Here is a 218,097-nt window from a genome sequence, read left to right on the forward strand (position 1 = left end):
TCAAAGAGAAGCTAAAGAAAAACAGAAAATTGAAAAAAAAAAAAAAAAAGGAGGAGGGAAATAAATTTGAACCAAGTTCATTTTTTCCAACATTTTATTTTGAAAATGTTTAAACGTTCAACAAAGCTAGAAGAACTTCTATAGTGAACACCTGCGTACCACCTAGAGTCAACTGCTAACATGTGACTCTGCTTGATGTACGGTATCTCTGACTCTGCCATGGCACAGGTCACAAGAGACTGCCAGGAGAGGAAGGTTCCAGGCTCCCCCTGAGATGGGCCAATGTCTCAGAAGCAAACTGTCCTCAAAGAACCTGTGTTATCAACATTCAAAGCCCTTCAAGAGGCCAGCATGGCCATCAGATTCCTTGTGGAAATATCCATTTTACCCTGACAGTAACACCAGCAGCCAAAATTTGTTTTAAAAATTATTGCACCAGCTGGGTACAGTGACTCATGCCTGTAATCCCAGCATTTTGGGAGGCAGGTGGATTACTTGAGGTCAGGAGTTCAAGACTAGCCTGGCCAACACAGTGAAATCCTGTCTCTACCAAGAAATACAAAAATTAGCCAGGAGTGGTGGCGCGTGCCTGCATAATCCCAGCTACTTGGGAGGCTGAGGTGGGAGAACCACTTGAACCCGGGAGGCGGAGGTTGCAGTGAGCCAAGATCATGCCAGTGCACTCCAGCCTGGGCAACAGAGTGAGACCCTGTCAAAAAAAAAAAAAAATTGCACATTCCTTTTTGTCCGTTTTTTCTCATGACTAGTGTGGTAAAATTTGGCTACCTACTACTTATCTGTTTATTGAAGTGTGCAATAGGTTTAAATATTCTTGCAACTACTTACATACAATAATAATTGAATAAATAGAATTCTTCCGTACTCTGCAGCCTGCGATTCTGAAAATGGTCTAATGGCGTGCACTGGCTTTTCTGGGCTGGCCTGGAAACAGAGTCTTCTTTACAAGTTCTGTACCAGCACAGTGCCTGGCACAAAGTAGATGCCCAGCAAACATTTGATCATTGGATAGATGCATATCCTGGAAAGCTGTGGTCAGACAAAAATAAATAAATAAAAATAAATAAAGGATCCTATAGAGTCAGTATCAAAGGTCTGCAGTTGCACTGATTGGGGGGAAAGATCTCAGGATCTCAGGATGCCATCTTGGCTGAAGGCAAGACTTTGACTCGGGTACCAGTGCCATTTGCTCCTTGAATGCATCTCTCACTCCGGACTGAATATTCAGCTCCCTGCAAATCCGTGTAAGGTGATTCAGGAACCAAGGGACAGGAAATTTTGTTCAGGTTATTTACATTCCTTATCGCTTGCTTTCAGCTGCAAGTGACCAGTAATCTACCTCAAGGTACTGAAGCAAGGAAGAGCATTTGTTGACACTTGGAAGCAGGAGTTTTGGGGTAAATTCAGACATTGCTGAATCCAGATGCTGAAATTCATCAGGAATGGATGCTGCCAGTCAACTCTACCATCCTGTATGATGCCTTGGCCACCATGGTAAGATGCCCACAAGCAGTTCCAGCTGCATTCAAACCCCTCAGGCACCAACCCCTGGACAACAAGAGCTTCTCTGGGCCAAAGTTCCCGCAAATGTCCCAAGGTTGCATCTCATTGGTCTGGTTTGGGGTATATGCCTATCTCTGAGCCAATCACAGAAGCCAGCCGAGAGGAATGGAATAATCTGATTGGCCAGGCCTGGATTGGCACTCTACGCTGAGACTAGGCATGGGATTATCCCACTCATCAAAGAACTGGAATTGAGGATGGGGGAGAAGAGTTACCTAAGTGGGATCAGGTGCTATTTCTAGGCTACGTAAATTTAAGGCTCACCAAGCTCCAAATATTCAGGAAGGTGCACCTAATTTCCAAGTCTTTCCCACTCTCTCTCCCTCTCCAGCCAGCCCCAGGCGGCTTCCTCCATTGCCTGGCAAACTCCGAGCTCCTAGTCTGGCGCAAATATGGATCCCAAAGTTGAGTCTCTTCTTGTTCACGACCCAGTTTAATTCTCAGCGTAAGCCCTCCAGTCAATTCGTTGCTCTAAAAAGTTGGAAAACATTTATTAAACACCCAGGAACTGTGCCAGGCTCTACAAATGGTGCTGTAGTCTACCTACTCATTAGAATCACCTGGAAAACCTTTTCCACACAGCAATGCCAGGGGCCCACCCGCAGCATGCTGGGCAACATGCCCAGACCATTAGTATTTTTCCAAAGCCCTCCCTCCCCTGGGTGTCCAGCCAGGGTGAGAATCCCTGCGTTAGGAAATAAGACATAGTATCCTCTAGGTAATGGAGCGCCTTCTTGGGAGTTAAACGTTGAGCTGCCAGGTGTGCCTTCTAGAAAGAGCTCTGGAGGAGACAGTAAAGCACTGGGGTTGGAGTGAAGCAGGCCTGGTTGGAACCCACAGCTCTAACAGCAGAGCAGACACAAACTTTCCAGGCCCAGTGCAAAAATGGAAATGCAGGGTCTTTTTTTTTTTTTTTTTTTTTTTGAGTCTCACTCTGCTGTCGCCCAGGCTGGAGTGCAGTGGCGCGATCGTGACTCACTGCAACCTCTGCCTCCCGGGTTCAAGTGATTCTCCTGCCTCAGCCTCCCAAGAAGCTGGGAATTACAGGCACCCGCCACCACACCCGGCTAATTTTTGTATTTTTAGTAGAGACGGGGTTTCACCATGTTGGCCAGGCTGATCTCGAACTCCTGACCTCAGGTGATCTTCCTGCCTCGGCCTCCCAAAGTGCTGGCATTACAGGCATGAGCCACCGCACGTGTCCAAGAAATGCAGGGTCTTGTGTTCATAAACTATTAGGAATCTCAAGATGACAACGGCAGAGCATTAAACCGAGCACAGGGCCCTGTGCGTAGGTCACAGACCCCTGAAGCCAGCCCTGTTTTCCAGCTTTATAGCTCCTAATCTTGGGAAAGTCATCTGACCACCGCAAGCCTCCTGACTGTCATTTCTGCGAAGGGGATAGCAATAATTACCTCCAGGTTTTTGTGCAGGTTGCAATAAGATTATGAACGTGCCATGCTTAGGGCGAGGCTTAAGCATCCATTCAGTGGGTGAAAGGAAGAGAAGAGTGGAAGGGAAGCCCCATCTCCACGCAAAAACAGAGCAAAACCGGGGTGAAGGCTACCCACAAGGTACTGTGTCCTGCCCTGCTCAGTCGCCTCGCCCAGACTTCCATCTGCGGCCAGCAGAGGGCAGCGTTGTGCAACTAAAGCCCCAGGATTCGGGCAAGGCCCCAAACCCAGAGGACAACTTTGCTAGAAGGTCTGGCAGGGAGCCTGCATAATTTACGCCTAATTCTCAAAACTAAAGCAAACAATGCCCCCAAGAAATGATACCTAAGAGGCACATGACCTGCATGCAAATAAAGAGGTAACATGAAGTAATCGCTTTCGGGTACGGTCTAATTTCCCCCTCGCCCCAACTCCGCTCCCAGGACCCTGCATGGTTTTCCCAAGGCTGGAAGGAAGGATGTTTGATAGGGACTTTGCTGTGCCATATTTCATTCGATTTTCCCGATAATCTGAAAGTTGGGCATTTTTCTATATTCTTCTGTTTCTAAACAGAAGAGTAAATGATTTCTGCAAGCTGTTTCTGGGACGTGCTGGCCTCCCTTCTACCCCAGGACCTTTGCTTGTGCTGTTGTTTTTGGCAGAAATCCCATCCTCCCACCGCACAGCTCCTTCACTTGGCGAACATCTCCATATGTGTACATCTCAGCTCACACATCATGTCCTCAAGGAGCTGTGCTCAAATCTTGCACACCTGGCCTGGTGCTCTGGTTTCTGCTTTCATACCAGATTGTTCTTTTCAGAGCTTCTATCATGGTGGGATGTGTATCTGTGTGCCTTTGATTGTCTTTCTCCCTCATTAGCCTGTAAGCACCAAGAAGGCAAGAACTGTTTTTGCTCATCATTGACTCCCTAATATCCTGGACATTGCCTGGCACACCCTACCAATGTTTATTTGTTGAATGAATGAAGGAAGGAATGAACTTGCCCAAGGTTGCACAGCTGGAAGAGGTGGAACTGGCCTTCGACCCAGATCCTCTGACCCACTAATCAGTCCACATCCCACTTTATCTTGTTGCCAAATATGAGCAAATGTTGAAAATTGTTTTTTTGTTTTGTTTTGTTTTTGTTTTTAGTCCTCCCACCCAAGGGCATCTGGGGGATTTATATACCAACACCTGTCAGTCATGGTTGGGGGCTGCTGCGGTCAAGAGGTGGGTTAGCAGTGGTGCTAATTCCCTGGAACGGATGGTAGCATGAAATCCTGCGGCAACAGAAAGCTCTCAAGCAAAGAAGTGCAGTTGCTGGAGGTCAGATGTCAGGCCAGAGTTTACAGAAGTGACAAAGGTAAGGGACATGGGAAGGTCACTATATAGATTGTGTCCCCCAAAAAATGTGTGGAAGTCCTAACTCCCGCTGCCTGTGAATGTGATCTTATTTGGAAACAGGTTCTTTGCAGATATAATCAAGTTGAGATTAGGTCGTACTGAATTAGGGTGGGCCCTAAATCCAATAACTAGGGTCCTTCTAAGAAGGTAATTTTCACAGATAGGAAACACCCAGGGAGAAGGCCAGGTGATGATGGAGGCAGAGACTGGAGTGACGTAGCTGGGAGCCAGGGAACATCAAGGATCACCAAGCATCAGCAGGAACCGCCAGGAGCTGGAGGGGCGGGAAGGATCCTCCCAGGAGCGTGTATTGCAGACACCTTGATTTTGGACTTCTGCCCTCCAGAACTGTGAGAGGGCAAGCGTCTGCTGTTGTAAGCCCCTCACTTTGGGGCGCTTTGTTGCAGTGGCCCCGGGAAATGAATACGGGCCCCTACAGTGCCACAACGGTCAACGAGGAGCTTCGTGCTAGTGACTGGGAGTACCACACCGTGCTTGCAGCTTGGACTCTTAGTACAGGGTCACACAGTTTGTAGTTGGTAGAGGCCAGATTTCTGTGCTGTCATATCTGCTTCTCGAGGCCATGGAGTGAGTTTCTCTCCTCTTCCTCAATCAGCGGTTCCCCCACCCCCAGCTTTGCAGTGCATCCTTTCTCATCTCCCAGGGCACTCCTATCCCATCCACACTATTAACAGAGGGTGTGCAGGGCTGGGACCCATGTGAGGCAGACCCAGGATGGCGTTGCTGTCTGAGAAACTGTGCAAGTCTTTATTTCAGTTTTCCGCTGCTGTGAAGAGGCCACACGGACCTAACAATAGGGTTCCAGTCTCTCTGTGAGCCTCCCTGGACCCCTCACACCCCCAGGTGTGTCCGTGCCCAGGAAAACCTCACCGTCTTGGCCCAGGAACCTGCAGCCCTCCTCACCCTCCGACTTGCCTCCAGATTCTACTTCATGAAAGCACCTCTTAAAACGGTCAGTCCGCCACTGCACTCCAGCCTGGGCTACAGAGCGAGACTCCGTCTCAAAAAAAAAAAAAAAAAAAAAAAAAAAAAAAAAAAAAAACGGTCAGTCCAAGCCAGATCCTCCTTGGAAGACGGGAGAGCAGAGAAGCCGATGGCAGTGCCCAGTCTGCCCTGGCAGGACAGAGGATGAGGGAGTCGGAACAGGTCAAGGGTTCATCATTTTCATGGCCCAGACTCATTGATGGAGAGACCCTCAGAATACTCAGTCCTGGCCAAGACTAGAGAAGGGGGCTGAGACCTCCATCTTGAAGATAAGGGAGAGGTCAGAGGATCAGCTGGGTGGCAGAGCTACACTTTGAACAGCCTGTTCCCTGGGACTGGAGTGAAGGCCTCTGAGACCTGAGCCATCCTACCCAGACCACCATCTTCCCTGCTCCTCAGCCCCTGTGACTAGGTGAGGGCACAAGCCTAGGAAAGAAGGTGCTCCGCACCTGACTATTACGAGATGAGAGAGTTGCACCAGCCCCTGGACGGGCACTGGGTCCCTTGACAGCAGCAAGAAGGAATAGGGGCTCAGTCCTCACTAAAGTGAGGCCCCACATAGCAAGCACAACCATCTCCTCTGACATGTGGCGTCAAATTGCACATCAGTATACGGAACCCTGGTAGATTTTTATTTTTATTTATTTTATCTATTTATTTATTTGAGATAGAGTTTTACTCTTGTCTCCCAGACTGGAGTGCAATAATGTGATCTCACTGTAACCTCCACCTCCCAGGTTCAAGCGATTCTCTTGCCTCAGCCTCCCAAGTAGCTAGGATTACAGGCATGCGCCACCACGCCTGGCTAATTTTGTATTTTTAGTAGAGATGGAGTTTCACCATGTTGGCCAGGCTGCTCTTGAACTCCGGACTGCAAGTGATCTGCCCTTCTCATCCTCCCTAAGTGATGGGATTACAAGCCTGAGCCACCTCTCCTGGCCCTTGGTAGATTTTTAGAAACCTTCATCTCTGTGATTCCAGAAGCTCCAGGAGGCCAACAGCAGCCTGGGAAGGTGGAAAGCCTATTCCCCCTAACTGGCCCACAGACAGAGGCTTTGGGACCCGCTGGGGTGGCTGGGTCTGCATCCTAGAGGAATGTGCACAAGTGCACAGGGAGGCCGAGGCACTGGCCAGGCCTGAGTGACCTGCTCCCTGGCCCCCTCTCCTCCCTCCATGCCCCTTCCTCTTTTGCTTGCCGTCCTGTTTTTCACGTAGAACAAAGGCGTGCAGGTAAATTAACACTGAAGGATGACACCACAGCGTCTACCTACAGGGAGGCGGGGAAAAGGGTGATTTCATTTGATTTTGTACATTGATTTATTGTTTGCATTTTTTAACAGGCACATTCACGCATAACCTCTATAATCAATTTTGTCTTCTGTTTTCTTAATTCCCCAACAGGCAGGACAGCCGTGTCCCACGTTTCCCGCCATTTCCCCATGGTGACTGAGCTGCAGGGGTCCTGGGAGAGGGACGCTCACAAGGTCCCCGCACCGCTTCCCGGGGGTCCCAGAATGACAGATTTGTATTCTAAAGGTGAGTCTGTCAATTGCATTCTGCCCTATGGCAGTCTGGCCAAGGGGATGGCGCCGCAGAGCCAGGAGGGCAATCCCAGTTCATGGTCACCAGGCTCAACCACAGGCAATGGGGGCTGCTTGCATTCGCGTGCCAGGTCCTAGCTCCCGTATTGTGTGGACAGGAGCGCGATGGGCGGAGCATCGGTCGCAAACGCTTGCCGGGGGCGTGGCCACGTGACTTGGTTGGTCCAATGGGATGTGAGCGGGGAAGACAGAGCCCGCTCCATCCTAGGTCGGTGCCTGAGGCGCTGGAGCTGAGTGTCCCAGCCACTTGCGCATGCTGGAGCGGAGGGGCTGTGCCTGGCCCGTGCTGTGTATGGGGGTGCCTCCGTTTCATGTCAGGTCAGTTTAGGGACACGGCATCATTGCAGCAAAAGCCTGACTCCATATCGCTGAGAAATCACCTTGGCTAATGGAGAAGCTGAAGTAGGGTTATCTCCCATGTGACTCTGGCAAAAAGTCATGTGACTTATTCGGGTCACATGACAGTCCCCCAACCCTGATCTGAAGGTGGCCACGTGGCCGAGGCAGGCCAAGCAGAGTGCTTTTGCCAGCGTCGGTACCAAGGTGCGTTTCTTTCTCGAAATCACGGCTGTAGGAAGCGGCAGCCTGGGCACCCTGTTGCAAGGTGGAGTCTGTGGGACATCCGAGACAGAGCAGAGCCACTTTACTCATTAGGTGTAAATGACCCAGCACTGGGGCCTACGAACTTCTCAGGACCTGTACATTTATTAGAGACTTCTGTGGGGAAGGGGATGGTTATTGATACCAAAGTGAAATTCCAAAGTCCAACATGTTTGAATCATCATCTACAAAAGATACCATTCTACCAACCTCATTAACAGATATATTTAGCATTCATAGAATGTTGTGTTGGTAAGTTGTAGGTTTCATTTTCTTGTGTCAGAAAAATTCCCAAGTATGCAGGATAACTGCTGAGAAATTGTAGCCAACAGTAGAGGGAGTAACTTGCTGTGGAATGCCTCGGGGGAGGAAGGGTTCAGTAGCGGGTAGCAGAGACCCCCTTGATGCTGGGTCATAGTAATAGGGAGGGGTTTTTCTCACAAAGCCAGAAGTCTGAAGGGGAGAGGTCACTCAACGTATATTTAGCCGGAGACAGCCACACATCCATTTCTGAACCAAATGCTGGTAAAGACAATGAGATTGAGATTTTATTTAACAAAACGCTCTGTGCCGGGTATCATCCTAAGCACTTTACAATATGAGCTCAGTCCTCTTAAAGCCCTATGAAATGTCTGTCATTATTATCCACACACTTTACAGCCAAGGAAACTATGGCCCAGAGAGGTGAGGTTACTTGCTCAAGATTGCACAGCATGTAAATAGAAAGGCAGGGATTTTAACCCAAGCTGTCTGACTCCAGAGTTGACAGCAGTGCACACCACATCCTTGTCTCTCGATGCCAGTGGAGGAGGCGGACGCATCCAGGAATCAGGGGTTGGAGCAGCTTCTTCTGAGGGGTGGACTGCTTTGAGCACAGGGTAGATTCCAGAGTGAAACTGGAATTCCTTTAGGAAGAACAGGAATGGATGCAGAGCGGGTCCCAGTGCTGCCTCTCCTCTCTCCACTCCTCCCTCCTCCCTTTCTGCTCTTACTCCTCTCCCTTTGCCACCTCCCTGGGGAGGTGCTTGCATAAACTGGGAAACTAAAAATCCAATAACTGCTCCTCTCCCACCTGCGACCCTCATCATCCGGTCTGCCCTTGACCTTCGCTTTCCGCTTCTCAGACTTTGATTCACGTAATAAAATGACTTTTGCAATGTCAGCCATAAATAGATTATGAGAAGAAAATCTTTTGTTTAAACAGAAATTCTAATTTTCTGAAAGGTGGTGAATAAACACTCTGGAATGCATTAGAGATCAGCAAATCTTGTTTGCTTAAAATCCATGCTTCTATTTCTTTATATAAGCGGAAAATACTAGTTCTAACGTCCTTGCCAGAAGCTTCTTTGTACCAGAGTATTGGTCTCACTATTTCTATTTGAGTAGCTCGGAAGGTACTAAAAATCCCTGGCTAGGTGAGAGGGTGCCTCTAACAGAACCAGGTGAAACAAAGGCTTGCTCGGGGATGCTGTGGCTCTTCTTTCTACTGCATTGCCCCAGTCCTTTCCCAGAAAAAGCATTTTTGAAGGTGAGAATGGATTATAAATTGCTTTTACCAATGAGAAGAAATGCCCATGGCCTGGATCCAGGAGGACTGAGCCCTGGGATTGGAAGAGCCCCCAGGGATTGCTTAGTTTTTGCTGCCATCAAAGCTGAAGGTTCTTTTCAGCATTTCTCACCAGTGGCTCCAGTGTCTGCCTAATCCACAGGCCAAGGAGGGTCTTCAGGAGGCTTGAGTGGGCATCACAGAAGCCACCACACCCAGTCTAAGCAAAATGGGGGCATTTCCATGAAGGGACAGGCGGGTCTCATGGAAGCAAAGCAATGTCCCAGTTGCCTGTGCTTTGTGACACAGCACCCAAAACTAGGCAGCATAAACCACCCTTTATCCCTCCAATGGGGGTGAGGACTCAACTCTTAAGGTAAGTCTTGGACACCAGACCAGGTAGACAGGGACTGGGTGGAAGCACCTTTTTATAAGACACACCTACCAGTGTTCCATGTCAGTTTACCATAGCCATGGCAACACCCGGAAGTTACTGCCCCTTTCCATGGCAACAACCTGATGACCCAGAAGTTACTACCGTTTTCCTTAAGATTTTTGCATAATCCTCCCTTTAATTTGCGTGTAATTAAAAGTAGGTGTATTAGTCCATTTTCATGCTGCTGATAAAGACATACCTGTGACTGGGCAATTTACAAAAGAAAGAGGTTTAATTGGTAGTAGCTGGGGAAGCCTCACAATCGTGGTGGAAGGCAAGGAGGAGCAAGTCACATCTTACATGGATGGCAGCAGGCAAAAAGAGCTTGTGCGGGGAAACTCCCACTTATAATAACCATAAGATCTAGTGAGTCTTACTATCATGAGAACAAGATGGGAAAAACCTGCCCCCATGTTTCAATTACCTCCCACTGGGTCCCTCCCACAACACATGGGAATTCAAGATGAGATCTGGCTGGGAACACAGCCAAACCATATCAGTGGGTATCAATATGATGCAGACCTGTCCCTGAATTGCTACTGTCAGCACACTGCCTATGGGATAGCCCTGCTCTGGAGGACCAGCCACAGAGCTGTAACACTGCTGCCTCAGTAAACCTGGTTTCTTCCACCACCAGCTCTCTCTTAAATTCTTTCCTGAGTGGAGCCAAGGAACCCTCCCAGGCTAAGCCCCAATTTGGGGCTGCCTGCCCTGCATCAGGAGATTTGTGTAGGGCAAAGCAGGAAGTGCATGTCCTGCTCCAGGACTGGAAGGCTGCAGACTCTGCCTCTCACTTGGCCAGTAGGTGATACTAGTGATTGGCTGGGACCTCAGCTGGGACTATCAATAGGATTGCTACACACAGCTGCTGTCCATGGCCCAGGCCTCAGTGAGAAAATGTCTTGCAGGCCTCTGACTGCAGGGAGGGTGACAGCCCCACAGCCCCAGCTGCTGAATCCTGAAATCCATTGCCACGTTTGCAGCATGGCCGTGCTTGCCATAAGCTGCTCCCAGCCAGCGACTGAGCATGGCAGAAACATTGAGCCAGGCCCCTTCCTGCGGGATGCAAGACTCTGATGGGGGACCCTGACTCATAGACTCCCTGGCACCTCTGCCCAAGCTTTCTGAAAACCACACTGCAAGAGGAGAATAACTCCCTCCTGCTTAGATGTGGGCAGCATGCAGTGACTTCCTTCCAAAGAGGGGACAAAAGAGTCACTTTATTTATTTATTTTTGAGACAGGGTCTTGCCCCATCACCCAGGCTGGAGTGCACTGGCATGATTATGCCTCACTGTAGCGTCACCTCCCAGATCCAAGTGATCCTCCTGCCTCACCCTCCTGAGTAGCTAGGACCACAGATACACAGCACCAAGCCTGGTGTGTATAATTTTTTATTTGTAGAGTCAAGGTCTCACTATGTTGCCCAGGCTAGTCTCCGACTACCGGCCTCAAGCAGTCCTCCTGCTTTAGCCTCCAAATGTGCTGAGATTTCAGGTGTGAGTCACCGCTCTGGGCCTAAAAGGGTAACTTTAAAGTGGAATAACATGACAAACATGACCCTGGCTGGGTGACCAAGATCAGCATCAACAATGACATTCCATTCATTGGGGGCATCCTTGATATAATGTGATGAGAAGGACATTTTACCACTATAAAGTCTTTGTCCCCAAAACTCACAACCCCAGTCCTATGAGGAAAATCATCAAAGGCCAGTAAAGAACATTCTACAAGATACCCAACCAGTATTCCTCAAAACTATCGAGGTCGTCAAAAACAAGGAAAGTCTGAGAAACTGTGATAAGGTGGTATTGTTTGGGTCTGTGACCCCACCCAAATGTCATCTCAAACTGTAATCCCCATGTGTCGAGGGGGGAGCCTGGTGGGAGGTGATTGGATCATGGGGGCAGTTTCCCCCATGCTGTTCACTTTATAGTGAAGGAGTTCTCAAGAGATCTGATGGTTTAAAGGTGTCAGTTTCCCCTGGGCTCTCTCTGTGTCTCCTGCCACCATGTGAAGAAGGTATTGCTTCCCCTTTGGCCATGGTTGTAAGTTTCCTGAGGCCTCCCCAGCCGTGAGGAACTGTCAATTAAACCTCTTACCTTTATAAATTACCCAGTGTGAAAACGGACTAATATGTAAGGGGTATGAGAAAATATAGGGTGTTTTGAGAACCTGTAAAAGGGAAGCTTCCCTTGTCTCAGAGGAAGTGAGCACAGGAAGATTTTACCAAGGAGCTGAAAAAGTCTGAACAAAGAAAGTGGAGATAAGACTGAAGCAAAGTGACTATTATTATTATCATTATTTTAACCCTTGCTGTAGTCTAGGGAACAAAGTGATCATTTTGTGTGCAGGCTCTTGGAACAACCACTTTCAGAGCTTCCAGCAACTCAGAGAAGACCTCTGTGCTGGAAGCCAGACACGGGGAGGAGGTCTTAAGGAAAAGCCAGAGCACTTTGACAGAGGACAAAGGACCTTATTCAGACTTTTATTCTAAAAGACTCAGGAAGCCATTGAGAGGTTTTTAAGCGGAGACGTAACGTAGTAAGATTTGTGGGTTTATAACCCACTCTGTAGTTCATTTGCTTGTTCCAAACCAGCCACTGCAAGGAAAATGGGGCTGCCCTAACTGGCTTAGAGTAACCAAAATCTATCCCTGGGTTGGAAAAGGGGTCACTTTCCCTTGAGTCTTTGAGTGTTTTTATAAAGTAGGACTCGGGTGTTGGTTGCCAGACAGGCACCAAACCATGTCCACGCCAGAGCTAGAGGGGATTCCCAAAGACCCATGGGAAGTCTCTGCAAGCCTCCAGGCATGACATCACTGAGGTGCCTTGGACAAGCAGTAAATGTTGGGAGGACTGGATTAGCTGATGTGCATTCAAGAGGTAGAATCAATCGTTTTTTGTTTTGTTTTGTTTTTGTTTTTGTTTTTTATGGATTGGCTAGCTTGGTGCAAGAAATCAAGGTTTTATATGGATTTACTACATGGTGGTTTTCCTAAATTCAATTTCCTGGTAATCACATCCCAAAACCACCACAGAAAATACCATTCTACTATAAATGTGAGTCTTCAAAGAGGGGTGTCAGCATTCCCTGTTAGTAACATAATATGAAATTCCATGAGAAGGACCTAATAATTTACCGAGGATATTTTCTATCGCCACCTACGACTTCACCAAATGTTCCAGTCCTGAACACTTAGAAACATTTCAGCCCAATTTGGAGTAATTTTTAATGGGAAAAAACCAAAAAGACATTGTATTCATCCATTTTATGTGTAATAAAATTATGCCACTTAAGACTTCAATGTGATTAAATTTAAAATACAAATGTCTAGGTATAAAGTAAAACATAATGGCTTTTATTTAACCAGCTCCAGTCAAAAGCCCAGTTCAGATTTCCTGTGGTTTCTCATCTGTGTTTCCTGCTGAGTCATTCTTTCCATAAACAGCTTCTGAAATGATAAAGCATACATTTATCAACATAGATATTGCCATCTTTTCTTGTAGAGAACATTATCACGTTTCTTCCACTCAGAAGGAAAGGTGGCATGCCTATTTGTATTATTACCCCCAAAATAACTCTGTAATGAATAAGCCCTCGGCAAATCATGGATCCGCTGTTCATCTATGCTCTTTTTCTGATAGGAGTCTTGTAAGTTCTTTGAAATTGCTCTGAGCTGCTACTTTGATATCCTTTGGAGCCATACATTTTGTGATATACCTTAAACTTCATTTGGAGGCAAATTTAACCCTCAATTTATCCACAAACTTAAACTGGGCAATTTCCTGAAGCAAAATATTCCTGAAATATGCGCAGTGTCTCATAAATGTGGCCACGTGAAAACTGGTAAGGACTGCTCTGGAAATTAGGACAATTCAAATTCAAGCTAACTCAATAGTGACAAAATGGGTCTTTTGTTGTTGTTTTTGTTGTTGTGTTGTTGGTTTGTGGGGATTTTTTTTTTTTTATCCTTTAGGTTGTTAAAGATTTAAAGATTGGCAAAGGGATGGGTATTCTCATAATATGCTGATAAGATGCAAATTGGTTCAGCCTTATTGGAAGGTGTCATAGCAATAGCTACTAAAATGTTTAGAATGCACATACCATTCGTTGGAATAATTTTGCTTCTAGATTATAGAAATACTTCTCCACGTGCCAAGAAGCGATAACTGAGGTGCCCCTGGTTGCAGTGGTTGCAATAGGATAAAATCATAAACAACCTAACATCCATTGAGATTTAAATGAGCAGTAGTGTATATCCATTCAAAAAGAATGAGCTGGACCTATCTGATGATTATTAAGATACGCTATTGAGAGAAAAATATGGTAAAAAGTGAATCAACTTCAAACCCATGTTAGAGAATACTCTCCTAGGGAATTTTCTATTGGGGAATGTATTTAGGTAGGTGCTTGGAAAAGGGTCTGGAACTGCAGAATCTAGTAGGTGCTCAGTAGTTGAGTGAATACATGGTTGAACCAATATATGTTGTTAATAATTTTTCCCATTTGGTACCTGCCTATCTGATTTCATTCATGGAGTTTTAAGCAATAAACTTTATTTTCAAAATCTCTAAGTAATTGTCTTAGGATGGAGTAAATGCCCTTTTTCATTGTCCAACTTGGCAACTTTCTTTACTTGGTCTTGATTTCACTCCACTGTAGACAGTGGCAATTCTCAAACGAAATCTTACCTTTCAGTGACTTTTTCCATGGCACCCTTTTTCTTCTCCCCACCCTTCCCCTTTTCCCTTGATACCTCTTTTATCCTTCAAGTGAGAGTTTGGACATCCCTTCCATGGAGAAGAGCCCCTAACAATCCTGGAATAAGGCAGGTCACCTGTGGCTCATACTGTGATATTATAAGGTTGTTGTGAGGACGAAATATCTTAATGCTTATAAATCATTTAGAACAGTGCCTGGCACATTATATTGTGGGAACTCTGCAAGTGTGAACTGTCATTACTAATTGTAGTTACTAGACTGCAAGCTACATGAGGGTAGGAGCTCCATCCATCTCATTTGCTATGGTGAAATGCAAAACATGGCCACATTGCCCCAGATTCCTCTCATCCTGGTATATATGTCCCTCTGCATTGTGATTTTGCCACTCCTCACATCCAAAGGTAGAATCCTAGTTCCTGCCATCTAAAGGAGCTAGTCTAACCTAACTCCCACCTGGTGGAGAACTGAGGCATCCCACCAATACCCAGTACCAACAAATTCATATGCAAGTGAGCTATATTAAGATTTTCAGCCAGCAGAAGAATTATCCAGCCAACCCACAGAATCATGAGTCAAGCAATATCATTGCCATTTCAAACTAAGTTTAAATACTAAGTATTGGGGTGGCTTGTTAGCCAGCACAGAATAACCAATACATTTACCATTGTATCCTCCAGCATAGAGGATGCAGGGCTGGTGCTAGTAGATGCTCAATAAATACTCGTTGAATAAATGAATGAGTGCATGATGCAGTGGAGGAGAGGGAGAAAGGAAAGGAAAAAGAAAAAAAAAGGAAGAAAGGAAAAAAGAAAAGAAGGGGAGAGAGAGGGAGGGAAGAGAGAGAGGAGGGGAAGAAAAGAGAAAGGAGAAAAGGAAGGAAGGAGGGAGAAAGGGGAGGGAGGGAGGAAGGAAAGAAGAAAGGAAGGAGGACAGAGGGAGGAAGAAAGAGATGCAACCTTCTTATTCCGTTGGAAAGATTAATGCCACAGAGTAGGAGGATCGAGTTACAACAACCATGATCTCTTTTTAATTGTCGATTTCATAGGCTGTGTACTTAGAAAGGGAAATGTGACCAGCTGTAATCATGTAATCGCATTGGAACTACTTGCGGTGTCTTTTCTACGGAGAGTAAAAGAATGTCCAGATTTCAGATCCAGGTCCCCTGACTGCTTTAAAAACTAAAATGTCCATTAATACATTTCAGGAAATGACACTCATATTGGTTGTCTTAATTATTAGTAAAGTTGATTATTTCTCCTTCCCTCAAACACCGATGAAAAATGTCATTTGTGAACACTGACAATAATTTGAACTCTATTGAATTATTTAGTTTATCTTTATCATGTATAACCAAAATCTTGGCCAGGCACGGTGGCTCACATCTGTAATTCCAGCACTTTGGGAGGCCAAGGCAGGCGGATCACCTGAGGTCGGGAGTTCGAGACCAGCCTGACCAACATAGAGAAACCCCATCTCTACTAAAAATACAAAATTAGCTGGGTGTGGTGACACATGCCTGTAATCCCAGCTACTTGGGAGATTGAGGCACAAGAATTGCTTGAACCTGGGAGGAGGAGGTTGCATTGAGCTGAGATCAGGCCATTACATTCCAGCTTGGCAATAAGAGCAAAACTCCATCTCAAAAAAATAAAATAATAAAATAACAGAAATCTTAATTTTCCACTTGTGTTAAGCTCTTCTTATTCCTGAGCAGAACCAAAAGGCACAGAATCTCCAAAGCCAATTGATTATGTTCATGTCTTCTTAGATTTCAGCTTTAAAACAGAGAAGACAAAACAGATTAATTAATTCAAGTGTCACAATTGTTGTTATCTAATTTGCTTTACTCCCAGATTTTCAATATTTTAAATTCAGCCAATAGTTAAGTTTTGAGGATTTATATGGCATAACATTTGTTAATCAACTGCCATAAAACCAAGATTTTAAAAAAATGATTTCCTGGGGCTGATAGGGAGAGGAATATGATGAAAAAAAGAAATGGGACAGGTTTTTTTTCATTTTTCATGCCAGAGAGTCAACAAATACTGTCCAAAGTTAAAACATGGAGTTTAAGAAAAAGCTAATGACTTCAGCCTCTGCTTTTTCTAAACATTTTTCTTAACTTTAAAGGAACAGAGAACTCATTTCTCTTGAGTGTGTATGCTCCTGTGTCCTTTGTGTATTTCTGTGTGTGTGTGTGTTTCTGTGTCTGTGTGGGTGTCTATGTTTGTGTGTATCCAAAGGTCAGCAATTTCTTTAGTTTAACTTCAGATTCTTTTACTGGCAAATCTAAGTAAAATCAAACATTTTCATTTTAAAAGTAGCATCTACAGTAAAATTCCCTATTTTCAACTAATGTCTTTTTATTTGTCTTTTCATCCATGCAGCAGAGACCAAAGACTGATAATAATGACTATTTCTGGGAAGCAGGAGATTGAGTGTCTTTCCATTCGCATTTTTATCCTTTGCACTTTTATACATTGTTCAATTTTTTTAAATACCATATATAGTTTTATGAATACTATAAAGTTGTCAACAAAAAGAGTCAAACTCAGTAAAATATTTAAAGAGGTTTATTCTGAGCCAAATATGAGTAACCAGGGCCTGAGACACAGTCTCAAGAGGTCCTAAGAACATGCGCCCAAGGTGGTTGGGTGACAACTTGATTCTATACATTTTAGGGGGACAGGAATTACAGGCAGACATCAATCAATACGTGTATACGTTGGTTCCATCCAGAAAGGTGGGACAGCTCAAAGAGCTGGGGGTGGGGGAGTGGGTTCCAGGTCACAGGTGGATTCAAAGATTTTCTGATTGGCAATTGGTTGAAAGAGTTATTAGCTAAAGACCTGAAATCAGTAGAAAAGAGTGTCTGGATTAAGATAAGGGGTTGTGGAGACCAAGGTTCTTATTATGTAGATGAAGACTCTAAGTAGCAGGCTTCAGAGTGAGTAGAAGTTAAATGGTTCTTATCAGACCTAAGTAGGTGCCTGCCTGTTAATCTCTCCTGAGTCAGGAAAAGACCTGGAAAGGGAGGGGAATTATCTAGAGAATGCAAAGACAACTTTACAGGGCCATTTCAGAATATCTCAAAAAATATATTTTGAGGTAAAATACTTCAGTTTCTTTCAGGGCCTGCCATCTGTCACGTGATGCTATACTAGAGTCAGGTTGGAATTTGGTATCTTCTGGCTACAAAGAGTCTGTTTTATCAGCCTAACAATCTCTGTTTTAATGTTAATGCTGGTCAGTTGTGCCTGAATTCCAAAGGAAGGAGGGCATAAAAAGGCACGTCCAACTCCCTACTTCCCATCATGGCCTGAACTAATTTTTCAGGTTTACTTTGGAATCCCCTTGGCTGAGAGGAGGGATCCATTCAGTCAGTCAGAGGGCTTAGAATTTTATTTTGGGGACTGGGCGCAGTGGTTCACACCTGTAATCCTAGCACTTTGGGAGGCCAAGGCAGGCAGATCACTTGAGGTCAGGACTTCGAGACCAGCTTGGCCAACATGGAGAAACCCTGTCTCTACTAAATATACAAAATTAGCCAGGCGTAGTGGCGCCTGCCTGTAATCCCAGCTACTCGGGAAGCTGAGGCAGGAGAATCGCTTGAACCTAAGAGATACAGTGGTTGCAGTGAGCTGAGATCGCGCCATTGTACTCCAGCTCAGGCAACAAGAGTGAAACTCCGTCTCAAAAAAAAAAAAAAAAAAAAAGAAAAGGCTGTGGAGACCAAGGTTCTTATTATGCAGATGAAGCCCTCAGGTAGTAGGTTTCAGAGTCTCACTCTGTCGCCCAGGCTTGAGTGCAGTGGCACAAACATAGTTCACTGCAGCCTCGACCTCCTGGGCTCAAGCAATCCTCCCACCTCAGCCTCCCAAGTAGCTGGGAACACAGGCATGCACCACTATCCCGGCTAACTTATTTTACTTTATTTTATTTATTTTTTGTAGTGACCAGATCTCACTATGTTGCCCGGGATGATCCTAAACTCCTTGATTCAAGTGATCCTCCCGCCTCAGCCTCCCAAAGTGCTGGGATCACAGGCAAGAGCCTCAGCTCCAGATGTAAATGTTTCTCATCAGACTTAAAGCATCTGTTCTGTCAGTCTTAAGGTCTCTGTTTTAATGTTAATGCTGGTCAGCTGTACCTGAATTCCAAAGGGACGAAGGTATAATGACAGATGTCCAACAACCCATTCCCATCATGACCTGAACCAGTGTTTCAGGTTTACTTTAGAATGCCCTTGACCTAGAGGAAGGGTCCATCCAGTTGATCGAGAGGCTTACAATTTTATTTTTGTTTGACGGAAGCCATAAAAGACAAAATTGATATATTCGCTGTAAAAATAAGCTGTTTGGCCGGGCACGGTGGCTCATGCCTGTAATCCCAGCACTTTGGGAGGCTGAGGGAGGTGGATCACTTGAGGTCAGGAGTTTGAGACCAGCCTGACCAATATGGTGAAATCCTGTCTCTACTAAAACAACAAAAATTAGCCGGGCATGGTGGCTTGCACCTGTAGTCCCAGGTACTCAGTAGGCTGAGACAGGAGAATCGCTTGAACCCGGGGGGCAGAGGTTGCAGTGAACTGAGATGGTGCCACTGCAATCCAGCCTGGGCAGCAGAGCAAGACTGTCTCAAAAAAAAAGAAAAATTAAGCTGTTCTGCCCAGAAATGTATACCATAAACACAGTAACATGACAAACTGAAAAAGACCTGATTTCTTTGATATGAAGAGAGCTCCCATGTATGAATTGATGAGGCTCAGGACACCACCCCAAAATATGAACCAAGGAGACTGGCATAGGCCACCCAAATATGCCTCTTTGTCATAAGGATTATTTTGACCTGGTTATTTTGAAAAACTGCAGATATAGAAGATCTGAAAAGTTATCCTTTGTAAGAGAAATTGATATCTGTAAAGGAAATCTCCTTTTGAAAGGATGTCTCCCTCTAAGAGTCTTCATCAATGGAGAAGGCTTCAACTTAAATCTGCACAAGCTCACTTTTGCTTTCCAGGACTTTTCCTGACCTTCTCATCTTAAAGGGGCCTTTCCCACCCTCTTGGCTTTGTTTCAGCAAACAATGATATTTAAGCCTGAAGCTTACACTCTTTTTTTTTAAGATCGACTCATTTCTTTGGATCATCTCCCATCTCTACAGGAGGGATAAACGTTCTTAAACTTCTGTTTGTTCTTCTCCTGTGCATCTGTCTTTTGTTTCAGGGATTCCCGGCTAAGAACTATGAAGGACAGAGAGAAAATTATTTTTCTTCCCCTGGAGAATCAATAAGAAAGACTGACAATTGTGCAGAAAAATGAGCAAGGCTATCAACAGACAGTCCCCAGTAAAACAAAAACACTCACTCACTACTCTTAAATAGATGAGAAGCTCAGTCTCACTTGGGAAAAGAGAAATGAAACTTAAAATGATGCAAGAGCTTCCCTTTTCCATCTATCAGACCCTGCAAGGGGAAGAGGCTTTAAGAGCCTGGACGAGGGGGTGCTTAGTGTTTCTATTTACGGTGTACACTTAAGTCTTATGGCCTTTTTGAATTTCATACCATGGACATGTTTTGCCTTTTCAAAACTAAATGTGTTTTAATACAGAAGTCCTAAGCAAAAAGGTTTGAAATGCAGAAGTTAGATGTTAACTCTTCTCCCACGGGGCAGCTACTCATTCACTCATGCCACTGACACTCCCTGAGCAACTGCAGTGCCTGGCGTTCTGGGCCCTGGGAAACGGCTGTGAAGAAAGTAAAGTCCCCAGCCTGGTGGCCCTTGTGTTCTGGCAGCGGGAGACAGACAATAAACAAATGAGTCCCTATGTGGTCTGCAGGTGATGACAGGTGACATCGAGGACTGGCAGGGAGGGGAGGTGAGGAGCACTGGGAGAGAGCTGGGTAGACTACGGATGCTTTCTTAGCATAGGTTGCTCAAGAAAGTCCTGAGCAAGACAGTGACATTTGAGCCGAGTCCTCAAAGAAATGGGGGAGCCAGGCCAGGCACAGTGGGTCATGCCTGTAATCCCAGCACTTTGGGAAGCTGAGGCGGGCAGATCACCTGAGGTCGGGAATTTGAGACCAGCCTGACCAACATGGAGAAACCCCATCTCTACTAAAAATACAAAATTAGCTGAGCGTGGTGGTGCACGCCTATAATCCCAGCTACTTGGAAGTCTGAGGCAGGAGAATCGCTTGAACCCGGGAGGCAGAGGTTGCAGTGAGCCAAGATTGTGCCACTGCACTCCAGCCTGGGCAACAAGAGCGAAACTCCATCTAAGAAAGAAAGAGAGAGAGAGAGAAAGAAAGAGAAAGAGAGGAAAGAAAGAAAGAGAAAGGAGAGAGAGAGAAAGAGAAAGAAAGAAAGAAAAGAAAGAAAGAAAGAAAGAGAAAGAAAGAGAAAGAAAGAAAGGAAGGAAGGAAGAAAGGAAGAGAGAGAGAGAGAGAAAGAAAGAAAGAAAGAAAGAGAAAGAAAGAAAGAAAAAGGAAGGAAGGAAGGAAGGAAGGGGGGGAGAGAGAGAGAGAGAGAGAGAGAGAGAGAGAAAGAAAGAAAGAAAGAAAGAAAGAAAGAAAGAAAGAAAGAAAGAAAGAAAAAAGAAAGGAAGGAAAGGAGGGAGGAAGGAAGGAAGGGAGGGAGGAAGGGAGGAAGGGAGGAAGGGAGGAAGGGAGGAAGGAAGCGGGGAGCCAGTCATGGAACTATCTGGCCAAGAGGAAGGTGTTCTAAGCAGAGTAACTGCACATGCAAAGACCCTGCCTGATTCAGCAGCTGGGACAAAAGACAGAGGTGAGGCTGGTATGCACCAGGAGCAGCAGGAAGGCCTGCCAAGCTGTGATGCAAGAGTAGGAGGGAAAAGGGGAGGAGGAGAGACGGAAGAGACAGGGTTGGGTTAAACAGAGTGGGATTCTGTACATCACTCTAGGGTCGGGGGAGGCAGGGTCATGCCGTGGTGCAGTGCCGGGCACAGAACCGTGCACCTCTGAAAATGACTATTGGATTTGAATTTCAAACGCAACATGTCATCGTGTTAAGGGAAAACTCCCTTTACTATTTTTCCACTATTTTATGAAAACAGAGTGTTGAATAATGTTTTAAAATTGTCCGTTTCAATTATTAATGCCTTTAAATATTTTCTCTTATTCCATGATAAATTACCTTAAGAACAAAGCTTATTTGGCCTTGGTGACTTTTCTTTAATGAGTTGTTTTATGCTGGTTGGCAAAATTTTATGAAGGACTTCTGCATCTATCATTACAAATGCTATTGATCTGTAATATTTTTGAGAAAAGATTTTTCATGGTTCTAGAATACTCCATTATAATAGGGTACCATAATCATTTAAGTTTCTGGGATTGAATATTCAAGAAGGGTTTGCCTTAATAGTCTCTCTCTCTCTCTCTCTCCCCCCCCCCCCTCCGTCTCTCCCTCTCTCCCTCTCTCCCTCTCCCCCACTTCACTCTCATGTGTGAGTGCACGCATATACACACACACGCACAAATGGGATAAAAAAAAATATGTATTTAAGACACAGATATATAGTGGGATTCAGATTTCTGTACCTGACCGCCTACCTCCTCATATTCTATAGAATTCATCTGGTCTCTCCCGAGGCCCCGTCTCAGGGGTCATGGAATGAACCGCCTTTTGTCCCAGCTGCTGAATCAGGTCACAGCTGGCCACTGGCCGTGCTCAGCCTCTCAGTTCTGTCTCTGCTTGCCCACCCCTCCCTGAGATGGGGTCTGGGTGTTTGGGAGACCAGGGGCCCCCATGGTACCCCTTACAGCAGAGGGAAGCACTTCTCAGGTCCAGGCGGTGACCGTGATGTGGTGCCAGGAGCCCCGTGGGCCTTCAACATGTAAACTGCGGGCTGGGGTAAGCTTCCAAGATGGGCTTGTTTGGGACCCGAGATCCCATGGCTGCCTCAGTCTCACCCCAGCCCTCTCCAAACTGGTCTCCTGTGAGTCTCCACCATGTCCTCCATTTGCTTCCCTGTCCCAGACAGCCCATACCCAGCCTCTGCCTAAGGGCCACCTTGCCCCTTTCTACCTGGGAACCAAAAGGAGCCCAGTGAAGCCGGGATCAGGTGCCCCGAGCAATCCCTGCCCCCTTCAGAGAAGTGTCCTCCCCTGTCCCCGAGCCTGGTGCCCAGAGACGCCTCTGCCTGTGGCTTCCAATTGGGTTTGGCCAACAGGCAGCACCAGCTGAAGCAAAAAGGAGGGAGAACAGGGCCTCGGGTTTTATCCTCATTTTCTGATTCCCCCACTGTTCGGTCCTCTCCCCAAGGCCCAGCACCTATCGGGAACCTGTCTACCCAGCACCACCCACCACTCTCAGGCCTGGGAGCGGCAGTGGCTCCTGCCTGTGCTGGCCCCAGGCCCTGTGGCCCCCTGCAACCTTCTCTGCGCTCTGCTCACACATGGTCAAGTTCCCAGCCGGTGTGGGACATCTGTTTCCTGCCAGGGGCCTGCTAGATATACAAGGCCTTCCCTCCTAGTCTTACTCCATTACTGACTTCTCCCTGATGCTGAAGTGGTGTCCTCGTCTGGGGTAATCCCCGAGGTTCCTTGCCTCATGCCAAGAAAATTAAGGACATCGACACACACAAGGAGTGAATTTAAGAGTGGAGGTTCAGGCCGGGCACGGTGGCTCACAGCTGTAATCCCAGCACTTTGGGAGGCCAAGGCAGGCGGATCACTTGAGGTCAGGAGTTCGAGACCAGCCTGGCCAACATGGTGAAATCCCGTCTCTACTAAAAATACAAAAGTTTACCAGGTGTGATGGTGCACACCTGTAATCCCAGCTACTCAGGAGGCTGAGGCACAGGAATCACTTGAACCCAGGAGGTGGAGGTTGCAGTGAGCCGAGATGGCACCAACTGCACTCCAGCCTGGATGACAGAGCGAGACTCTGTCTCAACAACAACAGAAAAAGAGTGGAGGTTTAATAGGCAAAAGAGAGAGGAGAACATCTCTCTCCGTTGCAAAAGAGAGGGGTGCCAGAATGGGACTTCGGCCTGCAGCAGAATGCAGCAGATTTTATAGACAGGCTTGAGGGGGGGGTGTCTGATTTACAGAGGGCCCACAGACTGGTTGGACCAAGTGTGATGTTTACGTAGCATTTGGGGAAGCTGGCCATCCCACCCTCATCTTATTAAGCAAATTGGCTTTCCACTTGGTGGGTGCCATGTTATCTGCTCCTTACTGTACACTTGGCTGGCAAAGGGATGGGAAGATGGAGCCACCGTGCTGGACTTGCGTAGACCCAGGCAGCCCCTTTCCTACTGGCACAGCTGCCAGCATTCACCCACGCAAGGTTCTAGCCTGCCTTTCTATGTGCGTAGCTCGATTTTACAGGCTGCTTTTTGTTAGAAATGATTTGGGGGCTGCTTTTCATTAAAAGGAAAACCTTACTAAGGACATTCTTACCCTTCCTTAGTATCTGCCTAAATAATTTTTTTTTTTTTTTTTTTTTTTTTTTTTTTTTTTTTTGGTGGTGGAATCTCATTCTGTCGCCCCGGCTGGAATGCACTGGTGTGATCTTGGCACACTGCAACTTCCACCTCCCCAATTCAAGCAATTCTCCTGCCTCTGCCTCCCAAATAGCTGGGATTACAGGCGCCCGCCACCACACTAGGCTAATTTTTGTATTTTTAGTAGAGACACGGTTTCACTATGTTGACCAGGCTGGTCTCGAACTCCTGACCTCAAGTGATCTGCCCACCTGAGCCTCCCAAAATGCTGGGATTACGAGTATGAGCCACCGTGCCAAGCCAATAATTTCTTCTTAACTGCTGTATCAACGCAGTCAGGATAGCAGAGAACTAAACAGGAACCAGAAAAGAAGCCCTCCCACTCGGGCTCCCTCCCAACTCCCTACCAGGGGTCTCCTCCAAGAGACCCAGCAGGCCCCATGCATCCGATCTTCCCCTCTGCTCCCTTCAGGTCTGTTCACCCCACAAACTTCGGGAGCCATGAGCAGAGGGCTTCCCCAGGCTGCAGTTAGTCTACGCAGTGTCTTGGTGTAATTTAGAAAGAGGCATCTCCTTCCTCAGGACACTTTACTTCTATCTGGAAGAACAATTGCAATATTTATTTTGTATCTAGAAAACTGTCAGGACAAATCTATAAATCTACAGCATGTCTGACATGAATGAGAGGTGTCCCTTACGTGAGATCCTTGCACAGTGTACAACCTGTACTCCCGGGACCTGCCTTCCTGGCTTTTCTCTAATATGTTTGTGTTCCTCCAAGCTCTACTCTCATGACTGAGAACTAAGCATTTCTGCATCTTGGGAGGATCTCTAAGGTCAAGTGGTGAAAAACAACATCTTCCTAGAGAGATCAAGTACCCACTCTGTCCCAAGGGTGATACCTTCCTGATTTAACCTGAGGAGGCCGACTGCTTCATGGAGGACCTGTTAAAAAGGGGAAGTTAAAATGTGGCTCCTTAAATATTGGCAAATATATTTTGTCTTTTACATGTGCTAGAGACCTTACGCATCTCAATCTTCACATGCTTCATTCCATTTTACAGATGTAGAAATTGAGCTACCCCATGGCTTAGCAGCTCCTCCTAACGTACCCTGTGAAATGCTATATGGTGAGGCTCTTCCCACTTCCAAATCCACTAACTGCTCAGTAAATTGGAAAACAAGAATTCGAAGAGCATAGGAGATCTGTCTATTCGGACTCACTGTCCTCCACCCTGCTTTTTTTTAAATGTGGCTCTGAGGCATTTTTGGCCATTTGCATGCCTGGGTTTGCAAGCTTGGATGCCAGTTTTCACTTAAGGAAAATTTTTACACTGCAGTCAAAAGCCATTTAAGAAATAAACGCTGGGAAGATGATAATGGAAGTGCTGGTAACCTTTAATGACGGTGGCGCTTGCAAAACGTATAGTTCAGGAAGTGCTGATGCTTGATCCAAAAAGCTCTTGTTAAAATCCAATCTTCTTCAGCAATGAGCATTAGCAGGAAATGCTTGCGATGAACAAAAACACAGGAAAGGTTAATGGCCTTCTTTGCTGTAACAATTCAGGGTTTTATCTCACGTTCCAGCTCATCCTCGGATCATGCATACATTGAACCGTGTTTTTTTTTTTCTTTTTGGTAATCAGGAGAAAAATTGATTACCAAAATTATAATTAAGAGCTGGGAAAATATGCAACAATTTGGCTGCTTCATTTAGCACATATTTCAGGTTAATTGCATGATTTTACTAATGAAGATATTTGCATGAATATTTTCAGTGGCTACATTCAACCTATTGTGTAATGAATACTCTGCTAAGCAGATCAGTTTACTTTTTGTTGGACTGAGAACAAAGGCCACAACCCTCAGTGAGATGTGCAAGGAGACTGTTCTAGGCTTATATGTCAGCCTCTCAATTAGTAATCTGGTATACCTCCCTGGCAGAATTTACACTGTCCGCTGTAAAACCAGATCCTTTTCTAATTTTGAAAAAGACTGGAAGATTCCAAAGAAAGTGGAAAAACCACCTCTATTATCCCTTAAAAAAAAAAAAAGTATGTTAAAGGCCAGGCACAGTGGCTTATGCCAGTAATTCCAGCATTTTGGGAGGCTGAGACAGAAGCATCACTTGAGCCCAGGAGTTCAAAACCAGCCAAATGGGTAATACAGACCCTATTTCAAAGAAAAGATAGCCACTGTTAAGGTTTAGGGACATTCTATTCTAAATATTTCTTCTTTAGAAACTTCTAAAGAAACAAGAAGTTTCTTACCAAAATGAATTACACTGTACATAGAGTTTTGTATTTAATCTACCTTTTTACTGAACAATATAAATTGTGAACACTCTTTCAATTAGTAAACGGTTTTCTATCACCGTGTAAGGGTGCAAAGTTTTTCATTGCGTGGAAGCGTCACAGTTTATCTAGGTGATCCCCTTTTATTGGACCTTTAGGTTGAACTCAGCTGTTCACTGTTGTAAGTAGCAGACAGTGAACATTGTTGAAGCTCTTTGAACACATCTGGAATTATTTCCTAAAGATACATTTGTAGAGACTAAATGATTGGAAAGCCCCGATAGAGACTGCCAAATCTGACACCCTAGGAAGATACACATTTGAAATCCCACCAGCTGGGTGGGATAAGGCTTGTTTCCCTGCAGTCTCACCAACACAGGAGCCAACGCCATCCTTTGAAATGAGACCCAAAAACCTGATCTCTTTGTTGATTTCGTTTCCATTTCTTTAGTTCCTAGTGGAACGAGTGACTATTTATGGGCCGTTTATGGTTCTTTGTAAACTGCTGGCTCAAGTGTTTTTGCCCATTTTTTTAAATTGGGGTTAATTTTGTTTTTACTGCTTTGTAAGACCTTTATTTATTTATTTTTTTTTTTTGATCTTAAGAATATGGCCATTAAACTGCTATATATGGTACAAATATTTTTCCATTAATTGTAATATTTTTGTATTTGTGCAATAGCCAGCTTAGCTGCAACCCCCTGGTGAGGCCAGAGCTCCCAGCAACAGAGAGTTTGCACTTTGAGCAGCTGCATGTGGAGAAAGCTGGGCCTGAGAACCAGAAGGCCACGTGCCACCTCCCCCCAATCACCATTAGTGTCCTGAGTGAGGCAGAGGCTCCCTGGGGTGCAGATGGAGAAGGGTGGCTGGAGACAAGGGAGGGCACTGGGCTTGGCCCCCCCAGCATTGGGCCAAGCTAAGGTTGGGTTGGGAAAAGCTTTTGTTCCCAAGCAGAGACTTCGCATGAGTTAAATCTAGAAAGCGTGAGGAAATCTCAAAAAAACACAAACGACTGTTCCTTCAAAAAGATATTTAGGCCAGGCACGCCGGCTCAAGCCTGTAATCCCGGCACTTTGGGAAAATGGTTTGAGGCCAGCAGTTCAAGAACAGCATGAACAGCATACATAGCAAGACCCCATCTCAGCAAAAAAGAAATGATATTTAGTATGATTCTGAAATACAGTGAAGGATCTTAGATTGGAGCCTGAGTTATGGAAAATATTGCTAGATGGCCTAGTATTGAACAGCGGAGTATGGATTATTTAGATAATAGTGTTGAATCAATATTGAGCTTCCTGAACTCAATCACCTCATTGTGATTATAGAAGAAGAGGCCTCGGTTCCTAGGGCACACGAGCTGAAATAGTTAAGGATAAATATCACGCTGCCTGCAACTTACTACAGCTTAGAGGCTTCCTGAGAGGACCTTGGAAGACACTCTTGGTGAACATGTGTGTTTAACAAGGCAGGGACCTAGGAGAAGGGTCTGTGTGTGGCTGTTCACTGTTCTGTTCCTGTGACTTTTCCATAGGTTTGGACGTGTTTTCAAATTAAACATTTTTAAATGCTACTAAAATTCTAGGCCTGGCCAGGCATGGTGGCTCACACCTATAATCCCAGCACTAAGGGGGGCTGAAGCAGGAGGATCACTTGAGCCCAGGAGTTCAAGACCAGCCTGAACAATATAGGGGAACCCCATCTCTACAAAAAAAAAAAAAAAAGGGAGCCAGGCACGGTGGCACATGCCTGTAGTCCCAGCTACTTAGGAGGCTGAGGTGGGACGACCACCTGAGACTGAGAGGTGGAGGCTGCAGTGAGCTGTGATGGCACCACTGCACTCCAGCCTGGGTGACAGAGTGAGACCCTGTCTCAAAGACAAAACAAAACAAAAAAAAAAATCTAAGTGTAACAGCCAGGCTTGTTAAAGATGAACAGTTGTTGGCAGAACAAAGTCAGGATTCCTGAGTCCTCCATCTCAGAGGCAGCTTCCCAGGGGCCAATCTGCCACAGCAGCCCCAGCTCTGCCCCTGTGACCTCCCCCGCACACCCCTCAAGTCCTCTACCTCACCCCTGTTGTTCCCCACACACATCACACAGGAAAGACCTATGTTTCTTGAAAACGGTGTTATTCACACTATTTCAAACACACACAAAAAGAACAACGCAATGAACGCCCGTGTTCCCCAAACAGCATTATCACATCTTAGCCGAATGTCACATTTCCTCAAATCTCTCTGTTGTTGTTCTTTTTTTTAAGGAATAAAACATCATGGAATCGCTGGGGCCCCCATGTAGCTGCCTCTAAGCCCTGTCGTCCCCCCTCTCCTGTGGTTCCTCTCTCATCCACTGGGTGTTTCTCCTTCACCTGTTTGTTTTCAAACTTTCAATACATATGTATGCATCCACAAACAATATGTGGGTTTTTCCAGGTTTTAAAACTTTACATAAATATTATGCAGAGCGCATCATCACGCGACCTACTTTTCTGGCTCTGTATTGTTTGTGAAATGCATCCAAGTGAATATACATGTGGTTCTAACCCATGGAATTTAACCTATGTTTCGTATTCCACTGAATTTGAATATCCCCTCATAGATTTTATCCTTTCCCCCGTAGATGGATGTGCACCTGGTATCCCCTTTTACAGGCAGTGCTGCAAGTCACCTCCTCAGCCACAGTTCCTTCAGCACCTGTGACAGTGTCAAAGGTGTTTACCTGTTAAGGAAATAAAGGGGATGGGAACTGATAGTGTGCAGCAGGAAGCACCTTCTGAATCTCAGACAGAGCACATGCTCAGAGTTCAGACTGTGCGACTCAGCTCCCTGTTTTCTGTCCCTCCTGTGCTTCTTGCACGTTGTCCCCCAGCACCTGACACAGCTACTGTATCGGTCAGGGCTTTGCTGCACTAATGCTGTGTCATAAACAATCCCAGATTCCGGGGGCTCTCAAGTATGTATTGCTCGCTCATGCATCAGGCTCAGCTCTGCGCCAGCCGTGGGCTAGATTTGTCTGCTCTGTGGGTGTTCGATTCCTGAAGGGTCACTGGTTTCCCGGGACTTGCTCTTCTCCTGATGAAAGGCCAAGCCAAACCATGAAAGCACAAAAGCACATATAAAGCCTCTGTCCAATGCGGCGGATATGATATCTGCTCATACTCATTGGCAAACAAAAGTCACATGGCTAAGCCTGAAGTCAGCAAGAAGGGAATAGACTCTAACCACGGTGGTGCCTTGGGCAGGAGGGGAGGCAGAAGTATGTACTAAATGATGCCATCTACCCCAGGTACAGACCTTCTCTTCCTCTGTTCCTCCCACCAAACACACAACACACACACACACACACACCCCAAAGGCGTTCAAACCAAAGCGACTCCATCTTGAATTGGGGCTGGGTAAAATAAGACTAGGACCTACTGAGCTGCATTCCCAGGAGGTTAAGGCATTCTTAGTCACAGGATGAGCTAGGAGGTCAGCACAAGATACAAGTCACAAAGACCTTGCTGATAAAACAGCCTGAGGTGCCGGGCGCGGTGGCTCACACTGTAATCCCAGCACTTTGGGAGGCCAAGGCAGGCGGATCGCCTGAGGTCGGGAGTTCGAGACCAGCCTGACCAACATGGAGAAACCCTGTCTCTACTAAAAATACAAAATTAACCGGGCGTGGTGGTGCATGCCTGTAATCCCAGCTATTCAGGAGGCTGAGGCAGGAGAATGGCTTGAACCCGGAGGCGGAGGTTGTGGTGAGCCGAGATCGTGCCATTGCACTCCAGCCTGGGCAACGAGTGAAACTCCATCTCAAAAAAAAACAAAAAAACAAAACAGCCTGAGGTAAAGAAGGTGTCCAAACTCACCAAAACCAAGGTGGCGATGACAGTGCCCTCTGGTCGTCCTCACTGCTGTTTCTATGCTAATTATAATGCATTAGCATGCCAAAAGACACTCCCACCAGCACCATGCCATTTACAAATGGCCATGTCGGGAGGTTACCCTACATGGGCTCAAAAGGGGAGAAATCCTCAGTTCTGGGGATTGCCCACCCCTTTCCCAGAAAACTCGTGAATAATCCACCCCTTGTTTAGCATATAATCAAGAAGTAACAGTAAGTCTAAGCAGCTGAGCAGCCTGTGCTGCTGCCCCGCCCATGGAGTAGCCCTTCTTTATTCCTTTACTTACCTAATAAACTTGCCTTCACTTTATGGATTTGCCTCAAATTCTTTCTTGCTGGAGATCCAAGAAGCCTCTCTTGGGGTCTGGATCGGGACCCCTTTCCAGGAACATGCACACACACGCACGCAGGCACACACACAGATGCACAGATGCACACATGCGCGCATGCACACGCACACAAATACGCACGCTTGCAGACTCCTTCTCACCTCTCCTCCCCAGTTACCTACTGCCCGCTCCCTGGTTCCTACCAGTTGTTTCCGGGGCTGGATTGGGTTGGAGAGTGACAGCTAGTCAGGTGCTGGGTGCACTGATAATAAGGGCAGCAAATGCATCATCAGAAGTGTAGCAAGACGAAGAAAACAGAATCTGCCCACAAACCTCCCCAGGAGGCTGAAATCATCCATTGGAAATGATCATAGGATGAGCCCCTGGAGTGGAAAGAGGGCCCCACGGGGCGAGCTCAGCTCACAAGCCAGGCTAGCGGCTGCCCTCCCAGAGGTAGGATGTGGCTCACTGCCAAGCGTTCGCCCCTCACGCCCAGGCAGGTTTTGGACCCCCAGGCAGAGCTGAGTTGCTGGGGACAAGAATGCTCAGCAGTACATGACTCCTCCCAGCCTTCTCCATTCAGCGCTCAGTCTCTCCTTAAGTAAATGTTAGTAAAATAGTTAAAGAACATGAGTTTGAGGGATTCCAAGGAGAATTCTGCTAGGATCCCTATATATCTTTGTTAACCTTAATGGTAGATTTCAGATTTCAGGACCCTGATGCAACCAAATAACTTATATTTTTGTCATTAGAGTTCTATTTTTCCAGGCTTAATCTTTTAATTTTTTTTTTTTTTCTTGAGATAGTTTCTCTCTTTTTGCCCAGGTTGGAGTGCAATAGTGCAATCTCAGATCAACACGACCTCTGCCTCCCGGGTTCAAGCGATTCTCATTCCTCAGTATCCTAGGTAGCCGGGATTACAGGTATGCACCACCACACCCAGCTAATTTTTGTATTATTAGTAGAGACGGGATTTCTCCATTCTCTGTATTGGTCAGGCTGGTCTCGAACTCCCAACCTCAGGTGATCTGCCCACCTCAGCCTCCCAAAGTGCTGGGATTACAGGCATGAGCCCAAGATTGGTGCCCAGCCAATCTTTTAATTCTATGAAGGAAAATCTATTGAGGAAACCAGCAAGGGCTCTTAATAAAGTGGTTGTTGTGGGTGTTTGTTGACTGCACAACCAACATGCATGCCCTCCCTGTCCATCTCCTCCACGGCCCTGTAGGGAATGCACCCTTCCCCATTGTCAGCCATGTGGCTTGGTGAGACGACCCTGCCCTCAGCAGGGGGTGGGCCCCACGGACTTGAACCCAAGTCTTTTGGGTCTAGCGGTAGAACACAGGTTCAGGACGGAGGTTGCTGTGTAGCCGTCAGGAGTGGGCAGCCCCAGGGTAAAGCTGATATCAGAAGAGGCAGAGCCAAACTTGATGCTGTCTTTTGAGCCCTAAAATGAGGCCCTGGGAAAGCAAGGCCAAGGCGTATTTCAGATCAACATGCTCCCAGGTAATGAGCCAAGGAGCCGTTATTCAGCACACCCTAGCCTGTTCATTTGGTGCTGCTTGGAAAAACGGAGCCATCAGTGAGGCAGCGTCATTCTTCTGGGGTAATACCCAAGGTTTGTTGCCTCCTGCCAAGGAAATCAAGGACAGGGACACACGTGGAGTGAGGTTAAGCATGGAGGTTTAATAGGCAAAAGAAGGGAAAAGAGAGTAGCTCTCTCTCCTGCAGAGATCAAGGGGTGCCTGAGTGGGTCTTCCGGTTTTGTGGTGCAGTGCATGGGGTTTCATAGACAAGACGAGGAGGTGGTGTCTGATTTACATAGGATCCAAGAGATTGGTCAGACCAGGTGCGACGTTTGCATAGTGCCAGGAGAAGCTGGTCACCCACCCTAATCTTTTATTATGCAGGGGGTCTCTGCTTGGCCAGCGCCGTGCAGGCCAGCGCCATGTTATCTGTTCCTTACTGTACATGTGGTCAAGAAAGAAAAGGGAAAATGGAGCCGCCATGTTGAACATGCCTGGCCCCCTGGTAGCCTTTTCCTATTGTCACAGGGGCCTCCATTCACCTATGCAACCTTCCAGCCTGTTTATGTTTGCAGCTCAATTTTACAGGCTGCTCTTTGTTAGAAAATAAATTATTTGGGGGATGCTTTTTGTTAAAAGGGAAGCCTGACCGAGGACTTCCTTACCCTCACTATCTGCCTAAATAATTTCTTTTTAACTGCTGCATCACTTAGCTGCGTTACTTAGGGTGAGGAAATCAATAATGAGCCAATTATTGATAGGCATATGCCATGAAGCCTACTGAAAATATCACTTGAGGGCGTTAGGAGAATGATTGCTGTGTTTCTTAGAGGAATGACCATACAATTCCAGCTTTCAATTCCTGGTGCCACACGGGCACTTTGCAGCGATGTAAGCTGACGTGTGCCCTTTGGCTCGAGCCAGTTGAAGGCCTCTCTGTCGTTCCTGACATACAGAGGCCAAAGCAACCCAACACCCAGATCTCCCCGGGCTAACACTGGAGGAAAATCTCCAAGCCTGGAGCATCCACAGAGCCTCAGACCTCAAATGCTTGTCCCCACATACCACCATCCCCTGGGGAAACCCAGGCCAATACTCACTCTCCCCACTACACAGGGTTTGGAGGACACCACGCCCCATCTGAAGCTCCAAACTAGGGCAGGACACAAAGGATCTTGATTCCACCTAGCATCGTGGAAGAGTCCAGAACTATGAAGTCCCATGTAGGAATTATGCTCTGCGGTCACCATCAGAAGGTCTGGATCGGGTTCCATCAAGGGATATGATGGATTTCTTAAACTGTCATCAAGACAGGATCTGAGGGCATGGCCAGGCATGGTGGCTCACACCTGTAATCCCAGCATTTGGGGAGGCCAAGGTGGGATGATCACTCAAGCCCAAGAGTTTCAGACCAGCCTGAGCAACACAGCAAGATCCCATCTCTACAAAAAAACTTTTAAAATTAGCCACATGTGGTGGTGCACACCTGTAGCCCCAGCTACTCAGGAGGCTGAGGTGGGAGGATCACTTGAGTCCAGGAGGTGGAGGCTGCAGTAAGCCATGATCGTGCCACTGCACTCCAGCCAGGATGACAGAGCAAGACCCCATCCCGAAAAATATATATACGTTTTGACTGCAAGGATCACAATGGACAAGGCAGGGTCCATATCCCCGCGCTGAATAACAGAAAACAGCACAGACGGCGAAGAACCCCATTCATCCTGAGCAGTGAAGACCTCCAAAAAATAAACCCACTTTGAGAAGTCGGGCCATCTCTTACACTGTTGGGAGAGAGACGCCAATGTCAGTTTTAAAGAGCAAGCTATCTTCTCCTCTGGTGGCAACAGAATGAAAATACCAGAGAGCACGTTCCCTTCAAGTATTTAGCTTCACATAACAAATATTTATTGAACACCCAATATTTACAGATACTCCTCTGGCCTGATAATGTGGAACAAGGGTTCTTTGCTAAGAATTTGAATAGGGTTCGTCTTATACGAGAAGTGGATGCAAGCCGTAGATCCACCCTAAGTTGTCATGAAGCCACTGGCCCCCACACTCACAGAGCCATGACAGGTGTGCGTGCGCGACAGCTGGTGGGTCTTATGTTTAGTTTGTTAATGAGGATGAAACTGGATAGCCAGAGCACACCCAGGGAGGGACTGTGGCTTGTTTAATTGAACAACAAGAGAATGGTACAAAAATCAATACTCAATTCCATTTTCAAAGCCAAAGACACCCAAATTCTGCATAGGTCATGGGTGCTTCAGATGAACACGCTCCCAGATAACAAGCCAAGTAGCCGTCCCTCAACCTACCCTGGCCTCTTCATTTGGTTCTGGCTTGGAAAAACGGAGCCACTAGCTGCATTACTCAGGGTGAGGAAATCAATAATGAGCCAATTATTGATAGGCATATGCCATTAAGCAGACTGAAACAATTACCCTAGGGCTTTAGGAGAATGATTGCTGCGTTCCTTAGAGCAATGGCCATACAATTCCAGCTTTCAATTCCTGGTGCCATATTCACCAAGATTTACGGGCTTTTGTAATACCTAATTGGAATTGGTAACAATACCGGAGCCTCCACCCTGTGGAATGTTTTAGGCGTGTATGAAAGCCAGATGACAAGGAAGGAGGAAATCAAATCACACCCAATCCTAGAAATGTAGGGAAGGGCCCTAGGGGTAATTGAAGGCCTGCCCTGCACTATAGAGAACTTGTCTCCTTTAATCCTCACAATCAATGTATTGTTTCCCTCTGCAAGGCAGTGAAAATGAGGCTCAGAGAGGTGAACTTGACCAGTGTCACTCAGCTGAAGTGACACTCCAGTAGGATGGAGATTCGAAAGGACATCTGATTTAAAAGGCCACGCCCCTCCTGGTGAACCTCATTCCAGGTTTTCTCAAAGCCCCGATAGTTGCTTTGTCAATAAAATGATCATAGAGTGGGCAGGGCAACAAGATGAGGAAGAAGGGGAAGGAGCTCAGTAAGAGTGTGATTTGTGGCCAGGCACGGTGGCTCACGCTTGTAATCCCAGCACTTTGGGAGGCTGAGGCGGGGGGATCACAGGTCGGGAGTTTGAGACCAGCCTGACCAACATGGTGAAACCCTGTGTCTACTAAAACTACAAAAATTAGCTGGGTGTGGTGGCACATGCCTGTAATCCCAGCTACTCAGGAGGCCGAGGCAGGAGAATTGCTTGAACCTGGGAGGCAGAGGTTGCAGTGAGCTGAGATCACACCATTGCACTCCAGCCTAGGCAACAGAGTGAGACACCAGCTCAGGAAAAAAAAAAAAAAAAAAGGATGAACAACACGTCAAGAACAACTGCCTCTCCAACAGGACCATTCCCTCCCTTCATCTGGACCTAATACCTTACTTAATACAACCATTCGTCACATTTACTTTATGACCACCACATCCCATTGCTGGTCTGAAAGTGGCTAAACCTTGACAGATATTCCGCAGGAATGTCTCTTAAACTAGGTCTCCCCCATACTATATTTGTGGGGGTTGGGAGGTATATGAGACTACTACTTAGCATTCACACTCTTTTTGACTTACTCCAGTGGGTCTCCAACTTGCCTTTCAACCTGCTAAGATTTTTCGAATCTTAATTCTGCCATCCAGAGTAAGAGCCCGCTCTGTTTGTTCTATGTAATCTCTAGATCTGATAACTATGCTTCTGTTTCAACCAAGACAGGCAGATGGATGAGTGTGCCCATGAAAATGAACCATCAAGAACATCTTCTGTGCGACATGCCAGCACTCAGCCAAGATGGGCAGATCGCTGACAAAGTTCTCTAATTCCCTCCAGTTTATTCTAACGAGTAATGGTGCAAAGCTCCTGTCTAAGTATCCAAGACACTTTCTTTAGCCTGTTATAATCCTTGACTGCAAGCCCCCTGAAGGCAGGGATGGTGTCAGGTTTTGCTCACCCCTAGGTCGCCAACACCCAGCCTACACAAGTGTGCACACAGGTGACGAATGAAGGGATGAAGACATGCTGCTGCGCTGTCACTCCTCACTCTCCACCCACACTGTCCATCCATCAGGGTGGTATGTTTGCATGTAGCCACTCCTGTTGGAGTTTTAGAGTGGTGGTTCTTGAATGGGAAAGTTGTCACCTACCCCGGGGGGACTTTGGAAGTTTGTGTGGAGTTTTCTGGTTGTCACCATGCCTGGCATGAACAGTGGCCTTCAGGGGGATGCTAGAGATGGTGCAATGCACTGAACAGTCACAGAGAAGACAGTCACCCCTGTCCTGCAAGACCCTCTGTTATTTCAACAAGCGTCCATGAAAGTGGACAATTCTGTTTGCGTGCAAACACACGGCATCTTTTTACAGTTTTAATGTACGTAGAATACACTAGTTTATACTTTCATGTGAATGAGTGCACAGGCGAGCAGGAAAGATGTAGCAGAGACCTTCTAAGGAAGCTCCTTCTGGGCATAAAAAAGGGAGTATGCAATGGGAATGGACAAGAGGAACTCAGAGCCCTCCAAGTGGACAGGGGAAGGGTTCCTTGAGGAAGTGATGCTGGAGCAGGGAAGGTTTCATGCAGGGTAGGTATTCATGAAGTGAGGGGAAAGCAGAGTGAGTCAGGCAGAGGCAACAGCATGTGTAAAGGCCCTACAGCAAGTGGGACAAGACATTTCAGACAGATTATTATTTTTTTCATTCTGCCTTCTATTGCTGTTAATTTATGTTCAGGTCTGATCCCCACATTGGATTGAAAGCTTCTTAAAACCAAGACCATATCTTACCCATCACTGTATCTTTCCCAGACCTTGCACAGTAACCAGAACCCAGTACACACTCAAAATATGTTAGTTGCCACTGATGCACGGTCAGGAGATACTCTAACGACCAGTCCATCCAGCAGGAGGGGTAGCAATCAAGGCTCCCGGGTCTCCTACTGCTTCATTTGTTTGATAAATTGCAAGTGGGAGATCAGCTGATCAGGAAGACCCTCCTGCAGTGATGAATAGAACCTCATTTCCTAGCATTACCTGAAACATGTGACATGTGACCCACGCATGATCAAGGTCAAGCACGGGTCTGAATGACACTGATTTCAATACAAATGAGGTGACTCAACCTCAGACACAGTGTTCCATTTTGTTTTTGTTGTTCTGTTTGTTTGTTTTGAGACAAGGTCTTGCGGTGTCGCCCAGGCTGGAGTGCAGTGGCGCAATCACAGCTCACTGCAGCCTCAATCTCCAGGGCTCAAGCGATCCTCTTGCCTCAGCCTCCTGAGTAGCTGGTACTATAAAAACTCATATAATTTCGTATACGCTCAGCTAATTTCTTACTTTTTGGTAGAGACGAAGTCTCACTGTGTTGCCCAGGCTGGTACCAAACTCCCGAGCTCAAACGATCCTCCCACCTCGGCCTCCGAAAGAGCTGGGATGACTGGCATGAGGCACCATGTCCAGCCCAGCCCTCTATTTAGCAATGGAGCTATTTAAGAGGTAGAGAGGATTGGAGAGGTGGGATTACAACCAGCTGTCATGGCCACTCTGCTCATGGTTGGCTTTGGGGTTTCAGAGGAGGAGGAGCTGGTCTTCATCCTCTGTTTCTGATTCCCTCTAAGGAAACAAAAGGGCTTCTTCAGAGAGAAAGAACTGCTGAGGGATCAGGAAAATGTTCCAGGGGCTCTTGGTGCCACCCCACAGGCTTTGAAATGCTCGCTATTACAGACCCAATCATAAAGAAAATGCCATTTTGGAGATCTCTGTGTTAATTACCATCATTGGAGAGACATCATCTATATTTACGTAATAGCTTCCCAGGTTTTCCTAGTTTCGAGTCAAGCTAACAAATTTGTAGCTATTATGGAACACAAATTGCTCCGGTATGTTTTAAATTCTGCAAATGGAAAACCTTGCCTGTTGAGAGAGGTGGCCACACCTCAGAACAATTAGTGTCTAATAATTTGTTAATGTCCGAGATACTCAAAGATACAGTTTTAAATGCCTACCTTAATGTCTTATGTGCAAAAAGGAAGGCATTTGAAGAAGCCATCATCGGGTTAGGCATATTAATATAATTATATGATTTTGTGAAATGTAAAAAGCTCCTGTTATGTCTCTAAAAAGGGACAAATGAAGCCAGCATCCTTATTTTTATCACTTAATTTCCCTGCTTAAATACAAATGATTGGCTGATTATTGCTAATTGTAGAGGGAGGCAGGTGGAGGACTGCTGGATTGAGGGGAGAGGTCAAGGGTTGAAAGACCCCTGACTGGGAGTGCACGTGGCGAAGGCTGGTCACCAGGCCTGCCCAGGGCACCTGTGCTGGAGAAGTCACCGTACTGCATGGTCTGAGCTCCTGCAAGCTCTAAGATGTGAGCTTATCAAAACTTGGTGAGGACTCACTTCACTAGGGTCAGAGAAGCTAGTGCAATCATAGGCAATGATGTTTTCTGCCCAATACCCTTCTCTTCCGACAGAGCAGCTCCCCTTCATCTAGCGCAATGGTTCTCCCAGCCGATGGTGCATCAGGATCACCTGGAGGGCTTGTTAACCAGATGCTAATTTAGTACCTCTGCAGTAACCCCCAAATGCCCGTTCAAGTTCCCAGGTGATGCTGATGTTGCTGTCATGGGACCACACTTTGAGGATCATTGAGGTGGGGGAATTGATCCTTACGGAATCAATGTTAACCTTCAGAGAAGGTCATGTGACCTACAACAGGCTTTCCCATTGATTGCTCTCAAATCTGGATAAAAGACGCCTCTTCCTTACTCATGGAAAAATGTGAATCTGGAAACTGGATCCAGCTCATGGACAAAGCGGACGGAGAGAATGAAGACGGTGCGCAGAGAGGGAAAGACAAGGGGAAGAGGAAGGATTTCTGGTTCCAGCCCCGATGACTGTCCTTTCCAAGGTTTGACCTCAGCTAATGAGCTGCCCTTTTTGCCTAAGGTAGTTTACAATGTATTTCTGTCACCTGTAACCAAGAGAATTCTGACTACTACAGAAGGGCAAACAAGAATGCCAATTTATGAAGATACAGTGAGGCCGTAACTGACAGTGGCTTCAGTGTCAGTAGAGTCTTTCACTGAAAGAGGCCAGGCACGGTGGCTCACCCCTGTGATCCCGGCACTTTGGGAGGCCAAGGCAGGAGGATCACTTGAGCCCAGGAGTTCGAGACCAGCCTAGGCAACACAGGGAGATCCCTTCTCTACAAAAAAAAAAAAAAATTATCTAGCTGTGGTGGTGTGCACCTGTGGTCTCAGTTACTCAGAAGGCTGAGGTGGGAGGATCACTTGAGCCCAGGAGGTGGAGGCTGCAGTCAGCCATGATTGTGCCACTGTACTCCAGCCTGAGCAACAGAGTGAGACCCTGTCTCAAAAATAATAATAATTTAAAAATAAAAAGTCTTTTGCTGAAAAAGTTTAATAGGATTACCAGATAAAATTCAGATAACAAATACTTTTTTAGGGTAAACAATGTCCCAAATATTGCAAAAGACATACTTATCCTTAAAAAAAAAATCATTTGTTGTTTATCTGAAATTCAAATAACTGTACATCCTGTGTTTTTCTTTGGTAAATCTGGCAACATTAGCTTAGGAGCAGGGCAGACCTAGGTTTGCCTCTCAGCTTGATCACTGACCATGTGACTCCAGCCTGCGTCTCCCAGGCTCCCGGGGCAAGCTGGTCTGGTCAGTGGAGATGTCAGCAATGACTGAGGTGCAGGAGGAAGAGAAAAGCTGCAGTGTTTCTGGGCCCATCTCTAATGGTGGCTGCCTTCCCTCCAGGGCCCCCACTTCAACTGAACAGCCCACCATGGATCCTATTGGTACATGTATCATATTGGTATGTGTATCATAAATGTACATATTTTGACATTTTTCACCCAGGATCAGTTCTGTTTGTCTGAGACTCCATTCCAATTAAATCATACACTGTGCACTGCTGGGATCTGGCCTCTATCACTTGGCATGTTTCTGAGATTCATCCATGTCATTGCGTTTATCAGCAGTTCATTTCTTTTCATTGCTGTGTGTATTCTGTTGTCTGAATATACCACCTTAAAACAAATTTCTTCTCCTGTTGGTGGAGACTTGGTTAGTTTCCATCTTGAAACTATTGTGAATAAAGCTATGAAGAACATTTGTATACATGTCTGTATAGACACATCTTCATTTCTCTTGGGTGAATATTTAGGAATTGAATTGTTTGACTGTAGGGTAGATGAATGCTTTGTTTAAAAAAGAAAACTTTCTGACCTTTTTCCAAAGTTTACCATGTAGCTACACGTGAGCATTGAATGTCTGTTATGACATGTTTCTTAGGATGAGACTACAAATCAGAATGGCTGAGATCCTTTCAAGTCTGGGGTTCTGTGCTTCTTTTGTAATGACTGTGTTAGTGTTTTCTAATGCAAAATTCCCCAGGTAATTAGGTATGCAGAAGGTGCCGGGTCAGCAAATCCTCTTCTTTCCCAGAACTTCTGCAAAGATGAGGAATAAGAGGCAAATACACTCACTGCAATGTTATATTAATACATTTAACTCACACAGTTGGGGAAGTGGGTGTGAAGCTGCTAAGTTCCTGGTTGATGCCTGCTATGGTTTGACTGTGTACCCACCAAAATCTCATCTTGAATTGTAGCTCCCGTAATTCCCACATGTCATGGGAGGGACCCGGTGGGAGGTAATTGAGTCATGGGGGTGGGTCTTTCCCATGTTTTTTCTCCTGATGGTGGATAAGTCTCATGAGATCTTTCGGTTTTATAAAGGGGAGTCCCCCTACAGGAGCTCCCTGTTGCCTGCCGCCTGGTAAGACATCCCTCGCTCTTCCACCATGATTGTAAGGCCTCCCAGCGATGTGAAACTGAGTCCATTACACCTCTTTCCTTTATAAATTATCCAGTCTTGGGTATGTCTTTATTAGCAGTGTGAGAACAGACTAATGTAATGCCCATCAGGTCTAGCTGAGCTGTTAGACTATGGGAGGGGCCACGATGAAGCACACCAGTAATATATAATCCATAGGAAAGCCTTCGTGGTACAACCACCCCACCTGTGCCTTTGCTGAAGACCTTTAGAGAGAGGAAGCCAGCCTTGAGTCCAGGACAAAGATCAGGCAGAAGCATCCTTAAAAGATACAGAACAGCATGCAGCTGGTAGTTTTTGGAAATAACCAAAAGCAACCCTAACAGCCATAAATAAAAATAGGGGACGTGGTTCCCATCATGGAGGACAGGCAAGGCTAAAGAAGGAACTCAGATGACACCGTCAGGCCTCCTGCCAGCTTGCTTTCCTCCTGTTGACTGTGTTTCTAAGCAGACTTCCTCTGGTGGTCCACATTTACATCCTCAGGTTTGGCAAGCTCCATGCAAAGGGAGCATCTCTATAATAATATTCCAACTAATAATATTCCAGTTGGGTCTCATTGGCCTGGTCTGGGTCACATGCCCATCCTTGAGCCAATCAGGGCCAGGAAGATGGAGTAGGCTGATTGGCTGGGCCTGTGTCATGTGACTCCCTTTTGTGCTAGTGGCACAAAAACTCCATGTGCTGAGAGTGGGAGGATCCCCTTAGACCAGGAGTTCAAGACCAGCGTGGGCAACATACCAAGACCCCTTGTCTACCAAAAAAAAAGTGTTTTTTTAAATTAGCTGGGCATGGTGGCAGCACCCTGTAGTCTCAGCTACTCAGGAGGCTGACACCAGAGGATTGCTTGAGCCTAGGAGGTCAAAACTGCAGTGAGCCATGATTGTGCCACTGCACTCCAGCTTGGGCAACAGAGCCAGACCCTGTCTCAAAAAAAGAAAAAGAAAATTCCATGTGCTCAGAGTAAAAGGGAGGATGATTATACCAAATCAATGTGCTGATAGTGGGATGAAGGAGTGAGCTGGGCCAGCAGAGCCTCCTACATCTGCCACATCCTTTTGTCAGCCTACCTGATCCTATGCTGGGAGATATTAGATAATCAGGGTTAAAACTGTTGTGATTAGCAAGACCTTATAAAAGTAAACACTCAGGACATGAAGACAAACTGCCTCCATTTTTTTCAGTAATATGTAAAATCAGGTAATACTGTGTCCGGTACTTTGTAAAAGTCTACTGAATAAGATTTTAAATATACAGAAATCTCTTTTGAGATTACTTAGTGAAAGACAAGAGAGACATATGTCATTGGGGAAATGCTTCTTCTTTCCACTGCAGTAAAAAATGGGTAAAATAATATAGAGTGAAATGCAAATACCAAAATGCATTTCTTTGTCAGCATGGTCATTAGAAAAGGCATAGAAAACTTGGAACATTTGAAAAAAGTAGGATTAAAAGAAATTATGCTGTGTGGGAGGTTTTTTGTACAACTAGGTGAGAATACATTTTTTTTTCTTTCGAAAAAAACATGTCACAGCTAATGGTATTTGCTAGATTTTGTTTCAATAAAGAAATACACAAAAGGCCACTTTTTCATGAGCCATTAAATAAAAGATGTACCAGGGAATACATATTCTCCAAAGTATATTACTTTTTTAATAGGAATACTGTCTAATGGAAAAGCTGTAAAGTATAGGTTGTAATGGAATAAAATAGAGCTCAGGCTGTGTGTGTGTGTGTGTGTGTGTGTGTGTGTGTGTGTGTGTATGTGTAAAAATTTTAAATATAGGCCGGGCGCAGTGGCTTACGCCTGTAATCCCAGCACTTTGGGAGGCTGAGGCTGGCAAATCACCTGACTTCGGGAGTTTGAGACCAGCCTGACCAACATGGAGAAACCCCATCTCTACTAAAAATACAAAATTAGCCGGGTATGGTGGCACATGCCTGTAATCCCAGCTACTTGGGAGGCTGAGGCAGGAGAATCACTTGAACCCGGGAGGCGGAGGTTGCAGTGAGCTGAGATCACACCATTGCACTCCAGCCTGGGCAACTAGAGCAAAACTCCATCTCAAAAATAAATAAATAAAGTACAATAAAGGTAGCACCATAAATTAGTAGATAGACAGTAGATTGCTTCATAGATGGTATTAGGAAAACTGAGACAAGATTCCTGTGTAACATCTTACAGAAAAGTGGCCTCCAGTGAATTAAGAGTTAAATGTGAAAGACGAAACTATAAAGCCAATAGAAGAAACTTAGGAAAATGTCTTTCTGAGTAAAAACAGAGGAAGAAATTATCAAAAAACATTTTGAAGCATAAACCATAAGGCAAAAACAATCAATGAATTTGACTACATCAAAATTAAGGCTTATCAGCTTAACAAGTTTTTGGGCTGAGATGATGGGGTTTTCTAAGTATAGAATCATGTCATCTGTAAACAGTGACAATTTTACTTCCTCTCTTCCTATTTGAATACTCATTATTTCTTTCTCTTGCCTGATTGCCCTGGCCAGAACTTCTAATACTATGTTGAATAGGAGTGGTGAGAGAGGGCATCCTTGTCTTGTGCCAGTTTTCAGAGGGAATGCTTCTAGCTTTTGCCCATTCAGCATGATATTGGCTATGGGTTTGTCATAAATAGCTCTCACTATTTTGAGATATGTTCCATCAATACCTAGTTTCTTGAGAGTTTTTAACATAAAGGGATGTTGAATTTTATCGAGGACTTTTCTGCATCTATTGAGATAATCATGTGGTTTTTGTCGGTTCTGTTTATGTGATGAATTATGTTTATTGATTTGTGTATGTTGAACCATCCTTGCATCCTAGAGATGAAGCCAACTTGATCGCGGTGGATAAGCTTTTTGATGTGCTGCTGGATTCTGTTTGCCAGTATTTTATTGAGGATTTTCACATCCATGTTCATCAGGGATATTGGCCCGAAGTTTTCCTTTTTTGTTGTGTCTCTGCCAGGTTTTGGTATCAGGACGATGCTGGCCTCATAAAATGAGTTAGAGAGGAGTCCCTCCTTTTCAGTTGTTTGGAATACTTTCAGAAGGAATGATACCAGCTCCTCTTTAACTCTGGTAGAATTCAGCTGTGAAACCATCTGGTCCTGGGCTTTTTTTTTTTTTTTTTTTTTTTGGTTGGTAGGCTATTATTGCCTCAATTTCAGAACTTGTTATTGGTCTATTCAGGGATTTCACTTCTTCCTGGTTTAGTCTTGGGAAGGTGTATGTGTCCAGGAATTTGTGCATTTCTTCTAGATTTTCTAGCTTATTTACATAGAGGTGTTTTATAGTATTCTCTGATGGAACTCTATATTTCTGTGGGGTCAGTGGTGATATCCCCTTTATCATGTTTTATTGTGTCTATTTGATTCTTCTCTCTTTTCTTCTTTATTAGTCTATCTAGCAGTCTATCTATTTTGTTAGTTTTTTCAAAAAACCACTTCTTGGATATATGTTTTTTGGAGGGTTTTTTGTGTCTCTATATCTCCTCCAGTTCTGCTCTGATCTTAGTTGTTTCTTGTCTTCTGCTAGCTTTTGGATTTGTTTGCTCTTGCTTCTCTAGCTCTTTTAATTGTGATGTTAGGGTTTTGATTTGAGGCCTTTCTAGGTTTCTGATGTGGGCATTTAGTGCTGTAAATTTCCCTCTTAACACTGCTTTAGCTGTGTGTCCCAGAGATTCTGGTACATTGTCTCTTTTTTCTCATTGATTTCAAGGAACTTCTTGATTTCTGCCTTAATTTCGTTATTTACCCAGGAGTCATTCAGGAGCAGGTTGTTCAATTTCCATGTAGTTATATGGTTTTGAGTGAGTCTCTTTATCCTCAGTTCTAATTTAATTGCTCTGTGGTCTGAGAGACTGTTATGATTTCAGTTCTTTTGCATTTGCTGAGGAGTGTTTTATTTCCAATTATGTGGTTGATTTTAGAATAAATGCCATGTGGCATTGAGAAGAATGTATATTCTGTTGATTTGGGGTGGAGAGTTCTGTAGACATCTATTAGGTCCACTTGATCCAGAGCTGAGTTCAAGTCCTGAATATTCTTGTTAATTTTTCATCTCATTGATCCATCTAATATTGACCAAGGGGTGTTAAAGTCTACAACTATTATTGTGTGGGCGTCTAAGTCTCTTCGTAGGTCTCTAAGAACTTGTTTTATTAATCTGGGTGCTCCTGTATTGGGTGCATATATATTTAGGATAGTTAGCTCTTCTTGTTGCATTGATCCCTTTACCATTATGTAATGCACTTTTTTGTCTTTTTTGATCTTTGTTGGTTTAAAGTCTGTTTTATCACAGACTAGGATTGCAACCCCTGCTATTCTGGCTTTCCATTTGCTTGGTAAATTTTCCTCCATCCCTTTATTTTGAGCCTGTGTGTGTCTTTGCACATAAGATGGTCTCCTGGATATAACACACCAATAGGTCTTGACTCTTTATCTAGTTTGCCAGCCTGTGTCTTTTAATTGGAGCACTTAGCCCATTTACATTTAAGGTTAATATTGTTATGTGTGAATGTGATCCTATCATCATGATGCTAGCTAATTATTTTGCATACTAGATGATGCTGCCTTCATAGTGTCATTAGTCTTTATATTTTCGTGTGTTTTTGCTGAGTCTCATGATACAAAATCAGTGTGCAAAACTCACAAGCATTCCTGTACACCAACAACAGACAAGCAGAGAGCCAAATCATGAATGGACACCCATTCACAATTGCTACAGAGAATAAAATACCTAGGAACACAGCTTACAAGGGACGTGAAGGACTTCTTCAGGAAAACTACAAACCACTGCTCAAGGAAATAAGAGGGGACATAAACAAATGGAAAAACATTCCATCCTAATGGATAGGCAGAATCAATATTGTGAAAATGGCCATACTGCCCAAAATAATTTATAGATTCAATACTATTCCCATCAAACTACCATTGACATTCTTCACAGAATTAGAAAAAACTACTTTAAATTTCATATGGAACCAAAAAAGAGCCCGTATAGCCAAAACAGTCCTAAGCAAAAATAACAAAGCTGGAGGCATCACACTGTCTGACTTCAAACTATGCTACAAGTCTACAGTAACCAAAACAGGATGGTATTGGTACCAAAACAGAGATATAGACCAATGGAACAGAACAGAGTCCTCAGAAATAACACCACACATCTACAACCATCTGATCTTCGACAAACCTGATAAAAGCAATAGGGAAAGGATTCCATATTTAGTAAATAATGTTGGGAAAACTGGCTTGCCATATGCAGAAAACTGAAACTGGACTCCTTCCTTAACACCTTATACAAAAATACAAAAATTAACTCAACATAGATTGAAGACTTAACTATAAAACCCAAAACCATAAAAACCCTAGAAGAAAACCCAGGCAATACCATTCAGGACATAGGCATGGGCGAAGACTTCATGACAAAACACCAAAAGCAATTACAACAAAAGTCAAAATTGGCGAATGGGATCTTACTAAACTAAAGAGCTTCTACACAGTAAAAGCAACAAGCATCAGAGTGAACAGACAACGTACAGAATGGGAGAAAATTTTTGCCATCTACCCATCTGACAAAGGTCTAATATCCAGAATCTACAGAAAGATTTTCTTGTAAATCTTAAATTTACGAGAAGAAAACAATCCCATCAAAAAGTGGGGAAAGAATATGAATAGACACTTCTCAAAAGAAGGCATTTATTTATTTATTTATTTATTTATTTTGTTTTATTTTATTTTGTTTTTTCTTGAGATAAAGTGTTGCTCTTGTTGCCCAGGCTGCAGTGCAATGGCGTGATCTTGGCTCACTGAAAACTCTGCCTCCCAGGTTCAAGCGATTCTCCTGCCTCAGCCTCCTGAGTAGCTGGGATTACAGGTGCTCACCACCGAGCCCTGATAATTTTTGTATCTTTAGTAGAGACGGGTTGACCAGGCTGGTCTTGAATTCCTGGCCTCAGGTGATCCACCTGCCTCAGTCCCTGAAAGTGCTGGGATTACAGGTGTGAGGCACCGTGCCTGGCCAAAAGAAGGCATTTATGCAACCAACAAACATATGAAAAAAAAAACCTCATCATCACTGATCATTAGAGAAATGCAAATCTCTAGAGACATTATTAGAGAAATACAAATCAAAACCACGATGAGATACCATCCCGTGTCAGTCAGAATGGCAATTATTAAAAAGTCAAGAAACAATAGATGCTGGCAAGGCTGTGGAGAAACAGGAATGCTTTTGCACTGTTGGTGAGAATGTTCAACCACTGTGGAGGACAGTGTGGCGATTCCTCAGGGATCTAGAACCAGAAATACCATTTGACCCAGCAATCCCATTACTGGGTATATACCCAAAGGAATACAAATCATTCTAATATAAAGACACATGCACACATATGTTTATTGCAGCACTATTTACAATAGAACCAGCCCAAATGTCCATCAGTGATAGACCGGATAAAGAAAATGTGGTACATATACACCATGGAATACTATGCAGCCATAAAAAAGAATGAGATCATGTCCTTTTCAGAGACATGGATGAAGCTGGAAGCCATCATCCTCAGTAAACTAACACAGGAACAGAAAACCAAACACTACATGTTCCCGCTCATAAGTGGGAGTTGAACAATGAGAACACATGGACACAGGGAGGGGAACAACACACACTGGGGTCTATCAGGGGCTAGAGGGGAAGGGGAGGGACAGCATTAGGACAAAGACCTAATGCATACAGGGCTTAAAACATAGATGATGGGTTGATAGGTACAGCAAATCACTATAGCACATGTATACTTATGTAACAAACCTGCATGTTCTGCACATGTATCCCAGAACTTAAGTAAAATAATAATAAATAAGTGATACCTGCCTAATAAAATAATTAAAGTTTTTGTGAAAATACAGGACACTATGAATAAAGTTAATAAAAAGGGGACAGAAATTGGGAGAAGACATTGTAAAATGTCTAAAATGGACAAGACTTGAGTACCTAGTCCAGCACTTTTCACGAGAAGTAAAATGTAAGCCACTTACATAATTTCAAATTTTCCAGTAGCCATATTTTAAAATGCGCTTAGTAGCCACCATACTGAACAGCACAATTGTAGAATGATTCACAGGACTCCTGAAAGTCAATAAGTAAAAGAGGACAATCCCAATAGGAAAATGGACAAAGACATCATTCAGGCAACTTATTAAAAGAGGAAACCCAAAGGGCTCACAAGCATCTGAAAAGATGTTCATACTCATTAGTAATCATGAAAATTAACATTGAAACAATGAGATAAGCACTTGACACCTATTAGACTGACAAAAATTATAAATCGGCTAAGTGTTGGCAAGGATGTGGATGCTTGGGGGTCTTCATGTATTGTGTATAGGGGTACAGAATGGCATAAATATAATATTTGGGAGGAGGAGAAGACTAGCATTTAGTCAAATAAAAGAAGCCACACATACTCCAGGACCCTGCAATGCTGCTCTTGGGTCTATATTTCAAAAAGGTACCCAGATTTTTGTTTCAACTTTATTGAGGTATCATCGAGAAATAAAAAATTACGTATACTTAAGGTTTACAACTTGTTGTTTTGCTATACATATGCATCGTGAAGTGATCACCACAACCAAGCTAGTTAACATTTCTTTCACCTCACATAACGTGTGTGTGTGTGTGTATATGTGTGTTGAGAACACTTAAGGTCTACCCTCTTAGCAAATTTTAAGTATACAACAGAATATTGTTAACTATCATTACCATGCTGTATGTTAGAACTCCAGAACTTACTCATCTTGCACAACCGAAACTTTGTACCCTTTGACCAACACCTCCCCATTTCCCCACCCAGCCCCTAGCAACCACCATTGTACTCTCTACATCTGTAAGTTCAACTGGTTTAGATTCCACATGTAAGTGAGATCACACAGTACTTGTCTTTCTGTGTCTGGCTTATTTCACTTAGCACAATGTCTTCCTTCATCTATGTTGTTGAGAATGACAGGATTTCCTTCTTTTTATGGCTGAACAATATTCCATTGTATATATACCACAATTTCTTTATCCATTCATCCACTAGTGAACATAGGTTATTTCCATATCCTGGCTATAGTGAATAGTACTGCAATAGGCTTAGGAGCACAGACCTCTCTTTAACATACCGATTTTATTTGCTTTGAATATATACCTAGAAGTGGGATTGTAGAATCATATGGTAGTTCTATTTTTAATTTTTTCGAGAACCTCCATACTTTTTTTCCATAATGGTTGTACTATTTTACATTTCCGCCAACAGCGTTCAAGAGTTCCCTTCCCTCTGCATCCTTGATAACTTAATTTTTTTTGTCTTTTTGATAATAGCCTTTCTATTAGGTGTGTGAGGTGATAACCTCATTGTGATTTTGATTTCTTTTCCCTTATGACTAGTGATGTTGAGCACTTTTTAATTTACCTGATAGCCATTATTATGTCTTCTTTTGAGAAATGTCTTTTTTAGTCCTTTGCCCATTTTCTAATCAGACTATTTGTCTTTTTTGCTATTTAGTTGTATTAGTTCCTTATATATTTTCAATATTAACCCCTTATGAGATACTGGCTGGAAAATATTTTCTCGCATTTTGTAGATTGGCTTTTTGCTTTGTTGATTCTTTCCTTTGCTGTTCAGAAGCTTTTTAGTTTCATGTAGTCCTACTTGTTTATTTTTGCTTTTGCTGCCTATTTTTCAGTGTCATATCCAAAAAATCACTGCCAAGACCAATGTCAAGGAGATGTTTCCCTATGTTTTCTTCTAATAGTTTTACAATTTCAAGTCTTATATTTATGTCTTTAATCCATTTTGGGTTGACTTTGATCTTTTTTTTTTTCTTTTTTTTCTTTTTTTTTTTTTTTTTTGAGACAGAGTCTTGCTCTGTCACCCAGGCTGGAGTACAGTGGCGCGATCTCAGCTCACTGCAAGCTTCGCCTCCTGGGTTCACACCATTCTCCTGCCTCAGCCTCCCGAGTAGCTGGGACTACAGGTGCCCACCACCACGCCCGGCTAATTTTTTGTATTTTTAGTAGAGAATGGGCTTCACCATGTTAGCCAGGATGGTCTCGAACTCCTGACCTCGTGATCCGCCCGCCTCAGCCTCCCAAAGTACTGGGACTACAGGCATAAGCCACCGTGCCCAGCCTTGAATTGATTTTTTATGTGATGTGAGATAAGGATCCAATTTTGTTCTTCTGCATATGGATATACTGTTTTCCCAGCACCATTTGTTGAAGAGACTATCTTTTTCCCATTGTATGTTCTTGGCACCCTTGTCTAAGATCAGTTGACCATATATGCGTGGATTTATTTGTCCCCTCTAGTCTGTTCCACTGGTCTGTCTTTACACTAATACCATACTGTTTTGATTACTGTAGCTGTGAAAATGGAAAAGTAGGATTCCTCCTGCTTTGCTTGTCTTGCTCAAAATTGCTGTGGCTGTTCATGATCTTTTGTTGTTCCATTTGAATTTTAGGATTTTTCTATTTTTGTGAAGAATGCCATTGGGATTTTGATAGGGATTACACTGAATCTGTAGATCTCTTTGGGTAGTATGGACATTTTAACAATATTAAGTCTTACACTCCATAACATAGGATGTCTTTCCACTTATTTGTGTCTTTAAATTTCCTTCATCAATGTTATACAATTGTCATTGTACTCACCTCTTTGGTTAAGTTTATTCATAGATACTTAATTTTTTGTTGTTGCTATTATAAATGAGATTGTTTTCTAAATTGGTTTTTTTTTTTTTTTGGATAGTTGTTTGTGTATAGAAACATCACTGATTGTTATACATTGATTTTTTATGCTGTAACTTTACTGAGTTGTTCGTTAGTCTTGACAGTTTTTTGTTAAGATGACATAATCATGTCATCTTTGAACAGAGATAATTTTACTTCTTTCTTTCTGATTTGGGTGACTTTTCTTTTTCTTATGTAATTGCTCTAGCTAGGACTTTAGTACCTTGTTGAATAGAGTGGCAAGAGTGGGCATCCTTGCCTTGTACCAGGCCTTAGAGGAAAAGCTTTCAGTTTTTCTCCATTGATTATGATGTTGGCTGTGGACTTTTCATATATGGCCTTCATTGTAGAAAGGTAAGTTTCTCCTATACCTATTTTGTTGAGAGTTTTCATCACAAATGGATCCTGAATTTTGTCAAATATGTTTTCTGTATCTATTGCAAATATTATGTGTGTTTAATCTTTCATTCTGTTGATGTGGTATGTCACATTGATTGATTTGTGTATGTTGAACCCATCATTGTATCCCAGAGATAAATTCTACCCAGTCATGGTGTAGAATCCTTTTAATGTGCTGTTGAATTCAGTTTGCTAGTATTTTATTGAGGATTTTTACATCTATGTTCATTAGGGATATTGGCCTGTAATTTTCTTCTCTTGTGATGTATTTGTCCGGCTTTAGTAGCAGACTGATACTGGCCTTATAAAATGACTCTGGAAGTGTCCCCCTTTCTTCTATTTTTAGGAAGAGTTTGAGAAGGATTGGTATTAATTCTCCATTGAATGTTGGGTAGAATTTATCCATGAAGCCATCTGGTGCCGGGCTTTTCTTTGTTGAGAGGTTTCTTGTTAGTGAATTTATTTGCTATTTGCTATTGGTCTGTTTAGATTTTCTGTTTCTTCTTAATTCAATTTTGGTAGGTTGTATGTTTCCAGAAATGCATATATTTCTTCTAGGTTACCCAATTTGTTGGCATATAATTGTTCATAGTAGTCCCTTACGATCCTTTTAATTTCTGAGGTATCCATTGTAATGTCTCCTCTTTTATTTCTGATTTTATTTATTCGAATTTTCTCTCTTTTTTCCTTAGTCTAGCTAAAGATTTGTCAACTTTATCCTTTAAAAAACCAACACTTAGTCTTGTTCATTTTTTTCCTATTGTTGTTCTATTCTCTATTTGATTTATTGCTGCTCTAATATTTATTTCCTTCTTATGTTAACTTTGAGCTTAATTTGTTCTTTTTCCTTGGAGTATAAAGTTAGGGTTGTTTATTTGAGGTCTTTCTTCTTTTTTAATGTAGGCATTTATCACTGTAATTGTCTCTCTCAGTGCTTCCTTTGCGCATCTCTTAAGTTTTGGTATGTTATGTTTTCATTTTCATTTGTCTCAAAATACTTTTAAAATTACTTTGGATCCCTCTTTGACCCAATGACTGTTCGAAAGTGTGTTGTCTAGTTTCCATATATGTATATGTGATTCTCATTTTCTTTTTCTTGATTTCTAGTTTCCTTTCATTGTAGTTGGAAAAGATAATTGCAATAATTTCAAACTTCCTCAGTCTGTGAAGACTTTTTTTGTGACCTAACACGTGATCCATCCTGGAAAACATTCTGTGTGCACCTGAAGAGAAGCTGTATTCTTCTGTCACTGGGTAGAACATGCTGTATATGTCTGTTGTCCCATTTGGTCCATAGTGTTGCTCAGGCCAGCTGTTTCTTTATAGATTTTCTCTCTGGATATTCTGTCTACCTGCACAGGTGTACAAAAGGACAGCTAGAAGGATGTCCAATATACTATATTTTGTGGCAGGTTATCAGAAGCAAGTTGAAGGTCTATCCTTCGGAGAAAAAGAAGTAAAACATGGGGCTGTACATCATGGCAGGGAGTTAGAACGGCCAGGCTTTTTACCTCCCCCCAAAAAAAACCATTTAAATGTATCATTTATAAAAGTGCTCAAAGCTGCATGCCTAAAATCTTGGAAATGAACTATTCCAACCATTTTTAATATCTTTCAGGTAAACAGTTTTAGTGAGTTTTGAACTCACTTGTTAAAAATATCGAAAGGGAGCACCTTCCAATTAGTTTGCAAGAACAACATCAAGATTAGGAAACATGGGAATTTACTAGCCAGATGTCAAGAAAAATCTGTGCATAATTGGCAGTTGGGATTGAAAAATGAATATCATTAGCTGCTTCTGCACAGAGCCACGAGCATTTGTGTGGAATATTTTCCAGTTATGATAGCCTTTCAAACCGTGTATTCAACTCTATGGAACCTGCCTGGGCACAGTGGCTCACGCCTGTAATCCCAGCACTTTGAGGGCCAAGGAGGACAGATCACTTGAGGTCAGGAGTTCGAGACCAGCCTTGCCATCATGGCAAAATCTCGTCTCTACTAAAAGTATAAAAGCATTAGCCAAGTGTGGTGGTGCATGCCTGTAATCCCAGCTACCCCAGGAGGCTGAGGCATGAGAGCTGCTTGAACCCAGGAGGCAGAGGTTGCAATGAGCCAAGATGGTGCCAGTGCACTCTAGCCTGGGCAACAGAGCAAGACTCCTTCTCAAAAAAACAAACAAACTATGGAAGTTTAGAATCAGTTCTTTAAATTATAGTATCAAAAAGCATTAAAGAGTTTAAAAGATAATAAAACAGGTTCAATTTTTCACTCTGATTAAATATTTATTAACACTACTTATGCAAATAATTTTAGTGATAACCACAAGGATTTTATACTGTTAGTACATTAATACGTACAAAAATGCATTTCAAAACATTTGTTGCATCCTCTTTGTCCTTTTCAATTTCTGTTTGTTTGCTCTATAATATACATGATGAATCTGTGCTGTAGAAAATTTTTTGCTAATGAGTGAAAATGTTTTGCTGAGGGGTACAATCAAAAATGTCTGGAGACTGTATCAGTTTCCCCTTGCTGCTGTAACAAATTATTATGACCTTTGTATCTTTTTTTTTTTTTTTTTTTTTTTTTGATGGGGTCTCACTCTGTTACCCAGGCTGGAGTGCTGTGGCGTGATCTCGACTCACTGCAACCGCTGACTCCCTGGTTCAAGCAATCCTCCTGTCTATGCCTCCTAAGTGACTGGGATTACAGGCATGCACCACCATGCCCAGCTAATTTTTGTATATTTAGGAAAGACGGGGTTTCACCAATTTGGCCAAGATTGTCTCAATCTCTTGACCTCGTGATCTGTCAGCCTCAGCCTTCCAAAGTGCTGGGATTACAGGCGTGAGCCACCGCACCCAGCCCCGACCTTTATATCTTAAAACAACATAGTGATTATTTCACAGTTCTAGAGGTAGGAAGTCCAACATGGCTCCCACTGGACTGAAATCAAAGGGTCAGCAGGGTTACACTCCTGGAGGCTCTGGGGAAGAATCACTTCTTTGCCTTTCCACCCGCAGAGGCCACTGCATTCCTTGGCTCGTGACCCTCATCACTCCAGTTTCTACTTACATCATCTTATCTCCTTCTCTAACTCCTGCCTTCTCCTTACAAGGACTGCTGTGATTCCACTGGGCCCACCCAGAGAATCCAGGGTTATCTCCCCATCTCAGGTCCTTAAGTCAGTCACTTCTGCAAAGTCCTTTTTGCCATGTCAGGTGTCATATTCACAGATTCTGGGAATTCCAATGTGGACACTGTTAGGAGGGGCATTGTACCACCTGCTACAAAGACCTTGGGCAGGAAGAGTAAAACAGAGCCAAGGAAGAAAGTCACTGTGATCTTCAGGGTCAGATTCGGTGTGTCAGCTCCTCAGCAGGGCAGTCCCCACAAACTCACTCTCCGGGCTGTGCTTTGAGGGAAAACTGGGCCTTATCTTCAGCTGACGCACATGGTATTTCTTTGGTCACATTTCCATCCTTTTGGCTAAAAGCAGTAGACCTTCTCTTGTTTAGGTGATAGGGTATCAAGATGGTTATTTCTTTTGCTTTCTACTGAGTCAGCTGGACCAAGGTCCAGATCTTGATTCAGGCTCTTGCTACCCTATGTGATCTGGGCAAATTTCCTTACTCCTCTGATCCTAAGTTATCCTCTCTCTAAAACAGAGACACTAATCCAGGCTTTGCAAGGTGGCTGGGGATTAGAGGAGATAACATACAAGTTGCTTGCACAAGGAGGCTGCTGAATGAATGTCCGTTCCTTTCCCTCTTCTAGTTAAAATTTCCAGTTCTTCAATTCTGCATCCAGGGAAAAAGCCTCATATGTAAAGATGCAGAAACTTGAGGGTAAATTGAGTCTAAGAGTGAAGGCTCCTTGTAATAATTTCTCTTTTCATCTGGGGATTAAGAAATGTGCAGCTTCATTCGTGGCTTCTTCAAGAGTGCCAAGCCCAACAATGAAAGTGAACCAATGTAGAACAAGAAGCATACTTGTCCCACAATAGTTGTCAAAATAATTTCCCCCAGACCCCTTCAAGACAAAGATCGTATTAATTTAACAATGATGTGCTTTGACAATTTCCCAAATTTTTGAAACATAAACACAGTTACCAGCCCGCATGTTCTACAGACTGCCTTGATTCTCATCTGAGGTCTCTAAGAGGGATGGGTGGTGGGAAAACCCTTTCACGAGTGGACATCTTCATCTCAAAAGGAAGCATCTTCATTTTCCTGTGTTGGAATGTGAGGCTTATCAAATTGGTTTTCTGCTAAAGATTTTTCCTTTCATGCAGTAACATCCCCCTCTGCTGGAATTTGTGGGTTTTGCTACAAAAATTTATTAAGAACAAGTAAAAATTAAATATGAAATGCATGTTACATCTAAACTGGTAGTTCTTAAACTCTCTTATGTGTAAGAATCTTCCAGGATGCTGTGAAGGGGGCCAGCCCCTCCACACCTGTGGGTATTTCTCATCGGGTGGGACGAGAGACTGAGAAAAGAAATAAGACACAAAGTACAGGGAAAGAACAGTGGGCCCAGGGGACCAGTGCTCAGTATACGGAGGACCTGCACCGGCACCGGTCTCTCAGTTCCCTTAGTATTTATTGATTACTATTTTCACTATCTCAGCAAAGGGAATGTGGCAGGAAAACAGGGTGATAGTGGGGAGAAGGTCAGCAAGAAAACATGTGAGCAAAGGAATCTGTGTCACAAATAAGTTCAAGGGATGCGGCAGGAAAACAGAGTGATAGTGGGGAGAAGGTCAGCAAGAAAACATGTGAGCAAAGGAATGTGTGACACAAATAAGTTCAAGGGAAGGTACTATGCCTGGATGTGCACGTAGGCCAGATTTATGCTTCTCTCCACCCAAACATCTCAGTGGAGTAAAGAATAACAGAGCAGCATTGCTGCCAACATGTCTCGCCTCCCGCCACAGGGCACTTTTCCTCCTATCTCAGAATGGAACAAATGTACAATCAGGTTTTATACAGAGACATTCAGTTCCCAGGGGCAGGCAGGAGACAGCGGCCTTCCTCTATCTCGACTGCAAGAGGCTTTCCTCTTTTACTAATCCTCCTCAGCACAGACCCTTCACCGGTGTCGGGCTAGAGGACGGTCAGGTCTTTTCCATCCCACAAGGCCATATCTCAGGCTATCACATGGGGAGAAACCTTGGACAACACCCAGCTTTCCAGGGCAGAGGTCCCTGCGGCACTCCGCAGTGCATTGTACCCCTGGTTTATCGAGAATGGAGAATGGCGATGACTTTTACCAAGCATACTGCCTGTAAACATTTTATTAACAAGGCACACCCTGCACAGCCCTAGATCCCTTAAACCTTGATTCCATACAACACGTGTTTCTGTGGCTCAAGATTCAGGCACAGTTACAGATTAACAGCATCTCTAGGCAAAGCAATTGTTCAGGGTACAGGTCAAAAGGGAGTTTCTTATGTCTTCCTTTTCTACATAAACACAGTAACAGTCTGATGACTGTTTCTTTTCCCTACAATGCTGTTTGTAAAAATATATATAAAAGGAGACTTTTGTAGCCATGACCATCTTCTAAGGGGAGTTCACATCTACTTTTTTGTTGTTTTTGAGACAAAGTCTCGCCCCATCACCCAGGCTGGAGAGCAGTGGTGCCAGTTCAGCTCACTGCAACCTTGAATGCTCCCACGTTCAACCGACTCTCCTCCCTCAACCTCCCAAGTAACTGGAATTACAGGCACCTGCCACCATGCCTGCCAAATTTTTGTACTTTTTGTAAAGATGGGTTTTCACCATGTTGGCCAGGCTGGTCTCGAACTCCAGAGTTCAGGTGATCCGCCCGCCTCAGCCTCCCAAAGTGCTGGGATTACAGGAGTGAGCTAACGTGCCTGGCTCTCACGTGCATTTTGAAAAACTTTTGGAGGTTGAGAAGAAGAGGGGGTGAAGCTAGAATTAGTGTACTTGCAGTTGCGTCCGAGTGGAGTGCCCGCTGGGTGGTACTAACTATGGAGTACTGCCCATTCCTCTGTTAAACAGTTGAAACCATTGACCTGGAGAAAACGCCTTGTTCCTCACAAAGCTCATTATGCCAGGCCCCTCCCTCCCCAGCCCTCTGGCTACAGCTCCCGGCAATATGGCAAAACTGCATCTCTACAAAAAGTACAAAAAATGTACTGTGTGTGGTGGCACACACCTGTAGTCTCATCTGCTCAAGAGGCTGAGAGGATTGCTTGAACCTGGGAGTTCCAGGCTGCAGTGAGCTATGATCATTCCACTGCACTCCAGCCTGGATGATAGTGCCAGACCCTGTCTCAAAAATAAAAAATAAAAAGCAAAAGAAAAGCAAGTGAGAGTGACGTGGTTTATATTCGTTTGTTTATTTGAGATAGAGTCTTGCTCTGTTGCCCAGGCTGGAGTGTAGTGGCGCGATCCCGGCTCACTGCAACCTCTGTCCCCCGGGTTCAAGCGATTCTCCTGCCTCAGCCTCCCAAGTAGCTGGGATTACAGGTGTGAGGCACCACGCCCAGCTAATTTTTGTAATTTTAGTAGAGACGGGGTTTCACCATGTTGGCCAGGTTGGTCTCGAACTCCTGGCCTCAAGTGATCCACCTGCCTTGGCCTTTCAAATCGCTGGGATTACAGGTGTGAGCCACTGCACCTGGCCAAGAGTGATGTGGGGTGTTTTTGTTTTGTTTTGTTTTGTTTTTGAGATGGAGTCTCACTCTGTCGCCCAGGTTGGAGTGTGGTGGCACGATCTCGGCTCACTGCAAGCTCCCAGGTTCATGCCATTCTCCTGCCTCAGCCTCCCGAGTAGCTGGGACTACAGGCGCCTGCCACCATACCTGGCAATTTTTTTGTATTTTCAGTAGAGACGGGGTTTCGCCATGTTGGCCAGGTTGGTCTCGAACTCCTGGCCTCAAGTGATCCACCTGCCTTGGCCTCTCAAAGCGCTGGGATTACAGGTGTGAGCCACCGCACTTGGCCGAGAGTGATGTGGTTATTAATGTGGATAACTTCAAACCTACTCTTTATGGAGCTACAGTGCCCAAATCTTTAGCGTACAATTCTATGGTTTTTACATAGATACACATCTGTGTAACCCACTCAGATAAAAATACAGAATTTTCCCTACACCTCTGAAGGCTACCTTCCCTGTAAATACACATACTTCCTACAGACGCAGTCACTGTTCTGACTTCGATCATCATAGAATAGTTTTCCCTCATCTTTCCTTTGATGTCAGTGGAACACATGGTGCACAGTCTGTCTGTTTTCCTTTACTCATCATCATGTTTATGAGATCCGTCGATGTCGGGTGTAGTGGTTGCTTGTTCTTTTTTATTGCTGTGTAGTAGTCCATTCAATGAATATACCACAATTTATCATTCTCCCATTGATGGACATTATCTGTTCACCATTTGCGCTAGTACCTAGAAACATTCTAACGTTTGCCTTTCATAAATTCACTCCAGTTAAAAAAAAGTTTAAATCCCCTACAAACAGCCGTGTTTTAACTTTTAACAGAACCCAGTTATTTGGGATAAAACTCGTAACTACTTGAAACCCAAAATGCTGGAGCTGCCAGCCACTGCTGAGCAGCCGAGAGCGCTGGGAGTGTTAACAAGCTTGGAGCAGGAGAATGATGCAACAGTGTCGGATTTCACAAAGCGCATTCAGGCAACGGCTGAACACCACCGTTTTTGTGACTGAGCTGATGCCCTTTTTGGGGGCAGGCGTGTGCTTTGGCCACTGAAAACACGGAGGGTGTGACGGAGAAAAGAGAATGCCCACTGTTGTTAGTTTTGCTTTTCGCTCCCGCCATCTCTCATTCCATTTAGGGAAAGCCAACAGCTGAAATTAAACTTGCAGCTCAAAGGGGCAGATCTGTTTCTCCTTGTCCTGCATCTGTCAGAAATGACATCCATTCCACAGACTAATGTCCCTGTACCATGGTGAAAGCACTTCCCTGCCAGCTCCAAAGCTGGGGACCAGGGAGAGCACAGGGCACTGAGTTCTTGCTGCCCACCCCCTGTGCAGACAACCAGGGATCAGCCACCTGCCGCTGTCTCCCAAGAAGAGAAGACACAGCAATGTTGGTTTCGTCAAACCACCTGAAAGGGTGGGCAAAGCTGGCATAGGCTTGGAGGCTAACAAATGTGAAATGGGAAGTTTTGGGGGCTGCCATTGGAGCCTTCCCCCTCCCGCCCAACGAAGGAGTTCGCTGTGTCACTCAGGCCGGAGTACAATGGTACATCTCAGCTCACTGCAACCTCTGCCTCCTGGGCTCAAGTGATTCGCCTGCCTCAGCCTCCTGAGTAACTGGGATTACAGGCGCCTGCCACCACACCTGACTAATTTTTGTATTTTTAGTACAGGCGGGGTTTCACCATGTTGGCCAGGCTGATCTGAACTCCTTACCTCAGGTGATCTGCCTGCCTCAACCTCCCAAAATGCTGGGATTACAGGTGAGAGTCACCATGCACAGCCCATTGGAGCCATTTATATAGTATATCTGCTCCCACTGCCTTGAGAAGGAACTGCTTCTGGCCACAGGCGATTGCATCAGAGCTACACACTTGGTTCTGAAGCTGGAAATAAGGTTCAGAGCTGCTTCTCAGCTCCTGCTGGTTCTTCTCTCACACGTGAGCTGGGCAAGTGAAAGGGTCATAAGCTACCTCTTATCCAACAAACAAGGTATGTGTGGTCCCAGTCACTAACTGCATCCCAAGTAACCACCATCCTGACTCCTGACAGCAGAGGTGTTGACAATTATTGAACTTTATACCATGAGATCACACAGCATAGGCTCCCTTGGGTCCGGCCGCCTTCACGCCATCATCTGTTTGGAGATGCATCCCTATGGCTGCGTGAGGTTGCGACTGTTCATTCTCGTTGCTTTGGACTGCTCCACTGTGTGAATGTGCCATGCTTTATTTATGCATTTCGCCATTGACAGATGTGATAGGCAAACTTAAGGTAGCCCCCACAATCCCCACCTCCTAGGGTTCATGAGCCTGTGTGAGCCCCTCTCCTGGAGAGTAGGCAGAGTGTGATGTGATTCTAACCAATAGAATTACGGTGAGTATGATGGAATTCACTCACAGTTACATTACACAGGACTGTGACCTCTGCCCTGCAAGAGCACCTTCCCCCTTGCAGGCCTTGTTAGGGGCATTTTGGGGAGGCCCCTGTGACAAGGAACGGAGGGCGGCCTCCAGTTCACATCCAGAAAGAAACCGAGGCTGTCAGTTTTACCATAAGGAAATGAATTCTGCCAACAACATGTGAACTTGGAAGCGGACCCTACACCTGTTGAACCTTGAAATGGGACTACTGCCTAGCAGATACCTCTACTGCCTAGCAGACACCTTGCAATCGTGTTTCCAATAGGATTCCAACGTATGCAATCCTAACCTCCAAGGCGATGGTGTTAGGAAGTGGGGTCTTTGGGAGGTGATGAGGTCATGAGGGTGGAGCCTTTATGAATGGGATCAGCATCCTTATAAAAGAGACCTGAGACCCCTTATCCCTTCCACCATATGAAGACACAGCTAGAAGTTGCCATCTATGAACCAGAAAGTGGGCCCTCATTAGACACCGAATCTGCAGATACCTTGATCTTGGACCCCCAGCCTCAAGAACTGTGAGCAATAAATTTCTATTGTTTACAAGCCACCCAGTCTGTGGCATTGTGTATAGCAGCCTGCATGGACTGAAACACACCTGGCTTGCAGCTTTGTGGGATTCGGAAGCAGAGTCCCGACCTAACTCCTGATTGACAGAAACCACGAGGTCAAAAATATGTGTTATTTTAATCTGTTAATTTTGTGGCAATTTGTTATGTAGCAATATAAAACTAACACAGTGGACATTTGGATAGTATCCAGATCTGGGCTTTTTAAACCCTGGGCTACCATGAACATTCTAGTACATGTCTGTGGAAGCCAAAGCAACTCCATCTTGGATGCTAATCTACCACGTTGACTTGTGATTAATTCCTGTTATGGGAAGGCCTTTAAGATTTCCAGTTTGGCCGGGCGCGGTGGTTCACACCTGTAATCCCAGCACTTTGGGAGGCCGAGGCGTGCAGATCACAATCTCAGGAGTTTGAGACCAGCCTGGCCAATGTAATGAAATCCCATCTCTACTAAAAATACAAAAATTAGCCAGGCGTGGTGGCGGGCGCCTGTAGTCCCAGCTACTCAGGAGGCTGAGGCAGGAGAATTGCTTGAACCCAGGAGGTGGAGGTTGCAGTGAGCCAAGATCATGCCACTGCACTGCAGGCAACAGAGCAAAACTGTTTCAAAAAAAAAAATAGATTTTCAGTTTATCTATTTTTCCTTGTGTGAGACCAGGTACTTGCCATGAATGCTGCCCTTAGGTCAGGCAATGTTGATGTTATAGTACTTCAGTTGTCCCACGCAACCCTTCTGAACCACCCTTTCCCTATGGTATATAAGCCCTGGATCTCAGCGGCAGTGCCACACGGATCCACCATCTTGTCTCAGTGCCACCCAACACACAGACATGGCTTCTGCTCCTAAGTCCCTATTAAATGTTTCCTGCTAAGGATTTGTCAGCCTTTTTCTTAGGCTTCTTGGCTTCCTTTCACTTTGGGGTAGGTTTGCACAGACCTGCCCACCGCAGAACATGGATTTTGGTGAACATACGTGTGTACTCGTGTTAGATGTATACTCGTGTTTGGTGTACACCTTGGAGGGAACTGCTGGGCCATAGGAATGCATATGTTCAGCTTTCGTGGATTCTGCCAACAGTTTTGCAAACCAAGTTACATTTACGTGGGTAAAGATGGGATTCAAACCCAGGTCTGCCCAGCTCGGAATCAATGTCATAGCCTGTGTGAAGATTTGGGGTGGGCTAAGGAGATACAAGGATGACTTCTCTTTCCTTGGCACTGATCGCATATGTCTTTATAACTATGTTGAGATGGACCAGGAGCCACTATCTCATGGACTGTCATTTCTGCTTATTTAACATGAGGGGGTCTCATAATTTTGAGTTTCATAGTCTCATAATTTTAATCCTAAACCTCAGAAGCACCCTCTGTTTTTCTTATCAACAAATATTTGGAGGGTGTCTTGGAATGGATTCTCATCACAATTTAATTAGAGAGGAAATGTTTAAATTGCTACACATGTATTTCCAGGCAGCTCAGAACTGGCCCATATCTGTAATCTCACTGAGCATGCAAAACAGTAACCAATGTGCATGGAACGCCCACTATTCTGAGCTCCCACAGAGTAGTAAAGGTGCAGGATTATGAAAAATGGCAGGCCCCACGCTCACATGCCACAGCCCACATGGTACTTGTGCCAGCTATTTATTGCTGGGTAACAAATCAGCCCAAAACTTAGTGACTTAAAAGAAAAGTATTCATCTCTCAGGGTCTCTGTGGATCAGGAATTCAGGATGAGTTAGGCTGGGCAGCACTGGCTTAGGGTCTTAGGCTGGGCAGCACTGGCTTAGGGTCCAATGATGGCTGGAAGTAGAACCCCAAGGAATTGGAGTAATGGGGGCTGATCAGGCATTCTCTCTCTCTCTCTCTCTCTCTCTCTCTCTCTCTCTCACTCACTCACTCACTCACTCTCACTCTCTCCATGTAGTCTCAGGGCCTCTCCACATGGTCTCTTCATGTGGGCTCTACTTTAGGCTTCTTCACAGTGTGGCAGCCTCAGGGGAGTTGAGCTTCTTACGTGGTAGCTGAAGGCTTCAAGAGTGAGGGTTCTAGCAAGCAATGTGCAAGCTGCATTGCCTTTTGTAGCCTCATCCTGCAGGTCATGCAGTATCACTTCCGCAGCACTGTGTCACTCACAAACAAGCAAAAGGCTGCGTCAGATGGGTCCCCTGGGAAGCAGACCCTGAGATGGGAGTTAGGAGTGAAGAAGTTGAGTGGGGTCATACCTGAGACAGAGAACGGAAGGAGGAAGCACAAGGAGGAAGTCAGAAAGGCCTTCAGGACACAGTGTGGCTCTGACAGCTGTAAAGGGAAAGGAGTCGACACGGGATGGTGCAGGAGAGTCAGATGGCAGCATAGATCAGACAGGGTCTTGGCCAACCCACTTCATGCTCTGGGACAAAGAGTCCCATAATGAACAGAAACAGCTGGGCCCTAGACCCCTGCCCTGCTCAGTCATTGGTTAAGTCTGTCCAGAAAGACTGGCTTGAAGGCGAAGACACACCATGGTGGTGCTAAGATGTGCGGACGGCAGCTCAGCACTTTCCTTAGAGCTGAAAAGTAACTTTTTTCTTGACGGGAGATCTGAGAGGTGAAATCCGCAGCTACCAAAGAAGGCCACCCACATTCAAGGGAAGAGAATTAGGTTCCACCCCCTGATGGAGAATTGGCAAGATTCTAGAAGAACACCTGGGACAAGATTTATGATTCTAGGAACATTCCAAATTCTTTGGAACCTAAAATTTGCTCTAACACGCAAACACAGCTTGAGCATGGAAAGGTGCATAGGTTAGAGATGAGCGTCTTAGGCCTTGGAATCGGCCTAAAAATGGGTTCAAATCTTGGCATGTCCACTGACTAGCTGTGTGACCTTAGGCAAGTTACTTAACCTATCTGAGCCTCAGTTTTCTCATCTGTAAAACTGAGAAAACAGTAAAGCCCATCCTTCATGGGTTATTCTGAGAATAAAATGTGATCATACATGTACAAGTTTAGCACCTTGCCTAACACGTAGTGTTCAGAAAGGAGAATACATCATTATTATTTACTGAGTAGCAAGAAAACCATAACAGTCCAAGACCACTTAGTCTAAGCAATAAGTGACCCAGCGTGTCAATGCAGGAGCCCCCAGGAGCATGACGAAGTGCATCCCGTACAATACAGATTTATTCCCAACAAACAGTTTCACACTAACTCGGGTTTGGTGAGGACACTGAGTTATTAAGAAGAGATTGACTTGTATTTATTACAGATATTAAATCAGAAATTGCGAGCTTTTATAAACACAGAACAGAAGTCATTGCTTGGCACTCCGAGCTCTCTAAAAGCAGGAATTGTGCTTTATTTGTTCTTGTAACACCAGGGCCAATAGCTGGCACGGAGTCAATGCTCCCCAAATGTTCATGGCATTGAATTGCATCTAATAAAGATAAAACTTAGCTTGCTGGAAGATGCGTAGATTCGTAACATCTTATGATGCTAGATAAATATAGGTTCTTTTTTCTATCCAGAATGGAAATGGGAAAAAATATGACTCGTTCTTATTATTAAAAGTCACGCATGCTCGTTGTGATTTTAAAAAACCCATGCAACTCAAAAATACATTTAAAAGACAGTTTTAAAAAACCCATCACCCAGAAATAACTTCTATTCACATTTTGGTGAACTTTCTTTCAGAGTGCTTTTCTAAAAAACTAAGAATAGCATCATGGTATAACGTCTTGTAACTGGATATTTTTCACGTGGCAACATACAGCCACCAGATGAGTGAAAGCTGACACAGACATCGGCTGGGAATTCACAAGGGGGCAGGAAGACAAGGAATCTGCTTTACTGTTCTCTCGCCCTTTGCATGACCACCATTGTGTGGGCTGCTAGCTGTCACTGCAGGCTCAGCTGACGCTGCAGCCACCCACTGTCTGTGCCTGGAGATGCCTGGATCTCTGACCCGGAAGCCCATCCCTGTCCAGCTCAGCTCTCCCCTCAGTCCTGTGAGCCATTGTCTCCCGCAAGGTCTCTTACTGGTCGTCCCTGACCACAGCATCACATACTCTTCTCCCCGCCTCAGCTGAAGAGTGTTCGACTCCCTTCCCTTCCTCTCGTCTCTGACAAGCAGAAGGACTAACTCCACTGGGTCCTTGGGTCCCCGGGTCCCCAGCACTGTTCCAAGCAGTTTACATAAAACATCCCAATTAATTCTCCACAACTGCTCTAAGGAAGTTAGAGGGAGATGCTGTCACCAGCATGCCCATTTTACAGATTAGGAAGTTGAGACTAGAGAGGTTAAGTACCTCGCCTACCTAGCAAGCAAGTGATGGATCTAGGAATGGACACAGAATGAACACACGAAGGAAAGGAGACTCGGTATCTCTCCCCTGACCACTTAACCACTGTCCTGAATTACAGAACCAGACAAGAGGTGGAAATACATTTAGCGAGTGCTTCCTCATGAAGCAGCCTCGTTGTCTGGGGTAAGTATCAACGTTCTTGGTCTCAGAGCCAAGGAGATCCAGGTTGCGGACACACACACACACACACACACACACACACACACACACAGTGAGTTTTGAGCAGGAGTTTAACAGGCAAAAGGAAAGAACCGCTCTCCATCATGGAGAGGGGTCCCGAGCGGCCTGCCAGGTGGTAGTAAAAATGTCAGGGTTTTTATAAATGGGCTAGTGAGGAGGGGATGCCTTCTACTCCTAGAGCCCGATGGTTTAGTTGGGACCACATGTGCTATCTGTATAGACCAGAGATTTTTTATCGGCTCTCACCCCATTCCCTGACCACCCAGGCCAGCTCTTAGTCTGTGTTGCTTATCTGGGAGGGAGAGTTTCTGTGTCTGTTCCCAGAGAGCTTCTTGCAGCGGTAGACATCCCCCCCAACCCCAGTGCACTTTTAGCTCCATTTCTTACTGAGTGTGCCTAAAGGAAAGGAATGTGCTCATCAAGGCCCACTGTTTCACTGAGGCCCATTGTATGAGTGTGAAGTTTGGGGATTACCCAGGAGACTGCCCCCTTCTATGCTTGAGCTGTCTTATCTGTGTTTTACAGCTTGATCATTCAGGCCACTTGTTATTAGAAGAGAAGTGATTTATTTGAACTGCATGAGGTTAGAAAGGGAGCTGGGTTTTTTTGTTCTTTTTCCTTTTTTTCTTTTTTGAGACTGAGTCTCACTCTACCACTCAGGCTGGAATGCAGTGACACGATCTTGGCTCACTGCAACCTCTGCCACCCAGGTTCAAGCAATTTTTAGCCTCCTGAGTAGCTGGAATTATAGGCGCCCACCACCACAGCCGGCTAATTTTTGTATTTTTTGTAGAGATAGGTTTTCACCATGTTGGCCAAGTTGGTCTCGAACTCCTGACCTCAAGCGATCCACCTGCCTTGGCCTCACAGAGTGCTGAGATTACAGGCATGAGCCACTGTACCCAGCCCTTTTTTTTCTTCTTCTTCTTCTTCTGAGACAGAGTCTTGCTTTGTCGCCCAGGCTGGAGTGCCATGGTGTGATCTTGGCTCACTGCAACCTCCACCCCCCAGGTTCAAGTGATCCACCTCCCTCAGCCTGCCAAGTAGCTGGGACTACAGGCACCTGCCATTATGCCCAGCTAATTTTCATGAGTTTTTTTTTTAGAGACAGGGTTTCATCATGTTGGCCAGGCTGGTCTTGAACTCCTGACCTCAGGTAATCCGCCCACATTGGCTTCCCAAAGTGCTGGGATTACAGGCGTGAGCCACTGCACCTGGCCTGAAAGGGAGCGATTTCTGAGTTACTTTCTGTTAGAAGGAAAGTTTTCTGCCGGGGACTCTCTTTACCCTGTCTACCTAAATAATTTCTTTCTGCCTCCTATAACACTCATACTTTTCCTCCTGTCACTGAAGTGCCAAGCCTTGAAGGAAGAGTGTTTTGTTTTTTTTGTTGTTTTGTTTTGTTTTGTTGAAGAGGAAACTTAAGCTCAGAGAGGTAAAGTAGATTGCTTGGAGTTTCACAGCTAATAAACCAACAAACCAGGATTTTAACCCACACTGGCCGGCGCAGAAGCTGACTTACTCCACGGTAACAAGTGAGCTTCCGTGTCAGTGCAGGAGCCCCCAGGAGCATGACAAAGTGCATCCCATACAACATGGATTTTTCGCCAATAATTTCCCACCAACTTGGGTTTGGTGAGGACGCTGAGTTATCAAGAAGAGATTGACTTGTATTTATTATAGTTATTAAATCAGAAATTGTGAGCTTGCTCTCCCAATGGATTTGCCCCCACAGTTTTGCTCTACCGTATCTAGAAGCACTGCATGTCTTACTTGAAAGAAACCAATCTTTCAAGTCACCAAACACAAGCATGGCAGTGCGTGGCAGGGACACTACAGCCAGACTGCCTGGGCAGCCTCGAACAAGTTACGCAACCTCTTTGTGCCTCAGTTACCCTATCAGTGAAAAATGTAGATAAAAATAGTACCTACCTTACAGAATTGCGAAAGTTCAATGAATGGGTTTATGTGAAGCACTTAGGGCCATGCGTATAGTAGGAGCAATACCAAGCATTAGTTATGATTACTATTCATAGAGTCCAGAGCTTGATACAAAGTATTACTTTCCTCTTCGCATTTCCTTTTGGAGCAAACAAAGCCAGCCTTGAAAGATGTATGAGTTTCCTGTGGCTGCTGTAACATATGACCACAAGTTCAGCGGCTTCAAACAACACAGATTTATTTTCTTACAGTCCTGAAGGTCAGAAGTTCAACACAGGTCTCACTGGGCTGAAATCTAGGTGTCAGCAGGGCTTCATTCCTTCCGGGGGCTGTAAGGGAGCCTCTGTTTCCCTGCCTTTCCCGGCTTCTAGAGACCACCTGCAGCAGCTTCCAGCACCTACCCCACCACCCTTCCCCCCCCACATCTTCCTCAGCAGCATATAATCTTCACATTTTTCTCTGAATCTGACTTTTCCACCACCTTCTTACTCCCAGATCATCCAAGATATTCTCCCCATCTCCATGTCAGCTGAGTAGCAACCTTAATTCCATCTGCTGCCTTAATTCCCTTTTGCCATGTAAACTAACGTGTTCATAGATTCCAGGGATGGGGACATGGACATATCGGGGGATACATCTTCTGCCAACCACAGACCAGTGACTAGGATCCCTGTCAGTCTGATCCCCATTTCACTTCTCTTTACTCAGGCCTCCCCACCTCAACCCTGACTCCCTGTGGTCAAGGTTGGAGCCTCTGCCTCCTGGCATCCTCTTCAGATAGCATGGAGGTCCCTCATGGCCGCTTACCATTCTCTAAGGCCTGGACTTCCGTCTTTCAGAGTTAAGAAAATGAAGCATCTACAAGTTCTCAAACTTGCTGATAGGCACCACCTTTCTCAGCTTGAGTCTGAGGTGTTGTGTTAAAAGACTCCATCTTGGCTAGGCGTGATGGCTCATGCCTGTAATTCCAGTACTTTGGGAGGCCAAGGTGGGCAGATCACCTGAGGTCATGAGTTTGAGACCAGCCTGGCCAAGATGAAGAAACCCCGTCTCTACTAAAAATACAAAAATTAGCCAGGCATGGTGGTTTGTGCCTGTAATCCCAGCAGCTACTTGGGAGGCTGAGGCAGGAGAATTGCTTGAACCTGGGAGGTGGAGGTTGCAGTGAGCCGAGATTGTGCATCCACAATGCACAGACAGCCCCCATAACAAAGAAGGATCCAACCCCAAATATCACGTCAAGGTTGAGAAACTGGTCTAGAAAGACCGTTACACATGTGCCTCAGGACCAGGAGTCATGTCCATGGATGTTCATAGTAGCATTGCAACAGCATAGGCAAACCAACCCAGATACCACACCAATGAAAATAGAAATCTACAGCAGCACATTCATACTGCAGACAATGTCAGTGCACTGTCGGTGAGGGAAAGAGGCCGAAACAGCAGGGGTGAGAGAATAGGGGCTTCCCTGGTGGGAAGGGGGTCTCCTGGAATTGTGGCTGCATTTCCGATCCCCGGTGAGTTTATGAGTCTCTCTTCTTTCTAGGCTGCTTGGTTAGCTTGACATTTCATGGGAAATTTTATCCTATTTGGTCTTTTTAAGTAATGTGGGCAATTCAAGTAAAGAAAAAAACATTAGTATGCACGAAAGTATTTCCTACAGTACGAGATGTATATATAAAATAGCAAAAAAATAATTAGAAATTATGTAAATATCCAGAAATGGGAAAGTGATTACAACAATTATGGTACATACACTCAATTGAATGTTATGCAGCCATTAAAAAGGATAATTATGAAGGTGATTTAGAAACGTGGGAAGTGTTTGTAATATGATGGCAAGTGAAAAAAACCAAAATCAACAGCACAAACACAGTGATTACAACTCTAAAAAATATGTTGGCCTGTGGACAAATACTGAAAGGATTTGCAGAAATAAAAGCTCTAGTGATTAAGATGCTAGGATTATGGGTGATTATTTATTTTTTCTTTTTTCCAAGATGTTCTTTATTTTTATTTATTATTTATTTTTATTTTTATTTTTATTTTTTTTTTTTTTGAGGCAGAGTTTCACTCTTGTTCCCCAGGCTGGAGTGCAATAGTGCAATCTGGGCTCACTCTAGCCTTCACCTCCCAGGGTCAAGTGATTCTCCTGCCTCAGCCTCCCGAGTAGCTGGGATTACAGGCTTGCGCCACCACGCCCAGCTAATTTTTTGTATTTTTAGTAGAGATGGAGTTTCACCATATTGGCCAGGCTGGTCTCAAACTCCTCAGGTGATCCACCCATCTCAGTCTCCCAAAGTGCTGGGATTTTAGACGTGAGCCACTGCACCCAGCCTAATTTTTTTTTATACTTAAAGTAGACATCTTTTGGGACAACTGCCTAGCCCACACCCTTCTTATCTGAACACTGTGTCCCCACCCAAAAGGCTAAATCCCTAACACCTCTGAGGGCTCCACGCTACCCTGTATCCCAGTCTAGCCCTGATCCAGACTGAACCAATCAGATTCTCTCTACTGAGTCTTTGAAACTGATAGAGAAATGCTAATGCCTCTGAGGTAGTTCTGTTTTGTTTTGTTTGTTTGTTTTCTTTTGAGATAGAGTCTCGCTCTGTTGCCCAGACTGGAGTGCAGTGGCACAATCTCAGCTCACTTGCAACCTCCACCTCCTGGGTTCAAGTAATTCTCTGCCTCAGCCTCCTGAGTACCTGGGATCACAGGCACCTGCCACCACGCCCGGCTAATTTTTGTATTTTTAGTAAAGACGGGATTTCACCATCTTGGCCGGGCTGGTCTTCAACTCCTGACTTCGTGATCTGCCCACCTTGGCCTCCCAAACTGCTAACAGCCGTGAGTCACCGCGCCTGGCTAATTTTTCGTATTTTTAGTGGAGATGGGGTTTCACCATGTTAGCCAGGATGGTCTCGATCTCCTGACCTCGTGATTCACCTGCCTCAGCCTACCAAAGTTCTGGGATTACAGGCGTGAGCCACCACACCTGGCCAGAATTCTTTATATAATCCAGATACAGACCCTTATCAGATATATGATTTGCAAATATTTCTCCCACTCTGTCGCTCATCTTTTTACTTTATTGATGGTGTCCTTCAATGCATAAAAGTTTCTCATTTTGATGAGGTCCAAGTTATCTGTTTTTCTTTTGTTGTTTGCGCTTGTGATGTCATATTTAAGAAATAATCATATTGCAAAGTCATGAAGATTTACACCTATTTTCCCTTCTAAGGATTTTATAGTCTTAGCTGTTACATTTAGGTCTTTGATCCATTTTGAGTTAATTTTTATATATGCTGTGAGGTAAGTAGGGGTCTATGTTTGTTATTTTGCTTGTAGATGTCTAGTTGTCCCCATCCCATTTGTTGAAAAGACTCTCTTTTACCCACTGAATGGTCTTAAAACCTTTGTCAAAAATCAATTGACCAAGCCGGCACAGTGGCTCACGCCTGTAATCCCAGCACTTTGGGAGGCCAAGGCAGGCAGATCACAAGGTTAGGAGTTCAAGACCAGCCTAGCCAACATAGTGAAACCCTGTCTCTCCTAAAAATACAAAAATTAGCTGGGTGTGGTGGCACGCACCTGTAGTCCCAGCTACTCAGGAGGCTGAGGCAGGAGAATCACTTGAACCCGGGAGGAGGAGGTTGCAGTGAGCCAAGACCATGCCATTGCACTCCAGCCTGAGTGACAGAGTGAGCCTCTGTCTCAAAAAAAAAAAAAAAAAAAATCAATTGACCATAGATGTATGGATTTATTTCTGGATGTTCAGTTTTATTCTATTGATTTTTGTGTTTTATCTTTCTGCCAGTACCACATTATTTTGATTACTGTGGCTTTGTAGTAAGTTTGTTCTTCTTTTTAAAGATTGTTTTGGCCACTTAGGGCCCCCAGCATTTCTATATAAATATTAGAATACGTTTTTCTATTTCTGCAAAAAAAAAAAAAAAGGGCAGTTGAAAAATTTTAATAGGGATTGTATTAGATCTGTAGGTTAATTTGGGGAGTATTGCCATTGTATTAATCTGTTCTCACGCTGCTGTAAAGAAATACTTGAGACTGGGTAATTCAGAAGGAAAAGAGCTTTAATTGGATCATGGTTCCACAAGTTGTACAGGAGACATAGTGGTTTCTGCTCCTGGGGAGGCCTTAGGAGGCTTCCATTCATGGTGGAAGGCAAAGGGGAAGTGAGGAGCTTCACATGGCCAGAGCAGGAGAAAGAGAGGGGGTGGTGATGCACACTTTTAAACAACCGGATCTCCTGAAAACTCACTATACAGTACCAAGGGGGGATGGTGCTAACCCATTTATGAGAGCTCTACCCCTATGATCCAGTCACTTCTTACCAGGCCCCACTTCCAACACTGGGCTTACAATCAAACGTGAGATTTGGTTGGGACACAGATCCAAACCATATTAGCTATATTAACAATAGTACATCTTCCAGTCCATGAACCATGCATGGACCATTCCATTTGTTCAGGTCTTGTTTAATTTCCTTCAATACTGTTCTATGGTTTTCTATCTACCAGTCTCACACTTCCTTGGTTAAACACATTTCTTTTACCATTTTAGATGTTCTTGTAAATAGAACTGTTTTCTTAATTTCATTTTTGGATTACAGCAGTCTTTTGAAATAAGGACCTGAGTGGGGAAAAAGCAGAAGATGGCTGTTGACACCTAGAGAAAAACAAGTATAAACACAGAGAAAAAAAAACAGAAGCCAGAAATTACATTAAAAGGAAGGCACTGGGAAAGTTGAGAAAGAAACAGGGTTGTGGGGGTACGACACTTAGCAAATGCTTAAGCAAAGTCAAGCTTTCAAGACAAGATTCCTAAAGCAAGGCAGCAGTATCCTATGATAGACAAGAGCTCACTCAACAAGGAAAACAAACACCAGAGTTTTGACCAGACCGACTCCCTTAGCCAGCTGGCAATATGGTTTCACCACTTCTTAGAAAAGAGGAACGGAGATGTGTGCTCAAAAGCCTTCAGATTGTTTTGTGTGTGTGTGTCTTGGCAGAATGAGCCAAACATAGTTTCTTCGTGGCCCATAAGATGAGACACACCTAGCAAAAGCTGTCCTCATACAGAACTACTTCCCGGTGTCTTCATCCTGCAAGACCTGCACCAGAGGGTTCTACCTATAGAAATCCTAGCACCTAGATGTAGTCAACCAAGTACATGGCTCCCTCACCCTCCAACCAAAGATGCTATATTTCCATCTGAGTGGAACAAAATCCCACTGTTTCATAATGCCTCCGGCAATTTTGCATGTGGGAGACATGGTTGGTATGTGACATTCTCGTCTACAAATTGTAATGGATTGGGGAAGGAGGGAGAAATAGAGTTCAGGCCTAACTTTCTAGAGGACAAAATAAATCTCTCTTGGTAATTGCAATTATCTGAAAACTATTTCAAAGAAAACTCTGTGTCATCCTGGCATTTGCTCAAGGGCATGGCTTTCCATCAGTCTCTCTGTCTCTATGTCTCTCTTACATACATATGTATGTGTATATGCATACGTATGTGCATATACATGCCTACATATAGACATATTCTCTCTCTCTCCACACACACACACCCCTCCAACCTCTGTGGCTCTGGGAGTCATCTGTGTAAGAAGACCCTGACGCGAATGCTGAGTGCCTAGGCAGGGGTCAAACAAAGGCTACAGGATTGCCACAAACACCTTTAAGCACGCAGATTCTTTGGCTCCTGCCAGACACTGAATCTGAATCTCTAGGATTCTGATTTCAGAGCCCAGGAATCCTCGAGTACAGGAGTTCCCAGGTGACTCTGATGCACCTGGAGGCTGGAGGCGCTCAGATCTAGAGAGGAGGCGGCACTTGTGCAGTGCGGTCGGGGAAGAGAGGAGGGGCTGGGCCGGTGCCTTTAGGCGGCCAGGTGTTAGGACCAGAGGACAAGCCGCCAGCTGAGCCGGAGGAGGCACCGAAGCACCCCCGCCGCGGGCCGGTAACCTTTAGCCACACTTGGCCTAGGGCCTCCGCCAGAGCCGCTCCGCCCCCGCCGCCTCGCCCCGCCGCCCAGCCCTCCAATTGGCCGCCTCCCCATCCCGGCCCCCGGCCTCGGCCAATGGGGCCAGCGTGCGCCGGAAGCCGGAAGCCGGAAGCGCGGCAGCGGCGGCTGCGCTCCCCTTCGGCAGCTGTTTTCGGCACCATGCGAGGCCTCGGGCCAGGCTTGACGGCCAGGCGTCTCCTCCCGCTGCGGTTTACCCCGCGGCCGCCCGGGCCCCGGCTGGCTAGCGGGCAGGCGACTGGCGCCCTGGAGCGGGCCATGGACGAGCTGCTGCGCCGCGCGGTGCCGCCGACACCGGCCTACGAGCTGCGCGAGAAAACACCTGCGCCCGCCGAGGGTCAGTGCGCGGACTTCGTGAGCTTCTACGGCGGGCTGGCCGAGACAGCCGAGCGGGCCGAGCTGCTGGGCCGCCTGGCGCGGGGCTTCGGTGTGGACCACGGCCAGGTGGCGGAGCAGAGCGCCGGCGTGCTCCAGCTGCGCCAGCAGCAGCGGGAGGCGGCGGTGCTGCTGCAGGCCGAGGACCGGCTGCGCTACGCGCTGGTGCCGCGCTACCGCGGCCTCTTCCACCACATCAGCAAGCTGGACGGCGGCGTGCGCTTCCTGGTGCAGCTGCGGGCCGACCTGCTCGAGGCTCAGGCCCTCAAGCTGGTGGAGGGGCCGGACGTCCGGGTAAGGGGCCTGCACTCGACCCCCCGGCAGCGCGGACTGGCCGCCCTCCTCGAGTAGTCCTCATTTGCCCCCTCCAAGCCCCACACACCCCACCTTCCCTGCCTGAAACCACGCTCACTTCGCCCGCAGTTACAGCTCACCAACTCTCCCCTTCCCACGCTGAGTCCTGGCCTCGTCAGAGCACACCCCCGCCTCCCTCCAGTCTGTCCTTGAAGTCCTCACTTGTATAGTGTTTACTAAATACTCAGCATTTGGTGGCCTTGAAGGTAACTGTCGCCTCCCGTACCTGATTAGTGTGTGCTCTACAGTCTCTTTTTTAATTGTTGTAGCTGATTAAAGTGTTTCATCTATATGGTATACCTGAACTTGAGCATCAGGCTGAGCATCAGGCAGCCTTCTGAGACCCTGAATAGTGTTTCAGAGGTTAATTGGGCACCCGCTATGTGTGAGACATTGTCCTGAGAAGTCCTGTGAAATACACAAAGGTAAATAGGACTCAAGGTCACCACCAGCACCACTCCGGAGTCTCCATGGCTTCTGGCCTTCTCTGTGCTCCGTGACTTTTGGGAGGACATTTAACACCCTGAGTTCGGTACTTACTGTGATGATTCTGAGTTGACTTGAGGTAATCAGGCATTAGCACAGTTCATTCGTGTTAGATGCAGATACAGACTTTGAGATTTAAATGATTATGACCCGAAAGAAGGCCTAAAGCATATACTGTCCTTTTATATTGTTAGTATTAAATACGGCGAAACACTAGCCTGCCCCCCCCCCCTTTTTTTTCTTTTCTTTTCTTTTTTTTTTTTTTTTTTTTTGAGATAGGGTCTCACTCTGTTCCCTAGGCTGGAGTACAGTGGTGCTTTCACGGCTCACTGCAGCCTCAACTTCCCCAGGCTCAAGCAGTCTTCCCACTTCAGCCTCCTGAGTAGCTGGAACTACAGGCGCAGGCCACATGCCCGGCTAATTTTTGTTATTTTTTTGTAGAGGGTGCGTTTCACAATTTTGCCCAGGCTTAACCTGCCCTTTTAATTAATGAAAAATGATGTAAATGTTTCAGGAAGTTTTGGACATTCAGAAGTTTGTTAGGTACAGTTGGAGTTAAAAAAAAAAAAATTGAACGATTGAGTGGTTATGACCTGACCCATTTAAGAACTCTAATACTGGTTTAATAGTTTCATTTTCATTCCTTCAGTCTTACGTGGGTGATAACACGTATCCCTTTTACAGTAAAGGAGAAGATGCTCAGGTTGTGTGACTTGTCCTTAAATTCAGAGCAAAAAACTCTTGCTGATCACCCACCCAAATCCAGGGTTCTTTGCCCTATGCTGTATCACTGTCTTACTGTGTGAGTTAATCAGATGTTTATTAGAAACTTTCTTACCTTTTTTGGCTACTTAGATGCATAAAATCGGGCATAATTAAGTATGGGATTAATGTCAAGAGTGACAACAGTGGCCATGATTTGATTCCCCATGATAGCTGGTTAATTTACAGTGCTGTTACTGAGGGCCAGGCATCTTTGGCCATAAGATTCTCAGACAGAAAGCCCACAGTTGCTAATTGCATGACACGAAATCACTCAAGAATTCTTACCGTGTTGAATCGTCATGTTCTGGTCTCAAGCCCGGTCTGAATAGCTGAGCTTTTCTGATCCACACTTGCACATAGTACTTGGCAATATATCATCCCCCCAAGTAAGTGATCAGCTCCTCGAAAACTGGGAAACTTATCTTAAATTTCTTGCATAGCAGAGTGATGAATGAGTCATTGCAATAGATTCCTGGGTGCCCTGGCATGAGACATACTTGACACACTAATCATTCAGCATTTATGTGGAGGTGAGACTGCCCCACACTCTGTCGTAGATTTTTGAGCCTGGAAGGAAGCCACGAAGGGCTGGAAAGGTTTCTTCCCAGCTGGGAGGGTCCTCCTATCAGACACTGGCCAGCTTTGTCCCTCGTTGATTTCTCACATCCGGTCCAATTCTGAATTCCCTGGTTCTGTGAGATGTTGTGGAATACATCCTTTTGTTCTTCCCCACTCAGGAAAACTCTTGGTTATCACATCGTTGGGAAGGAACACGACTGAACACACTCACATCCAGACTTGACTGTTGAAAGAAAGGAGCTGGCCCCTGGGAAATACAGAGGCTGCTGAGTCCTCAGACATTCACACATTTCCTTGCTTTTTGACCAAGGCTGTCTGTATACATAAGGGGAAAAAAAATACATTGCATTCTGTAATATTAGGCCAGAAGTCCTGTGGACCAGAGATATCAAACAGAATGAATAATGGCAGCCTGATCTTTGCCTCTGCATATGGTTAGGACATAATGGCTGCAGGAGCCTTTTTGTGATTGCTTTATTGTGCCCCTTCCATTTCTTTACCTAGAAACCCCAACCTTACATTCAGTGCATATAACTGTTAGTAGCCGAACCTGTTAATTCCCTTCCCCTTCCCTTGCTCTGCGTAGTTTTCTCATATATACACATATATATGTATGTGTGTGTGTGTGTGTGTATGTATATATATAGATGGGTTTTTGTTTTGTTGTTTATGTTTTTTTTTTAGAGATGGGATCTTGTTGTGTTTCCCAGGCTGGTCTTGAACTTCTGGCCTCAAGCAAGCAATCCTCCAGTCCCAAGTGCTGGGATTATAGATCGGTGTGAGCCCAAGTGTAATTTTTTTTAAATCCCTGTCATTTAAACATTTAAATCAGTCTGAGAATAGAGTTACATTTTTCTGTACATATAAACTGTCAACTGGAATCTGATGTTGTAACCTATGTGATCTATTTTTTTATCTGATTTTTTTTTTTTTGAGACAGAGTCTTGCTCTGTTGCCCAGGGTGTAGTGCAGCAGCACAATCTCGGCTCACTTCAACTTCCGCCTCCTGGGTTCAAGTGATTCTCCCACCTCAGTCTCCCGAGTAGCTGGGATTACAGGCACTTGCCAACACTACTGGCTAATTTTTGTATTTTTAGTAGAGACGGAGTTTTGCTATGTTGGCCAGGCTGGTCTCGAACTCCTGACCTCAGATGATCTGCCCGTCTTGGCCTTCCAAAGTGCTGGAATTACAGGTGTGAACCACTGTGCCCGGCTGTGTGCTTTCTTTTTAAAATGTTCTTTTCCTCTGGTCCAAGTGAGTTTGGAGGTTTGTTACCGTGCCTGGATTTGTGGCCACAAAACGTGGAGGAGTTTGTAGGTATGTGTGTCCCTGTGGTTGTGTGGTAGGTGTGGGAATGAGGATGTGATGTGTCTAGGGAGTGGTGGTTTATAGGCTTTTTGTTTTTCTCCAGAGGCCCAGTTGGTTGATGACTTCAGTTTCTTGGAGGTGAAATCCCAGTGAAACCGAGTCGAATCCCCAGTAGAGGGGAAGGTCTGAGCATGGTTCAGCAGTTTGTGGGCACTCAAGGGAGGTTGGCCTTTAATTCGTGGAAGGGGTTCCTGATGGGCAGTTTGGACCTTGGTGGAATGAGAGGTGTTCGAACCTTAACAGAGGCACAGACACTAGAGAGGGACCTGGTTCCCACTGCCACAGCCACCCGGCCATGCTAGACCCTTGTGTATCCTCTGCCTTTTAGTTAATAGAGTACTCTTTGTTGGGTCTAGTAAATTCTGTGCTTAGCTGTGCTAAATGGTACTTATTTTGAGATAGGAAAGTATATCCATAGTATAAAGTGTACACCTGCGGAGTGGAAGCTTATGTGAGTGGGAATTGTCCCCAAGTTTCTCAGCCTCTGCAGTGCTACCCTCATCCATGGCTTTCCACTCCCTTCCCCAACCCAGGGCTTCTGGGCAAGGGAAGGTGACTTTTCTTCCATACCAAAATAAGCAGATCTTGATAGAGCTTCAAAAGAGAGGGAACCATTTTATCTTTTAAAAGGAAAAGTTGGCTGGTCTAAACAGTGTCATATAAGTCAATGGAATTAACAATACAGAATACACAGAGCTGCATGCAGTGGCACGCACCTGTAGTCCCTGCTACTTGCGAGGTTCAGCTGAGCACGGGAGTTCAGCCTGGCCAACATAGCAAGACCTGCCTCTGAAAAAAAAAAATAAGAAGCACTCCAGCAGAATACACTGAGAACTGTCGCTACCCTTAGCATCACCAGGATATTCCCAGCAGTTGTGTTTCTCAGTCTTGTATTGGTGATAAATGGTGGCTGAATTAATGCACGCACAGTCGCGGAGGCTTCTTTCCCTGGTGGTGTTTGTATCCCGGCAACCTTGCGGCGTGCCTGAGCAGCTGCTGCCGGTGTTAGAACTGAGCAACGGAGACTTCTGACCTTTAGCCCAGATTCCCAGTTCTCGTGTCCCAGTGTCACATTTTGTAGCTGTCAGGAGCCCAAAATAGAATGAAGAGATTTGTAGGGGAGGAGCTTTCATCAGCCAAACCATTTCTTTCATAATTAATATTGAACTGATAGTAAAACTAGGTATTTTCAGCTTTTTTCCTATCATGAATGTAAGAGAGATGCCGGTACCTCTTACACAGAGCTCAGCTCATCTGTTCCTAACCTGGGGTACAGAAGTCCTTCTGGCCCCTGGGATAGTCCATAGGTAAGTATCAGAGGAGTCCATGAACCCCAGGAAAACAGGTGCCCAATTTTATTAATGTGTTTGCAATGTTCTGGGGACGGGGCCTGTGGTTTTTAACACATACTCAAGAGTGTGAGAGGATCCCAGGAAGATTAAGAGCCGCTGTAGTCAAATGCAGAAAATACAGTTTTATAAAGGGCCATTCCGTGACACCTAGCAAACAGTCTCTCTCATCCTCCCCTCCCGCTACGTACTAATCACCGTTCGTTCCATTTTTCCATCTTTCTCATTTGATACCAATCTATTGGTAAACGCTTTGCGAACCGTAGAAATGAATCAGAAGTGGACCCTGCCTTTATGGAGTTTACAACCAAGTAAAGGAGATTCAGTGATGGAATGTAAAGTTAAAAGGAATTGCAGAGATCATCTGGTTCAGCCACCTATCCAATGCTTAAGTCTGTTTTCAAACAGCTCTGCTGAGTTCTGTCCACCTGTGCTTGGTGACTTCCAGTGCGGAGGGTCACCGTCTCCCAGGATGACTTCTGTGGACAGCTCCCGCTATTCAAAAGTTCCTCTTTACACTAAATTGAGTCCATGTCTGACTGTCCATCACTTACACCAGTCGGTCTAGATTTACTTTCCCAGTCCCCATGGGGTCACACAGAACAAATTTGTGGCCTCCTTCATGCCCTAGTGCTTAAACATGTAAAGGGAGATCTCACCTCCTTCCGAAAACGTCTCTGAGCCACCATTCCAAAACCTGCAAGTCTTCCCCAGGTGACAAAGTTCTGAGTCCTTTCACCCTTTAGCAGGAATTAAAAAGTAAAATGATTTTATAAAATTTGGAAGCTGAGGCAGGAGAATCACTTGAACCTGGGAGACAGAGGTTGCAGTGAGCTGAGATTGCACCACTGCACTCCAGCCTGGGTGACAGAGCAAGACTCCGTCTCTAAAAGAAAAAAAAAGAAAAGAAAAGAAAATAGCTGTTATAAAGCCACTCTTTATAGGTGTTGCCCATTGTGTTCTTCATGACCCTTATAGAGAGATTCAGAAGGTCATTCTTTTATCAGATGTCCTGAGATGTTTACTGTTATTTAACAATAATGTTCAGTGGATCTGTTGATACATAATATATGAGTAACAAAGACCCAAAATAGCAGTGATTTGAATATGACAGAAGTTTGTCTCTCATGTGAAAGTCTGGAGGTCGGCAGCCCAGAGCTGATTCTGCTCTTTGGTGCTCTTGGTGGATCCAGACTTGAATCTTGTCGCTCTGCCCAGAAAAACCTTCATCTCCAAAGCAGCCCAAGATGGCTGCTCCAGTGCCAGCCATCACACCGCCTTCCAGTCTGCAGTGGAAAGGACAAAGAGAAAGATGGGCCAAGGGCTTGCTCCTGCTGTCTTTCCAAGTTCCCCAAAGTGGCTGCAGGAGACCTCTGCTTACCCCTCATTGGCCAGAACTCTGTCACATGGCTACCCCCAGCCACAGGGCAGTCTTTATTCTGGACAGCTGTGTCCCTAGCTGAAAAGCGAGGCTTCTGTTAATTTGGAAGAAAAGGATACAGCCATTGGAGAACAACAAGCTGTGGCTGTGCAGGCGACACCGAGACGACGCTGCTTCTGCTCAGGGCCTTCTGTTCTGGTCTTGCTGGAAAAGCTTCAGTGCAAATATATCTTGGGTGGTCGAGTCAATTCACATCATTTTTAGAAGTAGATAAGAGATAATAAAGATATAAATAATTGAAGCAAAATTAAGATAATTTCATCACCTCTGAAATGCATTGGTTGCCACATATACTATTATGTCCCTCTAAGGTAGATTTAAAATGCTGCCAGTTATGGCGAGGCGCAGTGGCTCGTGCCTGTAATCCCAGCACTTTGAGAGGCCGAGGCAGGTGGATTGCCTGACCTCGGGAGCTCGAGATCAGCCCGGGCAATATGGCAAAACCCCATTTCTACAAAAGAATACAAAAAAAATTTACCCGGGCGTGGTGGAACTCACCTGTAGTCCCAGCTACTTGGAGGGCTGAGACAGGAGGATCACGTGAGCCCAGGAGGTCAAGGCTGTAGTGAGCTGTGTTCATGCCATTGCACTGCAGCCTGGGTGACAGAGTGAGACCCCATCTCTCAAAAAAAATAATGCTGCCAATTAGACTGTGACCTGCCGTCATTCAAAAGCTGCATCCTGACTTGAGAGATGTTAAAATATGAAAATGTACATCTCTCAGTTGATAAAATAGGGCTCCTGGACCAAGTATTTGTTTTTTTTAGGAAACGTAGGAGTAATGTTTTGACGTATCAAAGAGGGTTCCCAAGAGGATGAGGATAGTGCTGCTGACACCCTTGCTGTCTTAGTTTTCCCTTACAGAGCATCTTTCGTTGTTATGTTAATTCGATATAATTAGTGTCCTCACTATGGTGAACACATTGGAACATATTATTTGATTTAGGCAACTTAGTTCAAATTGAATTGTTTCCATTCAGGGGTCTTACGGACTGAAGTAGTTAAGTCTAAATAGAGTGTTGAATGAAAGCCTGACTCGGTTTGAGATAAGAGTCTCACAGAGGAATCTCGGGAAAAGCTGTTTGGAGAATCGTCTTGCGCAGTTGTCTGCTTGAGCATTTTCATTCCCTGTGCTGGCCACAACACAGAGATGGGCTTGATCTGTTGCCCATTGAAGGCCTGGGCTTTATCTTCTTTTCAGGAAATGAATGGCGTGCTGAAAGGAATGCTCTCAGAATGGTTTTCCTCCGGGTTCCTGAACCTAGAACGGGTCACCTGGCATTCACCGTGTGAAGTGCTTCAGAAAATTAGTGAGTAAGTATTAAGGTTTTCATTTGCTTTGTACATATATGTTTCATGTATATTTATGTATGTTTTATATTGGCTAAAAGCCAATCTATCTTCATTCACATGTACAGTTGATTTCAAGTCTAATAAAATCCAAACACAGTATTTGCAAATGCTGCCGCCGTCACCACACATGATACTAAGATCATGGAGGAAGAGGAAGGGGCACCAAGAGAAACCGATGTGTGTGTCAGGGACCTGCGTGGGTTCTTATTTATGTCCTCTTACTTAAAGCAAACACGCCCATTTTCTCTCTTCCCAAGACCCCATGATCAGAGTTGCAGAAACTCACTGGACCAAGCATATGCATTCGTAATCAAAACAGCATTTGGCCCACCTGGTGGTTAAGATGTTTCCCTGGGTTAAAATCTCTAAACAAGCTATATCATGCGTTACCTCCAGGACCCAGTATCACACAGGCTAGCATGTCATGGTGGCCTCACAACCCGGGACTCTTTGCACGTAGGTGTCTTCACATTACAAGTTGTCCCATGGAATCCAAGGTTTGAAAAGTGTCCTATTTGAAATGTAACCAATTCAAAGGACTGACAGTGCCTGCTGCCATTTCACGTGCTGAAAACAAAATAGCAGTGGGGTGAGGTTGCTAGAAGACACCAGATGAGCCCCGTGTTTGCAGCGCTGACAGGGCTTCACGGAGATCCCGAGGAAAGAGAAGACACAGTGTTCGACACCAAGCATTTGATTAGGTTTCACCTGAAAATCTGCATGAATCCTTCCCCGGAGCCTCACAAACTCCTCTTAAAACTGGGGTTAAAATTGGAGCACCGTTTTGTGTGTAAAATGGTCATTCACTGTAGTTCCTCTCAGTGGGTGCTGTTTCTCATGAAAATGACTTTCCTTGACTCTTCCAGAAGAGTCCATTAAAGCTCTATTTAAAGAACTTGTTTGACTTAGATGAATAGTATGAATAGGAGTCAGCAACCATTACTTAAGTTGTGAATTATGCATTTGTCTTATCTCTTTATAAATTTCGCCCCAGGGCTGAGGCTGTGCATCCTGTAAAAAACTGGATGGACATGAAGCGCCGCGTTGGGCCCTACAGAAGATGTTACTTCTTTTCTCACTGTTCAACTCCTGGGGAGCCCCTGGTCGTTTTGCATGTGGCACTGACTGGTGACATCTCCAGCAACATCCAGGTACCTGCGATGGTCAATCAGGGACAGGATAGGCACCCCACAGAGCACAGAGCCCCTCGTGTTTTTGTTTTGTTTTGTTTTGTTTTTACTTGATTTTATCCTCTTTTTTTTTTTTTTTTTCAAATAAATGGTTTTGGGCTTTTTAATTGGTTACATAAAATCTCCAGATTTGTAGGTGTAGAGTGTAGAAGTGTAGCGGGAAGACAGTTATGGAGCAAGGAGAGCATTCATCTGGCTGCATTGATCTTAGGTTGAGATACAGTTAAAGTCTATCACAGAACATGTTTGTGAGGCAGAAAATAATTGTGAAGGGAGAAGAGACGGGATACCTGGTTCATACATGGTTCACCTTTACAGCTTTTGTTAAGTGCCTGTGGGGAGTTTTGAAAGATACTTGATTAGAAAATTGAAAGAGACACATCTCTCATGCCTGATGTGGGCCCAGGACACTCCCCGGCGAGTGGAGGTTATGGGACTTGGGGTTGATAGCCCCGTCCTGTGGCAAGCTGCTCTGCTCCTGGATGAGTTTGGCAACAATGTCTGAAATGCTCCTGCAGGCCCACAGGGGCAGAAGAACCAGGGACCACATTGCAGGGTCTGGAAATGGGAGTGCTAAAGACAGGTGGCAGGGAGCATGAGACCCCTGGGGCAGCGCAGGTTTGCTTAGGCCAGGAGGACAGGAGGGCCTGTTAGGAAGCTAAGTGGATGATGGCCCATCACAAGGTGAGTGCCCTAAGCAGGTGTCCCGCTGAGAAGTTAGAGAAGTTGAGTAGGGCATATGAGCAGACGTTCCTGATCACCAAGGAGAAACGCATTCCCTTACAATGTTTGTGTGTGAAAGAGTCACACTCCAACGTCCTGTTGGTGCGACTAGGGGCCATTCTGACTTCTCTGAGGGCAGTTTGGCAACATGGATGAAAATTCAGAATGTGCATTCCTCCTGGCCTAAAAAGTCCACTCTTAGGAACTTCTCCTGGGGAGATTCTCAGCCCTGAGAGTCAGATGGCTGTTCTTGCAGCATTGCTGACAGTTTGAAAGGCTGGAGATGATATCCGAGGGCCCATCAGGAGAGAATGGGCTCCAGGAGGGCAGTGTAGACACATGGCGCGGCCTCACGTACATCGGATATCTGTACATGTGTTTAAATATTGATGTGGGTTTATATTTTGACATGGAAAACTAGTCTTGACCTATTGTCGAGTAGAAGTTCAGGTTTACACAGTAGCTTGTGTGTGGTGTGGTCTTATGAATAATATTAATAAAATCTGTTGAGTATATGCTCTGTGCTTGTCAGTCTGTGAAGCACATTTTGTGTGTTACTGTTCAGAGCATCCTGTGATTTAGGTGTTTTTTGTTTGTTTGTTTGTTTTAAACAGAGTTTCTCTCTTCTTGCCCAGGCTGGAGTGCAATGGTGCTATCTCGGCTCACTGCAACCTCTGCCTCCCAGGTACAAGCGATTCTCCTGCCTTAGCCTCCTGAGTAGCTGGGATTACAGGCATGTGCCACCATGCCTGACTAATGTTTTTGTATTTTTAGCAGAGACAGGGTTTCACCATGTTGGCCAGGCTGGTCTCGAACTCCTGACCTCAGGTGATCTGCCGTCCTTGGCCTCCGAAAGTGCTGGGATTATAGGCGTGAGCCACTGCGCCTGGCTGATTTAGGTATTACTATGAGAAAACTGAGGCTTAGGGGAACATCTGTAACTTACCTATGATCATAGAGCAAGTAAGGGTGGAACTGGAATTCAGACCCAGCTCACGTCCTGACTCTGAGGGGAGATGCCTTCCTTATGTGTAAATTGAGCATATGCATTTGGGCACGTGAGAATGTGTATGGGTGCGCAGTCCTGTGTACATTTGTGTGCATACCGAGAGCCTCTGAGACAGCCTGGAAAGGTGTTCATCAAAAGGGCAGCAGCAACAGGCATGGGGATTAGATTTTGGAGTAATTTGTTATTTTTTCTTCATGCATGGTTTTTTTTTTTTTTTTTTTTTGGCCTCTTTTTGTTTTATTCACTTTGCCTTACAATTCTTTTTGCCTCTTTGACATTACATATACCTCACTCGTATAACTGAAGAAAGTTTTGTTTTTATTTTGAAAACTTTAAAAAAAGATTGCTGGGATTTTTGCATAAGGAATCACAAGATAACTTACAGACTTCTTAAAAAACAAAGGAGAGCCGGGCACGGCGGCTCAGGCCTGGAATCCCAGCACTCCAGGAGGCCAAGGCAGCCGGATCACCTGAGGTCAGGAGTTCCAGACCAGCCTGGCCAACATAGTGAAACCCCGTCTCTACTAAAAATACAAAAATTAGCCGGTGTAGTGGTGTGCGCCTGTAGTCCCAGCTACTTGGGTGTCTGAGGCACAAACGAGAATCGCTTGTCAGTAGGCAGAGGTTGCAGTGAGCCGAGATCGTGCTGCTGTACTCCAGCCAGGGCGACAGAGCAAGACTCCGTCTCAAAAAAAAAAAAAAAAAAAAAAGACAGGAGATAAGCCTGGGAGTGATGTGAAGGGAGTTCTGTTCTGTGAACCACAGAGCTCTTCCATAGAGCACGGTGCGGGACAGCGGGCCCCTCTCGGTCCTTAGAGGATGTATCCTTCTTGTCATGAGCTCTCCCCATTTCCTCACAGCAGTGTTTCTTCACTTTGTAGGAGTCACTGACCCTATTAAGAATCTGAAGGGAAAAACACTGAGGGCGTTTTCCTCAGGACAGATATGCATAGACTCACACATTCCATACACTATTTCAGAAAGTTCCTGGACTGACTACCAGACCTCATCTGTGTGGTCTAAGCTAAACACTCCCACTTCCAGAATCGAAGGTAGCTGGTAGAAGTTAAAATAGTTTACATGGGTTCTTCAAAAGTAAGCTGGTGTAACCTGCTTCAAAGCAAATGAAAAAGTAGCCCCCTGCTATTCCACTGTTATCCAGTGAGCTTTGGAGTATTAAGGATAATGCTTCAGAGTATTAGGGATTAGAAAACGCTGCCATCAGAATGAGAGGCAGTAAACTCAGATTTCAGCTAAGCGACTTCCCAGTCTAGCTCGTTTCTTAGAATGCCTCGCCGGGACGTCTGTGTTACTGTTTAGGAAAAACAAAGATGGCATGAAACCCAAAAGGTACACGAGAAAGTCAAACAAAGGTATATTTCCTAAAAGAAAAGTATATAGGACTGCATATGGCCTCTTGAGCAATTTGAAAAACCTAGGGTTCAGAGAAAAGGAAGAAAAGCAGTTCAGTGGTGGGAAACATCAGCCCTTTAGGAGAAGCCGAAGGAACTGGAGCTGTTTGGTCTCGAGGATCCGTGTGTTACCGCTGAGTGTTGGCAGGAGAGTTACGGAGCAAGTTTTTGTTTGCACAGAGGCCTAAAAGAGACAGAAAGGGGCATACATTGCTCTTCAGCAAAGTTCGCATGAAAATTTCAAAACGGTAGAAACGATGCAGCACCGAGGACCCCCAGGGAAGCTGTGGAGTTGCCTCCTCCAGAGAGTTTTCGAAACAGGGCAGCTTTTAGGCTCCATAGCCTACACCCCAGTCGGGGAGCCGAGGTCTCTTCCGGCTCTTCCAGTGCTCTGAGAATTGTCTTCTGGTCCCAGCGACAGGGTTGCCATGTGGGCTGCAGAGTGGCCAGGCCAACCTTAGAACCATCGTTGGTGTTTTCCAGGCAATCGTGAAGGAATGTCCTCCATCAGAAACGGAAGAGAAGAACACAATTGCTGCTGCGATCTTTTATTCCATCAGTTTGACCCAGCAGGGACTCCAAGGGGTGGAGCTGGGAACATTCCTCATAAAGCGAGTCGTCAAGGAGTTGCAGGTAAGCGCCGCGCGGGGAGTCCCGGTCACGCTTGGCTTCCGTGTGGTCAGGTCCGTGAACTCGTGGGGTGTCAGCTGCCACGAAGGACATGGATGAAGACAGAAGCTAAAGGGAGCATCAGGGAGTAGAAGAAGTGCCAGAGGCCCCTCAGCAACTCCTAGGAGCCATGAGTCTCCCAGAGAGATGAGAATAATGCTGAGAGAGGCCTCCGGCCCAGCCTCCTGCAAGATGCACTTGTGTTCTGAGGTCATCAGCTCTCTAGGGCGACCTCATTCTGACCTGCCCAGGATACTCTTGATTTCATGTGTCGTCCTGGTGTAAGTGTCACTCTGAAGTGTCCCAGCCAGATGGCATAGCTGATGGTCATCCTGCCATGCCTGTCCTCCCCCCTGCCCCTGCCCCCACTCTCAGGGCCTCTGACACGTGACATGCTGTTAGCATGGGCCTTCTCATGGCCTGCGAGGGAGTGCTGAGGTGAGACCAGACAGCTCGAAGGTAAATGCATCAGCTTAGTTTTGATCTAACTCCCCTTTCTTGGCTGCCCTGTGAAAAACACATGCACCATCCTACATCAGAAATATTGATGTTCACTCTGGGCCTAGGCTTTCAAAAACCACCAACCTCATCAGGGGCTTGGATAAATTCCAATGAGTAGAATCTAATGATGAGGTGCAGTAGCTAGATGTTTGCTAGTGAGTGGCTCTGAGCAGAGTGTTCTCTGCGTTGGGGGCTGCAGTTGGCTGCAGCAGAGCCCTTCGAGGACGACAGTGTGGAGTGGGAACGTTTACATGCTCCTAGTAAATTCATAATCAGTTTCAAATTGAAGCCCTCAGGATTCAGCTGCGTATGGGCTTCATTACCACGCCGCCATGTTTCCCCCCCAGGTAACAATAAGCCACAGCTCCTTCCCAGTTTCCTCGTTCCTCTGTCTTCGCTGAGGGTGGTGATGAGCAGGGTGGGGTGGGGAAATGTAGCAGGGTAAGGAAGGCAGGAAGAGGAGGAGCATATCCCAGGATTCAGGGGAGTTAGGCCTTAGCCCAGCCGCTGTCCTGAGGGTGCCAGTTACCTGCCCCTGGGCAGCTGCCTAGAAGTCCTCAAAGGGGGTCTAGAAGGGAACGAATGGCCTCTCTGCATGGAGGCGCTCGTCAGGGTTTACAAAAGCAAACACAGGTGGGCGCAGTGGCTCATGCCTGCAATCCCAGCTGAGGCAGGCGGATCACTTGGGGTCAGGAGTTCGAGACCAGCCTGGCCAATGTGGTAAAACCCCGTCTCTACTAAAAGTACAAAAATTAGGCATGGTGGCGCATGCCTGTAGTCCCAGCTACTCGGGAGGCTGAGGCAGGAAAATCACTTGAACCCAGGAGGCGGAGGTTGCAGTGAGCCAAGATTGCACCATTGCACTCCAGCCTGGGAGCAAGACTGTCTCAAAAAAAAATAATAATAAAAGGCAAAAAATCCGAGAGCTACCACGAATGCCCAATGAGAGGAACATGGTGAGGAAAATCCTAATAGTCTTCTCTTTTCATATTACTCTGTGGTTAAAATTCTGTGTTTTTGAATTTTAAATGATAATGAGAAAATGCTCACGATATAAATTCATAATGCAAAATATAAAATAAGTGTCTCACCCATACAAAAATCACATCAGGAAACACCAGGAGTTTGCTTTAGCAGACTATTGAGAGTAGTTTTCTCAATGTAGTGGAGTATGATGGTTTTATTTTCTTCTGTCATTAATTTTTTTTTAAAAAAAAGCTATAGTGAGCATGTATTAGGTTTATAATCCGAAAGTAGTGGGTTGTTGGAAATGATCATGAGATCTCTACCTAGTTGGAACAATAACGATTGAACCGTGTCATGTGATATGGAGAGATACCTGCAGCGTCCCCCTCCTCCTCCTCTACCCCGTTCTGCACCCACTGTGGTGTGGCTGGGCAGCTCGTCGCTCACTCATCAGTCCCTGGCCACTCGTGTGCCCAGCAACAGAGCAGCTTCTGGGGCCTGACAGGTGGCCATGGGAGGAGCACGGTGTACGAGAAAGACAAGGTCTGCAGTGAGTAGCTGCGGTGCACCAAGCCCCACTCCCCACTGGCCAGCTGTCTGGTTTTAGGCAAGTCCCCCAGCACTCTAGTCTCGGTTTTGCCGACATGAGAAGGGATGTGGAGACGGAGACGCCCTGCCTCGGGGAGTCAGGATGCCTCCAGGGTCTGGCGCACATCAGGTTCCTGATAAATATTTCCTGCTGGGCCTGGTGGCGCGCGCCTGTGGTCCCAGCTACTCAGCAGGCCGAGGCAGGAGATGGCTTGGACTCGGGAGATGGAGGCTGCAGTGAGCCATGATGACGCCACTGCACTCCAGCCAGGGCAATAGAGCAAGACCCTGACTCTAAGAAACAAAAAACAACAGTTCCTTGAAAGAAGATAAATAACATGTACCAAATGTCCCTGTGACCACTACACTGCAGCATATGAGCCGTAGGTTGAGAGGTGCTCATCTGTTGGTAGTGTACCTGCTGAATTTGTGTGTTTTCTCCGCCTTCCCTTCCACCCCAACCATGCTTTACAGCGAGAGTTTCCTCACCTTGGAGTGTTTTCGAGTCTGTCACCTATACCTGGATTCACCAAATGGCTTCTGGGGCTTCTGAACTCGCAAGTGAAGGATCACGGGAGGAATGAGCTCTTCACAGATTCGGAGTGTAAGGAAATCTCGGAGATCACAGGTGGCCCCGCTAACGAGACCCTCAAGCTCCTCCTCGGCAGCAGCGAGTGGGTGCAGTCGGAGACCCTGGTGCGGGCGCTGCAGACTCCGCTCATGAGGCTGTGCGCCTGGTACCTGTATGGAGAGAAGCACCGCGGCTACGCGCTGAACCCCGTGGCCAACTTCCACCTGCAGAACGGGGCGGTGCTGTGGCGCGTCAACTGGATGGCGGACGTGAGCCTCAAAGGCATCACCGGCTCCTGCGGCCTCATGGCCAACTACCGCTACTTCCTGGAGGAGACGGGCCCCAACAGCACCTCCTACCTCAGCTCCAAGAACATCAAAGCCTCTGAGCAGGTGCTCAGCCTAGTGGCCCAGTTTCAGAAGAACAGCAAGCTCTGACAGTAAACCTTTCCTAAAGCACAGGGCCCCAGCTAAGAAAATGATCGTTTTCAGGAGGGGCCGGGAGTTTTATATCTGAAGGAGTTTTCCAAGCAAAGCCAAAGTTCACTGTGTTCTTGGCCCACAGCCGGGCCACGCTGTGAGGCCAGGCCTCAGCTTCCCTTGCCTTGGGCGAGACGCGCCCAGCGCAAGACGGTTGTGGGTGCGGGTGCACACGGATAGGTGGGTTGCTGTGCTGTCTCCAGAAGATTTCTCGTTGCCCTTGACCTGGCTCCCTGCCCGGGGCTGGTGCTGTGGTACTTACATCTTCAGGAAGCTGTGCAGCCTCTGCCATTATCGTCCCAGGGGGATCCGGCATCCTCCTAAGGACCAGGGCGAGGGGCCCAGATAAGAGTGGGTGTTCCTTTGCGCTCACAAAACAGAATGCGGCGATGGTTGCTTTAGCCATTTCTCACCATGCAATGCAAAGGGATAAAGGACTGGGCTACACTTCCCAGTTAAATTCTGAAGCTCATAAATGTATGCAAAGGTTTGTGACTTTGCACAACGTGTGTGTAGTAAGTTAAATCGTGGAACACAAAAATGCTGCTGCTTGAGGCATAAGTTGAATGATAGGCTTTAAAGATCAGGGATTCAGGTTCATAATGAACTTCACAGTATAGAACATGTTTGTTCTGTAAAGCATTAAACATCTGGTTATGTAATGGTGGTCATCTTTAAGATTAGAGACCTGGGAAGGCTGGAATCAGCCAGCCAGCCTGTGGGGAGTTTGGGATGAAGGAGTCTGGGGTGTGTGGGACGAGAACAAAGATGAAGGAAGGGGCAATCACTGTGCTTGTGGGAGGAAGGCGAGTGTGTTTGTGTGTGTGTGTGTGTATCAGGGCACGTCTGTGTGCGTGTGCACGAGCGTCTATCAGGGCACGTCTGTGCACGAGCATCTCTGTGTGTATCAGGGCACATCTGTGTGCGTGTGCACAAGTGTCTATCAGCGCACGTGTGAGTGCATGTGCACGAGCGTCTGTGTATCAGGGCACGTCTGTGTGTGCACGAGCGTCTGTATCAGGGCACATCTGTGTGCGTGTGCACGAGCATCTCTGTGTGTATCAGGGCACGTCTGCATGTGCTCACACATCTTCGTGTGTCTGTGTGCGCGTGTCCGCATTTGCCCTGTCCTCGGATTGGCAGACAGATCCCTCGCCTTCCTTGCCTTTCGTCTCCCAGACTGGTCCCAGGCCCCTTCTCTGTCTTCTGCGTACGGCATGTTGCCTCATGACAGACGGTGGGATGGTGGAAGCTGTCTCATGCCTCTTGTTCTCCGGGCTGATTCTGAAAGCACCAGAGTGGCTTGTAAGCCAATCACTGCAATCTTGGCAGCCTGCCGGCCCTTCCTGCGGGCAGAGTTCTTTACCACAAGCATCCCCAGACCCTCAGGCCTGCGGAAACCTGCTGGGCCTTACCGTCTTTGCTTAGCTTTTGGCCTAAAAAGCTAGGATCACCCGTTCCGGATCACTCCGGCAGCCTTTCAGATCCGGTGGCACCCTTCCCGGCTGTGTCCCTCACCTGTGCTGTCTGGTTCTCTCTTGTGTGGAGAGGGGGTGATAGGAATTCCTGCCACACAGGCTGCTGGGAGGACGGGCTCAGGTGACATCCGAGGAGGCTTTGGCTCACCAGAGGAGTTTGTAGATGTCAGTCATCCCCAAGTCACTAGGAACTAGCACTCCTGAGGTGGGTCTCGGAATAGTGTTCAAATCCATTTCACTATTGTGGCCAAGGAGCCCTCCCTCCAGCAAGGCCGCTCATCACATCACGTTACTCTTTAGGCCAAATGTGACCCCCGCCCCTGGGTTTTATTTATCACTAAGGCACAGTTTCTTAACTGTTTGTGAGTTACAGATCACTGAAATTCTGGTGAAAGCCAGGTGGGCCTTGCCACAGGAGAACACATATGCAGTGCACAGGAGAACACATACAGAGTGCACAGGAGAACACATATGCAGTGCACAGGAGAACACATACAGAGTGCACAGGAGAACATGCACACACAGTGCACAGGAGAACACAGTGCACAGAACACACACAGTGCACAGAACACACACACTGCACAGGAGAACACACACTGCACAGGAGAACACACACTGCACAGGAGAACACAGTGCACAGAACACACACAGTGCACAGAACACACACACTGCACAGGAGAACACGTACAGTGCACAGGAGAACACACACTGCACAGAACACACAGAGTCCATAGGAGAGCACACAGTACACAGCAGGACACATGCAGTGCACAGAACACCCGCCATGCACGGAACACACGCGGTGCACAGAACACGCAGTGCACGGAATACCCGCAGTGCACAGGACACACACAGTGCACAGGAGAACCTAGTGCACAGAGCACACAGTACACAGCAGAACACACAGTACACAGCAGACCACACGCAGTGCACAGAACACCCACAGTGCACGGAACACGCAGTGCACAGGAGAACCTAGTGCACAGAGCACACACCCCGTGCACAGTTTTGTTTTGTTTTGCTTTTGCAATTGCAGGGAGCTCCCTGGCCCCCCACAGCCATTCATAGAACCCATTCTGTTTGGGATAAAAACAGATCTCCGCCAGCTCATGTGAGGCTAGGCACCAGTTCCTCAAAACATTTTTGGGCAGCTAGCAGCTCATCTCACCAGGTTGAGGCTGCTGCCTGTGAACAGTTGACAGACCCAAAGGCAGCCAGAATGTTCTGTGTCAGAGAGCCTTGTCTAACGGGCAGAGCTGGGAGACACCCAGGAAGACCCCCAGCCCATACCTGTTCTCAGGCCTGAGGTTCATTCTCATTCTCTCCCCCTTCCCTTTCCCCTTCTTCCCTCCTGCCCTCGAATCTGCAAGGCCTCTCCGGGTGGCTGTGTTCTGCCCAGGCCTCCCAGGCTCCAAGATCACTGCCTTCGGGGAGCCCAGGAAGAGCTGCACATCCACTGCCTCTGTGTGGCAGGCGTGTCCAAGACTGCAACTCCTAGTTCCCACCTTTCACACCTCATCTCTTTAACCTCCTATGGAAAATTTCAAACATATGTAAAAGCAGGGAGAAATTGTATAACAAACCTACAGACCTATCACCCAGCTTCCACAGTCATCAGTGGTTTTCTGTTTTTACCAGACTTTATCTTGGTACTTATAATGCTTCACATTTAGCAGGTCCTCAGTGAAGATTGGATGGATGGATGAAAGGAAGATGGATGGATGGATGGATGGATGGATGGATGGATGGATGGATGGATGGACAGATGGACGGACGGACAGACATTAATAGTGGAGCATTAATGGAAGGAAGGAAGATGAGTGGATGGATGGATGGTGGAGGGTGGATAGAAGGAAGATGGATATATGAATAGATGGCTGGGTGGATGGAAGGATGGAAGGAAGGCGGATGGATGGATGGTGGAGGGTAAAGTGGGGTTTTTTTGTTTGTTTTGTTTTTGTTTTTGTTTTTGTTTTTGTTTTGAGACGGAGTCTCACTCTGTTGCCCAGACTGGAGTGCAGTGGCCGGATCTCGGCTCACTGCAAGCTCCACCTCCCGCGTTTATGCCATTCTCCTGCCGTAGCCTCCCGAGTAGCTGGGACTACAGGCACCCGCCACCTCGCCCAGCTAGTTTTTTTGTATTTTTTAGTAGAGACGGGGTTTCACCATGTTAGCCAGGATGGTCTCAATCTCCTGACCTTGTGATCCGCCCATCTCAGCCTCCCAAAGTGCTGGGATTACAGGCTTGAGCCACTGTGCCCAGCCAGGGCAGAGTTTTAATGGAAGGAAGATGGATGGATGAATAGATGGATGGAAGGAAGATGGTTGGATGGAATGATGGATGGATGGTAGAGGGTGGATAGAAGGAAGGAAGATGGATGGATGAATAGATGGCTGGGTGAATGGAAGACGGGTGGGTGGATGGATGGATGGATGGATGGATGGATGGATGGATGGATGGATGGATGGTGGAGGGCAGAGTGTTAATGGAAGGAAGATGAATGGATGGATGGAGGGTAGAGGGTAGGTGGAAAGGATAGGATGGATGGATGGATGGATGGATGGATGGATGGATGGATGGATGGATGGATGGATGGTGGAGGGTATATGGAAGGAAGAGGATGGATGATGGAAGATGGATGGATGGGTGGGCAGATGAATTGATGGCGGAGGATGTTAGGATGGGTGGATGGATGTATTAACATCCCTTCTCCATGCCTCAGTCCCCATCATAAGCAGAAAGAGCCTGTGGTCCCTCTATGATACTGCACTGAACCAAAATTCCCCTCACTTCATGGGTGTTACAAACCTCTCATTATCTGTTTACCTCTCACTCTTACTGTAGAACCTCTAGGAAGTCAGGTGGCTTCTAGCTCCTCACTTTTCCTGAGGGATGATCTGACCACCCAGTCTTCCCTATGTCGTCTTTCACACAGTGGCAGTGCAGAACAAAAGCAGACAGCAGCCGGGTTTGAGGGTGATAAAAGGCTACTCACTAGGTCCTAGTGTTCTGAACTGCATCCTACAGGAAAGTGCTCTCAGTGCCCAGGTGACATCATCACAAGAGGAACACAGTGCCAAGAGGGCAGGGGCTCAGTCTCACAGACCTGGTTTCCGTCCCACTTGCTCTCAGGAACCCTGGGCAACCACTCTGACGACAGTGTCTTCCTCTGGAAAGCGTCCAGCAGTGTTGGGCTCACAGTAGGTGCACAATAAATTGTCATGAGTACTTTCCACTGTGTCCCAAGTTCAAGGCTGAAGTCACAACCTCACCCCTGCCACAGAGCCTGCTCCCCTGAGAGCTCCCCGTCTCAGTCTGAGGCCCAACCTGTGTTTCTGGAGCCCAGGTCCCATCCCATCTCAGGGGCTGCCTTGCTCCGTTCCCCCCCATCCCAGACCTAAGTTCCAGCTCTCCTTATCTACTGGAGCCCTGTCATCTGTGGGTCAGGTGCTCCCCAGCTCCCTCCATCCCACCCACAGGGTTTCACAAGAGGCCCAACCCTGCACCCTGCTAGGGTTCAGACTTGAAGGGTGCACTGGATTGGGGTGCACCTGCTCTGACCTGTTCATGGGCTCCTTTTTCTTCTGAAATGCAGTGTGAGGCACAATGGAGGAAGCTGTAGACTTTGGCTCCGGCCAGTGCCCAGTTCAAATCCTGGCCCCACCGCTTCCAGCCGGGTGGCCCAGGGCAAGCCACCTACCCTTGCTTTGCCTCAGTTTCCCCATCTTTAAGTGGCAGTAACCATAGTACCGACCCCACAGCCTGCTGAGAGGCTCAAAGGAGACGATGTATATAAAGCAGTTAACTGATGCCTGCGCTGGGAAGCAGACCCGTCCCTGTCATGACAGGCGTTTCTATATCTGGACTTGGGCGCCACCATCATGCTCGCCTGAATGCGGGTTCTGGGATCTTTCAGCCTTATTTGGATATTTGAGTATTTGCTGGTTTTCTGGCTTCTACTCAGTTTCTAAGAGGTGACTAAGTGGATCCTTCGTTCCCGGGGGAGGTGGGAATGGCTTCTCTGTACACTGCATTGCACAGAGGCTTGGGGGCCTCCCGACCCCTGATGGCTGAGCACCCCTGTCGTAGTCCTCAGGGAGAGCCCAGGCCACCCGGTTAGCTCTAGACTGGCTCTGCAGGGCCTCACAATCTGAACTCGCTGTGGTCACTCTGAGGCCTCTCTGTCTCTCTTTCTCTTTCTACCCCTCCAGCCCTCTGAGGGTTTGACCTTCACTGACCTCCAGGTCAGGAACGACCAAGAGTCGCTCCCAAGAGGGCTTCCCTCCTCCCCATCCATTCCGTGTGACCTCAGAAATGGGGGAATCTCAGGGCTTTGTGCAGGCATTTGCTTATTCTGAGCTCTGTTTGAAATTAAACATGAGGTATACTGAAGATTTAAATCGAGCAAACACCTCTGTGGTTTCCAGTTGGATTCTGAGGCACTTACTGAAGTACGAAGTCCGTTTCAATCTATTAGAAACAAAAGCTGCCAGTGATTTCACCACAGGAAGTCTGCTTCCTTTGCGGTTTAGCAGACTTGACAAGAGATCACCCTAGATCTCTTTCTCCCCTTTGTTTGGTTTATTTCCAGATTGCATGTGCGTTTCCCTCCCGGCTAGTTCTTGATCATTGAGGAAGGGAGAGAGAAACGAGATTCTCTGCTCTGGGCATTTCCAAACTGCATTTGCGTTTCCCTCCCGGCTAGTTCTTGATCATTGAGGAAGGGAGAGAGAAACGAGGTTCTCTGTTCTGGGCCAGGCATTCTCTGTACACGTTCCTGGTCCCAGCCTCCCTCCTTCCCTAGAGGATCACCACGTCCAACCCTGAAGCTGGAGCGAGTGTTTCTCACTTAGAGATGAGGCGGTGAGCTGGGAGAGGGCTGAGCAGCTGGTGAGGGCAGAGCTAGGACTCAAACCGAGGCCCGACCACCGTCCAGCTCTCCTTCCACCCCGCTGGTCCACCTCCTGACCATACGTGGGGAGACCCACACGAAGGCCCAGAGAGGAGAGGGCCAGCAGTGGGTAGAACAGAGTGGGCCCCAGGTTTTGGCAAGCCTGGAGGGGAATAGGTCAGAAAGGTAGCCTGGCTGGGCGGAGAGACTGAGGACAGGGCGTGTTAGGGTGCTGACATTCTGGCACGGGGGTGGGGGTCTGTGGAAGACCACCCCAGGCTGGGGTGCCTTCTCTAAAACCCGAGCATGCACAGTGCTGGCCATGTCAGTCCGAGCCCTCGGCTGCCAGGGACGGAAGCTGAGCTCCCGCCAAAGCATAAAATCCCGGCCAGCGAGGAGCAGCCAGACCACGGGAAGACAGGAACCCGGACCTGGCTCTCCTGCCGGAAGCAGGCTGTGCACAGCTCCACCGCCACGGAGACAGCCTCCTCTCATGACCCCAGACTCAGCCCGGGCCGTGGCGGGAATGATGGTTGGCCCGGTTTGGAGATGGGGATCTGGCCCTGTGGGGAGAGCAGCCAGAGCACGTATCTCTCCGGGGCAGTTGAGTGGAACAACTGGTGTCCCCTCTTGATGTTGATAAGGGGAGATGAGTGGCCCAGGCAGTTCCTAGAACGGGGGAGATGGAGTGGGCCGCATCCCACCCAGCAGGAGAGCTTGCTTCTGAAGCTCCTGTGCGTCTGTGACAGAGGCTTGAACCCCCGGCCTGTTCTCTCAAGTCTGTTGCCATAAATCTGTCTGCATCGTCTGGCACATAGGAGAGGCGCGGCAAATATTTTTGGTTCACTGAGGAAAGGCAGCCCTCACTCCTGCTGCTCAGACAGCACCCCCTGAACATGAGTTACTGCCTCCTTGAGAGCTTTTGCAGGAGGGCAGGAGACCAGAGAGCTGCCTTCAAAGATGCCAGAAACCATTTTTATTTAAGCAGCGCTGCTCCAGAGAGAACTAGCCATTTCAGTCTCCACCCCAGTGTGACTCACGATGCCACCTCTCCTTGCCAGCTCTCACCGAGGCCCTCAGTGACCTCCTAGGGGGTACATCCAGCCAGGTGCCCCCTCAGCAATGGCCAGGGGCCACCATGGGCCACTCTGCACTTCCCAAATGCTCCCGGCACTGGCACAGATGCACACCCTCTTGGCCGTCCCCACCTGTCCTCCGCCACTCTTGGTCAGCCATTCCTCTCGGCTTCCTGGAGTCCACTCCTTCTCTAAGGATCTCACCCTCATCTATGTCTCTGCCGTCTCCTAACTACCAATAGCAAGGGCACCAGTGCCCCTGTTTGCCGGGGACAGGACCTGTCTGGGGCACTGTTGTGGCATCATTGTTAACAGAGCTGCTCTTCACTCTGAAGTGTTCAGTTAGGACAGTTACTTGCACGGTCCCCTCACTGGCGATGCAGACACCCCATACCTGTGTGTTTCCCCTGGATAGCTCAGCAGCAGCTCAGGCTCAGCACGGCCAAGGCTGAATGCAGATGCCCTCCCTCCAAAACCTGGCCTTCTCCAGCTGTGCCTTCCTGGCGAGGCCACCTCCAGCCGTCCGACTGTGTAACACAGAAGCCTGAGTGCCATCCCTGGGGCTCCCCTCACCCCCACCTCCCACCCCTTCCTGGGCCCCTGCACGGATCACTGGCCTTGTTCCCTTCATTTCCCTGGCCCAGGTTACAAAGTCTCCTTCCTGATCACGTGCAATAACTAACCTCGCAGCTGCTCTGCCCATCTGCCTACGCCACACCCTTCCAGATCCTTCTCCACCCCAGCAGGCAGAGTTGTCATTGTGAAATGCAAATCAGGTTCCATCTCTCCTCTCCTTTCCTCCCTTCCGCCATCCCTATCACCCTCCCTCTCACACACAGCCCCCTCCATGACCTCCCAAGCCTGCTGTGGCCTGACCCTCCCCTCTATACTTTTCCAGGCCCTCCTAGCACTCTCCTCCCTCAGTTTGGGACTCCTTGTCCTCCCTCCTTCCTGCCTGGTGCATGCTGCTCCCTTCTCCTGAAATGCTTTCCCCTCCCTGCCTCCCAGGCAATGCCCACTCTGCCTCCAAATTTCATCCATCATCCTCTCCTCAGGAAGCTTTCCCTGATGGCCTGACCAGGTCACATTCCCCCATTATTTGCTGTCCTCTCTGGGGCCTCTCCTTCCTGGTAGCTTCTCAGCAAGGCAGTTTCATGGGTGTATCTCCACTAGACTAGAAGCTCTCTGAGGGCAAGAGCCCTGCTTGACTTCTGGCCCAAGGTGGCTGCAGGGTCTGCAAGATCATCAGGGCCCCCTCCAATCTGACACTTGCAGAGGGGACCCCTGGCCTTGGGCCACGCTGGTTACTTGGGTACACTCCTTGCCCAGAGCTCCACAGCACCTTAAAGGCAGGGTCTTTCTGGCCATGCCTGGCCCTGGCCTGGCCTCCCTAAGGAGCCCTGCCGCTGGGGGTGCTGTGTGGGAACAGGGCACAGGCCCTCCTTCCCAGAGCACACGAGATCTCACTTTCTCCAAGCCCAACTCCCCCAGGAGTCAGACCCCAGCTGCCCTGCACTGAATGCTGGCTTGCCCTAACTCACTCGGACCCCACCCTGCACTGGGAAGGAGTGTCGCTGTCCCCGTTTGACAGGTGAAGACACTGAGGCCCAGAGAGCTGAAGGGGCTGGCCCAGGGGACGGGCTTGGGCACTTCTGTTCTCACACTGCTGCCACGACACCTAATCCATCCGGGGAAGTTCCCTTTAAACACAAAAGGGAATGGTGAAGCCACACGCGGCTGCCCTTCTCGGGAAACCACTGCCACCTCTCGCGAGCTAGACAGCGTTCCCCAAGGCCCTCCTCGAGCTGGGTGGGCTGCCCGGCTGTGAACACAAGGACACCTCCGATTCCGTCCTGTGAATGTTGATATTAGTGGTCCCTTCCTTCAGGGGCTATGGGGATCTCAAAAGATAAGGCAGGTCTGGAGTCCTGCGCGGTACGTGCCGCATGGCAAGCTCTTTACGGACAGCGCAGGGATGCGCTTTGATGCTGAAAATGATTCTCTGGGACAGGTGGATCCCAGTCTGGGTCCTCACAGGCGCTGTGCACCCAGTCGCCGCGAGATGGCGGTGTTGCGCCCCTCCAGCCTCCTCGACTCTGCACTTGAGCGCTGAATGTTAACAATCCTAACAGGTGAATCGCTTGAATCCGGGAGGCGGAGCTTGCAGTTAGCGGAGATGGCGCCACTGCACTCCAGCCTGGCGACAGAGCGAGACTACGTCTCAAAAAAAAAAAAAAAAAAAATCCTCACAGGTAGCAAACCAAGCCAGGCGTTAAACCTGCACTCAGAGCCTGCACAGCCGCTCACTGCTCCCTTGCAGGGATTCAGTAACGATACTCAGAACCAGAGCAGGCATTTGGGGCTGCCCCAACCAGCTGCTCTTCCTGCTTTCTTCGCCGAAGCTTCCCCGGGGCTCTTCCGGCTCCCAGTCCGAGCCTCCTGTGGTCAGCTCCTCCTTGCCCAGCCCCGTGGTCAGTCCTCCTTGCCCAGTCGTCGTTTGCGGTAGAGCAGGGGCGTGATCATTTGCAAATGTCCCAGAGGGCCCCCTCCAGCCACTTCACATGGGTCTCAACTCAGGCTGACTGAGGACATGACTTTCTGCTTCAGGAACGGAGCCCAGATCACAAATCCAAACCCCGCTAAATCTAGAGGCCATGGGTCCCAAACACCAGTCATTTGCTGACCACTGTCACAATTTTTTAATATCACTCCCATCAATAAAAGCTGGATTGTTTTCATGAAGTAGAAGTTGAAAGTAAAAAGTAATACAAAAACAAAACAGCGGCCGGGCGCGGTGGCTCAAGCCTGTAATCCCAGCACTTTGGGAGGCCGAGACGGGCGGATCACGAGGTCAGGAGATCGAGACCATCCTGGCTAACATGGTGAAACCCCATCTCTAAAAAACTACAAAAAAAAAAAAAAAAAAACTAGCCAGGCGAGGTGGCGGGCGCCTGTAGTCCCAGCTACTTGGGAGGCTGAGGCAGGAGAATGGCGTAAACCCGGGAGGCGGAGCTTGCAGTGAGCAGAGATCCGGCCACTGCACTCCAGCCCGGGCGACAGAGCGAGACTCCGTCTCAAAAAAAAAAAATTAAACTTCAGTTAGATATAGTTGCTTTCTCTCTCAAAAAAAATTTGGGCGTGGGAGGATTAATAAATGTTAAGGTTTTTTAAACATATATTAAGAACCAAACAGACTTTCTCTTTGAGGACTCAGAAAGTCCTCAAAAGACTTGTGAAGGAGCAAGAATTGGAAAAGACTTAAATGAGGTTATTGCTTCGTCCAGGAGCCACCAGGTTATCACACATCTCACACCCTGGGCAACCAGTGGTAAGCACTGGGACCAGAGGGAGAAGCTACGTGCAGGTGGAAGCCAGAGCTTGGCGTCCTGGGAGGAGGAGCTTCCCTACGTGACCAGGAGTTGGGGTACCCCAGCAGAACCTGGCCTCTGCTTGGCACAGGGGCGTTGGGGACCAGCCAAATCCTGCAGGCCTTCCAGAGCTCCGAAATACTTTACTTATTAAGCTTTCACTTAAAATCTCATTTGTAACTGCACTGGAAGTGGCCGATTCACAAATGTGATGCATCAGATATTAGCACGTTGGAACCACCAACCTGTCACCGTGTGGTATGAGGTCATCCCGACTCTGTAAGCCCTCAGCATACCCAGGCTTCTCCCAAAATCTGTGAGTTGGAGCACACACACAGAGAACAGTCTGAAACTCTTGTAATTTGCAGCTTTTTATCTGTGTGAATCAGAGTTCCCGCTCATTCCGGTGCAAGCACAGACACACGCTGGCTTAGAAACCAGCAGCGGACACAAACCTCTGCTGCCCAAGTGTTGCAATCCTCAAAGCAGCTTTGTGGTTGAAAGTGGAGATTTTTACCCACGACCTCAGGATCATGAAGGCACCACCCAATGGTAAAGCAGTCGATTGCCAAACCTCTTCTGAAACGAATGTGAGGCTTTCACAACAGTAATCCGCACTGGCCTTAGACCCAGGCAGGAGGGCACCTGCCACGGACCCCACACTTGAGAGGCCCTTACGTGTCACAGACCCACACACAGGACGGGTTCCTGTGTCCCTGAAATACAGCACTCAGTGCTGGCCTGGACTTAGCGTCCACTCTCGCACAACCACTGCCCAAGCCTCGAAGAAACGTTGTCTGCGTCTCCCGCTTGACAACATTGAAACAAAGGCCACTGTGTCTAAATGCGTGAAGGCAGGTAGGTTGTGCATCACCAACAGAGACAGACATTGTACTGTAGCTGAGGCAGGGTCTGAGGGGTGGGAGAGCTGAGGTGAGAGAAGAGGTGCAGTCATTGAGTTGTCTGGTCCTTGCTCTCTGATAGCAGGAGTCCAGGAGCCTCTTGCCTGACAAAGTCCAGCTTCCCATGGAGCAGGTGTAATTTATGAATCACAGTCGACTGCATTCAGTTACCCATCCAGATGGTGCCAGCGCATCCATATGACGCGCAGTCATCTCTGACATCTTGCTGACCTTTAGGCACATAAAAACACAGCTGTACCCAGTTTTTTCCAACTGTATTGTTACACAGGACAGAGGCTAGAAAATATTTTATTAGAACCCAGAGATGGGCCCTGAGCTGGCATTGTCACTTATGAGCCGTGTGGCCATTACTAAATTTACAATAAGTAAATGTATCCATTTTGGCTGGGCATGGCCGTTCATGCCTTAATCCCAGCACTTTGAGAAGCCAAAGCAGGAGGATTCCTTGAGCCCAGGAGCTGGAGCGCCTGGGCAACATAATGAGACCCCCATCTCTACAAAAAATAAAAATAATATTAGCCAGATGTGGCAATGAGCACCTGTAGTCCCAGCTGCTTGGGAGGCTGAAGTGGGAGGATTGCTTGGGTCCCGGTGGTCAAGGCTGCAGTGAGCTATGTTCACACCACTGCACTCCAACCTGGGTGACAGCGTGAGACCCTGTCTCAAAAAAAAAGTAAATGTATCCATTTTAATGTATAAAAACAATGTAAACCAGTAAAATTAACTTTTTATGTAAAATTTTTCATATTGGCCTTCAAGTGAGATGTTTGTTATTAAAATGCTTCTGTGGTCGTTTGGTAAACAGTTTGAAACTTGAGCACGACGATTAGCAGGCCCTGCCGAACTGCACTGCTGACGCTGCAGGCCGAGCCGCCGCCTCCCTGGCCCTCATGTGCATTCTCAGGTCGGCTCTCGGTGGCTGCCTGCAGTGGTGACGGTGCCACTGGCTCCAGGCAGCTCTTGGAATGAGCTGTGATTTGTGTCTCCTTTTGCAGCTCTGACCAGAAAGCCCACATCAACCCAGAAGGACACTTGCTCCTTCTGATCTGCAAAGGCTGCCTCCCAGAGAGGCCCGGGTGCCCACAGGCCTGGGCCCTGGGGCCGTTCCCACAGCTGGCACGGACGACCTTCTGAACATTTCTGATGTCATCCACCTTGTCTTCCTAGGATCTGTGCTGTCCTTAAGCCGCTGTGCTGTTCACTGGGATCTGGGGCAAAGTGCTGGTGCCCACCTGAGGAGGATAGGCGGCATCCCTGGGGGTGCAGAAGCGGCGCCGGGTGGAGATGGCTGCCAAGGGCAAGCGGTGGAGAGACAGAGGGGCTTCCCCCCCTCGCAGCAGCTGCCCATGCAAGGGTAGCTCTTAGGAGAATAACCACGGGCAGACAATGAATTGTGGGCAGAAATGTGGTGGTGAGGGGGTCTCAGTCCTCAAGGGGGGTCCCGCCCAGAGTCCCCCCAAGGCCAGCAGCCTCCTGAGCCTCATTCCCGTGGAGGAAGGCTCCGAGCTGACCAAGCCCTGGCCCGATTCTAGGTGTGTCGAGCGGTGGAGGAGTGTCAGCCCAGCAGGGAGTTCCGCGGAGAATTTCCTCCCGGGGAGTGGGATGGAGGCTGGACAAGTGGAGACCTCCGTCCCCAGGGCCCCCACACCCTCACAGCCAGCAGGGACGCCCGGGAGGAGGCACCGGGTGGGCACCGAGGTTGGTACAAACCTCCGTCCCCAGGGCCCCCACACCCTCACAGCCAGCAGGGACGCCCCGGAGGAGGCACCGGGTGGGCACCGAGGTTGGTACAAACCTCCATCCCCAGGGCCCCCACACCCTCACAGCCAGCAGGGACGCCCGGGAGGAGGCACCGGGTGGGCACCGAGGTTGGTACAAACCTCCGTCCCCAGGGCCCCCACACCCTCACAGCCAGCAGGGACGCCCGGGAGGAGGCACCGGGTGGGCACCGAGGTTGGTACAAACCTCCGTCCCCAGGGCCCCCACACCCTCACAGCCAGCAGGGACGCCCGGGAGGAGGCACCGGGTGGGCACCGAGGTTGGTACAAACCTCCGTCCCCAGGGCTCCCACACCCTCACAGCCAGCAGGGACGCCCGGGAGGAGGCACCGGGTGGGCACCGAGGTTGGTACAAACCTCCATCCCCAGGGCTCCCACGCCCTCATAGCCGGCAGGGCCGCCTGGGAGGAGGGCACCAGGTGGGCCCCGAAGTGGGTCTGGGTTTGAGCCCTGCGTCAGCACCTGCGTGCGTGTGACTGTGGGAAAGACACATCCTTCAGCAGGTGTTTACTGTATACCTACTGTGTGCAGGGCCCTGTGTACCCGTCATCACAGCAACCCAACCTGCCCCTTAGGCACACCTTAGCAAAATGTGGCCCTTTTCCAGGTGCCACCACCGAGGCTGCAGGTGCTCCAGAGGAGCTGTGGCAGAGGATGGGAGCGGGGCCGGCTGGGCCCTCTGACAGAGCCACCCTGAGGCTGCCCACCACCGACCGGGCACCCCAGCAAGCCCAGGGCAGGACTTTGTGATGCGACAAATGGCTCAGCCTGGCCTCTTTTCCCCCAGCTCCCCTGTTACCACGTTGGGGGGGGTCCCCTGGGGGAGGGCCAGCCCCACTGTGTCCACTCCTCCCCGGCCAACTGGTCACCTCTGTCGCACCCGGCCCCTTCATCGTCAGGTAAGGAGGGCCTGGAGCAGGAGGGGCACGGGCTGCTCCAGGAGTGGGTGGGGTGTACTGGGGGGGCCTGGTCGGGCCAGACAGGAGGAGGGGCTCCCAGGAGGTGGCCCTGGAGTAAGGAGGCTCAGCTTGTAGACTCGGGCGCAGGTGGCCGGGGTGGGAACCCGGTGCCGTTGCTTACCTGTCATGTGATCTAGGGGCAGTGTCATTACTTGTGAGCTGCAATCTCTCTGGCAGTAAAATGGGCTACTCGGGTGCCTTCCTCACAGGGATCCTGGGAGGTGAAGTGAGCCCCTCCGAGGGAGACCCTGGCACTTGCCCCGTGTGCAGAACGTGCTCGATAGACATCAGCCTTGTCATCAGGCCCCGGAACCGACCGCCACTCATGCCTGTCTCAGCCAGGCTTGGGCGCTGTCCTCTGGTCACCAGCCGCTCGTTGATTCCCCACCTACTGCCATGCTGGGGCCTGGCCCCTTCATCCTGGTGGATGGGGGAGAGCGGACGGCCAGAGCAGGTCTGCCCCGTGTACCTCTTTGCGTCTACATCCTGTCATTCTCGCCTGGCTGTGGGTGGCACTCAACTGGGGGAAGGCTTGGGTCCCTGGCAGAGGCCTAGCATTCGGTTTTCTGACCTTGAGTCTCATCTGTGAACGAGCTTGCCCAGGGGACTCTGTGTGCCCCACAGGGTGTGACTCAGAGAATAAACTACAGGCCCTCCAAGGACGCCCATGGCCACCCCCAGTCTCTCCCACTACAGAATGGCAGATGCTGCGGCCTCACTGGGCTTTCGGTTCCCAAATGTTCAAGACCATCCCCTTCTCTGTCCAGCGAGCTCCATTCAGGGCTGAGCGAGAACGGCCTCCCAGATCCGGATCCCACAGGGAAGGGCAGGGCTGCAGTTTGAACCTAGACCTCTCCAGACTGTTCCGCTACAACCCATGGCTGCCCATGAGAACCACCTGGGAAGCTTTGGACAACACTGGGACTGGGACACCCAGTTCCCAACCCCAGACCACAAGTGGAGTCCCTGGTCAGGGGACCCACCCAGGCCTGTGATCCCGGCTCCACCAGCAGAGGCCACAGACTGGGGGTCCAGGGCCTCAGTGCGCTGCCATCCCCATCAGGGCGCTCCAGCCCTGCTTCCCAGCCCCTCAGCCCTGGCTCCCGGTGCTCCAGACTCACACTTGGTTTTGGAGTCTTTGCCCAGGAGGAACCCCCAAACCTGTGCTGGTCCTTCCTGCGGCGGCAGGCACTGGGGAACCCTCAGCTCTGAGTGTGGGAACCCATGCTGAGACCTTATCGGCACGGTAGGTCCAGCCAGGTTTGAAGTTGGACAGGCCCCTCCCTGGAGGGACACCTGGTCCCTTGCATACACAAAGGCCACAGAGCCTGTTAGTTGGAGGCACCTAGGGCCTCAGCCGTTCTGACCTCACCTCAGGAGGCTCAGCTGCTCTGACCCCAGCCCTACCACTTCCTGGCAGGATGACCTTGGGAAGGCTGTTTTGCCTCAGTTTCCTCATCTGTAAAATGCCCGGAACAGCAGCTTCCTCATGGGGAGGCTGAGACGCCCCGTGGTGTAACACAGGAAAGATGCTGAGCTCTGCTGGTGGGGTGGGGGCGATGAGTGCTCCAGAAATGGTCCCCACGCTCCACCGTATGCCAGACCCTCTGCACTTGGGCCACCGTTTCCTGCGCCTTCTGTAGGAGCAGCATGGCCTCGGCGCACGCTCGCCCTGTGTGAGCAGTGTCACTCTCCTCCCGTGCCGTCTCTTTCCCATTTTAAACATCTCCAAGGTTACAGCCAAGGGCAGATGAGGTCAAGTACAGCCACACCGCCCCCCTTCTTCCCTTCATTTTGTGAAACTTCGCTTCTGGCAAACGCGAGGCCCAGAATGTTCCACCAGGGCAGCCGCAGGTGCCCAGCTTGGGGAGGGAAGAGGCGCCGAGCGACCCCCCCAGCCCCTGCCCTGTGCCTGCCCCTGTCCTGTGCCTGCCCCTTGTCTCCGATGCGCCTCCGCCACCCCTGCAGGGCCCCCAGCTGTGCTGGAGCCCAGACCTGAAACTTGAGGGAGAGATGATCCTCCACAGACTCCTCAACAATCCTTCTGTCGGCGTCTAATCCCCCTGCAATTCCTCCTGAATGAGTTTCCTGTACCTGACATCACCAGTGACCACAAACTAAGTGGCTTAAAGCAACAGAAACGTACCCTCTCATCGTTCCGGAGGCCAGAAGTCAAACTTCAAGGCATCAGCAAGAAACCCGCCCTCTGGAGCTTCCGGGAAGGATCTTCATTGGCTCTTCCAGCTTCAGGGGGCTCCAGGCGTCCCTTGGTTCTAACCGCTGCCTCTGTGGTCTCATGGCCTTCTTCCCTGGGTCCCCAGATCTCCCCCTTTCATACATGGACGCTTGTCATTGGATATGGGGCCCACCCTAAATCCAAGATAATGTCATTCGAAGATTCCTAACTGAATGACTTCTGCAGAGACCCCTTTTCCAATCAAGGTCGCATTTACAGATTCTGGACACGTCACTGGGAAGCCACCATTTGGTCCTCAACATCCCGTCTCCTCTCCCCTCAGATGCGATGGCGTCACAGCAGCGACTTGGAGCCATGCAGGGTTTCTGTTGTGGTTGTTCACTTGGGTAAGCTTCCTGCTCTTACCGACAGTGGATGACACACTCCCCACTCCCACGCCACTTCATGTTCCTTTGGGAGCGGAGGGGGTTGGAAGAATAAACACCCAGATCTTCAAGACGTAAAGTCCCTTGGAGAGAACCCAGACCAGCCCCCTTATTTATGGATGAGAATCCTGAAGCCCAGATTGTGGCTTTTGAACCAAGCTCGCAAATCCATCTGATTGTCTGCACCCTCGTCACCACCCTCGCCTCTGGCCCGACCTTTGCAGCAACAGGTCCTTCTCCCAGCAGCCAATGGTGGCCTTTCTGCAACCCCCATGAGAGCCTGCTCCTGCCCTGCTCTTCCTCCCAGCCCCAGCCCCCTCAGGCGACAGCAGCCTCCATCTCTGCCCCGCATACCCCAAAGCTCAGCCTTGGCACTGAACCCCACAGAGCCCCGTCCCCTCCTGTGTCGGCCTCGGCTTCTTTCCCTGCTGGGGGACATCGCTGGGCCCAGCTTTCCTGGCTAAGGTCTTTGGTCCTTAATCTTACTCCTGCAGAAAGTCTCTTAAGCCTCCTAGACTGGGTTGGGGGGAATCTTCTCAGCCCGCCCAGCAGCATGCGCCATGGGTGTGGCATTCACCTCCCGCTTGCTCCCCTCCTCCGCCTGTGAGCACCTCTGTCTGACGGACCCCGGCATTTGCCCCCCCAGAGTTAGCCCCATGCCGGATGAACAAATAACATGTGTCCTGCCCCAATTCCCTGGCCAGCAAGAAGCTACCTCTGGCCTGCTGGCCATCAGTTCAGGGCTCGTTGTGGCCTCTGCAAAGGGAAAGCCAGCAGCCACTCCTGGGGATCCAGGAGCTTAAAGGTGTCCTGCAAGGGCTGAGCCTTCTGGTGTTGTGTCTTCAGGGACAGAAAGGCCAGGCCCAGAGGGAGGAGACCGTGACCCTGTTCGTCTCTTGCTTAAGGAATGCATGTCGGCCCAATTCAAGCAAGGGTACGTAGGGAGCACCTACTATGTGCCAGGCAGTTGAGATACACCAGGGAAGAGAGCAGAGGACACCCTGCCCTCTGGGAACCTGCATCCCAAGGTGGGGATTCAGACAAATGATCAAGGAAGTGTGTAGCACCTAAAGTGCCAATGAGGCTGTGTAGAAAAATGCAGGTGCGTGAGGGGGAGGGAGTTCCAGTTTCATGCAGGGAGCGCTGGCCTGGCTGAGGAGACGCTGGAGCACAGACCTGAACTCACTGAGGCAGTGTCATGTGGACGTCTGAGGGAGCAGTGTTCCAGGCACAGGGAACAGCAAGTCCAAAGGCCCTGGGGTAAGAGTGAATCAGGAGCAGGGAGGAGCCCAGGGAGATGGAGACGGGGACACGGACGCAGCTCAGCAGTGACTTGTCGATATCTGGGGTGGTCAGCAGAAGGCGCTGTTCAGGTGTGGGTGTCCCGGCCGCTGTGTGGAGGGTGCGGTGGGGGCACCGTTCAACTGGGAGGCTCTGCAGCAACCCAGGGTCACAGGGAGGGGCCCAGGGGTCAGAATCCGAATCTATTTGCAGGTGGAGGTGGGGGGTTTGCTAAGGGATTGGGCTGTGAACGAAAGAGGGGGCAAGGTTGACTCAGGGTTCAGCCTGAGCCACTGAAGCAAGAGAGCGGGGCTGGGGAGGGAAGGAAGGAGGCGTGGGCAGTGCCAGCTTTGGCGCCCAGGCGGGGAGAAGTGCGAGTTCCCAGAGAGAGGAGGTGGCTGGGCATGTCCTGCCCCGGGTTCACCCTTTACCCAGAGGCCCCTTTCTTCTGCTGAGCCTGCAGGCAGGGCCTCACCCACCCACCCAGGTGGGACCCAGCCCCCCGGCCCACCCACAGCTGAGTGGCTCACACAGAGGGACACCGTGTCCCTAAGCACCTGGGACACAGCCCCACTGCCGTCACAGCCCAGCAAGACTCCCAACCCCGTCTTCGCTCCGCCCACTTCCCTGCTCCTTGCCACCCAGAGCAAGAGGCAGCATGCCTGCCAGGGCACCCAGCCTGTAGGGACGGGCAGGCCCACTAAGCCCTCCTTCCAGGACGTGGAAGTGTCAGAGACACAGCTCGCAGTTAGGGGCCTGGGCAGCACCCAGAAACCCTGGACCTCTGCCAGCTGCAGACTCTTCCTAGTCGGGGAAAAGACCCCAAACCCAGGCCGGCTGACCCAGCGTCCAGGCCCAGCTCTGTCTCCCCAGCTCCTTCGCTGCTAATCACAATAACAATGGCAGCGACCATTGCTGCAGAGGTTACTGTGTGCCAGGCACCATTCCCAGTGCCACCCGTCATTCTCAATCCCAAGAGATGGCTGCTGTCTTCCTCTCGATTTTGCCCTGAGGAAACTGAGACCCAGAGTGGTTAAGTCACTGGCCCGGGCCACACAGCCGGGAAGCAGCCCCTGAGGCTAGTTCCTGACTCCACTGTCTCTCGGCCCTGTGGGGTCAACCCTCTGTCCCCGTCTCCGCTATCACCGTCTTCACCGCCAGAGCTCCACGCCCCCGGGCCCTACTGCTGACCTCAGACCCACAGGGCCCTGCCAGTCCCCGGGCCTCCGCCTGTGCTCTTCTTTCCTCCTGGAGTGCTCTTCCCGTGGCTGGCTCCCCACCCACTCCTCAGGCCTCAGTGGAAAAGCCCCCTCTTCACAAAGGCCAGCCCTGGTGGCCCATCTTCCCTCCGCATCGGGACCCCGTCTCGCTTTCCTGCTCATTCATTCATTGAATGCAGCTGTACTGAGCATGCTGTGAGTGCCGTCTGGGCCAGGGATGCAACAGAGAATGAGGACAGCACGGTCCCAGCTTTGGCAGACCTGACCTCCGGCACAGGGTGTGCGTTCTTGGGCAGAACTACCAGCATGGCCCGCACTGTCATCTGACCCTTCTCCTTTCCATCCTGTTTCTTAAATATTCATGAGCTCATCGAATCGTGCCTGAGATTAGCTGGTCTTCCCGCATGACCCTGGAGAATCATTGATTGCCTCATCACCCAAGTGAATCCTTGTTGCCCTACCCTAGGTCCCCCTCATCTTGGGCTCTCCCCACCCTGCATCTGCCATTTCCACCCTCAGGAAATCCCTCCTGTTCCTCGGTGGGAAGGCAGAAACACCAGAGTGGCTTCAAAGGTGAGCCCTCAACTGACAGAGCTTAGGGCCGGTGTGGCAGATGGCAAGCCCTGAACTGGTTCCCGTGCTTCCCAGAATGGCCGCTATCTGTGGAGTTCTGTAGAGGACAGGCCTAGTTTGAGCCCCTCAAGACCAAGTTTTGAGTCTCCTCACTGTACTAGTTTCTCTGTTCTGAACATTTTCCAACTTGGTGTTTCCATTAAGCTGTGGGGCTCAGAACCTGGTATCATCGATCAATGACAAATCAAGCAGGACCATCACCTCCCACATTCTGTAGACTGTGCCCTTATTAATGTGACCCAAGATTGCAATATAGAAAGATCGTCATCCTCTTGCCTCTCCCACTGATCCTAGCTATAAGGCAGTGGTTCTCCCCAGCCTATACAATGCAACCATTTGAGAATTTTAAAAATCCAGTATTATCATCTCTGGAGATGGTCTCAGGTGATTACAGTGGGTAGCCAGAGCCGAAAGATGGAGGTGCTGGTGTCCCATGGCCTCCTAGTCCTCTGAGCTCCAACCACCATCCCTAACTCCTTAAGTCCCTGGTCCCCAGGCCTTTAAGGGTGATGGTCGGTATTTATGCCAGCTGCTAACCATGGTTCCCAAAGTGTGTTTCAGGGAGCACTAGTGCTACAGAGTGCAAAGCTGTGCATCTCCTTCCAACTCCACTGTTCAGAAATATTACACTGGTAACGTGAAATGGATCATGGTGGGGGTGTTCACACCACAGATATTGGCACACTGCCAAACAGTGCTTTCCACAGTGCCCCACAAGGCTGGTGGGGTTTTTTTGGTTTTTTTGTTTGTTTGTTTTTTTCTTGACATGGAGTCTCACTCTGTCACCCAGGCTGGAGTGCAATGGCACGATCTCGGCTCACTGCAAACTCCACCTCCTGTGTTCAAGTGATTCTCCTGCCTCAGCTTCCTGAGTAGCTGGGATTACAGGCGCCCGCCACCTAACCTGGCTAATTTTTGTATTTTTAGCAGAGACAGGGTTTCACCGTGTTGACCAGGCTGGTCTCGAACTCCTGACCTCGTGATCTGCCCACCTCAGCTTCCCAAAGTGCTGGGATTACAGGTGTGAGCCAGCCCCAAGACTGGTTGTTAAACATTTGACAACACAACACTGCCCTGATCACCCACTCCTCTCCCGCTCTGGACTCTGCCACAGCCTCCCATTGATCAAACCCAACCAGAAGCCAGCGGGCCAGAGCGCCTAAGGGTGCAGAGCCTGAGGCTCAGCCTCCTGGAGCTCAGAGCAGGACAGAGGAGGTAGAGAATGGATGGGGGAAGCCAATGGAAAATGATCATCCTGCCCACACCTGCTCTCAGGGAGACACGCACCTGGGTCACCATGTTCCTCCGTGTGAGGCAGACCTGCATGCCAGCACTGAGCCAGGTGACCACCTGGGAGCTGGGTGACCACCTAGGAGGCTCTGGTGCCCTGCTTATGTAATAGACCATGTCAGCCCCATGTACTAGAACCTCTTTTTAATTTTTTGGAATAGTGATAACATACTTCTACTTAACGAAAGCGATGCTCCATTTTGATTGATTTATCTCCAACACATTCCTGGGCCAGGAGTCAGGAGCTCTCACACTTGAGTATACATCAGAACCCCTGGGTTCGGCGGGGGGAGGTTAAGAACATGGTTGCAACCAGGCACAGTGGCTCAGGCCTGCAATCCCAGCACTTTGGGAGGCTGACGTAGGCGGATCACCTGAGGTCGGGAGTTCAAGACCAGCTTGACCAACAGGGAGAAACTGTATCTCTACTAAAAGTACAAAATTAGCTGGGTGTGGTGGTGCATGCCTGTAATCCCAGCTACTCAGGAGGCTGAGGCAGGAGAATCACTTGAACCCAGGAGGCAGAGGTTGCGGTGAGCCGAGATCATGCCATTGCACTCCAGCCTGGACAACAAGAGCAAAATTCCATCTCGACGAAAAAAAAAACATGATTGCTTATCCCCGGAGTCAGACCAGTGTTTCTGATTCTGTGAGTCAGAAGGATGAAGGGTGCCCACGAACTTGGATTTCGAAATCCCTAGGTGCTGCTGGCCTGGCACCCCACTTTCAGAATTCACTGCTGTGTGTAGACTAAACCGTAATACTCCCCTCCTCCGAAAAATACAAAGTGGCTGGCTGTGTTACCACACCAGCAGGCATGGAGGAGGGGCCCAGCCTCCTCCTCGTGGATCTAGGTGGCATGCGTGGACCAGAGTTTGCCTTGAATGAAAGGCCAGGTGTTTGCAAAGAGGGCACCAGACGTGGGGAGCCCTGGGCAACCTGCCTGGGAATCCTCCGTGAGGTGCCGAGGTAGTACCATGGCCCATGTATTTCAAGGATATTCAAATTCAAATGTCCTGAATTTCAAGGATAATTTGCCAAGAACAAGAAGAAGAGGCCTTGTCTACTCAGAAACCAGGAACTTACAGACCAAGCCCCACCCCAGCAGAGGAAGGAGACAGGAAATCGGAAGAGAAGTCTAGGGAGAGAAACAGTCACGTCCAGGCTAAGGAAAATGCCACATGTCAAGGCAGAGGAATTTGCCTCTCAAAGCAGGAGTGTGGCTGAATCTCAGAGACACGACATCAAAAGAAGCCAGACGCAAGAGAGGGCATTCTGTGCGATTCCATTTATGTCAAGTTCCAGAACAGGCATAACTAATCTATGGGGACAAAAAGCAGAAAGGGGTCAAAAAACCGAGGGGTCCCAGGCCGGGTGCAGTGGCTCACGCCTGTAATCCCAGCACTTTGGGAGGCTGAGGCGGGTGGATCACAAGGTCAAGAGATTGAGACCATCCTGTCTATCACTGTCTACTAAAAATACAAAAAATTACCGGGCTGTGGTGGCGGGCACCTGTAGTCCCAGCTACTCGGGAGGCTGAGGCAGGAGAATGGCGTGAACCCGGGAGGTGGAGCTTGCAGTGAGCCAAGATCGCGCCACTGCACTCCAGCCTGGGCGACAGAGCGAGATTCCATCTCAAAAAAAAAAAAAAAAACTGAGGGGCCCCAAGGAAGCCTTCCAGGAGGCTGGGCGTACTCCCCGTCTTGTCCTGGGTGATGGTCACAGGAACAGGCATCTACAGAGATTCATCCTGCCACCCCCTTCAGTGTGGAACTCATCCCTCAGCCTGCGCCCACCCACACTCGGTTTCACAGCTTGAGTGCAGATTTACTGAGGCCTCCTTGTCCTGCTGGGCTCTGTTGACACAGCTAGGGAGGAGAAAGTCACCACCCTGCCCTGACTGTACAGCATCCTCAGTGCGCTCAGACAGTTTGTACAACGCAAACCCAGTGTGCTCAGACAGCCCGAACCAAGGTGGCTTCGAGGAGGCAGGTGGAGGCGGCCAGAGGATGCTAGTCAGGGCCTCGGAGGAGTTAGCAGGTTGAGAAGATGTTTTAGACGTCTTAGAAGACAAGGAGGCTCTCCCCAGGAGGGCGAGGGAGGGACCTGTGCGCCAGGCAGAAAGGACAGAAATGATGTGTGCTCAGAGGAGAGTGGGCTTTTAATACGGCCGGAACATGAGGTCCAGGGTGGGGAGACCCGCAGGGCTGGGGGGTAGGAGGTCTGTGGCTCAGCAGAATCTAAACTTTTCCTCTGAAGGCAGGGCAGTCATCAAAGCGCTGTAAGCAAGGGAGGGGTGTGGCCTGCTTTGCAGGTAGAAAACTCGCTTGATAGGAGGGAGCAGGGGGTAGGATGCTGAAAGGCTGCCATGGAAACCCTGGTGCCGTGGGGGCAGCCCTCTGGAAAAGTGGGTGCAGTTTCTAATACACATCACCCTCACCTTCCCTGTGGCCCAGCAGTGCCGCTTCTCGGTCTTCACTCAAATGCCCGAATGCAAACAGATGGCGCACAAAGACTCCCACGGGAATGGCCCCAGAGCAAGCTGGTAACAGTGAGCCTCCATCCCCGAGAAACAGAGCTGCAGGCTCTTCAGACAGGGGACCCGTTCAGCAGTGGGAAGGGGGAACCGCTGGTCTGCACGTCAGTGTGGTGACCAGCAGAGACGCAATGTTGAGCCACAGAAGCCAGGCACAAGAGAGAACGTCCTGTGCGGTTCCATCTATGCCAACATTGAGAGCAGGCAAAACTGACGTATGGGACAGAAGTCAGAAAAGGGGTTGACTGCTGAGCCGGGCCCGGTGGCTCACGCTTGTAATCCCAGCACGGGAGGCCAAAGCGGGAGGATCACCTGAGCCCAGGAGTTTGAGACCAGCCTGGGCCATATGACATGGACACACGGGCAGGAGTGCCCTTTTTTTTTTTTTTTTGTGAAAGGGAGTATCACTCTGTCGCCCAGGCTGGAGTGCAATGGCACGATGTCGGCTCACTGCAGCCTCTACCTCCCGGGATCAAGTGATTCTCCTGCCTCAGCCTCCTGAGTAGCTGGGATTACAGGCATGCGCCACCACGCCCAGCTAATTTTATATTTTTAGTAGAGACAGGGTTTCACCATATTGGTCAGGCTGATCTTGAACTCCTGACCTCATGATCCACCCGCCTCAGCCTCCCAAAGTGCTGGGATTACAGGCATGAGGCATGAGCCACCACACCCGGCTGGAATGCCTTTTTTTTTGCCGCCCCCCCCGCCCCGCCCGCACGCAATACTGGGTCTCACCCAGCCTGGAGTGCAGTGGTGTGATCTCCACCTCCTGAGTTCAAACTATTCTCCCGCCTTAGCCTCCCAAGCAACTGGGATCACACGCACACATTACTACACCCGGCTAATTTTTTCTATTTTTAGTAGAGATGAGATTTCACCATGTTGGCCAGGCTGGTTTCCCAACTCCTGACCTCAAGTGATCCATCTGCCTTAGCCTCCCCAAGTGCTGGGACTACAGGTGTGACCCACCATGCCCGGCCTGGAATCACTTTTTGGCTCATCTGGTCTGGTTTTCAGAGCAGGAGCCTCGGAACCTCCTAGCCAGGAGTGCACTTATAAACAAGCACCGCCCACAGCAGGGCCTCAGAGATGCAAGCTGCATTCCCGCCGCTTCTCTGGACAGTGGAAAACTAGAGACAAATCTAGAGAGTGTTGCCCAGACCAGGGTAAAGCAAAGAAGGGCCTCCAAGCAGAGCAGAGCAGTGCAGGTGGGGGGCGGCAGGCCACGGGCCAGCCCACGCCCTGGAAGGACAGAGCAGAGAAACCAGGTGGGGAGGTCCTCCCAGGTCAGTCCCTGCAGGGGCCTGTCAGTGCTGGGCCGTCAGTCTGGGGTGGGCCTGGGGGCAGCAGGAACCCCTGCAGGGCAGGGTCTCATTTGTAGTATGTCAGATTCCGGGGGTGTGCAGGACCTTGGTAGAAAAGGACAGGACTCTGGAATCCTGCTTTGCCTAGTGACAGGAGCCCCAAGGCCAGGAAACTCCCCGGAATGCCAGGAGGTCCGGCGCTATGGCTCCTCTGCAGAGAAAGGTGCAGAGTTGACTGGGCATGGCAGCTCATGCCTATAATCCCAGCACTTTGGGAGGCTGAGGTGGGCGGATCACAAGGTCAGGAGTTCAAGAACAGCCTGGCCAACATGGTGAAACCCTGTCTCTACTAAAAATAAAAACATTAGCTGGGCATGGTGGCGTACACCTGTAATCCCAGTTACTTGGGAGGCTAAAAACAGTAGCTGGGCATGGTGGCGTACACCTGTAATCCCAGTTACTTGGGAGGCTGAGGCAGGAGAATCACTTGAACCCGGGATGCGGAGGTTGCAGTGAGCCAAGATTGTGCCATTGTACTGCAGCCTGGGCGACAGAGCAAGACTCCATCACAACAACAACAAGAAAGAAAGGGGCAGAGTGCTCGCAGGCTGCGCTGGCCCTGTGTCTGGGGAGGGGCCTGGCTCACATGACTCTCAGTTATGTCACTGACCCTACCTGTGCCAGAAGTCAAGGCCTGGAGTGTTTGTGGAGTCTGATAAGAGCAGCACACAGGGTTGGTTTGGTTTGGTTTGGTTTAAAGCCGCTGTGGGGAAAACGAAAGTGATGGTCCTTCCCCTTCCAGAGGGGCAGTGACCTCTCAGTCGAGGGCCAGGGACTCGTGCTGGAACGGTCACACACTCGTTAGGAAGGAATGGAAGTCTGGGCAAGGGACTGGAGTCTGCAGACCTCCTCATGCTGCAAAGTGACCTCCTGGTGTGCAGGGGACCCGGGCACTCGCCCTTAGAGCCACTGTCACTTCTGGGTCACAGGAAACCGTCAGGGCCCTTAAGGGCAGGGACATGCAGGTGGGGCTCCAGTTTCCTGCGGAACGAGGGAGGCATGTGCAAGAACCCCCGCCGTGGGGACTGACAGCCCTTCCAGGCAGAATTCTAGCACAGGCTTGTGGGTTAGGAGCCTGTAGGAATGGAGAAGCTGTCACCCAGAGGCTCTACCCTGGATTCCCCGAGAGGGCCATGCCACATGCCTGTCATTCTCGCTGTGCCTATGGACTGCTCCCAAGGAGGGTGTAGGCAGAGAGGCCCCTGGTGGAGTTTCTCATCCTGTCCTGCAGTAGCAGCTCTCAAACTCAAGCAAGCATCAGGACCACCCAGAAGGCGTGTGAAAGCGCAGACTGCCGGGCCCACACCCAGAACTTCTGATCTACTGGGTCTCGGGTGAGCCTGAGAATCTGCATTTCTGATGCATTTCCAGGTGCTGCTGGTGCTGCTGACGCTGCTGGCCAGGGACCCACACTTGGAGAATGACTGCCCTGGAGGACAGTTGTTGGGAAATGCAGGCTGCATGACAGGAAAGCCAGTGGCTGCAGAGAGCTGGACGATTAACACCCACAGGGTTTGGTGGACAGAGGTGGGGGGTACCCCCCATTTACTGAGGAGCTAGGAGGTGTCAGGCAACAAGTCACCTTGGAGAACAGGCATTACTATTCCTATTGTATAGATGAGGAGATTGAGGCTCAGAGAAGAGAAGCAACTTGCCCAAGAACACCCTGGGAAGTTCCAGAGCTGAGACGCAACCCAGAGTTCCTGACTGCATGGACAGGACCCTTTCCATTCAGCCCTCTTCCAGTAACAGAGCTGTGTCCACTGGAGAAAGCATCTCTAAGGGTGAGCCACAGGGCTCTGTCTTCACCTTTGGCCAATTCAAAATTATCATCAAAAATGTAAACATATCGACAGGCTCACTCCTGTAATCCCAGCACTTTGGGAGGCTGAGGCAAGCGAATCACTTGAGTCCAGGAGTTTGAGATCACCAGCGTGAGCAACATGGTGAAACCCCATCTCTACTAAAAATACAAAACTGAGCCAGGCATGGTGGCACATGCCTGTAATCCCAGCTACTCAAGAGGCTGAGGCACAAGAATAGCTTGAACCCAGGAGGCAGGGGTTTCTGTGAGCCAAGATCGCGCCGCTGCACTCCAGCCTGGGTGACAGAGCAAGATTGTCTCAAAAAAATAAAAAGTAAGTATATGAAAGGCGTGTCAATCCATATGTGTACAGTATAAAGCCAAGAGGAGCCACGCCTGCTGAAAAATGTTTTAAGAGTTGGCTTGGTGCGGTGGCTCATGCCTGTAATCCCAGCACTTTGGGAGGCCCAGGCGGGCAGATCACCTGGGGTCAGGAGTTCGAGACCAGCTGGCCAACATGGTGAAACCCCATCTCTACTAAAACTACAAAAATTAGCCAGGCATGGTGGGGCATGCCTGTAATCCCAGCTACTTGGGAGGCTGAGGCAGGAGAATCGCTTGAACCTGGGAGGCAGAGGTTGCAGTGAGCAGAGATCATACCACTGCACTCCAGCCTGGGTGACAGAGCGAGACTCCATCTCGAAAAAAGAAAGTCTATCAGCAAAGTCTGAAAGCAACAGGATTCATTCATTCATTCAATTAATATTTATGGAGCTACTATTATGCCCTGGGCCCTGTGCTAGCCATCTGTGATATACCGAGTAAACTCAGCAAAACACAGAGGGTCCTTGTCCCACTGAATTGCCTTTCCTTATGATTATTGTTCATTATACAAATATAATGGAAATTAGCATTTTAAAAACTCACAAAATTCCTTGGCCCCAGCAATCAGTCTAGCTTCTTTCTTTCTTCCTGATCCCTTTCCAGCTCCTGCCCAGTGGCCTACACGTCGGACGCGGCATCAGCCCGGTCTCATCATCTGCTTATCTTGTTGCTGCTCTGCCGCCTGGTTCTCTAACTCTGTTTCTTAAGGCTGTATCATATTCCTCTCTGGGCATTTGCCAGCGTTTGCTGAATGGTTCTCATAGTCGGACACCGAAGTTGTTCCCAGTTTTTCACTATTAATATTAATGTTAATGCTGCAATTAATGTCTCCTTGTCTGTTGTAACCATTTCTCGCTTGGGTGTTTTTCCCTTGGGACTTTTTACTTTAAGATTATAATTTGGGCCCGGTGTGGTGGCTCACACCTGTAATCCCAAAATTTTGGGAGGCTGTGGTGGCACTTGAGGTCAGGAGTTCCAGACCAGCCTGGCCAACATGGTGAAACTCCATCTCTACTAAAAAAAATAATAATAATACAAAAAGAAGATTGTAATTTGGGGCTCAGAGGATGGCCATGCTTAGGATGAATGACATGAAACACCCAAGGGGAAACACCAAGTTCAAAGTCTGTTGAGTTCAAAGTCCATTGAGTTCAAAGTTGGTGCTATGGGAACTGAGTCAGGGAAGGGCTTATCCTGCACACGGTGAATGAGCAAGGTGCCGATGGGGTTCTCTCTTCCAGGTGGCCGATTCAGTAGCCCTTTGGGCTTCCCATGAGCCACCCCCATACCAGGGTCACCAGCGGGCCCCTGCCATCCTGCTGGCCTGGCTCTTCTGAAGATGAGCGTTTCCTTTAGAACCTGTGGCTGTTCCTTCAACGGGGCAGTGAATGTATTTTACACAACAGATGGGCTGCCGGGTGGAGGGGGGAGTGATGTATGCAGCACCTCCACAAGCCAGGCAATTTCTAGGCTGCATCTCAGCTCATCCTCCAACGGCCGCAGGGACAGAGGCTCTCAGCCCAGGCCATCGCCGGGGACAAAACTCCCCATGTCCAGCCACACTCCAGCCCAGGGATGTCAGACCTCTCTGGGCCGGGACCTGGGCATCAGTGTATTTTAAAATCTCCCCAGCCAATCCGCAGTGTGCAGCGGAGACGGAGGTTCCGCCAGAACGCAGGTGCCGCTCTCCCCATCTCACACACAGAAATGGAAACGCTGAGAGGTTCAGCCACAGGCCCGGAGTCACACAGCCAACAGCGATGGAGCCCAGTCCTAGCTTGTCTGACGCCAAAGTGGAGGGCTTTTACACAGCTGGGCTGGACCGCCTGGCCGCTTGAACTCTGGGGCAGGCACATTCACTCTCCTGCCGAGACTCGCTCTTGGGTTTTAGGAAAAAGAGGGAGGAATCGGGGAAGACAGGATGTGGCTGCCTGAAGACACGGGAGCCTCCCCAGCCTCACCCCTGTGCGGCCACCCTTCCCCGCCCTCCTCCTATGGCTCCTGACCTCCCTCTACCCCATTCCCTGGGCCCTGAGTCCTCAGCTGTGGCGCCCTCTTCCCCCGGGGGTAACAGTGGCCCCGCGCCCCCACCCCCCGGGAGCTGGCTGAGGCTGTCTCCCCTGAGCAGGGCACCGGCAGCTCACACCCGTGCCCTCCGTGGCTTGGCCTCCAGACAGCCTGAAGTCTCAATCCCTTTACCCCACTCCATTTCCTGTGGCCTTGGGAAGGCTCCTCCGGCTTTCTTCCTCTGTAAACTGAAATCTGTATTGTAAATATCTGCCCATCTGTGTGCTCTGGGAGAATCGATGACACAGTGTGGGTGAAAAGGCTCTGTACACCTTGTGGCACCAAACAAATATTAGCTGTTTCATGAGCTGGAATGGCCTGATCTCTTCATGCCACCGCTCTGGGCAGGACGGGGTGACAGCCCTAGCTCTGCCACTGACCATGACTTGGGCCACACCTTACACTCAGGGCCTCCGTTTCCTCACCTGTAGTGTGGGGAGAATCATAGCACTGTGCCCTCCTCGCTGGACTGGTGTGCAGGTCTAAAGCATGGGTCCAAGAAATGCACCTACAGTGTGGGCGGCCGTGGACATGAGCAGGGCCTGTGGGCCGTGGCGTGGTGAACGTGGCCGAGTTTCTGGACCCGTGCCTTTGCACCTGAGGCAAGAAGGAGGCCTCCTTCATTCCTTTGCTCTGTCTTTTCCTGGAGGTGCCCAACTCTGCAGCTGGGTTCGAGCCTCAGCTCTGCCACTCACGTTGTGTGGCCTCAGGCTTGAGATCGGCCTCTCTGAGCCTCGGCTGTGCCTGAAGAACCCTCTGTTCGCAGTGCCCAGTGCCTGCAGGTGCCCAGCAGTGGTAGAGCTGCGGGAGCCGCTGGTTGAGGAAGAGGGAGGCAAAAAACAGAGGTGGGAAGGGATGAGGAGGAGTCAAGAGAGGCCCCTTTGAATGGCTCTGGGATTTCTTAGACAGAGAGGAATGGTGGTTTTCCAATAGGGGCACAGGGGATCCATTTCGATACCAGGACCACCAGGGATGCACCCTGAGGCCACCCCTACCCGCTCCTCCCCTGGCTCCTCAGCTCTTGGGCAGCCTGCATGGGGGCCGGGGAGGCCTGGGGAGGGGCCTACCATCCAGCACCAGGGGCTCCCCAGTGCCAGGCCCCTTCCTTCAGCCTGCACGGATCCGCCACCACCACCCCAACACTCCACGTCGGCAGGAGCAGTACACAGATGGGCAAACTGAGGCTCAGAAGGACAGCGCCTCTACTGGCCACACTGTCCACCTGGGCACTTGCGGCACTGCAGGGTGACCAACTGTCCTGGTTTACCCAGGCCTGGGGGTTCCTGGGACAGAGTGGGGCTTTCAGTGAGGAACCCTGGAATGTCCCAGCTCTTGTTAGCAACAGTGCCGAGGTCCACACCAGTAGTGTCCAACAAAGACCCAACAAGAGCCATGTGTGTCCTCCAACATCCCAGTAGCCAGGTTAAAATAAAAAGAGATGAGTGAAATTCATTTTAATAATATATTCTTTTTTTTTTTTTTTTTTTTTTGAGACGGAGTCTCACTCTGTCACCCAGGCTGGAGTGCAGTGGCGCGATCTCGGCTCGCTGCAAGCTCCGCCTCCCGGGTTCCCGCCATTCTCCTGGCTCAGCCTCCCAAGTAGCTGGGACTACGGGCGCCCGCCACCTCTCCCAGCTAGTTTTTTTGTACTTTTTAGTAGAGACGGGGTTTCACCGTGTTAGCCAGGATGGTCTCGATCTCCTGACCTTGTGATCCGCCCACCTCGGCCTCCCAAAGTGCTGGGATTACAGGCGTGAGCCACCGCGCCCGGCCTCTTTTTTTTTTTTTTTTAAGATGGAGTCTCGCTCTGTCGCCCAGGCTGAAGTATAGTAGCTCAGTCTTAGCTCACTGCAACCTCTGCTTCCTGGGTTCAAGCAATTCTCCTGCCTCAGCTTCCCCGAGTAGCTGGGATTACAGGTGACTGCCACCACGCCTGGGTAATTTTTGTATTTTTAGTAGAGACAGGGTTTCATCATATTGGCCAGACTGGTCTCGAACTCCTGACCTCAGGTGATCGGCCGCCTCAGCCTTCCAAAGTGCTGGGATTACAGGAGTGAGCTACCGCACCCAGCCTAATTTTAATAATATATTCTATCTAGCCCAGTATGTCAAATATTTTCCTTATTTTCATTGCAACATGTAATCCATATTAAAATTATGAATGAGATATTTTACCTTTTTGGTACTAATTCTTTGAATTCTGGTATGTATTTTACATTTACAACTAGAATTAACAAAACACAGGCTGCCAGGGAAATTTGAATTTTCAGGTAAATAAGAAATAAACTTTTAGTATAAGTATGTCACGTGCAATATTGAAGCTATACTAAAAGTTTGTTTCTTATTTATCTGAATTTCAAATTTCCCTGGAACCTCTATTTTCTTTTGCTGTCTCTGGAAACCGTCCTGTGGGCACACCTGAATTTGGAGGATCACGTGGCAAGCTCTCAGTAGCCACTTGAACTCATGGCCTCAAAGCACAAGGCCGGTCCAGGGGAACCAGGGCACCCACTGGCCCCCAAGACAGCCCCCTCAAGTCAGCCTGCAAAGACCCATTTGGCTCCTCCCCTCCCCGTGGCCCTTCTAACCATCGCCCTTTTGCCTGCCTTTAACAGTGTCTGTCTTTGTCTTAGTCAAACTTTCCAGGAGCAACTCAGCAATTCTGTTTCCAATAATCACCTAACAGGTAAACAAGACGGCAGGGAGGAAAGTCCACGTCCCGCCCCACAGTTCTCCATATCAGCAAATTTTCAAATTCTAGAACAACGTCAGGGTCAGCCGGGGCAGGACAGGTTTGGAGGAAGGGCCAGGCCAAGCCCAGGAGACGAGACGGGGTCCGGGGAAGCCCACCTCCTTCCCGGGTCTCCCCTCCAGACCCGCAGCCTCAGGCCTTCTCAAGCCCCAGCCTTAAGGAGTTGTGCACTCCAGGGTGGGGGGGGTCTCTGATCCTGGGTGCATGTCTCTCTCTGCCTCAGTTTACACACCCAAAATCTCTTGGAAGCTGCAGACTGGGCACCGTGGGATGGGGAAGTGGAGACCGAGAGGCTCCTGCCGGGGAAATATGCAGTGCAGACAAGAGGTACGTCGGCCGCAGCGGCCCCGCTCCCTGCCCTCATGTTCAAAACCCCTGTCTAGGTCCTGGTGTGTTGGAGCTGCACATTCAGAGTGTGAGAGATTGTTCATCACAAGGCTACAGCTGGAACAGAAGCCCAGAGAGGGAAGCTTCCCACCCCTGGTCACACAGCACACCTGTGGTGGGGCTAGACACTGGACAAGAGCCAAGGCTCAGAGCAAGGGGCTTCCTGCTCCCCCCGCCACCCCCCCACCACCCTGTGCGACACTGCTGCTGAGGGCCCCAGGAGGAAAGGAATACCAGGGCCAATTTCCCTTGGTTAAAACTGAGGCTGAGGGGACTATGCCTTGTCAAAGCCTACCCAGCCCGCCAGGGCTGAACCCACAGACAGCTCCCACCTACCCAGCCTCATGCAGGGTACAGCCCCAGGCTGGACGCATCATGAGATTTTGGGGCCTAGTACTAAATGGAAATTCAGGACATTCGTGTTCAAAATTAAGAATTTTAAGGCAGTGGCAGCAGAGCATTAAACCAAACTCTGGGCTCTCCGATCACAGGGTCCTGGGCACAGGTCACCCAGGGAAGCAGAAGAGGGGAAGGAGAGACCCAGCTCAGTCCTGGCTCTCTCCCCAGCCCTCCTGGCCCTCTGTGCACGTGGCCCCAACTGTGTCTAACCTCTTCCCTAAGCTTTTTCACCCCAGCTTCTCATTCTGCCCCCTAAACACTTACCCCCAGCCATCAGGCCCTCCCTTAGTGCCAGCACTGGCACACAGGTACACACACACATGCACACATGAGCACATGTGCACACATGCACAACATTCTCATTTTCTCTCTCTCTCCCCCTCCCTCCCTCCCTCCCCCCCTCCCTCCCTCCCCCCCTCCCCTCTGTAGGTTCCTGCTACTCTCACCTCATCAGAAGTGTTTTTCACCAGGACCCAGCCCCAGCCCTGCCAGCAGATGCTCCGGGGCCCTGGGCTGCGGTTTCCAGGCTGTACATGACTCCAGGGCAGGGCTGTGGCCACCCGGTCCACGACGAGGGTGAGGAGGGTGAGGCATCACCTCAGGCACAAAATTTTAGCGGCGCCAAAGCACCCCCATCACCAGAATACATACTGTGTACATGCAGTGTTCTTACAAATCAAAATTCATGAAAAAAAATCCAGAATGAAAAAAAGATCAAACTTTTATTAGAAACACAGCATCAGAAGTCCTGGTTCTCCTTTTGCATCAGCCCCAAGGCACTGCTCTGGAAGCTGTCTGGGTTTATCCTGGCTTTTTTGCATTAATTTAGATTTTTTTAATTGCCTCAAAATACTATTTTGTTTACTGGTTTTGGTTTCCTCTTAAAGTTTGCACTCAAAGGTGCACCCCCCATCCCCCACCCCTCCAAGGTGGCAGATGGGAGGATGAGGTCTACAACAACATCAACACTGAAAATAACAGCAAATGTACACTGAGGTCTATGTGTGCACCGTGTCAGCTTCCTCCCTCCCTCCCTCCCTGCCTTCCTCCCTCTTTCCCTCCCTCCCTCCTTCCCTCCCTCCCTGCCTTCCTCCCTCCTTCCTGCCCTCCTCCCTCCCTACTTCCCTCCCTACTTTCCTCCCTCCTCCCTCCCTACTTCCCTCCCTCCCTCCCTGCCTTCCTCCCTTTCCCTCCCTCCCTCCTTCCCTCCCTCCCTGCCTTCCTCCCTCCTTTCTGCCCACCTCCCTCCCTACTTCCCTCCCTCCCTCCTTCCTCCTTCCTTCCCTCCGTCCCTCCCTACTTTCCTCCCTCCTCCCTCCCTGCCTTCCTCCCTCCTTCCCTCCATCCCTCCCTACTTCCCTCCCCCCTCCCTCCCTCCCTACTTCCCTCTCCCCTCCCTCCCTCCCTGCTTCCCTCCGTGCCTCCCTTCTGTTTAAGCGATATTGGGCACCTATGTGTGCTAAGTGCTATTCTAGACGCTGGGTAGAGCAGTCGCGAATACGCCTTCCTGCCCACACAGAGCTCACGTTCTGGTTTGGGAAGAGAGACAATAAAATAATTCAGAAACAGGCCGGGTGCGGCATCTCGCCTGTAATCCCAGCACTTTGGAAGGCTGAGGCAGGCAGATCATCTGAGGTCGGGAGTTCCAGACCAGCCTTGCCAACATGGTGAAACCCTATCTCTACTAAAAATATAAAATCACCGGGCGTGGTGGCGCACGCCTGTAATCTCAGCTACTCAGGAGGCTGAGGCAGGGGAATTGCTTGAGCCCGGGAGGTGTAGGTTGCAGTGAACCGAGATCGCGCCATTGCACCCCAGCCTGGGAAACAAGAGCTAAACTCCGTCTCAAATAATAATAATAATAATTAGGAAACAGCAAGGTGTGGGGTGTGCAGTGCTACCCACACAAAACAGGAGAGAAGAGCCAGGGAGCAGGCTTCAAGTTCTAAGCATGGCAGCCCAGAAAGATGTCATTTAAACCCTCACAGCCACTCTGGCAGAGACAATCTGTGACTTGCCCCAGTTTTCAGATGAGAACACTGAGGTGTGGGCCCTAAGCAGCTTGCCAGAGCCCTGCAGCCAGGAAATGGCAAAGCTGGATTCTCAGCCCAGGCAGGCTGGTGCCAGAGGGCTTTTGGGGGCTGGAGGGTGCAGTAGAATCCAGGTGGAATGAGGGAACTGGACGGGTTTACTTTGTGCGCCGGACAAAGCCATCTCCTCCTCCTTGTGGGAAAGGCCAGGCTGGCTCATTCAGAGGTTACTGGTTCCTCCTCCAGAGACTGAGCCCTGGGGATGGGGGTCTGGCTGGGGGGAGGTGGCTGGGAGGGAGGGCCACCCTAGGCCCCCTGGCATGCTGCCCAGCAGGGGCCCTTTAAGGCTGGCCATGAGGCAGGCAGCGTGACACCCGCCCAGTGTGCAAGTTCATTCATCACGGGTCCTTGCTGACTCACGCTTATGAAAGTGATTTTCCTGGCCCCGCCCACTGCCTGCGCCGCCTCCTCCCTCCCTGTGAAATACCCTCACTTCCCTCTGGCCTCTCAGAGCCTCTTGGATCCCCACGGGGTAATGGGTGTCCCGATCTCACGGGGGACTCTGTGATCTGTGATCCCCTGACCCTCCTAGAGCACAACTTGGCCAGGCTCGCCGGGCTCCCGCACCACTGCCTGTCAGGTGAGTGTCCGGGGCCAGGCTCCGGGGCAGGGAATCAGGCACATCCCAGGCACCAGTGGCAGGCCCAGCTGGACTGGAGGGTCTGCAGAGCCCTGGCGCCAGGCAGTGATCCCGGGCGGTCCTGAGTGGAGGCCCTCCCCTGGGTTCTCTGGAGCCCGGCAGGATTCTCCCCTACCCCAGGTTCCTTCCAGATCCTCAGCTGTGTCCCTGGCACCCTCAGCCAAGCAGCTGAAGTGGCCACAGTCCCAGCATACCCTGGCCCATGTAACCGCCGTTCCTAGCAGGAAAGAGGGGTGTGGCCAGCCGGGTGTGCCGCCCGCTGTTCTACGACCACTCTGTCGGCAGCCAGGCTGGGTGCCCTCCCGGTTTCTGCTTCTCCTGCTCAGGAGGGACAGAGCCATGGATGCCCATGAACAGCCCCCAAGCCCCGGAGGTCCCAGCGACTTAGCTTCTCTCAGGAGGCTCAAGAGTGCAGTGGGTCGGTAGGGTGGCCCCTGGGAGGCTGGGGAGCTGCAGGAGATCCTGGGCTCCAGGTGTGCGGCACTGGGGTGAGGGCTCATCTGTGATAAACAGCAAGTGCCGCTTGCGTGGATAGACCACCTCCTCACACTTTAGCCCCCCAGGGCTTCATGTCACTTTCTTGGTCTCCCTGTAATCAGCTGTTTTACTGGAGGGGACTTGGCAGAACTAAGATTTGTCACATGGCCATGGTCTTGGACACTCCTAGGTGACCTGAGGCAAGGCGCCCACTCCTCCTGAAGGCCGTTTCTTCCTCTGCACAATGGGGATGAGAAAGCCCACCTCTTGGGGTGTCTTCAAAGGCAAATGAGTAAATGGCCACTAGAGGTGCCAAAGAAATGCAGACATACAGGTGTCCCAGAGTCTCAGAGCCGTTTGCAGCTTTAACAACCTCAGAAGTACAAATGCTGCACACTTGAAAGAAATATCAGTCGAAGGTGCAACTGTTTTCATTTCTTTTATCATATTTGCCTTTGTGGAATTTGAAACATCAATTTTTAATGTTAACTTCTTTCCATCTACTGCCGTCTTCAATCAAAGGGAGTTAAAAAGATAACATTAAAAATTGACTCTTCCAACCCCATAAAACTGAAAAGCACAAAAAGAACTGAAATGAAACTTTGGACGCTCTTTTGTAAGTTGGCAGCATACTTGTCTGAGGTAATGGGTGACAGCGTCAAGCTGCTTGGGACTTTGGGGCGTCGTGGGTCACTCTGCGCAGGAAGTGACTTCTCAGGTCCAGCCCCTGGGTGGTGACCTCACGTATGTGGCATCCAGAAGCTTCTGTTCAGGTGCCTGAGGACAGTCTCAGGAGGGAGCCCTGGACTTGGAGCCCCAAAGCCCTGGCGGTAAATCAGTGCCCTCTGCTGCCTGCAGAGGCTGGTAAGGGGCAGCCAGTTCAGATTCCTCACTGGCCAACAGGGGCTCCTGCAAGTGTGTTTCTCAGGGTGGTGGGAGAATCGCATGGCCCAGGGCGGGTGCACTGGGGCAGATGGAGCACGTTGGCTCACCCGTTTGGGGAAGGGGTTGGGGTGTCCGGGGGGTCAGCCCACGGGGATCAAATATTGGTTCCATCGCCCACCGGCTCGATAGCCTCAGGGCATGGCTTCACCTCTTCAAGCCTCAGTCTCCTCATCTGCAAAGTGGGTTGCTAGGAGGATCAAAGGAGGTAATGTGGGGAAGCCCCTTACCAGGAGGTCCCATGCTCCCCAGTGGCTGCTGTTCCCGTGGACCATGATGAGGACTGAGGGGCTCGGAGCCATTCGAGGGTACCAGGAGCAAGCCAGAGAAAGGTACCAGGAGCGAGCCAGAGAAAGCTCTCCGGGACTCGCAGTCCTATTCTCCAAGGCCTCTGGGTATACCCAGCGCTCAGGGTCAATGAGAAATGATCCCTTCCCGGCCAGAACACCAGGTCATCAGCTGTCCCTCTGCCTCCCCGCCTGCCACTAGCGCTGTGACAGAGCAGTGGGGGACCCTGGAACGGACACTGCACATTCCACCCGGCAGAGGGGTCTCAGCAAGAGCTGTCACAGCCCTCGGGGCACAGAGAAGGCTCTGGAGCAGGGCGACCTGGGCTCCGATCCAGCCCAGCCTGTGAAAGCTGGTTCAACCACCTTGCAGACTGTAAAGGGCCGTGAGAAACTCTCTGGCCCTCAGAGTACTTACAACAACCCGATTAAATAAGGATTCAATTTGTTAATGTGTATTAAGTGTTGAGATCATGCCTGGCACGCAGCCCACTCCACAGAAGTATGGAAATGTCAGCCACATGCTGCCTTTGTTGTTCTTGTGACTATTACTATTATAATTGGTGGCGGCGTCACCTGAAATCCCCTCCCCAGGCAGGCATCCTGGGGCCTCGCAGGGAGCCGGGCAGGGAGAGGTCACGTGGTCCCTGGCGACTGCAGGATGTCGCCTTCCTTCTCTCCGGAAAGGGAGGAGGAGGTCTCGGGTGCTGGGCATACGGGCTTGCCTAGACAGGACACGGAAGCTGTCCCTGGCCCCCGCCCCAGCGGAGGCAAGGAAGGCTGCGCTCAGGGGAGCAGAGAGCACCAACACAGGGGTCCCTGACAGACCCCTTCCCTGCTGGGCTCATCCTCACCCTCGGAGCCTCCTTCTCCTCACCTGCAAGACGGAGGTGACAGGGCTCACCTGTCAAGGCTGCTGAGTGGGCTGGATGCTACTGCTTACATGCAACCTCCTTCCCACTGTAGAGTGCTGTGAGAAGGTCAGTTGTTGTCACTGCGGGGGCAACACTCGGGTCCTCTCAGTGGCCCATCTGTATGGCAGTCTCTCATCCATCTCCTCGGAGCCTGCCTGGAGGTGGACGATGGTGTTTCTGTCACCCTGCGCACATCAGAGGCCACACACTGGTCTCAGCTGTGTTTGGCTGGCCTGTTAAGGATCTTCCAAAACCGTGCTTTCATTCATTGCGCACTTCTTCAAAGCAGATAATTCGCATAGAAATCCAGATTCCCACTTTCTCTGGAAGAATTCTGGAGGCAGGTGACCCTGGGCCCCCACCCCTGGCCACTCTGGATGGTCCAAGCCCAGTGCCCTCCCACTCAGTCTTTCCCCTGTGAGTGTGGCACCTGGATCTCCATGGGGGACAGGCCGAATGGCGTGGGTGGTGGCACTGGCAGGGCCTTGGCACCAGTGAGCCCTGGGTTTCAAAGCCAGCTGCACGACACTGAGAAGCTTGTGCGACCTCTCTGAGCCCCATTCACACATCTGTGGAAAGGGACATTAACACGGCCAGGACTGCACAGGGTCAGTGTGAGGCGGATATGAGAAAAAGCATGTCACATACCTGGTACAGAGTAAGTGCCAAATGCTCACCAACCCTGCGCCCACAAAGGTGTTGGCAGCGTGTGGCCCTCGGGTGAGGCTAGTGTCCTCTGCGAGCTGGTGTAGGGGAGAAGGTGGGTCTGATGCCCCTCTGGGCACTGGCAGCTCTAGGACCAGCACCTGAGTCCCTTTGAGCGATTTGGGCCTGGGGCCAGCAGAGGGCGCAGCTGCCCCAGAGATGGCAGGTTCACCCGCACGTCCCCAAACCTGGCCACTGCTTCCATTTCCCCAAGTCCAGCCCAGCCCCTGGGGCAGGCCACAGCACTGGCCCTTTCCCCATGGTAAATTCGCTCCAGGCAGGTGCTTCCCATCTGTGAGCCCACTGCATCCCTCAACCATCCTAGGAGGTAGGGACCCACTGCTTCCATTTTACAGATGAGGAAACTGAGACCCAGAGAGGCCCAGGAATGGGATAGGGAGCAACTTACCAGGGCTGGGTGACAATTCCAAAGTCCACCAGGCCACACTGGGACTCGAGGGCTGTGGCCCACAGAAGGGCCTGGCAGGGCTTGTTCCTGGGTTGGCCAGGAACGGCCTCTCGGGAAGACAGATAATGAGCTTCGGGGACTGTTGCTGCTCCAGTGAGATGGGAGAGTAGAGTGAGGCTCAGAGGGACAGTGGCTGCCTGGGGCGACCAGGCCAGAGGAGGGAAGGTCACGTCCTGCATGACCGGGGAGGGGTGGGGCAGACGGGCTGTTCGGAGCAGAGGCTGTGTGGGAGCAAGAAGGGAGTCCCATCAGATATGCCTCACGGGGACCCCGGACAAGACCCTAGGGGCCACAGGAGGCCACCCTAGCTGGAAGGTGAAGTGGCTGTGTGGACACCCAGGCCTCACCCAAACGGGCTCTTCCTTCCCCTCTCCCCCGCTCCAGGTCCACCGCCAGCCCCAAGCCCCCCACCAGCCATGAGCTCCTCCAGAAAGGACCACCTCGGCGCCAGCAGCTCAGAGCCCCTCCCAGTCATCATCGTGGGTGAGTGTCAGCGGCAGCCGGGGAGGGGCTCCACTGAGCCTTCCGGGTACCCCCCAGGTCTGAGGGCAGGAACTGGGCAAGTCCAGGCCTGGCCTCTTTTTTGTATTTCAGGGGGTTTTTTTGTTTGTTTGTTTTTGTTTTGAGACAAAGTCTCACTCTGTCACCCAGGCTGGAGTGCAGTGGTGCGATCTTGGCTCACTGCAACCTCCGCCTCCCGAGCTCAAGCCATTCTCCTGCCTCAGCCTCCCGAGTAGCTGGGATTACAGGCACTCGCTACCATGCCCAGCTAACTTTTGTATTTTTAGTAGAGACGAGGTTTCGCCATGTCAGCCAGGCTGGTCTCGAACTCCTGACCTCAAGTGATCTGCCTGCCTCAGCCTCCCAAAGTGCTGGGATTATAGGTGTGAACCACCATGCTTGGCCCAGGCCTGGCCTCTTTACAGTGGTCTTTAAGCCATTGAGCGTTTACTATGTGGCCAGTGCTAGGCTTAGCCGTTTATAAACTATCATTCCCTTTTACACCTCCGAGAACCCAGGGCTCTAGAACACACCCATCAGCTGGAGGCAACCCAGTGTGGGGCAGGGAGGCCTGGTCCTGAGCCCACAGTGGTCCCATGACTACCCTGTGCCCAGCACTGTGCTAGGTGCCCACACGAGAGGACACACAGCAGCTGCTTATAATTCCTGTCCTCTGTCTGCAAAAATGGCGACAGATGACCCCCCAGTATGCAGGCGTCCAGTTGAGCCACGTGAGATGGTCATTTCTGTAAGGCAAAAACAGATGGGTGCCTGTGATTTCTTATGGTTCCTCCTGGTATCCTACATATGAGTAATATTCTGAATCAGACGAGATAAGGAGAGGGGAAAGGACAGATAAAAAGAGAAGTGCTATCACAGGGCTGTGCCTGGTGAATTGCCCAGGAAGCACCACAGATGGTGGCGCAGTTCTTCAGACATGCAAGCAGCAGACCCAACAGGTGGCCCGGCACCCCTGAGCGCCCACGAGCACCCACCACTCAAGCTCGCCCCCAGGCCACGTAGCAGTCTGTGCTACATTCCCTCATCCATCTGACCTAGTTGTTAGCAATCTCAGAATCTCAGTCATGTTGTCAGAGGTTCCCTCTGTCTGGGTTTTAATCCCGGCTCATCTACCTTCCAGCCGTGTGACCATGGGCAAGTTACTTAACCTCTCTGTACACATTTCCTCAAGGATAAAAGGAGGAAAAGAGTAGCACTTACCTCACTGAAGCTATTGTGAGGCTATTGCGAAAGCTCTCAGTACAATTCCTGGCACAGAAGAAGCTCTCAGCAGTTGTCCATTCCTTCTTTTTAAAATTATCATTAGGCATAGTGTCTGGCACAGGCTAAGGGCTTAATCAATATTTTATTTTTATGAATGAAGGATAAATGAATGAATGTGCCACATCTAGATCAAAGCGTTCCACAGTAGTGTCTCCCACCTGAAAAGGCCACCCCCTTTAACCTCCACCCTCTCTCCCCAGGTAACGGCCCCTCTGGTATCTGCCTGTCGTACCTGCTCTCCGGCTACACACCCTATGTGAAGCCAGATGCTGTCCACCCACACCCCCTGCTGCAGAGGAAGCTCACCGAGGCCCCGGGGGTCTCCATCCTGGACCAGGTGGGTCAGCCTGGGGCCGGAGCTCTGGGGAGGACACACCCGCCCTTGGAAAACTACCGCAGCTTTCCCAGGGAAAAACAAAAGTGTGTGTTTGCTGGAAACAAGACCAAACACAGAATTCAAGAGTCCACAAAGTCAGCCACGGAGATCATGAAAGAGAAATCAGAGACCCACAAATGCCACATGGTCTAGGACTCACTATGCCCTAGACCCGTGGTTCTCAAGGAGGGGACGATTTTTCTCCTTGGGGGCACCTGGCAATGTCTGGCGACAATTTGGGTTGTCATGGCAGGGTGGCGGTACTACCAAATCTAGCAGGGTGGAGGCCAGGGATGCTGGCAAACGTCCAACACTGCACAGGACAGCGAGGGTGGTGGAACTGAAATATCTGCGGTGGAGTTTCTCAACCTTGGCCCCACTGACATTTAGATGACTTTGTTCTAGCTACAAAGAACGATCTGGCTCAAATGTCAGTGGGGCCAAGGTTGAGGAACTCTGCCACAGATATTTCAGTCCCACTACCTCCTGCCCACAAGGGTTTGCATATCCTCCCTCCATACCCTTGTTTTCCACTGTGCCCCTCCACGACCTCCCCTTGTTGACCTCCCTCGTCAGGCAGCATACATCCTCCTGTTCCCCTCCCGCCCAAGTTGGGGATGAGGAAATAGGTCTTGACCATTTGATCTGGATCAGTATTTTTCAAAATGCTCTCCATAGAATACTAGTTCCTCAGTATAACATACAGAGAAAAATGTCCCCACTCCAGTAAAACAGGGACACACTGGGCTTGGCAAAATTAAACAGGTAAATGATGGATGGCTGCAGGACTTGTCAGAACCCACCTGCATTATCTACTGTTAAGAGGCAGCACCGCCGGCTGGGCGCGGTGGCTCACGCCTGTAATCCCAGCACATTGGGAGGCTGAGGCGGGCGGATCACGACGTCAGGAGATCGAGACCACGGTGAAACCCTGTCTCTACTAAAAATACAAAAAATTAGCCAGGCACGGTGACGGGCGCCTGTAGTCCCAGCTACTCAGGAGGCTGAGGCAGGAGAATGGCGTGAACCCAGGAGGCGGCGCTTCAGTGAGCCAAGATCGCGCCACTGCACTCCAGCCTGGGCGACAGAGCGAGACTCCGTCTCAAAAACAAAACAAAACAAAAACAAAGAGGCAGCACCTCCCCAGCTGATCTGACCACGCTGATATTAGGGTAGGGATGTAGGCTCAGGCAATCGCCCCAGTCTCATCTAAGCTTGCCCATTTGCTCTGTACTCTGGGGCCCTTGGCCTCCTGGAAAGCCCTCAAAATGAGAGCTTCAAACTGCCCCCAGTGTGCGTATCTCTCTGAGACCCTCCAGTGCCACGGAAACGGCCCAGCCCCAGTCCCCACATTCCTGCCCAGCCTGAGACTCTGGGAAGACGACCCCGCTCTCCTCCAGCAGCCCCTCTGACCTGTGCCCCACTCCAGGACCTGGACTACCTGTCTGAAGGCCTCGAAGGCCGATCCCAAAGCCCCGTGGCCCTGCTTTTTGATGCCCTTCTGCGCCCGGACACAGACTTTGGGGGAAACATGAAGTCGGTCCTCACCTGGAAGCACCAGGAGGAGCACGCCATCCCCCATGTGGTCCTGGGCCGAAACCTCCCCGGGGGAGCCTGGCACGTAAGTGGGCAGCGAGGGCATGCCTTGTGGGGGGGGCTCTCTCCCTCATTCTCCCCACTTGGAGCTGGGACTCTGGCATCTCCCTTTCCTCATTCTCCACCCCACAACCCTGCCTCTCCCTCCTCCCTCCACCCAGCCCCAACCAAGGCCTCCCATGCCCTCTAGCCCCAAATGGGTTCAGGTTAGCAGAGGCCTGGACCAAAGCGTTCCTTTTCCTGCAGTCCATCGAAGGCTCCATGGTGACCCTGAGCCAAGGCCAGTGGATGGGGCTCCCGGACCTGGAGGTCAAGGACTGGATGCAGAAGAAGCGAAGGTGAGGCTGCCCCAGGATGCCTTGGGGGACACGGAAGGTTGGGCCTGTGAACCCAGAAAATCTGAGACAGGTCTCAGTTACTTTAGAAAGTTTATTTTGCCAAGGTTGAGGACACGCCCATTACACAGCCTCAGGAAGTCCTAAGGATGTGTAGCCAAGGTGATCGGGCACAGCTTGGTTTTAAACACTTTAGGGAGACATGAGACGTGAATCAATATTTGTAAGAAGTACACTGGTTCGGTCTGGAAAGGTGGGCCAACTTGAAGCAAAGGCAGGAAGCGGGGAGGGGCTTCCAGGTCACAGGTAGGTGAGAGATAAACAGTTGCATCCTTTTGAGGCTCTGATGAGCATCTCCAAATGAGGCGATCAGATATGCATCTATCTCTGTGAGCAGAGGGGTGACTGAATAGAAGGGGAGGCAGGTTGACCCTCAGCAGTTCTCAGCTTGACTTTTCCCTTTAGCTTCGTGATTTGGGGGGCCCCAAGATTTATTTTCCTTTCACAGGCCCCCCACACTGAGCCCAGGAGTCAGAGGTACAGGGGTTTCAGAGTGCATCTGGTCTGTCTTCCTCTTCTTCCAGAGGGGGAAACTGAGGCTCAGATAGGGAAAGGACTTGTCCAGCCCACATGAGTGGAGCTGAGCAACAGAGCTGGGCTCCCCTGATGACCCCCTGTCCCGTGCAAGCAGCAGACCATCCTGTCACATGGCCCCCAACTGGGCCTCCCCGGAGTGCCCCAGCCCCTAAGGAGGGGGTAACAGCTGGCCCCTGACCCTCACGCCCTGCGCCATGCCTCTGGCACAGGTCCCCCAGTCCGTGGTCTCCCTTCAGCCCCTCGGTCTATTCTGAGCCTGGCCTAGAACCATCTTTCTGGGTCAGCTCACAGGATGACTTTCTTTTTTCTTCTTTTTTTTAATGCTTTTGCTACAGGTGAGTTTCATCCTTAACCATGAGCCCACAAGTTGGGTAAACTAACTCACCTAAGGTCATGCAGATTATTGGAAATGGAGAAGGAAAACAGCTCACCCGAAACACACACTTCTCCCCACCCTTTCACTGCTGGGGTATTTTCTCCTCATCTGGCTTCCTGCCCCATCATGGCCACCCTAGAGAAATGGTTTGTGAACCTTGAATATCTGAGACAGGTCTCAATTTGGGAAGTTTAATTGCCAAGGTTGAGGATGCATGACCATGACACAGCCTCAGGAGGTCCTGATAACATGTGCCCAAGGTGGTCGGGGCACAGCCTGGCTGTGTACATTAGGGAGACTTGAGACATCAATCAATATATGTAAGATGGACATTGGTTCCGTCCAGAGGCGGGACAACTCCAGCAGGAAGGGGGTTTCCAGGTCTCCGACAGGTGAGGGACAAACAGTTGCATTCTGGAGTTTCTGATGAGCCTTTCCGGAGCAGGCAGTCAGATGTGCGTTTCTCTCAGTGAGCAGAGGGAAGACTTTGAGTAGGATGGGAGGCAGCTTTGCCCTAAGCAGTTGCCCGCTTGACTTTTCCTTTAACTTAGTGATTCATGGGCCCAAGATTGATTTTCCTCTCACAGTTTCAATCACTGAATAAAGGAGTTCCAGCCCCTGCTCCTCCCAGGTGTGTCCACCCAAGTGAGAAGCTGCCCCAGCGCAGATGCCCGGGTGCCGTCTGCCTTTTGGGAAGCCCGGCTTCCTCTGCCCCCAGGGCTGTGACCCGGCTTGTGTCCCCAACGGCAGGCACTCCAGGCGTCCCCCTCCAGGCCTCACTGTCTCTTTGATGCAAAGACTCTTCTGCATGTTTGGCAGGAAGACACCCAGGTTTGTGTAGCTACGTGTTAGTAGGCAGCCAGAAACTTGCATTTCACATGTAAGCACAGCCTTTTATAGCCTACTTTTGCGTTTTCACATTCTATCCCAAGCATTTCATGTGGCGATGTCACAGCGTTCAAAACCATCCTTTTACGTGGCCTCACAATATTCCCAAAGGCGGGTGAGCATCCCCAGTCCGGCAAATCACCAAATGCTTATTATGTGCCAGGCCTTGGGCTTAGACATCAGAGCACAAAACCACCGCAGACACACCCCCTGCCCTCACGGCGCTGCCAAGGTTACCCAGCCCCTGCCAGCCCTGGAGCGTTCATTCTTTCCATTGTGTCATTATTATAAATAACTCCGCACAGAACATGCTCTTGGGACCGTTCTGTATCACAACCTTTACAAAAACTGAGAAAAGGAGAATGGCGGCCCACAGAGATAAATTCCAGGGTCACAGACGAGCTGCGCTGGGTTGACTGGCACGGCCTTGGAGGTCCATTGTCAGCTCCTGCTACATGTAGCCAGACAGCAGGTGGCACAGGATTCTCCCATAAGGGAGTTCATCCTGAACCATGAGCCCACAAGCTGGGTAAATTAACTCATCTAAGGTCACACAGTGAGATACAGGAAGGTGCTAGGATGATGCCAAAGCCTGTCATTCAACCCCCACAAGAATGGGCCTGCAGTCACTGCCCCTGGAAAGAGTGACAATTAAAACAGCAACAACAATAATAAAATACCTCCTGCTGCTGTGTGGGCTGGGAATGATGGCGAGTGCCTCACGTGGGAGTCTTTAAATCAACTTTTAAATTGACTACATATGGGCCGGGTGCAGTGGTGCGAGCCTGTAATCCCAGCACTTTGGGAAGCCGAGGCCGGTGGATCACTTGAGGTCAAGAGTTCGAGACCATCCTGGCCAACACGGCAATACCCTATCTCTAATAAAAATACAAAAATTAGCCAGGCTTGGCGCTGCATGCCTGTAGTCCCAGCTACTCAGGAGGCACAGGCATGAGAATCGCTTGAGCCCAGGAAGCGGGGGCCGAAGTAAGCTGAGATCACGCCACGGCACTCCAGCCTGGGCAGCAGAGTGAGACTCTGTCTCAAAAAATAATAATAAAATAAAATTTAAAAAATTAGCTACATATAGAAAAGTACGTAACTCCTGTGAGTACCGGTTGATGAAATTTCTCAAGGTAAGCACAGAGAATCAAGAAACCGACCTTCTTCCCAGAAGCCCCCATGCCCTTTCCGACCAGGACCCCCTTCCCCATCCCCGGAGGTAACCCCTCTCTTGATGTCCAACTCCATAGATGAGTTCTGCCTGTTTCTGAACTATATAAAAACGGAATCATACCATATTTAATCCTTTGAGGTGACAATCATGGTGGCCCATCCTAAGCCCTTTGTTTTTATCGGCTCACCAAATCCTCTCCACAACCTCACGAAATAGGTCCTGCCACCAACATCTTCCTCATTTTGCAAACTGGGGAAACAGACACAGCTCCCTGATGGCAGAGTCAGGATTCGAGCCCAGGCAGTGTGGCTCTGGAGGCTGCACTCTGAACCCCGCCCTACACCACCCTACACTACCCTATACCACCTCTCCTGAGGGAGGTACCCTTGTTAGCTCCATTTTACAGAAGAGGAGACTGAGGCTTGGAGAGGTTGAATTACCTGGCCCAGTCCTACAGCTACAGCCTAGTCCAGCTCCAGGGCCTGATACCGCCCTGGACCTCTCCCATCCCACCCAGCCCCCCAACCCTTGACAGTGTCTGACTCTGGCCTCCTGCATCCTCCCCAACAGAGGCCTTCGCAACAGCCGGGCCACGGCCGGGGACATTGCCCACTACTACAGGGACTACGTGGTCAAGAAGGGTCTGGGGCATAACTTTGTGTCCGGTGCTGTAGTCACAGCCGTGGAGTGGGGGACCCCCAATCCCAACAGCTGTGGGGCCCAGGACTCCAGCCCCCTCTTCCAGGTGAGCGGCTTCCTGAGCAGGGACCAGGGCCGGCAGCCCTTCTCGCTGTGGGCCCGCAACGTGGTCCTCGCCACAGGCACGTTCGACAGCCCAGCCCGGCTGGGCATCCCCGGGGAGGCCCTGCCCTTCATCCACCATGAGCTGTCCGCTCTGGAGGCGGCCACAAGGGTGGGTGCGCTGACCCCAGCCTCGGACCCTGTCCTCATCATTGGCGCGGGGCTGTCAGCGGCTGATGCAATCCTCTACGCCCGCCACTACAACATCCCCGTGATCCATGCCTTCCGCCGGGCCGTGGACGACCCTGGCCTGGTGTTCAACCAGCTGCCCAAGATGCTGTACCCTGAGTACCACAAGGTGCATCAGATGATGCGGGAGCAGTCCATCCTGTCGCCCAGCCCCTACGAGGGTTACCGCAGCCTCCCCGGGCACCGGCTGCTGTGCTTCAAGGAAGACTGCCAGGCCGTGTTCCAGGACCTCAAGGGTGTCGAGAAGGTGTTTGAGGTCTCCCTGGTGCTGGTCCTCATCGGCTCCCACCCCGACCTCTCCTTCCTGCCTGGGGCAGGGGCGGACTTTGCAGTGGACCCTGACCAGCCACTGAGCACCAAGAGGAACCCCATTGACGTGGACCCCTTCACCTACCAGAGCACCCGCCAGGAGGGCCTGTACGCCATGGGGCCGCTGGCCGGGGACAACTTCGTGAGGTTTGTGCAGGGGGGAGCCCTGGCTGTGGCCAGCTCCCTGCTAAGGAAGGAGACCAGGAAGCCACCCTAACACCCGGCCAGACCTGCTGGCTCCCAGGCCCTGAGAGGACAAAGATGACCACATCTCTGCTGGATGTAGGGTCCGTCCAAAGATGCCCCAGGGAGGGGCGTCAGCCCACATAGCTGACCTTTGGGGTCAAGAGGAGTAGGGATCCCAGTGTCTGAGGTGGTAACAGTGGCCGCAGGCCAGGGTCGGCCTAGACCTAGGATTTGGGGGTAAAGCTGCTGGTGTGAGCTGGGATCACCAGGACCAGCTGAGCACCCAGCAGGAGACCTGCAGGCCTGCGCCTTCCAGAAGCAGGTCCCAAATAAAGCCAGTGCCCACCTGCACTCATGCGTCTGAGGACTCTGTGCTCAGGGAAGGAGCTGTGTTCCCGGGACCCTGCACTGGGCTCGGGGGAAGGGAGGGAAGGCGATTGGGGGAGGAGTCCTGGGGCATGTGGTCCTGGATGAGGTCCATGACTGGGGCCTTGGGGTACAAAAGATGGTGCCCCAAGTGTGGGAGCAGTTGAGCGGGCAGCTGTACTACAGCCTGGGGGTGGCAGTGGCGGGTGTGTGCAGGGAGTGGTGTCCCGGAGGGCACTGCAGTTCTGCCCACCCCCCCCCCCGCAGTCTGTCCCCTCTCCTCTCTGTTCTGCCACGTGGCTTCCTTTCAGTCCCTCCTGCTGGCCAGGTCCCTGCCTGCCGCAGGGCCTTTGCACAGAGGGTCCCCAGCCCAGGACAGTTTCCCGCCTTTCTTTAATTCCTCTTCCTTGGGGTCTCTCAGGGTAAGAATCACTTCCTCTAGGAAGCCTCTTCTGACACAAATCCCTCCACTGCCATCGCAGCAAAGACTCCTCTCATGGTCCAAGGTGCTACCTTTTCATAGCAGTTCAGTTTTTATTTTTCTATTTTTTTGAGACAGAGTCTCATTTTGTTGTCCAGGCTGGAGTGCAGTGGTGCTTGGTTCACTACAACCTCTGCTTCTGAGTTCAAACGATTCTCCTGCCTCAGCCTCCCAAGTAACTGGGATTACAGGTGCCTGTCACCTCACCCAGCTAGTTATTTTATTTTTAATAGACAGGGGTTTCACCATGTTGGCCAGGCTGGTCTTGAACTCCTGACCTCAAGTGATCCGCCCTCTTTGGCTCTCCAAAGTGCTGGTATTACAGGCATGAGCCACCACACCCTGCCAGCAGTTCAGTTTTAATTGTTCATTTATTTGTGGAATCATTTCAGTGTTTGGCTCTGCCCACTTGGATGTAAGCTCCAGGAGCTCCAGGAGGCCAAGTACACCATCTGTTTTGCCCATTGCTGGAACTCAGCACTTGGGCACCTGCCTGGCACCTAGTGGGTTCTCCTTAATTCATCTTTTAAATGAATGGGTGGATGGATGGATAGATGGGAGGATGGTTGGATGGATGGGAGGATGATGGGTAGGTGGACGGGAGGGAGGGTGGGTGGGTGGATGGATGGGAGGGAGGATGGATGGATGGATGGATGGATGGGAGGATGGTGGGTGGATGGATGGATGGATGAATGGATGGGAGGGTGGGTGGGTGGGTGGATGGACAGACAGATGGGCAGACGGGCAGATGGATGGATGGATGGATGGATGGATGGATGGATGGATGGATGGATGGATGGGAGGATGGTGGGTGGGTGGATGGATGGATGAATGGATGGGCGGGTGGGTGGGTGGATGGATGGATAGATGGATTGATGGACAGGTAGGAGGGCGGATGGATGGATGGGTGGGTGGGTGGATGGATGGATGGATGGATGGGAGGATGGTGGGTGGGTGGATGGATGGATGAATGGATGGGCCGGTGGGTGGGTGGATGGATGGATAGATGGATTGATGGATAGGTAGGCGGGCGGATGGATGGATGGATGGACGGACGGGTGGGTGGGTGGATAGATGGATGGGTGGATGGAGTGTAAAAGAAAGATGTTCTGGGGGTGAAGACTGGTTCTGGGCGTTGTGTAACGAAAGGGGCGGCCTGAAGGGTCGTCCACGCCCGCGGGAGGTAAGGGTGGGCGCTCTCGGGTGTGACAGGGCCCGCGGTGCGTGGGCGCCGCTCCCTGGGGCTGGAGCCGGCAGAGGGCGCTCCGGGCTGGCTGGACATCCGCGCTCCGGCCCCTGCAGCGCGCCGCGAGTGGGAGGGGGGACTTTAGAAGCGGGGACAGCAGGAGACTTTTGGGGAGCAGACCCCAGGGGCGCCGCCCCGCCCCCAGGCCCCACCTACCCCGCGCCTCTGGGTAGCCCCATCTGTGGCTGCGCCCGCGCCCCTAGCCCCGGCGGGCAGTCCTCAGGCCCCGCGCCCGGCCGCCGGGGGTGGGGGCGGCGGGGAGCGGGCACGTGTCTCGGGGTCCGGCCGGCCCGCCCCCCGGCGCTGGCCAGTCCCCGCGGTGTCCGCGGCCGCGGGGGCAGCGGGAGAGAGGGCGGGGCAGCGCGGCCGGCGCGGGGAGGGGGTCGCGCGGGGGCGGGCCGCGGCCGGGCGGGGGTCGGCGGGCTTCCGGGCGGCGGCGGCGGGCGCGGCGCGATGTGCGAGCGGGCGGCGCGCCTGTGCAGGGCCGGCGCGCACAGGCTGCTCCGGGAGCCACCGCAGCAGGGCCGGGCGCTGGGCGGGCTGCTGCGCTGGGTGGGCGCCAGGATGGGCGAGCCCCGGGAGCCGCTGGCCCCCGCCGTCCCCGCGGACCCCGGCCCAGCCTCGCCGCGCGGGGGCACCGCCGTCATCCTGGACGTGAGTACGCGCCGGCCGGGACCCGGAGCCCCATCCGCCCCTCGGGCGGACCCCGACGCCGCGACTCGCGAGGCCCCCCCTACCCGGGCAGGAGACCCCCAGCCCCTTTGCGTGCCAGAGCGGGAGCCCCCAGCCCCGCCACGTCCAGGCCGGTCTCCAACCCAGTTGTCTCCCTGGGCCGGGAGACCCCCTCCGCCCCTCCGCCCCTCCGCCCCTCCACCCGCACTTCTCCGAGTCCCTGCCTGCCCACAGTGAGGACCCGTGAGCCCCCGGACCCGGCCACTGTCCCCCTAGTTTTGTCCAAGCCAACCCCCCACCCTTTACCCCGCGGGACCGGAGTCCCTCGCCGCCTCCAGCCCCCTCCTCCTCCCTCGCCGCCTCCAGCCCCCTCCTCCTCTCCATCCCGGCTCCTGTCCGGAGCGATACTTTTCAGAGGCCCCCAACAACCCCTACCTCTAGCCCACCTCTCTTCGCTCTAGACCCTGAGCCCCTGCTCATCTCACGCCCAAAGACCCTTCGCCCCAGCTACTGCCACTTTAAAAGTGAAGCTCCCTCCCCACCTTCTGTCTTCTCGTCTCCTTTCCGTAGAGCCAGAGCCATCGCCCATCAGCCCTGAGCCAGTACCTCTCTGGTCTTCCCCACCCCGCCCCCTTCCATTCCAAGCCCTCTCCTGTCTTCTGTTCCCTTCCCCACACCCCTCTACCCTAGCGAGAGCTGGGTCCTCTTCATGGACCAGACTCACCCCTCACCACCCCTCCTAACTCCCCTGGGACGCAAACCACCCACCTCTGGGAAGCCCACCCCACCCGGGAGGGAGCGGCTTGGAGGAGGAGGACTTCTCCCGGCAGAGAGCACTCGGAGGAGGTGGAGGGGGCTTCTGGGGGTGTGGACTGCGTGTTTCAGCGAGGGTCCTTCTGGGATGGCGCTGGGGGCTGCCTCTGCCTGTGTGGTGGATTTCTGGGAGAGTGGTGGGTGTGTGTGAATGTGTGTACACGCGTGTACAGCAGATCCCTGTGAGTCGGGGGGGCTCCTTCCCTTCCTCTCTCCTCTTTCCTGCTCCTGGAACCCTTGGCAGGGTCTGGACTCGGGGCGGGGTTGTGCTGGACACAGCAGGGGAAGCTCTAGAGTGCCACACTCACAGGCACAGACACACACTCGCACACAGCCAGAGAAACACCTGTGCAGCCACACACACACACCCCACCCCGTCTCAGGAGGACCCCCACAGAGCTCCCACTGAAAGTCCTAGGCAGAGCCCTGCAGGCCCAGGCTGCCCTGCACGGAAGCCCTGCCCAGTGAGGGTGGGGGCTCTGAGCCTCCATCTCCTCACCAGCCAAATGGAGTGAAGAGCAGGGGCGGGGCGAGGGGTGCTCCTGCAGACTCCTGGAGCTGGCTGACATTACCAGGTGTCAGCCCTGCCATGTCACTCATGTGTTCAGCATTCCTGCCCAGAATCGGCACCTGCCTGGTGCCTGGCCTCAAGGGGGATCTGGGACACCCAGATAGGGCCCCAGCTTTGAGGAACCTTGCCCAGTCAGGAACAGGGCTGCAGGGTGCCCAGGCTGGATCTTTGAGGAGGGCCTGGGGGTCTGAGGTTCAGCCGGGAGGAGGGGTGATGTTTGAGAGGCCCTCCCGTGCTTCAGTCTCACCGCCCAGGTGCCTGGAAATGACCGAGGGTGCCCCTGTCTCGTTGCTTGGAGGGATGGGGGTGGAGGGCATCTGTCCTTTACCCTAAGGCGAGGACAGAGGGTGGAAGGGTCAGAGTGAGTATTACCTCCTCCTCCATGGCTGACCTGGCCTCAGCAGCCCTCCCTGGTGTCGGGAAATGTGCACATGTTGCTGCCCCTCCCTGGGTCTCCGCACCCTCCTTGCTACAAGCCAGTGAGATTGGGGTGGGGGCCACCCCAGACCCTGGGATCCTTCTCAGGCTTTAAAGTGCTGGTGGGCCAGGCACCGTGGCTCGTGCCTGTAATCCCAGCACTTTGGGAGGCCGAGGCGGGTGAGTCACCTGAGGTGAGGGGTTCGAGACAGCCTGACCAACAAAGTGAAACCCCGTCTCCACTAAAAAATACAAAAATTAGCCAGGCATTGTGGCAGGTGCCTGTAGTACCAGCTACTCGAGAGGCTGAGACAGGAGAATTGCTTGAACCTGGGAGGCAGAGGTTGCAGTGAGCCAAGATCGCATCACTGCACTCCAGCCTGGGCAGCAGAGCGAGACCCCATCTCCAAAAATAACAAATAAAAAGTGCTAGTGAATCAGTCCCCTTAGGATCTGGTTACGGTGAAAGGTCTGACTCCACTACAGTGCAGAGTAGGTGGGACGTCCTGCATTGCAAACAAGCGCCTGCAGGACCCCCGAAGAGCTCCTGTGAATAGCAAGGTCTTAGCACACAGGTGTCAACATTGTGCCTGGGAAGCTTTAAATATGCTGAAATCAGAGCGGGCCTCACAACAGCTGATTCAGTCACCCTGGGGTGTGGCCTGGGCTGAGGAGGTTTTGAAAGCTCTCCAGGTGATGGAGTTGGAATGGGCGGAAAGCTGCCTTCGAGCCTCAGCCTGGCAAGCGGCACTGCCAGCCAGACCTTGAGGGAAGGGGAGCAGCTCTAGCCCAGGGATTTGGATGTCACTGGAAAGGCAGGAAGAGGAGGCACCTGGTCTGTAGGTTCAGGCCAGCCTTGGAGCTGCCCTTCACCCATCCCTGCCTAATGCAGCCAGAACCTCGTCTGTGGCTGCTTTTCCGAGCTCTTGGCGTCCTATTTCTCCTCCTGCACCCCAAAATTAACACAGTCCTGCCTGTGGCTGGCATTGTCACCAGGCCTTGCAAACACCTCCGTCGGACTTATCCCAACCTCCCTGGAAACACACCAGGGGTTCTGGAAGGACTGCAGTGGTAAAGGTTGTGGCGCTCCCTGGGACACTGATTGGGAGTGTGGTTGTATGCAGCTGAGCGTTTGGCGGTGGTTGAAGCCGTGTGGACTGATGACTGTGGATGTACACCTGCAGGGATGGCCGTAGGCCTGCGTGTGTCTGTCAGCATGGCTGGGGGCAGGCTGGTGGTACTGGCAGCCGCTTCCGCGTGGGCAAGGCGAAGGCCTCTGCCTGCAACATCCCTCTCCCGTTGGCCCTGGATCCCAGCCCAGGGATGGGGAGAGGGAAGAGGGGCTCAGCTTCCCAAGACCCTAAGCTGCTCCTAGGAGAAGAGAAGGATCCCAGTATCCGGTCAGAGGCCGCCGGAAGGGCTTGCCTCTCCCTGGCCCAGGGCTGACTCGGCCTCTCTTTTCTGCAGATTTTCCGCCGTGCGGACAAAAATGGTGAGTTTCCCTCCCAGGCAGTCTGCCGCCCCGCTCCTTCTGTCCTTGTGCTTCACGGGGAAAGGATCAAGGATAGGAGACATGTGCAACCTTGAGCCTAAAGGCTTGGAGCGCAGGGGTCTGAAGTTAGAAGGCCAAATCCTGCTGCTGCTCTGTGCCTCAGTCTCCCCATCTGTAAAATGGGAATCCTAGTAGGGCCTACTTAGCAGGGACACCTCCACTCGAGGGCTCAATGAGTCATGTCTGTGATGCCAAGAACAATGGCTGGCTGTGGTAAGTGCTGGGTGTACTTTAGGCCTTTTCCTAGCTGGGTTGAACCAGAGGAGCCCAGGCCAGGGCTCAGAAACCCTCCTTTAAAGGAAGCCCCCAGCTTCACGCTAGGCCCTTTACAAACCTTGGTGCACTTCTTTGTAGCAACCTGAGCAGTCAGTGCTCTTGCCTCTGTTGACACCATAGCGACCCAGAGAGGTTAAGCAATTTGCCCCAGGGTTGCCCAGCTGCATGAAAGAAGTGGAGGCTCTCCTGCAGACCCGGGCCCTTTTCCCCTTATCAGCCTCTTCGAAACGGTGAGCAGCATCTTGTGGCCACGGAATTCATAGCACTCCACTTCTCCCGACTCCTTGGAAGGGCTCCACTTGGAGAAGGAGCCCAGGCCTTGAGAATAAGCACGGTTAGGAAGGCCCAGCTGAGCCTCAGCTAACACAAAGCACCACACCTTCTTAAAAATACCATACAGGTGCAACGCAACTCACCGTGGACTTTCGCCAAGACACATTCCCTCTGTGGGCCTTGGTTTTCCCGCGGGTAAAGTGGGGCAGTAACACTTGCCCTGCCTCTTTCCCTGGGTTTTGGGGAAAAGCCAGAAAGGGGGTGTAGGTGACAAATGTGTTTAAAGAGAATTGAGTGCTCCTGGTGTGTTCATTCATTGAGAAAATCCACATCAAGTACCAAGCCTGTGCCAGGGGAAGAGCAGGCAACAGAGACCCTGTGACCTGCCCCGGGGCCCTTGGTCCTCAACACCTCTGGCTCCGGTTCCTCTCCTGCACAAGCTGGAGTTGAGGATGGCAGCTCTGGCCTGGGTCTCCAGCACCCGCCTCATCCCTGGGAGTTCCTGTTGACGGCTCCCACCCAGGGCGGTTGCAGGGTTGAGTTGGAGGCCTTGGGTGGGGGTGGCAGTGCACAGGCCTGGGCTGGAATCAGTTCCGATAAGTCTCCCATCCTGGCCTCCTGCATCCCTGGGGGTGATGGTGACCACTCCCAGGCTTCTGGGGAAGAAGGACCATCAGCAGTGATTCCCCATGGAGGAGAGGAGGAAATAAGAGGGACGTAGGGAGATGAAGTGGCTCTGGAAAAACAGCCGTAGCACCACGGCCTGAAAAGCCTTGGAGATGAGCCAGGGGAAACGGGAGGCTGTCCCTGAGATGGGGTCACTGGAACCCTCAGCGTCATTGCCTGTGTGCTGGTCTGGCTCCTCCAGCAGGTTGAGAGGCAGGAATTTGGGTTTGTACCTTGTCCTGGGCCCAATACCCAGCACACAGTAGGTCCTCAGTAAATGTCTGTAGACTTGGTGGACGTGTTTGTTGGTGAGAGCGTAGCTGTGCGTATCTCGGTGACTCAGCAGCGTGCAGCTGTTGTCAATGCGTGTGTCCAGTGTGGGCCTCTAGCGACGGCTGTATATCCTGAGTGTGTGTGCAGTTTGTGTGTGTGTGCAGTTTGTGTGCAGAGCATGTGTGGGCCTCTAGCCACAGCTGTACATCCCCTGTGTGTGTGTGTGTGTGTGTGTGTGTGTGTGCAGTTTGTGTGCAGAGCATGTGTGGGCCTCTAGCCACAGCTGTACATCCCCAGTGTGTGTGTGTGTGTGTGTGTGTGTGTGTAGTTTGTGTGCAGAGCAGTGTGGGCCTCTAGCCACAGCTGTACATCCCCAGTGTGTGTGTGTGTGTGTGTGTGTGTGTGTGTAGTTTGTGTGCAGAGCAGGTGTGGGCCTCTAGCCACAGCTGTACATCCCCAGTGTGTGTGTGTGTGTGTGTGTGTGTAGTTTGTGTGCAGAGCAGTGTGGGCCTCTAGCCACAGCTGTACATCCCCAGTGTGTGTGTGTGTGTGTGTGTAGTTTGTGTGTAGAGCAGGTGTGGGCCTCTAGCCACGGCTGTATATCCCGTGTGTGTGTGTGTGTGTGTAGTTTGTGTGTAGAGCAGGTGTGGGCCTCTAGCCACGGCTCTATATCCCTAGTGTGTGTGTGTGTGTGTGTGTGTGTAGTTTGTGTGCAGAGCATGTGTGGGCCTCTAGCCACGGCTGTATATCCCTAGTGTGTGTGCAGTTTTTGCGTGTGTGTGTAGTTTGTGTGCAGAGCAGGTGTGGGCCTCTACTATGGCTGTACATCCCGAGTGTGCAGTTTGCGTGTGTGTGTCTTCCTGTCTGCGGATCTGCAGGAGCCATTGCAGTGTATACACATGGGCGGGTGGTGCCTGGCTCCCTCGAGCACAGATGGGGTTCTGTCCTTGCTGCAGGCTCCCCCCGTCAGAGGTCATGTGTCCCCCTGAGCACAGCTGTGGGACCCTGAGTTTCATTACTGCAGGCCCCCAAAGGCCAAGCCTGTTCCTTCTTGGGGCTTACATCTTCCCAGCCACCATGTGACCATTGGGGGCTGTCACCAGGGTGAATGTGGGTGTCAGATGCGGGTTCCAGCAAGAGCTTCCCAGGTCCCGGAGCCTGACTGCCTAGGCTCAAGTCCTGGCTCAGCCGCGGCAAGTCACCAAACTCCCCAGCCTCAGTTTCCTCATCTGTAAATGGGAACGATGATGACAGCACCCACCTCGGAGGGCTGTCTGAGGGTAGAGCTGCTCTCCTGTCTTGGCTGACTGAAGAGCTCAGTAACTCCCAGCTGCTCTGCCTCAAATGCCTTGGAAATGGGAGTCCGCGGGAGTGGCTTGTCCGGAGGGGTTTGATTCCTCTGTGCTCAGCAGGGAGTTTGGTCTGGTGGAGGCTACCAGCAGTCACCGAACATCTATTATGCACCAGGACTTGAATGCGCTTTTTCCTTTAATCTTCATGGTGATCCTACTGAGACAAGAAGTATCAACCCCCACCCTCCTTCAAGATGAGGAAAACAAGGCTCGGAGACAGCACGTGATACTCTTCACATGGTCGGGGGGCAGCGGTGCAGGCAGGTTCTGATTCAACGCAGCAGCTTAAAGCATGTAGGAGTGGGGATGGGACTTGGTGTGGGTATAGATAGGGGAGTGGTGTGTGGGAATAGGATGGCTAGGGAAAGAAGAATGAATGTAGGGGTGCGAATAGGTGTCAAGGAGGTGTGGGTGCAGGGATGAGACCAGGCATGCAGGGAAGTTTGGGTCCAGGGATGAGAGCAAGTGTGCAGGGAGGTGTGGGTGCAGGGATGAGAACAGGCATGCAGGGGGCTGTGGATGCAGGGATGGGAGCAGGTGTGCAGGGAGGTGTGGATACAGGGATGGGAACAGGTGTGCAGGGGGCTGTGGGTGAAGGGATGGGAACAGGTGTGCAGGGAGGTGTGGGTGCAGGGATGGGAACAGGTGTGCAGGGAGGTGTGGGTGCAGGAGTGAGGACAGGTGTGCAGGGGGGTGTGGGTGCAGGAGTGAGGACAGGTGTGCAGGGCGCATGCGTGCAGGGATGGGAACAGGCGTGCGGGAGGTGTGGGTGCAGGGATGGGAACAGGCGTGCGGGAGGTGTGGGTGCAGGGATGGGAACAGGCGTGCAGGGAGGTGTGGGTGCAGGGATGGGAACAGGCGTGCGGGAGGTGTGGGTGCAGGGATGGGAACAGGCGTGCAGGGGGGTGTGGGTGCAGGGATGGGAACAGGTGTGCGGGACGTGTGGGTGCAGGGATGGGAACAGGTGTGCAGGGGGGTGTGGGTGCAGGGATGGGAACAGGTGTGCAGGGAGGTGTGGGTGCAGGGATGGGAACAGGTGTGCAGGGGGCTGTGGGTGAAGGGATGGGAACAGGTGTGCAGGGAGGTGTGGATACAGGGATGGGAACAGGTGTGCAGGGGGCTGTAGGTGAAGGGATGGGAACAGGTGTGTAGGGGGGTGTGGGTGCAGGGATGGGAATAGGTGTGCAGGGAGGTGTGGGTGCAGGGATGGGAACAGGTGTGGGAGGTGTGGGTGCAGGGATGGGAACAGGCGTGCGGGGAGTGGGTGCAGGGATGAGAACAGGCGTGCGGGAGGTGTGGGTGCAGGGATGGGAACAGGCGTGCGGGAGGTGTGGGTGCAGGGATGGGAACAGGTGTGCAGGGAGGTGTGGGTGCAGGGATGGGAACAGGTGTGCAGGGGGTGCAGGTGTGGAGGCAGATAGGCACACAAGCACACACCAGACTACTCAACACTGATGCTAGCCCTGCCTCAGGTGTCCACAAGAAGGATGGAAGGGATGCCTCAGAGGAGTGGGGGATGGGGGTGCAAACTCAAAGGAGCCCCTAGGCTGCTCTTAGGCCTTAGAGATTACAGGAGCAAAGGCTCAGGGCTGGCCTATCAAGGTGGCTCCTGTGACAGAGACTTGTTTGGCTGAGATGGACACCAGATGCCTAGTCCCTATGGGAAGGTTAGCATGAGGGGCTTGACTGGCATCCTGGGACATAAACCCAGAGGGCGGCAGAGGGCTGAGTGCCAGACAGCATTCCCTCCAGGGACATGGCCACTGCAGGCTCTTGGCATTTGAAAGGTCATGGAGATGCTGAGTTCGTGCTAATTAGCAGAGACACCTGCAAAAGGCCCGCTTGGGGTCTCTGGCAGAAGTGTCGGCGCTGACCCGCTTGGCCTGTCTAATTGGACTGGGGGCCTGCGTAGGCCATGTTTTTTCCTCATTAGCGGATTCATTAGGCCGGTGGTCAGGCGTTCAGGGAAGGCGGAAAGCTTTGTGATGGGGCACCTTGCTGGCCTCTGTCTGCCTGCTCTCCCTGTGCAGAGGGGGACCAAGGTACCTCGACAGGCACATGGGGAGATGAGGCAGCCAGAGGGAGACTGGGGTTGGGGCTCACTATGACCTTCCTGTTATGCCCATGGTGACTACCCCTCACCCAAAGTGGGGGTGCCTGAGCCAGCACCCACCCCCTGCTGGGTAGGTGGCGATCTCGCCACAAGATCCTACCCCTGGATTAGGTTGAGAGCCTGGACTTGGGAGCCAGATGGCCTGGGTTCAAGCTTCAGCTGTAGGACCTAGGCAAGTACCCTAATGGCTCCGTGCCTCCATTTACCTCTCTCTAAAACGGAAGTGATAGTACTACCTGTGTCTTGTTATGAAGACTAAAAGAGTGAGCATGTGGAAAGAACTCCACGTGTGGCTTGACTCCATGCTGTGATTCCTGGGTTTTAGCTTCAGTCTTGCCGAAGACACTTGGAAGGCGTTCTCTGTCACAGAACACAGAAAGCCACAACTTCGGTTTCACTTATCTCATGGCTGACTGTGGACTTTTTGTTGTTAGGTTTTGGGTCTTTGGTTTGTGCATGTGTGATTGCATTGGGGTTTTGTTGGCGTTTCCTTTGAAAGTCAAATTCTTCCCACTGTAATTTTGAAATCTGTGCTGCGATGTTGGGGGCATCTTGGGATATTGGCCCTAGCCCCCCACGCACACATGTTCATGTTCTTTACCAGCCTCTGATACTTTATGCCCTATGGGGTTAAAGAGAAAAGTGGTGGCATGAAACCATGGTAAGATCTGAAGGCCCCCCTCTCCTGAGCTTGTGCTCTCACCCTGTGTTGAGCTCCAGCAGAGCTGCTGGGAGCACAGACAGAAGCACTAGAGCCTTTAAAGTTTAAGAATGACTCATTCTGAACCCAAGTAGGTCTGCCACGTCAGATTAGGCAGGTTGTGCGCTGCACAAGGGCACACACCTGAGGAAGTGGAGGGTTTCAAATCCAGGCTACAATCCACTTTCAACACGTGCGCCGACACTGGTCTCATCCTCTCAGCAGAGAAAGGAGTGTCTTTTTCTAATCCACAGGAAGGTGCCATGTGGACTCGCAGGGCCCTTGTCCTAAGCACCTAGCTTTGAATGCAGATCCTCTGGAAGTAATGCGAGGGGTGTATGTAGAGAGGCTGGGGGCCAGGAACCGTCGTGGGCTCCCTATTTTCCCTGACCTGCATGCCCCTCACATAGTTTCTGTTAAGGAGGAACAGATCCTTGAGGAGGGGGTGGCTGCAGGGCAGGTGGGGGATGAGCTTGCTGGCATTTGCTCAGCAGGTCTGTCCAGGTGGAAGGAGCTGAGGGTGGAAGCTTGGGGACCGCCTTCCAGAGTCCCTGATGTTCTGCTCAAGCCACCTCCCCTGGTGGCCCAATCTGATCCAAACCCACAAGACCTTCCTGGTGGGGCCAAAAGTGTCCCCAGAGCAACTGCGAGTAAGGGGAGAAGGTGATGCGATGGGCAGGACAGGTGGCATGCATCAGCTGTGGACACCCCTCTGTGGAACTCCACTTCAGAAGCACAGCCTCTGGCCAGAGCATTGGCACCTCCAGGCCTGGCACCTCCTTCCCGCATGGCTTGACATCTAGATGGTTGCATCTGTGGCCTGGGAGAGGAGGTAACAGTGAGAACCTCATGCCAGCCATTGGCAGGCATCTCGTGCTGCCTCAGAGAAGGACCTGAAGTTTGCCACATAGATGGGGCAGAGAAGAAAGGGTTGTTCTGTACTCTAAGAACAGTGCTGAGAGAGTCAGGGCTTAGGGGCTGGGTTGGGGATGGGGATGTGGGGAGACCACTTGGCGTTTGGAAGCTACGGAGTGGTGGCTCATCCAGCTGCTGGGCTTTGGATCCACTTCATACCAATGGTGTGACATGGGGCAAGTTGCTCACATTGGGTTATCTTATATAGCACCTGCCTCCAGGTGGCCATGTAAATTAATGAGAGAAAATTCCCTGGCAGGGGCAGGTACTCTGTATTTGTTGAATGCATAGAAACTGTTGAGTGCATGGTGAGCCCAAGAAAGCTAGCTATTGCATTATTGTTGGTTTGAGGATTATGTGTAAACAGGCATTGGTCTGGGAATTCGCTGGATGAGGCAGTGATTCTCTGTGTACTGGAGTTTACGGGTTAGTGTGGGAATTAGCTGGGTGGGTAGGGATTATCTAAAATGGAATTTGTCTTTTAGTTTGGGAGTTAGCTGGAAGGGCAGGGATTATCTGAGCAGTCAGGGCCATATTCCTCTGTCAGTCAGGGTATTGCCTGGATTTGGGGGCCATGCATGCACTGGCCTCAGCAGCCTTATCTCTGCAGACACCAGCTCTTTTCCCTGCTTCCTTGCAGATGATGGGAAGCTGTCCTTGGAAGAATTCCAGCTCTTCTTTGCAGATGGTGTCCTCAGTGAGAAAGAACTCGAGGATCTCTTTCACACTATTGATTCTGACAACACCAAGTGAGCCTCAGTCCTGGTTGGCAGAGCGGGGGCATGTGTGGGCCATGGTGGAGGCATCTTTTCATCTAGTCTCCATTCCTAGTCCCCTGTAAGAGGCAGGAGAACTGAAAATCCCCAAATTTGCTAATCCAGGAGTCAGCTCCTCACCGGCTGGGGTGATTGGGGCATGTGCAGATTCATATTGCATTGGCTACTATTGCAAGTGTGTCTCTTTTGAGTGCACATGGCCAACTAAGGAGAGACTCCCGGTTTTGCACAGTGGACATAGGATTATGAAAATGGGAAGTTGGCAATGACTTCATCTTTCTGCCATCTTCAGCCAGCAGCCGGTTCTGACCTTAGCCCCAATGCCTGTGCATCCTCCTAGTTCCAGCATTAACTGTGAAGTTGAACCTCGCCCTAACACTGACTCCTGTGTTAAACCAAACACGAATCCTGACTCAACACTACATCTACCATTATACCGTATTAAACCTGTTCTCCAACTCAGTCGTAACCCTAACCTGCATCTCAGAATCAGTCAAAAAATCTGGCTCCACCCCATCTCTAAATCGAGTGGGAAATGCAGATTCTACTCAGACTTACCCTTGATCCTTCCCAACCTCACCTCCAATCTTGCCCTTTTCTTGGGATTCCACAGACAGGATGAGGTCTGAGCCCTCTCCTCAACCCCACCTTCAGGAGGGATCAGAGCCCCACCTGGTCTCCTTTCTCAGGCCTACTTGCGTGATGAGGACCCAAGTGTCTGGAGGGCTGCTTAGGGCACATTTGGTAAGTTGAGGTTCTCTGAGACTGGCTAGAGATGGTCTGGACAAGGAGCTACCACAAAACCAGTGTGCAAGGGGCAGAGTACAATGGTGGCTTGGACCAGAGGCTGGGGCTGAGAGTGTCCTGGGGGGCACTGGCTGGGCACCAGGATGTGGTAAGTGGAGCATACACCATCCTCTGGGAAAGGCCACTTTAAAGAAATGGCTTCAGGCTGCAGACTGCAGAATGGAGAACTCTCTGGAGCCAGATGGAGATTTCTGAGCTGTTACTGCAGCTTCCTGGGGTGCTTTGAAGGGGCCAGGCAGGTGCCCAATTGATTTAGACCTTCTCTTTCAGGGCCTTTTGTGTTAGGGCCAGCAGGGTACAGGAGGGGGCGGAGGTGGAGGGAGGAGGAGGCACTGGTTTGAGAGTCGAATCGTGAGAGTGTGTGGGTGGGTGGGGGTGCAGGGAGGACTCGTGGTTATGGAAGGTCAAAGCTCTGAAAGACTTTCAGGATTAATCTCCTCAACATTCCCTAAGGTGTGAGCCACAAACATTAGCTCCTGGGGATGCTAAATAGACTTTGTGCCCAAAACAGTGTATTAACAAAAAGATTTGTGAAACACGAATTAAAGCAGAATGACAGGGTCGCTTTCTGCAGGACTTGCCAGAACTCTGAGTATGAGATGGAGGTTGGAGGCACCTCCTGACAGAACATGCAAAGCCTCCGAGTGCAGACTCACTGGGCCACAGAAGCCTTCTGTCCAGATGCGCCTTGCTGAGCCTGGGCTCCACTGAGCACGAGGAGGGACCTGGTCCCAGAAAGGGCCACCACTGTACTGGGTCCCTTGCACATTGACTTGGCAGTTGCTCCTTATCTAGACCATTTCTAGCCAGTCCCAGAGGGCCCCAGCTTATCAAATCTGCTCCTAAGCTGCAGAACCACCATGGTTTCCAGCACTGCAGCCCTGATCTTGGGGCTGGTGTATCCTCCTTCACTGCCATGGGATAGGCTCATGCTCAGCCCGCTCCCCCAGGAAAGGACAGGACCCTTCTCCAGGCTGCAGGAATGGGGATGTGGGACCCAGGGGCTGGGACCAGAACAAGAAGGGCTCTGCCACACCCCCAAGGACTCCAGGACCCAGCAGGCAGGGTCACCGGGGGGTGGGTCAGTGGGTCAGGTGAGAGCTTTGTTGACAGCCCGTCACAGTAACGGGTCCCCACTCTCTGTCCCTTTACCCTGTTCCCGGCCCCTGGCTTGGCCCTACCCTTGGTGTCATTTATTCATGATGGGGTCAGCAGACTCAGAGAAAACAGAAGGGTGGGTGGTGTCAGGGGTCAGACAGACGTGGGCCTTCAGGAGTGGGGGTGTCACCTACCTGCTGCACCCTCATCTGTAAGGCGGGGCTTGTGGGGCCAGCACACAGGCTGCAAAGAGCAGGCGGGATGTGTGTGTTCGCAGGCTGTGCAGGGTCAGGCCTGCTAACCCCCTTTCTGTCTCTGTCTGTCTCTGTCTGTCTCTGTCTGTCTCTGTCTCTGCAGCCACGTAGACACCAAGGAGCTGTGTGGTAGGTGCTGGCTATTCTGGGACCAAGATGGGGGTGCCGGGATGGGGCTGGAGGAGAAGGTCCTGAGCAGGGGAGGCTGGGGTTAGCGCAGGTGGGAGGGGCAGGAGTGCTGAGTGGGAGGGGCAGGACCTGTGATCCCTGACCTTTGCCTTTCCTTCCCCAGATTACTTTGTGGACCACATGGGTGACTATGAGGATGTCCTGGCCTCCCTGGAGACCTTGAATCACTCTGTCCTGAAGGCCATGGGCTATACCAAGAAGGTCAGTGGGTGTAGGTGGCCCCGGGGGTCCAGGGCTCCAGTGCTGCTTCAGTTCCACCCTTGCCTAAGGATGCCTGGATTTTTGAAGACAGGTGCCAGGGAGGCCTATCTCAGGGGTGGGCTTGGCCTGGGCCTCTTCCTAGCAGCTGAGATAAACTGGGAAGAGAATGGAATGGCATGGTGAATGGCTCTGGTTGGGAGCAGGAGGCATTTTCCCAGAGTCAGACCTGATCCTGGGCTGGGGTCTTAGAAAAGGTGGCTGCAATCACCCTATGCCCTTAAGGGGTCCCCAGACAGGTGTCATACCCTCTAGGTCGGGCTTATAAGACTGGGGATGGGGGTGGGGTGGGGGTAGTTCATGCATCTGAATCCGGCCCCATATCAGGTTCTCAATGCTCAGTACCTGGTTTAATCCTCACAGCAACCCTATGAGTGGTTACTATCATCTCCCCATCTCACAGCTATGGAAACAGAGGCTCACAAAGGCGAACTCAACAGAGTCACAGCCAGACAGCCATAGCTGCTGGCTGGGATGAGAGGGGAAACTGAGTCAGGGGCCTGACAGGAGGCATGGGAGTGCAGCATGACACTCCAGGCACACCCAGGAGGCAACTAGAGAGTCAGTCAACCAGGAGCAGAGGGCAGCCATTGGGCACACCAGTCCAGGCCCACGGTGAGGGAACTGGGAGCATGCAAGGATGAGGGACACACAGGTGCTCAAGGCAGCAGCCACCATCACCCTGAGTTTTGGGAGCCCAGAAAAGCCCAGCCCTGTCTGCCAGTTGAGGCCGGGGAACTTAGCTGATAAAACCAGCCAGACCTGGCTGAAGGATCTCAGCTGGTCATTTCCCTTTCTGAGCCTCAGTTTCTCCATCTGTGAAATGGAGACATCCATCTTATGAATTATGAAATCCTTCAGAGATTGAGCAAAGTAAGGCTTCTGAGCTATTGAGCATACAGGACAGAACACAGAGCAAAGGCACCTGCTGGTTTGTATCAATAGGTTCCTACTGTATGCTCAGCCAGACGTTAAAACCCATTCTTGGCCGGGCGCGGTGGCTCAAGCCTGTAATCCCAGCACTTTGGGAGGCCGAGACGGGCGGATCACGAGGTCAGGAGATCAAGACCATCCTGGCTAACACGGTGAAACCCCGTCTCTACTAAAAATACAAAAAATTAGCCGGGCATGGTGGCGGGCGCCTGTAGTCCCAGCTACTCAGAGGCTGAGGCGGGAGAATGGCGTGAACCCGGGAGGCGGAGCTTGCAGTGAGCCGAGATTGCGCCACTGCACTCCAGCCTGGGAGACACAGCGAGACTCTGTCTCAAAAAAAAAAAAAAAAAAAAAAAAAAACCCATTCTTTGTGATTTTCCCATGCTTCTCAGTTACTTCCTGCCATGTATTAGAGAGTCTCTGTTTTGCCATATATCTAAAAATAGCTGGGCTTCATTCGGAACCTCCACGATTCCACATTTCCATTTCTGTCCCAGTATCATGCTGTTTTGAGTCTTGCCATTTTAGAGTATATTTTAATACCATGTAAGACCTGCTCCCTCCAATTATTAATCTTTGTAGAATATCGTTTGATATCCCAGAGTATCAATGTGTAGGCGGTGGATTAGAAGGTAGCATGGAAAGATCCCAGGCTTCTGAGTCACCCAGACAAGGGTGGCAACCCCAGCTCTGCTCCAAACAGGCGGTGTGAGGTCACCATATGCTCATGGGTGACCCTGGGAAATGGAAATCACCTCCTTGAGCCTGGGTTTTCTCACCTTAGAAGGGCCCATGACCTAGCCATGCTGTGAGGCGTTCATAACATCCATGGTTGCATCTTAGTCTTTAGTCAGACTTTTCAGGAACATAACAGAGTTCTCCATCAGTGTCTACCGATACAAGTTAGACCGGTTTTAGAGATCTTGCTCTCGGAAATCATATGCGTATGATGTCAGGGGTGGTCTTTGGTTTTTTTTGGCAGTCGTGGTGATGATAGGTTGTTGCATCCATGATTGGCATTTCTTTTTTTCCCTTTTTGTTTTTTTGTTGTTTTTTTTTTTGAGACAGAGTCTCACTCTGTTGCCCAGGCTGGAGTGCAGTGATGCAATGTCAGTTCATTGCATCCTGTGCCTCCTGGGTTTGATTCTCCTGCCTTAGCCTTCTGAGTAGCTGGGACTACAGGCGCCCGCCACCACTCCTGGGTAATTTTTGTAGTTTTAGTAGAGATGGGGTTTCATCACCATGTTGGCCAGGCTGGTCTCAAACTCCTGACCTCAGGGGATCTGCTGCCTTGGCCTCCCACACCTGCTGGGATTCCAGGTGTGATGTGATTGGCATTTCTTGTGCTTGCGTAGTTCCTCACTGGTTTTTGTTTATAGAAATGCAGCTTGTCGTTTGTTGTTTTCAGTGCTTTTCTTGTATGTGCTGTTTGCTTTCGTCAAGCCGTAGCCTCAGTTATTAAGAGTGCTGTTGTCTCTGCATTGTAACACGTGCCCCTCTTGCTTCCCTGTCTATCCTGTGGCATTTCCCCCCATGTTCTAAAACATCGTGGTGGGGACTGGCCAGGCACGCTTGTTTGGCTCCTGATTTTCGAGTACATCTCTAGTACTTCTCTGCTGATTATCATATTAATACCGGGTCTTACTTTAGAATCCTCATCAGCATGTTGGAGAAATATTTTTGCATTCCCTTTGTTCCATTTTGTCTTAGGAGGGTGGTAGTGAATGTTTTCAAATGCCTTTTGGTATTTTTAAATGATCATATGATTTTTTCCCCTAAGCTATTGATGGGGTGGATGCTATTTTTAGATTGTTTCATATTGAACAATCCTTAGCTCCCTGTGATAAGCCCTAATTGGTACATTATTCTTTTATCACATTACTGAGTCCTTGTCATGAGCCAAGAATTTGATCTCTGTCTCCATTGGGAATGGAGATTGGATGATAGCTTGGAAATCATTTTGTGAGGTGGTTTTGAATGTGTTCTGTGTATGAATCAGCTTCTCTAACATAGAATCATTTTTCTACATAAAAATAGAATTTATCCATAACTCTTGGGTCTCGGTGTTAAACAAGGGGAGGGGATTATCTTCATAGTTATTTTAATGTCATCCTTACTTTAGTCAACTTTTTCACTTTTCCATTGCAGTATATTTTTAAACAAAACTGCCCTGGGCATAGTTGTTTCTACCATCAGTCCTACATGGAATGTTTTTACGATTATTTTTAAAAATCTAAAACATTGTTTGACACAAGCAGCCACTTAATGCAGATTAAGTTCAATAAAAGATCTGCTGCCCCTCACGGTGGCTCACGCCTGTTATTCCAGCACTTTGGGAGGCTGAGGCGGGAGGATCACTTTAGCCCGGAAGTTCAAGACCACCCTGGGCAACATAGTGGGACCTCGTTTCTACCAAAAACAAAACGAAACAAAACAAAATTAGCCGAGCATGGTGGCATGCGCCTGTAGTTCCCACCTACTTGGGAGGCTGAGGTGGGAGGATCTCTGGAGCCTGGGAGGTCGAGGCTGCAGTGAGGCACAGCATGCCACTGTACCCCAGCCTGGGTGACAAGAGAAACCCTATCTCTCAAAATAGAAATAAAAAAATAAAATTTGCTGCTATAGCTCACATCCTAAGTGTCTCCTATTTTTCTACATTTTAAAACTTTCTATTTGACAGTTTTGCCTGTTTTAATTAGCTGTTTGAAATATCAAGCTCCTGGCACATTTATTTAAATTTCATGACATGTTTTCTCATTTATTTATAGTTCCTATCATTATTATTTCCTCCCTCTTAAAACTTTAGGTTTGTTGTTTTTGCTGTTCTTTTTCGTATGTGAAATGGAATGCTTGCTTTTTTTGATAATGTTTGAAATTTTAAAAATTTACTTTTGATGGGGGCTGGGTGCAGTGGCTCACACCTGTTATCCCAGCACTTTGGGAGGCCGGGACAGGCAGATCACCTGAGGTCAGGAGTTCGAGACCAGCCTGGCCAACATGGTGAAACCCCGTCTCTACTAAAAATACAAAAATTAGCTGGGCGTGGTGTCAGGCACCTGTAATACCAGCTACTTAGGAGCCTGAGGCAGGAGAATCACTTGAACCCGGAAGGTGGAGGTTGCAGTGAGTGGAGTCTGCGCCATTGTACTCCAGCCTGGACAACAAGAACAAATCTCTGTCTCAAATAAATAAATAAATAATGGCCGGGCACGGTGGCTCACACCTGTAATCCCAGCAGTTTGGGAGGCCGAGGCAGGTGGATCACGAGGTCAGGAGATCAAGACCATCCTGGCCAAAATGGTGAAACCCCGTCTCTACTAAAAATACAAAAATTAGCTGGGCATAGTGGCAGGAGCCTGTAATCCCAGCTACTCGGGAGGCTGAGGCAGGAGAATCGCTTGAACCCGGGAGGTGGAGGTTGCAGTGAGCCAAGACTGTACCACTGCACTGCAGCCTGGGCAACAAGAGTGAATCTCCGTCTCAAAAAAAAAAAAATTACTTTTGATGTTCCCATAGCAATCATAGATGTTAATGTGTAGTATTTTCACCCTCTCTATTCTTTGAGCAGCCTGTTATGTTCTCATTTATTTTTCAGTTCATTGTGTTAAGACAAAACTGAATGACCAGTGAGGTTTCCACTCTATTTTTTAAATGTACTGAGATTTTTCCATTACATTTGTGTTTGTTTTTATAACTATCTCATGAATGCTTGAGATGGTGTGGATTGTGCTTGCAGAATTATCAGATTTGAAAATAGCTATCCTTTCTTTGTTATGAAATATGTGCTGCTAAGAGACAATTTTTTAAAGGTAAAATTATGTCTCTTCTGCAAGTATTAAAATGCGCACATCAAATATTTTTTCTTTTTCTTTTCTTTTTTTTTTTTTTTTTTTTTTTTTGATACGGAGTTTCTCTCTTGTTGACCAGGCCAGAGTACAATGGCTTGATCTCAGCTCAATGCAACCTCTGCTTCCCGGGTTCAAGTGATTCTTGTACCTCGGCCTCCCGAGTAGCTGGGATTACAGGCATGCACCACCACGCCCGGCTAATTTTTGTGTTTTTAGTAGAGACGGGTTTTCACCCTGTTGGCCAGGCTGGTCTCGAACTCCTGACCTCAGGTGTTCCACCTGCCTCGGCCTCCCAAAGTGCTGGGATTACAGGCACCAGCCACTGCGCCTGGCCCAAAGATTTTCTTTAACTCAATGTGAGAATCAGTAAGATGTTGGAACTGGCTCAAAAGAGAATTGAAAGAACTTGTGCACTAATATATTAGGTAAATAGCAGTTCCGAAATCAATTGGTGAATAAATACATGACTGGTCACTATCCCAGGGCAGCAACCAATTGCCCTGTGGAGAGTGCCAGACAAAATTCCTGGGCATTTCTGTGGAAGAGAATTTTTTTTTTTTTTAAGATGTGGTCTTGTGTTGCCGAGGCTGGAGTACGGTGGCACAGTCATTACTTGCTGCAGCCTCAACCTCCCAGACCCAAGCGATCCTCCCACCTCAGCCTTCCAGGTAGCTGGGACCACAGGTGGGTGTCACCACTCCCGGCTAATTTTTTTCTTTCTTTTTTTTTTTTTTTTTTTTTTTTTTTTTTGGTAGCGACAGGATTTCCCTATGTTGCTTAGACTAGTCTCAAACTCCTGGGCTCAGGCAATCCTCTCCCACCTTGGCCTCTGAAAATGCTGGGATTACAGGCATAAGCCACCATGCCCAGCCGGAAGAGAACTCTTTGAATTATTATAAATGGTCTGTGTCCACAGAGTTGTAAAAGTTGCTCCAGGGAGGGTAGGAGTGGGGTGAGGGTTGAAACATTATCTCCGGCCGGGCGCGGTGGCTCAAGCCTGTAATCCCAGCACTTTGGGAGGCCGAGACCATCCTGGCTAACACGGTGAAACCCTGTCTCTACTAAAAATACAAAACAACTAGCCGGGCGAGGTGGCGGGCGCCTGTAGTCCCAGCTACTCGGGAGGCTGAGGCAGGAGAATGGCGTAAACCCAGGAGGCGGAGCTTGCAGTGAGCTGAGATCCGGCCACTGCACTCCAGCCTGGGCGACAGAGCAAGACTCCGTCTCAAACAAAAAAAAAAAAAAAAAAAGAAACATTACCTCGTAGGTACAATGTTCAATTTGTGGGTGATGGGTACACTAGAAACTCCACCCCCACCATGACGTACCCGTGTAACAAACAGGCACATGTACCCTCTGAATCTGAAATAAAACTCATAAAACATAAAACCCAACTTTCTGTCCTCTGCTTCCCTCCTTTAACAAGTTCTCAAATCCATCTTTCAAATAAATCAGTTTTGGAAAACAAAACAAAGTAGCTCCTGAATAAGGAAAGACTTAGATAAACTAGAAAAAATAGTGAACTTAGAAAAACAAGAAACCCAAGAGTTGTTTTTGCCCATTTCAAAGACTTTCACTATTCTTTCTAACAGTGCCCTTTGCATCCTTATTTATTATTATCTAATGTTTCTGTCCTGTGGGACAGGGGTTAGCTAATTTCTCATACTAAATTGTGTTTTGTCGTTAAATCTTTGTGTTTCTAATGGTTTTCCTTTCTATATTTTTAGCCATGTTGTTTGATGCATATAGACTTGTTACAGTATTTTTGTTACATATAAATGGTACGTAGTTGATATGCAAAATTTAGGGAGTAAAGTATAAAGAAAATTCAAATTCCTTCTAATTCCCACTATCCCTAACCACTGGTAACATTTTAGTTTATTACCTTTAGCATTTTTTATGTGTATTTCTTAAATTTATAATCTGTGTACAAAAATATATTTCCTGCTCTTTTACCTAATATTTTAACATTTTCCCCATGTTATTAAAACTGTTCAAAAGCATCATTTTAAATATTTTAATGTACTTATTTTTCTTCTTCTGTTAGGTATATTAGATTATTTCCAAGTTTTTGCTGTTATGAATACCTTGTGGGAAACATAGTTGTCCATATTTTGCACTATTTCTTGAGGATAATTTATCAGAGTTGGGGAATTACTGGGTTAAAAAATCTGAGCAGTTTATGGCACTTGACATATAGCAAAATGGTTTGATTAGATGGCTGTAAGCATTGAAGTCCCCATAGCTATATCCTGTGTCAGTACATGAAGATTTAATAATGGCATGTCCTTGTTATAACTTATGCCTTTTATCATTATATTCCTACCTTTCTTGGGCAATACTTTCTCATTTAAATTCTAGCTTGACAGTGATATTGCACCTTATCCTGTTCATTCAGTCACAGGTGGTTACTGAATCTTTACACAGGCTTTTCTTTATAAGTCCTTTGTGCTGTTTTGGTTTAGGTGCGCTTCTGATGGACCTTGTTTAATCAGATCTAGGACTGTGTCTTTATATAAGGGAATTCGGGCTGCCTTTTTCATTATGATTGTTTTATTTGGTCTGACTGTTGTGTTTTATTCTTCCCTTTTTTAATGCTTTCTTCATGTCTTTTACATTTTACCTTTTGGTGCTCTGCCCTGTTTATATCATGGATTATGATTTGGAGTGTAGAATTCCTAGTTTTCACTTTACAAAAATACATTATTAACATTCTTAATCCTATTTTTATACTTAGCTAATAAACACTTTCTCTTCCCTTTGGGAATAAAAATAATTTTTAAGATTTTAGGCTTTTTTTCCCTATACTTTATTGACTAAATCCAATATAGTTGAAATTAAACCATTAGTGGTCAATGTTTTTATTTCCTAACTTGTGTAACCTGAATGTTTAATTTGAGTGATCGCTGTTACTTCTTTTCACAACTTCCCCACATGAAGAACTTTCATTGAAGCCCAGATGACTTAGGACAAATTTTTAAGCATTGTTTGCAGAAAAGGTGCTCATCTAGTAAAATTTCAGAAATTTGCAGGTTTCTGGAGATCTCCCAGTTGTTCTACCAATGAGTAACTTGTCCACTGGATGCAAAATTTCTCCATCTGAGACTTTCCCTATGGAGCCTGTGGAGCTGGTCTCTTGTCTGAGGCAGCTCAGTCCCCTCACCATGATGTAATATACTCATGTAACAAATAGGCACCTGTACCCCCATGTCAAATCTGGGATTGTATCTTTACGTTGGGGAATGTAGGCTGCTTTTCAATTGTGGTGGAGGAGGAATCAGGAAAAGCTTCATTTTTTTACTCCTTGGAAAATAACTTGTCTTCTTTGGAATTCAGCTAACTGGTAACACTGATCCCTGACACATCTTCAGTCATTGGTCTGGGTGCTTTTAACACACACTTCAGCCCATTTTTCTGCTTGATCACTTCTAGCAGCCTTTTTCTTTATGTTTAAATATTTTACCAAGCTATGCCTTTATGTCCATTTTTGGCCATTCACGTGTCTGGAGTCTGTTGCTTGCTGGATCATGTGTGGTTTCGGTCATTGCCATGTATCAGGCTGCCGGAACCTGCCAGGCTGTAAGAACCTGACGTACTTTTGGCCATGTACTCTCTCAGGGTCTGTCCCCAGCAGGCCCTGGTCCAGCCGTCAGCTCGGGGGGTTTGTCCACCTCCACCGTGCCTTAGCTGTCTTCTTGTGTGCCCCTCCTCCTCCTCCTCTGTTTCTCAGTCTGTCTCTCAGCCGTGTTTCCCATTGTGCAATTATTGCTAATTAATTCCCAGTCAGAGTGATGGATGGTTTAATTTGCTTTCCTTGAGAGCCGTGTTTTTCCTTGCCTTGCCAGGGACTGGGCAGAATTCCAAGGCGCCTGGGGCAGGTGGCTTGGGAAGGGCGGGGTCTTGGCAGAGGAGGCCAGGAGAGCAGGTCAGGGTTTGGGAGACCCAGGATCCCCCACCACAGCATCATCTTCATCATCTTGTCCTTGAGCGACATGGATAAGCAGAGCCTTCTCCCTTCTGCTGTAAAGCCTTTGCAACCCAAAGCATCTCCACTGGATCCAAAAGCTTGAGAAATGTCCTTGCAGAGTCTCAGGACAGAGGTGGAAATTCTATTCCACACCACAGAGCAAAACTTGGAGAAAACTCTTTTTCATCTTTTCCCCAGAGTTCTGGTCGCAGCATCTGCTAAGACCCCCTCTCTGATTCCCCCCAGGGTCCTCTCTCGCCGCCTCCTTTTGATTACTAAGCCCTGGGCACTTTCCTCCCTTGAGCGGCTTTTGATTCCGTTTTGTCGTTTTCCTTAGTAGCAGCCTGGAGATCCAGAAGCCCTAGGAATCCTCCTTGGAGGAGCAAGGAGGGTGGGAAGGTTGTGGATTCTTCTTGCCTCATGATTATCCTTGTCACAGCAACAACAAAACCACCAGTCGCTATCACTGCCACCATCACCGTCATCTTTACTGTAGCACCTACTGTTGATTGAGTCTTTGCTGTGTGGCAGGCCCTGTGCAGAGCATTTTATACACATGTCGCCATTTAATCTTTACTAGAACCTTGTAAGATAGATAATTCAGTGACCCCATTATACTCGGGGAGGTCACAGAGCTAGTAAGTGGTGAAGCCAGGGTTCAAATTTGGTCTCTAAACCTCTAGCCTCTGCATTGGACACACTCCAGCCTCTAAGACTGGACCCCAGGAGGCCATGGGGTCCTCCCTTCCCTTTGCAAAGCAAATTCACCAGCACTAGCTTCCCCCCGACTCCTGTGCTAGACCCCACCTCAAATTTCCCTCCCACCCGTTTCCCCTCAGTGCCCCTTCCCTTCCCTCTACAGGTTTATGAGGGCGGGAGCAATGTGGACCAGTTCGTGACCCGCTTCCTCTTGAAGGAGACGGCCAATCAGATCCAGTCACTGCTGAGCTCCGTGGAGAGTGCAGTGGAGGCCATCGAGGAACAGACCAGCCAGCTCCGGTGAGTCTCTGAGACCCTGCAGGGTCCCATGGGGGTATGCCGTGCTCACGCATGTGCCCACCTGCTACTTGGTGGGGGTGTCTGTGTACCTAAGAGTTGGGTGACCTTGGGCAAGTTGCCACAGCTCTCTGTGCCTTCAGTGCTCCGCTGTGTAATATAGGCACGATAATATGCCTGAAACCTCAGCCATTGCAAGGACTGAATGAGATAGTAAATGCTCAGGAGAATGCCTGGTGCACGTATTTATTAATATAGTGAAGACACCGTTTCCCAGACTCTAATTTGTTTTGCCACATCCACATACTACTTACTGTTTATGCAGAACTGTTCTGTGGTTTGGCCCACATTTTATTTTTAAATTTTTTTAATTTTAGACAGAGTCTTGCTCTGTCACCCAGGAGTGCAGTGGCGTGATCTTGGCTCACTGCAACCTCTCCCTCCCCAGGTTCAAGCAATTCGCATGCCTCAGCCTCCTGAGTAGCTGGGACTGCAGGTGTGCAACACCATGCCTGGCTGATTTTTGTATTTTTAGTAGAGATGGGGTTTTGTCATGTTGGCCAGTCTGCTCTTGAACTCCTGGCCTCACGTGATCCACCTGCCTCAGCCTCCCAAAGTGCTGGGATTACAGGCGTGAGCCACTGCACCCAGCCTATTTTCTCTGTCTCTCTCTCTCTTTCTTTCTCTTTCTTTTTCTTTTCTTTTCTTTCTTTCTTTCTGTCTGTCTTCTTTTTCTCTTTCTCTTTCTTTTCTTTTCTTTTCTTTTTTTTGAGACCGAGTATTGCTCTGTTACCCAGGCTGGAGCGCAGTGGTGTGATCTCAGCTCACTGCAACCTCTGCCTCCTAGGTTCAAGCGATTCTCCTGCCTCAGCCTCCCTAGTAGCTGGGATTACAGGTGCCCGCTGTCACACGCCCAGTTTATTTTTGTATTTTTAGTAGAGATGGGGTTTCACCATGTTGGTCAGGCTGGTCTTGAAATCCTGACCCCAGGTGATCCACCCACCTCGGCCTGCAAGTGCTGGGATTGCCGGCTTGAGCCATGGAGCCCAGCCTTATTTTATTTTTTGACACAGGATCTCGCTGTGTCCCCCAGGCTGGAGTACAATGACACCATTGTGGCTCACTGCAATCTCCAACTCAGGTTCAAGCAATTCTCCCACCTCAGCCTCCCAAGGATCTGGGGCTACAGACACGTATTCCCACCACACCCGGCTATTTTTTTATTTTATTTTTTGTAGAGATGGGGTCTTGCCATGTTGGCCAGGCTGTTCTCAAACTCTTGGTCTCAGCAATCCTGCTGTGTCAGCCTCCCAAAGGGCTGGGATTACAGGCAGGAGCTGCTGCACCCCAGCCCACTTTTGAAAATTAGAGTTCAGTTTAGGAAATGGCATATGGTTATAACTGCACTCTCAGCACCACATGCTGTAAGTGAAGTAACTGTAAAAACAAGCACCCATCATTGCTTACCATCCAGCTTGAATCCTGAGGCTTGCCACCCCTCTGTTAAAACCAGAGACTGGGAAATGAGAGAGAGGTGTTGCAGACAGTAGTAGCAAGTTGAGACTTTCTCAGGAGGACCGAAAGAGACGTGAAAGCAGGTGGTTTTCTCACAATATTTGGTCTTGTGTTAGGCCTTGTTTGTATGCTTGGAACCATGGGAATGCATCTGGGGTCCCCTCCCAGGTGGTAGATGCTGTGTTAGGGCTGTGACCTGGTATTTAGAGAGAAGTGGCATTCTCTTGGCTCAGCAGTCCCAGCTCCCTGGGGACCACGAGCACACCCCACCTCCATTTGCTGTTCTGAGTTGAGACAAACCCCTCTTTGCCCAGTTCTTCCCAGAACAGCTCATGTGCTTGGCACAGAGAAGAAAAAGAGAAAATGCAAACAGATGAGGGCAATAGCCAGGTGTCGGCACCCAAGCTCGATTGAGCCTTGAATTTCCCAGGCAGAGGCACGTGAGGTCCAGGATGTTGGTTTGCTGGGGACAGGAGTTTGATTGTGTGTTTCTTCGTGGGTGAAGAGCTGGTCCTGATCAGATATGATTGTGAATGTCGCTCTGAGATACTGTTTCCAGATGAATTTGCTCTGAGCATTTGCTGTTGAATCACCTGGGAAAATTAACACACAGATTCCCAGGCTCCTGGCCATACCCACTGGCCAGAATCCCTGGGACCGGAGGCCAGAATTCTGCATGTGTGGTCAGTCTTGTGATTCTTGGGTTCCCTCGAATTAGCAGCCATCACTATGAAAGCTGACACTTAGATTTCCTTGGTTTTCCTGTTCCTATCTTGATGAAAACTTGCTGTTTTGATCCTGCCACAGAACAGATAGTATTGTTGCACGGTTTTCAGAGCTGACTTTCCGCACTAGGCCAGCTCCGTCACGTGTCAGCAGTTCCGTCCACCTGCCCCCACGGTGGGACCTTACTTGGGGATGTGGTCGGAGGGGCAGCTTGTTGTGATGCCTCGTTCCACACGTGCCTCCCTTGAACTTCCCCAAATCTCAGCTAGTTTGGCTCTAGGCTGTGTGTCCCTGAGGACTGTCCTGTTTCCCAGCCCCGGGACAGTCTCCCAGGATGTCGCCCCTAGCACAGGCTACTGGCTCAGACCCCACCGCCCAGGAGCCCTGAGCAACCTGTCATGGTCTGAGGGACACATTTAATTTCCTGCTGGTTTATAAAGAAGCCATGATTGACACCACAAAGACTCTGCCAGCCTCTCCCCTCCCAAGGCAGGAATTGAGTTTGCTCCCTCGGCATGGGGGAGAGCCTGGCTGAGTGCGCAAGGTTCACAAGGGTGAAATTCCAGAATGCACCAAGACCGTGGTGCACAGACACCAAGGGAGTGTGGGGGCCGTGCACAGGGCACTGTGTGTGTCTTCTAGGGGGAGTGTCTGTGTTTCTGTATGTCTGCCGGGAGCTTTTCAGCATCCTTTTGCACGGGAGGATTTGGTCATTCACTGAGCATTTTTTGAGTCACTACTATGGGCTGGGCACAACGCAAGGTGAGCAGTGTGCGTGTGTGTCTGTCTGACTCTGGCTAGCTGTGCCTGTCATGGCACAGGGGTGTGTGCACATCAGTGTGCACAGGAGTAGGGGTGTCCAGGGCCAGGAGATGGGGCCAGGCCCACGTCAGGATGACAGCTTTTGTCGTGTTACATCCCCACTGTCTCTTTAGGTCTCGCTTTTATGTGTATGTGTTGGAAGGAGTCTTGAAACCAGGTCCACCACCCCAGAGGGCAGCAGACATTAAATTGGCTTATGAGGGAGGGGGACTTGGTCACGCCACAGCTTGGGCTCTACAGGTGCCCGAAAGCTTCGAGCTGTTAGGGTGGGGGTGGGCGCCTGGCTCAGTCTCACCCTGGAAATGAATCTCTTGGGGCAAAAGGCCTGGGCCGTGGGGTCCTAGAATGGAGCTGAATTCAAATCCCAGCTCCGCCCAGCTAGCTGCGTGGCCCTGGCTGAGTCACCTGCTTTACGAACCTCATTTCCTCCTCTGTCAAAACAAAGGCCATGATGCAAATTCTGTGCATGTGTGAGCCCACTGTCGGTGCTTAATAAATGCCTGTTGAAGCTGCTAGAAATGGTCAGGGCCCTGAAGCTGCCGTCATAGTCTGTGTGTTTTCCATTCAAACTGCAGACAGAACCACAGCAAACCGAGCCACGGTGTGACACAGACCTGGTATGGAAGCCCCACTCGCGCCTCTGCCCCCAACCACAAGCTCATGGCCGTGGAACAAGGCAAGGGCCTTCCATCTGGTGAGAGAAAGCAGGGGCCCTGGTGGGGGTAGCGGCTGGAGGTCCCTAGGAGTTCTGAGAGTCCTCTGACGGGGACTGGGGAGATGAGGGGCCAGTTTGACGCCCCTGGAAGGGCTGGGTGTTTCAGCTTCCCCCCAAAGCCCTCGCCCTGCCCCCCACTGAAGTCTGTGTGTCTCTTTCTCTTCCGCAGCCACCGAGGACTCAAAGGAAGAGGGTCTGGAAGCGCAGATCAGCCGCTTGGCAGAGCTGATTGGGAGGCTGGAGAGCAAAGTAAGCCCTGGCGTGACCCCCGCCTCTGTTCCTTCCAAGCCCTGAAGGAGTGCAGAGTTAGGGCTGGAGTTCAGGACAAAAGTCTGGGCTGCAGAGGGGCCAGGGAACCATGGAAAAGACATCCGTCCGTGGGGCGTGGGTGCCGAGGACGAAGCTAAGGATGAAACCCCGGGGGATGCGTGTGTTGTTCAGGCCCAAGGAGGGGCTCCTGGGAAAGGGAGTGTTGGAGGGTTGCGTGGGCCGGCGGGCAGCAGGAGCAGCTCCAGGAGCAGAGGGTGGTCAGCAGGGTCCCGTGTTGCAAGGCCCTAGTTTCAAGGAGACTTTGCTCTGAAATGGCTGGAGCAGGTATTGGCCAAGAGGCAGCCCCAGGACGAGAGAGAGACGGGATGATTCGGGAGAGATTCAAAACAAGGAAGGAAGTGACCAGCAGTAGCACATGTATTAAGTGTGATATGGGACATCCACGGGTGATAGAAAATGGCACAGCCCTTACAGAAGACACTTTCAGAGAATGTCTCATGACTCGGGATAGAGTGCTCATGATATGACCATTGGTGGAGAGAAAAGTTTGTCTTAGGGACTACGGACAGATGGGCTCAGGGATCAGTCAGAATTCTGGTTGTGCCGCTTCATAGCTGTGGAGCCCTGGGCCAGGGACTTGTCCTCTCTGAGGCTTAGATTCCTCCTCTGATGATCAAGAAAATACCCTGGAGAATGGGACCCCTCCCTCACAGGGGTGTCATTAGGATGAACCAAAGTGGTGTCTCAGTGGTTCAGCACAGGGCCCGGTGCCGTGGTTTGCATTGAATATGAGCAATGTTAGCAATTATTATGAGGCATTCTGTTACCCAAGCCTATCCACATGCACACACCACACCCATATACCCACAGAAGCCAAGGTGACTGAGCTCCCAGAACCCTGGGATTGAAGTGGTTTTATGTTTCTCCTATTTTTCGGTATTTTTTTTTTACACCTTTTGTAAAAGGTATTGCTACTTTTAGTTTGGGGGTTCTGAGGAATTCATGGGGGCAGGAACAAGGGGCCCCCCACACGGAGAAAGGCAGAGGCTGATGTGGAACGAAGTCGGAGGGAGGAAGCTCAAACTTCCTCCTGCAGGGATGAGGCTGAGGTGGAGTTACCCTCTTGTTGAAGTCGGCTGGGCTGCGGGAGCGGCTTGGAGGGGACCCCGTGGCCCGGTTGTCATAACAACTCAGCGGGCGCCTCGGGAGGGAGACTCTTTGAAGTTTATTTTTAGAGCCCGGTCGCCCTAACAACCAGGCTGGCTGGTAACCACGGAGTACCTGGGCGTCCTGGAGACGGGGTGGGACCAGGTCCTCCTCCCCAGTCTCTAATTGGCCCGGGCAGTCAGCAGGGGCCAATCCAGGCCTGGCTTCAGGCCCCGCCCTTCACCGGCCAACCTGGGCTGCCAAGGATGGAGGCCCTAGGGGCGGCTGGCTAGGAGAAGAATGGGGCAGATATGGGGGCCATAGTGCCTCTCCTCATCCTCTTATGGCTCTTCCAGCCCCAGCCCTGCAGGACCCCTCACGGATGCTTGTAAAGCCATGGAAACAGACCTGTTCTTGCCAGGCACAGCTTCATCACTTGCCAAGGCGTGTTCATGCTGTGTGACCCGGAGCAGGCAGTACACCTGCCAGGATCAGCTACTACAGGGCCCCTTGCTCAAACATTTAGAACGTCACGGTGGTGACTGCACAGACTCAGCCACCTGCTGCTGTTTTCCTTATTAACCGGTGTTCTTTACCTGTGCCCTGTGTGACTCCCACAGACGGTCTGTCCTCATGGAGGATGGACGGAGACAGCCGCAGAGGTGGTGGTTAGTGGGCTGCCCAAGCTAAAGGAAGCAGCAGCAGGATCCTGTGCGTTAGCGTCAGGTAGAGACGCTGGGTTTAGACCCACGCTCTGACACTTACATGGCTTTCGTGCCTTCAGAGCCGGGGTTGTCTGCAGTGACAGAGTGACTGGGGATCATCTGTGAGGGCTTGGCCCTGGGTAGGCACCAGGCATGGGTGAACAGAGCAGATGTGGTTCCTGGAGACTGAAACTTACAGTGGGGTAGCACCTACCCTGGGGAGTCTGGAAGATTGAATGTGTATTTGTAAACCATCTAGGCCAGAGAGAACAAGTCACCCCATTAGATCCCTGAGGCGCTGGGGGGTTATGATTGGGGTGAACTGTAAGTTATAGGGAATCTAAGGGCTGTTGCTCATCATCGTGGCAAACCCCAGCATCTTGGACTCAGGCCTCTGGATTCCCCAGTGCTGCCTCTCCCAAGCTGTCCTTGCCCCAGCAAGATGTTCTGGGCCCCCCTTATGCCCTCTGTAGAGGATCACCTGGGCCTCTCTGCCTCCCATTGCCCCTAGATGCCAGGGCCAGAGGGAGTCTCTGCCACTTCCTAGGGTTGGTCTTCCAGCCCTGTGTAACAGGGCCCAGCCCTTAGGAGCTCCCAACAGCCCCAGGGATCCCAGAGCTCCTGGCACCTGGGGCGGAGTGGGGCTCTGGGTCTAGCATCACTGTGTGCTGGATTGTTTCAGGCACTGTGGTTCGACCTGCAGCAGCGCCTCTCAGATGAAGATGGCACCAACATGGTGAGTTCCCTTCCCACCTCTCTCCTGGGACCATATCCCTGCCCATACCAGGACTGCCAGGATCCAAGTGGCTCAATGCCCCGACCCCCCTCTCCCTGCCTGGGACCACCATGAGGGGAGATGTGGCCCCAGTACTTGGCCCCCAGACCCTGCCCTGGCCCAGGAGCCACCCCACTGACTCTGGGGTTATTTCTTGAGGCTCCCTGGACCTTTTTTTTTTTTTTTTTTTTTTTTTTTGAGACTGAGTCTCGTTCTATTGCCCAGGCTGGAGTGCAGTGGTGCGATCTCAGCTCACTGCAACCTCCACCTCCCGGGTTCAAGCGATTCTCCTGCCTCAGCCTCCTGAGTAGCTGGGATTACAGGTGCCCGCCCCCATGCCCGACTAATTTTTTGCATTTTTAGTAGAGATAAGGTTTCACCATGTTGGCCAGGCTGGTCTCGAACTCCTGACCTTGTGATCCGCCCACCTCGGCCTCCCAAAGTACTGAGATTATAGGTGTGAGCCACCATACCTGGCCCAGAGGCTCCTGGACTTTGATCCAAAAAAAGTTTGGCCTAGAGCAAAGTGGTCAGCCGGACAGTCATGTGAAAATGCTGAGTCCATCAACTAAGTTTTTCTTGTCAGTGGATGTGCTGTGTCTCTGGGCCCTGGAGGCCTTGGAGGCCGCTGTGGACATGGGTGGGGACTGGGTAAACAACTCGTCCGTTTTCCCCGTTTGTGGGGGCTACCTCTGCACTGGGCTCTTGAGGTTCTAGTCCTTTCTTATACTTTTCATTATACAATGAAAAGTCGGGGAGGTTTATTTAGACCAAGGGAGGGAGGTCATGGACGCCGGATGGGGTCTTTAGGGAGAAGTTCTGGCATGGAGCCCCACACTGACTCCTGCTGTGGCCCGGCAGCACCTGCAGCTGGTCCGGCAGGAGATGGCCGTGTGCCCCGAGCAACTCAGCGAGTTTCTGGACTCCCTGCGCCCGTACCTGCGGGGGACTGCCGGAGCGAGGAGCTGCTTCCAGTGAGTGAGCTGCAGAAGCGTGAGTGGGAGGGATGGTGGCAGGGAGCTCTGCCTGGCAGTGGAGGAACAGCGCGGGACTAGGCTTACCCCTAAGTACAAATCGCACCCCAGGGAGACACATAGCTGGGTGAATAAGAACTGGGTTCAGGTCATGCAAACGTGGCAGGTGCCTTCATCTCCCTGTCCTCAGCTCATTCATCTGTAAAAGGGGGGGGGGGCCACCCACAGGACTCCTTGTTGGGGTGATCACAATTCATATACAATCAAGTGTGTGAATCTCAAGTGTGAACGGCTCTGGCCGGGCCTGGTGTGCCACGTGTGCTCAGTCAGCCTTAGCTGTTGCTCTTGCAGGAGTTGCTGCTTAACACCAGGCTCAGAATGTAGTGTGTGCTCAGTTAACAACCGAGAAAGGAAAGGAGAGTCGAGTCAGTGAGGCTGAAGGGAAATGCCCAAAAAATGTAGCCGCCCCTCTCCCCTTCCCCACGGATGTGCTGAGATGGAAACGTAGCGGCCATTCTCTCCCTCCTCCCTATGGGTCTGTGCTGAGATGTCTAGGGCGGGGCAAGGGGCCTCACCCTCAAATTCCTGTTCATCCCCCCAGGATTATGTAGCTCCTTGGTAAAGCTAGGCCATGGCCACAGTGGAGGGGTCCACAGAAGACAACAGCCGTTTGTTCTTGCTGGTAGTAGCCCTTAAAGAGCATGAGGCCCAGGTGTTTCCCCTGCCCTTCATTTCTACACCAAGGCTCTGCCCAACTCCCTCCCTTTCCAGGGCTTTCTTCCATCCCCAGGGCACACATTCATTCGCCCCGTTGCCTGGGGGCATGGCTGTGAACCAGGCAGGCCAGGTCCTGCACGGGGTCTTCCTGGGCCCCCTGTGCACTGAGGCCTGACCTGTAGCACTAGGGGAGGAGCAGCCTGGGCAGGAGTGCGGCTGTTTCGGAGACCCGGGGTGGCCATCAGGGGCCACGCTTGAGTAAGTAGCCAGGGTGGTGGGCAGGACCCACTCCCATCCAGCAGGACAGACTGTATAGGAGCAGGGGCCAGACTCAATCTTTTCTGTTACATGAAGAAGTGGGAGGCCCCAGAGTGAAGTAGGGCCACCCCGATAGGCTGTGGAGAGGAGGCAAGGTGGATATAGAGGCTCTGGTTTCGGAGCCTCAGTAGAAGTAGAGGACAGTGCTGTTTGTTGAACTGGAGACGGCCAGCTTGGAGAGTCAGGTGAGACTGCACTTGCCAGGCACGGTGTGTCTGTCCCCCTCCCTCCAGGCTGAGCACTGTTACCCCTCATCCCCTGCTCTTGGCCCCCCCCTTTATGGTCACTTGGGGCTTCCGCGTTGTAGTGCACTTGCAGAGAGGAGCCCGGAACGGCATAGGCTATCTGCGCCTTTAAAATGAGGTGAATGCTGTCCCCTGGGTCCCAAAGAGTGAAGGGGGACTTGCTTGCAGCCCCTTCCTCTGTGAACGGCCCCCTCCCGCAGCCTCCTTCGGTCAGGTACAGTGCAGTGGGGTTGTTGCAAGGATTAAATAAGATGACAATTAGGAGGAAGATGCTTTGATAATTTAAAGATAGGGTTTATATGTATATATATTTTTTTTGTTCTTGAGACCAAATCTTGCTTTGTTGCCCAGGCAGGAGTGTAGTGGTGGAAGCTCAGCTCACTGCAACCTCTACCCACCAGGTTCAAGTGAGTCTCAAGCCTCAGCCTCCTGCATAGCTGGGATTACAGGCCTATGGCACCAGGCCTGGCAACTTTTTTTTTAAGAGACCAGGTTTTGCCATTTTGGCTAGGCTGGTCTTGAATTTCTGGCCTCAAGTAATCCACCTGCCTCGGCCCCTCAAGACTTCCCAAGTTCTGGGATTACAGGTGTGAACCATCACACGCAGCCACCTGGTTTTGTTTAAATAAAGGTGAAGATTTTAACATGACATTTCAGCTGGGCACAGTGGCTGAAGTTTGCAATCCCAGCAGTTTGGGAAGCCAAGGCGAGAGGACTGCCTGAGCCCAGGAGTTCAAGACCAGCGTGGGGACCATAGCAAGACCCCAGCTCTACTAGGACATTTTTTGAATTAGCCAGGCCAAGTGGTGCACACCTATAGTCCCAGCTACTTGGGAGGCTGAAGTGATTGTGCCACTGCACTCCAGCCTGGGCAACAGAGTGAGACCCTGTCTCAAAAGAAAAACTACATGTCATTGACAAATAGCTATTGGCCACTATAAGAAACCAGGCCTTGTTCCAGGTGGTGGGGGCACCCTGTTGAGTCTCGCTGGAGGACCAGAAAGGTTGAAGGCAGCGGTTGTGTATAGGGGTGGGCTACAGGACTAGGGTGGCCACGGTTGAGCCCCAGCCTCCCTGCCTGTCTGTCTCCTGTTGCAGCATCACTGCCGTGAGGCTCTCGGATGGCTTCACCTTTGTCATCTATGAGTTCTGGGAGACGGAGGAGGCATGGAAGAGGTGAGACACTGGGTCTCCATAGCAGGTGTGGGGGCTGTCTTCCTGGAGCCAGGAGCTCCTGGTGGGTAGAGAGACCCCCCACCACGCTCTTTCCCTGTAGAGCACCTTGTGGGCCAAGGCACTGCCTTCTTTATCACCCTGTAGAGCTGAGGACCTGACCTAGAAGGTACCTCAGTCCCCATGTGATCAGTTGTTCCAGCGCTTAACCTCCCCCCCAGCTGAGTGCCTTGTAGGAGGGAGGGAGATGGGGTAGGGTGTCATCAGCTCTGATGGGCTTTAGGCCTTTGTCGTCTGCTCCAAGCACATCTGGGACAGGTTGTTCCCCACTCTGGGCGGAGCCTAATTTCTGATGCGCCAGACCCCACAGGCAGGAAGCAGGGCCTGGGGGTAGCTCATGCCCCGATATCCTGCTTCCCCGGTAAACACAGTTTGCAGAGAAACTCAGGACCCCTGTGGGAACAGGGGCTGTCATGAGAAGTGAGGGTGTCCCCTGCCTGTCCGTACTTCAGTGACTCATAAAATGAGGGACTAAAACCCTTCACAGCTGCTGTGTTGTCATCCGTCCCAGGCGGAGGATGGCCCCACTCCTCCTCCTAGGGTAAAACAGGAGGTCGATGCTCTGTGCACTGAGTAGGGGGATGCCACTGCCCATGTAAGGCTCAGTGCCTACCCCAGAGTCAGCCTCCCTAGGCACCCCCTCACCTTCCCACAAAGGCTTGGAGTCCAAAGACCCCCCCCCCCGGGCTTATTTATAAGCTCCCCATTTTGGGCAGAGCTAGGATTAACAGGGGATCCACATGCCAAGCTCCACTCCTGGTGCCCCTAACACATCTCCCTGGATCGCAGGCACCTGCAAAGTCCCGTGTGTAAGGCGTTCCGGCACGTCAAGGTGGACACACTGAGCCAGCCTGAGGCCCTCTCCAGGATCTCGGTGCCAGGTAGGGGGCGAAGGCCTGGAACTGCAGTGGCCACTTGATTGGAGAGCCGGGCAAGAGCCTAGAAGCCACCCCGCCTCTCCCAGGGACTTGCCTGCAAGCTCCTGACCCCAATGCCAGGTGTGCAGGGAGGGTCCTAGGGGGAGAGGAGAGCTCCAGGCTCAGAGCCAGCCCTGAGGTGGCCCCACATCCAGGCATGCCGGCCGGAGCTTGCACCAGAGCACCCCTTCCACAGCCCGCTACTTCTAGCCAGACTGAATTTCCCTTCCCAGGTGTGTGGTTTGCTCCTGGGTGACCAGCAAGCACCCGTGGGTCACATAAGGACTCAAAGCCATCTCCCCACCTGCCCTTCAAGACGGCCCCCACCAGCTACCCACATTCGCACTCCTTCCCTCTAACCTGTCTCTGTCCTTCTAGCTGTTTGGTGCACGGTGGGACGGGACTGACAGCCTCCCAGAGGCCCGCGGAGGAGCCCACCCCTGGCCCCTTCTGCTTGTGAAGGACATCCCCTGTGTTCTAGAAACTGGTGCAGAGGCTGTCTTTTCAACCCGTCTTCCACACGGTGTTTCCCTGCTGTGACGTGAAGGAGGCCTCCCCTGCCCCCACCCGAGAAGGCAGAGCAGTCTCTGTGCTGCCCGGTCCTGGTGAAGCCCAAGGTTGTGGGTGAAGGGGGCGGCTTCCTGGGGCCAGCACCCCCACCTCCTGGTCCTGGCCTCTCCCCGACCCCTCAGACGGCCACGCATGACCCGCACTCACCACGCCCTGCCCTCTTCAGTGACATTCTTCTACCTGGTAGGAGTTAGGACCCTGTAGTGCCCAACCTAGCCAGGCCGCCGCCACTGGGCCCAGGCGCCGAATAAACCCTGGTTGGGAAGGGCTGTGTGCTCTGTGTCTGTTCCTGGTTGACAGCAGCAGGGGCCTGGGCACCCTGCAAGTGCCCCCAGCCTCCGTTTTCTGAACCATAAAATGGAGGTGTTCACTCTATGCGGTATTTTGACACATAGGCTCATGCCTATTCAGGAGCCCAGAGGGCACCACCCCCACCCTCAGGTCAGTAATTCACTCAGAGGACTGGGCGCAACTGTCAAAGTCAAGGTGGATGACAGACAAAATCCAGCAAAGAAAGAGGCTCCCGGAACAGGGGCCAGGCAGGGGCTGCCAGTAAAGGCCACAGACATCACTGAACCCTCCCAGCTTCAACAGACAGAGCATCACCAACCAGGGATGCAGTCCCAAGTCTTACTGGGGTTCGGTGACATAGACACGGCTGACACCTTGTGGCTCAAGCCCCCACCATAAGTCACATGGTTGGCACAGACCACGCAGTGTGGCCCAACTAAGACACTCACCAGGCACGATGCTCCAGGGACGGGCGAGTCTCTCCCAGCACAGCTGTGCATCAGCCATTCAACAATGCAGGAGAGCCCGACTATGAACTGCAAGTCACGTCTTAAGTCTTACTCTGAACGCTTTGTAACTTCTTCCTCTGTCTCAGTCCTGGTTAGCAGGAGAGAAGTCACTCACGGCCCAGTGCAGTGGCTCACACCTGTCATCCCAGCACTTTGGGAGGCCAAGGCAGTTGGAACACCTGAGGTCAAGAGTTCGAGGCCAACATGCTGAAACCTCGTCTCTACTAAAAATATAAAATTAACCAGGTGTAGTGGTACAACGCCTGTAATCCCAGCCACTTGGGAGGCTGAGGCAAGAGAATCGCTTGAACCCAGGAGGTGGCGGTTGCAGTGAGCCGAGATCACATAACTGCACCCTAGGCAACAGAGCGAGACTCTGTCTCCAAAAAAAAAACAAAACAAATCACACACAAAAGTTCAAAGGACAAAAGAGGGTAGTGGGTCTCTCTCCTAAAACAGGGCAGAGCCAAGACCATCACAGGCCGGGGCGCAGGTGGGAGCCCTGGGGTGGGGACAGGACCCAGAATGCACACCTTTCTACCTCCTGCGCAGCGCCCGGAGGACTGGCCAGCGCCACCCAGCGAGGTCCCTGCCCACACTGTCCAGCCCCCTGTGGTTGCCGGGAGCTTTGAAACCCCTGCTCCCAGGGCAGGTCCCCCCACCTTGGGTCCTGCCACCTCCTTGCAGGGTGTGATGCCCACTGCCGCAAAACCAGCGAAACACAACATGAGCTTGCAGGAAAAGAAAAGGGGGTTCAAGAACCATCCATGCATCTCCAAGCTGAATGTCCCTATACCAGCCCCTCAGGGCCTGTTTTCTCACCCGTAAAGTGGGGGAAAGACCCCTCCCCTTGAAGGCTCAGGGGCTTCACTGCCTGGTGCACGAGAGCGCCACTTACAGGCTCCTGCTGCCCCACCCACCGCCAGGCTGGTACATTCCAACCAGCTCAGCTATTTTAAGAAGAACATTATCAAGGGCTAAGGCTTTCTGGGGTACAACTGAGGAACCTCCTTTAGCTGGGCATGTTTCCCTCCCACATGTCACATCTACCCAGCCCTCCATGGGGGGTGGTATCTCTGCTGATTGCAGCCCAAGTGCACTGAAAGCCTTCAGGGGCCCTCAGAACCTGAGTGGCCGGGGATGGGCTGTGACAAGAACATGTTTCAACCCTAAAAGCTCTATAGAGCTCCCAGTTAATTCACACTTCAGAGCCTGGCACAGTCAAACACTTGGCAGGCCCATCTCCCTCCATGCTCCTTAGGCTGTCCTGCTCTTGGCAGGTGGGGAGACGGAGACAGAGAGGACAAGTAAGTCACCAGAGGTCACACGGCAAGTAGCTGGCTCAAGTCAGATCCACCCCGGAGTTCTGCGCCCAAGCCCTGCGCCACACAGCATCAACCCACGAGGAAGAATGGCTCCAGATTAACCCATTAAGATCAGAATCAGGTTCCTCCAAATGCTAATGGCGAAGTACCATAACCCATAGAAGTACCGTAACCCACAGAAGTACCAAAGTACCGTATCCCATAGAAGTACCCTATCCCAGCAATTCCACTTCTAGGGATATATTCTACCTGAAATGGAAAAAAGCATCCAAACACTCACTTGGCCCATGTACTCATAACAGCACTATTCACAATAGCCACAAGGTAGAAACGATCCAAATATTCATCAGCCGATGAAGGCATAAACAAATGTCGTCTCTCCAAACAGCTTATCATTCAGTCATCAACAGGAGTGAAGGACTGGGCCGTCGGTGACTCAAAAACCCCACACTGAGTGAAGGCAGGCAGAGACAACAGATGGCATCTAATATTCCACTTACGTGAAACATCCAGAATAAGCAAATCCAGACAGAAAGCACAGAGTGGCTGCCTCTGGGATGGAGGAGAGGAAAAGGGGAGGGACAGCTCATGGGCAGGGGGCTTTCCTTGGGATGGAATGTTCTAGAATTAGATGGAGGTGATGGTGACGCAGCACTGCAAACGTACTAAAGGCCGCTGAATTCTATGCCTTAAGATGGTTAGTTTGATGCTATGTGAGTTGCATTTCAATATTTAAGAATCTCAAATCACTCTCAAAAACAGTTCACCACCTGTCCTTGGCCAGTAGAGCTGCATACTCACCAGGCCCGGTTCAAAACCTGCCACTTGTCCCTGGGAGGCATCTGCGGGTGGGCAACTCCTCCTGAGGCGCTTGGGGCCAGCGGTGCCCTAGGGCTGGGCCCCTGAACCAAGGGAAAGGTCTCCCCTGCAGCCTACCGTGCTCAGAACCGGAGCACAAGGCACTTGCACTACGAAGCATCACCGGGCCATGTTCAAAGCTGTTACTTCTGACTCTCCACTGACACACAGCTGTCACCCTTGGCCAGGTGCTGTAACAGGGTACGCTCTGTGTAGAGGGCTTTGCAAGGACCTCAGCTCAGACTCAGCAATCCTGGGAGGGAGGGGCTGTCCACAGCTTCATGTTAGAAAAGGACAAAGAGGTCTGAACTGGAAGGCTAGAAGACATCCAGAGGAGGGGTGCTGAGGCCGAGGAGAGCGCTGGCAGGGATTTTCCTGCAGTCACCACCCTAGGAACAGGCTTTGCCGAGGCCACACAGCTAGTAAGTGGCAGGCAGAGTCAAGTCACCTGCCAGCCCCACAGCCCGTGTGCTGGAAGCCCTACACACTGTCACCTGGCCTCTGAGGACATCTGGCTGGAAGGTGACATCCCAGCTTCTACCACTGTGATTATATGAGTGTGTCCTTGCATTATGATAATTTGCACACAGTCATGGGAGGATCACATCAACCTGTCATAGAATCAAGATAGAAGCCTTTGTCCTGAGTAATGACATTCAGTTACCCCTTAAAGAGCCCCAGCATCACTGCTTAGCACTGAATGCAGTGCCCTTGCCTCCTGAGGTGCTTGCCTGCTTTGGGACGAGTCCTCAACCTCCTCATACTTCCCTTTTCCCCTTGGCTCCCAGGAAACTCAAGTACCCCTTGCCAACCACAACCTTGGTCTTCTGGGAATAAAGCTACATTGCTTGGGTTTCCATTGTGTGCGAGGTATCCCATCAGTTACTCTGGATCCATCATCGCCTTTAATCCTCACAAGAGACCTGCTTCGTACTGAGTAAGCCTGCTCCATTTTGCTGGTAGGGAAACTGATTCTGCAAAAAGGTTCACACACTTCCCAAGACTATGAGAGATCAAATGGCAGAGCCAGTGTTCAAAACCAACCGTCCAACTCCAAAGCCACTTCACACACAGTCTTCTTTGATGGCATGACCCTCACCCCGCCACACTTTGATATCTCAGGACTCTCCATAAATAGTACTAGCACAGCCCCAGCCTTCCTGGCCAGGGCCACAGAGCCTGACAGAAGCAGACAGGTATAAATAAGAAATGAATGACTATTCAGCCTCACCTCTCACTCCAGGGTGATAAATTCTCCATTACAGCAATCTGGGCTCAGTGCAGTGGCTCACGCCTGTGATTACAACACTCTGGGAGGCCGAGGTGGGAGGACTGCTTGAGGCCAGGAGTTCATGACCAGCCTCGGCAGAGTAAGACCCTGACTCTACAAAAAAATATACAAAAATTAGCTGGGCATGGTGGTCCCAGCTACATGCCGGTGGTCCCAGCTACTCAGGAGGCTGAGGCAGGAGGATTACTTGAGCCTGGGAGTTGGAGGCTGCAGTGAACCGTGATAGTGCCACCACTGCACTGTAGCCTGAGTAACACAGTGACACCCTCTCCCCGCAAGAAAATAAATAAATAAAAATAAGGCCTGGCACAGTGGCTCACACCTGTAATCCCAGTACTTTGGGAGGCCGAGGAAGGCAGATCACCTGAGGTCAGGAGTTCGAGACCAGCCTGGTCAACATAGCAAAACCCCATCTCTACTAAAAATACAAAAATTAGCCAAGTGTGGTGGCGGGTGCCTATAATCCCAGGCTGAGGCAGGAGAATTGCTTGAACCCAGGAGGGGGAGACTGCAGTGAACCGAGATCACGCCACTGCACTCCAGCCTGGCAACAGAGTGAGACTCCATCAAAAAATAAAAAAACAAGAGCAATCTGCCCGCACATGTTCCAATTCCCAAGGCCCTTGCCTGGGAAGATGCTGTGGCCCTTGAACATAGGGTGTGACAGATCACGGTGGGGTTGGTCAGACATTGAAGAAGGGTCCTGGGTACCCTCCCAACACCCCCACAGGGTCAGAGTCTACACCTGCAGCCACACTTCCCCCATCCCCCAGCAGCCAGGCTACAGGAGCCCCAGGGCCAGGCACCTATTCCCACCCCCTGCCCCCCAACTCTGGTGTCTCCTCAGCGTGGCATGTAGAGTGGGAAGGAAAAGAATTTAACCCCAAATGAGTTCTGATCTGATCTCTGTACCTTGCAGGACACGCAGCCTGGATTTTTCCAAGCCTCAGTTGCCTAACCTGTAAAATGGGCACGTCTAGAAACATTATGCTAGGTCCAAGGAGGCACACACAAAGGCCCATGTACATGTGAGGCTGTTCAGAGAGTGTGCCTGTAAGAGGCAAATCCAGAGACTAAGCGCAGCTGCACGGATGCTGGGAGCGGAGGGAGGGACAAATGGGGGTGACTGGTAATGGGCACTGAGTTTCTTCTGAGGGTGACGAAAATGGACTAGAATTAGTGGGGCAGCTACACAGCTCTGTGAGCACACTAAAAACCACTGGATTGTACACTTTAAAGAAGTGAGTCTTTATGATATACACCTTCTATCTCAATTTTGAAAATTCATGCATGTGGATAAGCTGAAAAAAAATACGGACCAGTCACCAGCAGCCTTGCACCGTCACGTACATCATACCACGTGACAGCAGGAAGGGCCCGGCCTACTGCCTACCCTGAGGAAGGCATCCTCAGATGTCAGTCCCACCCTCCCCTGACTCTGGCCCTGCTGGCTTCTAGGAGGACATCCCAAGGCAGAGAAGCGTGGCCTGAATTGAATCTAGCAAGCGGGGCCTGTGCAGGGTCAGTGCCAGGGAGGATGCAAAGGAGCAGCTGGGTCCCTGTCTGCCTCTCCATTGCCTTTTTTTTTTTTTTTAATTATTGTTGTTGAGATGGAATATCGCTCTGTCTCCCAGGCTAGAGGGCAGTGGCACAATCTCAGCTCACTGCAACCTCCCTCTCTCAGCTTCAAATGATTCTGCTGCCTCAGCTTCCTGAGTAGCTGGGATTACAGGTGCCCCCTACCACGCCCAGCTAATTTTTTTGTATTTTTAGTAGAGACGGGGTTTCACCGTGTTGGCCAGGCTGGTTCTCAAGCTCCTGACCTCAAGTGATCTGCCTGCCTCAGCCTCCCAAAGTGCTGGGATTACAGGTCTGAGCCACTGTGCCCAGCTACCTCCTTTTCTTTACCCAGGTCCTGGAACAGACCTCTTGACTCCTTGTCCCAGAATTGGGGAGGCCACCAGGGAGAACTGCGGAGCAAATAGTCCACTTGGCTTCCAGGCTCTTTGGGTCCAGCTGGTGGGAGGGAAAGCACAGTTTCCTTGGAGTCATCCACCCTCCGTGGGGCATGGGCCAAGTGCATGGTGGTATGGCCTGTTCCAGGCATACATCTCCTTGGGCCTCTCACAGCCAAGGGCAGGATTTGGGCGTTTCCTGCACCCTGGCCAAAAGATCGCTTGAGTCCGTCACCATCGCCAGCCACGCCTCCTCCACTCCCTTCGGGGCTTCCCAACCCTGTGCAATATCCTCGCCTGACACCCTTGGTCCTGACAGTCTGAAGCCAATTATGTAGGCCTCAGCCCCTAGCTCCCTTTTTATGGGCTGAATCTTATCTCCCAGAAACATCCGTTGAAGCTGAACCCCTGGAACCTGTGAACATAACCTTATTTGGAAATTGCATCTTTGCGGGTCCTAATTCATACAAGATGCAATCAACGTAAGATGAGATCATACTACATATGGGGGTGGGAGGAGCTCACTTAATGATGGGTATCTTTGTAAGAGAGGGATTTGGTCACAGAGGATACACAGGGGACAGTCACATGAAGATAAGAGAAGAAGCTGGAGTGAGGCAGCCACAAGCCAAGGAGTGCCGGCCACCTCTAGAACCTGGAAGAGACAGGAGGGAGCCTCCCCTAGAGCCCACAGAAGGACTATGGCCCTAATGACATGTGATTTCAGACTCCTGGCCTCCAGAACTGTGATGCAGTAAGCATCTGGTTGTTTGTTTGTTTTGTTTTGTTTGAGACGGAGTCTCACTCTGTCGCCCAGGCTGGAGTGCAGTGGCACGGTATCTGCTCACTGCCAGCTCCACCTCCTGGGTTCATGCCATTCTCCTGCCTCAGCCTCCCGAGTAGCTGGGACTACAGGCACCTGCCACCATGCCCGGCTAATTTTTTGTATTTTTAGTAGAGACAGGGTTTCACTGTGTTAGCTAGGGTGGTCTCAATCTCTTGACCTTGTGATCCACCCACCTCGGCCTCCCAAAGTGCTGGGATTACAGGCGTGAGCCACCGCGCCCGGCCGCGTCTGTTGTTTTAAGCCACCAGAATGCAGTTGTGGTCACTTATCACAGTGGCCGTAAGAACTTTCCTCACCTTTGTACCAGAAACCCTTCGAACCAGCAGAGCCCAACCAGCAGCCCGAGGAGGCAGAGGCATCAGTCTCTCCAGTATCTTTATGATGAGAAATGACATCGGTCTCCCAGCCGCACACAGCAGCCACGTGGGGTCAGCCTCCGGAGGGCCCCTTCCTGCCCGGCACTGGCTGCCCATCAAAACATCTCCCAGACCGCTGCCACCGTGCTCTGCCCGAAGATGAAGGTGCCAACCAGCACAGAGACCACTCCCCAGACCTCCAAGCAGCACCTGCCAAATCAGTAAACCCATGTCAGTGCTTTTCTGGATTATTACACAAACAAGCCATGCACACACAGAAAATTCACTATGTAAAGCCCAGTACGGGGTTATCAATTTGGAAAAAAGAAAAATTCAGAATATTCCCAATTACCTGTAGGGACGGGCTTCCAAGACAATGGGAAGCAAAGTGCAAAGTACCCAGGCAATTTTTTTTTTTTTGGAGGTAGAGTCTCGTTCTGTTGCCTAGGCTGGAGCGCAGTGGCACGATCTCAGCTCACTGCAACCTCTGCCTCCTGGGTTCAAGCAATTCTGCCTCAGCCTCCCAAATAACTGGGACTACAGGCACGCACCATGACACTGGGCCAATTTTTGTATTTTTAGTAGAGATGGAGTTTCACCATGTTTGCTAAGCTGGTCTCAAACTCCTGACCTCAAGTGATTCGCCCTTCTCGGCTTCCCAGAGTGCTGGAATTACAAGTGGGAGCCACCATTCCTGGCCCCAGGCAATTTTTAAAAGCCCTCCGATCCCACCTGTTATTTCATAACCCATTTCTCCCCAGTATTTTATCAAATAAAAAGACATGGGGGCCAGGCACGGTGGCACCCACCTATAATCCCAGCACTTTGGGAGGCTGAGGCGGATGGATGCACCTGAAGTCATGAGTTCAAGACCAGCCTGGCCAACATGGTGAAACCCCATCTCTACTAAAAATAGAAATAAAAAATTAGCCAGGCATGGTGGCAGGCACCTGTATTCCCAGCTACTTGGGAGACTGAGGCAGGAGAATTGCTTGAACCCAGGAGGCAGAGGTTGCAGTGAGCCGAGATTGCATCACTGCACTCCAGGCTGGAGGACAGAGCAAGACTCCATCTCAAAAAAAAGAAAAAGACATGGAGAGAGGGGAGACACTGCTTTGAAAGTCCCCCCACCCTCCTCCCTTTCTGCTCCTCAGCCTCTGATGAAACCCTATGAAAGTGAAGGAGAAGACGAAAACTCTAAGTCACACACCATCTCAGAGGGGCAGGGGATGAGGACGCAGGAGGCAGAGGTGGCTGGGACCGGCAGCCACCGAGGCCACATTTGTGAGCTTCGTAATGTAACCAGAGACGGGGTAGACAAGGAGGTCAGAGCGATAACAAGATTCCCACAAAATGGCAGGGCCACCAGAGGTATTTCTGGCCCCATTAACAAAGGCCAGAAAGATGGGCTGTCATGGAAGGAACATTTCTAACCAAGCAGCATCTCAGCACGGCTGTTCAGCGCCATAAACATCCATTCATCTTTGCCGGCACTGTGAGGCCAATGTGCCCGTGGGCTGCGGCACTCCTGGAACAGTGCTGATGTATTAGAAGGACGTAAAGCAGTTTTAGCAATAAAAATATCTTGAAAGCTCATCAGTAAAAACTGTTGTGAGCTCAGATCAAGGGAGAAAACAAAAGCACGAAGACTCCAAACAGCGCTCCAGGGAATGAGCAGCTTAGTGGGTTGCCAGACATTGGGAGGCTAGTTCTAAACCCAAGGCAGGTTTAGAAACATCCAGAAAAACTGCTCTCAATCCAGAAGAAACCAGGCCAGGCCTGCTCCTTTGCAAAAACCAAGCATGGGCTCAATGGGGCTAGAGGGACGGGGGCTAGAGGGGAACAGACCTACACCTGGGCCCCAAGTTCATGGTTGCTGTCATTTAACATTATCTGTGGTGGGGTGAAGGGTGGCCCCCAAAATTCATGTCCACCTGGAACCTGTGCTGGCGAGCGTATCTGGAAACTGGGTTTTGCAGATGTAATTAAGTGAAAGATCTTGACAGAAGATGCAACCTAGATTTAGGGTGGACCCTAAATCCAATAGTCGATATCCTTATAAAAGAAAGGCAGCCAGGTGTAGTGGTGGGCGTCTGTGGGCCCAGCTCCTGTGGGAGGCTGAGGCAGGAAGATCGCTTGAGCCCAGGAGGTTGAGGCTGTAGTGAGCCATGATTACACCACTGCACTCCAGCCTGAGCAACAGAGCAAGACTCTGTCTCAAAAAATAAAGTAAGTAAAAGCAGAGGGATATGTGAGACCCAGAGACACAGGAAGAAAGCTAGATAAGGACAGAGGCAGAGACTGGAGTGATGTAGCCACAGGCCAAGGAGCACCTGGGGCCACCAGAAGCTGAGGAGCCTTCAGAGAGTCCAGCCCTGCCAACACCTTGATTTCACACTCCTGGCTCCAGAACCGGGAAAAAAAATCATTTCTGTGGCCTGAAGCCTCCCCACCAGGTCCCAATTTGTGGTAATTTGTTACAATGACACCAGAAAACTAATACCTCATCTCTTTACCTGTCTCAGCCTCAGTTTCCACATCTGTGGAATGGGAGGGAGTCACCCGGACCCTCAGGCTCCCCAGGGGCGGCTGAGGAAGAGCCCGTCATTCATGTGCACGTCATCCTCTTCAGTGGGTCAGACTCAGCTGCCCAGTGGCAAAGCAGACAGGCTCAGTTGTGTCTGATCCACAGGCCCGCTCAGGGATAAATATTTGTCAGATAAAGGAAAGATCCAAATTCCTTGGTCTCAACAGCACTGTATGCCAGGCAGGTGGGTTAGCACGGGGCCTGGGGGCCAGGGGCCTGAGTTGCATCCTAGTTCTGTCCTCACTAGCCTCCTGGCCCGCCTCCTCATCTGTAGGATGGAGACATCCGGGTATGGTGGGGAGGTGAATATGTAAAAGGACCTAGCACAGTGCCTAGCAGAGGAGCCTCGGAACGGCAGCCCACTGCTGTGATAGAACATGTTGTTCTGGTGTCTGGCCGGCCATGCGGTCTCTCTAACTCAGCCTGCACCCTGATCCTGCCCTGGGTCCGAGCCAGGTAGCAAAGGAGGGTACAGATGCACCACTGGGTGCTTCCAGAGGCTGGAATCTACATGAAATCCCAACTACAGACCCTCAAAGCAGAAGGGAAAGCCCTTGCAGGACCCGGCATCACTGGCCTGGGCTCCTGTCCTGGCTCAGATGCCCTCATAGTGGGTGGACACAGACTCTCTTCCTGTGGCCTGCAGGTTTCTCATCTGCAGGATGCGGAGGATGGGAAATAGGATGTCCAGGGTCCCCTGAGGCATTCTTACTCTGATCCGGGGCACGCCCAGGTTGCCACTTCATCTTAGGGACACTTACTTGACTCTTGGTCCTATAGGCTCGATGCCCATTGCGCAGATGAGGCACAAACCTGCAAAAAAGACAGGGTCACCCTCAGCTCTTCGTTATCAAACCCAAAGCAACAAAGAGGTCCCAGGAGAAGTCCTCAGGGACCCAGGAGGCCAGCAAGGCCTCTGCCCACAGGTGCCCCTGGCTCAGGCCCCCTGGAGAGGCAACGCAGTGGAACTGGAAGGATGGGGCTGGAGTCCCAGCTCAACATGCCTTGTGACTCAGCCAGAGGTCTGGCAACAACTGGCTTCCCAGAGCCCCGTGTTTCCGGCAACCTTGACAACATGCCCTCCACAGCAGGGTCTGTGAGGAGATGGTGAGAGTCCATGCCTGACGCCCAGGAAGGGCTCAGCAACTGGCAGCTACCATTATTACTATATTATTTTTTTTTTTTTGAGACAGAGTCTCACTCTGTGGCCAGGCTGGAGTGCAGTGGTACCATCTCAGCCCACTGCAACCTCCACCTCCCGGGTTCAAACTATTCTCACGCCTCAGCCTCCTGAGTAGCTGGGACTACAGGCACATGCCACCACGCCCAGCTAATATTTGTATTTTTAGTAGAGACGGGGTTTCACTATGTTGGCCAGGATGGTCTCAACCTTGACCTCGTGATCTTTCCGCCTCAGCCTCTCAAACTGCTGGGATTACAGGCGTGAGCCACTGCACCCAACCTTTTTTCTTTTTCTTTTTTTTAATAGGTCTGCTAGGATTCAGGGCCATGTAGCTCGACCTAAGGTTCCCAAAGAATCCTCTCTTTTCCCAAACCTGTCCTGGGCCGTCCTTCCCAGCACAGGAAACAGCCAGTGCTACAACTGGCCACCTGATCACAGAACCAGAACTTAATCCAGCAGCCCAGACCAGGCAGTGTGACGGAGGAGCCACGTGGCCACACCCTCACCTCTGAGAAGCTCCACCCACAGCTGGAGTGAGCAGCAGTGTGGCCACACCCTCAGCCCTGAAAGCCCCGCCCAGAGCCTGAGGGAGGGGCTGTGTGACCACACTCTCACCTCTGAAAGCCCCACCCAGAGCTGAGGGAGGAACTGCATGGCCACACCCCTCATCTCTGAAAGCTCCAAAGCCTGAGGGAGGAGCCGTGTGGCCACACCCCTCACCTATGAAAGCCCCGCCCAGAGCCGAGAGGAGCTGTGTAGCCACACCCTCACCTCTGAAAGCTCCACCCCAAGCCAGAGGGAGAAGCCACACAGCCACACCCCTCACCTCTGAAAGCCTCACCCAGAGCCTGAGTGAGGAGCTGCATAACCACGCCCTCACCTCTGAAAGTCCAGCCCACAACTGAGGGAGGAGCCGTGTAGCCACACCCCCATCAATGAAATCTTTGTCCAGAGCGTGCAGGAGCAGTTGTATGGCTACACCCCTCACTTCTGAAAGTCCTGCCCAGAGTCGAGGAAGGAGCTTTGTAGCCACACCCTCACCTCTGAAAGCTCCACCCCAAGCCCAAGGGAGAATCCACGTGGCCACACCCCTCATTTCTTTGAAAGCTCCACCCAGAACCTGAGGGAGGAGCCACATGGCCACACCCCTCACCTCTAAGAGCTCCGTGCAGAGCCAGGAGCAGAGTGGGTGGCTGTTCTCCTCCCCTCCCTTCACTTCCGCAGTTTTTATCCCTTAATCCCAGTAGACCCCAATTTACAGGAGCTAGGGCAGGTACAGTTAGATTCTCAAGGGACTATATCAAAGACAACCCCTGAATCTTAACTCACCTGCTAAGAACCCGCTTTTCATATTCCACACATCAGTTGGCCTCTGATAACCAAGGTTTCTCTGTGGACCTCAATTCTTCCATCCCCCACCTCCGGACTATTGACAAAGTTGTCACCACCCACTTACCTGGGACCCTGAACAATGTTTCATTTCATTTCATTCCCTCATTCGAGTTTTGGAAAACCTCTAAGAGCTTCTCCTGTGCTTTCTGTAAGTTTCACCAATGAGCATCTACTTCTTGTCTGTTTGACATAAGGGCTGCATTAGGGTACTGGGGATATCTGGCTAAGGGTCCCTAAGCTCAATGTCTCCTTGACGGGGTTCCTCTCACGGCTGAATCACAGGGTCCACTCACGGAACACGCACTGAGGGACCCTCGACTGTGTACTTAGCATTTGCTGTGCGTGGGGCCCTGGAACAGCCCCCACTGCGGATGTAGGGTCTCTGTTCTGGGCTCCAGTGGGTCACTACAGTGTTCTCTCTTCCTCTGGAAGAAGCATCCCTCCAGCTCCTCCTTGCTGGCTTCCCCTCAGATAACGCTTGGGCTGTTCTGAATTGGAACAGCTCTCCATCGCACACTAACTTTGGGAAGGTTTCCTAAGAAACCATCCTTCACAGAAACAGTGTTTGCCTCCAGGGCCTGGGGGCAGGAGGGGAGGGAGCCTTCACAGGGTGCCTTGAGCCACGTGACTTTCACATATATGATTTTCTTTTTTAATAAAACAAAATCCTTTACCAGGAGGTACCAGCAGTAGCACGGACAGAGCTGTATGATTGACCCTCAGCCCTGCTGCACACTAGCTGTGCCCCATGGGGGGTTCAGGGCCTCGGTCTTCCCATCTATGGAGTGGGATAATAAAGGTTCCTCTGTCAAGGATGTCCATCAGGAGCTGTATTAGTCTGCTTGCGTGCTGCTAATAAAGACCTACCAGGGACTAGGTAATGGTTTGTTTTTGTTTTTGTTTTTTGAGGAGTTTCACTTTTGTTGCCTAGGCTGGTGTGCAGTGGCACGATCTTGGCTCACCGCAACCTCTGCCTCCCGGGTTCAAGTGATTCTCCTGCCTAAGCCTCCCAAGTAGCTGGGATTACAGGCATGTGCCACCATGGATGGCTAATTTTGTATTTTTAGTAGAGAAAGGGTTTCTCCATGTTGGTCAGGCTGGTCTCGAACTCCTGACCTCAGGTGATCTGCCTGCCTCAGCCTCCCAAAGTGCTGGGATTACAGGTGTGAGCCACTGTGCCCGGCCAGAGGCTAGGTAGTTTATAAAGGAAAGAGGTTTAATGGACTCACAGTTCCACATGGCTTGGGAGGCCTCACAATCATGGCAAAAGGTGAATAAGGAGCAAAGTCATGTCTTACATGGTGGCAGGCAAGAGAGCTTGTGTGGGGGAAGTCCCATTTATAAAACCATAGGATCTCATGAGACTTATTCACTACCACGAGAACAGTAGGGGTGGAACCACCCCCTTGATTCAACTATCTCCACCTTGCCCTGCCCTTCACAGATGGGGATTATCACAGTGCAAGGTGAGACTTGGGTGGGAACACAGCCAAAGCGTATCAGGAGCTACTGAGATGTTCAATGAGTGAGCGAAGGTATGTAAAGCCCAAGCCCTGTGCCTGGCTCAATAAACAGGGCACCTACATGGGGCCTTAATCCTACCTGTATGCGTCTCCCACCTTCCAGAACCTTGACCTCCAACACGGGGAGTCCCCACAGAGATGAACAGGGAAGAACGAGTGGGCAGAAAGCCTGGAAAGCAGGGGCCTCACCTGGGAAGATGAAGATGAAGAAGGAACTGATGCCTCCGATGATGCTGACGATCTCGCTGAGGTCGGGCATAAACAGCACCATGGCGAGCGTCACGGTGACCCACAGGACAGTCAGCGGCATCCGGACCCACAGCCCTGAGGGGTCAGCCAGGGCCCTGGGCCCCCATCCCCGCAAGCAGCTTCTCCTCCAGAAATCCTGCATCACCGACCTGGAGGTCACGCCCAACACAGACAATGGGCATCCCAGGGGCACCAGCCTCCACCTGCCAGCTGCTCCCCCAGTCCTCCAGGAGTCCCCCCCACCCCGGCCAGGGCTCCTGTTCCACAGTCAGGCATTAATTCCCCAGGAGATCTTGCCAACCCTCAGGGGTTCTGCCACCATCAGGCAGCCCATGGGACAGGGGATAAAGCACATGGTTCGAGTTCCAGTCCTGGCTGTGACACACACTCACGGGGTGACTTTGGGCAATCTACCTAAATCCTCTGTGCCTGTTTCCTCCTCTCTACAACTGGAGATGATGGTAGTCCCACAGCCATGTAACCCACACCTGGCACATGCTGAATCACAGCACACGTCAGCAGACCATGCTGAACGGTGCCCCCCACTGAGCCAGGCCTCACCTCCCCAGGAAGAGCACGATGGGGTAGACAGTTACGATGGAGACAGCAAAAAGGACCCGGGCCACAATGATGACCATGTCATTGCCTGGGTAGGACATCAAGATGTCAGCAGAAACTTCTGTCCCAAAGGTCAGGAAGCCATAAACCCCTGAAGGTGGGAAAGGACGGAAGCCAGAGAGTGAATTAGGAAAATGCTGTCCCCTCCCCCACCAACAGATGGAGAGTGCCTGGCTTTACCACCTAGGATTTTGGAAGGGATAGCCCAACGCTTTCCTGTCCTAAGCCTATACATGACTCTGCTCCACGGATTCAAAACTCCTGCAGACAAATCCGCCACTTGTCCTTCTTTCAAATCGCTCACAGAGCTGGTGCACAGAGCTTACCCATAGCACGTGTGTTGACTAGAAGCACAGAACACTCTGAAAAATACAAACACACCTCCCATGCCCTGTCCATCTCACTCCTACGACATCTAAAGAAAGCAGCTAGCTGTGCACACATTTCCAAATGGGGAAAACCAAGAGCCAGGGTGTCAACGAATGCCTGGAATCACACAGCTAGTTTTCGTGGACTGAGGACTACAGCACCAGGCCCTTTGCCCCAACAGAGTGATGCTGCTTCCATCACCCCCGGTTGCCTGCCCTGTCCTGAGACATCTGCCTCTGACTAACAGCCACATCCCTTTCACCTCTCTGCAAGCCCTTTCTGAGAGGTCCCATGGCCCTGGCAGTGAGAACATGTGGAGGTGACACTGAATCACTGAGTCTGACCCATGGACTACAGACTGATGGGACCTCCTCTGCTGGGGAGGGAGTCACCCAGCAAGTTTCCTGAGTAACCACAGTATCTTAGTCCATTTTCTGTTGCTTACAACAGAATACCTGAAACTGGGCATCTCATAAAGAAAAGAAATTTACTTCCTATAGTTATGAAGGCTGAGAAGTCCAAGACTGAGTGACCACACTGGGAAGGCCTTCTTGCCAATGGGGACTGTCTTCAGAGTTCCGAGGTGGCACAGGGCATTGCACGACAAGGAGGGTGAGCTCTGACTCAGTCCTCATTCCCTCTTCTTATAAAGCCACCAGTGCCATGTCCATGATAACCCATCAGTCCATTCACCCATTAATCCATTAAGCCCCTGCCCCATGCCTCTTATGTGGGCTCTTCGGCTGGACCTAGAAACTAAAATCGACACCAGTGAGACAATCAGATCAACAGGAGAAAAGCCTACAGGTCTTATTAATTCTCCATGTACATGGGCTCTTAACAGAGTGATGTCTGAAGAAGCGGCCAAAATGAGATGCCTTTATACTTTTTAGACAAAGAATAAATCTGACAAGGAATAACAGGCCAAAGGGGATCTGGTCAGGGGCAGTGAATTTCTAGGGGAGTCACTAGGAGATATATGGGGTGGGTATAAAACTAGCAGACGCTAAGGGCTAGTTCAGTAAGTGGATTTATTCAGGTCCATTGCAGCCAGAAATCCCCCTTCCGGTGATGATGACCATTTCCTCACCCTGGCATGGGGAGGGGGCCCCTCCCAGAGGAATTTTTATGGCTTAACTCCTGCAGGAAGAGTCCAATCAGCTAGCCCTTTCTGAAACTACAATTTCTCGTGTGTGTGTGTGTGTGTGTGTGTGTGTGTGTATAATTTTTTTTTTTTTTTTTTGAGACAGAGTCTTGCTCTGTCTCCCAGGCTGGGGTGCAGTGGCCGGATCTCAGCTCACTGCAAGCTCCGCCTCCCGGGTTTACGCCATTCTCCTGCCTCAGCCTCCCGAGTAGCTGGGACTACAGGCGCCCGCCACCTCGCCCGGCTAGTTTTTTGTATTTTTAGTAGAGACGGGGTTTCACCGTGTTAGCCAGGATGGTCTCGATCTCCTGACCTCGTGATCCGCCCGTCTCGGCCTCCCAAAGTGCTGGGATTACAGGCTTGAGCCACCGCGCCCAGCCTAATTTTTTTTTTTTTTAAGATGGAGTCTCACTCTGTCATCCAGGCTGGATTGCAGTGGCACAATCTCGACTCACTGCAACCTCCACCTCCCACGTTCAAGCGATTCTCCTGCCTCAGCCTCCTGAGCAGCCGGGATTACAGGCACGTGTCACCACGCCCAGCTAATTTTTTGTATTTTTAGTAGACACGGGGTTTCACTGTGTCAGCTAGGATGGTCTCGATCTCCTGATCTCGTGATCCACCTGCCTCAGCCTCCCACAGTGCTGGGATTACAAGCATGAGCCACCATGCCTGGCCTCTGATATTTTCAACCCGAAATAATCAACGTACCAGTTTGGCATACTGGCAGATGGCGCATCCTTCAACCCTTCACCACAAATGGATTAATCTGTTCATGAGAGCAGCATCCTCATGACTTCACAGCTTCTTAAAAGCCTCACCTCTTGATACTGCCATACTGGCAATTACATTTCAACAGGAGTTTTGGAGGGGACAAAGAATCAAACCACAGCATTCTGCCCCTGGTCCCCAAAACTCATATCCTCCTCACAGATAAATACCCTATAGTTATTCCAACCCCATGGCCCCAAAGTCTTCATGTGCTCCAGCACCAACTCAGAGGTCCAAACTCCAGTGTCTGGTCTGCGAGCCTGTGCAATCAAAAGCCATCTACTTCCAAGACACAATGGCAGTGCAGGCAAAAGAAACATTCTCATCCCAGCAGACAGACCAAGGCCAAAGACAAGGAGTAAAGGCTCCAAGCAAGTCTGAAACCCAGCAGGGCAGACGCTCAAGCTTCAAGCTGGAGGATCATCTGTTTTGACACCACGTGCCACCCCCTGGACACACTGGGGCAACTCCACTCCTACGGCTTTGCCGGGTACAGCCCACGTGTCTGTTCACAGGGGCTGGCGCTTGATGCCTGAAGCTTTTGCAGGCAGGCGTTGCACATTGCTGCTAACTTCGCGGTTTGTAGCCCCAGCGGCGGTCCCACTCTCACGACTCCACTAGGCACTGCCCTGGCAGAGATGCTCTGCAGTAGCTCCAACCTGCATTTCCACTTGGCACTGCCCTCATGGGGGCTCTGTAGAGTGGCTCTGCGGCTGTGACAAGTCTCTGCCTGGACTCCTACGCTTTCCACAACATCCTTTTTTTTTTTTTTTGAGACAGGGTCTTGCCCTGTCACCCAGGCTGGAGGGCAGTGGCACAATCACAGCTCATTCCAGCCTTGACCTCCAGGGCTCAAGTGATCCTCCCGCCTCAGCCTCCTGAGTAGCTCGAACTACAGGCTCACACCACCATGTTCTGCTAATTTAAAAAAATGTTTTGTAGAGACAGGGTCTCACTACATTGGCCAGGCTGGTCTTGAATTCCTGGCCTCAAGCAGTCCTCTCACCTCAGCCTCCCAAAATGCTGGGATTACAGGCATGAGCCAACACACCTGGCCTGAACAACATCTTTTGAAATCTGGGCAGAGGCTGCCAAGTTTCTGTAGCTCTGTCTGCCAGGCTGCAGAATTAGTGCCACATGGATCCTGCCAAGGTTTACCACTTATACCTCTGGGGCTGTGGCACGAGTCAGACCAGGGGCCACTTGAGCCAAGGCTGGTGCAGCGAGGAACCCTGTGCCAGGGTCCAGGGAGCAGAGACACGAGGGCACCTAGGATAGCCTGTGGAGGCACCCTGGGTCTGTCCCCAGAACCATCCTGCCCTGGAGGCCCCTGAGCCTGCGATGGGAGGGGCAGCCTCTAAGATCTCTGAAATGCCTTCAGGGTCTTTCTTCCATTCTCTAGATAATCCTTTCTCTCCGTACTAATCTCCTTAGCAAAAGTCTCAGGGCCATAACCTTGGTTTCCTGTCCAGAACACGCGCTGCACTCTACACGGCCAGGCTGAAAGAGTTCCAGATCTTGCTGCTTTGCTTCTCTTTTGATGATCAGTTCCCTCTTCAAGTCATTTTTTGCCTGTCCCAGCATAACGTGAGCAGCTAAGAATAGCCATGCAGCATCGTGAACGCTCTGCTACTTGATATCTCTGCTGCCAGATACCCTAGTTCGTCCTTTTTTGCCGGTGGAGACAGTCTCTTGCTCGTCGCCCAGGTTGGAGTGCAGTGGCACAATCTTGGCTCACTGCAACCTCCGCCTCCCAGGTTCAAGTGATTCTCCTGCCTCAACTTCCCGAGTAGCTGGGATTACAGGTGCCCGCCACCATGCCCAACTAATTTTTTGTATTTTTAATAGAAATAGGGTTTTACCATGTTGGACAGGCTGATCTCAAAATCCCGACCTCAAGTGATCCACCTGCCTCGGCCTCCCAAAGTGCTGGGATGACAGGCATGAGCCGCGGCACCCGGCCAGTTCTTCCCGTTCAAGTTCAGCCTTCCACAAAGCCCTCGGGCATGGACACGGTTCAGCCAAGTTATTTACCAGTTTCTAACAGGTTTGGCCTTTACTCCAGCTTCCAAACCCTTGTTCCTTGGTTCCGTCTGAAACCTCCTCAGAATAGCCTTTACTATCCATGACTAGCTACAGCATCTAAGAAGTTCCAAATGTTCCCTAGTCTTGTCTCTAAGCCCTCACCAGAATCTAGCCTTTTTCTAGCCTGCTCCTCCGAATTCTTCCAGCCTACACTCATTGCCCAGCTCCAAAGCCACTTCCACGTTCCAGGTAGTCAATCATCAACTCTTTATACCAATTTTCTGTCTTAGTCTATTTTTTGTTGGTTACAACCGAATGCCTGAAACTGAGTAATTTATAAAGAAAGGAATTTTATATTTTTACAGTTATGGAGAAGTCTGTACTTCTCCATATGAGAAGTCCAGGATTCTCAGTTATGAGAAGTCCAGGATCAAGAGGCTGCATCTGGTGAGAGCCTTCTTGCTGGGGGGTACTTTGCAGAGCCCTGAAGTGGCACGCAGGGTGTCACATGGCGAGGGGGCTGAGCGTGTGAGCCCAGGACTCTCTTCCTCTTCTTACAAAGCCACCAGCCCCACCCCCATGATAACCTATTAATCCATTAATCCATGAATAGATTAATCTGTTCATGAGGGCAGAGGCCTCATGCCCCAATCCCCTCTTGAAGGCCCCACCTCTCAACGCTACCACATCGGGGATTAAATGTCAACGTGAGTTTTAAAGAGGATAAATATTCAAACCATAGCACACAGGAGTCCAAGGCTGCCTGACAGACCCACTGCAGCCCAAGAGCTTCCTAGATTGGAGGATACGATGTGAATGAAAAAAAGACTGGAGTGAAGGGGCCAACCAGAAGCCAGCCGTGCCAGAGACCTGGGTCTGTGCTTCCGACGCACTGTATGACCTTGGGTGTCACAGCCCCTCTCCGAGCCACACTTTCCTCACCTTTAAAGACCCTCTGCCTCCCACACACAGTTTGTGAGCACCTGAGTCCACTGTACCCACAAACGTTTTGTAAACCACCACCCAGATGTTACAATGTCATGACCGACAGCAGTCAATGTCCTTTGAACAGCAGGCAGCAGGGCTGGGGTGTGGTGTGTAAGAGCAAGAGCTGTGGAGATGGCTAGGCTGGAGTTCAGTTCTCAGCTTTGCACATCTAACTGTGAAACCCTGAACAAGTTCTGGAGGGCCTCTGAGCCTCAGCTTCCTCATCTATGAAATGGGGCCTTTTCCTATGGACACTAAGAATTAAACGAGTCCAGGGGCTCAAAACGTGGAGTATTGGGCCCAGCACATGGTAAACTCTCTAGAGAGATTCTCACTGTTACTCCCCACCCTCTGCAGGGGTGCCTGGGAAGGGCCTTACCCGTCAGTGAATAGATGAGGCAGCAGGCCAGCAAGGACAGCACGGAGACCAGGGCCCAGTGGGGGAGGCTCCGCTTGTGCATGCTACAGTAGATGGAGACAGCAGCTTCGTGACACTGCAAGACAGAGGGCGGCTCAGCAGGATGCTGGCATCCCCCGGAACCAGAGATGCGAAAAAGCACTCATATCCAAAAGGTGGGAAATGTGGGATAGGATGAGGTTTCTCTTCAAATAACCTGATCAATCCTTTATTCTTTAATTCATAGTACACCCCCACCCCTTTTCCCTTTTTTTCTTCCTTCCTACCTTTGTTACATGTCCAAACACGCCACAGTACCAGGTGTTATCAATACCAGCTCACATTCCTTTTTCTTTTTTTTTTTTTTTTGAGATGGAGTCTTGCTCTGTCGCCCAAGCTGGAGTGCAGTGGCGCGATCCTGGCTCACTGCAAGCTCCGCCTCCCGGGTTCACGCCATTCTCCTGCCCCAGCCTCCCGAGTAGCTGGGACTACAGGCGCCCGCCAGCTCGCCCGGCTCATTTTTTGTATTTTTAGTAGAGACAGGGTTTCACTATGGTCTCGATCTCCTGACCTTGTGATTCGCCTGCCTCGGCCTCCCAAAGTGCTGGGATTACAGGCGTGAGCCACCGCGCCCGGCCACATTCCTTTTTCTTTAAAAAAAAAAACTAGCTCTCTAGCTCATTACAAACACCCCTTCCCCTTTCCCCTCTCCTCCTTACCTGCCCACCTTATCTCAAAAAAGTTCCAATGTCTAACCAACCGAGACTGGTTTAGATTGTGCGGCTCAACCCCAGCCAGTGGGAAAAGCGTACAGGGGCAGGACTTGCGTCAGGAAGAAAGGCCCTCGTACCCCTTTGTTCAGGTGTGCTCTCATGGCAACTGGCCAAGAAAAAGCACCCCTCTGCACAAAAGTAAAATCACTTTGCTAAGAATCCTTTGAGTGTTCAATTTCGTTAAGATTTTGAGCGTCTGCCGGGCGCGGTGGCTCAAGCCTGTAATCCCAGCACTTTGGGAGGCTGAGACGGGCGGATCACAAGGTCAGGAGATCGAGACCATCCTGGCTAACACGGTGAAACCCCGTCTCTACTAAAAAATACAAAAAACTAGCCGGGCGAGGTGGCGGGCGCCTGTGGTCCCAGCTACTCCAGAGGCTGAGGCAGGAGAATGGCGTAAGCCCGGGAGGCGGAGCTTGCAGTGAGCTGAGATCCGGCCACTGCATTCCAGCCTGGGCGACAGAGCCAGACTCTGTCTCAAAAAAAAAAAAAAAAAAAAAAAAGATTTTGAGCGTCATTCCCAACAGACACAACCCACATGCCCACCAAGAGCAGAGGGCGTAAATCAGTGGCAGGATGCTAACACACAGAGCATGACATGGCTCTGACAAAGAACCGTGCACCTCAACACAGAAGAATCTCGCAGACAGAACGTTGAACAAAAGAAGCCAGATAGGGGCCGGGCGCGGTGGCTCACACCTGTCATCCCAGCACTTTGGGAGGCCAAAGGGGGCAGATCACTTTCGGTCAGGAGTTCGAGACCAGCCTGGCCAACATGGCAAAACTCCATCTCTAAAAGTACAAAAATTAAGCTGGGCATGGTGGTGAGCACCTGTAATCCCAGCTACTCGGGAGGCTGAGGCAGGTGAATTGCTGGAATCTGGGAGGCAGAGGTTGCACTGAGCCAAGATCGTGCCACTGCACTCCAGCCTGAAAGACAGAGACTCTGTCTCAGAAGAAAAAGCAGCCAGACAGCAGAGAATGTTTCCGTTAATAGATGCAAAGTTCAAGTTACAAGATGAACGATTCTACACCAGGGTTTCTCAGCCTTGGCATGATTGGTGTCCAGTGTGGGATAACTCCAGCAGCCGCCCTGTGTGATGATTGGGGCAGGGGGATGTTGTGCAGTGTCCCTGGCCGGGACCTACTAGATGCCAGTAGCAGCCCCCCTCCCCCAAGTTGTGACAACCCAAAATGTCTCCAGACATGGCCAAATGTTCCCTGGGGGTATAACCAACCCACATGAACCTGTGCTAGAAGGCAGGATGGTGGTTTGGGTAGGGTGGGTGCTACTGACTAGAAAAGGTCATGAAGGGGGTCCTGGGGGCTTGACCATGTCACGTGGGTGCACACCTACTTAGAATCTACATACTGTATATGTGACATGCCATATTGGGGTTATAATTTTTTTTGGTAGAGATGGGTTCTTACTGCATTGCCCAGGCTGTTCTCAAACTCCTGAGCTCAAGCAACTCTCCTGCCTTGGCCTCCCTAAGTGCTGAGATTTCAGGTGTGAGCCACCATGCCCAACAGGGATAAGAATTTTAAATGCAGGAGGGAGTGGTGGCTCATGCCTGTAATCTCAGCACTTTGGGATGCCGAGGCGGGTGGATCACCTGAGGTCTGGAGTTGGAGACCAGCCTGTCCAACAAGGTGAAATCCCATCTCTACTAAAAGTATAAAAATTACGTGTGGTGGCACACGCCTATAATCCCAGCTATTTGGGAGGCTAAGGCAGGAGAGTAGCTGGAGCCTGGGAGGCAGAGTCTCACTCTGTCACCCAGAATGGAATGAAGTGGCGCCATCTTGGCTCACCGCAGCCTCCGCCTCCTGAGTCCTCAAAGGACTCTCCTGCCTCAGCCTCCAGAGTAGCTGGGATTACAGGCACGCCCAGCTAAGTTTTTATATTTTTGGTAGAGACAGGGTTTCACCATGTTGTCCAGGCTGGTCTCATACTCCTGACCTCAAGTGATCCTCCCACCTCAGCCTCCCAAAGTGCTGGGATTACAGGCGTGAGCCACCAAGCCCAGTGCAATAATTTTTTTTAATGCACAACATACACAGTCAATGCCAAGAGCCCATGAGTCACGTGGATTCATTTCTTTGGGTGGGTTGTGGACACTGGTGATTCATGAACAGCCAAGGGAACACTGATGTACAGCCAGGGCTGCGCGGGGAGGCTCTGCTCTGTCCAGACACGAGGGGCAGGGAGGCTGCTCTGTCCAGACATGAGGGGTAGGGAGGTGCTGCTCCGTCCAGACACACCGGGCAGGGAGGCTGCTCCGTCCAGACACACTGGTGGGTTTGGCGTTCTTCCCAGGCTCCCAGGGCTGGTTCCCACCATCACACCCACTCACTCACTCACTCCTGGTTAAAACCAAACATGCCGAGGCCTCGCTCCTGCCCACCCTGCAAGGATCCTATACAAGGAGCTCAGATTGGCTGGGTCTCCCCTCCCTGCCTCAGGGCCTTTGCCTGTGCTGGTCCCTCTGGCAGGATTTTCTCCTGGTCCAGCCAGCTCCTCCGCACCCTCCCGGGGAGTCCTCCCTAGTGGGCTGGTTTCCTCTCTCACACGGCCCGTGTCTTCAACATAAGCAGGCTTTTCATTTTGTCTGCTCAGCATCTCTCAACCACACGACAACAATGACCACGTATGCCTTGCTCAGGGCTCTGAACTTGGGCCCGGATTGGAGCCTGCACCCAGCTGAATGAACACTCCAGGGGTTACCCACCTACCCATCCCGTGAACCCACCCAGTAGCCACCAGGCCTCCCTTCACCCAGCCCCGCTGTCTGTCACTCATGAGTCCTACTCGGTGCAAGTGAGCAAAGCCAAGGAAACAAGCCCAGCACAGCCATCCTCCCACTCCCAGGACACATTCTGTAGATGTAGGAGGGCACAGTGGCCTCCTCCCTCTGGCTTCCAGCCCCTACTGAGCACACCCCTTCCACTGACCTCACGTGCCGTGCACCCCTGCTTTCTGCCCCCAGGTTTCCCTGACCTATGGGAGGGCTCCACCAGCAGTGGGGACTCGACACCTCTGGGACTCTGCGGATCAACCCTCTGCCTCCTGCACCTCCACGGCACTTGTGGGGTTCACCCCACACACTCAGGTCAGCCCTGTGGACCTGGAGCCCCAGTGCCGACAATGGGGACCTCCGTGATACCCCTTTCCTGTTCCTAAAGGGGCACCAGCACCTCAGCCCCATCGCAGGCTCTGCCTTCAGGGCACTACAGGTGCCCCAAGGTGGGGGGGTCCCAGAACGGCAGCTCTGCATATAGGGGCACAGCTGAGTTCAGTATAAGGGAGAAGACAGTCAGTAGTGCCCAACAGGCTGGCGGGCAGGAGGGTGCCTCCTTTTCTCCCCATTGACTCCCCAGTTGGGTTTCTACTGGTGTTTTTTGTTGTTTTTTATTTGAGACAGAGTCTTGCTCTGTAGCCCAGGCTGGAGTGCAGTGGCATGATCTTGGCTCACTGCAACCTCCGTCTCCTGGGTTCAAAGGATTCTGATTCAGCCTCCCAAGTAGCTGGGAGTACAGGCCCGCGCCAGCATGCCCAGCTAATTTTTGTATTTTTTGTTCAGATGGGGTTTCACCATGTTGGCCAGGCTGGTCTTGAACTCCTGACCTCAGGTGATCCACCAGCCTCAGCCTCTTAAAGTCCTGGGATTACAGGTATGAGCCACTGTGCCTGGCCTCTACTTGTTTTATAAGGGGAAGCAGAGCAGACCTGCTGAGGGCGGGTGGCACCCAGGAGCTGGTGGCAATGTACAGACACTCATTGCTCGGTGATGGAAAGAGATGGGGAGATGGGAAGACGACACAGTGGCCAAAAAGTGGACCCCACCCAGATGTCCATCAAAGGACACAGGGATAAAGCGCAGCTTATCCACACAATGGAACGTTATTTGACCACACATAGGGTGGCTACAACATGGATGAATCTCACCAACACGGTGGGGAGGGAAGCCTGTCATTAAAGGCCACAGTGGGATTCCATTCCTAGGAGAGGGCCATCGTAGGCAAATCCAGAGAGACAGAAAGCACAAAAGCTGCGGGCAGGGGTGGAGAATGGAGAGCGACTGACGGCGATGGGTTTCCTCTGGGAACAACAGAAAGGTTCTCAACTGACTGTGATGGTGGCACAGCTCTGAATATACTAAAATCCATTACGTTGTACACTTCAGAAAGGTGAATGGCATGGTATGTGCATTCTATCTTAACAAAAATGTTTTTTAAGACCACAAAAACCAGCTGGGCACAGTGGTTCACGCCTGTAATCCCAGCACTTTAGGAGGCTGAGGTGGGTGGATCACAAGGTCAAGAGATCGAGACCAGCCTGGCCAACGTGGTGAAACCCCATCTCTACTAAAAATACAAAAATTAGCTGGGCATGGTGGCAGGTGCCTGTAGTTCCAGCTACTCAAGAGGCTGAGGCAGGAGAATTGCTTTAACCCAGGAGGCAGAGGTTGCAGTGAGTCAAGATCGCGCCACTGCACTCCAGCCTGGGCAACAGAGCGAGAGTCTGTCACAAAAGAAAAAAAAAAACCACCAGAAATCCTGGCATAGCCGCACTGGCTGGGGGTGGACACGACCCCTCTGCTCCTGAGTCCCTCTCACAGACTGGACAGGCCTGGGGCGGGGGTGCCCCATTGCCAAATGTGTTTGGGTGGGGATGCTGTGTTTGAGTCAGGTCAGAGTTCCTGATGATAGTATGTGACCGTCCCTTCCCTGCAGCCCTCTTCAGCCTCACCCCCTTTCCCAGCACCTTCACCTACATTTATTCTCCCCCGCTTCAGATCCTGGCAGCCCCCACCTCTACCCTGAGCCCCTACTCCCACTCCTTCAATTCTCATCCTTCCCCGCTCTTCATCTCAGCATCTCGTGTCCCTGGAGACGCAGCCCAGGCCTGGTTGCTAGGAGAATCGGATGAGGGCTGGAGGCAAAGGTGAGGGGCACCACTTGCCAGCATCGGGGAGGCGGCCCCAGTGTGGGTCTGCTGCACCATATGGCGCTTGGGCACAGAGAGGCGTTGTTAAACCCAGTCCAGACAAACAGTTGACAGCAAAATCAGTTCTTTAGATCTTTCAAAATATTGGGCATGCAAGAAGCAATGTGAGAAATCCATGTAAGTGGCTTGCTGAGGCCCTGAAGCCCCACGCTGACTTATTATGCGGAAGAGAAATGGAAATCTTTCAGAATTTTTTTCTTTCCTGAAAAGGGTTCTCAAAGAAAAGGCAAGATGAAGAACAGAAGCAGAGCTCACTGATGGTCAAGGGAAGAGAAGAGCTCAATGGCTACTAAGCTGAGATCCAGTGGTAAACCCTGAACGCATCTCCCTGTGGACTTGATTTTACTTTGGAATGGTTTTGTTGGTGCTGGTAGTAGGCAGTGGATAGGTGGTTGTTTTTAGGAGATAGAGGTAAATCTTCCCTAAAATAAGCAACATGGCCAGGCACGGTGGCTCACGCCTATAATCTTAGCGCTCTGGGAGGCCGAGGTGGGCAGATTGCTTGAGGTCAGGAGTTCGAGACCAGCCTGACCAACATAGTGAAAACCCCCTGTACTAAAAATACCAAAAAGAATTAGCTGGGCATGGTGGCGCATACCTGTAGTTCCAGCTACTTGGGAGGCTGAGGCAGAAGAATTGCTTGAATCTGGGAGGCAGAGGTTGCAGTGAGCTGAGATCCACTGCACTCCAGCCTGGGCAACAAGAGTGAGACTACAACTCAAAAAAGAAAAACAAACAAAAAACAATGGAAGAACAGTGTCTGCTGCCACCTACTAGGAGGGCTAGGGGTACCCATGACAGCCCAGAAGCAGGGGACTGAGCCCAGGCCCGCCGCCTCCCTGCTGTCCCCCCATCCCTGGCCACCTTTCCCCCAGCACCGTGCCACAGAGCCCTCTGCACGTCTCTCTCCAGCTGTGCCTGGGGTCTGCTCACCTCAGCGCCCACCTGTGCTGTCCTCTCTACCTGGGGTGCACTCCCAGTCACCTGGCTGCTGCCCATATATCCTTCAAGATCCCCTTCAGACCCTACCACCTTGAGCAGACACCTCTGACTCTACCCCTCTGCCAGGATTCTACATATACAGCCTCGTCCTCCCTCCCATGATATTCTATTAAAAATTCTGTATTCCTGTCCCCTCCCCCTCTCTAATCAGCTACCTATACACCTTCCAGCTCCTCTACCCTGTACCCCTCAGGAGGCAGGATCTTTCCTGCCCAAGGCCCTGGGCAGAGTCCACCTGGGTAAAACTGTCCTGCCAGAGTTAAGTAGAAAGCTCTAGGCCTCCAGGCCTCAGGTCTGATTACAGCCCTGTGGGGGTTCTGCAGAGGAAGCGACAGGTCTCAGGTCCCCACACTCTACCCGAGACCCAATAAACATGGTGCTGCTTTTGGCCATCAGTGGGGGCTGGATTCCCAAGTTCAAGGCAATTCCCACCTCCCTGAACCCAGACACCAACCCACTCTCGTGGTCTCGAAAGACAGCCTGGAGACCACAGGTCGGCAGCAGAGAGCCCAGTGTATCCTAGAAGTCCTCAAACGCCTCCCTAACAGAGAAAACCAAGGTTTCCGGAGGGAGCAGAGACTCACCCACAGCCTCTGCAAATGCCACAGTCTTCAACACAGATGCTCAAATTACCTGAAACCCGAAGCAGATGGTGGGGAAGACACTGAACACAGAGGTCCAGGAGGCAGGGCTGTAAACAGACAAGAACAGGAGTTTATTAAAGAAGGGTCACACCCGGAACAACCTGCGGCTACAAGGGTGAATTTTAAAGGATGCTGGGAAAATGTAACAGAGCATGGCTGCAAGTTGTATTTTTAATGACTGTGTCCGTGACCAGGCTTTTGGGAATGGAAAAGGATGCTGGCTAAATACTGCACTTTCTAAATACGTCTTTGCTGACATTTGGTAACATGACATTTTCCATGTGGGCAGAATTCGGGCAGGGAAACAGCAATAGGAACTCCCAACTTCCTTCTTGAAGGCTGCTGGCTCCCAGTGCAGTTTGGTAATGGGGGGGCACCCACAGCATCCACGCAATGATCCCAAATAGCACAAGGATGGTTTGAGCTCCGTCCAAGCCACCTAAGAGGACAGAGGTCTGCATGGGGAGAACCTCCAGGTCCAGCCTCTTGGGATCCCCGCCTGGTTCCCAGCTTCCTTTGACAGGTTTTCTAGGTGTAATTATTGAAAGTAAGATGAGGTCATGCTGGATTAGGGTGGGCCTGAATCCAATGCCTGCCGCCGCGATTGGAAGGGAAAACAAATACACAGAACACGGTGTGAGGATGAAGGCTGAGACCCAGTGATGTGTCTATCAGCCAACGAACACAGATCGCTGCCCCCAGAACTGGGAAGAGGAAGGAAAGATCTGCCCCTGGAGCCTTCAGAGGGAGCATGGCCACACTTTGATTCTGAATTTCTAGGCACCAGAAATGAAGGAAATTTCTGTTATTTTAAGCCACCGAGTATGTGGTCACTTGTCACAGCAGCCCTTGGACACTCACATATCCTAACTCACCACCTCCTGTTTTTACCAGGGCCTCCTCATCCCCCCAACCTGCCTGTGCTAAAGTACCACCAGCTCAGTGTACGGATCTCAGCACTCACAGTCTTGAACGCCGTCTCTGGGCCAATGTCAGCCACGTTTCTCCTGCCAGCCCGGACCTCTCTCCCGGAACTTCAGACACACAGACCTGCCCAGCTGCTTGACTTCCCTCTTAGACGTCTCAAGGTCGGCTCCACCTTGACTGTTCCAGCCTGAGCTGCTCCCAGGGACCTGCCCTTCTCAGTCCTCTCTAATCCAGGAAACGGCATCTCCCTCCTTCCCCTTGTTCAAGCTGAGAGCTCCAAGTTACCTTGACTTTCTTCTCTCTCTTGCTCACCGTCCAACCCACCCGCAGCACTGGCTACAGAATTCACAGGGCCAGGTGCAAAAGGAACGTGTGGGGACCTTTGTTGGACAATGATTAAGAATTTTAAGACAGCAACAGCAGAGGGTTACACTGAGCATGGGGACTGGGTGACTGCAGGGGTCCCACACCCACGAGCCAGCCCTGCCACTGGGAAATCTGGTCTCAAGCATATCCAGAGTCTGACTCTTCCTCACGGCCTCCTCTGAAGCCACCAGGTCTGGGACCTGGGATCTAGGCAGGGGCCTCCTACTTGGTCTCTGCTGCTACCCCTGGTTCCCAAAGACGACAGAACAGCCAGCCCTTTTTTTTTTTTTTTTTTTTTTTCTTTTTTGAGACAGAGTCTTGCTCTGTTGCCCAGGCTGGAGTGCAGTGGTATGATCTTGGCTCGCTGCAAACTCTGCCTCCTGGTTCAAGCAATTCTCCTGCCTCAGCCTCCTGAGCAGCTGAGATTACAGGTGTGCACCACCACACCCGGCTAAATTTTGTATTTTTAAGTAGAGACAAGGTTTCACCATGTTGGCAAGGTTGGTTTTGAACGCCTGACCTCAAGTGATCCACCTGCCTCAGCCTCGCAAAGTGCTGGGATTACAAGTATGAGCCACCACACCCTGCCCAGAATGACCATTTTTAAAAACAGGTCCTGTCACATCCCTGCTGTACTCAAAACGCTGCCAAGTCTCCCAACTCATCCAGAGCAAAACCAAACTCCTTCCTGTGGCTCTGAATCCCTACACGACATCCCCGCCCACGCTCTCTGCCCTTGCTCTGGCTGGCTTGGCCACACCGGCCCCCTCGCTGTTCCCCTGCTCCGGCACTTGCGGCTGGCTGGCTGCCAGGTTATGTACCTCCACGCTGTGGGGACAAGTCTGCAACAGCCTATGACCCCTTGGCTGCCACAGCCTTTGGCAGTTTTGCGTCCCTTGGCCCGTCCCGGTCATCACTAGCCACAGCCAGGTCCCTGCAGCAGAAGGAAAGTGGCCCTCCCTTGCCTTCACCGCATCAGAGACGGAAAGAACTGCATGCAAGGAGCCCAGGCTCTGCAGTGAGCCACGAGAGGCTCCTCCTCCGAGACTCCGCTGGAAGACTCCCCTGCCATGCCTCCCCACAGAGGCTGCCGGAAGCTGTTCCCTCAGACTTACCTCAGTGAAGGACGGGACTCGCGCACGAGGCCCTGGGGCCAGAGGTAGTACTGCACGGTGATGACCAGGGCCAGGTAACAGGCAGCCAGGGTGCCTAGGATGCTAACACACAGTGACCATGTGAGGGACTGCGCAGTGGGTGACATGTGCGGTTGATGCACGGGAACAGATGGCGGGATCTGAATCCCAGCTCCACCCTTGACAATGAGGTGCTGGCCAAGCTCTCCATCTCTGCCTCCCTGTCCTCATCTGTACAGGGTGTGCGTGCGGCAGGGCTGGTCTGGGGTCCAGGGGTCAAATGTATAGAGGTTTTTGTTGTTTTGAGACAGAGTCTCACCCTGTCGCCCAGGCTGGAGTGCAGCGGCACAATCTCGGCTCAGTGCAACCTCTGCCTCCCAGGTTCAAGCAATTCTCCTGCCTCAGCCTCCCAAATAACTGGGACTACAGGCACGCACCATGACACCGGGCCAATTTTTGTATTTTCAGTAGAGATGGAGTTTCACCATGTTGGTCAGGCTAGTTTCAAACTGCTGAGCTCAGGTGATCTGCCCACCTCAGCCTCCCAAAGTGTTGGAATTACAGGCGTGACACCGGGCCCAAATGTGTAGAATTTTCAATGGCACCCAGCGCCCTTGGGGATGGCAGCTGTAATATTGTTTCCTTCCCACCAACAAAAGCTAATCAGCCACTCAGCCTGACGCCTAAGGCAGGACGCCAGCAGGCTTGGTCACACTTCAGAAGGGACAAGCCCCCCTGGCTTGGTCCAAGTGGGACGGGAGCCTTGCAGGGTAGAGGCCTGGGGGAGGCTCCAGTTTGCTGCCTGCTGTTTCTACACAATGTCTATTGTTCATACACAACAGGGGAAAGGAAGGCGGCAGAGGGGAACGGATACTGTTGCCAAGCTTTGTTTCTTCAAAAGTATACAGAGCCTTAGCCACAAAAAGAAAACCGCGTGTGTGTGTGTGTGTGTGTGTGTGTGTGTGTGTGTGTATGTGTGTGTATGTGTGTGTATGTGTGGAAAAAGGGGGTGTGTGCACGCGGGGGGGGGGCGGGGGGCAAGGGGGTGTGTGCACGCGGGGGGGGGGGCGGGGGACAAGGGGGTGTGTGCACGCGGGGGGGGGCGGGGGGCAAGGGGGTGTGTGCGCCCGGGGGGGGGCAGGGGGGCAGGGGGGCAGGGGGGCAGGGGGACGTGCGCGCGCGGCGGGGGCAGGGGGCGTGTGCAAGCGGGGGGCGTGTGCAAGCGGGGGGGTGCGCGCGAGGGGGCGGGCGAGGGGGGGTGCGCGCGAGGGGGCGGGCGAGGGGATGTGCGCGCGCGGGCGAGGGGGGTGCGCGCGCGGGCGAGGGGGGTGCGCGCGCGGGGGAGGGGGGTGCGCGCGGGGGAGGGGGGTGCGCGCGCGGGGGAGGGGGGTGCGCGCGCGGGGGAGGGGGGTGCGCGCGCGGGGGAGGGGGGTGCGCGCGCGGGGGAGGGGGGTGCGCGCGCGGGGGAGGGGGGGTGCGCGCGCGGGGGAGGGGGGGTGCGCGCGCGGGGGAGGGGGGGTGCGCGCGCGGGGGAGGGGGGGTGCGCGCGCGGGGGAGGGGGGGTGCGCGCGGGGGAGGGGGGGTTCACGCGCGGGAGGGCGTGCGCAGGCGGGTGCGGGGGGGGCTGCGCGCGGGGTGGGGGGCGCGCGGGTAGGTGCGGGTGGGTGTGTTGTGGGGAGGTGTCTCTCTGAGCCCATGTGCAAAAAGTCCAACAATGAAACCGTGAGTAGCACTGATGTTGTTACAGGTCATTTTCTTTTTTTGGCTCGTCTGTATTTTCCATCGGGAAAACATTTTACTTGCATAATTTCATATTGTTTTCCCCTTCTCCAAATGGGAAGGCCAATCCCCCAGCTCCTCTGACCCCAGATGGACAGAAACCCTGACACAAACACTTAGCAAGGTGGGGGCCCCCACCGGGCAGCATCCCCAGCCTTACCTTGTATATTTCTGGAAGGCGATCTCCCGTGGGGCGGATAGGGGCAGGATGACCAGCGCGGAGAGCAGGGGCAGGGTGAAGCGCTGGTCTGTGTACCACGGCTGCGGGGCGGGCGGGGTGCCAGACAGGAGGGAGTCACACACTGCCAGAGACACGGGGAGAGCTGAGCCACAGAGCACAAACGCCGTGGGTTCTTGGCTCCTGCCTGGCCCTTCAACCCTGAGTGGGGTTGGACATCCACCCTCAGTCAGCCCCAGGAGCCCAGGGATCGGATGACAAGTGAGATGGAGACAGGTCACGTGCCCCACACAGGAACAAAACCTGACACATGAATTAATTCAACAAATATTCACTGAGCTTCTTTCCCACAGCCAGCACTACTCTAAGGCCCGAGATGCGGCGATGACCCGACAAGCCATCTACCCTCATGCCTCTTACATTCTGGTGAAAGCCTCTTTTTGTTTTGCTCAGGAACTCAACGGTATCTGGGGTCAAATGGGGGCCTGAAGTAGATTTTTGGTCACTGTGCAGGCAGCACCAGGCTGCTGTCCATCAGAATAGCAGGTTCCCATGGTTGCAGCAAAACACATGACCCCAAACACAGTGGCTTAGAACCACTTTATTACAACAAGTCATAGCTTGTAGGTAGAGAATTAAGTTCAGGGCCAGGCTGGCCAATCCTTCTCCATATAGGATTGGCTGGGGTTGTTTGGGGGTCTCTGGCTGGCAGTGGGGCTGGTCTGGAGGGCCCTTGATGGCTCCCCCCAACACCTGGTGCCTGGTGGGTACACCCGGGCCTTCCCTGAAGTCTGGGAGTCTCTCCACATGGGCCTTCTAGCAGGTGCCTCCAACTTCTTCCTTGGCAGCTGAGGGATCCCAGAGACAGAGGCAGAAGCTGCCTGTCCTCTTAAAGGCCAGGCCCAGCACTGGCGCAGCGTCCCATTTACCACACACTGTTGGACAAAGCCATACAGGCACACCTAATTCAAAGGCAAGGGACACAAGCTCCACTAACCTCTCCATGGAAAGAATACCAAAGAATCGGGGGCCATTTTTATTCTGCCACAGTGGGATGAATGATTTGGAACCCCTCTAGGAGACAAGACAGATGGGGGAGGGGAAAGCACAGGAGAGTGGGAGGGTGGCTGGAGGTGGGAGCCACTGGGAACCACCTGGGTGGGTGAGGTGGCCCCTGCAACCACTGGAGGTGGGAGGCTGAGCAGCTTGAGATGTCTTCATTCATTTCGGAGGTCGTTGGCACTGAGGTGTCATATATGCTTCTTTGATCTCACTCAACAAGGGGAGCCGTGTGAAAAATGAATGCATGTGAGAACAGCTCATGTGTACAAAATGATGAAGGGGAAGGTTCCACAAGCAGATGGTCACAGCAGCATCCACGTGGGACAGCCAAAGATGCCAAGGGAATGCACACGCCCCAGGACTGCACCCAGGCGGGTTTTAGACCTAGGCAGCGTGGGATGCGGCAGGCCCTTTTGTCTGCATCTGGACCTCCCATAGCCAGGATCCTCAGGGCCAACAGCAGGACTACACCAGCTCCTTCCTAAACCTAGCGTTCTTGGATGCTTGAGATCTCTGGCACCAAAGACACGGCCATTTGTACCTCATGCCATGACTCCCCCAAGCACTCCAACCTCTATCTAGCACTCCCTCTCAGAAGCTTGGCCTTCCCTACAGAGACGCATCCTCAAATATCTAACCAGATATACACAAGAACGCTCTCTCCACCACAGTCAATCCACCCAGACCTGGGGTGGCCCATATCCTCATCTGCCCTCTGACTAGTCAGGGGCCTCTGTTCCCAGTGAGGCTCAGAATCCCTCTTAACACAGCAACACTACCAGTTCACTGGAGTTGAAACTGCAGACGAACTCTACTTGCCACTGGTGAGCAGAATGTTTTTGTGCCCACTTACCCATTAAGAGGTTCAGATACGCCAATCTCACTTCTTTTTGGTATAAGATAGTGTTTACCAAGACACAGCAGCCTTCAATCTCAATAACCCCCCTCCCCAGTCAGGGGCCTTTTGCTTCAAGGATCAAAACACACACAGAACACACACATGGCAAAATGGTAGACTAAATGTCACCCTATCAACAATCACACTCCAATTAGAAGTCTGAACATTCCAATCAGAAGACTGAGACTGTCAAGCTGGATAAAAAGGCAAGACCCTACGATATGCTGCCTACAAGAAATGCATTTTAAAATCCCAAGCCATTCTCAGGCTGGTGTTGCAAAAAGGAATTATAAACACGTTAAAAAACAAACAAACAAAAAACAAAAAACAAAATCCAAGTCACAGTTAGATTCTAAGTAAAAGAATGAAAAGAGAACTAACTTCTATACAAACACTAGTCTTAAGGATGCTAGAGTGGCTACGTTAATAGTAGAGAAGACAGATTTAATACCAGAGATAAAGAATACTTCATAACAATAAAAGGATAGAGTTTCAAAGACCATGAAGCATGAAGCTTGACATAACAGGCTAATCTGCAATTACAGCTGGCAATTTTAACATCCTTTAACATCCTTTTCTTAGGAACAGAACTAAAGATTAATATGGTTGCTATGGGAGATCTAAACACAGCTGTTGACTGCCTTGACCTAATGGACATTGCCAGCACACTGCGCCCAGCAACTGCAGAGTACACATTCTTTGAAGAGCACACAAAATGTTCTCCAAGACAGCCAGACCATGTGCTGGACTACAGAGCAAGTCTCAGTGGATCTCAAAAGACAGAAATGACAGATTCCCTGACCATGATGTGAATTAAGGTAGGAACCATGAAGGAATCGAAAAAACTCCCCAGGTGGCAATTAAACACCACAGCTCTAAACATCTCATGAGTCAAAGAAACCACAGTGAAAATTAGCAAATATTTTACATTTTCCATTCATGAGAAATGAGTCAAATGAAAATGAAAATAGGACATCTCAAAGTTGGTAAGATGCAGCTAAAGCAGTGCTTAGAGGGAAAATCTTAGTTGGGAACTAGAGGCCGGGTCTGCCTGAGGGCTGAGAGCCACAGTCATCCCAAAGTCAAAGGTGTTACTGGTTCTCTCTCAGAAGGAGCTGCTTACTGGTGGCTCCATTTCCTCATCTGTGAAACGACTTATCTCCACTGGACATCCTAACTGCAGCCACAACCTCTCTCATGCGCTTGTGTGCCCATGACTCTCACCCCACTGGTGACTATCCATGCTGAGCCTCCCTTCCCCACCATGTTAGGAACAAGAGTGTGGTTTCAGCCTCTGCTGTCCCTCAGGGCCCAGGCCAGTGCCCCATGTCCTGCTCATCAACTGGAAACCCCAAGAGGTCATTAGAGGTCCAGCACCCTGGGCCACCCCAAGTCCCACAGAAGTACTTACGCTTCTCCAGCTGGTCCCCGATCACCCTGAGGAAGGCCACGGAGATCATGAGCAGGTTGACAAGGAAGCAGGCCTCACACAGCTTCCCGATGGCGGGGCCACAGAGCCCCCTGACCACGCCCTGGTAGGTGGCCTGGCCACTGACAGCAGCAGCATAGCCCAGGATGACCAGCCCGCTGACCAGAAAGACCAAGGAGACCTGCGGAGCAGGACCTGGAACTGGGGTGTGCCCACAGCCCACCCACCCCCAGTCAACCACCCCTCAGGCACACTCTCCACATGGCTTCTTGTCCACAGACGCCAAGGCTGCTGCCAGCATGGGAGGTGTTCTACCAGCTGTGTCACTGCACCCCCACCCCCCCTCATCCATCCTGAAATCAGAGCTGCAGAGCAGGCTGATTCTGGCAGCCTCACTGGCTCTAGGCTGTGAACCTGGGAATCTGAGACCATCCTGCCCCAGTCGGACAAGTGATACATCAGAAACCCAGAGTTTAAATTACTCTCCTGAAATTGCCTGGCCTGTGGGTAGAGAGGCAGTAGGCACGGTGGCTTGGAACACGAGGTGGAGCGGGCACAGCTGGGCTCAGGTTCTAACCACCGCTCACCTGCTGTGTGGCATGAGGCAGGCTGGCAACCTCTGCTTTTCCATTTGTGAAAGGGGGGTAGCACTGCCCCCTTGCAGGGCTGCTGTGACACATCAGGACGAACAAGGCCTGTGACACACTCGGCTCAGCACATGAGTGCTCCAGAAATGGTGTTCCGGCTGGGCACAGCGGCTCATGCCTGTAATCCCAGCACTTTCAGAGGCTGAGGTGGGTGGATCACCTGAGGTCAGGAGTTCGAGACCAGCCTGGCCAACATGGAGAAATCCTGTCTACTAAAAATACAAAAATTAGCCGAGCATGGTGGCAGGTGGTGCCTGCAGTCCCAGCTACTCATGAATCTGGGAGGCAGAGGTTGCAGTGAGCCAAAATTGTGCCACTGTACTCCAGCCTGGGGGATAGAGAAAGACTCTGCCTCTAAAAAAACAAAACGAAAAAAGAAAAGAAAAGAAAAGAAATGGTGTTCCCTCTTTTTCAGCTTAAATTTATTTATTTATTTTGGAGAAGGAGTCTAGCTGTCACCCAGGCTGGAGTGCCATGGCATGACCTCAGCTCACTATAACCTCTGCCTGCCAAGTTCAAGCAATTCTGCCTCAGTCTCCCGAGTAGCTGGGACATGCCATCATACCCAGCTAATTTTTTTTTTGTATTTTTAATTATTATTTTTTGAGACGGAGTCTCACTCGGTCGCCCAGGCTGGAGTGCAGTGGCACAATCTCGGCTCACTGCAAGCTCCGCCTCCTGGGTTCAAGCCATTCTCCTGCCTCAGCCTCCTGAGTAGCTGGGACTACAGGCACCCACCACCACACCTGGCTAATTTTTTGTATTTTTTAGTAGAGACGGGGTTTCAGTGTTAACCAGGATGGTCTCGATCTCCTGACCTCATGATCCGCCCGCCTTGGCATCCCAAAGTGCTGGGATTACAGGTGTGAGCCACCACGCCCGGCCTTTTGTATTTTTAAAATCTTTTTCCGAAATTATAAAAAATTTTCAGGCCAGGTGCTATGGCTCATGCCTGTGATCTTAGCACTTCAGGAGGCCAAGGCGGGTGGATCACCTGAGGTTGGGAGTTTGAGACCAGCCTGGCCAACATGGTGAAACCCCGCCTCTACTAAAAATACAAAACTTAGCCAGGCATGGTGGCACATGCCTGTAATTCCAGCTACTTGGGAGGCTGAGGCAGGAGAATCACTTGAAGCTGAGAGGCAGAGGTTGCAGTGAGCCGAGATCGCGCCGAGCTGCGAGTGGGGACAGAGCGAGACTCTGTCTCGGTGGCGGGCGCCTGTAGTCCCGGCTACTCGGGAGGCTGAGGCAGGAGAATGGCGTAAAAACCCGGGAGGCAGAGCTTGCAGTGAGCTGAGATCCGGCCACTGCACTCCAGCCTGGGCGACACAGCGAGACTCCGTCTCAAAAAAAAAAAAAAAAAAAAAAAAAAATTCAGATGTACAGGAAAGTTGCAAGAATGTTACAGTGAACACCCCCTGTGGGCAACCACCCGACTTCCCCATGACAGCTTGCTGTACTTGCTTTGACTTCTCTACCCTTCCACCCATGCCTCTGTGTGGCCATCCATCTTAATGGATTAGCATTTTGAAGCAAGTTGCAGATCCCGGTGTACGTACCGTGGAATACTCTGGCGTGCCTACCAAGCATTAGAGCTTGATGTTTGTTTGTCCACAGGCCTTTTCTCTTGTGGGGTGAAAATTTACATATAAAAATGCACAAAATCTTAAGTGTATTGCTGGAAGATGTACAATGCACATGTGCCAGCCAAACCTCTACCCACAGGCAGAACATCACCACACCCTGGACGGTCCCACAAGTCCCCTTTCTGTCTCCTTTCCATCCCCACTGGTCTAGTATTTTCCACCTTTACGTAATTCCCAGCTCCTCCCACTCCACCACGCGTGTGTGATTGATCCGTATCGTGCGCACAAGCAGCTTGCTTCTGTTTTTTGCTAACAGGCCATTGTCTGAATAGATCACAATTAGCCAAGCATGGTGGTTGAGCATTCCACATCTAATCCCTCGAGTCTGTGAATGTGGCTTATTGGAAACAGTTTTTGCAGATGTCCACAAGGAAAACCTAAGTGAAAAACCGTTCTGCCTATGTCATTAAGGATCTTGAGGTGAGGTCATCTTGGATCTGGTGGGTCCTCAACCCAATGAGGTGTGTCCTTGTAGAGACAGAGGAGGAGGAGGCAGAGATTGGAGTCATGCGGCCACAAAGCCAAGGAGCACCTGGAGCCACCAGGAGCTGGAAGAGCCTTTGGAGGGAGCGAGGCCCTCCTGACACCTTCATGTCAGACTCCTGACCTCCAGAACTGTGAGAAAATACATTTCCAGTGTTCTAAGCCCTCCTTTTTGTGGTAATGTTATAGCAGCCCCAGGAAACGGACACATCCAATTCTAAAATATTGAGGGATTTCTCCAATGCCCTCTCACCCAGGTTCTAAGCTCCGTGAAGACTGGGCAGTGTCCTTTTTTCTATTTTGCCCCAGAGAAGGACCTGACAAACGCAGACACTCAGAAAACATCTGTGGTTGAAAGGCAGGGGCGCCGGGTGCTGTGGTTCATGCCTGTAATCCCAGCACTTTGGGAGTCCGAGGCGGTGGATCACATGAGGTCAGGAGATCGAGACCATCCTGGCCAACACAGTGAAACCCTATCTCTACTAAAAACACAAAAAACTAGCCAGGCGTAGTAGCATGTGCCTATAGTCCCAGCTACTCGGGAGGGAGGCTGAGGCAGGAGAATCGCTTGAACCTGGGAGGCAGAGGTTGCAGGGAGCCGAGATCACGCCATTGCACTCCAGCCTGGGCAAGAGTGAGACTATCAAAAAAGAAAGAAAGGAAAAAAAAGAAAAAAAAAAGAGGCAGGGGAAGGTGTGGGTGCAGGGAGACTCACGGTGAGCCATCCCTGAAGGATACGGTCACCACAAGAGGGACTGAGCCTCCGGGCAGCAGAACTGCAAGGAGCCCCGGCCACCGTGCCAGACCCAGCCCCTCCATAGGTCCCAAGAGGGGGTTTGTCCATTTTCATCAAATGTCTCCCATCTAAGTACGAATCAGGCCTGACCCTGCTTAGTGAGATCAGATGAGATCGGGTGCATTCAGGGTGGTATGGCCCTAGACTGTTTTCATCAAATGTCACTAAACCTCCAACCCTAATGAGTCAGGCTTCCAACCTCTGCCCACTGACTTCACGTTTAAATGCTCCCCATGCAGAAGCCTCACAAGCTAAGTGGAGGGAAGCAGCCTCCCCCAAATCTTCCGTCGTTCAGTGACATCACCCCAGCCCACCTCCATCTCCCCGGCAGCCCTGGAGGCTGAAGGAACAACTTGGAGTGGCGGGAGCTTGTCAACAGCCAGCCTGGCTCCTCTACTCTGCCATGAGTTTCCACTTATTCATGTCCGGGTTTCCTTCTCAAGTGTGCTGAGCGAAGGGATCTCGAGCTCATCCTAAGCAAAACGAAACAGCCGTTTGCTCAGGGCCAAGTCACAAACGCGGTCTCAGGCCTATCCAGCCCTGCAGGGCCAGCATCTGATTTCAGCAAGATCTGCAGGAGATGCCTGCATGGTGCTCACGGAGCAGGGATCCCCCTTCTCTGGCTCATGGCCATTCCTGCTACCCAGGGATTGGCCACAGCCCTACCCCCAAGCCCCGACTGCCTCACCCTGGGCCTTCTGTGGCTTGAGATCCGGTTTCTCCCTCGTTGCCGTAAGGGCAGCCTTCCTGACGCACTAGTCCCAACACAGGCGTGCCGCCCCCTCACGTGCACCTCAGGAAGCTCTTACCATTTCCAATGGGGCTCAGTGCAAAGGTCACCTCCTCCGAGAGGCTTCTGACCACACTGTGTTGTATCATCCCCCCATCCCCAGAGACACATGACCCTCCCGGCATGATCCACCATCTGAAGCTGATGACATGCATCTTGTCTGACCTCCCGTTAGAACAAAGTTCCATGAGGACAGGGACCGCACTGCCTCGTCCATCCTAGGCCAGGCACGGGGCAGGCGCTCGCCAATGCCAGGGGTGGCATGGGTTACACCCGACACTGCAGTTTCCAAACAGACACGAAGAGCCTCAGGGCACACAGTTGGAACTCAGCCATTATCCACCAGCTGCTATAAAACATGTGAGATGAAACCCGCCAAAGAGCTCACCACAAAATGTAGCAATTCATTCCATCAGCCACGGGGAAAAGCATCTTAGAAAATAAAGCTGTGCTCATGAGTGGCTCTCCCACAGCAAAAAGAGCGCGGCGTCCGCGCTTCCCCAGAAGGGAATCCCGGCTCTGCACCTGGCAGGCAGAAGAGCCGAACATCCGACACCAAACAAGGCTGGCCCGGCTCTGCGTGGGGAGTATGGGGGTGTCACACCAGTTAACGGCTCAATCTGCACACAGCAGTCCAGCTTTGTTTTTGTTTGAGATGGAGTCTCACTTTGTCGCCCAGGCTGGAGTGCAGTGGCACAATCTCAGCTCACTGCAACCTCTGCGTCCCAAGTTCAAGCGATTCTCCTGACTCAGCCTCCTGAGTAGCTTGGATCATAGGTGCCCACCACCACACTCGGCTAATTTTTTTATTTTCAGTAGAGACAGGGTTTCACCATGTTGGCCAGCCTAGCCTTGAACTCCTGAGCTTAGCTGATCCGTCCACCTTGGCCTCCCAAAGGGCTGTGATTACAGGCGTGGGCCACCATGCCTGGCTCAGCTTTAGTTTTTGAGCTGAGACCAGCAGGCAAGAAAGAGCAGCTGACCAGGCAGGGTGCCCAGAGAGCCTCCTTCCCGGGTGAAATGTCCACTTCACAGACGGAGCTGCGACGCCTCTAGCTCCATCCCAGGAGCTGTGTATCAGACATCACCGGGGCCCATAGGGGATATTCTCGCCCCAGGGCTACAGTGGGATTATCTTCTCCCCTCATTAGCTGAGCAGGATAGCAGTTAAAACCCCGAAGCTATAGCTTACAGGACACGCAACTCCGCAGAAGCAATGCAGAGAACCCCACCCAGAAAAGCCAAAGCCACCTCGTACCCGTCCCCTAGACTCACTCCCCGGGGACTTACCAGCTCCACCAGGAAGGCAGGGACCACGCCGCCCGCTTTGGAGAAGGCCCAGGGGAAGTTGAGCAGGCCAGCTCCCAGCGCGGACTTCATGAGGATGAAGACGGCACCCATTGAGGACAGAGTGGCAGCGGCCGCGGCAGGGTGAGACTTTTCTGGAAGGTCTCTGCTTCCTAGGGTCTGTCCCTCCATGGCTAGAGGCAGCAGAACGGTGGAGAGAAAGCATGACCTTCACGCTTTCTTCCCTCCCTAAGTTCTAGGTATCCTTATTTCTCTCCCCAACTCAGTGAGAGCTCCCTGAGCCGCTCTCGCCCGCTTCCTTGGCAGCGGCTCCCCCTTTCCAAAGGGTGCTGCATGCATCTGCCTGTGACTTCTGGTCCCCCTTCCTCTCCCCCATCCCCTACCTACATTATTCTCACTCCTGCCCTCCCGCTAGACCCCAAAACCACCTCACCCTTCCCCCCTCTCTCTTCTCCCAAACCCCCAACCTTCCTCATCCCCATCAATCCTCTCTCCCCACATTCCCATCCACCTCCTTTGCTTCCAGCCAAACTTCTGTACAGACAGAGCCCCAGTCCCTGGTCCTGACCACCAAATCCAACCTTTAAGGTGCCAGACAGTCCTTGGCTGTTGGGGATGGGACTCAGGCTCACTCCAGGTGGCTCAGCTGCATTTCCTGGGGCCAGAGGGGTGGGAGAAGGAAGATTCTAGTTTGGAGGGGTGGGTGAGTCATTAATTAAAGGAGCCCTAGCTAGTGTGTGTCAGAGTCAGGCCCCTCCACACCTAGGAGGACAGCAACAAGTGGTCAGGGCCATGGGTCCCAAGAATTTGCAGCTTTTGAGACTTCTGACCTGAGCAAGGAAGGCTTACGACTCCCGCCTCTCTCCAGCCCCCTGCAGGCCCGGCCCCGGGGGTGGAGCTTTCTCAGCTGCCCTGGAGGGTGACAGGGAGCTCAGCTAGTAGCAACATGGGGCCGGGGAGCAGGCACCATGATCTCATGGCAGCTTCTGCAGCACCTCCAACCTCAGATGCCTCTCCGAGGCCCCCAGCCCAAGGGAAGGGGTGTGAAAAGCGCACTGAGCCCAGCCTCCTCAGCTGCAGAACAGGCTCCACTGTCTGCAGGTGCTGCCTCCAACGTGGCTTCCTTTACCTCCTCCGCCCAATTCCAGCAGGTGTGCCTGAGAGCTAATCCCATGCACAGGAGTCACCCACGGGGCTTGTTGAAAGCTTGGAGGCGGCGGCGGCTGCTGGTCCCTAGGCCACGCTTGAGTAGTGAGACATCTCTCCAAACTGATACGTGGTTAGCTAAGGGGCCAGAATATCCGAGACGGCCCCGTTCCGGAAAATGCTGGCACATGCAGGTCAGATCTGGAATTTGACTGTTTATTCCCGGAACCCAGGCTCCTTCTCACCTGCATTCTTTTTTTTTTTTTTTTTTTTTTTTTTTTTTTTTTTTTTTTTGAGACGGAGTCTTGCTCTGTCGCCCAGGCTGGAGTGCAGTGGCTGGATTCAGCTCACTGCA

General features: G+C 50.6%; 4 protein-coding genes and 4 long non-coding RNA genes across 14 annotated transcripts; 5 read left to right on the forward strand and 3 right to left on the reverse strand.

Annotated features, from left to right (window-relative positions):
- The first annotated feature begins 73,147 nt into the window (after positions 1 to 73,147).
- Positions 73,148 to 89,895, forward strand: MLYCD (malonyl-CoA decarboxylase). Its single transcript, XM_028841137.2, has 5 exons — positions 73,148 to 73,723; positions 80,974 to 81,086; positions 82,120 to 82,276; positions 85,943 to 86,092; positions 88,658 to 89,895. Exons 1-5 carry the CDS (start codon positions 73,196 to 73,198, stop codon positions 89,189 to 89,191), a joined length of 1,482 nt encoding a protein of 493 aa, XP_028696970.2. The 5' UTR covers positions 73,148 to 73,195; the 3' UTR covers positions 89,192 to 89,895.
- LOC144338268 (uncharacterized) lies at positions 77,570 to 79,942 on the reverse strand. The gene is made up of 2 exons (XR_013412254.1): positions 79,713 to 79,942; positions 77,570 to 79,617 (listed from the first exon to the last, which is right to left on the reverse strand). It is a non-coding gene; the product is annotated as an uncharacterized LOC144338268 (long non-coding RNA).
- LOC144338269 (uncharacterized) lies at positions 88,719 to 97,225 on the reverse strand. The gene is made up of 2 exons (XR_013412255.1): positions 97,074 to 97,225; positions 88,719 to 90,517 (listed from the first exon to the last, which is right to left on the reverse strand). It is a non-coding gene; the product is annotated as an uncharacterized LOC144338269 (long non-coding RNA).
- An 11,572-nt stretch (positions 97,226 to 108,797) lies between these two features.
- LOC144338270 (uncharacterized) lies at positions 108,798 to 117,665 on the forward strand. The gene is made up of 2 exons (XR_013412256.1): positions 108,798 to 110,234; positions 117,146 to 117,665. It is a non-coding gene; the product is annotated as an uncharacterized LOC144338270 (long non-coding RNA).
- Positions 117,666 to 121,889: 4,224 nt separating this feature from the next.
- OSGIN1 (oxidative stress induced growth inhibitor 1) lies at positions 121,890 to 137,939 on the forward strand. Of its 2 annotated transcripts, XM_077986969.1 has the most exons (7): positions 121,890 to 121,990; positions 122,879 to 123,025; positions 129,358 to 129,456; positions 130,959 to 131,095; positions 132,564 to 132,755; positions 132,977 to 133,068; positions 136,674 to 137,939. In XM_077986969.1, the coding sequence occupies exons 2-7, from the start codon at positions 122,983 to 122,985 to the stop codon at positions 137,617 to 137,619; spliced, it is 1,509 nt and encodes a 502-aa protein (XP_077843095.1). In that variant the 5' UTR covers positions 121,890 to 121,990; positions 122,879 to 122,982; the 3' UTR covers positions 137,620 to 137,939. The 2 variants fall into 2 exon arrangements, with proteins under 2 accessions (XP_077843095.1, XP_014982184.2); XM_015126698.3 differs by lacking the exons at positions 121,890 to 121,990; positions 122,879 to 123,025 and adding an exon at positions 124,989 to 125,119.
- Positions 125,847 to 127,334, forward strand: LOC144338267 (uncharacterized). The gene is made up of 3 exons (XR_013412253.1): positions 125,847 to 126,075; positions 126,179 to 126,272; positions 126,851 to 127,334. It is a non-coding gene; the product is annotated as an uncharacterized LOC144338267 (long non-coding RNA).
- Positions 137,940 to 139,730: 1,791 nt separating the features above from the next.
- NECAB2 (N-terminal EF-hand calcium binding protein 2) lies at positions 139,731 to 175,312 on the forward strand. Of its 5 annotated transcripts, none has more exons than XM_028840692.2 (13): positions 139,731 to 140,335; positions 143,622 to 143,646; positions 150,915 to 151,023; positions 153,313 to 153,338; positions 153,502 to 153,599; positions 163,267 to 163,403; positions 167,039 to 167,157; positions 167,348 to 167,427; positions 169,981 to 170,034; positions 170,935 to 171,047; positions 173,426 to 173,503; positions 174,350 to 174,441; positions 174,856 to 175,312. In XM_028840692.2, the coding sequence occupies exons 1-13, from the start codon at positions 140,135 to 140,137 to the stop codon at positions 174,882 to 174,884; spliced, it is 1,161 nt and encodes a 386-aa protein (XP_028696525.2). In that variant the 5' UTR covers positions 139,731 to 140,134; the 3' UTR covers positions 174,885 to 175,312. The 5 variants fall into 5 exon arrangements, with proteins under 5 accessions (XP_028696525.2, XP_028696526.2, XP_077843097.1 ...); XM_028840693.2 differs by having other exon boundaries at positions 140,093 to 140,335; positions 167,039 to 167,139; XM_077986971.1 differs by lacking the exon at positions 169,981 to 170,034 and having other exon boundaries at positions 140,093 to 140,335.
- Positions 175,313 to 182,484: 7,172 nt separating this feature from the next.
- Positions 182,485 to 217,688, reverse strand: SLC38A8 (solute carrier family 38 member 8). 2 transcript variants are annotated; one of them, XM_077986974.1, is made up of 12 exons: positions 217,427 to 217,688; positions 217,178 to 217,251; positions 216,579 to 216,769; positions 210,909 to 211,107; positions 207,520 to 207,661; positions 205,563 to 205,664; positions 203,144 to 203,201; positions 195,707 to 195,821; positions 189,975 to 190,122; positions 189,354 to 189,562; positions 185,828 to 185,879; positions 182,485 to 182,689 (listed from the first exon to the last, which is right to left on the reverse strand). In XM_077986974.1, the coding sequence occupies exons 3-12, from the start codon at positions 216,765 to 216,767 to the stop codon at positions 182,596 to 182,598; spliced, it is 1,308 nt and encodes a 435-aa protein (XP_077843100.1). In that variant the 5' UTR covers positions 216,768 to 216,769; positions 217,178 to 217,251; positions 217,427 to 217,688; the 3' UTR covers positions 182,485 to 182,595. The 2 variants fall into 2 exon arrangements, with proteins under 2 accessions (XP_077843100.1, XP_014982189.3); XM_015126703.3 differs by lacking the exon at positions 217,427 to 217,688 and having other exon boundaries at positions 217,165 to 217,407.
- Positions 217,689 to 218,097: the final 409 nt, after the last annotated feature.

Source organism: Macaca mulatta, chromosome 20 (genome assembly GCF_049350105.2).
Source record: "Macaca mulatta isolate MMU2019108-1 chromosome 20, T2T-MMU8v2.0, whole genome shotgun sequence".
Classification (NCBI taxonomy): Eukaryota; Metazoa; Chordata; class Mammalia; order Primates; family Cercopithecidae; genus Macaca; species Macaca mulatta.

Excerpts from the sequence above, each read along its gene's own strand:
- MLYCD (XM_028841137.2), top strand. The coding sequence starts at position 73,196 with ATGCGAGGCCTCGGGCCAGGCTTGACGGCCAGGCGTCTCCTCCCGCTG. Across the intron at positions 73,724-80,973 it reads TGGAGGGGCCGGACGTCCGG|GAAATGAATGGCGTGCTGAA; the intron begins GTAAGGGGCCTG and ends TCTTCTTTTCAG. Across the intron at positions 86,093-88,657 it reads GAGTCGTCAAGGAGTTGCAG|CGAGAGTTTCCTCACCTTGG; the intron begins GTAAGCGCCGCG and ends CATGCTTTACAG.
- OSGIN1 (XM_077986969.1), top strand. The coding sequence starts at position 122,983 with ATGACTCCAGGGCAGGGCTGTGGCCACCCGGTCCACGACGAGG. Across the intron at positions 123,026-129,357 it reads CCACCCGGTCCACGACGAGG|GTCCACCGCCAGCCCCAAGC; the intron begins GTGAGGAGGGTG and ends CCCCCGCTCCAG. Across the intron at positions 131,096-132,563 it reads GGGTCTCCATCCTGGACCAG|GACCTGGACTACCTGTCTGA; the intron begins GTGGGTCAGCCT and ends GCCCCACTCCAG.
- NECAB2 (XM_077986972.1), top strand. The coding sequence starts at position 146,539 with ATGCCTTGGAAATGGGAGTCCGCGGGAGTGGCTTGTCCGGAGGGGTTT. Across the intron at positions 170,035-170,934 it reads ATGAAGATGGCACCAACATG|CACCTGCAGCTGGTCCGGCA; the intron begins GTGAGTTCCCTT and ends GTGGCCCGGCAG. Across the intron at positions 173,504-174,349 it reads ACGGAGGAGGCATGGAAGAG|GCACCTGCAAAGTCCCGTGT; the intron begins GTGAGACACTGG and ends CCTGGATCGCAG.
- SLC38A8 (XM_077986974.1), bottom strand. The coding sequence starts at position 216,767 with ATGGAGGGACAGACCCTAGGAAGCAGAGACCTTCCAGAAAAGTCTCAC. Across the intron at positions 203,202-205,562 it reads GAGTCCCGTCCTTCACTGAG|CCCTGCCTCCTGGACCTCTG; the intron begins GTAAGTCTGAGG and ends GTCTGTTTACAG. Across the intron at positions 189,563-189,974 it reads ATCGTGCTCTTCCTGGGGAG|GTCGGTGATGCAGGATTTCT; the intron begins GTGAGGCCTGGC and ends CGTGACCTCCAG.